Raw genomic sequence first — 230,676 nt, 5'->3', positions numbered from 1 at the left:
TCTTTTCTGATCTACCTAGGTCTGACAATATTTAGCATCAATCTTGCCCTTTTTTGAAAAAAAAAGCAAAGGATAATGCCTCTTCCAAAGAAAGGTGACTGAATCTGAAACATTAACTCTGCTTTCTCTCCGTTGATGCTGCCAGATCTACTGGGTTTCTCCAGCAATTTCTGTCTTTGTTATCCCTTTTAGTGTCAAGAGCTGAAAAATGTGTTGCTGGAAAAGCGCAGCAGGTCAGGCAGCATCCAAGGAACAGGAGAATCGACGTTTCGAGCATAAGCCCTTCTTCAGGAATGAAGAGGGTGTGCCAAGCAGGCTAAGATAAAAGGTAGGGAGGAGGGACTTGGGGGAGGGGCGTTGGGAATGCGATAGGTGGAAAGAGGTTAAGGTGAGGGTGATAGGCCGGAGAGGGGGTGGGGGGCGGAGAGGTCGGGAAGAAGATTGCAGGTCAAGAAGGTGGTGCTGAGTCCAAGGGTAGGGACTGAGATAAGGTGGGGGGGAGGGGAAATGAGGAATCTGGAGAAATCTGCATTCATCCCTTGTGGTTGGAGGATTCCTAGGTTCCCCCTCCCTCCCCGTTTACAATTTAAATTCTTCATAATAGTTGTTCTTTCAATCTCAACTTTCTTTAAGAAAAAGTATTTTTACTTCATTCACCAACTGAGGAAAAGATAATCCACTCCAGCCCCTGCAATTCCTGTTCTACAAGACAGCTACAAGGCCTACAAATGGCCTATGTTGACCAACTTAATGGTCTCGCTTTCTCTCAGGAAAGAAATTGACTTTCCTCCAGGTCTTTCCAATTGGCACCTAGTAAATGGTTGTATATCTGGCTCAACTTTCAGAGTACATGCATCTGCCAAGGTCTATTTTGGTCTCCTGTACTTCATTCATGTTCTTGGACCAATAGATCCTTTTGGTGGCTGTCCAGATGAAACCAGCTTTAACATGTTGCACTATTTCAAAGTAAGAATAATATGATCAACTTAAGCAAAGGGCAACGGGAAAATAACAACCAGTAATTTGCTGATTGTCCCTAGTCTTTTCAAAAGATACAACTTATGGTCTTATTTCTAAGTTAAGGAAAGGAGGCATAGGCACATGTGACAGTAATTTAGTCAGAATGACAAAGGTTGTCCGTGTTCCGTTCATCAGTATTGGGTCACTGTTCCATTTAATTTATATTAGTTGCTTTGAATCAGTCTCTGAATACAACCTGAAGTGGTAACCCAAGATCTACAAAACCCAGATTTAACAAACTATATAAGTAAGTTGGGAAGTGACGCATGAAATTTTAAAATTAGCAATAAGAAGAAACGATGAGTGACATTGATACTCCATGTATTGTATAGTTAAAGGTGGAGTTAGAAAGAGATCTGGGGTTATTAATAGACTTGGAAAAACAATGAAGGGCTGTTTTGTTGAGGGAGTTTGAGCCATTTGGACTTATACTTATTGAAATATCGAAATATGAGGAAGGGTAAATTCTGAGAGCAAATTTCTGGGGTCACCGAGGTGGCAAAGTGTTAATACTATGTGTCTCACATTTCTGATAGAGATGGGGAGGAATTTCTTCTCTGGGGAGCATTTTGCATGATTTAATCAAGATTATTTTTCTGGTTGACTCTCATTGATTGAGCTTTGCTGACTTTTGGTATCACGCTGTGATATCCTTGCAGGACAGACTAAAATGGAGTGCGCAACAGACATATAATCAACTCCAAAGAGAACCAGTTTCTTCTCTAAATGGCCACAAGACAGTGCTATCACAAAGGGCTTGGATTTACACAAATTTTGGATTACTAAAATCTTTCCCAGTAGGCAACAGCAGCCAGTGTTATTAGTTATGGGATGGAGTTCATGGTGAAAAGGCTGTTATCTTTCATTTCCTTGTTTCTCATCTCCCCATCTCGCCACACTCCCACACCCCTACTTTCACCACCCACAGTATCCCTGCACAACATCTGATTTTGAACTGTTTAAGATCACAATTGAATTGTTTTGCTTTGTTTTAAATACATATCCGTCCATGATCATACCAAGATGTTATATGGGACAGTGCCCTTTCTCTGATTGCAGTCACCATGTGACTACTGCAGCCACAAGCTCAGAGCAACTCATTTTGAGAATTCCCAAAGTAGTACTGTAAGAAGCACAATTTTATTTTTGTTATATTTGGAAACAAAGTCCTTCAGACACAATAAAGACAAAAGTGTATCCTATCCAATAACTGTTAGGCATTTAATAAAGAAAATTGAATACTTGTATAATATAACTATGATGGTACAATACACTCTTGAGCTTGTTTAACCAGCTCTGATGAGACCGTGTTTGAAAATTGTGTCCAACTTAAGATACAAAAGAAACACTCAAATCGCCAAAAGATGGAGACAAGAGACAAGATATTGATTTCTTACGTGAGGAAAGATTAGAGCTCCAAGATTTACCAGGCAATAAGCTGTATTGAAAACCTAATTCTGGAACAGGATAAGGATAAGATTCACCATGTATTATCTGTGATACATCTCAGCTCTGAGTGGTTGATCTTGACCATCAGTCTGAAAAAAATGATACGTGTTGCACCATCTAACACTGTCATCAATAAGGAAGCGGGAAATGTTGACCAAGAGAGAAGCAAAATTAACTTTGAACAACATATTCAGCAGTACATATCTTCTCCACCCACATCAGTCCAGAACATCACCAACTCCCGACCCCCTTTTCTTCCCAGTTGTTCTTCATACCATCCTCGAAAAAAATGTTAACATTCCACAGCAGATGTCAATTTTAACAGTTTGGGTTTGGGTATCCTCAGTGCCATTCTTGTATCCTGAATTGGAGTTAAATGATAGAGTCATAGAGATGCACTGACCCTTCGGTCAAACTCGTCCATGACAACCAGATATCCTAACCTAATCTAGTTCCATTTGGCAGCACATGGTCCATATCCCTTGAAACACTTCCTATTTGTATACCCATCCAGATGCCTTTTAAAAGTTGTAATTGTACCAGCCTCCACCACTTCCTTTGGCAGCTCATTTCATACATACACCACCCTCTGCATGAAAACATTGCCCATTAGGTCTCTTCTAAATATTTCCACTCTCACCCGAAACCTATGCCCTTGAGTTCTGGGCTCACCCACTCCAGGGAAAAGACCTTTTCAATTTACCCTATCCATGTCCCTCAAGATGTTATAAATCTCTATAAGGTCACTCCCTAGCCTCTGATACTCCAGAGAAAACAGCCCCAGTCTTATCAGCCTCTCCCTTTAACTCAAACCCTTCAACCCTGGCAACACCCTTGGAAATTGCAGACTTGCTCGCTGAGCTGGAAGGTTCATTTTCAGATGATTTGTCACCAAATTAGGTAACATCATCAGTGAGCCTCCAGCTGAAACATTGGTGGTATGGCCCACTTTCTATTTATTTGTTTAGGTTTCCTTCAGTTAGTGATATCAGTTCCTGTGGTGATGTCATTTCCCGTGGTAATGCCATTTCCCTGTTCTTTTTCTCAGTGGGTGGTAAATGGGATCCAAGTCAATGTGTTTGTTTATAGAGTTCCAGTTGGAATTCCATATTTCTAGGAATTCTTGTGCATGTCTCTGTTTGGCTTGTCCTAGGATGGGTGTGTTGTCCCAGTCAAAGTGGTGTCCTTCTGCATCTGTATGTGAGAGAGGGTCATGTTGTTTTGTGCCTAGTTGGTGTTCATATATCCTGGTGGCTCGTGTTCTTTTCTAGAAAACTAGCCATGAACAGGATACATGAACATCAACTAGCCACAAAAAGACATAACCCACTATCACTAGTATCCTTACATACAGACGAGGAAGGACACCACTTCGACTGGAACAACACATCCATCCTAGGACAAGCCAAACAGAGGCATGCACGCGAATTCCTAGAAGCATGGTATTCCAACCGGAACTCTATCAACAAACACATTGACTTGGACAACATTTACCACTCCCTGAGAAAAAGAGCAAGAAATGGCATCACCATAGGAAATGACATTATCACAGAAAATTATATCGTCAACCCAAGGAAACCTAAACACATAAATAGAAAGCAGGCTATACCACCAGTGCTTCATCTGGAGGCTCACTGAAGATATTACCTCGTATGGTGACAAAACATCTGAAAACGAACCATCCAGTTCAGCAAGCAAACCTACATCCAGAACCTCAACCTGAGCTACAAATCTTCTCAAAACTCGCTAATCCTTGGAAATCTTTTCTAAACCTTTTCAAGTTTCACAACATCCTTCAAATAGATGGGAGACCAGAATTGCACACAATATTCCAAAAGTGGCCAAACTAATGCCCTGTAGAGCTGCAACATGATCTTCCAACTTCTTTACTCAACGCTCTGACCAATAAAGGAAAGCATATCAAATGCCTTCTTCACTAACCTATCCACCTGTAACTCCACTTTCAAGGAACTAAGAACCTGCATTCCAAGGTCTCTTTGTTCAGCAACACTCCCCAGGACCTTACCATTAAGTGTATAAGTCCTGGCAGAAAGTGAGGACCGCACATGCTGGAGATCAGAGTCGAGAGTGTGGTGTTGGAAAAGCACAGCAAGTCAGGCAGCATTTGAGGAGCAGGAGAATTGACGTTTTGGACATAAGTTCCTGATGAAGGGCTTATGCCCGAAAGGTCGATTCTCCTGCTCCATGTATAAGTCCTGCCTTTCCAAAATGCAGCATCTCACATTTATCTAAAGTGATTGGATGCAACACCCACAGCAAAGAATGAAAGTTCGGAGGAAAGGTCACTCAACTCAAAACGTTAACTCTGATTTCTCTCCACAGGTGCTGCCAGACCTGCTGAGTTTTCCCAGTAATTTCTGTTTTTGTGAATGAAGGTTAATGGTTGCATGCGTTGATTGCCCATTTTGAGCTAACTAAAAAAAAACAATCATTTGAATCTCATAACTGTTCTAAATTTAATTACATTAATTTATTTCAATTGATTTCTTGTTAAATAAATTGCAAATGTTTGTGACAAGCTTGTTTAATGAAATTGCCTCGGTAATGATCTTGATTCTTGTGCTCTTTATCTCACCTTTATATGGTGGCACTTACGATGAAATGCAATTTTTGCACAGATCTCAGATATTTTAATGAAGCTTTTTATTTAAAGCAGATTTCATTCACGTGCTATTTTACCACCATTTAGATCATTACTTTAGTTCACAATATGTTACAATTCTATTACCAGAACTGGCAAAATGATTGACTCATCTTACTAGATTACTGTCATTTTTTTATTTTCAAATGCCTTGGAAATAGAATGGAAATTCATTGCCTTTTCAGCATTGGGATATTAGAAGTAAGGTCTGTGAAGCATAGCAACATCACAGTAATATATTTTGAGTAATATGGTAATTAAAAGGCTACATGTTGGATGACATGATCGTCCCAGCAACATTTGAACATAATTGGATGCAATATGGTTTTTAATTAAAATGTATGATAAACTTGAACAGAAAACTGTTTTTTATAAATCAATTACTGGACAATTTTTGCTTTCTAAAAGAAAAATGATTAACAACATGTAATTCGCCTTGGTCGGTGATCACTGCTGCAATTTATAATTAATTACAGGAGGATGGTGTGCCAAAACCACCCTCCTTAGCTGTATTCTGCCATCTGCTGGTTCGACCTGACATTTAACCATTCCCTTTGCACTGTTTTCATATTGGCAATTTACACTGATGTGACCTCATATTTTTAAATGTTTTTAATACTTTAAAATTTTTAACTTGGATAAAATGGCAGTTTTGAGTTTCACATGCAGACTTCCCACCTCTTCTATTTTCTGACCTTGAATTTAATTAGTTCAGCATTCATAGAGCTCTGGGAGAAAGTGAGGACTGCAGAAGCTGGGGATCAGAGTCAAGAGTATGGTGCTGGAAAAGCACAGCTGGTCAGGCAGCATCCAAGGAGCAGGAGAATTGATGTTTCGGGCATAAACTCTTCATCAGGATGATGGGCTTATGCCCGAAACACACTCTTGATTCAGGGAACTCTTGCAATTGTAACTGTGTCAAAGAACTTATCCCCCAGGGCATGGTATAGAACCCTAAACACAAGGATGAATTCCTTTATATTTATACTTTTGGATGTCCAAAATATTCAATGAAACCCAAGAGATGTTTAGGATGAGATGGCAAATCATTTCTCACTTCACTATTTCAAGATACATTCATACAAGGGTAACTGTACCTCTAGCAAACTTACAGGGGTAACTGTACCTCTAGCAAACTTACAGGGGTAACTGCACCTCTAGCAAACTTAGAGCTACTTTACATTGCAAATACAGCTGATTAAATCTCTCAAACTAGTCATTTGTTTAAATAAGCTGTATAAATCTCCCTACGTAGATCTTCATATATTAGTTATACTCAATAAACGTCATGTGAGAGGAACTGCTCAAGTGTATCTCGAGCAGGATATCAGACTCATTAGTTTCTGTGACTTCTGGCTTGATTTACTTCTCGGGCTGGCCACCTATTCAAAGGGAATGGAATAAAACCCTAGTCCTGTGGAAGAAATGGATTTAATGTATTAAATTTATACTTCAATGATTTCTTTTCTCATCTTGTATTTTAATTCTCTATTCAATTCTTCTGGAAAGCTGGGATTTGCTTGGGGAATTTAAAGTTTAACAAAATGACGAGAAAGAATTGAATGAGGAGTTTTCTACCTTACTAAGAATTTTAACATAAAAAAATTACATTCTACTTATTAATATCACAGCCTGAAAACCAGAATAAAGTCAATGTTAAATTGATTTTCTATTCACACAATGTACTGGTTTCAGAAAGGTTTTTGGCACCCTTTGAATTTCCTGAATTTTGGCCCCACTCCTTATTATTTTCCTTCCGTTTATTGTGGATGAAGGATGTAGACATTGGGCTGCCAAATTTGTGAAGCTTAGAAGCAAAATATGAAAATCAGTACCTGAAATGTAGAAAGGGAAAGTAAGGAAAGAGATTTGGAAATACTACGTGAAACTTGATTTGTACTGGAATGTTCACCTTCTCTAAGCTGACATATTGGTTTGTTACACTGTTTTAGAATTGTTTGTAAAGGATGGATACATTCTGGCTTTCGATCTGTGTTGTAGGAGTCAGGTTGTATGACGAATGCTAATTTCTTTATGCACAATCCAGATGCATCTCTGGTCAGGATAGTACTCAACTCCTTGATATGACAGATTCTGTATAAAGTCATTAATGGCCGGAATGATTTTTGGGACTAATTTTGATCACCTAAAATAGTCAAAGAGGAAATTTCCCTCTCCACAGCCTGGGTTTTTAATTCAGGTTTTTGCTTCTCAAAGAGTTCAAATTGGCCTGGGCAGTTCTTTGCTCTTCTGTTTTGAGTGTTCAGGTAAGCTCCTTACATCTGGCTCCTTTGAATTCTTTGGCATGGGGATTGGACCAATGCCTGTCACCCTCTTGGGAACTTTTGAGTTGCTGCATGATCATGCATCTTTAAGGGAAGATAGCTCAGGAGTCTCTATATTGTGAAGCTTCTCAGTTGAATGTGACAAACTGGGTGGATGATTGTTACCTGCCCTCATTGTCAAATGCTGCCGTGTCTTTATTTGGAAGACATTATTTTATTCTTGTCACTTATTATCAACATTTATAAAATGTACTGGAGGATCACCCTTGTTTTAGCCATCAGTAAAAAAGATCTTCTGCGGAATCATACAAAGTAGTTTGGGAAGTTCTTGTATTTAGACAGGGAAGAACCTGGAAAATGGGAGATCGATGCAATGAATTGAACAGCCTTGTGACTGGTCCAAGACACATTTTAGTTAGTTGGTTTATTATTGTTGTAAGATGAAAGTCACCACTGTTCATCTGGCTGAACGAGCTATTTGGCATTTGGCTCCTATAAATGGAGACTTGCTACCACCATCCTCCTTTTATTTTGGGATCTACAGAGCTCACTTGGTCTAATGTCTTAACACTAGGTCAGTGCTTGCCAAAGCTTTCTCCGGTATCAGCTCATTTTCATGTCTCAGACTTTGTGTGACCTGAGGTGGAACTTTGCAGAGGTCTAAACGTTGTTGAGCAGGAAGGGGAAACTTCAATTGTTGAACAAGTCAGGCTGAGGGCATTGGAGGCGAGTTGCTGCAGTTGTAGCAAGAGTGAAATGAGTTGAGTGTCCCTCGTCCCCTTCCCTGTTCCCCCCCTTTCTCTGAAATGAACCTTTTCTGCTCCTTTAACTTTCGTTTCATCTCCCTGACCCTCCTCCAATCTCCCTCTGAGGGGTAAAACAAAATAGACCAAACAACCACCCACCTTTTCACTCGGGCTCAAGCAACTGGAATGAGAAATCACTGAGCAGTCATTAGCCAAGCCTTACAGTTAAACAAAGTCAGCATTTTAAAACGGCCTTGCAGCTGTCAGTCATTAGTGTGAGATTCGGCTCATAACTTGTTTACAGCAGATATGATCCATTTACTGCTTCATTCTCCTTGCCTTTAAAGCTAATATTGCTGCAGTACATCAATGGTGCTGCTTTTGGGCTGCTGTACTTTTGGGTTTTCTCTATGCTTGCGTTCTCAAAATGAAAATTTCCTCTTGACAACTGGAGTAAATTATTCCTTTTTTTAATGATCAAGATGGATGATATCTGTCTTTTGAAGCCCATCAAATGATTTCCATCCTGTTTAATGTCTTTAATAAACAAATCCAGCTGCCAATGGCTTTAAAGACAATTCGACCTCCCTTGAAAGCTTTACACAATAAATTGCAGTGCCTACAGCTCTGTAAAATTAATCCCATTCTCTTTATAGATTTCTCTTGGCGATCTGTAGTATCTGTGGCACTGCTGAATATAAAATCCATTGCTTTATGATTTTTCTCTAGATGAGTCTCACAGTTTACAGCCTTCGTGAATTCTTTCCTAATTTAGCATGATTTCAATAATCAATCTCCCCTACTTTCTTCTTCCATTAAACTCGGTCTGATTCAGCTTCTACATTTCCCCAAAACTGCTTTGATTCTGACTTTGCGATGTTCCTGTTGAATAAGTGGTATTTACTTGATACTTCTTACTGTGATCAAATATAGAGTTGCACTATAGAAGTAGTTTTTATTGGCAGACTGGTTATTGTTAAACCCATCTTTGTTGTTCTTCCTTTGAACTTCTTTTTATTTGTTCGTTGGGATGTGGATATTACTGGATTGGCCAGAATTTATTGCCCTTCCTTAGCTGTTCTGGAGAAGGTGCTGGTGAACTACTTCTTAAACAGCGGCAGTTCCATGTGCTGCATGTAGACCCAAAATGCCGCAAGGGAGGGAGGGAGTTCCTGGACTTTGATCCAGCAACACTGAATGAACAGTAATGTATTTCCAACTCAGCATGGTAAATGGCTTGGAGGAGAATTTACATGGGGAGGAGAATTTACATGGGGACATCACCTGCCCCTGTCCTTCTATATGGTCATGATCATATATTTGGAAGGCGGTGTCTAAGAAGCCTTGTTGAATTGCTGCAGTACATTGTATAGATGGTTGACATTGCTGCTACTGTGCATTTGTTGATGTTGGTGCTGATCAAGCTGATTGCTTTGTCCTGGATGTGTCAAGGTTCTTGAGTGCTATGGGAGATGCCCTGATCCAGGAAAATGGGGAGTATTCCAGCACTCTTCCTGACTTATGCCTTGCAGGTGGTAGGCAGACTTTAGGGAATTAGGAGGTGAGTTATACAAGGCATGATCCCTAGCTTCTGACCTGTTCTTGTAGTCACAGCATTATATGCCCAGTCCATTTCAGTTTCTTATCAACAGCAATCCCAAGAATGTTGAGAGTTGGGACTTTAGTGATGATAATGCCATCATCAAATGTCAAAGATGGCTAGATTCTCTCATGTTCAAGACAATCATTACCTGGCACCTATGTGGTGTGAATATTGCTTTCTGCTTGTCAGCCCAAATCTGGATATTGTCCATGGCTTGCTGTATTTGGGTATGAACTGGTTCAGTATCAGTGGAGTTGTAAATAGTGCTGAACATTGTGCAGTCATCAATAAACATCCCCACTTTTGACCTTATAATAGAAGGAAAGTAATTAATGAAGCTGCTGAAGATGGTTGTTCTATAATTATGTAATTCATCTTACTACAATACAAAATTTACCTCATTTTATTTGGGGGCTTTATGAAACTAAAGTACTCAACAAATGTTATTTGCATGAATATTAGTTTAACAGTGAATAAGAACCAAACAGTGATATATGTGATTAAGTGTCCTGTGTTTAAATGTCATCATGTGATCAAATGATCAAAACTCCAGGAATAGGTCAAACTCAAAAGGCACCACTAGGTATTGTTGAAGTTTAACAAATTAAATCTGACAAATTAATAGAGCAGGTCACTGCTCACTCTAACATTTATCGGTTTCAGCTTCACAATTATGTGGAGTAGAAAGAATATCATGATAGTTTTGATGAATGAGTCAGGTTGGCAGTGTTTCTATTATATCTCCTGATCAGACCTTTCAAAGGTCAACGAAGGATTCACATGGCTTTTGAACTGGAAGTGCATTGCCCTTTTAATTATTCACATCTGACTAAATCCCATTATTTGTGCAGTACCAATTCAAGTTCAGAAGCCTGCCCATTTAAGCCACCTCAGAGCAGCAAGAGATGGGAGCCAGGAGGAGGTGATGTTGGTGCGAGGTGATTGTCGGGAAGGCTGGTAAGTATATTTAAACTTCTTACCTTCAGGCCAGCGAGCAAAGGACGTCTGGGAAGGGTAAGTAGAACAGTTTATATTTGCGTGGTTGCGTTGGGGCACCTGCTGCTCAGAAGGGAAGGGGAAGAGGAGCAGAGCAGTAGTCATTGGGGACTCGATAGTTAGAGGGACAGATAGGAGGTTCTGTGGGGACGAGAGAGGCTCATGGTTGGTGTGTTGCCTCCTGGGTGCCAGGGTCCGTGATGTCTCTGATCATGTTTTTGGGATCCTTAGGGGGAAGGGGGAGCAGCCTCAAGTTGTGGTCCACATTGGCACCAATGACATAGGTCGGAAGAGAGTTGGGGACTTGAGGCAGAAATTCAGGGAGCTAGGATGGAAGCTTAAAGCTAGGACAAACAGAGTTGTTTTCTCTGGTTTGCTGCCCGTGCCACGTGCGAGTGAGGTGAGGAATAGGGAGAGAAAGGAGTTGAACACGTGGCTACAGGGATGGTGCAGGAGGGAGGGTTTTGGGTTTTTGGATAATTGGAGCTCTTTCTGGGGTAGGTGGGACCTCAACAAGCAAGATGGTCTTCATCTAAACCAGAGGGGTACCAATATCCTGGGTGGGAAATTCGCTAAAGCTATTAAGGTGGATTTAAACTAATACAGCAGGGGGGATGGGAGCCAAAATTGTAGGAGAGGTACAGAAGAGGATGAGAGTAGGGAGTTCCAAAGTCAAGTATCTGACACTGGCAAGCGAGAATCTGGTTTGAAGTGTGTATACTTCAACGCGAGGAGCATCCGAAATAAAGCATCCGAACTGGCAGCATGGGTTGGTACCTGGGACTTCAATGCTGTGGCCATTACGGAGACATGGATAGAGCAGGGACAGGAATGGCTGTTGCAGGTTCCGGGATTCAGATGTTTCAGTAAGAACAGAGAAGATGGTAAAAGAGGGGGAGGTGTGGCATTGTTGATCAAGGACAATATTACAGTTGTAGAAAGGATGTTTGGGGACTCATTAACTGAGGTAGTATGGGCTGAGGTTAGAAACAGGAAAGGAGAAGCCACCATGCTGGGAGTTTTCTATAGGCCTCTGAATAGTCCCAGAGATGTAGAGGAAAGGATAGCAAAGATGATTCTCGATAGGAGTGAGAGAGGCAGGGTAGGTGTCATGGGGGACTTCAACTATCCAAATATTGACTGGGAACACTACAGTACAAGTACTATTGATGGGTCAGTTTTTGTCCAGTGTGTGCAGGAGGGCTTCCTGACACAGTATGTAGACAGTTCTACAAGGGGCGAAGCCACTTTAGATTTAGGACTGGGTAACGAGCCTGGCTAGGTGTTAGATTTGGAAGTAGGTGAGCACTTTGGAGACAGCGATCACAATTCTGTCAGGTTTACTTTAGTGATGGAAAGGGATAGGTGTACTCCACCGAGCAAGAGTCACAGCTGAGGAAAGGGAAATTACGATGCAATTAGGAAAGATATAGGAAGCGTAGAACGGGGAAGGAAACTGCAGGGGATGAGCACATTAAAAATGTGGAACTAATTCAAGGAAAAGCTTCTGTGTGTCCTAGATAAGTATGTACCTGTCAGGCAGGGAGGAAGATATAGAACGCGTGAGCCATAGTTTACTAAGGAAGTGGGTGCAAGACTTGCACCCACACCTCCCCCCTCACCTCCCTCCAAGGCCCCAAAGGAAACTTCCATATCCGCCACAAATTCACCTGCACCTCCACACACATCATCTATTGCATCCTCTGCACCCGATGTGGCCTCCTCTATATTGGGGAGACAGGCCGCCTACTTGCGGAGCATTTCAGAGAACACCTCTGGGACACCCAGACCAACCAACCCAACCACCTTGTGGCTCAACACTTCAACTCCCCCTCCCACTCCACCAAGGATATGCAGGTCTTTGGACGCCTCCATCGCCAGACCACAACAACACGACGGTTGGAGGAAGAGCGCCTCATCTTCCGCCTAGGAACCCTCCAACCACAAGGGATGAATTCGGATTTCACCAGTTTCCTCATTTCCCCTCACCCCACCTTGTCTCAGTCAAATCCATCGAACTCAGCACCGCCTTCCTAACCTGCAATCTTCTTCCTGACCTCTCCGCCCCCACCCCAGTCTGACCAATCACCCTCACCTTGACCTCTTTCCACCTATCGCATTTCCAACGCCCCTCCCCCAAGTCCCTCCTCCCTACCTTTTATCTTAGCCTGCTGGACACACTTTCCTCATTCCTGAAGAAGGGCTTATGCCCGAAACGTCGATTCTCCTGTTCCCTGGATACTGCCTGAGCTGCTGCGCTTTTCCAGCAACACATTTTCAGCTCTGATCTCCAGCATCTGCAGACCTCACTTTCTCCTTAAGGAAGTGGAATCCCTGGTCAAGAAGAAGAAGAAGGCTTATGTTAGGACAAAATGTGAAAACTCAGTTAGGGCGCTTGAGGGTTACAAGGAAGATAGGAAAGACCTAAAAAGAGAGGTTAGAAGAGCCAGGAGGAGACATGAGAAGTTGTTGACGGATAGGATCAGGGTTGACCCTAAAGCTTTCCATAGGTATGTCAGGAATAAAAGAATGACGAGAGTTAAATTAGGGCCAATCAAGGATAATAGTGGGAAGTTGTGTGTGGAGTCAGAGGAGATAGGGGAAGCACTAAATAAATATTTTTCGACAGTGTTCACTGTAGAAAATGAAAACGTTGGCGAGGAAGATACAGAGATACTTGCATCTAGACTAGAAGAGATTGAGGTTCACAAGGAAGAGGTATTAGAAATACTGCAGAGTGTGAAAATAGACAAGTCCCCTGGGCCAGATGGGATCTATCCTAGGATCCTCTGGGAAGCAAGGGAAGAGATTGCCGAGCCTTTGGCATTGATCTTCAAATCGTCATTGTCTGCAGGAATTGTCCCTGAGGACTGGAGGATAGCAAATATGGTTCCCTTGTTCAAAAAAGGTATTAGAGACAACCCTGGTAATTACAGACCAGTGAGTCTCACTTCAGTTGTTGGTAAAGTGTTGGAAAAGGTTATAAGAGATAGGATTTATAACCATCTAGAAAAGGATAATCTGATCAGGGACAGTCAGCACGATTTTGTGAAGAGTAGGTCGTGCCTAACTAATCTTATTGAGTTTTTTGACAAAGCGACCAAACAGGTAGATGAGAGTAAACTGGTTGATGTGGTGCATGTGGATTTCAGCAAGGCGTTCGATAAGGTTCCTCACAGTAGACTATTATACAAAATGCGGAGGAATGGGATTGTGGGAGACATAGCAGTTTGGATCAGTAATTGGCTTGCTGAAAGAAAACAGAGGGTTGTAATTGATGGAACATGTTCATCTTGGTGTCCAGTTACTAGCGGCGTACCGCAAGGGTCGGTGTTGGGTCCACTGCTGTTCGCTATTTTTATAAATGACCTGGATGAGGGTGTAGAAGGGTGGGTTAGTAAATTTGTGGACAACACTAAGGTCGGTGGAGTTGTGGATAGTGACGAAGGATTTAGTAGATTGCAGAGAGACATAGATAGGATGCAGAGCTGGGCTGAGAGGTGTCAAATGGAATTTAATGTGGACGTGTGAGGTGATACACTTTGGACGGAGTAATCGGAATGCAAAGTACTGGGCTAATAGTAAGATTCTTGGGAGTGCAGATGAGCAGAGAGATTTCGGTGTCCATGTACACAGATCTCTGAAAATTGCCACCCAGGTTGACAGGGTTGTTAAGAAGGCATACAGTGTCTTGTCTTTATTAATAGAGGGATTGAGTTCTGGAACTAGGAGGTTATGCTGCATCTGTACAAAGCTCTGGTATGGCCACACTTGGAGTATTGTGTACAGTTCTGGTCACCGCATTATAAGAAGGATGTGGAAGCTTTGGAAAGGGTGCAAAGGAGATTTACTAGGATGTTGCCTGGTATGGAAGGAATGTCTTATGAGGAAAGGCTGAGGGCCTTGAGGCTGTTCTCGTTAGAGAGAAGAAAGTTGAGAGGTGACTTAATAGAGACTACAAGATAATCAGAGGGTTAGATAGGGTGGACAGGGAGAGCCTTTTTCCAAGTATGGGGATGGCAAACACGAGGGGACACAATTTTAAAGTGAGGAGAGATAGGTATAAGACAGATGTCAGAGGTAGTTTCTTTACTCAGAGAGTAGTAAGGGTATGGAATGCTTTGCCTGCAACAGTAGTAGATTCGCCAAGTTTAAGTGCATTCAAGTCGTCATTGGACAGGCATATGGACATACATGGAATAGTGTAGGTGGGATGGGCTTCAGATTAGTATGACAGGATGGCGCAACATCAAGGGCCAAAGGGCCTGTACTGCGCTGTCATGTTCTATGTTCTATGCTCGAAGATAACAAATTGACCAGGTAGACTTCACTTAAAGCACATTGATTTATGGAATAAATTGTCCCTCCAAGTGGTCTTCACCTTCTGTTGCTTAATATCCATAATCCTCCATAAGGTAACAGAAGCTGCTGTGTAGCTTTCATGGGGTAAGCGTTAACAATTCTAGTTGAAGAAGGGAAAAAAAATTGAAACTATTAATGAAAAATGTTTGATCTTAATTTTAAATTTACAATATATTTATCCTGATTTAGATAACAATTTCATCATTAGTAATTACTGATGGAATGTAAAATCACAGCATATATGAAAATGTTGCTTCTTTTTGCAGCCCCTTTATTCTGCTGAATAATTAATATTATGATTACAATCTGCTCTTATTTCAAAATTGCTTAATTCAAATAATCTGTTATTTGTATATGAAATCATGCAAAAAATAACCTTCTCTTAACTTTTTATTAAATAGTTTAAGTCAGATTGTTGGATAATTAGATTTCTTCCCATGCAAACCCAAGTAAATTAACAATTGCTGTGTGACCTCTGTTACTCATAAACCTACAGATGAGCTGTGGTCAAAAACAACAGATTTGGACCAGTCATTTTAGGACATCAATGGGTATGAGACATAAAATCTGAAAATCTTGGGACCACTCAGCAGATCAGGTGGTATTGGTAAAGAATGAAAAAGACTGAGCATTTCTATAAAATGCAAAGATATGAACTAGCTACTCAGTTTGTACGGAATTTATTCTTAAGACGAAAAAAGCATTACTTTGTTTTCTAAAATTGAACCACACCTACAAAACTAAACATGCTCCATGTATACTGTGTCCAAGCTACTTCTATGGCAATGTGATTAGATTTAGTACAGTGTGGAAATAGGCCCCTCAGCCGAACCAACCCTCTGCAGATTAACTCACCCAGACCCATTTCCCTCTGACTAATGCACCTAGCATTATAGGCAATTTAGCATGGCCAAATTCACCTGACCTACACATCTTTGGACTGTGGGAGGAAACCCATGCAGACACAGGGAGACCATGCAAACTCCACACAGACAGTCACTCAAGGAGAGAATTGAACCCAGGTCCCCAGCACTGTGAGGCAGTAGTGCTAACCACTGAGCCACTGTGCCACCCAGTATCTATGGCAGCTATGGGTGAAAAGATATTTCTTAAAGCTCACACACACTCATGCAATTATATGGAATATAAAAGTTAGAAATAGGATATTCAGGCAAACCAAGTTGAGTGACTTTGATACTCCATTTGAACATCTTCTATTCATTTTCAGCTAATTCCATCAAGAGAATCTTTCAATAGCATCTTCTAAATCTGTGACCTGCACCATCTGAAGGAACAAGGGCAGCAGCTAAATGACAACACTACCGTCTTCAAGTTCCCCTCCAAGCTACACATCATCTGACTTGGAACTATACCACCGTTCCTTCACTGTCACAGAGACAATCCTGGAACTCCCTTCTGAACAGTACTATAGTGTACCCAAAGCAGAGGGAAAGCAGCAGTTAAAAGTTGGCTCATCACAACCTTTTCAAAGGCAATAAATGTTGACATCACCAGTGTCCACCCACATCTTGTGTAAAAAAAAATGGAAAAGAAACCTCAATTGTCTAATCACTTGTGCTTGTCTGGCCACCCCTTAAATACATCTATGTTATTTGATTCAATTGTTCTCTGTTTTAGCAAGTTCCACAATTTTACTATTCTTTGGTGAAAGAAATTTCTCCAGAATTCTTTGTCTGATTTCTTGATGACTACATTAGCTTTAGTTCTTTGATGTGAGTTTCCAGGAATTTGCCCCAGTGATTCATAAAAACCTAAGAAATAGCAGCAGAAGTATGTGAGACCCTCAAAGTCTGAGGAAGGGTCGAAACGTTAACTCTGCTTTCTCTTCACAGATGCTGCCAGATCTGCTGAGTTTCTAGAGCAATTTCTGTTTTTGTTTTACATTTCCAGCATCCACAGTTCATTGTTTTATTTATCTGGTTCCCGAAATTTTAATTACTGTTGTAGATTTTTAAGAAAATATATAGTTTTGTTACTACCTTTGTGTCTTTCATCCACTTTTAATCACATCTTTCGTTCCCATTCTTTGTATTGGTTTCTGTACCTAAATTGACATGATAGTTTCCACGTTCAGTTTCTATATTGCTGTTCATTAACAATTCTCTGACAGTTCAGAAAATAAACAGTTACTTACTTCATTCGTAATTTCTAGACACTCTGGAAAGGGCACTGTCATTTTTAGTTCTCTGATTTACACTCAGCCCCAGTGGAAAAATCCCATAGGAGGTTCGCTTCTAATGTAATGTCATTCATTCTCTGTTAAAAGCCAAGTCAGACCCATTGCATTTGTTGTCATTTTACAATTTGACGCTTGGGGTCACTGCTACAGCTTTTGAACCATTACCTATCAACCAAAAGATGCCCCATTACTTCATTATTTTGTGAAACTCAGTAGAGTACCATCTGGTGTTTGTGCAAGTAAGACCAATCACTATATAGAACAGTTGCTAGTCTGAAAATGAAAAAAGAAACTTGTACAAAAGAGATCCCCAGGGAGGCTAACAGGAGATTTCTGACGGCTTTAGTGCTGATTGTACTTGAGAGGAAACATCACAGTTTCTTAGGGAACGATAATGACATCGTTGGGTAATTAATTGAAGGGTTGAGTGACAGGCAGAAGAAAAGTGAAGTCGATCAGCTGGGAAGGAATTTCACTGGTGCTCGATAGGAAAATTTATGTGACAAGGCAAGATGGTAACAGTGTTAGGAACGATGGCAGTGAAATTTAACAGAGATGCCTCTGGCATGTTAGCAGTGTGTTACATCAAGACTTACTTAAGATAAGGAGTGTAGGAGGTGACTGAGTTCAGTTTATTAGTGATGTTTTACAAAATAATGCCTGTCTGATTTTACACTGAAAATGCTTGATACAAATACTCAATATTTGCTGTGAGCCTCTCACTAAAGCAAAGATGTCACCAAAGCCCCAGTTGCACTTAAATTAAGACAATGGCATAACCAAAATGTGTTGACCTTTGAGTTGACCTTGACCGTCCATATTTTTCGGCAGGTTTCCATTCCTAGATATCAGAAACAAACGAAAAAGACAATTAAGACTCCCATGCTATTAGGCTGCAGACATAAAGAGACACTTAATTCCAGTGATAGATACTTTTAAACTGTTCTGTTCAGACAAGTTATAATATACTTCTGGACAATGTTGGAATGAACCCAGGGCTCCTGACTGAGAAATAGGGGTATTACCACTGCACCATAAAGCCTCTCAAATCCAGTGACATTGAAAGGAGCCCCTTCCATCATTAGGGATAGCCTGATGAATTTAATGACATCCATTTGTGTCATCTTTAAACTGTGGTATATTTGTTTTTTTTTGTAACAGGTGTTGCTTATTGCTCAATAGTTCTGTTTTCAACAACAAGATACAATATACAAGATATTGCTTTTTCCTTCTGGGTAGCAAGAGGACAGAATAAACTGGAGTTCGAATTGAATAATCAAATACAAATAATCATCACAGACTAACTCCTTCAGTAAACTGGTGACTGAAAACATAACAGCAATGACCCATTGACTACTTTAAATGTTAACAGCTCATGTTGTAAACTGGGGCTTGAAACTAAAATGATCGATCAGTAGAATGATAGCTTGCTTTTAATTAATGAAAAGATTTCCTCAATGAGGTTTTAAAAGAAAGAAATCCAAAAAAAATTGTTATCTATGTTGTTGAAAGTAGAAATTGAGAATTTAAGAAGTTGTCGATTTGAAAAGTGAGTAGACAGATTATTAAATAAAAAATGCACCTCCAAAACTTGCTAAAAGAGCAGAAACTATATGACATTAACAGTACTTCATCCTCACCATGCACTGAAGGAGAGGAGCCTCAATATAGAGGAAAACCATTGAATATAACGGTCACAATGTTCTGAGTTTTGCATGCTGTCCATAATTACATGGTCCTAAATTCGCACTGAAAAATTATAATCTGGAGGGTTCATTATACGCTTAGTTTTAATCACTTTGCATCAAGTAATTGAGGATTTGTACAGATGTTTCCAGTCATAAGTTACATACCTTCGAAATATGCAAATTTCATTGCAAAACATTAAACCTTTCGCACTTGCTTCATGCCCATGATACTAAAGGGACTGGCTGAAGTAATAATGTAGAACTATGAAAGCTGATGCTACATATTGGGCTAAGCACGCTCTAACACAACATCAGCTTCACCAGAGTGTTATACATGGTGCTATAAATATAGACTGCATGAATATATGCTCTCCAATATAAGGTCATCCTCATGCGGTGCTTTACCAAACAGAAAATAGTGTGAGATGCAACTTGTTCACTAAAATAATGAAAATTGTACTGGAGCTTCTGAAAACTATTATTCTTTGCTTCCAGGCACATACTATATAATTCCTGTTTAAATCATCATATGATACAGGAAGTCCCCAGGTTACAAACGAGTTCCATTTTTAAGTCTGCTTGTAAGTCGAATGGTTACGTATGGTTCACATCTAGCATCAATCAGTCAAATGTTTGTCTTAGTGTGTAGTGTATATTTTACTTAAATATATTTTACCTCTTAAATATAATAATACAATAATAATAGTAAAAATGTAACTACAGTACAGTTTTTAAAATTGAGAGAGAGAGAATGTGTGTGTGTGTATGAATAAAAAATATTCTTAAACTGTTTAGATAGAAAAGATAATGATTGAAGGTTAACACTTACACTTGTTCCAATCGATGTCTTGCATACCGGAAAGAGCCTTAATTAATAATTAAGATGACTTTATTAATTGGATGATAGGCCTGGTGCTGGAGAGCATGGACCTGACACTGGAGAGTCAGGGATTGATATTGCTATTGGAGAATCAGGGTCTGATTCTGCTGCTGGAGAGCGGGGGTCTATTTAGAAGCCAAATTCTTAAAGTAACATCAAGGATGCCTTGAACAGAGCTTTTCTTTTCTTTTCTTCATTATAAATGGCCTTGTAGCAGCTGAGGCCATTGGTAACTATCCGGTACATTTTGGTAAACCTCTCTGCATTAGGGGTTTGTCATCCCTGTTCCAATGAGATGAAAAGCTTCAACTAACTCCTTCATCAAAAACGTATTGGGTTCTGCAGTTCCTAGGTCTTGGCGTTCTTCCTCAAATGCTGCTGCTCCATTGGTCAGTTCTTTGACATGGGATGCAAACAAGTCTAAGGCATCATCTTCATTGATGTCTAACTGCAGTTGATTATTGCCAATATCAACCACAGTTTGCCTGGCTTCGGCAATGTCCTCAGTTGTAAACTCTTTAAAACCATCTGCAAATTGGGGGCACAATTTGATCCAGACCCTTTTTATGTTGGTTTTCTTCACTTCCTCCCAAGAATCTGCAATGTTTTTGATGCCATCGTAGATGTTGTAATTCCTCCAGAACTCCTTTAAGGTCATTGCATCATCTTGGGTAGCCTTGACTGTTTGTGAGAAGGTCTGACATAAATAGTAAGCCTTAAAGGAGACTATGATTCCCTGATCCATTGGCTGAAGTAATGTGGCATTGGGTGGTAAAAAGACAACCCTTATATTGGGGTGAAGGTCATCTAAAGTGCTTGGATGTCCGGAGGTGTTGTCAAGCACTAGAAGAATTTTGAAAGGGATCTTCTTGGCCAAGCAATAACATTCAACAATAGGAACAAAAAAGTTCAGGAACCAATCTTCGAAGAGAGCTTTTGTTACCCAACCCTTTGTGTTTGCCTTCCAAATAATGGGAAGAGATGCCTCGATAATTCGCTGAAGTGCCTTGGATTTAGGGAGTGATACACAAGCATAGACTTAAGCTTGCAATCCCTGGATGCATTAGCACCAAGCAATAACATTACCCAATACTTGGATATCTAATGCCCTGGAGTAGTTTTTTTTTCCTCTTTTGAAATGAATGTCCTTTCAGGCATTTTATCCCAAAAAAAGCCGGTCTCGTCTACATTAAATATTTGCTCAGGCGCATAACCTCCCTCCTCAATAATTTTTTTCAACATTTCAGGAAACTCTCGCAGCGCTTACACCAGCACTCGCTGCTTCACCTTGCACTTTAATATTGTGCAACTTTACCTTCCCTTTGAAATGGTTGAACTAACCCCGACTCACAACAAATTCTTCATCACAAGCACCTTCACTGCAGCTTTGAAATCACTGAAAAAGCTTCGAGCCTTTTCTTGCACTAAGCCAAGGCTAATAAGAATATTACGCTAGTTTTGATCGTCTATAACCGAACTACCAATATCCTTTCCATTTCGATAATTAAACCACTGCATTGCTTAGTGATAATTGTCGCTTTCATTGGGACAGAGCCTTTTACCTGCTCCATTACTCTCCTCGTGTCCTTTATAATTGTCCCGATCCTTGACTGACTGTAGCCTAACGCTTTTCCAATGTTTGTTGGCGTTTCACCTCTCTTTGCTCGATTTATTATTTTCACTTCCGTTTCAATCGTGATCAATTTCTTTTTCTTTGATGCATCACCATCACTTGCATCAGATTAACGCTTTGAAGCCATGATTACGAGGGTAAACGCACAAAAGATTTAAGTCAAAACATAACGCACACAACAATGTTTATGCAATCCGACTTAAAATGGCAACGATGGCGTGGCGTTCTCTCCCTTGGGTCGACGAACCGCTGAAAACACAGTGTTTAGAGCGTCGCATAAAGGAGTCTGCACATACGTTAGTTCGAACCATTGTGCGTAACTCAATTTTTTAAAATAATAGGCTTTACAGAGGGCGGTTCGTAAGTACACACGTTCATAAGTCGGGCGTTCATACAGGAAAGCCTGCATTTTGAATTCTAAGCATTCATTTAATTCTGCTTGAAGAAGGAAGGCAAATCTCTGTTTCATTAGAGACAACATGTCTTGGCTTTATCAGCTTATTTGCTTTTCTGTGATGTCTTACTGTTCACTGTATATAGGAGAATGCTGTTACATTAAGAATCCTGTGTGGTTTCTTCTCGATAGATTCAGATCATCAACCATTCCCGGGTTATCAGTTGTCATAGTAATTCCACCAACGATATTTGCATTTCAAAGAATTCCAACATAACCATCTTAGATTTCATAACAAAATGAAACCATGCTTACGTAAATATGAGTCAGTCATAATGTTATCAAATTTAACATAACGATATTTGCATTTTAAAAACATTTGCAAACAAACTGCTTATATTTCAAAACCAGTCACCATTATACAATTTTTATTGAATTTTGGACAGACAGGAAAACCAAAACCTCTTTGATTTTGAACAGTATCTCCTTTTCTGCTGCTAAAAATTCCTAAGTAACTTGCTGGGCAACAGTCCATCAGAAGTTAAAGCAATTTTAACATTAATGCAACATGTGCTGATATAAGACCTGCCATAACCAATACCCGTACGTTTTTTTCTTTTTCAAACAAACAGCAAATACACATTTGCCCCCAAACCTTAGCAAGGAGTTGAAATAGACTATTTCTTTTTACATACAGTTCCCAACATTACAGTTATTTCAGGCTATGAAACATAATAGTAATCTTATATTCTCATCAAACAGAGAGAGAATGATCTTATCACTGGGCATCCAAGTCCATGCAGTGAGTAGTTAGACCCTTGTGTTTATTTTTGTGCAGTACATTTATTCTGACAGTGAAGTATGTGCAGCACATTTAGAACCAAGCATATGTTGTCAAATTAAACACGCGGTTGATCTGAGATACAATTTGAACTTCCTGGAAGTTTGAGCAACTTGCTATTTGTTTTATTCAAGTGGAAGATTTTTTTGCCAGAAATTCCTGTTACCTGCTTGGCTGTAACCAACACCTTACAACTTCAGTCTAAATAATAAAGCTGTAATCGTTCATCTCCTTGATCAGAATAGCAATATTGTTAAAGAATATTTTAATTGGCACAATTCTCCTAAATTTGGACTTGGATAGCAAACATTTTGTTTGTTCTGCTGAAAACTTATTACTTTGGGATTCTGCTCCAGTATTTACAATGTTCAAAACAAGAACAATACATGAGCAATGTTTATGAGAAGAATTAGGATTCACATTTAACAATTAAGGAGTGAGCTTAAATGTTCAGAAACCTTACTTTTTCCCAGAGAATTGTGGAACAGAAGGTAGAGAGTATTTTTTAAAAAATACCTTTAGATGGTTTTCTGGAGCAGTTGTTAATAATTTAATTCATTTTTGTTTTCTTTGCCTCTCTTTGGGCAAGAGGAGAATGGTGCATGAGGATAAAGTTAGCCAAAGGATAAGATGATGAGTTGAGCATTCTATAGGCATTTTATCGCCAAAACAGAAACATAAATGGGCTGAAGGGGAAACTTGCTAACTTTAGGAAATATTTGTCAGTCTACAAGAATCAAAAAGACCATATTTTCTATAATTTCACAACCCTGAGTTTTTTTGCCATTAATATTTATACCAAAACAAACTTGTACTCAGATTTCAATAAAATGTACAGTAACAAATCATACATTTACATCAGCCCATTTTGTGGAAGAAATATGCCTGTGTAAAAAGTACAAATATGTAGGACTGAACAAAAATGATTTTAAAAAATAGCAAGATTAAACAGAATTGACATAAATCATAAATATAGTCATGGGAGGAGTTAGCAACATTAATTTCATATTTGAATGTTTGCATAATCATTATTAGCCAATGGAATGATTAAAATATACAGCAAAAGAGACAGCAAAAATGACATGGCACTTGGTGGTGTTGCATTTTGGTTATTTCTTTCTCATTAGGTTAGTCCATTACTGCAGCTCCAGGGATATTAACCTCATGTTTGATTACACTGAGATTGCGTGTTGCAATAGACCAAAACATTATAAATAAAAGTGGGGTAAAGCAATATATATTGCAGGATCCTGGTTGCATTTAAATATCATTAGAAAAGATGATCAGAATACTGAGAACTTAAAAAGTCTCTTTAAAAAGACATTACTACGTAAGTGGAATGTTGTTTTGTATTTGACCAATGTTCATTGCCCATTCCTAACTTTCTGGAGATGATGGTGCTGAACTGCTTTCTTGAACTGATGCAGTCCTTGGAATGGAGGGACACTTATTGTTGCTAGTAGGGGAGTTCCAGGATTTTGACCTAACAATAGTGAAAGGAAGGAAAAAAACAGTGAAACTTCTGAATGGTGTGTACTGGTCCGACATGTTTTGTGCACCTCGGAAGTGCTCCAGTACAATCATTATGTTCCATTTCCAAGTATTACTGTTTTATTTTATGACTGTTTTCTTTTCCTTCTGGGCTAAAATGCTGCTTTAATTCCAAGTTAGAATGGCGTGTATCTTGAAGGGAATCTTGCAGGTGGTGGTATTTAGAAGATGCTGCTGCAGGAGCCTTTGTTGCATTTAGCAAGGCTGCAGTACATTTTGTAGATGGTACACACTGCTGCTGCTGCTCTTCTGCCTCTGTGGTGGAGGGAGTGAATGGTAAATGTCACGGATGGGATACCAATCCAGCCGGATGCTTTGACCTGACTGGTTGGATTCTCTCTTGTTTAAGATTGTAATTGCCATGGCACAGTAAAGCACTTGCCAGTCTTGTGAGAAGTGTGTACACCATCAAATATAACTGAAGTGTAAAATTCAATTGCCACTGTCTAATGCCCATTTTAAGCCTTAAATTTAAAATAAAAGTAAGCTGCTCAATATAACAGTGACTTATAACTAAATTTAGCCAATTTTTGTCATCCATTTTCCTATTGTTCAGTCTATGTTAGAAATAATCATCTTAAGCCTCCCATTACTAGATGTGATTTTCCCAGACGGAATGTCCTCGAAGGACCACATTCCATCATCATAAACACCTCCTCATCTCCTGAGGCATTGGCTCAGACTCCGGACAGATTAGTGGGGACTTTTTATCCTCTAGTGCCCGAGTGATGATTTTTAGGTGAACATAATACCAATTACCAGTAGGCTGTTTAGATCACGTGGGATAACACGGGCAAGAGGATGCACATTTGAGCCAATTCTATTTTCACCCAGTTTTGGCACATGTGAATTTTCCAATAGTTAATAAAATTGGAGACCAGCAACAAACTTGAATTTCCTTCATGTTCTCCAGCAGCACTGAATATAACTTCCTGCACTCGAAATGGATATCAACTAATTCAGTCTAAACTAAGACAGTAGGGATGTGTTTTCCCATGGATATCAACCTCATGAATAGAATCATTTCATTGACATCTTTCTGAATTTTTGTAAGATTTTTCAGATCAGCCACGATCGCACTGAATAGTGGATTAGACTTGATGGGCTGAATGGTCTACTACTGCTTCTATATCTTAAGGTCTTATCTTCATGAGCACATTGCAAAATACCATTGATCTAAATACCAGCATGCACTGCTGCCCACGTACAAATCAGAGGGATTTTAAAATTAGTTAGTTGAAGCTGTAGTTAATTAATGCCCACTGAAATAAAACTTGATGGTTCACTAACCAGCAGCATATGACAGCCAGTTCACTGAGGTGATGACATCAGTGAGAAACATTACCAGCGCAGCTAGCACATGCTTCTTGAAGCATATTTTATATCTGTGGTTAGTACTATTTAATAATGTCATTAAAGTAAAAGAAACACAGATACACGTTGAAAACATTCCCTTCAATGCTAAATAATTTGGCGCAAAATAGCAAATGTTCCCAAAGATATAAACTTTTTTCCAGTACAAATCTGGTTACAGGATGACATCAATTTAAGCTATGTCTAGGTAGCCAGCCTAATTGCCAGTGGCGAGAAACAAGAAAAGCAAGTCCTTGCTGAGGACAGTAGAGGACGCTATTGTGGCAGTTTGAAGCCTAGATTATTGATAAACAAGTTTATTTTCAGGTACATAAGAGAGGATCTGCAAGTACAGTTGCTGATACAAGCGGTACTTGCAACGGACCACAAAGGACCAACTGATTCACACGGAATAGAAAGAGCATCGATGTACAAATACAAATGTACACGATAATTGCTGACTCACTAATGGCAACAATTTTCATGCTTTATTAATTATACAACCTACTGTCAATATTTGCAGGTGCTTTCTTTGATGGATTTTTATTACTCTGGAACAACATCTTTAAGAGAACACTCTTAATGAACATAAGTTTGGACAAATCAGTTAAAGTGGCTGCAGACTATAGGTCATATTTAATGTTCCTTATCCATCCCTTAATTATTTCCTGACACCCGCTTCCATTTGCCCAATTTCATCCTGGGACGGTTTGAGTCTTCTACAACTTTGCTAACACAGCTCAGTAGTGGTTCAATTAAATGACCTATTCCATCATACCATGCATGTGATGCCAGCTTTGGCTCACATGGCATGGCATGACAGACTTCACTCCCAAATTTGCTGTATTACCAATATAACAAATTCTCATCCAACCATCCAACCAATCAATCTGCTATTTACAATGTTAATTTGGAAAGAAATACAGTAATGGATGTTTTTGCAACCACAACTTGGACTCCAAATCACAAAGAAACAATGTGACATTGGTTATTGACCTGATTGTTTGCAAATCTGAATTTACTAGGTTTTTGTTTTTATTTATTCATTTTGTGGGATGTGGGCGTCACTGGCTTGCCAGCATTTTTTGCCCGCCCTTAGTTGCACTTGGCAATCAGTTAGTACAACATACTATAAGTTATTTCTTTTAGGAATATGCCAAAAGAAAATTGAAACACTGTGGACTAGATCTTCTTTGGTTTATATCTTTTAACTCTCCCTTGCATATTGTATGAAATACATTTTCCAAATTAAACTGTATTGGCTTAAGTTTCAACTCAGACAATATACATATTTTGAAAGATGGACAATAGTTTTTCATACATAAGTAATTAGCAAACCAACAAACAAACTGAAACTGTTGGCAGTTTTCAATATTGTGGCTAGATGGTGTGACTGTTCAACATCGTAGTGCATAATTCTTGCTCAAAATAAACAATATTAGACTAAAGCTGAAATCTGAACCTAACAGACCTGTTTTGTTGGGCACAATTTGAATTAACAATGCAATAATAATCAAAATGTGCCTTGAAATTGACCAATGAAATGAGAAATTTGACAAAGTCTAGCTCAACAATGAATCAGACCCATATGAGAAATGAAATTTGATTTTTTTGTGCCCTAATCCACAAAATGAAGGAAAATGAAGTACTTCAAATTGCAAAGTATTTTCAGATTTCAGGAATGTGAAATATTTTTCACACATATATTTTAAATAAATTTGGCAGTAGAAATTGTGTTTGCTTAAATAGCTACAAAGAAGTTAAAATTTACCAGTTAAAAATGACATATTAGACATCCTAGGTGTGCTTTTAGTGTGGCCATATTTCTTGTGGTGACTGATTCAGTGCTTGGAATGCAGATTAGACCCTTATGAAGACAGAACAAAATTGTTAAACTCAGCAATGATTTAACTAGATGTCCTAAAATTCATATATATTCAGCATTCTGGTTCTACTTATGACAGTTTAATAAAGTTTTGGACTTACATTTTTATGAATCTTCAGATATAATGCATCTGTTTAATTGATTCATATCCTCATGTGGTTAATCATGTAGACACCACTTTGCTTAGGAAGAGGTCACTGACCCCTCCATTGCCTTCTCTATCAATTCGGCACTAATGATTGCACACAAGGTGTAGAACTAGACAGAAGCAAGAGATTTATTTTGAGCATAGGCAGATGATGGCTGCACATGCACGTTGGGGGCGAGGTGTGTGGGTTCTGTGTGCATTGTGAATAAAGCTCCGAAGGAGATCATTTTGCTACTTAACTACCATATCTTTAAATCAGTATCAATGTTGTAAAGTACAGTTTACTTCCATTGAAAGTGAAAGCTAGAATATTAACTTATTGATTGGAGTATCCGAGAAGTAACTGAATAGATGTTAGTTGATTTGGATAGATTTTAGCAAGACATTTGACAAGGTCTTACATGGCACACTGGTTAAAAAAAGGATCAAGACTCTAGGGCAATGTAGCAAGCTGGATATGAAATTGGGTCAACGGCAGGAATCAAAAGGTAATGGTTGATGGCATTATTGCAGTTGGAAGGCTGCTCCCAATGGGGATTCGCAATGTTCAGGTGCCTAGATTTTATTGGTAAATATTAATGATTTAAATATAGGCAACAGATCAAGAAATTTGTAGATGACACAAAAATTGGACACATGATTGACAATGAGGAGGCAAGCTAGAGACTGTCGGATGATACAATGGATTGGTCAGGTGGCTAGATAAGTGGCAAATGGAATTCAACCTGGAGAAGTGTGAGATCATGCCCTGTGGGGAGGCAAATCCAAAAAGAAATTTGCACTTAATGAGAGAATACAGAGAAGTATGAGTGACCTTGGAGTGAATGCCCACAGATCCTTAAAGTATCAAGACAAGTTGATAAGGCAAGTAAGAAGTAATATGAATTACAGAGGGTCCCAATTTATGAGCGTCTGACTGACAAATGCTCATACTTATGAAAGCAGGGGTGTACTTTTAAAGATCTGGCATATGAGCTTTTCCTATATGTATGAATGGCGACTTTACCTTGTCCTGCGCTGTGTTCTGACTCGCTTACAAATTAACGTACGAATTGCCTAAAGAAGAGAGACAGCTTGTAACCCAGAGATTGCCTGCACTTTTAATTGTTAGTTTAGGCATAGAAAATAAGAGTGGTGGGCTTATGTTGGACCTATAGGAAACCCTAATTAAGCTATAACTTGCAAAACTTGAGTAGTGTTCAGTTTTAAACACTTTATTACAGAGAGGATGCAATAGCAACAAAGAGGGTATAGAGGAGGCTGCCATGACAGCTATAAGAAAGAATTAGGTCAAGTGGGTAGGTTTCATTGGAAAGGAGGAGGCTGAGGGGAGATTTAATTGAAATGTACAAATTGCGAGTGGCTTGGATTGAGTGAATAGGGAAGATACATTTCCTTTAGAAGAAGACAATGTTTTCACCAAGGGGGGGAGGGGGTGGGGGGGGGGGGGGGGGGGGGTGATGGTGTCTGTTATTCACTGCCTGAGAGGATAGCAAAGGCAGAAAATTTTAACACATTTACAAGGTGTCTATATAAGCATCTAAAGTCCAGTAACTTTAGATATTTGCACCAAGTGCTGTATTATGCTGAGAAGTTTGATTCTCAGTTGGTGCAGACACAACAGGTGGAGATGTCTTCTTTGGTGCTGTAAAGTTTTCTACATTTTCAAAATGTCTGAACAGGAGAAATGAGCAATAGTGTAGGAAGAGTATGGGGGACAAAGGCAGCATGTAAATTATTCTTCGGAGGATTAGAACAGACATAATGGGTCGAATAGCCTCCTGTACTATAACAATGCTATAATTCTATTTTATGGATGTACAACAGTTTAAATAATAAAATAGGCATTAATTTTGGTATTAATTCATATTGAGTGCCAATTATTTACACTAAGAGGTGCTTAGCTTTATTTAGCACTATGTTCATTTGTCATACAAAATTTGCCAAAAAGTCTACGGCACTCAGAGCCTTCCACATATTAGGCACATCATGAACTCAATTCTGCTGTATTTCAGCTGTCCTCCTTGTGATACAGCTGAAATACTTGAGTGCCATACCAGGTGCACAGTTATAAGTTAGAGAATGAAATTGGGAACTCCAAAATCTGAAAAGAAACCTAATGTCTGTGGTATGGTTCGTTCATATCATTAGAGCTATCCACTGCCTATATTTTTCTTTGGGTTCCAGTGTGCAATTATCAAAAGGCTTTGTTATGTTAGATCAGCTCACCACAGGAAAAAAAACCTGGAAGTCCTTAATGGATAGTCAGTAGCTCTTCCATTTTTGCTGGTGACCAACATTTGGATCTAAATGTGACTTACGTGTCCAACTTATTTAAACAATTGATCTTACATCATTCTGCTAGATCTTTTAGGTTTGACGCTCAGGCTAAGTTGCAAACCTGGGTTGTGCTATGCCAGAGACATTATTGATTTCATTCTGCCCTTCAAAGTCTAGAAGCAACTAACTACAGTGTCTTTAACATCTTTGCCTAACATGTCAGAAGCTTAAGAGCAGCATTTCCACCAGGCTAGAGGGTTATCAGCTGTTCACGGTTTCTTCGCTTAACATCAGATGTTCAAATTCAAAGGCTCCACTGGTATCAGCAGTATCAAATACAGGAGCCTAATGGCTTGTGTAAATTCTCAATCAATGTGAAATTCCAATATCTATGTAAATTCTGAGCCAAATGAAAAATCCCTTCATTGAATTTTAAACCAAGTATCCAAAAATACATTTTACAAAAAGAAATTGTCATCTTCAGGTGATTTAAAATTATAGATTTTAAAATCCACCTCATACTTGAAGGGCCTTTTAGTTGTCTAAAGAAATCCAAAATTAAATCAACTCATTCAAACAAAACCATTCTCCAAATGTTTTGACCTGTACCTAGCTAACAAATTTTAGCTTGAATTGCGAGTGAATAATGTTAATGCATCTACTTCTTATTGTATTGCTAACAGGGATGGAATCATCTTAACTCATTTATGCTTTCTCAATGCCATGCTGTATATTTGCAGGTGTGCGAAACCTTAAATAGAATCTGTATTTTATTGTTGAGCTGTCCATTCTAATATTGTATTTCCTACAATGTACACAAGAATGGAAAACAATTGTCCCATGGGGCAAACAACTCACTAGAGTTCATAAAGAGTCACAATTTACAGTTGGTTGAGCTTCCAAAAAAAGAGAAATAATTAGCTTTTTATTTCTTCTTTCTAATTCCCTGAATCATGGTAAAATTAGAGTCACTATGAAAATATTCTGAAATTGCCTCTTGCAGGGTATTCAGTAATTCTCTTTAAGTCATAACCATAATATTTGGCAGGTTCTGCCAAGTGTTACCATTTGGATTTAAAACATTAGCTACATTTGCAACACACAAAACATATATCTGCATCACAAATATTTTAACTTGCAAATTTACTTGTTAAGTACAAGCCAGAATTTTTGTTTAAGGTCACATAACTGGTACTATATTACATTGGTCTGAACAATGTTCATTGTCTCCTCGATCTTTGGACTAATTTCAAACTTCTGTCAATGAGTTCACTTGCAAATCCTGAATAGTTTGCACAATTATATGTACAAAATGAGATCTTCTGAAAGCACACAGTTTATCACCAATACACCGTACATCATATTCTCTAGGACAGTCTGTTAAGGAAGACTTTGCTCAAGAAATGACAAGGTACCAAGTGCATCCCATTGTCTAATTCCTTTTCTTCAATCCAAATTCTTAGCTCATATTTGCAGCATTCCATACAGGCATGCATGCAATGTTTTTCTGCCATCATAGCACAATTTCCAGCAAACTCATTTGATTAAGTGAGACCCTCTTCACAATCTAGATTGTGGAAGAATTCAGGTATTGAGAAGATTGTGCTTAAACAGGTATAATATTTCAAATGCAGGCATGATTAATCCTTACCTCTCCCTTGTCCTTCCAATAGCTGCTTTAATCATTAGAAAGTATTTTTGACAATTAAAAGATGTAGATGTAAAAAAAAGTTAATTCAATTTTTAAAGGATAGTTTTCTTATTCTTCTCATTGTTTAAAAGTTAGCAGTGCTTCAAATGCACTCAGAATGACTCCAATAAATTACTTTATAAAACTCAGGAATATTTTATCCTCAGAGATAAATCTAATTTTTTTTAGTGTATATTATCCAGACAGAATATACTTTCTTTGTATCTGACCCAGGATGGATTCAGTAAGAGGAAATGCAGCACAATTTTCAGTGATAATTCACTAAGGAAAGGTTTGCCTGCCCTGTGAAATATTATTTGTTTTTAATGTTAGATGTTGTCTTTACAGACCTGAACTGTCCAAAAGTGAAGTAGAGCTGCACTTCACATTCACAAATCCCACAAACCGATCTGCCATACAATGTTCTGTTTAATTCACTGACTCCTTGCACTTCTTCTTGTTGCTCATGTTTTAAAATCTGAAGAATTGGAAACAAATGTTTAGGTATGCTTACACCTCATCATTCTGCCCAGCTTAACTCTTTTTCTGCAATTGTTCCTGTTCCTTTCTCTTCTGCTTCTCCTTCTGTTTTTCCAGCTTCTCCAAGGCTTTTCTCTCTTTCTCCACTGCTGTGTTCATATCTTTAATTTTCCTTTTGATAGTCGCTCGATCCTGTGAGTTGATGACTCCCAAGGCCTGTGTGAAAGAAATAAAATAATCCTCAAATTCTAGTTTCAAGGGCATGAAAATTATTGTAATATTACAGTAATTACAGTACTTAGATTACTGCACTTTGAAATAACTGCAATCCTCAAAACTCTCAGTGCTAAATGAAAGATGATTCAGCTAATCCCTCCATTAATGTAACTTTTCCATTTTAGTCCCAAATTATCTTTTAAAATGCTCTAATCTTTTTCAATCTAGAGCTGAATGGTAGAGCTCCTCATGTGGATCAGCAAGGTGGGCTATTGCGTTTTTTTCTGATGGTACTGCATATTTTAGTATAATATTCCAAACACTTAACTCTATATCACCAATTGCTGTTTTGAATGTATGCTTCAGCACTTCATGCCTATGGTTATTGGTCTTTCATTCTTTGCTTAATTTCAAACTACTCTAGATTTAGTTTGGGGGCAATTTCTACTTTAATAAAATGGTCCCTTAATTCTTTCCTTCTCTGCTGAATAGTTTGACCTCTTTCTAAACATCTCTTATAGCTTTAGAGTTGGGATAAATCTTCTTGCTCTTTTGTGCTTTCACCCTAATGCTCATGTATGTGTCGGGGACATCATGAACATGATTGAATATAGTAGGCCTCATTCTCAAAGTGAGAAGCATTGTGTGGGAATGTGCCATTCCCATAGATATTTAGCATCTGCCTAACTCAGGGCTTTCAGCCTCCTGGTTACAACCAGCATTCCCTGTTCCTCACATGGAGCACCACTGGAAGCTGTAGTAAGCTTTACATGAGCAGTTGGGAAAGAGCACATCCCTGAGTGAGTCATAGCCAGAGTGACTATGTGTTTCTGGGAATTTGAAGTACAAAGGGAATTCAGTGTACTGGGAATGTGGCTTGTAGTTTGTAAGGACATTTGTGTGCTTTTTGAGTTGTGAGGAGTTTGTAAGTTTCAGTACATTTAAGTTTAAGTCATGGCAGATAAGGTCTGCTGAGTGGAATGCATGACATGTCATATCTGGGAGTCATTGACCCGACTCTAATCTAACCACAGGTACTCCAAAATGCAGAAACTTGAGCTCTCTGTTTCTGAGCTCGAGCAGTGTGGCATATCCGTGGAGTTATGTGCTTTGTGGAAGAATCAGGCAGATCGTGCAGAAGTCCCCTGGGGTCTGCTCACAGATTGGCTTTCCATTTTGGAAATTGATAAGAGAGCTGGTTCATCAAGGGAGTGCAGACAGAGCCAAGCTTCTGGCACCATATAGTATCCTGACTTTTCAGGAGGGGAGGATGAAAAACATAGGAGTGATAGTGATAGGGGATTCATTAATTAGGGAAACATAGAGGTGTCTCTGCACTTACTGACATGACTCCAGCATGGTACGCTCACTCCCCAGGGCCAGGATGAAGGATGTCACTGAGCAGCTGCAGGGCATTCTGTGGCAGGAAGGTGATAAGACTGAGGTCATGAATAACATTGGTTCTAGTGATATTGATAGAATGAGGGATGAGGTCTTGCATTAGGAATTTAGGGATCTAGGCAGTAGGCCAAAGAGCAGGACATTAAAGGTTGTAATTTCTGGATTACTCCTAGCACCACATGCTAGCAAATATGAAAATAGAAGAATAAGACAGATGAATGCATGGCTCATGAATTGGTGCAGGAGAGAAGCTGTAAATCTCTGGTCACTGGGACCATTTTTGGGAAAGGTAGGACCTGTATAAGCAGGGTAGTCTTCATCTGAACCAGAAAGGGACCAGCATCTTATGGGTGAGTTTGCTAATGCTGACAGGAGGAATTTAAATTTGGTCAGGCTGGGAACACAGATTCTTAGTTTAATAGAGCATACTTTAGTAAAGGAACCAAGGCAGAGAGAGATGAGCCAAGTTGAGTTTCAGGTGAAAAAGGCAAAGCTGGATTGCCCTTACTTTAATGCTAGGAGTATTATAGGTAAGACAAATGAGTTAAGGACATGGACTGAAACAAGGAATTGTGATTTTGTTGCCCTCACAGAGATGTGGTTGAGTGAGGGGAAGGACTGACAACTCAATATTCCAGGGTATTAAGGCAGGATATGAAAGGGTGTGAGAGAGGAGATAGTATCGCATTGTTAATTAAGGAGCCAGTTGCTCTATTAAAGAGGGATGATAACATATCTTCAAATGAGGCTTTGTGGGTACACCTCAGGAATAAAAAGGGGGCAATCATATTGCTGGGAGTGGGCAATAGAAGAGCAGTTATGCAGTCAACTCACTGAAAATACATTCAACTTTCCCAATATTAATTGGGATATTCATAGAGTAAAGGTTTGGGGGGCAGGGGTAGTGGGGAGCAGATTTCATGAAATGACTTCAGGAGAGCTTTTTATATCATCCTGTGGAATTAAAAGTGGATATATCCCCATTTCCAGATGAGTTGTATCCCGAGGTCCTGAAGGAGATGAACAAAGAAATTACAGGAACTCTGACCCAAATTTTTAATTGCTCTTTGACCTCAGAAGAGATGCCAGAGGACTGGAGGAGAGCTAATGTGGCTCCACTTTTCAAGAAGGGTGGTAGAGATATATCAATGAATAATAGACCAGTGAGTCGCACATCAATGGTAGGGAAACTATTGGAGAAAATTCTGAAGAAGAGAATTAATCTCTGCTTGGAGAGATAAGGTTTGATCAGGGTTTAATCAGTATGGCTTTGTCAGAAGGAGGACATGCCTAAACAAAATTGAAGTTTGCAGAGGTGAGCAGGTGTATAGGTGAGGGTAGTGCAATTGATGTGGTTTATATGGATTGCAGCAAAGTCATTGACAAGGTCCTCATGGGATACTGGTAAAGAAGGTAAAAGTACATGGGATCCAGTGTAACGTAACCAAGTTGAATCTAAAATTAGCTTTGTGGTCAGAGACAGAGGGGGGGTTGTTGAAGGCTGTTCGTGTGACTGAAAGTTGGAATACCACAGGGATCACTGCTGAGTCCATTGCTGTTCATGATATATATATAAATAATATAAAAGAAAATGTCGGGAGGATGGAAAGCAAGTTTGCAGATAAAACGAAGGTTGGCCAGGTGGTAGATATTGAGGAAAATGGTTTTAGGTTACAGGAGGATGTAGACAGATTGGGCAGATGGACAGACCTGTGGCAGGCGGAATTTAAACCTGATAAATGTGAGATGATGCACTTTGGAAGAGATAACATGAGAATAGAGTACTCGATGAATTGCAGGACAGTCAGAAGGCTTTTTGTTTTCTATCTCGTCTAAAGTACGTTAAAATCTTGTAAACCACAACTAAATTGCCTGGAACTGTAAATCTCCTCTGTATCCTCTCAATGCCAGTGCCACTCACATCCTTGCAAAGGGTGCTGCCCAGGACTGGATGCAGTATTCTAGTTGTGGCCTAACCAGAGCATAATAAAGATTCAGCAGAGCTTCTTTTTTAGCTTTTGCATTATATATGGTAAACTTTGCTAATTAATCTCTGCAAATATATCCTGCTGCATTTAAGGATTTATACATATGAATTCTGAGGTCACACTGTCACTGTGTGCTCTTTGCCATTTCCTTTGCCCTTGAGCATTTTCTGTCTGTCCCTATAACCTCTTCCAAAATGCATCACCTCTCACTTCTCTGTATTAAATTCTATCTGTTACTTTTGGCCAGCTGTCTAATCCTATTGCAGATGTTTGGCATCATTCTCATTATTTTCCACATTCAGTATAATTTTCAAAGTTGGTCACTTTGTATTCCAATATCTCATTAGTTCATATATTTCCGAAAAGGAATAGCCCCACCATTGGCCCCTGGAGAACACAAGTTTCTACCATTCTCCAGTCTGAAAGGCTGCCATTTACCGCAAATCACTACTTCTTGTCCTTAAGCCAATCTTTAATCAAAACTGACATAACTTTTATATTCCATCAGGTTCATGATGTACTGCAACACTTTAATTAGGTGCAGTAATCCAAGTCTGCATACAATTGTAACTTCAACCCAGAAACACACACTGTGTCCATGGTGAAGTTTGACCAGCTTGATTGCTGAACATTTCCTCGATCTGCCATTAACTGCTCTGTAATGGACTTGGAGGCTGTGGTAAGGGGGGAGGTTTCTGGGTAAGAGGGAGACGCTCAGGGTTCTGACTGTAATTATTTCTATTGTCACTTTTTTAACTTGAAAGTTGATGATTTCACTGCTACTCAGCCATTAAATGAAGAGAAGAGCAGGCTACCAGGATTTCTGCCAATGTTTCACACCTCCTCTACTGATTGTCCATCCGTAGCCAGAAGTATTGTAGACATCACTTCTACTGAAAAGTTAAAAGTTAGGTTTGGTTTATTTGGATCGTGTATAAAATTGAGTTGCTGAAATACCTTTACAACTGGTGAGCTTTGTTCTCACTGTTTATGTTTCTTAGTTGCTTTGCAACTTTGACGCCTTGATCTGCAATGCCAACAATTTCACTTGAATTGTTTGAAAAACAGCCTCTACTGAGCCCAAAGATAATGCCTTGACTTGAGCTTACCTCGACTTAGTGCTGATCTGCATTTCCTGCTATGCTCTCCGAGCCCAGCTTGACCCGAATTATGGAGCTCAGTCAATTGGTGTATCCCATCACAGCAGAGGCAAGTCATGCAGGGTTATGTTGGGGAAGAGGCAGGGAGATCCCTTTCTATTGCATTAGTTGATGTATGGTAAAATGATGAATGGGGGATGAGTGAGTGAATGGGTGGGTGGGTGAGGTAGTAGGATAGAGTGATAAGTGGATAAGGTTGCCCAAGTAGCAGTTGGGTAGGCAGGGGATTGTCAGGTCATGAGTGAGGGGGCAGTGGGTTAGTCAGGTGGTGTTCAGGGCTTTGGAAGAGTGGGTCAGAAGGGTTGAGGGAGGCTTTGGAGAATCTGGAGGGGCAGTCTGTGGCAGGGTGAGATTGAATGTGTCAGCTCTGAAGATACCCAAGAGTCAGACAACATTTGGTCCATCTGTTATTTCCTGAGTAAGTTTTCAGGTATGAACATCAGAGCAACTAAAACCTCTGACTTAAATTCAGATACAAGACTTTTGTTTCGCTACATTCCAGAAAGCACTGAAATTGCCAATCAGTAGCTTAAAGTTCCTGGAGAATTCCCACTTTGGTCAGTGAATGAAAAGTCTGCAGGGTCCAGATGGTATCTCCACTTCATGTCTGTCCTTTCCAATTCAGAGAATTTAAATCATAGTAGATTTGATCAGGTAAAGTGTGACAGTATCCACTGAAGCAGGTGTAATGTTGACTCAACTATCTTGCAACCACTTGCTTTGCAGCTTCTAATGTTGCTGCCTTGGAAAGTTCCTGCCAATGTTAAAAAGATATGATGTTGTTTCTAATAACCCATTCGTATTAAACTAAAGAGTGTCCCAAATGGAAAGGTTTCTTCAACTGTAGCTTTTTTATATATGTTATGATTGTCACTTGGGGTGCGAGAGGTCCCAGGTTCAGATCCCCCAAACTGTTACGATAAGGGGCAAACCCCCCTGCTTAATTTAACCAACAACACAGAGAAGATTTACCCTGTGCGGTAAAATCTGTAAACATTTGAGAGGCCAAGACCTATTTAAAGTAAAAGTTAACAACTTTTTTTCTTAAAGTATAACAGAGAATAATTAACTAACAACTATTTACAACTCCTTTCTCTAACTTATCTTTTATCTTCCCCTTCTACAATACTAGTCCGATAAAACCCTCAATTAAGGTTTATTAAAAATTCAAATTTTCAAAACCAGCCAGATGTTGAATCTTCTCATTATATCTTGCTCTGTCTTCTTTTCTTCTTCTTGAGGATTTCTGTTTCACAGGTTACTGAACAGTCTGTACATGCTGGTGGCTTGGCAGTTCTCCTCTCAACTGTTCAATGTTCCCTGGTCTTACACCACCCCCCCCCCACCCAAGCATCAGATTGTGTCATTGTCTTTTAAGATTGTGAATGTACTAACCTCAAACTTGATTGGAGTTTGATATTTTTCGGGGTATAATTTAAACTGATTGGCCTAATTTGAATCTGTTTTGTCACTCCCAGACAACCAGCTATACTAGCTAATGGACGAAAAGGTGACATTACATCTTGTTCAGAACACTTGGTGCTGTGTCAAGTAGTTCTGCGAGCTTTCAACTTTCTTAAAGGGACAGTACACCCACATCTTCATAACATATATAAAATTATTACTTGCTCATCACATAGTGTCACACAACTCTTTAAAGGAAAGGGAACCCCAAATTTTATGTGTTGACATTGCACACAGTATCAAAGGATCATTTGAAGGATAGGGGACAGAGAAGTCAGCTGTACCCTTTTTTTGAGTCCCCTCACCCTCACTCCACTACATACCCCCAGGTCCAGTTAAGGTGCTCAGGGTTCTAAACCATGGCCAGTAACACGAACATTGAATTTTCAGGGTTGATGGCAAAAGACACAAAACCTGAAGGATAATGGCTGTGGCACATGGAGGATAGTACAGGAAGAAGAAGCTCCCTTTAATCACACAAGAAAGGCAACAAGGAAATAATCTCATGCATTATTTATTTTCTTCAGTCACATTGCTCACTGAAATTGAAAATAGAAGGCTCCCTTAAGCAACTGAACAGGAAAGTGTAAGACTGCCAAGTGTAAAGAAATGAGCAGAAGACCTTCCCTGATCACTACTACACAGTAAACCATCCTTGTTATCAAAATCCCACTTTCAGCTCCACACCCACCAGCTTACCTTCAGTTTGCTTCCATCCAAGAGCAACAATTGTTCACCGTTGATATTGCCAGCGGTGAATTCCGATATGTAATGGTGCATGTTTAACCCAGTCAGCCATTGGCAGACTTGCTGAGTTGTCCAAGAAGAAACAAGGCAGTAAGGCTGTCCCTCATCAAGAAACTGGGAAATGAAACAAATGGCACACAATCATTTGACATTGTAATCTCAGAAGTGTACCCCATGAGGATAAATGAGCTTTAAAGGTATGTTACTTAGATGTTGAATGCCTCATAAAAGTGAACTACACAATTATATGTTGTTGAACATCTCCACTTGTCTCATTTACATACTTTAAAATAGAATCAATCCTGGCATGTGTGTTTTTTATTTACAAACCTTCATGGGAATATGTGGTGTCATATTGAAGAATATAATAGGATGTGCAAGTGGTAATTTTTTTAAAGATAAATATTGAGCTGAAGTAACCTCCATTATAATCATTTTTATTTGAATAATGATAAGACAGTTAAATGAAGTATTGATTTTTAAACAGAGTGATGCATTCCGTCCGATAGTGATCAGGTTCTGAAGCACAGTATCTGTAGATCCTCCCCTTCACGGAGGCTGATTAGACCTGAAACAGTGAACCTGATTAATTGGATTCTTCCTTCATTGAGTTCACGGATTCCCTGCTCACTATGACAGGTTTCTTTTAATGTAATGAAAAACATAATGACAGTGGAAAAATGGCTCTGCAGTTTGTAACACACTTTCCATGTACTGAAAATAATAACTGATCAATACTTGACTAAAATGTGTGATAACAAGCGCAGTGATTTCAAGAAATTTGTACAAAATGTTGTTAATATAAAATGAAATCACCGTGTGATGTGCAATAATTAGCTGAAGAGAAGATTGAGTCAAGTGTAACTTCACCCCTGGCATTTGAATCCCCATTACATTTCTCGCCTTTAACCTATTTCATACACTACTAATTGGTAGCATTGGGTAAACATCACTAGAACAAGTAAATGCCTACCTTTCATAGGAAGGCACCATCAAATCCAATGTCTAATATCTCCAAATGTTAATTTGAAAAAAATATCAAATATGAATCAATCATGAATTCAATCCTCTGCAATGTCCATTATGACCTTTCTCAAAGGACATGGAATAGTCACATTTTATCAGAATTGCATTCCAATGGGGCACAATGATTTGTCTCAAGTGTCTGGAATATCATTCATTCAATTCAAATACAAAGCATGTAAAGTTCATTCTATCAAAAGTTGATACAAAACCATCCTATTAAGGAAAGTAAATATGACTAGGTTTGAATTTTACATTTCAAATAGTCTGACTTTCACAGTTATTCAATACATCTTTGCGGAAATAAATTGGTTTGTTCGAAGTTTACTGCCATAAGTTAATGAAATCTGTTTGAAGTGCTCACAAATCACATGTCAAATTCTGATCCTGAGTTTTAAATCACTGCAAACTGTATAGAGTTGATGCTGCAAATAGTTGCCCAGCAACAATGACTCAAAACTATCCAGGTTTTGTTTTGATTTCTCATTCTTTGATCATCATGTTATTTTCAAACTCCTTTGTAAAATATTGAGATATTAAGGAAGCATTTGGAGAAAATACTGAGTTAGAAACCAACTATGTGCCGTAACGCACTCAATTATGTAGTGGTGCCTGATGTAAGTATTCTGTGATCACATGTACAACTTAAAAACAATACTCTTTCTTAATTTTCTCTAACCTCTCACACCCCCACCAGTTTAAAATAAAATCTCTACTCATTTTTCTACTTCATCATTTTGTGAGGCAGCACTCCTCACAAAATGTAAAGAAAGCAATGATATGAACATGCCAAAAAAGGAACAAGGGTAGTCCACTCGATGTTTCAAGTCTGTTCCATCAATCAATAAGATCATGGGTAGTTTGATTTTAACCCCAATTCTACATTCCTGCACACCTGTGATAGTCTTTCATCCCCTTGGTAATCTTGAATCTATCAGAGTTCATGTTTCAGGTCCAATGACCCTTCCTCAGATATGGCTATACTGATAGATTATAACAACTTTTGTTCAGAATTTTCCAGAAACTAGATTAGTCTTTAATTTCCCATCCATTGGACAATGCTGATCCAGTTGTTATGATAATTGCCAATGGTACAGCTGGCTGTACAGCTACTGTGTTTGTTCCTGTAGCTTCCCAAGAGATCAGCAACAAACTGCAAACTGCTTTTTAAATAATCTGTTACTTAATAATATCTGCACACAATGATTGTTACTGTCTGCCATTATCATCTTTTGACTGGTTGCAAATAAGTCAATTCCCCTTTATTTCTTCCTTAGTGCTCTAAAAACTGAAGTCATCTTCAATTGAATTCTCTTTACTACTTCCAATGCTATACATGCTAGCTGGCTATTTTACAGCTTTCTGTTTGGAAAATAACGGTTGGAAAGATCATCCAAGAAATTATAGACCAGTCAGTTCAAGATAATATGTGGTTACGCACTTTAGCAGCAAGAATAGAGGAATTGAAACATGTTTAGAGAGAGGGAGCAGAAAACTGCAGCATAGAGGTTCCTTGAGCATGAATCACAGAAATCTAGTATCTAAGTTCAGAAGGTAATTGGGAAGGCAAATGGAATGGTATTTCAAAGGGAATGGTATATAAAAATTGGGAAGCTTTTCTAAAACTATAAAGGCACAAGGCAGAGCACAGCTGGAATATTGTGCATAGTTTTGGTTTACTTATCTAAGGGAGAATATAGTTGTCACTTGGAGGCAGTCCAGAGAAGGTTCACTCAGCTGATACCAGCTATGTGGTGACTGTCTTATGAGGGTAGGTTGGGCCTGCACTCATTGGAATTTAGAAAATGAGAGGCAGCCTCATTGAAACATAAGTTTCTTAGGCTGTTTGACAAGGTAGATGTTGATTGGTTGCAAACACAAACAGAAATTGCTGAAAAGTTCAGCAGATGTGGAGAGAAATCAGAGTTAACATTTTGGGTCCGCTGACCCTTCCTCAGAACTGGTTCTTCTCTGAACCTTCATGGCACATCTCCGATCCATTTGCAGGACACTTCTGCACTGGCAGTTATCATTGACACGCTGCTGCAAGGACACTGTGCTGCCAGGGACACAAACTCAGCTCACAAACTGGATCACTCTCGTAGCACTCACTCTCACTCTGAGCCCACCTGGATGCTCACAGCATACCTGCCTTGCATTGCTTTGCTCTTTCTGCCCTTTGCCCCTTGCAGTCTTGCAACAGGCTCATGTTACTTCTGTTTTGCCTTTCTATTTAGTACATACAAAAGTCCAGGAAGCTTGTCATGTTGTCACATTGTCAACAGTCCTCAATCAAGTCAAGGGGCATAGCCTTTGCTCAGGGACATATTAAGACAAGGACAGCCTTCAATACCAGTCCAAAGACTTGGACGTAGTTGGTCAGCTGCTTGTATGGGTCAGACTCAGGATGCTGTCCACATGAGGGGTGAGGATCTAAAGGTCGGATAGCTGACAACCTGCCTTGACTCTTTCTGCCCTATCATGGGATGTTTTCCTCCAGCAATGGGAGAGAGAGAGGTATTCAGGGAAGTGAAAGTGAGGACACAGCTGTAACCTTTGGTATTTAAGGTGTAGAATACAATCCCTGGAAGTAGTGGTACCAGTTGTAGTTGAGGCATTCAAGAAGGTAGTAGATGATATTTTAAGTTAAAACAATGCACAGAGGTGAGAGACTGGCACTAATTCAAAATGCACAGACCTGGTACAGACACATTGGCATGAATCACCTCCTCTGAGCCATAACAATTCTGCGATTTTGCAGCTTTATTGCTTTAACATCAGCTGAAAGCTCCCAAATTCCAGCTATCATCGCTATAACAATGTAGAGCTAAAGAACCACTCTGACCTCATTGCTTCATCCTTCTGACTTTCACTTAATTGGAAAAAAAAATCGTAGCAGGAAGCCATGCTGCAGTAAAAGGAAGATTTAACTTTAAAAAGAACAAAAATGTGAATAATAATGTAAGAGTTTCTTTACAGCTTGATATCTACCAACCAATTGCTTATATCAGCCTTTCAACCAGATGGAAGGTCCTTGGCAAGGCCTGGAACAGCTGACCTGGCATGGATATATCGCTACTTCTGATTACATCTCACATTACCTCTTCAGTTAAGTCTTCAATTATTTCACCTCATTTAGGGTAAACCATTGAGCCATACCTTGGGGAAATCTTCTGAGAATCCTCTTGCCCACAGTTCAACCTTGCCTCACTCAATCTTCAGATTCTTCTGGGGAAAGGTCTCCATCACTGATAGTATATCTGATCATCGTCTCATATGGGCTCTTCAGGTATTGATTCAATCTCATTAGACCATAAGATAAAGGAGCAGAAGTAGGCCATTCAGCCCATCCAGTCTGTTCCACCATTCAATGAGGTCCTGGATGATCTGATGATCACTTTCCTTCCATTTCTCCATACCCCTTGATTCCCTTCCTGATTAAAAATCTGTCCACTTCAGCCTTGAATACACTTAATGAGACAGCCTCGAGAGTCATCTGGGATAAAGGATTCTATAGACACATTATTCTTTGTGCAAAAAAAATCCTCTTCATCTCTGTTTTAAAGCCCAGACCAGACTTCTTCATATCTGTTAATCTATGTTAATTGTTATACTATATACGATGGTAAGGCAAAGAATCAGTTGGCTCCGAGCTGTACACTGTTGAACCTCTTAATGGGGGACAAACACACATTCACATCAGAGATGTATTAACATAATAATCAAGCTCTTTCACAATAATAACGTTGGGTTAATATGCTGTGAACTATAGGAAAAATAACAATAAAACAAGAAGGCCTACAATCATAGACCATTTTGAGTGAAACTTGTTGCTATCAACCAGAGGAACTGTGGTGCTTTTCTGAGCTCAGAAATGGAAATATTAGTCAGGGATGTGGGACTGAATTTTTACTCCTCACTGGAGCCAAGTTGGACAGATAAACCCATCCACCAACCTTAAGAATGCAAATAAAACATCATAACAGCAGTTAACGCTAATACTCACTTCATCCGAGGACAGAGAGTAAACGTGGGTAGGCGTGGCTCTCGATTCAGCAGCTGAACTACTTAAAATTCTGGGACTAACACTTCGTGGGCTGGTGTCGTCACTCAGTGTGGATTCCTGTGTGTAGAAAGATGTGTTTAAATGATATTTAATTCTTGGGTAAAGCCTCGCAGTAAAGTTTCAAATCCTAGCTTGCGGTTGAAAACAAATAAACATAAAAGGCTAGACCTTTATCTTGAGTGCTACTACGTTGGTCACTTGCTGTACATCTTTCCTAATATTCATTTCCATTCAATGGTATTGACAAGGTGACGTGTATGACAAGGAATAATCCAATACCCTAGTTTTTATACAAGACAAATTTCTAACACGAGAGCTTCACAATTACCAAATCATGCTGGAGTAGTATAACAGAACACAATGGACATGAGATAGTATTGATCAGCTGGTCATACATGAACAAGAAAGAAACTCCTTAATATCACAGCAATGCCTAAGGTTCAATCAAGGAATAACTGCATTTGATATTATTTTTAAGTTTCTCTTAGTGATTCCACCTTTCTGTTTCATGTTCTTGTCCATGAGTGCTCCCCACTTCTCTTGAAAATATTGGCTTCCTGTTGAAGAAAGTATGCATAGATACCATTGTCCTCATCAGATATCTCTTCGGGTGACTTGAAAGAGAATGTCAGCGGGCAATTCAACCGTGAGACTCATCACACGTCAGCCTGATACTTTCCTCAGTTGATGTCTTGGATACAGTTCAAAAGGAGGGACCCTGTTTAGTCTTTGGGAACTGAAGTCATTTGGCATGTTCCAGTACTGGCTGTAGTTAGGCAGCCTGCTTTGTGCCATCTCAATAAGCGAGGTCATCATGGATCACCATTAATAAATCAATGACAATGGGAAAATTAAAAATTACTGCAAATAACAGATAAGTTCAGAAGTTACAGAAGCACACAATAATCTGAGACACTCCATGTTTTCAAATTGTACATGAAGTAGGAGCAAAACTTTGACATGTCGAAGAAAGGATGATACTGAAAGAAGAAGTTAATAAAAGCCTACCATTTTGCAAGTAAATAATATCTTAACTATATTTCAAAATAAATATCACCTTACAAAATGTTAAAAGATCAAGACTTTTTAGCTAGTTACACTCCCTGCTGGACATAATTAATATAAACGATGTATGATAAGTGTAAAGACTTTAACTTTTTTTTCCTGTATGTATAGATTTGCTATTCACAGGATTTACAAGTAAATGGCTGCTGAGTTTTGAAGGTTACTACTATTCATTTTGAAGCTTTCCAGGGTGTCAGAGTGTGGACATAGTGACGTATTATTATGGAGCATGATAGTCGCTGCACAATCCCTGAAAACTAGCTTAATGGCATTGAGGACACTGAACAAGCCTAGTTCCAGACTTGCAAGGTGATTGTTGCTGATTTCAAACAGGGTGATTAGCAGATTTATTGGAAAAGCTGACTGTTTTGTCATTTCCATAACAATAACCTAGTGCGTGATACCAAACTGCATGACGTTTGCAACATTTTCATAGCAAAGAGCCCTTGGGAATATGCCAAAGAGATGAACCAACACTTGATAATTGAAGGTCTGTGTCTCTATTATATACTGCCCTGCTTTTCAAAATCATTGGAAAAGTGTTGGTTTTACTATTAATTATCTAGATGCTTCAGTAGGTTTCTATTTCCACTTTACTATTTCACTTTGAACAAATGTGTTCTTGAATTAAAGGCATAATTTGATGATCAGTCATTTCTTTTAATATATTCCTTTGTTAGAGATTAAGAGGTGTGAAGCAGCAATTTTTGTTTAATGACTATTGCTGCCTATTGCCACAAGGTCACTTAACTTGAATAATTTCAACTAGCGTCAGACTACATTGCCTAAATTAGAAAGATAGATGACATGATTATTGTATGCTGTGACTCGATGCTGTATTCGACATAATGATCGATATGTTTACACACACACACAAACACACACACACCTCTGAATCTCGAAACATGCATTATCACATTCAAGGGAACAACATTAAATTGTTTTCTTTACTTTAGTTCCATCCAGTTAAATAGATTCATCCAGCAAACAGTATTAGCTTGAATATGTTGACAGCTAAATGCCTGTAGACTTTGTTGTATTATTTCATTCCTATTACAGTTCTTTTACTGCACTGTTTAATAGATTGTGTTTCAATAATTTCAAAGTTCCTTAATTATAAACTCAGACTCTGAAATCTCAAATGGATTAGGAATGACCTGACTTAAGGAGCTGAAATGCACATTTGACAGTTGATGGAATGGTAAACCCAGCAAATAAATGTATCTCTTTAGAATTCTGATGCAAAGCATACAATATTAAAATCCAAAGCTGAAAATTGAACAGCCTCCAAATTGGAGATCAATCCTGGTACAGGGTCACATGCCTAATGAGCAAAGTGTCAGGAATGTGGTAAATTTGTCAGCTGGCTTCAATAAGATTTTACAAGCCACTTCAGAATGCATTTCATGGTCTCAGAGGCTGCTCATGGGTTGTTGAGTGAGAGAGTTCAATAGGAATGTGGGTCCGGGAAACAATCGTAAAGGGCCTCAAGCTATCAAGGGCAAAGACCTGCATTTTAATAAGGGCCTGGCGGAAGCATTCCTAGAGCACCTGCCTCCACAGAAAGATAACTTCCCTACCAGCTTATAGCCTACAGCATCCCTTTAACAATTGACTGTGTTTGTTGAGAATATGAACAAGCTATCTTACAAACCAAATTGACCAACACATGCTCAGATACTATTCTGAATGCATAGAGATTATCTTAAACCTATATATTAGTCTCTCATTTCTATCACAGTATGCGCAGACATATCTCCCATTTAATTATGCACGTTACGCGCCTATTTTGCTCCTGTTATCTTGGTGTAGGCTATCAAATGTCTAGGTTCAGACATCTAATTCCATTCAAGCAAGACCAATACAGAAGCTTCTGGAGTGACCTGTATAAAATCCATAGTTATGTACTTTCTTGTCACCGAGTTTTGAATTCGCTAATACCAATAGGCAATATCCTTAATCGAGAGACTTAATGATGAGTGATGTTTGAAACAATAAACCAATAAATTGTTTCAGAACATGTTTAAAGTTTCCAACATTTGCCACGAAACCTGCAAAGTTATTATTAAATCCCTGCTACTGAATTTTAAGTTCCTAAGATGTTGTAACAATCTTTAAACAGCAGGACTCTTACTGTAGAAAATGATCATTAGTTTATTGCCCATATTGATTGAAATTGTGACCTATTTAATTTTTTAGTAAACTATTACAAGATTAAGTCCAGACTGCTTCCGATTTTTGGTTCATTCAATCAGAAAATCATGCCCATATGCTTGAATCATTAGGCTGGGTACTCAAACACATGGCATCATGATTGGGAAATAAGACTTCATATTCAAAATTATAGCTGGAAAACTTAAATTCAAATTCATTAAATCTGGAAATGAAAAGCTGGCATTTGTAATGATATCATAAACCATTGGTTAATTTTAGAATATGCTTGATTCACTCATATCTTTTCATGCACAAAATCTATCCTCTTCACCTGGTGACTTACTGACTCCAGACTCAGAGAAACATTGTTGGTTCTTCAAAATTTAGCAAGTAATTAAGAATGAGGCTCACTGCCTCATTATTCAATTTTTTGGCCTAAAGGCAGGTCCGACTCTCAGTGCCCATAACCTGCATCATGGGTAGGGCTAGGAAGCGGGTCCTAGCGTTACTGTAAACAGAATGATGATTGAAGCTTATGCTGTTGACATGAATTTGATTGAAACTAGGCATCCAGCCAGTTCAGCCAATGGACCGTCACAGAAGTCTGAGTTGAAAAGTGTAGCGCTGGAAAAAGCACACCTGAGGAGCAGCAGAGTTGACGTTTCGGGTATAAGCCCTTCATCTGGAATGAAGAGGGGGCTGGGGTAGTTAGGTGGGACAGCAATAGGTGGATGCAGGTAGGAGGTGATTGTGATAGGTCGGTGGGGAAGATGGAGTGGATAGGTGGGAAGGAAGATAGACAGGCAGGTCAGGTCAAGAGAGCAGTGCGAAGTTGGAGGGTTGGAGGGATGAGGCGAGGATTGGGAAGATTTGGAAACTGGTGAAGTCAATGTTGATTCCTTATGGTTGTCGGGTCCTGAGGTGGAAGATGGGGTATTCTTCCTCCAGTTGGCAGATGGCTTTGATACGGTGGTGGAGGAAGACCAGAATTTTCATGTCCTTAGGGGAGTGTGAGGGGGAGTTGAAGTGGTCGGCCACAGGGCGGTGGGGTTGGTTGGTGAATGTGGGCCAAAGATGTTCCCTGAACTGGTCCACGAGTTGGTGCTCGGTCTCCCTGATGTAGAGGCGATCGCATTGAGAGCAACTAATGCAGTAAATGAGGTGGGGAGGAAGTCTGAATCACTGCAGCAACATGCACTTCGACTTGCATGTTGCTGTCTGGATCAATGAGCAGTGATGTTAGAGACTCCAATTTTCTTTCGATCACATAGCTGACCACGTACCTCACCTACTTTTACCAACTGCCATTGGTGAATATTAGGATTTACAAGCTGGTACTTAATGCGCTTGGCTGCGTTATGAATGCATCTTTCTTGGCAATCAAGTCTTGGACAGGGACTTGCCCCTGGAGATTCTGGCTCAGGGGTAAGAATACCATCAATTGTGACACAAAGTCTCCATCACCAAGAGCAATTTGGAATGGTTAATAAATGCTCCCTGGCTTTACCAGCAACATCAATATCTTGTGAAAGAATTTGTCTAGCAAGATTAATCAATCTATCAAATAAAAGAACGAAAAATGTGTTTAATACATTCCAGAACTACAACATAACACGGAGAAATTTGCAATAGCAATACCAACTTGTTTCTTATATTTTACTGTGAAGCATTTTTATTAAAAATTCTAATCCAGTGGAAATGGGAATTCCACTAACACAGAGGTTGGCCAAAAATATCAATCACAAACTAACATTATAATACTATTCTCAGAGCTTTTGTCCGATGATCGCCCAACTCTCGTCTTACCGTCTTAATTAATCAGCATGTGCTGTTGCCAGCCATTCTGAATTTTGAAATGTTTGGAGCATCAAATTACAAGGCCACGCAATTCCCTATGTGTCACACATGTACATTGAAGTCATGAAGAGTGAGTGCACCAGCTCATTGTTATCAATGAGGAGAGCCACTCACCTTCGGTTATTATACGTTAGGAATTTTCTAGACAATTTGGCGGTGACTGTTGAAGCTTCCAATACACCATATTGCCAATGGGCGATGATCCCTCCAATCATGTGGACTGCAAGAAATTATCATTAGTATCTTATCTAAAGCTGATTTTGAAAACAAGGATAATATTAAGGCTGTTTTAATGAAAGCGATCCAATGGTACAATATCTGACATTCTATGCAATTCACCAGCAATACATGAATCAAATCTGTTCAGCTCCAGGGGAAACAGCTTCTGTTCACCCTGTTTGATTTCTTCCTCTTCTTGCACACCTTCCTCATGCTGCTGAATACTTAAATCTCTTTATAGCATGTGGACCCAATAATGAATCAATGTGGAGGGAAGAGATTCCTTCAGGGATACATGACTCCAAGATCCTTTAACCTCACCTCTTTCCAGGCTTCATTCTCTTCTCATCATAATAAATCAATGCATTCCCATTGGAAAATCTGCATTTAAAATGTAACATAGTACTTCGAGCTGAACTCAGTGAAATAATAGTAAAAGTCATGCCTCAACCATTGAACTATTCCAGCCAGCTAAGCACTACAAGCATCATTATGCATGCAAGGAGAAACAACAGTTTTTAGTCATAGCTCAATGTGCTATTCACAAACAGTAGACTATGTAGCAGGTCTTGCTAGCACTGCAGTAGCAGCAGTATTAGATGGAAACAGGCCCTTTGGCCCAACAAGTCCACACCGACCCTCCAAAGAGTAACCCACCCAGAATCATTTCCCTACATTTACCCCTGAGTAATGCACCTAGCACCATGGGCAATTTAGCATAGCCAATTCACCTGACCTGCACATCTTTGTATTGTGGGAGGAAACCAGAGCATCTAGAGGAAACCTACATAGACACGGGGAGAATGTGCAAACTCCACAGAGACAGTCGCCCGAGTCTAATCTGGGTCCCTGGCGCTATGAGTCAGCATTGTTAACCACTGAGCCACTGTGCACCCCCTCCCCACCCTGTGTATTCACATGGGATAGCTTTTAAATGAAAATACAGTCAAAGGAATAGCTGTGTCCTTCTGAACCTGGAATAATGAGGAAATGAGCTGTTAAGATTTTCACGAAATGGTGCAGGAGACCCAGAGTCGTTCATTTTGGCATACAGTACATGAGATGGGTCTGGATTGTATCGTTAGATCCTGACTTGAACTTTCACTGGTAGGAGATAGCGGAAAATTACAGTGACCCCCCCGTGACACCCCCATGACCCCACCCTCACCCCCAGCAAGGAACAGGGACAGAAAAAAAGAAGAGCTTCCATTGTCATAACCCTATGTATCTTTTAAAGTCAAAAAATAATTCTGAAATGCAGTCATTGACTGAAAATCAGAAACAGAGGGAGCACCTCGAAGATACTTTTGGTTATTTGAAAACTGCCTTGTTAGAGCCAAAAGCAGCAGATATTCGCTTCTAACCAGTGATATTAAATCTGCACCTTCCTCCTTCCAATTTAGGGGCATTGTGCAGTTGAACCTATTCAGATCCTGATTTTGGTGAACAGTTTCTGGGCCATAAGGATTTGCGTTGCCACTCATCACAGATGGGTAGGGAGTTAGCACAAACTGAAAACTGGACCACAGTTAAAATCAAGCCCATGGAGTCTAAAAAGACAAAGGTATCTGAACATGGAGAACACTCAATGAACAAACAGAAGGAAATGACAAATAATTCCAATAATGCAGTTCTAGAAATTGTCAATTCAAAAATGATTGTTGACAATTTGAATGGACAGATGCTTAAGCAGACAATAACCCATTTATTTTAAGTATCACTTCTAAAATAGCAACCAGAAGACTATGATATAAATGTGTAAAACGTTCAAATTCTAATTTGCCAACAGTAATTCTTCTGCTTATAATTCTTTAACGATGTGCAACACTGAGCTAATTATATTGAGGGCTATATTGGGTAGTGTTTATAGAAACTCCTTTCAATTTTAATGAGATCATGTTAACTTATTCTAAAAAGCCATTGTGTAGGCTTAAGACCAGTTTCAAATTCCATTTACAAGTTATTGCAGTGCACATTGTGCCATGTTAATTTTCTGCGATTTCAAAAATTCTATATATTTGTTGTTACTCATTGCACTGCACTCTCCTCCCCACAATTTGTTCCTTTGTGCTGCAGCAAAATGTTTGAGTTATGGACAGGAGATCATGTTCCACAAATGTAATTGTCGTTGTTAAACTAGAAACAAATAATTTCTGCTTGATACATTAATCTTTGTCAATGTCAGAAGTACAAATTACATCTCCTCCCTTGATATATGTGGAGGCAGTGGAGCCAGTGATCCAATTGTAAGTATTGCTATAAGTTAACCCCTTCCTTCTCGAATTTCCTCCGACTAAGAAGTTTCTATCCAATAATCTGACTGATGACTGCTTTTAGTCTTCAATAAAATATTTTGTTTTGAGAATTTTTAAAATCTTAATTGTTGTTGTATTTATTCTTTCATGGAACATGGGTGTTGTTGGGAAAGCCTGCTCATCCCTAAATGCCCTTGAACTGAGTAGCTTAGACCATACGACCATAAGACATAGGAACAGAAATTGGGCCATTCAGCCCATCGAGTCTGCTCCGCTGTTCAATCATGGCTGATAAGTTTCTCAACCTCATTCTCCTGCTTTCTCCCCACTTGATCCCCTTGATACTCAAGAATCTATCTACCTCAGTCTTGAATATACTCAATGACCTGGCCTCCACTCCCTTTGGTGGCAATGAATTCCATAGATTCGCCACTTTCTGGCTGAAGAAGTTTCTTCTCATCTCCGTTATAAGAGGTCTTCCCTTTCCTCTACTCTGTCCAGGTCATTCATTATTCTGTATGTTTCAATTAAATCCCCCTCATCCTTCTAAACTCCATCAAGTATAGACCAGAGTCCTCAAACGTTTCTCATATGTTAAGCTTTTCATTCCTGGGGACATTCTCATGAACCTCCTCTGAACATGTTCCAGGGCCAGTATATCCTTCCTGAGATATGGGGCACAAAACTGAGCAAAATACTCCAAATGTGGCCTGACCAGAGCCTTATAGAGTCTCAGAAGTACATCCCTGTTTTTATATTCAAGTCCTCTCAAAATAAATGCTTTCACTGCATTTGCCTTCCTAACCATTGACTCAACCTGCAAGTTTACCTTGAGAGAATCCTGGACTTCCAAGTCTCTTTGCACTTCAGACTTCTGAATTTTCTCCCCATTTAGAAAATAGTCCATACTTCTATTCTTCCAAACAAAGTGCATGACCTCACACTTTCCTACATTCTACTCTATCTGCTACTTCTTCGCCTACTCTCCTGACCTGTCCAAATCCTTCTGCAGCCTCACTGCCTCCTCAATGCTACCAGTCCCTCCACCTATCTTTGTATCATCTGCAAACTTAGCCAAAGTGCACTTTGTTCCTTCATCTAGATTGTTAAGGTATAAAGTGAAAAGTTGTGGTCCCAACACTGAAAATTTCGGAATGCCACTTTTTGCCAGCTACCATCTTGAGGAAGATACTTTTATCCCCACTCTCTGCTTTCTGCCAGACAACCAAGCTTCTATCCATGCTAGCACCATGCCTCTGACACCATAGGCCCTTATCTTACTCAGCAGCCTCCTGTGTGGCACTTTGTCAAAGGCCTTCTTGAAGTCCAGGTAGACAACATCCATTGGCTCTCCTTGGTCTAACCTGCTCATTACGTCTTCAAAGCGTTCTAGCTGACTTTGCCCTTTTTTACCAAACACTTCCAAGTATTCATAAATCTCATCTTTCACAATAGATTCCAGAACCTTACCCATGACCAAAGTTAGGCTAATCAGTCTGTAATTTTCTGTCTTTTCCCTTACCTCCTTTTTAAACAGGGGTGTCAGGTTAGTGATTCTCAGTCCTCTGGGACACTCCTGAAAGATCACCACTAACACCTCCACTATCTCTTCAGCTATCTCCCTTAGAATTCTGGGGTGTAGCCCATCTGGTCCAGGTGACATATCAATATTTCTTACAATAGGATCTGTCCTATGTTGTCAAAACCATCAGATTGAAATTTAATAGGTTTTTGGTATCTAAATACCTAGTTTAAATTGATTGGCTAAATTCAAAAGCCTGATGTCTTCGCAAAAACTGATTGGCCTACTAACTTTATGGCCTTTTGATACAAATGTTTCAATTTAGATATTCTCTGAATACTTGCAAACTTTCAAGCTGCTACTCCACTTTAAATCTCTAAGCACTGAAAAAGCACATGATCTTTTAAAGGGACCATCCAATGCTTTCCCCCCTGCACCTTTAGCACCTAACAAACATCAAATTCTAACTTTCTGCCTCCCAAACTACAAGTAATCTACCCAACTTCGCAACACACTCTTTGCACTGCAGATAAGTGATTGGGACCCCCATAACAGATTCTGTAATTGCTATAGTTTTTGCAATTTGCAACTCAAGTTTATCAAATTTTACACAAAGAATCCATAGACAATGAAAATGTTGTTTCTTCTTGAGCATACTGAGGTGATAAGTCATTTGTTCTGCTTATGGCGCACTAGTGATTCAAATCTAATTATTCAATTTATGTAACTCGACTTAACATTGCTGACTACAATCTGCCAATCTTAATTGAGTGTTGTGAGTGTGAGAATCAGGAATCAGGAAGGGCTTTTGCCCGAAACATCAGTTCTCCTGCTCCTCAGATGCTGCCTGACCTGTTGTGCTTTTCCAGCACTACACTCTCAACTCTGATCTCCAGCATCTGCAATGCTCACTTTCTCCTAATCTTAACTGAGCACCCAATAAGCTTTAATACACCTCCCATCATGACTGGAACTAGAATTTTAAAATTGGGCTATTGCAGTTTAATTTTCAAACATAGAATTGCTTGGGTTTGGACAGCGTGAGTAACAACCATTGTGGGGGGTAGTGTATCATTACCTTCATTCACCTTACCAATACTGGTATGATCAAATTGACCATCTGTGTTCAACACAGCCCAAGTCTTCATATTGACATTAATGAACAAGTACTCAACTCTACCACTGACACTCAGTACCAGCAGTGATCTTTCTACAAGATGCATTGCAGAAATTCTCCAAAGCTCCTTACAAACCACTGATCATTATCATCCAGAAACATAGGGGAAGAAAATACATGGGAACACCACTGCCTGCAAGTTCCCCATCAAGGGACTCAGCACCCTGACTTGGAAATATATCGCTGTTCCTTTAGTGTCACTTGGTTGAAGTCCTAGAAGTCCCTCCCTCCCTAACAGCATTGTGGGTGTATCTACACTAAATAGATTGCCATGAATTGGAGGTGCTGTTATTGTACTGGCGTGGACAAAGTTAAAAATCACACATTGAACTATAACCTGGTGATGTGTGATTTTTAACCAAATAAATTGCAGCAGTTTAAGAAGGCAGCTCACCACCACCTTCTCAAGGGCAACTACGGATGGGCTGTAAATGCAGGTTCAGCCTGTAACTACATCCCATGAATCAATTTGAAAAAGTCATGAAAGATTGGAATGCAGGCACTCACATAATCAGGAAAACTAATAGGATGCTGCCCTTTTAATATGAGATGGATTGAAGACAAAATTAAATATGTTATGCTTTAGCTATACAGGCCATTGGAGAGAGCAAATCTTGCATATTGTGTGTACTTTTGGTATCCTTATTTAATTGCATTGTCGTGGAATGAATGGGTTGTCTTATGAGAATAAGACAGGCTTGGTTTCATTACTGATGTTTAGCAGAATCAGGAGTGACTTAATTTGAAACATACAAGGTCCTGAATTGTCTTGACAACATGGACATGGACATGTTTCCTCTTGTGGGTCATTCTGGAACTGGGGCAATGTTTTAAAAATAGGGATCAATCTTTCAGGACAGAGATAAGGAAAATTCTTTTCTCTGAGTTTGTAACTAATTTGCAACTCTCTGCCTCAGAAGGTGGTGATAATTTAATATTTTTGCGAGGTGTATAGATTCTTGTCCAGCAGGGGAGTGGGGGGTTATTGAGGGCAAGTAATCTAAAACAAAACCTTACAAGCGAAGACACTATTGAATGGAGGAACAAGCTTGAGGGACAGAATGATTTACTTTTGCTTCTATATTATATGTTTTTATGTTCATAAAATAGTGTTGATAAGGACTTTATAAGTTAAGTTGATAAATTTATTAAATAAAAAACATACTACTTGGTTGCTGAACATGCTCAAAATGTTGAAATATGTTTTCTTGGTCTGACAACAGACAATTGAGTTTGCAGTTTGATTTCATTTGTTTATGGATTGCAGTTTGGGGTGTTTGTCTGCTGCAACATTGACATAGTATAAGAGAGGCAAAATTCCCTTCCTTAGATTCCTAGATTACCATTGCCTTCCATGGGGAATTGCTCCGTATTTTCTCTTTTCCGTTGTTTTGTTTCTTATTTATTGGCTTTTCAGGTCTCTCCGAGGGGAGATTGGACCATCTGGCATTTTAAGATTTGAATACGGGCAACATGCCATTTGATGGTTTTGAAGTGTGCTCAGTGTTTTAGTAAAGTTGTTTATGGTATTCTTTTGTTAAAGTATTTAACCAACAGTCTTACATGTGTGCAGACCATCAAAACTATTTATAAAATCCAAACTTGTTTCTCATGAGCTAAAGTCATATTCATTCTATTTGTCAATCTGAGATACTATTAACAATTATTGAAAGAAAAAGGAAAGACATTTATACACCAACTTCCACAACTTTAAGGTCACCCAAAGCATTTTAAAGAGGAATGTAATCACTAGTGTAATTAGGGAAATAGTTAAAGGCATAGACAATGTTCTCTGTGTCCAGGATCAAGAGTGCCGAAGGTTGTGTTGCCTGCCTGGTGCTCAGGTTTGGGATCTGGGCTGCAGAGGAACTTGGAGTTGGAGGGTAAAGATCCAGTGGTCATGATCCACATAAGTACTAATGACATCGATAAAACAAGGGCAGAGGTTCTGCTGAGGGAGTATGAACAGCTCGGAGCTAAATTAAAAAGCAAAACCAACAAGGTAATAATTTCTGGATTACTCCCTGAGCCACGAGATAATTGGCACAGGGTCAATAAGATTAGGCAGGTAAATGTGTAGCTAAAAGATTGGTGTGGAGAAATGGGTTTGAATTCATGAGACATTGACATCAGTGTTGGGGGAAGATGCACCTGTTCCAATGTGACAGTCTTCATCTGAATTGTGCTGATACCAGAGTCCTAGCGAATTGCATAACTAGGGCTCTAGACAGGGCTTTAAACTAAATGGCGGTGGGGGGTGGGGGGGGGGGGGGGGGGGGGGGTTGTTAGTGTTGGTGTGGGGTAAGGATTCAGTTTTAGGGGAAATTAGAAAGCCCGAATTAAAGGACCAGGTAAGAGTGCAAGGTTGATGTGGCGGATGGTTACCAGACAATAAAGGTGAGACTTGGAACAGGTGAATATCTTTTTGCAGCAATGAGTTAAAAATAATTAGGGAAATTTAACAGTGGAACAAATTTAAAAGCTTTGTATATAAATGCGTGAAGCATTCAAGACAAAATTAATCAGTCAATTACACAAATATAAACAAAAGGGTATGATTTGGTAACGATTACTGAGACATGGTTACAAGAAGACCAGGTCTGGGAAGTGAATATCCAGGGTTACTCAGCATTTCAGAAAGACAGACTGAAAGGAAGGGAGGTGAGGGTAGCCTTGCTGGTGAAGGAAGGGATCATGCTGTAATGAGAAATGGTATAAGCACAGGAGATCAAGATATGGAATCAGTCTGGGTAGAAATTTGTAATAGCAAAAGGAAGACATCCTTGGTAGGAGTAATCTATATGTCCCCAAACAGTGGTTCCGCAGTGGGGCACAGCATAAACCAGGAAATATTAGAGACTTGCAAGAAAGGGTCAGCAAGAATCATGGGTGACTTGAACATGCACATAGATTGGAAGAATGAAATTGGCAAGGGTAGCCTGGAGGCAGAATTCATTAAAGATTGTTTATTTGAACAATATGTTGTGAAACCAACCAGGGAGCAGGCTATTCTGGATTTGGTATTGTGTAATGAGGAGAGATTAATTGGTGACATCATAGTTAAGGATCCTCTAGAGAGTAGTGACCATAGTATGATAGAATTCAAAATCCATTTTGAGGGCGAGAAAGTGGAGTTCCCCCAGTAGTGTTCTGAAAGTAAACAAAAGAAATGATATAGGCATGAGGACAGATTTGGCCTGAGGAGATTGGGCAGGAAGGCTAAATGGTAAGACAGCGGATGAGCAATGGCAGATGTTTAAGGTGCTACTCAATTCCTCACAGCTGAAATATATCCGAGTGAGAAAGAATGACAGTAAGGGCAGGGATTAAAAATCATCCATGGCTAAACAAGGAGATCAAGGACAATATAAAGTCAAAAACTAAAGTATTCTATATTGCAAAGACTAATGGCAGGCTGAAAGACTGGGAAACTTTCAAACACAAAGGGATACTCAAAAGTTCATACAAACAGCTAAGGTAAATTACAAAAGAAAACTGGCACAAAACATCAAAGAGGATAGTAAAAGCTTCTGTAGGTATATAAAAGGAAAGAGAGTTGCTAATGTGAATGTTGGTCCCTTGAAAGATTAAACCAGAAAGTTAATAGTGGGGAGCACTGAGCTGGCAGAGGTGCTGAATCAATACTTTGCCTGTTTTCATGGTGGAGTACACTAGTACCATGCCTGTTGGAACGGGCAAGTCAGAGGCAATAGATAAGGTAGAACTTCGAACAATCGACATCGTTAAGGAAACAATACTAAGCAAACTATTAGGATTGAGGACAGACAATTCCCCTGGGCCTTATGGCCTACATCCTAGGGTATTAAAGAAAGTGGCAGCAGAGAATGTAAGTCCATTGGTTATTCAAAAATGGAGGGAGGCAAAATGTAGGAAATTATAGACCAGTTAGTTTAACACCTGCTGTTGGGAAAGAGTTAGAATCAATTATCTCGAAAGCAATATCAGAACATTTGGAAAGTCAAAATGCCATCTATCAGAGTCAGCATGGTTTTATGAAGGGCAAATCATGTTTGGCTAATTTGCTAGCATTCTTCGAAGATATAACAAGCAGAGTGGATAGTGGGGATGCTGTAGATGTAATTTATCTAGACTTCTGGAAGTCTAGATGTGCCACACAAAAGTTTAATTCACAAGGTTGGATCATATGGGATTAGCCTGGGTAGATGACTGGCTGATGGACAAAAAGAGAGATGGAATAAATGTTTTTTTTTCTGGATGGCAAGCTGTAACTAGTGAGGTGCCATAGGGTTCAGTCCTTGGAGCCCAGCTATTTACAATCTACATTAACGACTTGGACACAGGGATGGAAGGCTCTAGAGCCAAGTTTATGGATGACTCAAAAAATAGGTGTGATGGTAAATTGCAATGAGGAAATAAGAACCTTACAAATGGATATACATAGGTTAAGAGAGTGGGCCAAAATGTGGCAGATGGAGTTTAACGTGGATAAGTGCGAGGTCATGCATTTGGGTTGAAAAACTGGGAAGTTGACCTATTATCTTATTGGAGAGAGACTTCAGGATGCTCTGGTGCAAAGGGATCTAGGTGCACTGGTTCATGAGTCACAGAAAGCGAGCATGCAGGTACAGCAGATAATAAAGAAAGTGAATGAAATGTTGGCATTTATAGCTTAAAGGAACAGAATAAAGGTAAGGAAGTATTATTGCAGCTCTATAAGGCATTGGTGACACTGCACCTGGAGTATTGTGCACAGTTTTGGTCCCCTTATTTGAGGAAAGATGTAGTGGCATTGGAGGTAGTTCAGAAAAGGTTCACTAAATTGATCCCAGAGATGAGAGGTTTATTGTATGAAGAGAGATTGAACAGTTTAAGCCTATACTCTCTGGAATTTAGAAGAATGATGTAAGATCCAAATGGAGGTATTTAAGATGATAAAAGATGTGGATAAAATGTGGAGCGGATGCTTCCTCTTGTGGGGCATTCTCGGACAAGAGGTCATAATCTTAGGATAAGGGGTAGCAAATCTAAAACAAAGTTGAGGAAAAATTCCTTCTCCCAAAGGGTTATAAATCTGTGGAATTTGCTATCCCAAAGTGCAGTAGATGCTGGGACAATGAGTAAATTTAAGGAGGAGTTAGAAAGACTTTTAATTGGCATTGGGTTGAAGGGATATGTAAAGAAGGCTGGAAAGTGGGGTTGAGGAGCATATGAGCCATGTTCGATTGGCGGAGCAGAGTCGATGGGCTGATTGGCCGAACTCTGCTCTTATATTTGGTGTGGCACAGTGGCTCAGTGGTTAGCACTGCTGCCTCACAGCGCCAGAGACCTAGGTTCAATTCCCACCTCAGGCACCTATCTGTGTGGAATTTGCATATTCTCCCTGTGTCTGTGTGGGTTTCTTCCCGCAGTCCAAAGATGTGCAGGTTAGGTGAATTGGCCATGCTAAATTGCCCATAGTGTTAGGTAAATGTAGGGGAATGGGTCTGGGTGGGTTGCTCTTTGGAGGGTCAGTGTGGACTTGTTGGGCCAAAGGGCCTGTTTCCACACTGTAAGTAATCTAATCATATCTTATGAAATGCAGCAACCAAATTATTGACATCAAGTTCCAACAGACAGCAATGTGATAATCTTCAGATCATCGGTTTTTAAATATTGTAGAATGAGAGATAAATATTTGTGAAAACTTTCCAGGGCGGACATCCCTGTTTGTGTACATTGAGGAATGTCATTTGGATGTTTTATGTTAATTTGGGACCTTGAATTAATATCTCTTTCAAAGGACAGTATCTCTGGCAGTGTACCACCCCTTCAGTACTACGTTGGGTGATAACCTAGGTTTGCATTGTGATGTCAGGAAACGTGATAGCATCATGCCATTTGATGTAAACTTACAGACAAGACTAATGGATGCCCATAGAGTGTAGCACAATAGCAGTAAAGCAAGTGACTGGGAGTGCAACACACAAGCAATTACGGTGTAATCAATCCACACCTCATTCAAATATTATTTTCAGAATGTGCATCTTGCAAAAAGTGATAAGGAGAGAGATTCAATTTTTACTTGTTCAGGGGATGTGGTTTTGTCTGGCTGGTCTAGCATTTATTGCCTGTCCCTAATTGCTCTTGAGAAGGTAATAGTTATGGTTTGGATGGAGCTCTTGGAGTTCAGTAGCTTTTTGCAAGTGTTCACAATGTGCATTTATACATGGATTATGCAAATAGATGTTTTTTTTTTATTTGGATTTTTACACTTGAGATGGTGCCAGAGAATGGCAAAGACTGGACACTTTTCACTGTACTCCTGTACTTGAGTGTATGTGACAATCAAATTCTAAATCTGTTAATATAAATTTTCGTATCTGGAGGACTGCATTAAAATAGCACCCATTAAGTCAAGGATAAAGGAATGATGGTGCTTCGCTCTAACTTACATTTAGCATGCTTCATAAATACTGTATAATTCAATATTATATTTATTTAATGAGCTTGGAATATTTATCCCTCTGTCATCAAATTTCATCTGATTTGTATTCCAGGAATGCACAAAGTATTACAAGGCTGTCATCTCATTGTAAAGTTTGTTATGCAAAATAATTTTGAGGAATCTCAAGTCATTATGAAAGATGGTAGGACCTGTAGCACAAATTAGTCTTAGACTTTGTTAATTAAGTGCTACTTGATGCTAGTTCATTCAGAGAGGTCAGAAGATCTTTATTGTGGTAAAAGAAGATGATGCCACATGGGGGGTGAAGACTGAGATAGAGGCAGATTTTTGGGGAACACAAGGAGAACCATATTGTGAGACTGACTGTAGTATATTGAACTTGTAATATTTGAAGCTAATAGTAATTACCTCAAATGAAAAGTATTCCATGTTTTAGAGCTAACACATCTCACTTGAATAAGTACAAAATAGTCAAACTTCAATCAAAATACTTTTTGCTTTAGTTGAGCTATGGGCCTTGTTCTCCTCAGCATTAATAAAATGAGTCCTGTGTACTGATTTATAAAGTTTCTATCATGCACGAATGCATCACTACCAGAAAAAAACTGTAGGCAAAAGGAATTCATACAGACACTGCACCTTTTTTCATTAGAAGGAAAGGGTGTTGGTGCTTGTTCCATAGTTGAGCATTCATAAAAGGAGACAACATATCAATTTTTTACATCCTGCAATCATCAGAACTGTGCCCTCAGAAAGTATCTTGACAAAAGCAACACCAATTTATACAACAGGAAAAATGGTGCTGAATGATTGGCTATCATTGGGATGGAGATGCAGCAAAAACAGTTAATGTCAATTTTAGTTCTCAGATTAAACAGGAGACTCTGATTGGCCAGGGTGTTGCCACGGGAATGCAGAATGATGAGCTGTCACCAATATCCTTTCCTTCTAATGAAAAAGGTGCAGTATTTGTATGAATTCCTCTTGGCTACAGCTTTTTTTTCTGGTAGTGATGCATTTGTGCATGATAGTAACTATATAAATAAGTTCACAGGACTCAGTTTTATGTAGGCAAAAGTAAGGTGCATTTCCATTTTTCACTGATAAAAGGATATTGGAGATTGTTAATCTCTGCTGTGTTCTTGTAGCAACACAGTGACCAATTAGAGCCAACCTGCCTGACCTGAGAATGAAGATTGACAGTTAACTGCTTTTGCTGCATCTTTATTCCAATAATGGACCAAACAATTGGCACCCTCTCCTCATGTTGTTTTAATTGTTATCCCATTATTCAGGACTAATTCTTATATGCTGGTTCTGAAGAGTGCAAGATAAAAAGCTTCGATTTCTTGCTTCCTTTCGGAACTGTTTAATTTATGCAATTATTTGTATCGTAGTTAACACTGTCCCTGAAACAAAATAATTAACCAGAATAATCATAAATTTGTGCAGGTTGCTCACAACTGCCAGCATCACATCACAGTTGAATTGCTTTGAACAGTTGCAGTGTGTTGTGAAATTGATTGATGTTATTTCATGGAGAAACATTCTAAACTTAGATCTAGAGTATAGGAATGAAATGTGCCTGAGGCATCCTCAGCAATGGGGGCCAGGTGACTGCCTCTGAGGCAGCCAAAAAAACTAAATGATGTTTGTTTTACAAATTTTAAATTTGAGCTTCTGATTGATTTCTCTCATTGTGAAGGTCACTTAAAATTGAATTGAATCACTGCAGGTTGCAATGGAACTGCATACCAGGGACACATAGCATTTCCACTGCACTATTGAGGAAAGGTGCAGCGAGGTTGTACGTATTCTTCATTAGAGTGCTACTTCGATGTGACTGGCCAAATATCAATGAATACAATCAATGTTCATTTGAGATCCTTCCATGGACTCAACCTTACTTCATTCTGTCTTCATTAATTCTGCTTCCCATTAGGTGTGGTATTGACAGTCTGCACTGTCAGCGAGACTATTCTATTATGTTAGATTTACCCTATTCTGAATCTGCTGTATCTCTGTCTCCACTTCATGTAAGTGTGACAAAACGCCTGACTCTCAGGAGCTCCAATGAACTCTTATATATATACATACAGACATACAGAAGAATGATTATAACTCTCCAGTAGTTATTCTATTGTCCTTTTCTCAGAGTCTCAATTGCATGTGCCTGCAACTATTTTTCATTAAGAGATCACTGATTTTCGCAACAAAAAGACAACACAACTATAAGATAGATTTTTTTTAAGTCCTGAATTCAATCAACTTGCCTCCAGTATCATGTGAGGTGATTTACTTGAGGTAATCTCCTACTGTTGGAGTCAATTCTGAGTGCTCTCAGATCATTAACCTGAAACTGGAATGAGTCTGCAAATTGTACAGTGGTTTGCCACGAAACTGTCTCCCATCAAATTGGTAATTTAACTGGCCCATTAGTCAGCTTGCTGCTGTTCAATCACAGAGAAATAGAGACAAAAACATCATGGTCAAACAAGACAGACTTGAACACTTGGGCTTTGTTCCCCATTAAATCTCAGTAAGTAGCACACATTATTGAATATCAAGTCTTGCGGTGGTGCAAATAAATCTCTCGAGACAATACAAAGTATAATGAAAGATTACAGATAGATGAAATGCATGGGATTATTGATTATAATTCTCAACTAATCAAATTTAGCCTATAAGCCAAAATTCAAAAGTGAGAACCATCTCAAGAAATATATCTCATTCGATTACTCCTCACAAAGAAAAGCTTCCACAAAAGCTCCTGTGCATTGATCAATCTGTTTCAGTTGTGTGAATTGGACTTTAACTCCTTTCTTATCAATGTGAAACTTTCAAAAAGAGAATGCAAAAGCAGTTTCATAAATCAACACTTCTTCATTTGCAGTCACCTTTTGGATAGGTTACAAACCTCTTCATTAATCTCCTCCTGGAGTCTGGAATACAAACCTGGCTTAAGATGTGATTGGAATGTATGGCAATTTTCACAATTTTAATCCAAGATTTCCATGGGAGATCTCTTGATCAGCCACTTGTCAGAGGAGCGATGGTGATCCCAGAGAGCTGATGCAAATGACCACATAAACCATTGGCCTGGGAGTTCAAGGTTAAAGTGGACAATCAAGGGAATTCAAGGAAGTTCTATGAAGAGTTTTTAATAGCAGGTGACCAATGATGGTTGTATTGCACCTAGAAACAAAGTTTGGATAAACCCATACACTAGAACACAAAATTCAAGCCAACTGGCTAACAGGACTCTCTGATTTTATACTCATCGCAATTCTCCTTCCAATTCATTTAATCTTTGATCAACATGTCCTTCTATTCCTTCTTATGTAAACTTAACTAGGTTCTCCCGAAATCCCTCAAACATTCCTTCTGACAACGTCAGGTGATAACATGCTTAAAATGTGGAGAATGCTGCTTGTTGAGAGGTTTAGATCAGAATTCCTATTGAGATATTTTCTAATCAACCTATTCAGAAATGTTATTACACACCTCTGGAGCAGATGTGACTTGAACCCAGGTTCTCTGGCTCAGAGATAAGGACTCTGCCACTGTGCCACAAGATCCTGAGAATTCTTTTCGATATATTCTGCCAAAACACTTACAACCTGTTTCTTGTTCATTGTAGGTTGACCAAGCAATAACTGACTAAATAATTCATGGTATAGTCATCTCTATCATGGATTTAATTTTATATCTACTGTCATTGGCAAAAGCATCAAGTTCTGGTTTCCATCTACATTAAGAATCCAGTATTGGTTGCAGTGCCTGAGGCCTGGATAGTTTTGTGATGAAAATTGTAACATAGCAACAAGAAAGTTGTTGAAATTCAAGTCATGGGCCACAGTATATGTGTTTGTCACTTCCAAAACTCTACTTTTCTTTTAGCAAACCGTAAAACCTCTTTACAAACATACAGCTTATTGTTCGCACCAATACAAGTCCTTTATGAAGATGTTTTCAGTGTGACAGTGAGAGGAACACAAAATCCTTTTTCATCTTTCCTTTCCTACTATAAAATATAATTTAAAATAATTATACCCCAGGTTTAACCAGCAATCTCACAGTGGCCTATTATCAAAATAAGGGCTAGAAGTTAAATTAAAAATTCCAAAGCAGCAAAATTGTCACATGTAACTGTGAAATCTGATCTTTATTTTCTGTCCTTGAGCCAAGTCCCCATTACAAATCCACTGTCGGAGATTTGCTTTATCAATGCTCAATATTTCTCACCAGATCCTGTTCATCTTTACCAGATGGGATCCACAATTATTACAGAATGAATGCCCTACCTGCAACACAGTGAACTAATGTTGCTGCCCTCTTTTATTGGCTCAGTGCATTTACTCAGTAATTACAAAGGCCCCAACCCATCATCAATTCCTGGTGCTGTGTTCGTGGACTACCTGGATTTTAACCCATATATGATGGGGGCAAGAGTTTAAGGTGAAACGCATTCATAGGACTAACGTTGAGACCCAGGTATTATTGACCACTTTCTCAATACAGTCAATGCTAAGGAGGAGAGTGGAGTACTGGATGTGAAAAAAAACAGGAAGTCCTCCCAGCAAGAGATGACTTTGAGAGGATCTTAAAGTAAGGAGGTGGGTTGGGATGATTAAGGATGCGTCAGTTCAAGTCTGGGGAATGGAAGTTGTCATAGACTCATAGAGTCATAGAGATGTACAGCATGTAAACAGACCCTTTGGTCCAACATGTCCATGCCGACCAGATACCTCAACCCAATTTAGTCCCACCTGCCAGCATCCGGCCCATATCCCACCAAACCCTTCCTATTCATATACCGATCCAAATGCCTCTTAAATGTTGCAATTGTACAAGCCTCCACCACATCCTCTGGCAGCTCATTCCATACACGTGCCACCTGCTGCGTGAAAAAGTTGCCCCTTAGGTCTCTTTTATATCTTTCCTCTCTCACCCTAGAGGCCCTCTAGTTCTGGACTCCCCGACCCCAGGGAAAAGACTTTGTCTATTTATCCTATCCATGCCCCTCATAAGTTTGTAAACCTCTATAAGGTCACCCCTCAGCCTCCGACATTCCAGGGAAAACAGCCCCAGCCTGTTCAGCCTCTCCCTATAGCTCAAATCCTCTAACCCTGGCAACATCCTTGTAAATCTTTTCTGAACCCTTTCAAGTTTCACAACATCTTTCCGATAGGAAGGAAACCAGAATTGTCAGACCAGACCAATATTCCAACAGTGACCTAACCAATGTCCTGTACAGACGCAACATGACCTCCCAACTCCTGTACTCAATACTCTGACCAATAAAGGAAAGCATACCAAATGCCGTCTTCACTATCCTAGCTACCTGTGACTCCACTTTCAAGGAGCTATGAACCTGCACTCCAAGGTCTCTCTGTCCAGCAACACTCCCTAGGACCCTACCATTAAGTGTATAAGTCCTGCTAAGATTTGCTTTCCCAAAATGCAGCACCTCGCATTTATCTTAATTAAACTCCATCTGCCACTTCTCAGCCCATTGGCCCATCTGGTCCAGATCCTGTTGTAAGCTGAGGTAACCCTCTTCGTTGTCCACTACACCTCCAATTTTGGTTTCATCTGCAAACTTACTAACTGTACCTCTTATGTTCGCATCCAAATCATTTATGTAAATGACAAAAAATAGAGGACCCAGCTCTGATCCTTGTGGCACTCCACTGGTCACAGGCCTCCTGAAAAACAACCCCCCACCACCACCCTCTGCCTTCTACCTTTGAGCCAGTTCTGTATTCAAATGGCTAGTTCTCCCTGTATTCCATGAGATCTAACCTTGCTAATCAGTCTCCCATGGGGAACCTTGTCGAACGCCTTACTGAAGTCCATATAGATCACATCTACTGCTCTGCCCTCATCAATCTTCTTTGTTACTTCTTCAAAAAACTCAATCAAGTTTGTGAGACATGATTTCCCACGCACAAAGCCATGTTGACTATCCCTAATCAGTCCTTGCTAACTCTTTTCTGAACCGTCTCCAATTTAATAATATCCTTCATGTAGCAGGGTGACAAGAACTTTAGGCAATTCTCCAAAGGGTCCCTCACCAATGACCTATACAACCACAACATGACATCCAACTCTTATACCCAATGGTCTAAGCAATGAAAGCAAGTGTGCTAAATGCCTTCTTAACCATTCTGTCTACCTGTGACACAACTTTCAAAGAACAGTGTACCTGAACCCCAGATACATGAATAGACAAGGTTTAGAAGGATATGGGCCATATGGAGGCAAATGAGACAAGTTTAATTTGGGAAACTTTGTTGGCAATAGATGAGTTTGACTGAAAGCTCTGTTTCCACGCTGTATAACTCTATTTATATTAATGGCTTGGATGAGGAAGTAAATGTATTATCCCCAAATTTATGGCTGACATAAGAATGGGTGGGAAGGCAAGTAGTGATGCTGACATAAAGAGTCTACATACAGCATAAATGAGTGGGTAAAAGCTTGGCACCTAATGTGGGAAAATATACGGTTATGCACTTCGGCAAGAGGAATAAAAGAACTGGATGTTGTTTAATTGGAGAAAACTGCAAAAAGCTGTATCACAGAGGGACTTAGGTGTCTACATGCACGAATCACAAAAATAAAACTAGCATTCAAGTTCAGTGGATAATCAGGAAGGTAAGTGGATTCTTGGCTTTTATTTCAAAGAGAATGGAGTATAAAAGAAGGAGATATTGTTGAACTATACAAGGCATTCATCAGACCACACCTGGATTACAGTGAACAGTTTTGGTCCCCTTTTCAAGGGAAAAAACTACTGGCATTCGGAGCAATTCAGAGAAGGTATAATAGATTGAGCCCGGATATGGAGGGATTTCCTTATGAAGAAATTGTAAATGTGGATTTGTGATAAATTAAAAAGGCTGCCAGTGTGCAGCTGAAGTGATGGAATAAGTCATCGTTTTTATATATGAAGAAGTGGGCTCTACTTGTGAGTGGCATGAGGCCCTTCAAGGGGCAATTACATTAATGAGGCACTTACATAATAAAAGTTAGAGACATCTTTAATCACATAATTCTCCATGCAAACTGCATGTGACCAAGACAAATCCTGGCCACAAGCAACCTTGACCATGTCATTGGTCAGTCTAGCTCAATCATAGTCATCTCAGTGAAGTCGAAATAATCACAGGTGAGCTTTAGTGTGTCACTGACAGCTACATGCATAAGGATAATCTAAAGTCTCATAACCTGCATCAGGGTGTGAATGGAGTTAGTTTGTGCTGCCTCTCTTGGGGAATCTGAGGAGGCAGGGAGAACCAGGTTTCAGTATTTCTACTAGATTTATCATCTCTTACTGTTTTTGCATGGCTTGTGCTCCATACATCGGAATACGGCCTACAATGTCAAAAGTCCATGTGCAACCATTCCATGGCATCTCTTGTCAAAGTCTGTCATGTCCCACTGAATGGAGAATTGTGGAAATCTCTCACTTTTGTTGAAAGGTGCTGTCTAAGGACTCTTGGTGAATTTCTGCAGTGCTTCTTGGAGATGATTAAGTCAAATCACTGTAGTCTTACCAGACGATAGGGCTGCTGTATCATTAGACTGCGACAACTGGTAGTGATTTAATCTGAGAGCTATCACACCTCAGGTGAAGGGAGAGGTTGAGAAGAGGAGGCCTTCATGGTAACCTCAGATGATTCTGGAATTAAACCCATGCTGTTGGCATCACACTGCTTTGCAAACCAACCATCCAGCCAACTGAGCTAAACCAACATCCTTGTAAACTCACTGCTGCTGCTAAGTGTTGGTGTTGGAGGCATGAAATGATGGTCAATGTTGTGCCAATGAAGTGGATTACTTTGTCTGGCTGGTATCGAGCTTGGTAAAAACAATGACTGCAGATGCTGGAAACCAGAGACTAGATTAGAGTGGTGCTGGAAAAGCACAGCAGTTCAGGCAGCATCCGAGGAGCAGTAAAATCGACATTTTGGGCAAAAGCCCTTCATCAAGAATACAGGCAGAGAGCCTGAAGGGTGGAGAGATAAGTAAGAGGAGGGTGGGGGTGGAGAGAAAATAGCATAGAGTACAATAGGTGAGTGGGGGAGGGGATGAAGGTGATAGGTTAGGGAGGAGGGTGGAGTGGATAGTTGGAAAAGAAGATAGGCAGGTAGGACAAGTCATGGGGACAGTGCTGAGCTGGAAGTTTGGAACTGGGGTGAGGTGGGGGAAGGGGAAATGGGGAAACTGTTGAAGTCCACATTGATGCCCTGGGGTTGAAGTGTTCCAAGGCAGAAGATGTGGCGTTCTTCGTCCAGGCCCGGGTGGTGAGGGAGCAACGGTGAAGGAGGCCCAGGACCTCCATGTCCTCGGCAGAGTGGGAGGGGGAGTTGAAATGTTGGGCCACAGGGTGGTGTGGTTGATTGGTGCAGGTGTCCCAGAGATGTTCCCTAAAGCGCTCTGCTAGGAGGCGTCCAGTCTCCCCAATGTAGAGGAGACCGCATCGGGAGCAACGGATACAATAAATGATATTGGTGGATGTGCAGGTAAACCTTTGATGGATGTGGAAGGCTCCTTTAGGGCCTTGGATGGAGTTTATGGAGGAGGTGTGGGCGCAGGTTTTGCAATTCCTGCGGTGGCAGGGGAAGGTGCAATGGATGGGAGGGTGGGTTGTTGGGGGGCGTGGACCTGACCAGGTAGTCACAGAGGGAACGGTCTTTGCAAAAGGCGGAAAGGGGTGGGGAGGGAAATATATCCCTGGTGGTGGGGTCTTTTTGGAGGTGGCGGAAATGTCGATGGATGATTTGGTTTATGCGAAGGTTGGTAGGGTGGAAGGTGAACACCAGGGGCATTCTGTCCTTGTTACGGTTGGAGGGGTGGGGTCTGAGGGCGGTGGTGCGAGATGTGGATGAGATGCATTGGAGGGCATCTTTAACCATGTGGGAAGGGAAATTGCAGTCTCTAAAGAAGGAGGCCATCTGGTATGCTCTGTGGTGGAACTGGTCCTCCTGGGAGCAGATACGGTGGAGGTGGAAGAATTGGGAATACGGGATGGCATTTTTGCAGGAGGTATGGTGGGAAGAGGTGTAATCCAGGTAGCTGTGGGAGTCAGAGGATTTGTAAAAAATGTCAGTGTCAAGTCGGTAGACATTAATGGAGATGGAGAGGTCCAGGAAGGGGAGGGAGGTGTCAGAGATGGTCCAGGTAAATTTAAGGTCAGGGTGGAATGTGTTGGTGAAGTTGATGAATTGCTCAACCTCCTCGTGGGAGCATGAGTTGGCGCCAATGCAGTCATCAATGTAGCGGAGGAAGAGGTGGGGAATGGTGCCAGTGTAATTACGGAAGATGGACTGTTCTACATAGCCAACAAAGAGACAGGCATAGATGGGGCCCATACGGGTACCCATGGCTACCGCTTTAGTCTGGAGGAAGTGGGAGGATTCGAAGGAGAAAAAGTAATTTGGAGGAGCATTAACAAAACCTTTTTTCAATAAACCATGTAAAGAAATACACGTCGAGCTTCTTGAGTGTCGTTGAAACTACATTCATCCAAGTAACTGGGGAGTATTCCATCACGTTCCTGACATGCACCTTGCACATGGTGAACAGGTTTGGGAGTCAGGAGGTGAGTTACTTATTCCAGGATTCCTAACCTTTCACCTGCTGTCATAGTCACAGCATTTATGTCACTATGATCAATGATATTCCCCAGGATGTTAATGTCTATTTTTTGTTAAAATTCAACCCTGTATCTTTTAACATGGTTTATTGAAAAAAAGTTTTTGTTAATGCTCCTCTGAAGTACTTTTTCTTTTGCTTTAAGCCAATACTGCTACCTGGACTGATACAGTTTGAAATAAGAAACATAGAAGATAGGTGCAGGAGGAGGCCAGTCGGCCCTTTGAGCCTGTTCAGCCAGGAGCAATTTAGGTTTTGATATCTGCACATCCACTGCCTTGATACTGTTTGTTCCTTAACATTAAGTATGCTCTTCAACACCTTCTTTACTGTTATACACCTTTACTAATATCTATTATTAGTAGGTTCTGAAATACATCTCTCTAGCATGGTGTCTACGACTTCTCCATTCATATGCTCACACTAGATAGATGCCCAATTAGTATAAATGTACATAAGAAAAAAATAGACAAGTATATGAGAGAGAAGGGAATAGGGAGTAATGACGACAGATTTAGGATACAAAATATAGGAGGAGGCCTAACTGGACCATTAAAGTCAGAAAATACCAGTTAGGCTGAATGGCCCAATTCTGTGACACATATCCTATGCAATCTTTTTTTTAATGTTGTAATTGCTGTACAAATGGAAACTGATGCTGTTAATCGTAGGTTTATTTTGAAATAGAAAATGTTAAGGCCACCTCCTGCAGACATGACTATCAGCTGAGAAAGGATACAGCTCTGTTTGCAAAATGTCTGGAAAGGAGAGATTGGGAGATCTAAAGGGCACCGTTTCCTTGTTTGTGTCCTCTATATTTCTACCAGTGAGCAAGAAATGACCATGCGAAATCCAGCAAATTAACACTATTGTATTGGGACTTGAGGGAATATCTTGTCTTCCTTGCATTATCACATTAGTGTAATCACAGGAAATTAGACAGTGCAGTCAGTAAAACATTGTACCATTAACCTCAGTAATCTGTGTTGAAGTCTGGCTGAGGCAGTCTGGATGAAAAATTCCTCAGTTTAATGGCTGTTAAAAATATCTTCAACGTTATTGACTCGGTCCCTGGTTCAAAATATGCACAACACATTCTCATCATAATTCATCACTAATTGGAACATTTTACTGAAGCCAAACAAAAATTGATAATCTTGGTACAATATTGGGATGGTATAGTATACTATTAGATATTATTTGATAGTTTGTTTTTTGGGGGGGAAAGTTTACAGTGTAATTAAAAATGGTAACTAAGTTTCTACATTACAAATAAATTGGGTATATTTAAACATCATTTATTTGCAAGCAATAAATACAAGTGCAGGTTTTTAAATTAAAATAAATCACTTTTTAAACCAATTAAATGTTCGTATTAAAAAAGGGCAACTTTACATTAAGTAAAATCAACATATTGCAAGTCCATTAATGGAACTGCCTGAAAATATCTGCACACTATGGGTTTGAATGAGGTGTTAGGTGCTCCAGGGAATGCAAATGCTACCAAAGCTGCATAAAGCAATGCATAGTCACACCCACACTCAGGTTTCAGTCAGACCTTGGAAAGCTGCATAACACAACAATGTATTGCAAATGACTGTGTTAAAGGACGAACTGTAAACTTAACTGAGCTGTACTGTTTAAAACTTAAGGTTTAAATCGTTGGTGGATATGTTGGGAGTTTTTTATTTTAACTTACAAAATGTTTAAGATTTGGATTTTTAAAATCATTGTACTAAAACAGGGTAGACATAATCAAGCTTATGATGAAGGAACTCTTATTTAGTAATGAAGGACTGTTTTTGGAAAAAGAAGACCTATGTCACCTTCTTGGCACTATAATGATGTTTTACCTTCTCATTTCATAGATCACCACCTTGAGGCATTTTTCATTTCAGGATAATAGATTCAGCCAAATCTGTGCTCTTTAGCTATTAAAGTTAAGATTCTTTGCAATTTTTATTCACTATATATTGTTGAGGTGCATTACAAAGAAAAACACAACATTAGCACATCTCGATTGAAAAAATCGACTTGGTGAAATTGGGAGTCAAATGACTTACAGCTTATTATGATATTCCTATGACTGCAAACATTAATTCTGAGAGCTCTAATGTTTTCATTCTCTCCATGCCCTTCGTATTATAGTACAACTAAAACATTTTGGTGTAATCCCAATTCTGAACATCTGTGATTTCATTGCATTCTCCATGGTTTCATTGTTTACTCCTTCTAATTTTTCCATTCTTCATGGCACATTTCTTTGCTATTATTTTCTCTTATTGGAGTAGGTATTAGACCTTGTTGTGACTATTTTCCAGGCATAAAATTGATGCAACATGAAGTTGATTTCAGAGAGCTCAAAATGGTGGATTGGTTTTGCAGGCAGCTGACATGGTTGCTTGTTAATTCGACATTTTACATTTATTAATGAGGGGGTAAAAAAGATAATTTATAATCACCCTGCTCAGCCACCTCTGGGCATGTGGGACTCGAACTGAACTACTTCCTTAAAGATAGGGACATTATCAATATGTCACAAAAGGTCCCAAGTATATCAGACAGGGAGCCAGCAATACTACCAATGCAGATATGACAAGTTTAATGCTTGTTTACTTGGGCTCATCCAGGCAAATGGATTATCTTAGGCAGACCATGTGTTGGGACTACCCTGCTTGGTGTTGCCAGGTATGGATGCAGACTAGCAAGCAGCAGTCAGCAAAATGCTACATTTTTGAGGGTTGCCATGGCTCCACAGGGAAGAGGAGTGCAGGATCCTCCTGACCCCACAGGCCTCTGAGGGCCATGGCTGATCAGCCGTTGGTATGAGTCCATGGACTGTTTCTAGCAAGGCATGATAACTGCTGGCAATTAGACCAAACAACACATTCCAAAGTCTGATTTCAAGGTTGGGGAACATTCTGATGTGCAGTCATTTTCCAGCTCCCATTGCCTCCACCTTAGATATCTTTCTGTCCTGTTTAATGCTTTGTTTTTCCGCATTGATTCCCTACTCTTGGCTTCCTCACTGGACATTGAATTGAGATCAATGAGTAATCATCATGGATTAGTCATTCATCAGTCAGGAGCTCCAGCTGTCATTGTGCTTCAGGCTGCAGGAGCAGAAAAACACTTTGCTATAGAGCTCTAGACATGAGCTGAAATTATTTTTAGCTCTCTGCATCCTTGTTCTCTCTGGATTATTAACCATCCCGTAATATAGAAATGGAACAACATCATGAAAGTAAAAAAAAACCCATAAGGTGTTACATGGCATTTAACTCATTGAGATTAATGCTTTCATTAAAAGACCAGTGTAAAATACAGAAATAATGAGTCACTGTTGACATTTTGACATGTGAATTCTAAGATTCAGATATGCATACAGTTAGATATGTAGTCCCTGTCAGTTCAAATAACACATCTTACATACATTGAAAGCCCATTCTTTACCTGCTTTCCCTGACCATCTTATATTGTTACATGTATCACTCTAATTATTACATTCATTGATCCAATTACTCTTTTACATTTTATGAATTGATTAATACCCAATGGATATGAATTTGTTCAATGTCTTAAAGGACACTGTGTAGAGGCAAAAGGTTTTTAATTCAGAAAGGTGTTATGTAACAGTGCAGATTTGATGGGCTGAAAGGCCTGTGCTGGACTGTACTTTATTCTTTTGCTGATACATTGAAAAAAAGTTTCAACTTAGTGCTGAGAGCTAACTGCTGGTTGTGTTAGCATTATGCATTCTCAGTATAGCACAGACAATAGGCCATTTAATTCATCAACATTCACAAAACATTAAGGATGCTATTTGGCCCATTTCGCCTGTGTTGACTTTGAAAGAATTTTCCACTCAGAATTTCACATTCTCCAACGCTTTTTACTATTAAATGTTTACATTCCAATATTTATCACTATCTCTTTTATAAGTTTTCATGTATCATGTTTCCATCAGTGTTTCTGATCAGATATTCCATGTCTTGCAACCCCCTGCTTAAAGTTATCCCTCCCAACTTTCTCATGATACTGTAACCAGGTTTAGAACTCAGTGGTCTAGTCACAAGAGATGGTAGTGGTACAGTGACAATTGATCTGGGAATCCAGATCCTCAGATTAATGCCCCCGGGAAATGGGTTTGATTCCCGCCATGATAGATGGTGACATTTGAATTCAATCATTAAAAGAAAATCTGGAATAAAGTGCCAGCCTATTGATGCCCATGTTGATGGTCATAAAAACTATTGTCTTTCAGGGAAGGATCCTTACAGTCCTGAAGAAGGGTTACTCCCAATACGTTGACGTGTCCACCTCCTGCTGCTGTCTGGCTTGCTGTGTTCTTCCAGCCTCCTGCCTGTTTACTTTGGATTCCAGCATCAGCAGTTTTTGTCTCCATCCTTATGTGTCTGGCCAACATGTGATTCCAGATCAACAGTAATGAGGTTAATCCTTAACCGCCCTCTGAAATGGACCAGCAAGCCATTCAGTTGTAAGGCAATTAGGAATTGGGAATAAATGCTGTCCAGACTAGTGAAGCCCACACCTCAATAACAAATAAAAATGAAAGATGAATATGTTCGAAAATTAGTGAATTGGTGCAAAAATTTTGTTCCTAGAATTAAAGGAATCATGGATGAACCTCTATTCTATTTGCCTTCAATCTTGACCCTATTATCTAAAGCAACCATCAAGGAAGAAGACTTACACTTCTGAATGGGCATGACGAAGGATAAAAGTGCCAACCAGCAAAGTGAGAATGAATTAGTTAACCATGCACAATTTGCTCCACTGTACAATGTATTGTTAGAAGAAGTGTTTGTCAAAGTTGTACCCTTGTCAAGATTGTAGTTTTAAAACTCACTTTCTGAAAACAAAGTAAATTCAGATCCTTTGCACTTGAATACAAGAATTCATATTTAATTGAAACTAACTGCTGAAATATGGGGATTGTTGGTATTGTTTGTATCGAATAGGAAGGAAAAACTCTGCTGAAAGTTGATCAGAAACCCTCCCCTTGCCAAGATATAATTTTGTGAGGATAGAACTCAGTGGTGCAAGATGACACAGGCCCAGTCATTAGTTGAAAATGTGTTGCTGGAAAAGCGCAGCAGGTCAGGCAGCATCCAGGGAACAGGAGAATCGACGTTTCGGGCATAAGCCTTTCTTCAGGAAGTTCAGGGAAGGTGCAACATAGTAAGTGAGGGAAGAGAAGGAGGCTGCCAAAGTGAGGGGTAAGAAGGAAGAAGATGGAAAGAGGGAAAGGGAAGCTGTAAACGTGGGGGCTAGAGAGAGAGGAGGGAGGCTGAAACAATTCATTATCTCAATCAGGTCTCTTATAAGGTTTAATTTCAAGTCACGATAGTCACATCTCTCCACTAGACTGAAAAGACTATGTACAAAATTACAGATTTACTTGAATAGTGAACTCTTTTATTGTTTGCTGTTTCAAGAATGGTGTTACTTCTGGGCTGAAATAGTCAGAGCATTTCAGTATCTCTTTAAATTTGTCAAGTTTTGAGTTCTGCTTGGCCCATCTCTGAACGTAAACCTTCCTGGCATTACTTTGCCTAATGTCATAGGTCCTAATGTGATTACATTTTTTATCTTTTTAAAGACTTATTTTCAGTAGCACGGTAGCTCAATGATTAGAATGTTGCCTCACAGTGCCAGAAAGCAAGGCTCGATTCCAGCCTTGGGGGACTCTCTGTGTAGACTTTACACATTCTGCCCATGTCTGCATGGCTTTCTTCCAGGTTCTCTGGTTTCCTCCCACAGTCTGAAGATATGCAGGGTAGGGTGGATTGGGTGGATTGGCCGTGCTAAATTGCCTTGTAATGTACAGGGATATACAGCCTACATGGAGTAGCCATAGAAATGCAGGGTTATGCGGACTGGGTGGTCTGGGTGGGATGTTCTTCAGAGGGTTGATGTAGGAATTTGATAATGGTCATCCTAATGTCAAGTGCAGTCACTCTCATCTGACCTTCCAGAATTTAACTCTTTTGTACTTGTATGAACCAAGGCTATAATAACACCCGGAGCTCAGTGGTCCCAGCAGAACCCAAACTGTGTGTCACTGAGCAAGTTACTGTTGAGCAAGTGTTGCTTGCAGCACTTTTCATCACTTTACTGATGATGAAGAGTAAACTGATGGGATGGTAATTGGTCAGATTGAATTTGTCCTTTTCTCATATTTGGGACCTAACAGGGAAATTTTCCATTTTGTTGGATAGTTGTCAGTATTGTAGATGTACTGGGACAGCATGGCTAGGATCCAGCAAGCTCTGGAGTACATGTCTTCAAGACTAAAGCCAGAATTTGTCAGGGCCAATTGCCTTTGCAGCATCCAGTGCCAGTAGTACATTGTCACAGTGGATGGTGCCAGCTCAGCACCATCCTCATGACCTGTCCTACCTGCCAATCATCCTTCCCACCTATCTGCTCCACCTTCCTCTCTGACCTATCACCTTCATCCCCACCTCCATCCACCTGTTGTACTCTTGGCTACCTTCTCCCCAGCCCCACCCCCCTCCCATTTATCTCTCCACCTCAGAGGCCCCCTGCCTCATTCCTGATGAAGGGCTTTTGTCCGAAACGCTGATTTCCCTGCTCCTCAGATGCTGCCTGACCTGCTGTGCTTTTCCAGCACCACTCTAATCTAGACTCTGATCTCCAACATCTGCAGTCCTCACTTTTGCCTTATTACATGCAGTCAAGTGTTAAATCTTTCAGACCCATATACAACACTATGAGACCTGCAACATCCAACCACCATACAGCATCATTCTGTCTATAAGTGCAATACACTTCTGAATACAGTCCAGAACTTTCTTTTTAACAGTGTAAATAGTTTTAGCGACAAATGTTGGATTGGTACCTGACAAACCAGATCATCAGCCATCAGAGAATCTGTCTCATCAGTTATATTCCGGATTAGTGGTGCTGGAAGAGCACAGCAGTTCAGGCAGCATCCAAGAAGCAGCAAAATCGACGTTTCGGGCAAAAGCCCTTAATCCTGATGCCAGCACCACATCCGGAATCTGGTTTCCAGCATCTGCAGTCATTGTTTTTACCTCATCAGTTATATAACTAGTGTGGTAAAGAGATTGTTTTTTGGCAAAACATTATTTCTTTTAGTCAATGTGCTGTCTTACTAATTCATATTATACTGCACATATTTTTTATGTATCTGTACCATGTTTTATGACTGAACTCAAATAAAAAGTGGCAAAATGCAGTGAATATATTCAATATATATCCATGAGTGTGCTAATATTTTCATAGATTTCATTAGATTTTTCAAAAAGAATCATTTTAACCTATTTATCTAATATTGTGGGCACAATAAAAGAAACATTGGGATATGCTGTCATTAATAGCAGTTTAGGACTGGTGAATCCACTACCTTATTGATCGTTTGTAATTCTGTTAACTTACAATAGATTCTTGAGCAGCTAGATTTTCTACTGTACAAAGAGGCTGGAAATGTTGCTGATTACTTCCATTACTTTAAATAGATAGGTTGTTCAATCCTATTTTAAGCCTTAGAGAGCGAAAGTCTCTCTCAGACAATTTTTTACACTTTTAACTATCTTATAGAACCCCCATGACACAACAGTCTTTCTAAAATGAGCTCTAATATTGTCTGCAATGTAACATTATGGATCTGACGTAGTCAAGACAAGGTTCACCTTGTTAAATTTCAGGTAACTTCAGGTAAACTTTTTGGTAAACTTCTGCAAAAGCCCTCACCAATTTAAATCCTCATGATTTCCAGAAATTACTTCTACTTCTGGCTCAGTGGTTAGCACTGCAGCCTCACAGCGCCAGAGAGACAGGTTTGATTCCACTTCGGGCGACTGTCTGTGTGGAGTTTGCACATTCTCCCCGTGTCTGCGTGGGTTTCCTCCAGGTGTTTCGGTTTCCTCCCACAGTCCAAAGATGTGCAAATTAAGTGAATTAGCCATGCTAAATTGCCCATTGTATTCAGGAATGTGTAGGTTAGATGCTTTAGTCAGGGGTATATGTACAGTATTCGAGAGTGTAATGCTGGAAAAGCACAGCAGGTCAGGCAGCACCCAAAGAGCTGGAGAATCGATGTTTCGGGCATAAGCCCTTCGTGAGGACATTTCCTGATGCCCAAAATGTCAATTCTCCTGCTCATCGGTTGCTGCCTGACCTGCTGTGCTTTTCCAGCAGTATACTCTCAACTCTGAGCTCCAGATCTGCAGTCCTCCCTTTCTCCTAGTAAATGTAGAGCAATAGGGTAGGGGAATGGGTCTGGGTGGGTTACTCTTTGGAGGGTCAGTGTGGACCTGTTGGACCTATTGGCTTGTTTCCACACTGTAGGGATTCTACGATTCTATGAATTCTGTTCCCTCATTAAGCCAAAGTTTTCACTTTGGGTGCATTTGGGATATTTTACCTAAGAAGCATTTAAAACGATGCTTGATACATTATCATTCAAATTTCTAATAAAAAATCATCTAAGTAACTATAAACACGATATCTTCTATATCTTCTATGAACCAGCTCAATTAGATAAAATAGTAGAACGTGAGTGATTATTTTATTATACATTTTTAATTTTGCTGATAAAGGACACATTTTGTCAAGGTTTTTCATCTTACATTCATCAGGATAAGAACATCTTGATAGTGACTGTGACCTTCTAAAATCTGAAAAAAAATTTTGTTAGGACATTTGTAGTCATCATCAGAAGTATCAGAGGATTTTATTCTTCCTAACCCTTCAGTGCCCAAAACATGAAGAGCTTTGATTATCTGTCACTCTTTGAACAGTTGTTTACTGATCCATTAAAATTAGGATTGATTATTTCTTTTAGTAATTGAAATTCAGACAGAATAGCCATGTTATGGCAAACCATGGTTGAATGTATAGTTTCTATCTATCTTTTTCAGTTTGTGCACTCTAAATACTAGAGGAAAAATTAGTATTGTAGTATAGTGTTTTATTTAGTTTATATTTTCATTAATTTTAAAAGTGGTTCATTTTCAATGGTTTTGAAATTAATTGTTAGCTTATCTCATTCTTGTTGTGCCTTTACAAGTTGGAGGCTTTTGGTAGCAGCATTTTGCACTTTCTGGAAATGGTTTCTTAGATCGGAGCTAACCTTCAGCATTTCTAAACTGCTGCATTTTGTTTTCTAAATTATTTTAGAACAACTTTTCCTGTTTGGGTTTTTAAAGAAGTGATAGAGTTTTCATGGTGGTTCTATACAGTTTTATAGCTTTTCCTTTTGGCTTAGCATTTTAGTCTTGATTGTTAACTTTACCTCCAAAATCAGGGAGATGATGGGGAATGATGATTGTTAAAAGAAATATTTTTCACAATTGCTTGCTGCTATCACCTTTTCAACATTTATCAGCCACTTATTGCTACTAACTAGCTGTCATGACTATCTTTCAATAGCTTTTGGTGTCCACTTGATGCCACCTTGATACAGTTTGTGGGCACTCATATGTTAGTCCACATAACATATATCGCAAATAGTTGATTCTTTTTTGAGACAGATGCCCTTATTTACAACACTAACTATTTACAAGGTTACACCATCACACACTCAAATGAAGATCTGGTTTCTTTCCTTGTAATTACATGTATCTAAGTACAGTGAAAAACTTTGTTTGCGAGCAGAACAGGCAGATTATACTCAAAACGTGTGGCACTGGAAAAGCACAGCAGGCCTGGCGGCATTCAAAGAGCAGGAGAGTGAACAATTCGGGCATAAGCCCTTCATCAGGAATGTGGGGGAGGAAAACGGCTGAAAGATAAATAGGAGGGTGAGGGTGGGGGTGGGGTGAGGTAGCTGGCAAGGCGGTAGGTAAATGCAGGTGGGGGGATGATGGTGATAGGTTGGAGGGGAGGGTGGAGAGGATTGGTGGGAAGGAAGATGGACAGGTAGGACAGTTCAAGAGGGCAGTGCCAAGTTGCAAGATTGGATCTGGGATGAGGTCCGGGGAGGGGAAATGAGGAAACTGGTGAAGTCAACGTTGATGCCGTGTGGTTGGAGGGTCCCAAGGCAGAAGACGAGGCGTTCTTCCTCCAGGCGTTGGTGGTTTAGATTTGGTGGTGGAGGAGGCCCAGGACTTGCATGTCCTTGGTGGAGTGGGAGGGGGAGTTGAATTGATTGGCCACAGGGCGGTGGGATTGTTTGGTGTGTGTATCCTAAAGATGTTCTCTGAAACATTCCATGAGTTGGAGCCTGTCTACCTATTGTAGAGGAGACTACATTGAGAGCAACGGACACAATAGAGGAGGTGTTTAGATGTGCAGGAAAATCTCTGCTGGATGTGGAAGGATCCTGTGGGGCCTTGGATGGAGGTGAGCGGGGAGGTGTGGGCACAGGTTTTACACCCCTTGCTTGGCAAGGGAAGGTACCAGTAGTGGAGGGTGGTTTGGTGAAAGACATGAACCTAATGAGGAAGTTGCAGAGGGAATGGTCTCTACCGAATGCTGATAGGGTTGGGGAGGGAAGTATATCTCTGGTAGTGGGGTCTGATTGTAGGTGGTGGGAACAATGGAGGATAATGCGCTGTATCCAGAGATTAGTGGGGTAGAAGGTGAGGACTGGGGTGTTCAAACCTTGTCGTGGTTGGAGGGCTGGGGTTTAAGGGTGAAGGCTCAGGAAGTGGAGGAGATGTGTTGGAGGGCATTGTTGATCATGTGGCTGGGGAAACTGCGGTCCTTGAAATAGGAGGTCATCTGGGATGTCCTGGAGTGGAATTGGGAGCAGATACGGCGGAGGTGGAGGAATTGGGAGTAAGGGATAGTGTTTTTACAGGAGGGGATAGGAGGAGGTCTAAACCAGGTAGTGTGGGAGTTGGTGGGTTAGAAGTTGACATCCATGTTGAGTCAGTTGCTGGAGATGGTGACGGAAAGGTCCAGGAAGGGGATGTAGGTGTCCAAGATGGTCCAGATTGACTTGGGATCAGGGTGGAAAGTGTTTCGAAGTTGATGAACTGTTCAGCCTCCTCTTGGGAGCACGTGGTGGCACCGATACAGTCATCAATATAATGGTGGAAAAGGTGGGGGGACAGTGCCAGTGTAACTGCAGAAGATGGACTATTCCATGTATCCGACAAAAAGGCAAGCAAAGCTGGGGCCTACGCCGGGGCCCATGATTACACCTTTGGTCTAAAGGAAATGGGAGGATTTGAAGAAGTAGTTGTTGATGATGAGGATCAGTTCCACAAATCGAATGAGTATGTCGGTGGAGAGGTACTGGTTGGTTCAGCGGGAGAGGAAGGAACGGAGGACTTGGAGGCCTTTGCCATGGCGGATGGACGTGTATAGGGACAAGTAAGCAAGGACATACAGATCATAGGATGTTTAGACAGAGTGAGGCATATAGGTTATACTGTGCAGGAGGTATGCAAAGCAAGATCAACATGAGCAAGGTAAACATTATTTGAAGTTAGAGAGACCATTCATTAGTCTAATAGTGACAGGGAACAAGCTGTTCTTGAACCTGTTGATGCATGTGTTACTGCTTCTGTTTCTTCTAGCTTGTGCATCTCCTAGCTGATGTTATTTTGACTGTACTTTACACACACATAACTGACTGACAATAGTGACTCCATTACAAATAGCAGAAGAGAGAGAGAGAGAGGGAATTGCCTGAAGACAAGGCAACTATAGGTCATTCTGCTATAATGCAGGTTTTGTTAACACAAATTCACTGTAAGGCAATTGACGAATTGGGGACACTGTTTCTAAAGCGCAAATATTTAAAGTGTGTGTTGGTTATAACGCAATTTTGGTCCCATTAGTTAAAAAGGTGATGCTATTGCATCATTTTCTTCTAACACAAGATTGCACAAGAACAGAATTACTGTTTTATAGCAGAACTGACTGTACCTTTATACATATATCATATCATTCTAAGTATCATGTAACTATCTCAGATACAATGTCTGCGTGGTCTGAAATCTTTGCAATTATACACTACTTATGTAACCTTTTGCTTAATCTGGGTCAGAATGAGGAATTCTACAGAAATCCAATCCGCATCATAATTTGTTTGGGAAATTAGTAAGTCTTTGTTTTTTAGCTCATATAAGGTATGTCTGCTGATATACACATGTAACTTATCACATTACTTGAGACTTATGCCATCAGTGTTGAAATGGTACACACCCTATTTGCTTTCTCTTTTTCCTTAAAAGGACACTTTTCATGAAGAAAATAGATCTTTATAATTGGAGGGGAGAGAATCTAATAATCTCTGGCTCTAGTAAAAGAAAGTTGTAATACTTTTACTTACTAAACATTCAGAATAGAACAAAATCTCGAACATCTCATTATGACCTAATGCAGAAATTACTCTGACCCCTATATTTAGACTTTGGTTAATGAGATTTAGAAATAAACATTCCAAGATGAAGCGTGATTATAACATGCAAACATTGCATTCTGATTTATATGGTCCATCTAGTACAGTTTGTCTGACTGCTTCAACTCTATCACTGACCTCCAAAGTGGCCTTGGAGATACACAACAACACAGAATTGCCAAGCAGAAACCTTTAACCAAGTTCCGTCCCCATGAAGATGGCCTCAACCATGATGTTGGATTCATGTCACACTACATGTGACCCTATAATATTGTTTTGTAATATCTTCCTTATTGGCCTGTTTTTACACCATCACTTTGATAACATGCTATGGATCTCTCTACCTTAATTGGTTTGTAAAATATTGGATTACTTGTTACTTTAGTTTGACCCCTGGCATGTGATTCTTATACCTAATGTGTTATTCCAGTCATTTAGTTCACCTCCAGCACCACCTTCTTTTTACTTTTTTTGCAATTATCTCTTTGCCTTAATTAATTGGATTATAGGTCATCCCCTCACTTGCTATTCAGCTGTTGACACTTTACTCACACTGTCTGACACTCTTGATCGCCTGCAGAGATCTATTATTCAGCTTGTTGATGCTCCACTCCCACCATTTGCATGATCTTTTAATCTCTCTGATTATAAAGTCTCTGCCTGTGTGCTCTCTTCACTTAATCTGATGAAGGGACGGCACTCAGAAAACTTGTGATTTCAAATAAACATTTTGGACTATGGCGCCATGTGACTTTTGACCTTTGTCCACCCCAAGTTCAACACCAGCACCTCCACATCACAAAAGTCCCTAGCACAAACTCTAAGCACCAGAATTAGTAACAACATTAAATTCACCTATCACAACATTAAGCGAAGCCCTTGCTTTTGTAGAAAATGTAAAGATGTTTTGATCGCTCCATAAACTCCAAAATCAATTGTAACAGCGAACAACAGTCCTACCTGGGAAGCAGACTTTCTCGGGACCAGTCCCTGTGAGGACATCCTCGGTGAGCAGGTGGGTGACATTGTACCACTGGAGGGCATTGATCCTTTGCTGCTATCCATGAACCATGAGAAAGGCACAAACTGTGGCACTGCAGATTTGGCAGAGGCCAAGATACTGATTGGGCTTTCAAAAGATTCCCTACAAACAGGAAAGCACGAGAGTCAGGATAAAGACTTCTAACAAAGCGTAACTAACAATAAAATAGCAATTTTGTTCATGTCAGTTTAGAAAACGATGAACAAAAGCACTGCCATCGTCCAGAAGAAAGCTCATAGTGGAAAAATCACTCTGTGGACAGGCCTCAGTGCAACATGGAGAGATTATAGATTCCCTTTAGGAGATATTCCCTTATTAATAATGCAGAGGGTACTGTAAGCTTTATTAACTGGTTGTCCTGCCTGTCCCAGCTTCATTCAATGATCTGTCATGTACACATTCAGATCTCCATGCTTCTGGAGCTCCTTACAATTGTGCTCCTTATTTTATATCATTTGTCCATGTTCTTCTTAACAAAATGCCTCATCTCACACTTCTCTGCATCGACCTTCATCAACCACCTATCCACCCACTTCACCAACTTGGTAATGGATTTTGAAATATTTCATTGTTCTTAGAATTTACAATGCTTCCAAGTTTTGTATCAACTGCAAACTTTAACATTTTCCTTGTACACTAAGATCGAGATCATTTCTATACATCAGAAAAATCAATAGTCCCACTGTACTGATCAGTGGAGAACTCCACCACAAACTGGCCAGAAAAATATCCACTGACAATTACTCTCTGACTCATATCAATCAGCAAATTTTACACCCAGCTGAAAATGTGTTGCTGGAAAAGCGCAGCAGGTCAGGCAGCATCCAAGGAACAGGAGAATCGATGTTTCAGGCATAAGCCCTTCTTCAGGAATTGGGCTTATGCCCGAAACGTCGATTCTCCCGTTCCTTGGATACTGCCTGACCTGCTGCGCTTTTCCAGCAACACATTTTCAGCTCTGATCTCCAGCATCTGCAGTCCTCACTTTCTCCTCAAAAATTTTACACCCACATTGTTACTGTCCATTTTATCCCATAAGCTTTCATTTTTCTCACAAATCTGTTGTGTGGTAAAATAACAATGACTTCTGGTAGTCCATGTACACCAAATCGACAGCATTCTACTCATTGATGCTTTTTTTTTAGATTAGATTAGATTACTTACAGTGTGGAAACAGGCCCTTCGGCCCAACAAATCCACACCAACCTGCCGAAGAGCACCACCCAGACCCATTCCTCTACACCTAACAATACGGGCAATTTAGCATGGCCAATTCACCTAACCTGCACATTTTTGGACTGTGGGAGGAAACCGGAGCACCCGGAGGAAACCCACGCAGACATGGGAAGAATGTGCAAACTCCACACAGTCGCCTGAGGCGGGAATTGAACCCGGGTCTCTAGCGCTGTGAGGCAGCAGTGCTGACCATTGTGCCACTGTGCCGCCCACTTTCTGTTACCTCCTCAAAAAACTCCAAGTTAAATATGCTTTCTCCTTTAGAAATTTAATATAAGAAGCACTTCATTGAATTCCTACAATGTGGAAACACGCCCTTCAGCACAACAAGTCCACACCGCGCTCTGAAGAACAACCCACCTAGATGCATTTCCCTACATTTGCCCCAACTAATGCACAAAATACTGAACACTACAGGCAATTTAGTGTGGCCAATTCACCTAAACTGCACATCTTTGGACTGTGGGAGGAAACCAGAGCACATGGAGAAAACCCATGCAGACACAGGAAGAGTATGCAAACTCCACACAGAATGAGGTTGGAATTGAACCCAGGTCCCTAGTGCTATAAAGCAGTCGTGCTAGCCACTGAGCAACTGCTGCCTAAATAACCCTTCCTTTCCCATGTAATTACTAATTCTAACTCAAATAATTGTTTCTAGCAGCCTTTCCACTACTGAAGGTTAAACTGACTGGTCTGCAATTGCTGGGCTTATCCTTGTAACATTTGTTTGTTCAGGGGTCTGATTGTTCAGGCCACAATTGTCCAGAACTCTTGGACCTCTCCTGAATCCAGAAAGAGGAGCCTAAACACACACACTAGCTGGTTTCAAAACAGATTTTATACTACCGTTGTTAGAATACTGAATGGACTCAGAAACTTTTAACATTCGCCTGTAAGTGTGTTTTTGTTTTTGTCACTGTTTACCTATTATTTACTTATCTATGCTACTTAACTCTGTGATCCGCCTGTATTGCTCGCAAGACAAAGCTTTTCCCTGTGCCTCAGTACACGTGGCAATAAATTCAATTCAATTCCTTTCAACTTCCATGTTTTCTTCCATCAATGTGCTTCGATATATCCCATCCTGTCCCAGTACCTTGTCAACTTTTAGTCCTAGCATCCATCCAGCACTTCTTCCTTATCAATTTTGAACCCCTCCATTGACAAATATTCCTCTTCAGCCACCATGACTTGGGTAGCTTCGACCTCTTTCACAAACATAGATCCAAAGTATTTATTAATATCTGAGCCATGCCCTTTCTCCAGCTGAAAATCCCCATTTTGGCTCCAAACCTTATTCCTTTTTGCATTCTTTTATTATATATAAGCCTAGAATAGACTTCATGCAATGTGCCAGTCTTTTCTCTTAATTGTTCTTTGTATCTCGATAATACTTCTTCAGCCCCTCCCTCCACGGCTTCTGATTTCCTCTTTGTTCTCAATTGTATTTCTGACCTGGTATCTGTTGTAAGTACACCTTCTTTTCCTTGTCTTATTGCTATCTGCTTGGTTTTCCAAGATGCTCCAGATTGGTTTGTCCTACCTTTTACCTTTTGAGAGATTACACCTTGACTTCCCAGAACTATCTCCTGTGTGAATGTAGCCCATTGCTCAGTTACAAGTTTTCCTGCCAACTTTTCATTCCAGTTTGTGCTACCCTTCTCTGTTCATCCTCCATTGAAAGGGGCTGTCTGCCAGTTGTTCTGTTCTTACTCTGGATTGACCATTGTTGTTCTCAAACATCATCCCAAACCTTATTGATTATTGTTGCCTAAATTGTGTTTTACTGTAACTTGATCAATTAGCCCACCTCATTTCAAAGAACCAGGTCTATCAGTGTATCCTTTCTTATATAGGCTGTAGGAAATTGCCCTGAACACAATCCAGGACCACTTGCTTCTCATTCCCCCTTACGCTATCAGTATCTGACAGTAAATTTGGATTTTTAAAGTCTGTATTATAATTATTCTATTATAGAGGCATACCTCTGTAATTTCCTACAGATTTTTTCCTCCACATCTTTGTCACTAATAAGCAATTGAATTAAAAGAAAAATAAAGTTGCTATAGTCTTACCAGACCATATGGCTATTCTCCCATTAGAGAGGGATGATTGGTTTAACTTGGTCATCATGTCTCAGAAAAGGGGATAGGTTGAGAAGGACAGTTCTTTGTAATGACCTCAGTCAGTGAAGGAAATGAATTCATGCTGTTGGTGCTACTCTGCATCCCCATCCAGCTGCCAAGCTGACTGCGCTAACCAACCCCCTTGGCAGTCGACAGACTACACTGAGCTGTGTATTTATACCCTTTTGTTCCTTAGCTTGAGCCAAATTGATTCTTTCCCTATACTCCATTTATCCGGCATTGTGATGCTCTCCTCAACCAATACTGTGATGCTTCCACCTTACCTTTCTTTTACTGTCTTTTCTGAACAGATTGCACCAGCATTTTCTGTTTTACTTTTAGATTTCCAACATGAAACAAAATGAAGTTAGCTACAGATCACATGATGCAGTTGAATGGCAGAGTGAATTGAGGGCCTGAGGCCTCCTCCTATTCCTATTATTACCATATTATTGCTATGAAATAAATACTGGAATATAGAGAAGCACAGCTTATAGCAGAGATGAAATTACTGAGGTGAATGTAATACTCAGTGCATTGAGATTTCCAATCTGATTTATTTTAGGAAGTTTACAGATGTTTAAATGTTAAAATGAAAGGAGTGTGGTAGCTTCAGTGCATTTGTGGATTTCAATACCTTTTCAATGAGGATCCCATCCCAGAGACAATGCATTAGCTTACAAACTAATCCATTTAGAATCCACGGCAATAACCTTTACAAGCCATACATTTTGTATTCACAATGTAAAGCTGACACATGATTACATTTGTGTATATGCTTAGAAAGCTTAACAATTCAAAAATAGGCAAAAAATGACTTGATTAAATTTAATGATTTCAAACCATCACCTTTTATTGTTTCATATCTGTGAACCAAAACAAAACCTTCAAGTTGACTTCCAATAAAAACTTCTATCTAACATTAACTCAGTCCAATCACTTTTAGGTGTTGCTTCACCTGTACTGTAATTTCAAAAATATCTAATTCTAACAAAGCATGAAGCTAGAAATGACCACTGGTAAGGACTAAGCCTCAATAGGTTACCATCACATTCTTCTATCTAGTATTCAAATGGTTTGATTATGAATGTCCCCCATGCTACCCATAGATTTGGTTGACTGGCAATCTAAAGTCACAGCAGGAAAGTAAGCCACTACATTTGCTGAATGATTGATGAACTGGCAGTTTCAAACACTAGTTGATTTTTTTATTTAATGATATTACAACTTTTTGGCAGAAGTATTTTCAATTCACCTTTTATTCTTCAGTAATATTATTTAATTTGTCAAATTAATCTTTCCTTTGAAGAATTATGTCTTTTTTATTATTAATTCCATTTAATATTAATCTATGACATAATGCTTTATATCTTTGATTTCAATAGATTTTCACTTTAGTTTTATCATGGTGTAAAATAGAATAATTAAGAACTTGAAACTTTATAAGTATTGTACACAAGGAAACAGCAACTTTAAAGGTGTCATTTACCCAGAGGATTGAGCTATTCACACATATGGAGCTTAAGCCAGATGTGTGGGATTGTAATTCTTGAAGACATTATCAGGAATTGAAATTTCTTTTTCCGGATTCTGATGGAGTCGCACTTAAATTCCAACATTTCTGGTTTTAATTCATAGCAATACATGCAAGGTAGTTTACCAAACTTAAAATGTACTCTATTTACCAGCAATACGTAGAAAAGGAAAACTTGAAAGGCTGAATGTTTTTTTCAGCATATGAGATTGAAGTGCTGATTCTATAATTCCCTTCCATTTGCGGCATGTAAAAAGTGGGAACATGACAATGAAGACTTCCATTCTGCATCAGGTTCTCTCCTGTTAGAAAGACAAGGATTGCCAAACCTATAAGCTTGCCCTGAAATCTCATTCAATTGAAGATTAATCTCCAAACTAATCCTGTGAGCAACCTAGGAGAAATATCACTGGAGCAAATTGTGCTTTTTCTTTCTCATTTTCTTTGAGTTCTTTTGCCTATTTCACATATGGGGAGGGGAGTAAGGCAAACTGGCAATCAAGGATCACCTAATTGTGTACAGGGTTTGTTTTCCCACTGTCATAGGAAAGTGGGTTGATCTAAGGATTCACACATCAATTGATCAGTGATGGGAGTGAAGGACAGGGCAGTTGGAGGTGAAAACCCATGGTGTGAAGCTACCCCAAGAAAGGCTCTTGAGTCATTCTGTAACCTCAATATATCTTTTTATGTCAGAAACTATCACAGTTCATAAAGTAAAAGTTTGATTTTACCTGCTACCAGTAGACAGTCTGTTAGCTGTCTTCTCTGCTTTCCTTCCTTTTGAGGAGGAGGCTCTTCTTAACTGTACCCTGTAAATGGTGCAGGCATTTATTATAAAACCAAAGCATCATCATTTGATTCTCTCAAGGTCTATTAATGATTTTTCTACAAACCGTTAGAAATATATCGCTTCCACTCAATTGAGTTTTATATCATAATTATGGGATCATGGAAAATCGCAGGATGGATGTCACTCAGTACATTCTGCATGTACTAGCTCTTCCAAAGTGAGATCTGATTTACTCATTCACCTGCTCTTTCCTCATAGCCCTGTACAATTGTTCCCTTCAAGTATTTACACAATTCTTTTCAAAGCTTCATTTGAATTTGTTTTCAGGCTGTAAAGTCCAGATCGTGCCAGCTTACAGCCTAATTGTCACCTCTTTTTGCAATCATGTTGAGTCTGATTTCTCACCTTTTTGCCAATGGATCCAAGTCTTCCTTATTTATCCTTTTAAGGCTATTCCTGATTTTGAGCATCTCTATAAATTGTCTGTTAACTGATCCTGCTTGAAAGGAAACAACTGCAGCCTCTCCTTCCAAATAGGAAGTCCAATCTGTAAGTCCTTCTGCACTCACTTTAAGGTCTTGATGTCCTTACTAAACTGCAGTGCCCAAAATTGAACATAGTATTGTAGCTGAAGCCCATTCAATGTTAATAAAGATTTTGCAGAACTTCCTTATTTAAAATTCTGATGGATTCGGCCATTGTTGATTGTCAGTCTGTAATCAAAACAATCAGCAATTAGTTAGAATCCATACCTATCTAATGGCTATAATTTACTAATATTTGGTTTTAATCCTATTTTCACAATGCAACAGATGGATCGTGTGTGTTTGCCGTCAAGGTTGATGTTGTATCATCTGTAGCATTGGACAAAACTTCTACTAACAACCCAAAAATCTCATTTTTTAAGAACAACCTTCTTAATATGTATTATCTATTTGCTGGAGTGTTTATGTGAAGTCTATGGTGAAATCTATAAATTAAGTTGTCCCTAACAAAATTTGTTGATTTATAGATAGAGGAATTCTAACCTCAATTATTCAGAATCACTGCTGGTGGCCTTTATCATATGATAATGTTCATTGGAAACAGTTTTAAAATTATTATTCGACTTCCACATGATCATGATTGTATATATTCTTCTCTTGAACTATCTTTATACCTCCATTTATGACTTATTTCTGTACTTTTATCTGACCATTTATTATCTGAAACTTTCTTGCCCTATTTCACATAAAACTTATGTTTTATTTATTTTCAGCATTCACATATTCTGGTCAAGTATTTTTATTGATAGACTTTCTAATTTAGTAACATTTTTTTCAACATTTTTAATGCCAAAGTAATGATCCTTTGTTACTCCTGAAGCAAATAATGAGCCACTTAACCAGAATACATTTTAATGATGCTTCAGTATTGGGCAAGGAGTTGAAATGGAAAATGTCAAACCAATCTATTCACATATAGAGGCATTCTTAATACTGCTGCTCAAGAATGAAATAATTCAGTTAAAGATTTAGAGAAGAAAATTCTTCTTGTTGGGAGAGTTTAAGCAAACAGAAGTGAATCTCCATTCCATTTTACACTCCATTTATAATTAATTTCCAAAATACAGTCCTTGTTAATACATCCATGCTAACTCCTATGTTATAATGTCACCATGTTATAATATAACCATATTACTTTAAATTTCAATTCAAGCCATTTCATTTATTTTCAACCAAAATTAAAGAAAAGACCAGATTTTGTTTTCAAAATCCAAACCATTAACGCGGTACACTCCTTCTTTCTGCTTCTCCCACTTCGTTTTCAGTTAGGAGATTCTTTTTGAACAACCTTTTCCATCTCATCCTATTGGATCATTAGTTCCTTTCCAATCCCAATTTGTTTAATTCACTTGCCACCATGTTTTTCCATCTGCCCTTTAGACCACCCATTTGTCTTCCTGTCCCATCCTCATCACTCAGCTCACATTTCCCTCTCCCTCTCTCCGCAACAGATGACCATGCAATTTGAATTGATTTACTTTATTTAGGGCTCCCATAATCTGCATGGAGCCCCCTGATATGCTAGATCATGATTTTGATCTTTTTCTTTACTCTGCGTGCATTCATTTCAGCATCTGCATCTTATTCATGTCCTCTACTTGTTCCTCTTTTTCTGCTGTTATCCATGTTTCTGAATTACATAACAAGGCTTGACAACATCTTTTAAAAAAAATCTCAGTTCCTCTTGACTGAATGCTTTTGCTGAGATTTTTCTTCAACTGCAGATGAATGCCCTGAATTAATTTTGCAGACATTCGTGGTTTTCCAAAAAAGCAGTTTCCTTGATTTTATTGATTTTACTAACTACATTAGCTTTGAAACACAAAGAGCTTCAGATTTGCATTTGTGCCTGTTAACTATAATCAGCTCAATACTACATGAAAGGAAGTCTCAATGTCAAACAACCACACAGATCAGCAGCATTTATTCATGCCATCATAGAGTTGTGGCAGCATTTTGAAAACTTGGTCACCTATGGAATTTACTTTTCAGCATCATCTGAAGGTTATTGATCTGCCAGGAACTGTGGATTTTTGACATTCTCTTCACTGAACCTTCCATTTTCTTTATGTATATGGTGGGGCAGAATCTTGTGAGGGTCTTAGCAATATGGGCTGTGGCTGGATTTGTGCCAGAATTGGACAAGAAGTCAAGCCAGGCCTATCTCACCTCCACTGTGCCTTGCTCCTCCTAACATCACTCACATCTGGCCTAGATCTTATTCTTAACCAGCTACTGTGCCCTGGTGGTCCTTATGTTCAAATCTATGATTGACAAATCTCGAGCTTTCTACCTATGGGGTCTTGATCTTAGAAAAAAAACCTAAAGTAGCCGTCAACTGCCTGCCTGGCACACATACTGGCAGATCATCCCAGAAAGAGGCATTGTGGAGATCTCATCGTCAAGGCCCCTGTGACTGGCACTAGATTCTATCCAACACAAGAAAGAGGAAAGAAAAGTCTTATGTTTCCATAGTACCTTTCACCTCTGTGAATGTTTCACAGCCAGAATTCAATTTTTTTTTCAGAAAAGTAGTAGCTGCCAATTTGCAGACAGCAGGATCCCTCAAACAAGAATGAAGTAAATGACCAGTTAATTTGTTTGGATAATACTGCTTGAAGGAAAACATGCACATCAGCCCTCATAAAACATGATTAATGTTGTGAATAAAGCTACAGGATGGCAAAACCACGTTCAGTGGCTGAGTAATTGGTTTAAAAAAATGTTGACATGTCTTGAGTATTTGTAAGTGTTATTTATGAAACTGATCACTAGGTTTTATATCTGATTGACATAAATCATTAGCATTCTTGGTTCCATGCATGCATACACCAGATGTGAGGTTGTGAAATGGTGATAAATGACAGAAAAACTAACAAATAAAAGTAAATTCTAAGCAATCAGACTATAACATAATTTTGCTTTGACTATTTCAACGATTAAATAGCATGTAAACCAACATTATTGATTTTATGGAAATAGGGATTTTTATGTTTTTGTCAGTAATAAGTGGCTCATAAATATCTCCAATATCCTTCACAATAATACACACATATATATAAATATAAGATTATTTATGGCACACTCACATCTAAGAAATTTTCAATACTAGATGCCTATTTACAGCTCCCTCCAACAGGATTTTGCAAAGATCTGAAGCACTTCCTTCAAGTAATGAATATTTAATGCTTGAAGAAAATGGAGGCAGCAATTTACCACACGAGGGAATACACTGTGTAATCCAATCTTCTGTACTCTTCATATTTCTTTCAAGATTTTCTTTTGTTGCATGCATAATTAGTAGAGATTGTGGAAAGGAAATCAGTTATAACTCATTGCAGGGTCCCTAACCAATGGCAATTCCACCAAAGGTCCTGAGGATGGCCCAACATTGGTCCTCAGGCTCATTAATATTTTCTTTCTATGAGCTTATTAAGTCTGTCATGCCTCAACAGCAGCGTGGCACAAATACAGTCTTGGAAAGCAATGGAGTGACAATGTGATGATGGGCAACTTTCTTCTCTTCCTGGCTGCACTAGATTGTAATTTTTAAATTTAAGAAGCCCCCACCTTTTGGTAGGATCTTTTAATTTGACCTTTGTATTAAGATTCCATAGAGAAACAGGTTTCATTTGCAATTGCTCTGCAATCTCATCCAAATTCTTTAAGAGGGGTTATAACAGTCAAGAGACCACCCTTTTACCGAAGTAAAGTACTTAGTGCCAGTTATTGGTGATCAAGGTAAGTCTATACACAGAGATCAAGCAGGGATCAGGCATTCATTAGTTGGAGCTATCTATTTGATTACATCAAGGGATGGGCCAAGATCAATCCTCGGGGGTCAGTGCAGTGAAAGTCAGGGATTATCAAAGGCTACTGTTGTAGTACAGAAGTCACTTGCGGGGTTCAGAGGCAGGATGGTGGGATGGGTAGGAGGCAATAATTGTGAAGGGAGTAACTCAAAATTGCAGGATGGGAGAGACAATAATGTACTGGAGGACATGTGTTCTTGCAGTGGTTGAAGATCTCATGAGCTGCACAAGGGTAAGGAGCTGAATTCATCTCCCCATGAAGAGTATAGATTCACCAACATGCCCTTATATGCAATATTGCCTTTCATAGCTAATGTGAATGTTGGCTGTAAGGGATGAAAGTTTCATAATCCTACCTTATTTCCAACTCCTTCTGTATTTGCATGACATAACTTCTACTGCATACATCACAGTAAGGTCCTCTAAGTCAAACGTCCATGTGGAGACATCCCTTAGCCCTCCTTATTGTAGGTCACCAAGTCCCACTGTATCAAAGACTATCTAAACCATCATTTCTGTGTGATGCAAATGCTGACTGCTCACATCACTAAGAACTCATTCTACTTCTGATATGCCCCACATAGGTTCATTGCAACTGTTACCAATGTATCCAGTCATAATAGGGGTTATCATTGCTTTGGCTGCTGTGCTATAAATGGGAAGAGATTTTGAAGAGGAACAAATGCACCAGCAAGCCCAGTACTAGCAGCAACCTGGAACAGCTGCTAGTCAGTCTCCACATGAATCAGTCAGAGCTGAAGGTTCCCACAAGGTGTGCTGGAGATAACAGGAGGCCCAGAGTCTATTGCCATCAATGCCATTGTCTCCAGGTGAGTGAGGTACAGGAGGGGAACTGCGATCTGGATAGGTAGATGTCCAACCTATCCTGGTGGCCAAAGTGACACATTTGACTAATTCCAAGGATCCAGTTGATCTGTGTGGATCTCATAACCCTCAATCCATAAATCTATCAAAGCTGTTATTGATGCAATTTGCGTGAGATCACATCACTTCATTTCATTTCACAGTGACGATGTTAGTGCGACAGAATGAGGCGGAAGATGAAGACATTGAACAAAAGAAACATTACATTCACCATGACAGAGCAAATTAACAATGGGCAACATAAGCCAGACAGGACTTGGTGGACATTCGGTTCCAACAGCTGTCAGCTAAGTGCAGTGATCACTAATCGATTGTAAAGTTGTAAGACATCTTATCGCACAGTGATATTGAATTGAATTGGATGATTTATTGTCGCTTGTATTCAACAAATAAATGCAGTGAAGAGGGTAATATGTCGCCATGCTCCGCCGCCATTTTGAGTTACAAAAGATATTAAGATATGAATAAAATATAGCTAAAAACAGAGTTCCACCTCCCTTCTTGTTCTCTACTTGACATCGTTGTGGAGGAAAGGGGGAGAAGAGGTGGTATGTCTCCACAACATGGTCTTTGCCCATCAACGCTCCAGGAATCCCACTCCAGGTTGCCCTGCTCCACCATCAGGGGCACCACACTGGGCCTACCATGCTGCCACCAATGCAATCACCACTCCCCTCGGTCTACTCGGAGTACCAATTCGGGCCTTCCGCATTGCTGCAGCTGACCAATGCTGACTGCAGAGGTTGCCCTGCTACTGTCACCATCTTGAAAACCACCTCCACCACCACTGCCTCGAGTCCTGTGCTGGGCCCACCAATGTCAAAGTCGCCACGCTCTGGCACCATCTCTCACAGCTGGGCCCATTCTCGCTGCCATCACAAGCTCTCCCAGGTCTCGCTTTCCTTAAGGAGCCAACACGTGCTGCCTGCACACGTGCTCGGGAAGCTGGGCCCGCTCTTGAAGACACCAAAAAGGCCTCCAAAACAGAAAAAAATGAATAAAGGAAGAAAGCAAAAGGAAAGAGCAAAAGCAAAATGCAAAAATAAAAAAAACAAAGAAAGCAGAGAGAAACAGACAAACCCCAAGCCAGGAGCTCGTACGCAGTGTCAATACTCCGCCACCATCTTGGACCAGGTACTGGCCCTACTTTTGATCCAGGAGGCCTTTGTTCAAGTCCCATCTGCTCCAGACGTATGTAGTAACATTCCTGAATGGGTTGATTAAGAAAATATCTGTAAAGTTGTTGTGGATAGAAAGGCAAGTCATCCCTGTCTGTCCCCAGGAGCAAGTGCAGCTTTCATTCATTTGCTTTTACCTTTGCTTCAGTTGTTGTTGGAAAAAAAGTGAACATTTTCAACTATTTGATGGCTTTCCAGTACATGATGCTTCCACATTGAACAATGGGAAGAGGTTATGCTACGATGGGCAATAGGGAAAAAGTGAAGAACCCTTAGGCAGGGTTCTAAGATGATATGGCACAAAGGATGGTTAACCTGTGTAGCTTGATTCTTGCAGTTTCAGCTCAAATAACATTTGTCCTTGACATGTTTTGATGTAAAATAGCACTACATTTACAAATGCACGCTAATATTAGCAATGAAGTGGCATCTAAGTAATCTCAGAGGCATAGTTTTCTTATTCCAACCCCCCACTACATGCACTGTAGAGGGCAGCTGTTAACTGGCAGTTCTTGACCTGCTCTTGACAAATGGTGCAAGCCCCAGGAATGGGAGGTCTGGGTAGAGGTGAATACTTCCACCATTACTGAACACACTACAGTACAAGTGCAGCACCATGGAGCCATGAGGCATCCATCATGGAATAAGCTGTGGAGAATTGCGTGAGATGACCCATTAGAGGTCATAGAGAGAAACTCTCCATGAAACTCCCCAAAATTGACACGTAGCTGACTTCTGATAAAATTCAATCACTTTGTCTATGCTCCAATGACTCAAGGAGTTTGAAGCGATAACTAACTTCTAAAACTGGAGAAATGTGAGCAGCCTCACTTAGGATAAATGAAATCACTTGGAAACTACTTGAAGACCAAACGGGTGATATTGATTCAGTTACCTGTCATACATTCCTCCTGATTTTCATTTCCATATAAAATAAAATTGCACCGAAAAGTTTGAGTTTAGTCATTGAAAGCTTTAAACCCAAACAATTGAGTAGCACATGGCAAGTCTAATAAAAATAAGTTTAAAGAATGGAAGATTCCTATGATTTGGCTATGATTTGATTATGTGGGATATAGCTGTAATGGGCACTTAGAAGTTTGAAACCAAGTAGGTATTGTAATATAAAATTGTTTTGAAAAATGGTATAGAACAGATGGTAACAAATTGGGAGCCCATGTTACACTTGATGTTCTTCTCCATTGAAGTTTGAAGTGTCTATCAGGCAGAATGCACAGTAGGCTGGTGGTTCACTGATTGCTTGCTATAACCAAGTACCCAACAAGAATTTGGCAGCCATTGTATTTTTGCAGCTCCATTCTAACATTCTAGTTATTGCAAATTGGAAATTAGTTTTGCTGCAACTGACTGAGGTTTGTCAAAACCATAATCACATACATTGGAATTTGCCACAGAAACTGAACACTTTTAAAAAGAAGTTCAAACATCAGTTCACAGCGGGAAGAATTTAATCAAGATTTCACATTTTAAATCATTTGCGGTAACAACCAAAAACACTATTAACTGAACATTATCTTTGGAGGCAGTCGGAACCTTAAACCATAAAATGGAATATCTTAGCCTGCCCAACAAAACACACTTCACAGGGTCACTTTGTACCATTCTTAATAATATAGAATAGATTCCCCTACAGTGTGGAAACATGCCTTCGGCCCAACAAGTCCACACTGACCCTTTGAAGAGTAATCCACCCACAACCCATTCCCCTACCCTATAACTTTACATTTACCCCTGACTAATGCAGCTGACCTACACATCCCTGAACACTGTGGGCAATTTATGATTGCCAGTTCACCTAAGCTACTCATCTTTATGTAAAAATTCAATTTTCTCAAAAATAATACAAAATGATTGTCAGCACCCAAGGGTTGATTTCTTTGCATTCTTCGGCCAGTTTTTAAAGTGAGGTTTTCTGTTTCTGGGGACTTCCTCTCCAAAGCAAACTCGTTGACTCTTTCAGCCTCACTTTAACAAGTTAAGAATTAGAATTACATTTTTATTGTCACGTATACTCAAGCATAGGAATACATGAGTACGGTGAAAAGTGTACAAGGTCGCAATTCTCTGGTTCCATCTTGGTTACAAATCCAAAATTGAAGAAATAAAATCCAAAAGGACATGAAAACATCAAGATCTTAAAGTCTAAAGCCTTGTCTTCATGAAGGTGTTTGGAATGCTCAGCTACTGATGTAGACAACTAGGCCTAGCCATGGCCTGGAGCCTTGTATCAATTGCTGGGAGAAGCCGTGTTCTTGTTGCCGCTGACGATGCCACTGTGAGCTCCAATCACCAGGAGGAGCTTTGCCACCGCTGCCGACCCTGAACCCTGGAAGGTGCTGCTGCCATTACGCTCTCACTGCTGATGTTGTACTGCCGCCTCCTCAAAATGCAGAGAAGGTCCCAGGAGGCTACTGTCTCTGATCCTGCTGCCACCTCCTCCTGCTGGGAGGCTGTTGCCATGCCAATGCCGCCAAATTGCCACAAAAGGCTTTTAAGCAATGGAAAAGAAGGAAAAAGAAGAGAAAAAGTAAAAAGAAGAAAAGAAGGAAGAAAGCAGACAGGAGTGGATGAGCCCCAGGCTCAGCCCTGCTACTCTGCTGCTGCCATCACCATTTCAATCTGTGCAAGTACCTGAATTCTGGTATGGTGAACCTTGCAGCATCCTATTGGCCTCTCTCCAAGATCCAGGCAAATGCCAAGACAATTTCTGTGATACTCAGGAAAGTCTATAATTTAATCTTCAGAAAGGTTTCTTTCCTAAGTAAATATGAATCACATCGGCCTGACATTTAGGTAGAAATGCTACTTTGAAATCCTTAAGAACCCAGCTTATTTTCATCTTGGAACTAGGTGGATCGCTTAAAGCATATTTGCTTACAGCCTAACATTCTTATTGTCTTTCTAGGACTTTGGAGACTCGTGGTCTCTGCTGTTAACATAAAGACAATTGTCATTGTCTCGAGGTGTAAATATCTTGTACTTTCTTCTTTCTGAAGTAATCAATGTCATTTTTTGATGTCCAAAAATCAAACCACTTAATCTCACGTTTTGGCTGGGTTTCATCACTGTTTACATGAACACTTAAATTTGAAGTCACACTCACAAAACTCAATCATGTTTAAACGCTCATGATTATTATAAATGTGAAAGTAGAAGACTGTTAGATGATTGAATAAAATGGGCATTGTTTGTTATTGTCTTCTGTGCATTATCAAAATGGCAAATTATGGATTAAAATGCTTAGATGTTTACAATGTCTCCATCTTCTTTGTTCTGTTGTGTTACATAAAAAGAGCAAAGATTCATTATTTATTTTGTTTGAACTATGACACCTACCCAAGGTCCAAAAACTTCCGCCTTGTTTTTCTGTCCAGGCCTACTGTGGGACTTGCTGGTTCTGCTGGACTTGTTTCTTTGCTCTCCCCTGAGCCTGTGATTACAAAATTATACGCAGAATTATAAAACATAAAAGACACTGTCAGTCATTACCTTTCCCCACTCGTGTCAGTGGTTTTATTGCATGTGTCTCATTTTCACAGCAGTGGGCATTTAAGAAAGAAAACAAAATAGAAAGTGCATAACATATTTGCTTTTTTGGATTTAAGTGAATTCCATTGAAATGATCGTAAAACCTTGTCATTCCATCTAAAGATTAGACAATATATATCAATAGATGCTGTGTCTAAGCTGGACTGCAAAGGTCCGTATATCTGTCAATCTTCATTCTTACTTAGGAATTCATTATGGTGGTTTTCAATTAATGATGGTCAGTGATTGCTAACTTATTTTTGTTTTGTCACTGAATCTGAATTTTGAATTCAGAAGCAATTTGAATGCTGTTGTTTTATTATAATCATTCAGCTGACTGACTGTCAAAGTCTTTAGTCATGGAACATCATGAAGAAAATATCATTTATTTTTGAGTTAGGCTGCTGTTCAAATGTTGATTAGAGCAGATATAGCAATCAACCCAGAAACTTCAAATCCATGTGATCACAAATCTGAAATATGAAGGCAAAACACAGCAAAAATTGTCAACTGAGACATGTTCATGATCAGGAGAAGATATGCCTTAATCTTGCATGTGTACTTTCATGTCAAAATCACTGAGGTGGAATAGGTCGATACTAACATTGACTGCTGTTCAAAATAGAAGCCTCTGTGATTATGCAGCACTGAGATGAAAAGGAGAGGTTTTTTTTAACCCTATCAATCACATCTTGGAGCAATGGAGAAGTTTGTAGTGTGTGCTTTATGATCTTTATGACTAAAGTAGTACAAAGGATAATGTTTTGAAATGTGATGGATGTATGCCTTGGAAATTAAATACCATTTCCCTATTCAGTAAGCTGAATGAAAATTCTAATACCCTGCTACATTTTTTTATTACTGCTGCCACACAATCCATTGTGAAGGATTGTTCATGGTTAGACATTTGAAGTTTGTCTTCAAAAGTGTCTGAAGTGAGTAGGAGCATTATACTCAACGAAGTTTTCATACGTATTGATCAGCTGGGTTTTGATATACAAAACAAAGTGTCAAAAGCATCAAATTTTGATTGAAACAGAAGTTAACTGACACCTGAAACTGAAACCTACTTAACAAAAGCTGAATTAAGCTAATTAAACCTGTTTTTGTGTCATTCAGCAGCTTTTCTGCTGATCTGAGAAAGCAGCCTCTGTGCATCATTCTTCCTGTGATTTTTTTTAAAAATCAAATGGAACTAATGCTGTTTTCCACCAGAAAATTCAGTCAAACAGTTGTTGAATCAAGGGAAAAGGCTCACCATGTTTAATTCAATGAAACCAACTCCTTTAATGTGATGGCACGTTCATAAAGCCATATTTCCTCATACACTGTTGGTTTCCCAGGGGCCAATGCTATGAAATGCAGCAGATGGGAGGACATCATGTGGCTTCCATCCACTGTTCCTTTATAATATCAGAGTGCTTGTAAAATCCTACATTAGCTTCTTGAAAACTATCAACATTTGGGAAACAAGGCATGAACAATGAGCCATCTGTATAAAATAATTAGTGACAATTGTAACATTATACAACACAGATTAGTATAATTTAATGCAAAATCTGCCCTTACGTGAAACCTGTTATCTAAAAGACATTAATCTGGCTCATTTCTTCTTTTTTTTGCAAAGTAAACAGTGCTGGCCCCAATGCCATTATTGTTGTGTGAATAGACTATTTGGCATAATAGTGTTCTAAATGGGGATGGCACGGTGGCTCAGTGGTTAATACTGTTGCCTCACAGTACCAGAGATCCAGGTTCAATTCTAGCCTTGGATGAATGCCTGGATGGAGTTTGCATGTTTTCCCCATGTTGGTGTGGGTTTCTGCTGGGTGCTCTGGTTTCCTCCATAATCAAAGATGTGCATGTTATGTTGATTAGCCATGCTAAATTGTCCTGTAGTGTGAGATCAGGTGGAGTAGCCATGGACAACGTGGGGTTATGTGGATGGTGTAGGTCAAATGTTATTCAGAGTGTTGGTGCAGGCCAAATGGCCTCTTTCCACACATTGGGATTCTATGACCGGAATCCACTGTGACTTCATTAGGATTTTCTGTTAGGCAATAATGTATTGTATGTGGAGTATTGATGTTAACAATATTAAAGTCTTAACTTGCAGTTTGGAGAATAGTAAAATTAACTGTCGTCAATCTTCAAACCTCCTTCTTCAACCTTCATGTTTTGCAGGGATAAGGGCAGAACCTTTCTGCAGATCAGGCCAAGGAGCAAGGAGATACATTGGATGTCATGTCAAGTTTACATCAGCAAGTCCATTATAAATGCAGTTTAGAAAATGTTGACAAGATGTACATATGGCAGCAAGGTCTTAAATTTATTATAAATGCAATATATTATCTGCAAGTTATGTATAATGTACATACTTGTTAAATAACAGTGTAATCTGATTGAACAAAAATATAGGGAACAAATAAATGGGTATCAGTCATAGAAAAGAGATAAATTAATGGATGAATAAATAAGTTTGTGATGTGATCCTTATTAACATGTCCTTCTTTCTATTTTATGTTGTGTTTTCTCCTTGTGGAATGCTTTATGCTAGACATGAAATGTGCAGGCCAAAGCCATTCTCATTCAAGCGATGCTTCTGCATGTGTGAGCAGTGGCCCGGGAGTGGAAGCTGGCTATTTAACTTTAGGAGATCACAGCTCCAACAGCTTCTGTTCTCACTCAGAATCCACACACTTCCACTTTATAACAGGTCTCACTATCAAGAAGCAGGCTCCTTGACTGCTCAGCTCTGCTCCCTGACTGGGAGCACTGAAACCAATTCTGGTACCTTGCTGTGATTAGCTACCTCACACAGGCTGGAGACTGAGGCTGGGCATTCTTACTCTGCATGGGTCAGTGTTTGAGAAGTGGGAATACAACGCTGTCTCATGCGACAGCACTGATTTCTATTCAGAGCAAATATTCACTTCCAATGTTATTGACATTTGTTTGTGAAGATAACATTTACTTTCTACTTAATAGTTCCTCCCAATCCTCCTTACCTGATGTCCCATGATATACAAGGCAGGTAAATGCTATAGCTGAGAAACCCTATACAAATATCCCTGCTGATACAGTACATTCTCTTCCTTCTTCAATACTACTTCTTCTCCTTTAAAATTTATTCCATTGAATTTGCAATGAATAAATTCCAATTCAAATTGCCGTGAGCAGATTATTGGGGCAGGATTTTCTGGATTGAAAGGAAGTGCCAATGGCCAGGATTGTAATTAGGCAGCAGGGCATCCTTGGGCAAGTTTCTGTCAGTAACCAATTGATGTTTGGCAGCAGGAGAGTGAATAATAGATCGTATTTGGGAAGGGGTTCTGACAATAGCAAAGGAAGGGCAGGCCATAATCTTCAACTAGGTTTCTGACATAAAAGGCAGTGGGAGGGACAACACAACAAACGAGCTTGTATAGAAATGGCTTCAGCAAGAAGCTGGTGGATCTGTGGAACTGACACAGAAAACTACGAATGAGCAGTCTTTGAGAGTATTTAAGACAGAGACGGACAGGTTTTTGATTAGAATGGGGATCAAAGCTTACAGGGAGAAAGCAGGAGCATGGGGTTGAAAAACATATCAGCCATGATCAAAAGGCAGAGCAGAGTTAATGGATCGAATGGCCTAATTATACTCCTATATCTTATGTTCTTATGGATGGAGCTATTGAAGGGGTAGTTCCAAGGTGCAGTGATGGAGGTGCTTCTTTAGGTGGTGGGGAGATGGCAAGAGATGTAGGTGCCTGTGGATGGAGGACATGGCCTCATTCAGCATGAATAGCCAATGATACAACTTAAAGCCTTACTGAAGAATTCAATACAGTATCAAAGAAATATAAAGTTATAAAGACTGGCTAATAAAGGAAATGCTGCAACATTTTTTAGTAAAGAGTCTATCAAGTTCTACAGTCATTCAATACAGAGCAGCATTGTTGAGTGTGCTTTTTATAAAAACACAAACATAGAGGGACTCTTACTTTACAGTCCATTGATGTTTGTCAGGCTCTGTCAATTTCAATGTCTAATATCAGGTCACTGGAAAGCCAGGTTTAAGGCTTGTCAATGCAATAGTATTTCTGACTGACCAGGTATCTCTAGTGACATGACTGAGGGAAGTCAGTAGTCGCAGAGCAGTCACATGACCGTGAGATAGTCCCACAAGAATTTCAATGATATGGTACAGTCTGGCAAGGCAAGTGACATTCATGGTAGCCAGCTTGCAAAGCCACATGTCATAAACAGCATTTATATGATGTGAGGCACATTGGCCAATTCATACACAGACATGACCAGAAACCAAATGACTCATACTCGAGATGCCTGGTCAGTTTCTCTGTCTCCTTCCCTTTTGGAATAAGGAAGTTATATTTCCTATCTTCCAATTGAATGTAACTTTCTCCAAATTAAGGGAATTTTGGAAAACTGAAACCAATGTATTAACTCTCACTAATTATTTTTCTGAAGGCCCCACAATGAAGTCCATCAAGAATCAATCGCTTGTCAGCCTGTATCTCCACCAATTTACTCAGAGCCATTTTTCTGTTGCGATTTTCTTGAATTCTTTCGTCCCTTCCACTTCCTAATTGATCACAGCTTTTAGGATGCTACGTATATCCTCTACATTGAAGACTGATACTAAATATCTGATACAGAATAATTAAATCTTCAATCTCACTTTATAGGACCAATGGTCACTTTATTAACACATTTTCTTATTTATATATTTGTAGAAATTCTGACTGTTCTTATATTTCTTGCTAACTTTCTCTCATTTTCTAATTTTTCCCACTTCATTAATATTTCTTTGCTTTTTGTAAGTATTCTGTCCAATCTCCTGGTCTGCTATTTGTCTTCACATAACTGGATACTTTTTCATTTAGTTTGCTATTATCTCTAACAATTCTAGTTAATTACAAAAGCTGGGGTCCCTTGGATTTTTTTGTGTATAGAAATGTATGTATTCCGTGTATGCTAAAATATCTTGTTTAATGACCGCCACCACATCTCTATTGCCTTATTCCTTAACCTAATTTAACCTAATTTGCCAAATCATTTTAGCTGGCTATATTTTGACACCTTTATTGTTGTCTTAATTTAGATTCTAAGAAAATAGTCTGGGACCCACACCCGTCTCCCTCAAACTGAATATAAAACTCATTGAGTAATAAAGGCATATAACATAGTAGAAACAGGCCCATCAGCCTACCATCTCAACACCAAACTACATAAATCCCATTTACCTGCACTTGATCCAAAGCCTATTATGCCCTGGCATTTTAAGTAGCCAGATATTTCTTAAATATTGCAGGAGCACCTGCCTCCCCACCCTCTCTGTACCCGCAAGATGAAAAAAAAAAATTCCTCAGATCTCCTCTAAGCCATTAGCTACTCACCTTAAACTTATTCCACTGGTCTGCCATGGGAAGAGATTCTCATGATCTCCTCCATCTGTGCCTCATATAATTGTTTTCCTCAATCAAATTTCCCCTCAGCCCCCTCTGCTCCAAGAAACACAAACCCAACTAAGGGCTTTCCTTGACCCCATCTGCCAGAGATGTTTGCCCTTCTAATTTCATTTTTAACCAACCCCCTATACTCTCTATATTTTTGAAGGGCTTCCTCTATTTTCAATGTGCTCCACTGGATATATGCTTTGTTGTTTTTATTTATCAAACTTTCAATATCACTTAACATTCAGGGTCCCTGCATTTGCTGCCCTTGCTTTTGATTCTTAGAGAAACACACTGACGTTGAATTCTCATTACACTACTTTTAAAAAGCTGCTACTTTCCGAATATAGACATACCTGAAGGTAACTGCTCACAGTCTATGTTTACCAGATCTTGTCCAATGATATTGAAATTGGCCGTCCCCCAGATTAGACATTTAACTTCTACACTATCCTTTCCCTTTCCATAATGCTTTCAATCATATTATGACTAGGTGCTGCCTAGGGGTACTTTCACTATACGATCATTCATAAATCCTATCTCATTGCACAGTACAAAGTCAAGTATAGCTTCATCTCTGACCATCTCCAGAATGTGCTATCTAAAAAGCTGTCCCAAAATGATTCTCTGAATTCCTTATTGAGGCCATCTTTTCAAATTTGACTTTGAAAATTGATAATTAGATTAAAATCGCCTATCATGCCTTCCTGACAAGTTCTCATTATTTATTTCTTTAGGCTCCACCTTATCAAATGGTTAATGTTCAGGGACCTGTCCAGCACCTTCCACAACTGACTTCTTGCATTTATTGTTTTTCATTTCTTCCCAAACTTTTTCCACACTTTGGTTTCCTGAACTTAATAACAATAATAATGCTGATATCATCATTAACTAATAGAGCCACATCTCCACCTTTTGCTAAAAATTTCTCTTTCCTAAATGTACCTTATCCTTCAGGATACAAGTCCATAATCTGTATATTCTTCCCACCATCTCTTTGCTGCTAGATCATAGCTGGTACTAGACCAGATTTGTTTATTTGTATTTGTGTCTCAGTTCATCTGATTGTATCTAAATGTATGTAGCATTCAAATTAGAGTTTTAGCTTTATCCTTTTACTTTCATTGTAAATTCAAATCATTGTCTTAAGCTTGTACTCTAAACCCCCTCTTGTCTTGGACTGTTCATCATTTTTCATGAATGCATTTTCTTTGGCCTTGACTCTACACTTTGTTTGACCACATAATTCCAAATTTGATCTATTTCTCCTTTTATTGTTCAAAATCTTCTCTATTTCCCTAGTTACCCTGGTGACAGAAAGGCCCAAACGTGGTTCGAGTGGAGATGTTCACCATCATTACAGACCTCACTTACTCTGACAGTGGTGCTAATGCCCTACAAACTGGAACCCGCTTCTCCCACATCAGTTTTTGACTGCACATGCATCTTCTAATCTGGTTTGCTCTATGCACATTGGCACATAGCTCAGGTAATAATGCACAGATGATATGATGATCTTTGAGGCTCAATTTCTTCATGTGGCACCTGGATCTTCTCACTGATTATGCAAAGTTTCCTGCTTTGTCCTGCCTATGACAATGGCACGTAGAACAACTGGGCCTACATCTTCCTTTTGCAGCTTCCTCTCCAATTCTAAGCTGATTTCCTTAGCCTTGGCACTGGGCAGGCAACACTGCTGTCTGAATTTATACTCTTTGCTGTAGCATATGATGTCAATTCTGAAAGAATCGCAAACCTGTTGAACAATGGCAAAGGATGAGGCTCTTGTGATCCTGCCTTTTGGGTCCCCTCACATGCTTTATTCACATAGAGTCATAGAGATGTACAGCATGGAAACAGACCCTTTGGTCCAAATCATCCATGCCAACCAATCTAGTCCCACCTGCCAGCACCTGGCCCATATCCCTCCAAACCCTTCCTATTCATATACCCATCCAGACACCTTTTAAATGTTTCCACTGTACAAGCCTCCACCACATCCTCTGGCAGGTCATTCCATACACGTATCACCCTCTGCGTGAAAGAATTGCCCCTTAGGTCTCTTCTCTATCTTTCCCCTCTGACCCTATACCTATGCCCTCTAGTTCTGGACTCCCCCACCCCAGGGAAAAGACTTTGCCTTTTTATCCTACCCATGCCCTATATGATTTTATAAACCTCTATAAGGTCACCCCACAGCCTCCAACGCTCCAGAGAAAACAACCCTAGCAAATTCAATCTCTCCCTATAACTGAAATCCTCCAACCCTGACAACATCCTTAAAAAACTTTTCTGAACTCTTTCAAGTTTTACAACATCTTTCCAATAGGAAGGAGACCAGATTGCACACAATATTCCAACGGTGGCCTAACCAATGTCCTGTACAGCCACAACATGACCTCCCAACTCCTGTACTCAGTACTTTGACCAATAACGGAAAGTATACCAAATGCCTTCTTCACTATCCTATCTACCTTCGACTCCACTTTCAAGGAATGATGAACCTGCACTCCAAGGTCTCTTTGTTCAGCAACACTCCCTTGGACCTTATCATTCAGTGTACAGGTCCTAATAAGATTTGCTTTCCCAAAATGCAGCACCTCACATTTAACTAAATTAAACTCCATCTGCCACTTCTCAGCCCATTGGTCCATCTGATCAAGATCCCATTGTAATCTGAGGTAACCTTCTTTGCGGTCCACTACACCTCTAATTTTGGTGTCATCTGCAAACTTACTAACTACACCGCTTATGCTCACATCCAAATCATTTATATAAATGATGAAAAGAAGTTGACCCAGGACCAATCCTTGCGGGACTCCACTGGTCACAGGCCTCCAGTCTGAAAAACAACCCTCCACCACCACCCTCTGCCTTCTACCTTTGAGCCAGTTCTGTATCCAAATAGCGAGTTCTTCCTGTATTCCATGAGATACAACCTTGCTCACCAGTCTCCCATGGGGAATCTTGTCCAATGCCTTACTGAAGTCCATATAGATCTCATCTACCGCTCTGCCCTCATCAATCCTCTTTGTTACTTCTTCAAAAAACTCAATCAAATTTGTGAGACATGATTTCCCACACACAAAGCCAGGTTGACTATCCCTAATCAGTCCTTGCCTTTCCAAATATATGTACATCCTGTCCCTCAGGATTCCCTTCAACAACTTGCCCACCACTGACGTCAGGCTCACCGGTCTATAGTTCTCTGGCTTGTCCTTGCTACCTTTCTTAAACAATGGCACCACGTTTAAAAACTAAAAGCAACAGAAATCTCATAACGTTTCTTAACTGTCTTAATCGCTAACCTCTGGCTCTCTATTGAATGTTACTGTCAAATGATAATGAGATACACATGTGGTAAAAGTTTGTATAAAAATAATATTTTCTCCCAGGTGTTCTAGCTAGCCCTAGAATATATTCTCCCTACATAAGGTTGAATAAATAATCAAAAACCTCTAGCCAGACACTTGTGCTTGATCATTAGAAGTTACCACAAACTCCTCCTTAGATTTTGAATTTGAAGAAGACATGAGCAAATTACCTCATTATACAAATTCCAATCTTGTTTCATAAAACGTAGGGAACAAACATCCATTCTAGGCCTTAGGTTAATGTAATTCATGTCTTCTCTTTCACCCAGTAAAGAAATATTTAGCTTGGCATTGTTTTATCCCATCCCTTATCAGTGTTTGTCACCCACCTATCTGTAAATCTCTTCTGGTTCCAAGGCCTCTTTGGAATGTTTTATAGTACCAACCTTTGTTTATAGATTCCTGCTGACACTATCCTGAAGGACATATAAAGTTCATAAATTGTAATCTGCTCTTTACCTTTTTTTTCTATTAACCCTTCCAGCCAAATTCTCATACTTCCTTGCTGGTAGGTCAAATTTCTGTAACATACAGAGGAACCTCGATTATCCGGCATTTGATTATTTGAACTTCAGATTATCTGGCAAGATCGCAAGGTCCCGATGCTTGGCTAAACTATGTTATCCAGCATTCGATTATCTGGAATTCAATTAACCGAATGAAATATTCCCTACTCGCGTCCTTCAGATAATTGAGGTTCTTCTGTATATATTTAAAACTTAAACTTTACACTTAATGAATTGTTTTAGTTAGTCCAGATGCAAAGCTAAAAATACCTCAGTAAGAAAAGAATGGAAAAATGAGTAACAGTACCTTCACTGTGCTTCTCTGTTCTTCTCTCTCTCCTCATGTGAACTGGGGAGGTGTCAGAACTGTGGCAAGATTTGGAAGGGGAACTAGTTGGAGTCAGACCCAGTGCTTCCTGGGAGGAAGCATCAGTCAGAGTCTGGTACCGGCTCATCACCATTGATGCCTGCTCCCCTTCTTCAAACGTTCTCCTCACAATGTTAACATCAAATGAGAAGGATGAGGCTCGCTGTGAGGGAGATGCTGAAGAGATAGCCGATTCTGAAGATGGAGAGGAACCCCGCAGGGAGGAATGTAAAGGAGATCTCATACTGTGCAGTGGACTTCCATAATTATCTGTAGTCTAAATTGGAGAAATCAGAGCAATATGGACTATAAACAAAGTGCAAACAATCTGTTTAATTTGTAGAAATCTAAATACCACACTACTAGTCATTTATTACTTCATGATCAGACTCTGAAACATCTATATGCACCTCATTACCTCTCCGTTGATATTGTTTTGCTTGACTTTACAACATCCACTGAAGGTTTAGGTTCCCACTGGAGTATGGCTCCCTGTGCACTTTCCACTTTCTCATCTAAAAGCCCAGTACTCATTTATGAACATAAATAGTAACTGGTAGGACATTATTTGACTATCATGGAAGGCATCATGGCCAAGGCCAATGCTATCTTCATCTTACATCCATGCACAACATTTTCCAGTGGAGATTCCAGACAGACGCCAAGACTACAATATTCAGACTGGTGACAGACTGACATCAACTAATTTAGCACAACTTAAAACTCCCCAAATTTCCAGTTCAACTGTCACTGAATGATCTATGCCAGGTAAGGGTAGGTGCCCTTATGGTGTTACAGCTGGAAAGAAAGATCATTTACCTTTCTTTCCAGGCTGTCATCTCCCTCTGTGGAACTAATGCTGTCACGGAGTCGAGATCTGGATGGCCTCTGTCGTCTTGCCTTAACGGAGAGCTGGGCTCGAGCCTTCTGCAAACTGCTGTCAAGTCTTTCAGTCTCTGGTATCACCTCATTAAAATCTGCACCAATATGAAAATGTGTTAATGGCAGTAAGTACATTTATGGATAATATAAGCATGTAAATGTATTGACAAGGCATTAGGTTAAACCCATTTGATAAAACCTGGAATGAATAAAATTACCTATTGCATCACTTTCTTACGATAGTCCTCGAGTTATGGCATTCACATTTTTGATTACTTTCAAGCCTTTAATTGTTTTTAAAATAACTCCAAAAAGCCAGTATCCTGTCACCAAGTCATTTTTATTGACACGTGCATATTACTTGACAGTGGTCTGGCTTCCTCAAACTCAGCTCTCAGAGAGAACAGAACCTCTGACACTCCTATTTATATCTGTCAGCCAGGGCTCTCTGGTCAGATCAGGTTAACAGCCTCAATCAGGAAACTCATACTCTATGAGGACCATCTGGCTGACCTCATTACAATCACTACAGGTTTCTTTTACTTTATTCAAAAGGAATTCTGAGAGCTCATATCATCGTAAATGGACCAATTATAATACTTGGAAAATAGGAAGTACTGGCCCATGTGACCTGCCAATCCTTGATATGGAAGCAGTATAACAGGAAAGAAGTTAAATTATAGAAGCCTAATGGCATATAGGCATAAAGGTAAGCAGAAATTGAAGAGCTGAAAAGGAGAATTGAGAAAGGAATTATGTGAGAGTGCCACATAAAGATTGGCTAGACCTTTCAAGGAAAGGGATTGAAATTTTATTTGGACGAACTATGTGGCTGTGGCTGAAACTGGCACTGTATAGGTAGAGTGGAGTGCCCACTGAACCAGTGAGACTGTCTCTGTTGTAGTTGTTATTATGCAAATAATTTATAGATTGTTTGAGCTGTTATTTTCCTGTTATCTTATATTTCATTTAGTTGATTATGACTCATTTTAAAACGAAAGTTCCATAAAGTGAAAAGTTACTGGTAAGTTCTTCATATGCAGGTTGTTTGGTACATATGGGTCTTTTAGTTGATGGATTATAACAGTCTGTGTGACTAGAACTAAAATGAAAAGCTACTGTAAACCACAGTGATTTTCCCCTGAAACATTAAGAGATATCATAGTTGAGTAGATTATGGATTAGAAATTTGAAAGTCACTATGGCAAAATTAATACGTTCAATTGTAGTTTGTGGATTGACATCATTAAAAATGAACAGGATTGAACTATTACAAGAATCTAATTGTTTCACTAATGCAAGAAAGGGAACAAAACCCTGCTTCATAATACAGTCATAGAGATATACAGCACAGAAACAGAGCCTCTAATCCAACCTGTCCATATCAACCAGCTATGCTAAATTAATCTAATCCCATTTGTCAGCATTTGGCCCATATCCCTCTAAACCCTTCCGAGTCATGTACCTATCCAGATGCATTTTAAATATTGTAACTGTACCAGCCTCCAGCACTTCATCTGACAGCTCATTCCATACATGCACCACCCTGCATGAAAAAGTTGCCCCGTAGGTCCCTTTTATAGCTTTCCCCTCTCATCTTTAATCTATGTCCTCTAGTTTTGGATTCCTCCAACCTGAGAAAAAGACCTTGGCTATTCGCCCTATCTGTGCTCATCATGATTTTATAAACCTCTATAAGGTCACCCCTCAGCCTCTGACGCTCCAGGAAAAACAGCCCCAGCCTATTCAGCCTCCCCCTGGCAACATCCTTGCAAACATTTTCTGCATCTTTCAAGTTTCACAATTTCCACATCATTCACAGGATGTGGGCATTACTGGCTAGGCTTGAAATTATTTCTTATCCCAGACAGGATAAACCCAAGCTAGGGAAGAAATTGCTGCACCTTTGGCAATGATTTTGGCATCTTCATTGTCCACAGGAGAAGTGCCAGATGATTGGAGGGTGCCAAATGTTATTCCTTGGTTCAAGAAAGGGAATAGGGATAATCCTGGAAATTACAAACTAATCAGCCTTATGTCCATGGTGGGCAAAGTTTTGGAGAGGATTCTGAGATACAGGATTTATGATTAATTGGAAAACCATGGCTTGATTAGAGATAGTCAGAACGGCTTTGTGAAGGGCAGGTCATGCCTCGCAAACCTTGTTGAATTCTCTGAGGATGTGACAAAACACATTGATGAAGGTAGAGCAGTGGTGTGGTGGATCTTAGCAAGGTGTTTGATAAGGTTCCCCATGGTAGGCTCATTCAGAAAGTAAGGAGATATGGAATACAGAGAAATCTGTCTATCTGGATACAGAATTGGCTGGCCCATAGGAGATAGAGAGTGATGGTAGATGGAAAGTATTCAGCCTGGAGCTCGGTGACTGATGTTGTTCCGCAGGGATCACTTCTGGGACGTCTGCTCTTTGTGATTTTGATAAATGACTTGGATGAGGAAGTGGAAGGGTGGATTGTGGATATTGTGGAGGGCTGTTCTAGGTTGAGGTGAACATTTACAGGATGAAGAACTGGGCTGATAAGTGGCAGATGGAGTTCAACCTGAAAGGGTTAAGTTTGGGAGGTCAAATTTGAATGGAGAATACAGGGTTAATGGCAGGATTCTTGGCAATGTGGAGGAACAGAGGGATATTGGGGTCCATGTCCATGGATCCCACAAAGTTGCCACCCAGGTTGATAGGATTAAGAAGGTCTATGGTGTGTTGGCTTTCATTAGCAGGGGGATTGAGTTTAAGAGCCATGAGGGCATGCTGCAACTCTCGAGTCCTGGTTAGGTCACACTTGGAATACTGTGTTCAGTTCTGGTCACTTCATTATAGGAAGGATGTGGAAGCTTTAGAGAGGAGATTTACTAGGATGTTGTCTGGACTGGAGGGCAGGTCTTATGAAGAAATATTGAGGGAGCTACAGATTTTCTCATTGGAGCGAAGAAAGATGAGAGGTGACTTGAAGATGTTGAGAGGCATAGTTAGAGTGGAAAGCCAGAGAATTATGCCCATGGCCAAAATGTCTATCTTGAGGGGGCATAATTTTAAGGTAATTGGAGGAAAGTTTAGGGGAGATGTCAGAAGTAGGTTATTTACTCAGAGAGTGGTGGGTGCATGGAATGCACTGCCAGTAGCAGTAGTAGAGTCAGATACATTAGGGACATTTAAGCAACTCTTGGATGTGTACGTGGAAGACAGTGCAATGAAGGGTGTGTTGGTTAGTCTGATCTTAGAGTTGGATAAAAGGCCGGCGCAACATTGAGGGCCAAAGGGCTTGTTCTGTGCTGTTCTATATTCTATGTTCTAATTACTCCTGAGAAGGTAATGGTACTCCTGTTTCCTTGAACTGTTCCAGTACATGTGAAGTTGATACACAAACAATGCTATTAAAGAGGCAGTTCCAGGATTTGAAACAGTGACACTGAAACAACAGTTATATAGTTTCAAGCAGGATGCTATGTGGCTTGGATGGGAACTTTCAGTTGGAGGCATTCCCATGTATCTGCTCCCCTTGAACGACTAGATGGTTAGGGTCCCAAGTTTCAAAGGTGCTGTCTCAGGAGTCTTTGTGAGTAACTGCAGTGCACTTTGTAGATGATACACACTGATGATACCGTGTGGAAGGATTGAATCTTGAGGATGGTAGATGGGCTGTCAATCAATTAGATTGCTTTGCCTTGGATGGTGTCAAGGTTTGAGTGTGCTATCGGAGCTGCACTCATTCAGGCGAGTGAAGATTGTTCCATCACATTCCTGATTGTTGCCTCAAAGATAGTGCACAGGCTTTAAGAAGTCAAGAGATTAATTGCTCATTGCAGGTTTCCTAGCCAATGACTTACTCCTGTAGCCAGAGATTTATATAGCTGGTCCCATTCAATTTCTGAACAATGGTAACTTCAAGAATGTTGATAGTGGGTGATTCAGTAATGGTAATATCATTGAATGGCAGAAGGTAATAATCAATTGTCTCTTATTGGAGTGGTCATTGCCTGGTACTTGTGTGATGCAAATGTTACTTGCCACTCTTCAGCCAAAGCCTAGGAGTCTGTTGAGGTCTTGTTGCATTTGACCATATTCTGCTTCAGTGTCTCAGGAGCCATGAATGTGTTTGAATATAACTATCAGGAAATATTCTCACTTCTGACCTTAGAACCGGGGGAAGTTCATTGATGAAGCAACTGAAGATGGCTAGGGCGAGGACACACCCTAAGGAACCCCTGCAGAGAAGATCTGGATCGCAGATGACTGACGTCCAATAACCACAACCACCTTCCTCTGCGCTAAGTATGACCAGTAGAAAGCTTTCCCCTCATTGTCATTGACTCTGATTTTGCTAGGGCTCCTTGATGCCACCCTCCATCAAATACTTCCTTGTGTCAATGACATTATTCATCACTTTTATGATGTTGAAGAGTAAAGCAATGGAGCAATATGGCAGGGTTGTATTTATGCAACTTTTTGTGGCTAGGACATACCTGGGCAATTTTCCACATTGCAGGCAGTTGCTAGTGCTGTGGCTTTATTAGAACAACTTGACTAAAGGTATGACTAGTTCTGGAGCACAAGTCTTCAGTACTTTTGCCAGTGATCTGAGTCTATAGCCTTTGCTTTATCTAGTGCCTTCAGCTGTTTCTTGACATCATGTACTATGAATCAAACTGGTTAAGAACTCTATGATGATGAAGACATCGAGAGGAGACTGATATAGATTGTCCATTTGGAACGTTTGGATGAAGATGCTTTCAAATGCTTCAGCCTTGGCTTTTGCACTGATGCTCTGTCATTGTGGATATGGATAGTTGTGCAGCCTGTCCTTCCAGTGAGTTTTTTTAAAATGTCAACCATCATTCACAACTCAATATGGCAGGACTACAGATCTTAAATCTCTCCTTTAGTCTGAGATTGCTTAACTCACTCTACCACTTGCTGCTTCTGCTGTTTGGCATGTAAGTCATTCTGCTCTGTAGCTTCACATGCCCTCCTGCACTCTTCATTGAACTGTCATTGATCTACTACTTGGTGGCAAGGATACAGTGGGGAATATGTCAGGCCATGAGGTTATAGACAGTAGTCGAAAAGTGTGGCGCTGGAAAAGCAAAGGAGGTCGTACAGCATTTGAGGAGCAGGAGAATAGATGTTCCGGGCATAAGCCCTTCATCAGCTTCTGGACTGTAGTCAAATAGAATCTTGCTGTTACTGAAGTCCTACATGGTCAAACCCATACAGATATCTGCAATTAGCTCAGGTTCCTGTGGACAATCTATGGATTAATATAATCAATGATGAGCGCTTTTGAATTGCTGCTGACCAGACAATTCAATCCAATTCATGTCAGAGGGGATAAAATGCTTTAACACCGAAGCAACCTGTATTAGGTTAAACATCTCAGGAGTAAAACTGAATTTATTAGAATTTATTCTCGCCCTGAAGATATTGATATTGTTAGTATCACAGGAACATAACCGTAAGCAAAAGCTAGACAAGAGACAGAGCTTCAAGGATGTTGGATGCTTCACATATATGAAGCCGTCAAGCTAAGTGGAAGACAACTATTATTCATTAGGTTTGACATAATGGCTATTCAAAGGAGGAACAGAAGCAATTTGTTTTGAAAAAATAAAGATGAGTTTCAAAATAAAAATTAATGAGTGCTGCAAGTCACTAGGTCAAGGCTAAAATGTACACTGATGCGCTTCTAATAAATCAATAGCAAAACATGGCTATGATACTGACATAAGGGAACCAGCTTTTCACATTCATGATCTAAACTTCAAATAGAATTAAAACTTAGGTGTAACATCAGAGAATTGCAGTAAAATTGGTGGATTCAGAAGAAAAGGGAAGAAATTGGAGAGAGAACAAGAGAATGTAAAGCAATAGTTACAACAGGAATAAGAGGTCGCACCCCTTTTCTGAAATTTAAATCTAGCATTATAGGACATATCCCAACAAAGGATTAGGACATGTATTTACAACCTACCTGGTTTATCCAGAAGTTCTAAGAATACCAGACCATCCCTCAATTGATTCATTCTCCAGAAAATTATTGAGCTTTCATTTGAACTTAAATGAGAAACATGCTCGACATGTGATCAAAATGTTACATCCAGCAACTAATACTCCAGAACACTATAATTTTCAATAAAATTATCCTTTACATGCTTTACAGTGGAAAAAGATTTAAATAAGGTCAACTGTGTACAATTGTTGACATTTAATACAGAACATTACACAAAATTCAATGGCCTTATCCATTTTGAAGTAAAACCATGCACTAGTTTATGATTTAACTGTTATTGCAATCGGAGACTGGTGTCACTTGATTATAGGTCACCAATGGATGATTAATGAGCAGGCCATGGAGTTAAAAGGTTACAAGCTGGCTTCAATCACTGGTATTTCAAAAAAAAAGTGAAACATCTTGTTCCTATTAGAAATAATAAATACTCTTTGGCCTCAAGAAGAATAATCTGTACACTTGGTTCCTGAGAACGGTAGTTACAAAAAATTCACTGCAGTAATTCTTTGGGAATAACATGACTGGCAATAGCAAAAGTGACTGCAATCTTTGAGTCAGGGGAAAGGTAAAAACAAGTAAATGACAGGCTGGCTACCTTAATAGTGAAAGAAGTCCACAAAGCCTAGCTTGACCTCATAAAGGGATAGGCCTTCCTCAATAAATTTACTGGAATGGTGTAAAAATACAACTGAACCGGACTGAAGAGGAAAACTTCTTTGATGTTGCATTCTCAGCTTTAAATGTACATCTGGCACACTTCAACCAGCAATTCTCAAGAGGGGAAAATGGAAAATTGTATTGAATATTAAATAAAGTGATGAGTGGTTGTGGTGAGGATTGTATAAAGCTGCATACTCTTTACAGCAATGTCCTATGATAATCTGTCCTTTAACCTCTTCTTCAATGTTGTAGGTTAGTCCAGCAAAAGTGATTTCGCCAAGAAAACAAGCATTAAAAGGGATTTGCATAAAATTAGGTTCCAAGAGGGTTTACGGTAAGCCATATTTAATGTCATGAGTCATCAGAGATGGCGAGGGTGTAGTGTTGGTTTCTGGGTTTCAGGGAGACAGCAAGGAATGTATATTGGTTGGGGGAATTGTTAGAATAAACTCTTGATTTTAAGCTGTAGCATTTTATTATTTTACAGGCAACATTTAAATATGAGTTGAGGGTTCAGAAAAGATTTACAAGGCTCATTAATCATCCATTGGTGACCTATAATCAAGTGACACCAGTCTCCGATTGCAACCCGATTCCCGGTTGTCAGGGGTTTCAGATATAAGGGAACTGATGGGGACGGTACTTTGAGGAACCAGCTTCACAGTTATCCAGAAAGGAAACTAGATTTTTAATCCTCTAGCCTTTCCAGACAACTGTACTTTGTGGAAGCAGAATCACTCAAATTCTCCATTGTTACGCCATTTATTTTTTAGGATGTTTTCAGACACAGGAGGAATGCTTATCAGAATCTTCAATTTTTAAGGCAATTCCTAAGAGTCTGCCGTCTCACAGTCTCACTGTCTTACTGGGATTACACAGGAGAACCATGTGCAACTGCAGTCTGCATTGCCATGACAACTTTCAGGCCATTGAAATATTCCGGACATTGTATCAAATGCAAAATGCATTAAAAACATCAACAGATAGTTCCTAGTGAAGGTGTTGAAATGATATAATCTTGAGATTGTGACTGAATAGAAAATTGTTCCATTTATGACAAAATAGATTTCCACCATAGTGTTGTGAAACTTGAAAAGGTTCAGAAAAGATTTACAAGGATGTTGCCAGGGTTGGAGGATCTGAGCTATAGGGAGAGGCTGAACAGGTTTGGTCTGTTTTCCCTGGAGTGTCGGAGGCTGAGGGTTGACCTTGTAGAGGTTTACAAAATTATGAGGGGCGTGGATAGGGTAAACAGACAAAGTCTTTTCCCTGGGGTTGAGGAGTCCAGAACTAGAGGGCATAGGTTTAGGGTGAGAGGGGAAAGATATAAAAGACACCTAAGGGGCAACTTTATCACACAGAGGGTGGTATGTATATGGAATGAGTTGCCAAAGGAAGTGTGGAGGCTAGTACAATTGCAACATTTAAGAGGTATTTGGATGAAAAGGCCGGATTTGGAGGGATATGGGCCTGGTTCTGGTAGGTGGGACTAGATTGGGTTGGGATATCTGGTCGACATGGACGGATTGGACCGAAGCGTCTGTTTCTAAGCTGTACATCTCTATGACTCTATGAATCTATAACTATTGGAAATCTTGGTTTTCAAAATGAACAATTTGTTGCATACCGAAGCCTAATTCCTCTCAAACTGAATTGTTAGAATAAACTCTTGATTTTAAGTTGTACCATTTTATTATTTTACAGGCAATATTTAAATATGAGTTGAAAGTGTTCATCAATTCACATTTTATTATATTAAGATGCTGTTGAGTTGGGACATTTCAGATATATTTGTTTGTCAGAACCTCAATCTAAATGTGACAATTGACATAACGATAAATGTCAGATGAGGTGTGACCAAAAATCTTGACAAACAGGAATAAAGATTAGTAGACAAGAAATGCTGAGTAAAAGAATGTATGAAATAATGATTTTTAAAGTCATCCAACACCAGGTTACAGTCCAACAGATTTTTTTGGAGCGCTGCTCCTTCATCAAAGTAGCTGTGGAGCAGGACCATAAGACACAGAATTTATAGCAGAAGATTACAGCTTCATGCAACTGAAATGATATATTGAACAAACCTAGATTGCTGTTAAGTCTTTCATCTTTTAGCATAGGTTGCAGATTTTAGTTAATTAATATATAAATCACAGAACTGCTTTCAAGTCACATTCTCAAGATAACTTAAGGTTTTATTTTTAAAAAGGTGACTTCTCAGCTCAGACAATGCATTAATGTTGTGAGGTTAGAGTCTGTCTGTATCTCAATCTTGAGTCAGACTGGTCCTATTCCCATAATGGAATTTATAAAAAAAATTAAATGGATTGACGGCCTGCAATAAATTCTGCAAATAAAGAATCATAAAAAACGTAGCTTCAGACATCGCTTAAAATGGGATGTTAACACAACTACAAAAACAGATGATAGTAGAGATTATTGTTCCATTGTGCTCTGTAATAACATGGAAACTCATGTCTAGAATTTGTTATCTGTTCATTTCTGACTGTATTATTCAGACCATTATAAGATCAATATTCTTTTGGCAGGAAAATTCATTTCTGCTCAATCTGTTTACACTTGAATTCACACTCCAGGACATAATTCTGCCTTAAGTACAGCAAAGTCACATTGGCTACTGGATACAATTTACTCAATAAATCAATGTATTGCCTTCAGTATTTTGAGATGTATGTCTCAGTTAAATAGATCCTGCTATTGTTTGGTTATTTAATCAATTAATTTAAAACAACAAATGTTAATTTGCCCTATCTATGAGCAATGGCATGTTATTTGAATATGAAGCATGACAGATCTCTACTTCACAACCAAGATCAATAACACCTCACATAATGGTCACAGATCCTCTCCAGGTAGCGTTAGTGTTAAACTGCCAGAGTTTAATAAGATGTTCATGTTTTAAACTGTCTCTTTCAATTTACGGAATAATAGAATATCTTTGAAGGGGAGGATGGTGTGAATTGGTGTTGAACTTTGCCCCAGGATGATTCTATATGGTCTGTTTGTCATCAGGATGGGGTGGGCAGGAGAGGCAGCTATTCAAAGTTAGGTGTGAGTTCAAAGGCAATAAAGGGATGGGCAATGGAAGACTGGTCCAAGGAATCAATAGGAACTGAAATAATTGCAGCTAAGTTGGCAGCATGGTGGTGAGGTCAAGATTGGTTTTGCCCAACCAGAATTTAATTAGGGCAAGACCAATGGTGAGGTTCTAGCCCACCATTGTCCCATCTAATTCAGTTTATTTTTTAATTCCAGGTTGGGAAGATTTTGCGCTTACAGCATCTTGGGGACAGAGACATCCAACATTTGCTAGTTTGTTAAGCAGAAGAAAAGGACCACTCTTGAGTTAATCAACAAGTGACAGTTAAGATATTGATCCATGTTTGAAGTCATACACACATCAAGTTAGAGGCCATGGAATCACCAGAGAGAACCTTGCTACAGAGAATCCAGCCATTTATGCTGAAAGGGTTCAGTTTCGAGCACTTTGTTTAAAAGGACACTACAAGACTCACCTCACAAAACACAGAAACAGAATCCTGCTAATGCCAGGAATTATACAATAAATATTGCAAAGATTACAGTATAATGTGTAAAAGTAGAGTCAGGTTTCTTAGTTATGTTAAGCAATTACTAATGGATACCTTTTTTTGTAGGTTAGTGTATTAGTTACCTATTAAGTCATATATAGTCAATGCTGACTTTAGTTTGTCTTAAGACATTAAATCTTCAAGTTCATCACCTGGAAATTCCTATCACATTTTAAAACTTATTAGTGTCTATGGGGATTGTAGCATTAGGAATGAGAACAGTGTTTGTTCATTTTTCTTTTCATGTAAAATGTAGCACTTGTCCTGTCAGCTCAACAAAAATCAATATGCACTGGGGAATTAAATGTGAGACCTTTCTGATATTCTTGGATATTTGCTGGATAAATTCATTGAACCATTGCAGGTTCCCAGAGTTATGTTGTTAAACTGAACTAAATAGAACTGCCATTATTATTCCATGGAGCAATTTCCAGTCATTTTTGACTCTGAGTCTCCATGGTGGACTATAACCCAATTGAAATAGTCTCAGATTTCTGGCTCAGAAATACTTGTCATAGAGAAAACTTCTTACAATGTGCGATTTTCAGAATCAAATCATTATTGTTCAAAGATGTGCAGGTTGGGTGAATTGGCCGTGCTAAATTGCTCATAGTGTCCAGGGAAGCGCAGGCAAGGTGGATTAGTCATGGTAAGTACAGGGCTATAGGGATAGGGTAGGGGGTGAGTTGCTCTTTGAAGGTTCAGTGTGGACCTTAAGGGTCAAATGGCCTGCTGTAACACTTAGAGATTCTATGATTGCATGATTCAATGAAATGGCAATTATATTTACTTAACAAATCATTCTGTTTATTTTTTTCCCCATGTTCAACAGAATCCAAACTGCAAAGGTTTGTATGAAGGGCACATTTTAAAACTTGCAGCTGAATAAATGAAAATGAATGAAACCAATTCAATATTTGATTATTTACTTGACTAACAGTCAAATGACCTCTTGCTCAGTTTTTGCAGCAAGAGGATTACATCAGATTGTGCCAAATACACAGTTTTATATTTTGCAGCATTATAGGCCTGATGTAATATTCATACTGCCTACTATCTTCAGCAAGCACATGTGGGAAGTCACGGAAAGAAAACTACTTCTTTTATTGTTTTTAACTGTGCTTGCTCTTCCTGATTGCCTAGCCAATTGGCATGTGAAATAACAACTGCATCTTGCCGACCTCTATCCTTGATCACCCCAAAGCTACATGAAACCTTGAACCTTCATACTGGAAGTTGTGAAGGCTCAGACTTGTGAGATGCAAGGGTTGCCTGCAACTTGACACTATGACTAACATGATGTTATGATCCCAGCAGGTTGTATTACTGGCAGGTCAGATCCCAGAGTGAAACTTAGCTTGATAGAGCATACTTTATTTTGTTTTTGTTTCAATTAGGCAGTCCCTCACTGAAACATAAATGCACATCTTCATTTATTAAGCTAAAGAAATCAAGATAAAACAAGCAATCTTTATACAGTACTGTAGCAGCAATCTTTGTACAGTACTTGTACAAGAATTCCTTTCTCTCTCCCTTTGATAGGTTTAAGATAACAGTGAGTTAAACTCTTTAACTGGAACCCCTGATAGCTTATTTCTGAAGCGATCATACATCTGAGTTTAAATGTACTCAGCTTCAAGTAACCTTTTCAGGGTTTTATCCAAACACTTCTGGTCTGGGCCGATCATTAACTCCTTACTCCAAGTTTCACTATATTCTCCCCTTCTCAGGATAAAAAGAGTTTCCAAAGAGATTTGAAGAGATGAAGAGAGTGGGCAAAACTTTGGCAGATAGTTTATAATGTAGGAAAGTATGAGGCTGTTTGTTTTAACAGGAAGAACAGTAAAGCAGAATATTATTTTAAAGGAGAGAGACTGAAGAAAGCTGCGACAAAGGAATCTGCGCATCCTGGTACAAAAAGTCAATATGGAGGTGCAACAGGTATTTTGGAAAGCAAATAGAATGTTGGCTCTATTAAAAAGGAATTGAAGTATTTAAAATAAAAATGGGGTTTAAAAATAAGGCATCTCTCATTTGTGACAATGAGACAGAGAAGGGGAGGAATTTCTTCTTTGAGTGTCATTAATCTTTGGCTTTCTCAAGCACAAAGGTGTGTGAAGTTAGCCAATTGAATATATTCAATACTGGGCTTGATTGTTGATTAACAAGGTAGTCGAGAGCTATGAGGGAGAGATAGAGAGTGGAGTTGAGGTCACAATTAGATCAGACCTGGTTTTATTGAATGCTGGAGCAGGCTTCATGAACTAAATAACTACCCTGCTTCTGTTTCTGATGACCATGTGATCTATGCCCATGCAAATATTTAATATATTCATGTTAAGTTCCGCTGTCTGCTTATTTCCTTAAAACGCTGCAAGTTTTCAGTGACATACAGAAATGTAGTATGAGCAGGTTAGGCATTCAATCAAAAATAGACCCTATCCACTAGTTAAGCTGTCACCTAAATTTAGCTTAAAAGGCTTACATGCTCCATATTGATAGCTGGTTGTAAAAATCAATGTAGAGGGAAATTTAACCTCATCTTACAAAGAAATACAGATGCAGCACCTAATGATGTGATTGTCATTATTAGAAATATAATTTTCAGGAGATCGTCATAATATATAAATATATAGCCAATTCATGACATTCTCTTCAAGATTTAGACCCTCTTTCAAAATTTGACACTGATCATTTTTGATTTTTATTTCCTGAAATCCATTTTTCTCAGCTCCCAGTGGAATTGAGAATCCATTTAGCTCCTTGTGGGATAGCTTAACTAAGTCAGTATTTGTTAAATGTATACATATTCCATCCAGTAGACTTTTAGTTCTGTCAGGGCCAAGTAAATCTTCATTCCCACAGGTAACTGAGCCTTCTTGTTTCTCTTTCAAAGGTAAATGATCAGATTATGATCCACACTTTCTTTGAGTGTGTCTAAATGTATTTAGAATGTTCCCATAATTTCTTGTTCAGCCCCACTGTTATGGATGATATCATTTCAGGAACACAGGAACATAAGAATTAAGAGCAGGAGAAGGCAATTCAGCCCTTTGAGCCCACTCCACTTTTTAATAAGATCATGGCCGACCTTATCCTGGTCTCGATTCCACTTTCCTGCCTGCTCACCTTAGCCATTTATCTCATTTTTAAACAGAAACATATCTAGCTCTTTCTTGAATCTGTTGTTTCATTCCGCCTCCACTTCACTCTGGGGCAGTGAGTTCCACAGATTCACAACCCTCTGAGAGAATTAGTTTCACCTCACCTCAGTTTTGAACCTGCTTCCTCTCACTCTATATCTATGACCTATTGTTCGGGACTGTCCCACAAGGAGAAACATCTGTTCAACGTCCACCTTATCAATCCCTGATACCATTCTCCCCCCCCCCCCCTCAACTTTATGACTCTAAAGTCAGTGGAGTAGTGGACAGCTTGGAAGAATGTTACAGGTTGCATGGGGATTTGGATAAACTGCAGAATTGGGCTGAGAGGCGGCAAATGGAGTTCAATGCAGCTAAATGTGAGGTGATGCACTTTGGGAAGAATAACAGGAAGGCAGAGTACTGGGTCAGTGGAAAGATTCTTGGTAGTGTGGATGTGCAGTCCATGTGCATAGATCCCTGAAAGTTTCCACCCAGGTGGATAGTGCTGTTAAGAAGGCATATGGTATGTTCGGTTTCATTGGTAGAGGGATTGAGTTCTGGAACCACAATATCATGCTGCAACTATACAAAATGCTGGTGCGGCCACACTTGGAATATTGTGTACAGTTCTGGTCACCCCATTAGAGGAAGGATGTTACATTTTTATGTGAAAATTTTTATTTTGAATGAAATCGTTTCTATTATACTTTGTGCAACAGCTGCAACAGCAGGTTTATGGAGAAATGGGAATGATGTGTGATCTCTCTATGCAAATTGAAGGAAGTTTTACTCTGACTATAAAATGAATATCAAGCCCTAGACAGGTATTGATTCGGGTTTCAAATGGAATAGGGAATCAACATAAACTTCAGCTCGGGGCTTTATCGTAATTTTGGTTTTTAGAAATCATGAGAGCGTTATCACATTCACTGTCAATCGCTTTCACACAAGTTCTTGTTGATCAGACTGCCACAAGTAACACAAGTAAATAAATGAAGTGAATATTGACAGCACAGCAGAGCTTTTGACATATGTGCATGACTTTCCTCAAGACAGCCTGAGTGTTGGTGTTGTGCAATGCAAGAATCCTCAAGTTGGGTTTCTTATGTAAGTGCCACTCAATAAGTGGGTGACTGCATCCGAATAATGTACTGGGTGATAATTATCATCCCAAGACGTGATCACAAACCCTGTGGTGGTTTCACCAAATACACCCCAAGTACCAGCTTTTCTCTTCTCTGTTCATTGCCAGTTCCTCAGCATGCTTGTATATAATATGCTTTACTAAAATGTGTTGGAAAACATGTACTGCCTGTTCTATTCCTCGCACAACGATTCGGCTTTATACATAATTACTTACCTACCATATATCAAATTATCACATATACAGGGTCTGTTAACCCCCATGAATAAAACATGATTACTTTTGCAGTTCAAATTGCACGGACCAATAATGCTTTCAATTAAATAATGGAATTAATTTTGGGGTCCACCATCTATTACTGCCAGTCATACCACCCACTCTTCTCAAATACTATATGATGCATGGTATGTACAGTTTGGAGAACACTTCAATAAATAATACATTCAGAATTCATAAGCCCATGATAAATGCAAACTTTTACACTGTCATTACATAACTCATTTGTATCCCTCAATTGCAGATATTAAATACATTGCAACCTTTGTATTTTATCATAACTATTACTTTAATGATATACATATCTGCAAATATGTTGACTCAATCAATTTTTGAAAAACATATTCCAATCTTAATTTCACTTTTTGGCTATACTTATTAAATTAGTTTCCTGAAACAAAATTAATTGAGCCACTGTGCTTTATTTTGCATATTGCCATTATTCCATTAATCAGTGTTTGTAAACAATTAAATTGCTCACAATATTCCTGATCTAACAACTTGGATCATGATCAGCCCATCAATATCCGTGCAGGGAGGGCGCTACAATTCTGTAGCTTGGTGTTCCAGTTACAAATGGTCAAATGAGGTCTTGTTAATGTGTTTCTGAGCTTGTCTCTGATCAGAGGAAAACCATCAGACCATAGGTCAATACTTCATCTGTTGACCAATAATTGGAAACATTCACCCAAAACCACAGCTATACATTGAAAAACATGAATAATTTTCATCCACCTATCTGAATATGAATATTAATACAGCAGATATAAAGCATCTACAAATCAGTTTCATTTATTTTCTCCCAGAAGGCACCTTTTGATGGTCATTTCTAAAATCTTTACTATTGTACTATTTTGGTTGAGACAATTTTTACCTATTCTTAAATTAGAGCAAACAAAAAACAATAGCACAGCACAGGAACAGGCTGTTTGACCCAGCAAGATGGCACCAACAAATGATGCCTTTCTAAACTAAAAACATTCGAAACTAAACTTTTGCCTCTATGCAGTTTGTATCCTTCTATTCCCTGCCTATTCATATGTCTATCAAGATGCCTCTTAAAATGTTGCTATTGTATCCATCTCTGCCACTCTTCTGGCAGTGCATTCCAGACACTTACAACCCTCTGTGTAAAAAATCTGCCTCTCACACCTCCTTTACTTTAAACCTGTTTCCTCTAAACAGTAAATTAAGTGTTTGACTGAATATGACAATCTTATTATTTTGCTAATTCAGTATTTTGTCTTTTAATTGCAAACAAGCATTGCATTGATCATTTCTTGAATTTATCCACTTAAAGCCCTAGATCTCTTCCTGATTCAGAGTCAAGTGTTGATTCCTCATTTTAGAACCATGGGATCATAGAATGATCACAGTACAGAAACAGCGCAATTAGCCCAATGATTATGCTGTTCATCTACAAGATCAGCTCAAGTAGTCCCACTCTCTTGCTTTTTCCCCATAAGCTGGCAAGATTTTCTCTTCAGATAATTATCCAAATCTCTTTTTAAAACCTTTGCATCCATCTACCTTTACAACACTCAGGCAGTATATTTCAGATGGCATTCACTGTTTAAATGAATTGTTTATTCTGTTGCTTCATCTCAAGTCAGAATCTGTGGTCTTTGACCCATCTGCCAATGGAAATAGTTTCATGTTGTCTGCTCTGTCCAGACTCTTGATAAATGTTAACATCTCTGTTCGGTGTCCCCTTCATTCTTTGTTCTCCAAGGAGGCCATTTGCAGCTTCTCCAATCCATTCAGATAACTAAAACTTTCGTTCCTGGAACCACTCTCAACATTTGCTCATGTAGCTTCGCAGATACATTTACTAACTTCCAGAAATATGGTGTTCAGAATTGAATGCAATAGGCAAATTCTTGTGCCATTATCCATTACATTGTAAGACATAGGAGCAGAATTAGACCAGGTGGCCCATCAAGGCTATTCCACCATTCAATCACAGCTGATATGTTTCTCAACCTCAATCTCCTGCCATCTCCCCATAACTCCACGTATGGAGTCAGCTATTATGAGGGGGCATAGCTTTAAATTAAGGGGTGGTAGGTATAGGACAGATGTTAGGGGTAGATTCTTTACTCAGCGAGTCGTGAGTTCATGGAATGCCCTGCCAGTAGCAGTGGTGGACTTTCCCTCTTTATGGGTATTTAAACGGGCATTGGATAGGCATATGGAGGATAGGGGCTAGTGTAGGTTAAGTGGGCTTGGATCGGCGCAACATCAAGGGCCAAAGGGCCTGTACTGCGCTGTATTTTTCTATGTAACCCTTGATCCCCTTACTAATCATGAACCTACCTATCTCTGTCTTAAATACACACAAGGGCTTGGCCTTTGCTGCAATGAGTTCCACAGATTAACTACCCTCTAACTGAAGGAATTCCTCCTCATCTCAGTTCCAAATGCTTGTCCCTTCAGGCTGAGGCTGTGCCCTTCAGTCCTAGTCTCCTCTGCTAGTGGAAATATCCTCTCCATGACAACTCTATCCAGGCCCTCAGCATTCTGTACATTTCAATAATATCATCTTACAGATGCAGAATACTCAACTGTTCCTCATATGACAAGTCCTTCATTCCTGGGATAATTTGTGTAAACCTCCCCTGAACCCCCTCCAACACTGGCACATCCTTCCTTAGATGCAGAGCCCAAAACTGCTCACGATATTCCAAATGCGGTCTTGTACAGCCTCAGCAGTACATCTCTGTTTTGCTATTCTAGCCCTATTGAAATTAATGCAGACATTTCATTTAACTTCTTAACTGCCAACTGAACCTGAATGTCAACCTTAAGAGAATCCTGAACTAGAACTCTCAAGTCCTATCGTTCCTCAGATTTCCAAAGGCAATTTCTTTAGAAAACAGACTATGTCACTATTCTTCGTAGCAAAGTGCATAACCTACACTTTCCCATATTGTATTCCATCTGTCAGTTTTTTGCCCACTTGCCAAAGATGTCCAAGTTCCTCTGAAGCCTCCTGGCTTGCTCAACTCTGCCCGTCCCTCTACATATCTTTGTGTCATCTGCAAACATGACCTCAGTTTCTTCATCCAGATTGTTAAAGTGTAATGTGAATAGTTGTAGTCCTGTGAAACTTATCCCGTCAGGGCTGCCATTCAGAAGACTAGCCTTTTATCCCCATTCTCTGCCTCTGTCAGTCAGACAATCCTCTATCCAGACCAGTATCTTGCCCCTAACACCATGAACTCCTATCTTATTTAGCAGCATCTTGTCTGAGGCCTTTTGGAAATCCAAGTAGATCGCTTCCACTGGCTCTCGTTTGTCTAAATTGCTTGTTACCTCCTCAAAGAATTCTAACAGATTTGTCAGGTGTGTCATTCCCTTGACAAAGCTATGCTGACTCTGCTTTATTTTACCTCTTGATAGTTAGTGGCATTTATTCAGATAGGATGGGGGTATGAAGGGACCATGCCATCATCCTAACTTCACTCTGATAAAATTCACGGAAGATAGGTCAGGAATTGTCTTCCTGCCCTGTAGCTAACTGAGACCCTGAAGCAGACAAGTATTGCCCTATTAAGCACCTTATTCTGCTGCTGCTGCTGATAGCCTGGCAGCGAAGAGACTCATACTATAGGGCGGACACAAACACATCCATGCGATGTGTGTGTGTGTGTGTGTGTGTGTGTGTGTGTGTGTGTGTGTGTGTGTTTGTGTGTTTGTGTGTGTGTGTGTGTGTGTGTGTGTGTGAGATGCCACTTTTTTGAAGGCACGCAGAGCCTGATTGAATGATGTCGCCTAAGAAGGAGAGCTGCTAAAAGCCAACTCACTGGTCTTATTGGCAACCCCTCCCCTTCTGCCCCAGCTCCATAAATCTCCATCACTCACTTGTCCCTGTGTCCCTCCTGCATCAAAGTCCTGAATCAGTTATTCCCTGTAGCATCCACTGCCTCACTGGTAGTTCATTGAGTACAGAATTGGCAAGGAACTCTCAGCAGATTTGTTATATGTCCTGGAGCCCTTGATCCCAGGGTAAGGCCCACAGCTGGCCTGTTCGGTGCCTGAGTAGTACAAGAAAGCAGAGCCTTCTCAAAACAAGGCAATGTAAGCCAGTGGCTGAAACCCTCAACAGTCATAAAGGCACAGAGGATTACAGCATGGAAACAGGCCCAATTTATCCATGCTGCCTACTTTTCACAATTAAACTAGCCCCACGAGATTACAATAGACATTAAACTCACATTGTGAAAGATCAGCACAATGTTTTAGCTTTTGTACTTAATGTCTCTATTTTTAATGCCCAGGATAAACACAAATATCATTCTGTCTTGGTCCTCTCATTGCTGCCATCATGATTCATTTTAATTTAACCTCACTGAACTGCATTTTCAAAATACTACCAACAATCAAAAAGATGAATATTTTTCCAAGTTTAGTATTAGACTTGCACTTTATTTTGTTTGCAACACATTTAGGAGTTTCTGCCATCATGAGAGCACTCATAAAACAATTGAATGAGCAGAAGGGAAAGTGCAGCAGAAAGAGGCAGGAGCTGGGCAGAAGTGAAGTCGGAGAACAAAGCCGGTCGGGAAGGTAAGTGATTGTTATTTCAGTGGGTGGGTGTGTTCTAGACCCTAGGCTCTACAAAGTAGGGCCTCCCTCCCACCCTCCTCCTTTAACCTAAATTAAAAGTCCACAGACTTGCCCCAAAAAGAGGGTCCAAGGAAGTTCCTGTGGAGTGAAGAGAGAGGCTTTAGCTCAGGAGTCTTTGACAAGGAGGTTGAGTGAAATGATTACGCCACAATTGAAGAAGGTGAAGACATGACTGCCAAGCTGGTTCAGTGTGCTACGTGCTTGATGTGGGAGGTCAACGACTCTGGTGTGTCTGGCTGGTATAAGTGTGGAAAGTGTGTGCACATTCAGCTACTGACAGAGCATATTGCAGCACTGATGAAAGAACTCGAGGACCTTAGGCTCATCCGAGAGAATGAGATCTTTCTGGACAAGACCTTCAGCGAGGTTATTACACCGACCATACCAGAAAAGAGTAGAAGAGAGCAGACGATGAGGAAGGCAGAGAGGAGACAGGTACAAGAGACCCCTGGGGAAGTACCTGTCAGGAACAAGTTGAATCTTTTGGAAACAGTAGAGATAGATGACACTGCCAGTCCGCGAGGCAGCCAGGTCTGCCAATCAAACGTTGGCGTGGAGACAGAGTGGAAGAGTCGGACATCGCACAGAGCCGTGGTAATAGGGGACTCCATAGTGAGAGGAACTGACCGGGGTTTTTGTGGCAGCAGGCGGGACTTAAGGATGGTGTGTTGCCTTCCTGGTGCCAGAGTTAAAGACATCACAGATAGAGTGCAGGAAATCCTCAACGACGATGGTGAAGAGCCAGAGGTGGTGGTACATGTCGACACAAATGATGTCGGGAAGAAGAGGAGGAACATACTACAGCGGGACTTCAGAGAACTAGGAAGAAGGCTGAAAAGCAGGACGTCCACGGTGGTTATCTCCGGTTTGCTTCCAGTTCCTCGGGCTGGTGAGGCCAGAAACAGGGAGATAATGGACTTGAACATGTGGCTGGGGAACTGGTACAGGAAGCAAGGATTTAAATTCTTGGATCACTGGGGTATGTTTTGTGGTAAGCATAAATTATACAAGAGAGACGGTTTGCACCTTAATAGGTTAGGGACCAACATTCCGTCAGGCAAGTTTGCTACTGCAACACCGCTACATTTAAACTAAGTAGCGGGAGGGGGAGGGGACAAACTGGATGTTTAAGAAAGAAATTGAAGGGAAAGTTAGAACAAGGGAAGTCAAGAAAGACAACTGTATCGATGAGGAAACTCAAAAAGGGATCATGTTATAAGGTTGAGTGAAATAGGAGTTGATGGGAAGGGTGAGGGCAGTAACAAATTAAAAATACTACACATGAATGCACGAAGCATTAGAAATAAGATGGATGAGCTTGAGGCTCTTTTGGAAATTGGCAGATACGATATTGTGGGGATAACTGAGACGTGGCTTCAAGTGGACAGGGCCTGGGAAATGAATATTCAAGGCTACACGTGCTATCGTAAGGACAGACTGACGGGCAGAGGGGGTGGGGTGGCCATGTTGGTAAGGGATGATATTCAGTCCCTTGCGCAGGGGGACCTTGAATCAGAGGATGTAGAGTCAGTGTGGATAGAGCTGAGAAATTCTAAGGGTAAAAAGACCCTCTTGGGAGTTATCTACAGGCACCCAAACAGTAGTCTGGATGTCGGATGTAAGTTGAATCAGGAGCTGAAATTGGCCTGTCGCAAAGATGTTACTACATTTGTTCTGGGGGATTTCAACATGCAGGTAGACTGGGAGAATCAGGATGGTATTGGACCTCAAGAAAGAGGCTTTGTGGAGTGCCTCCGAGATGGATTCTTAGAACAGCTGGTGCTGAAGCCTACCAGGGAGAAGGCAGTTCTGGATCTGGTATTGTGCAATGAACCAGAATTGGTCAGGGACCTCGAAGTGAAGGAGCCATTGGGAAGTAGTGACCATAATACAGTAAGCTTCAATCTGCAATTTGAGAGGGAGCGGGTACAATCGCAAGTGACAATATTTCTGTTGAATAAAGGGAACTATGGAGCTAGGAGGCAGGAGCTGGCCAAAGTTCAATGGTGCAATACCTTAGCAGGGATGACAGTGGAGGAACAATGACGGATATTTCTGTGTATAATGCAGAAGATGCAGGATCAGTTTATTCCAAAAAGGAAGAAAGATCCTAGGGGGAGGCATGGGCGGCCGTGGCTGACGAGGAAAGTTAAGAAACATATAAAATTAAAAGTGAAAAGGTATAACATAGCAAAGAGAAGTGGGATAACGGAGGACTGGGAAGCTTTTAAAGAACAACAGAGAATTACTAAGAAGGAAATACACAGAGAAAAAAATGAGGTCCGAAGGTAAACTGGCCAAAAATATAAAGGAGGATAGTAAAAGCCTTTTTAGGTATGTGAAAGGCATAAAAATGGTTAAAACTAAAATTGGGCCCTTGAAGACAGGAACAGGGGAATATATTACAGGGAACAAAGAAATGGCAGAAGAATTGAATTGCTACTTCAGATCTGTGTTCACTGAGGAAGACACAAGCAATCTCCCTGAGGTAACAGTGGCTGAAGGACCTGAATTTAAGGGAATTTATATTTGCCAGGAATTGGTGTTGGAGAGACTGTTAGGTCTGAAGGTTGATAAGTCCCCAGGTCCTGATTGTCTACATCCTAGGGTACTGAAGGAGGTGGCTCGAGAAATCGTGGATGCGTTGGTGATTATTTTCCAGAGTTCGATAGATTCGGGATCAGTTCCTGAGGATTGGAGGGTGGCTAATGTTGTACCACTTTTTAAGAAAGGTGGGAGAGAGAAAGCAGGAAATTATAGACCAGTTAGTCTGACCTCAGTGGTGGGAAAGATGCTGGAGTCTATTATAAAGGATGAAATTACGACACATCTGGATAGTAGTAACAGGATAGGTCAGAATCAGCATGGATTTATGAAGGGGAATTCATGTTTGACTAATCTTCTGGAATTTTTTGAGAATGTAACTCTGAAGATGGACGAGGGAGATCCAGTAGATGTATTATACCTGGACTTTCAGAAAGCTTTTAATAAAGTCCCACATAGGAGGTTAGTGAGCAAATTTAGGGCGCATGGTATTTGGGGCAAAGTACTAACTTGGATTGAAAGTTGGTTGGCTGATAGGAAACAAAGAGTAGTGATAAACGGTTCCATTTCGGAATGGCAGGCGGTGACCAGTGGGGTACCACAGGGATCAGTGCTGGGATCGCAGCTTTTTACAATATATGTTAAATGATATAGAAGATGGTTTTAGTAATAACATTAGCAAATTTGCTGATGATACTAAGCTGGATGGCAGGGTGAAATGTGAGGAGGATGTTAGGAGATTACAGGGTGACCTGGACAGGTTAGGCGAGTGGACAGATGCATGGCAGATGCAGTTTAATGTGGATAAATGTATGGTTATCCACTTTGGTGGCAAGAACAGGAAGGCAGATTACTACCTAATTGGAATCAATTTAGGTAAAGGCATAGTACAAAGAGATCTGGCTGTTCTTGTACTCCAGTCAATGAAGGTAAGCATGCAGGTACAGCAGGTAGTGAAGAAGGCTAATAGCATGCTGGCCTTCATAACAAGAGGGATTGAGTACAGAAGCAAAGAGGTTCTTCTGCAGCTGTACAGGGCCCTGGTGAGACCACACCTGGAGTATTGTGTGCAGTTCTGGTCTCCAAATTTGAGGAAAGACATTCTGGCTATTGAGGGAGTCCAGCGTAGGTTCACGAGGTCAATTCCTGGAATGGCGGGACTACCTTACGCTGAAAGACTGGAGCGACTGGGCTTGTATACCCTTGCGTTTAGAAGACTGAGAGGGGATCTGATTGAGACATATAAGATTATTAAAGGATTGGACACTCTGGAGGCAGGAAATATGTTTCCGCTGATGGGTGAGTGCCGAACCAGAGGACACAGCTTAAAAATACAGGGTAGACCATTTAGGACAGAGATGAGGAGAAATTTCTTCACCCAGAGAGTGGTGGCTGTGTGGAATGCTCTGTCCCATTTAAGAAAGAATTGGATAGAGCTCTCAAAGATAGTGGAATCAAGAGTTATGGAGGTAAGGCAGGAACAGGATACTGATTAAGGATGATCAGCCATGATAATATTGAATGGTGGTGCAGGCTCGAAGGGCAGAATGGCCTACTCCTGCACCTATTGTTTATTGTCTATTGTCTATTGTCTATAACTTATGGCTCTTCATAAAAAAAATGTAATTTGCACATAGGGTGTAAGATATTGATGGGTGTTGTACTTTTTATATTTTGATTCTCGTGGCATCAAAAGATAACCAGCTGCAACATAAAATCATAAGGTCACACACCTAAATCATGCTGACCAGAGTCAGATGAAAATATCACGCAATGCCACAATCATGAGTTATAAAAGACATTTAAGGTCCCAATATTAAAGGTGATGTTTTTATATGAATACATCAGTGACAAATTCTGACTCATTTGCTGAACATTTCTGGAATATTTATAAGATACAGTATATTTGGCATTACTTGCAGCTTAATGAGGCACCAATAATCTTTTCTTTGCCAAACTGTTTATTTATCTCAATTATTGTTCACATTCCATTGCATGACTTAGAGCGTTTTAATTGCTCCACTGAAGCAATTTACTTAATTAACCAATTCATAGCTTTAATTTGATGTTGTGTTTGCCTCTGGAATGAATATAGAATATTTCCGTCCAAAACAATGGATCGTTGAGAGGCAAACAATAAATATTTTGGCTGCAGGAAATTGAAAGGATTATTAAGAGGACCAGTTGTGTATGTAATTGGATCGAGGTTAAGTGACAAAATGCTTTGCCGGTAAGGCCTCAGTGGTTCCAAATTATAATCACAGCATTATACAAATCTCAAGGGCATTCATTTCACTGCCTGTCTACCCACCTTTATTAGAGCTGACTACTCTAATCCTATTTTTCTGCCTTATCCTGAATATTTAAGATTCTGTTTTTGTTTACTCGGCTCCACTTAGTTGCTTTAGTTTGAATTAATTTCAACTAACGCTGTTAAAATTACCACTAATTAAAGAATAAAATCAAATCTAGTGAAGTGCTAAATTAGCTCAAAATGAAAGCAGGGTGGCACAGTGGCAGTGGTAACACTGCCACACAGCATCAGGGATCTGTGTTTAATCCCAGCCCTGGGCGATTCTCTGTGGAGTTTGCAGGTTCTGCCTGTGTCAGCGTGGGTTCTCCCCACGTGCTCCAGTTTCCTCCCACAATCTAAAGATTTATGGGCTAGGTGGATTGGTCATGCTGGGAAGGTAGGGTGTTGGGGGGTGTGGGGACAGGATACCAGATTGCAAGGTGGCAATCTGGTAAGTGATGCAGTGTTTTGGGTGGTTCACGGTGGGCAGGAGAAATTAGGTATGATGGTGGAGGGAAGGAAGAGGGGAATAGGTCCTGGGTTGTGGAGGGTTCAGATCTTGTTGGATTGGCAGGGAGTATCAGATCAGGTCCACAGGAAAGTGTTGGGATGGTTCTGATGGGAGTAATGTTCAGGTCTGATAGCAGGGTAGTTCAATGGTAGGGAAGGGTGGTTGGGTACAGATGTGGGATGGTGTGGAGCTGCCCTTCCTGGGTGTGGTGTCAATTTGGATCCACTGGAGGCAGGCATGATCAGATCTAGTGGGGGAGTAGAAAGGGTAGGGTCTGGTGGGGACAGTGTTTAACTGGTCTAGCAGGAGGAGAGAGAGGCTGATTTGTGGTTGGTCTGGTGTAAGTGATCGGAATAGGTTCCAGAGAGAGACTGGCTGCAGCTGGGTTTGGTGGGGAAGGGGTTTGATTCCTGAGGGTGGGGAGCGGGCGGGCAGAAATTAGAATCTGGCAGGTTACAAGGAGTGGGCAGGTGCTGGGGGACACGTAGGAGAAGAGGTGTGTGTGTGTGAGTGTGCGCGCGCACGCGGGGAAAGTATGATGTTTATTTAGAAATTACTCAGAATTTAGAACATGTATTTAAATAATCTAAATTTTCCTGAGTAACTATTTTACTTAATTTAATTGGAGCCCTCCAAAGATTCAGATAGAAAATTTGCTCCCTAGAGTTGCAAACATAAATATCAATTGTCCCAAAATCCCTCCAAATGGTTTCTGCCAATCATTAGACTTGGGTTAGCCCAACAAATCTCTTTGATATTTCACTTGGCAGGAAGCATGAGGTAGAATGAGTATCTGAGAAAACAGAGGGAACGATTTTTGGAGTTCACTGAGTGAGAATTTTGCTTAACAGGGCCAAAGCCTTCGATGCAAGACAGTGCAGCCGGTGGGGGGGGGGCAATGTCAGAGATTGTGAAGGATCATCAATTACTGGGGAGGGGTTGGATAGAGTCTATCACATGTTCAGAGACCACTGTGACCAGTATGTGATATTCTGGTTTTGATAGATTTTTTTGCCATTAATCCTCCTTTGACTATTTCTTTCTCTTTCGGCTCCAGGTTGCAGGAGCAAGCAGTGTGGTTTTGGCTATTTTGCTTCCTTCTTATGGTTTAACTGCACCACTGTGGAATTATTGCTGCTGATGATATTAAATAAATTATCCAGGCTAGGCACGGGCTGAGCTGAAACTGCTGTATCTAAGCAGATCGAACACCAGCAGAACAGCTCCCAGAACCCAACTTTATCTTCTCTTGCTCAGTGTAACCATGCACTGGTGGCTTGTGGTTGAGGATACTTTCTCTACTTCCACACAGACACAGCACTAAATGGATCCTCCTCCATGTGCGGAGTCCAGGGCCTGTCAAATTATAAGTGTTAGAGGATAGATCACTGGTGATTCTCAACAGAAACACTAATCTTGCGTAATGAGGTAGTTCATTTCACAATAGAAATTGGTACAATTTACATTAACTTGCTCAGAATACCTGTACAAGTTACATCTGTTCTCTTTGAGTACTCATACAGAACTCAAATGTCTCCATTCAAACCTATGTGGCATCATTACTTTGGGTGCAACCTAATGCACTTGAACATTAACTCCTTCAAAAATTTATATAACCTTATAGAGACCTTATAAAAGGTCTTTAGTTAATCATGATACATAAATGTATGTAACTATATTACTTTTACCACTACCCTGTCTTTTACTTCACAAATTCAGGTGGTCTGGACATTTCATAATCCTCCCAGAACATACTTTTTTGGAGTGAGAAGAATGGTAGCTATTTTGCTTCAGAATTGTTGCACCACTCCTCTGCGAGGGGACCTTTTCTCTCTCAAATATCTTTTGTGGAGAACATTTTTCTGGCAGATCTAATCAAAGGTCCATTACCTTATCTGGAAGACTTTTAACCTGCTGAATTCCCTTATCAAAAGAAGTGTTTCATGCTAACTCAAGTAATTGCCTCATCATATAATGTGTAAGACTTTTAATGTCATGACTGTCAATCAGGGAAGATGCTTGCTCTGTTGAAATAAATACTTTCTTCTTTGTAATATCTCTGATTTCCAGACTAAAACATTTGCTTCTGTTTCACTTGTTCCTCCTCTCTCTAATCAACAATATAAAAACCTATCATTTTACATCTCCTTTCCGTTTTGAGGAAGAGTTTTGAAACATGAACATTATTTCTCTCTCCACATCCCAGACATGCTGAGTTTTGCCAATGTTTTCTGTTTATATTTCGCATTTCCAGCATCCACAGTAGTTTGCTTTTCTACAATTCCTTCTTCATTTGAACAAATATTTTCTTTTTTTTACAGTATTCAGGAGGTTCAGGATTTTTCTTTATCTTTTTAACTGAGTTTCAAATCTCTGAATGTTGATCTGGTTTCAATGAAGTAGCCCATCTCTCTCCATTTCAGAACATTTGTATTCTGTCCACAGTAAAAGACCCTGAGCTTCCAGTTACCTGTCACTTCATCATACCACCCTGTTCCCTGTCTCAGGCTTGCTGCAGTGCTCCAGCGAAGCTCAGTGAAACCTGGAAGAACAGCACCTCATTTTCTGTTTGGAGACCCTGTTGGCTTCCAGTCTCAATATTGAGTTCAGTAATTTAAGGGCTTGAGTTGTCTCATACCCCAGCCCCCAAAAACCAGGCCTTGGTATCACATAGTCTGCTATTACACCCCACCCATTGTTAGCCATTAACAGTTCCTATTAACAGCTATTCACCCTCCCAAACAGGTCATTATCGACTTCTTTGTCTGTCCAACTGTTCTTCATGCTCTCTGGGTTCTATCCCCATTTACTGTTTACTCTTTACCCCCTCCCCTCACCCTATCTCCTGCATATAAACCAACATTTCCTAGTCACCATTAGTTCTGAGGGAGGGGCACTGGACCGAAATGTTAACTCTGATTTCTCTTCACAACTGCTGCTGACCTGCAGCAATTTCTGTTCATTTCTGATTGACAGATTCTGCAGTCCTTTCAGTCTCCCTCAGTTTCGTGTTCAGCTCCTTATCTTCAATCACCTACCATGGTTGCTTCACTGCCAAGGTAAATGCTTTCACATCCTCAACTGTGCTACAGGAAGATTGCTGCTCACCCAGCACATTCTTTGTCACTCACGGGAACCATTCAGTTTTAGGAAACAGGTTTTGATTCATTAATATGTAAATCCTAGAACTTCTTTCAAGTCACATTCCTGAGAAAAAAAACCTTAAGGTTTTATAAAAACAAAGGTGACATTTCAGCTCCGACCTGCATTAAAGTTACGAGGTTAAAGTCTGTCTGTATTCCAACCTTAAGTCAGACTAGTTCTGTTTCCAAAATAGGAATTTATAAAATAAAGGAGTAAAATACAATAAATGAATAAAATACAATAAATAAAATAATTATTTTATAAAACTTTAAGTTATCTCTGGAATGTGACTTGAAAGATGTTCTGGGATTTACATACAAATGAATCAAAACCTGCATCACCATTCTAAGGGATTAAAGATTTAACAGCAATCTAGGTTTGTTCAATACATCAGTTGTTGGACACTTTGATCTTTTACTATAAATTCTGTGTCATACGATCCTGCCCCACTAGCTACCTGACAAAGGAGCTGCGCCCTGAAAGCTTGTGATTCCAAATAAACCTGTTAGACTATAACCTGGTGTTGTGTGATTTTTATCTTTGTACCAGAGTAGGCAATCTCACTCAAACGTTTATACTATTTGGGCTATGTCACAGGTCTAAGAAGCTCAATGAGATCTTCTATGAACTCCACTTGAACTGTTTGATCAATGATGGTTTGTTTCTGAAATAAGTGTGCTCTTGATTATAATTCACCTCCAGAAGAATGTTGAGGTCAAGTCATATGTGTAGGCTCAAAAGTGAGGAGCGTTGACATTTAATTCATGTATGGTATTGTAATGTTGCTCATAACATTCATTTAATCTTGGGTGTTGTATCACCTATACCAAGTAGTTTAGTTTAATCTTTATATGCTGTAAATTCAGTTTTTACAGCTATGGTATTTAATCTGAAAGATAATGACAATAGTATCTGTATCAAGCTTAAAATTGGTAAGATATCCGTTGACTTAAATAAAATCTGTGTCAGTGTAATACTATCTTACATTTTAAACAAAGATTTTAATTCAATCAACTGACTCTTCTGTAGTGATTTAGAATCTGTTTCCTTGCAATACTGTATCTCTGTACCGCTTATCAGGTATTACCTACTGTCCTAAACAACCAAAATGGTGGCTTTACAACTTTTCCAGAATTCTGCAAAGTACTGGCTCACACATATGGGGCAAATAAGCACAGCTACATTTCTAAGTGGCATATTGATAAGGAATCCTAATCATGCTCTTTAAAAGAGCTTCTTGATTTCAGAATAAATCTTAAGATTAATATGCTATTTATAGAATCATAGAGTCATAGAGATGTATAGCATGGAAACAGACCCTTCGGTCCAACTCGTCCATGCCGACCAGATATCCCAACCCAATCTAGTCCCACCTGCCAGCACCCGGTCCATATCCCTCCAAACCCTTCCTGTTCATATACTCATCCAAATGCCTCTTAAATGTTGCAATTGTACCAGCCGCCACCACTTCCTCAGGCAGCTCATTCCATACACATATCACCTTCTGTCTGAAAATGTTGTCCCATAGGTTCTTTTATATCTTTCCCCTCTCACCCTAAACCTATGCCTTCTAGTTCTGAACTCCCCCACCCCAGGGAAAAGACTTTGTCTATTTACCCTATTCATGCCCCTCATAATTTTGTAAACCTCTATAAGGTCTCCCCTCAGCCTCCGACACTCCAGGGAAAACAGCCCCAGCCTGTTCAGCCTGTCCTTATAGTTCAAATCCTCCAACCATGGCAACATCCTTGTAAATCTTTTCTGAACCTTTTCACGTTTAACACATCTTTCTGATAGGAAGGAGACCAGAATTGCACGCAATATTCCAACAGTGGTCAAACCAACGTCTTTACAGACGCAATATGACCTCCCAACTCCTGTACTCAATACTCTAACCAATAAAGGAAAGTATACCAAACATCTTCTTCACTATCCTATCTACCTGTGACTCCACTTTCAAGGAGCTATGAACCTGCACTTGAAGGTCTCTTTGTTTAGCAACACTCCCTAGGAGAAAGTGAGGTCTGCAGATGCTGGAGATCAAAGTTGAAACTTTATTGCTGGAACAGCACAGCAGGTCAGGCAGCATCCAGGGAACAGGAGATTCGACGTTTCGGGCACAGGCCCTTCTTCATTCCTGAAGAAGGGCCTGTGCCCGAAACGTCGAATCTCCTGTTCCCTGGATGCTGCCTGACCTGCTGTGCTGTTCCAGCAATAAAGTTTCAACAACACTCCCTAGGACCTTACCATTAAGTGTATAAGTCCTGCTAGATTTGCTTTCTCAAAATGCAACACGTCATATTTGTCTGAATTAAACTCCATCTGCCACTTCTCAGCCCATTGGCCCATCTGATCAAGATCCTGTTGCAATCTGAGGTTACCTTCGTCGTTGTCCACTACACCTCCAATTTTGGTGTAATCTGCAAACTTACTAACTGTACCTCTTATGCTCACATTCAAATCGTTTATATAAATGATGAAATGTAGTGGACCCAGCATTGATTCTTGTGACACTCCACTGGTCACCGGCCAGTCTAAAAAACAACCCTCCACTACTACCCTCAGTCTTCTACCTTTGAGTCAGTTCTGTATCGAAATAGCTAGTTCTTCCTGTATTCCATGAGATACACAAAGCCATGTTGACTATCCCTAATCAGTTCTTGCCTTTCCAAATACATGTATATCCTATGCCTCAAGATTCCCTCCAACAACTTACCCACCACTGAGGTCAGACTCACTGGTCTATAGTTCCTTGGCTTGTCCTTACCATCCTTCTTAAACAGTTAGCCAACCTCCAGTCTTCCATCACCTCACCTGTGACTATCGATGATACAACTATCTCAGCAAGAGGCCCAGCAATTATTTCTCTAGCTTCCCACAGAGTTCTAGAGTACACCTGATCAGGTCCTGGGAATTTATCCACTTTTATGCATTTCAAGACATACAGCACTTCTTCCTTTGAAATATGGACATTTTTCAAGATGTCACCATCTATTTCCCTGCATTCTATATCTTCCATGTCTTTTTCCACAGTAAATACTGATGCAAAATACTCGTTTAATGTCTCCCCCATCTCCTGTGGTTCCTCACAAAGGCCGCCTTACTAAACTTTGAGGGGCCCTGTTCTCTCCCTAGTTACCCTTTTGACCTTAATGTATTTGTAATAACCCTTTGGATTCTCCTTAATTCTATTTGCCAAAGCTATCTCATGTCCCCTTTTTGCCCTCCAGATTTCCCTCTTAAGTATACTCCTACTGCCTTTATACTCTTCTAAGGATTCACTCGATCTATCCTGTCTCTATCTGACATATGCTTCCTTCTTTTTCTTAAACAAACCCTCAATTTCTTTTGTCCACTACTCCCTATACCTACTAGCATTCCTTTCACCCTGACAGGAATATACTTTCTCTGGATTCTCGTTATCTCATTTCTGAAGGCTTCCCATTTTCCAGCCGTCTGTTTACTTGCGATCATTTGCACCACCCCACCGCCCAGTCAGCTTTTGAAAGTTCTTGCCTAATACCGTCAAAATTTGCCTTTGCAGAATACTTGCTCAATCTTTTCAAATGTCACACTACATTTGCCTCATTTTGTGACAGCAATTGGACTTTTATTTTTCAGTCAACTCATAGTATATGGACACTATTCAGTCAGCTATCTCCCTATTCAGTCATCATTTAAACCATAACTGTTACCTTATTTTCGGTGAGTTCCTGAAGGTGGCTAAATTTCTTACTCCAGAAAGCAGGAGTACAGCAGTTATTTTCCTATCTAGCATTTGACCAACTTGTTATGAAAAAACCTTTACAGAGATTTAAGCAAAGCACTGCACAAAAATTCTAAACCAGGAATTTTTAATTCCATTGGCAATGAGTCTTTGTAAACATTAAAGCAGAAGTCGAACCAAAAGGAATAATATATATAATGGATAATCACTTGATGTTCCCGATTCACTAGGGTACCGGCCTGGAGGTTAGGTCCTTATAGGTAGCAAGTTTAGTAAGTAGATCTTAATATCCTGTGACCACATGATGCAGATTATCTGCTCCTCAGACACAAAAGGGATCCTCCACTTCTCGTGGCTAACTCACAAATTCAATTTGCTCAAATAGTCCACTCGGTTTACATTGCTAGTGCAACGTCTGAGCTCGTTAGCCACTGTCAGTAGCTTGGTCTGTACTATTTATGATCTTGGCTCTTTGACACTTTGACTCTTCAGTCCCAGACTGCTGTTGAAGCTCCTTGCTGCTAACCTCATTTTTCTCTCTTGCTGGAGAAATTAGAGGTCTACCAGTCAGTCTGACTCACTATTCAGAAGCTGCTTGCCAATTTAAATTCCCCTTCCGGGTTTTCTGACAACCATCAGGGACTTCCAGCTGCCCTGTTCAAAAGCCTTAAACTTGTGATCCTGACTGCTCTCTCCCTCACCTCACGACATCTGGCTCTAGCCTTCAGTTTGTCAAAGGCGCTGATCCCCACAGGGTCAGAACAGCTCCTTTTCTCTGTGCTCTAACCTGCCATTGCCATCTGCTATCAGACACCCCATTGCACAAGCTTCATGTAGGATTGCTGCAGTAAGACATAAATGGTGCCAAATGACAGTAAATCAAGAGTGCTGTCCTGAGCTCATCCACGCAGATGTGATAACCACATCTGTTTACCTCTCATTATCAGCCACATTGTATATAATAATTTGTTTGCTGTCTTTTGGCTAACGATATGATGGAAGGCAGACATGGCACTATCACCAGAAATGTCTGCAGAAGCTTACCCTGGGGAGTCAATTGGAAACAACATTCTATTGAGAGTAGATCCCAATGATAATGAAGACCAACAAAGCCAAGAGAGTAATTGGCTAAATATTGAACTGATCTCCATGATAAGCATTAATTTCAATAATTTATTGCATTGCAACAGCCTGTCAGCCATTTGTTATTTTGATAGCTACTGTTTGGTTTTAATAAAATTGGGTTGTATTATCTTCCAATGCATACAGCGTTCACCAGATCTGCCAGTTGGATCACAAGAACATTGTATTTTCAGCCTTATGCTTCAGTTTGACATAAAACTAACAACTAATACCGGCAAGTTGACAGAAAGTGTCAAGTCTAAAAACCTAACAAAAACAGAAGTTGCTGGGAAAGCTTAGCAGATCTGTGATATCTCTAAAAGCAAATCAGAGTTAATGTTTCAGGTCCAACGACCCTTCCTCAGAACTGTTCTGATCCAAAATGTTAACCGTGATTTCTCTTCACAGATGCTGTCAGACCTATTGAGCTTTTCAAGCTGTTTCTGTTTTTAATTCTGATTTACAGCATCTGCAGTCCTTTGGTTTTTATTAAGTAAAAATGTCCTGATTGTCCATTTCATCAAATAAATACACTGCAAGAAAATAGTTTCTGGCCGAAAAATGTCAAGCTTCCTACTTGGTATACCAATTGGGTGCATTGTGCAATTCAATTGAAAACTGAAAATATATATACACCTGTATCTACATCATTATTTATCATCAATAAAGATTTTAGCTTTCAATCATAACTGATCTAGAATAAACTGCACTGAATCCTGTGTCGTTAAGTTAGATGCTCTTGCACGATTCACTTCCTCACCGAGTTTGCATCAGGGTCCAAAAACCAAGGTTGCAACCGAGTTGCACTTTCAATCCATTTTAAGTTGGCACACTTTTAGATTTGGAAAATATCAGCTTCCAAACCAGCAGCCATCATACTTCTGGTGAGATTGGGCACAAGTAATCACAAGGAAAAATTATTGCTCCAACTTAATATTTTCAGCCAAGGTTGAATTTGAATACTCCCTCCTAAAAGTCCCAACTTTAAAACATTTGATTTCAGAAAAAAAAAGCCAGAACTATAGAAAATGGAGAGTTTCATGACCAGATGTTTTGAAATAAGTATTGTACACCAGATTCATGTTGTTGCAATCTGTGACATTCTTCATCAATAATACTTAAATTTTTAATTATTTAATGATAATTTCCTGCTCCAATCTGCTTTATTAGGTAAAAGTAGACCATATGCCATGCTGCACTAAACATCAAGCAATTAATGTGCAGACCCACACCATAGAAGTTCCTGAAGAGCTCAGAATTAAGCAGATAGCTGAAGAAAATCCTTCAACATGGAAAATAGCACATCAATCTCTCATTCTATTGCCTTCCTCTCAGACAGTGCTTCTCCTTGACACTAAATAGCCACCCACTACTTCGAAACCACCAGCCTGAACCCAAAACATACCATGCTAATAGAATCGATGTTTCGGGCATAAGCCCTTCTTGAAGGGCTTATGCCCGAAACGTCGATTCTCCTGTTCCCTGGATGCTGCCTGACCTGCTGCGCTTTTCCAGCAACACATTTTCAGCTCTGATCTCCAGCATCTGCAGACCTGACTTTCTCCTCCATGCTAATAGAATGCCATCTTACACCAATATGTTCTCACACTGAGCTACCTGTGCAGAGCAATAATCCAAAGAAAAATCAAATGGCATTCTAATTCAGTCAGGATTAGTGGAGCATTGCTGTAAAGACAAACCTGTTTGTCTGTGCTATCAGGCAGCAGCTATCCATTGGATAACTGATTGCATCACAGGAAATGATGTGCAGTCATGTGATTCTCAATGTATAGATGGACTCACTCCGTTATAGTTACACAAGAACTCTCGCAGTGTTGTATACAGTGTGTATGATTTAATCACCAGCTCAAGTGATTAACTCCTGCTCTATGCCTAAATCTTCAGCAGCAAAAACAGTGACAGCAGTAAAGCCAAGATAAACACTCCTTGGAGAAATGGGACCTGCAACCAATGCACTTGGGCTGAGCTCAAAAGTTTTAAAACAAAGTGGAGCCACAACAACACCAATTCCTTGCTACACAGGGCAACAGGACAAAGCTGCAGTACAGCGAAATGGGATGGAAAAGTAGTAGAGACAGAAAGGGACCACAATAGACAGTTGTCAGTGAAGACCGGTGAACCGCAGGTAAAACCCAGCAAATATCCAGCTGCAAGCACAACTTCATAACAGGAAAACTCCCAAAATTTGGAACAATTCAGTCCTAGGCCAAAGGAAAATGCATCTGCTGTGATAGTGGTGGGAAAGTCTGGGTTGTAATTAGCGAAGATATTTGAGTAGAGGGAGGTATCTGCTTGATTTGTTTGAACATTCTGCCCTGGTGTTCAACCCAGCACCACGCATGGCCCTACTTAAGTAATTTCCTTAATGGCTTGGGTTCACATGCATCAGATTAGGGAGGAACTTCCTGGGCTATTTATCCACATCCATCAACTGTTGAAGCTTCGTAACGTCATGAGATGGAAGGATGTTCCTAATGCCCTTGGTCTTCTGGAGGATGCACCATTTCTCTATGTATTGAGGAGTGTGCTCAGCCTTCATCTGCAGGGTATGCCATTGATGACAGTTCCAAAACCTAAGAACCTCTTTCACACATTCAGTCCCTGTTTTATGTCGAGACATGCTTCCTGTTCCCTGGTACTCTGTTGATTGCTGTGACTAGGCAGAAGGGGGTACTGCAGATGCTGGAGATTAGAGTCAAGATTAGAGTGGTGCTGGGAAAGCACAGGAGGTCAGGTAGCATCTGAGAAGCAGGAAAATTGACGTTTTAGGTAAAAGCCCTTCATTGGGTTGATCTTGACTCTGATTGCTGTGACTGCCTACTTGTAAAGACTAAAATGGATACAGGAAGACCAGAACCAATAGCAAGATCAGGAGCAGCCACCAAGCCCCTCAGGTTGCTTGGGATATTCAATAAGTCCAGAGTTTTTTGCACCAACTCCATTTCCTAGGGATGAGCAAGGTGCAGTGCCAATGCAGGCTCTGTATGCCCTGGGTCATTGTTTCAGAGCAGGGTGTTGGAGTGGGACCTGAGGGCTGCAGGAGTGGGAGACCTAGTGACTGAGAAGGTTAATGCCAGTCTAAACTTATCTGCAACTGACTCCTTCCAAGGGAGTGATGGGTGATCTGCGTGAAATCTCTCAGTCGTGCACACACAAATACATGAGAGTAGTGACTGACACTATCTGAGCAAAATCACATAAGTTCATTCAGTTTCCCAATGATGCGGTCAGTGCTGCATCCAGGCAGCTGGATTCAGAAGCATTGCGAGCTTCCACAAGTACAGGATACTATTGAGTGTACACACATGGCACAGAGAGGGCCATATCACAATGTTACAGAATTCATCAACAGGAAGGGTTCTATTTGGTTAATGTTTAGATTAGATTAGATTCCTTACAGTATGGAAACAGCCCCTTCAGCCCAACCCCGACCCTCCAAAGAGGAACACACCCAGATCCATTCCCCTGCACCCATATTTACTCCTGACTAATGTACCAAACACTATGGGCAATTTAGCATGGCCAAATCACCTGACCTGCACATCTTTGGATTGTGGGACACCTGGAAGAAACCCACGCAGAAATGGGAAGAATGTGCAAACTCCACACAGACAGGTGCCTGAGACAGGAATTGAATCAGGGTTCCTGATGCTGTGGGGTAGCAGTGCTAACCAGTGACCCACCATGCCGCTGCAAATGCTCTTCTCTGCCAGGTGCTTTCAAGAGTCCGGGTGCTTTATGAAGCTGGTTACTGGGGGACAAGGGCTACTTGTCATCACCATGGCTCATGACACCATCGTGATGATTATCACAGATTTAATGCTGCCCAGGCCACCACCAGGCCGTGGTGGAGCACATGGTAGTGCCACTGAAGATGTAGTTCCAGTGCTTGGACTGGTCTGAGGCCGCCCTTCCAGTATAGTCCACACAGAGAGTGCTGCATCAACCTGTAATCTGCTTGGCTAGAGAAAGCAATGAGATGATGCACTGCAGGCTGAGGAACTGGAGAAATGGCAGCAATCTCTAAAGGACGATGGGGAGGAGGATGGGACATTGAGGAGGAGGAAATTGTCCTTATCCAGGACAGAGCTCAGCTATATCAGACATTGCAAGCTAGACAGGAGTGGGAGACCTAGTGACTGAGAAGGTTAATGCCAGTCTAAACTTCTCTGCAGCTGACTCAAGCTCATTGACAACCACTTCCAACTGAGCAGAGCAGGGAGCAGCAGGCCATCATTAATTGGAAAGCATTCATTGATCATGATGGCAAAATTTAGTTTGCATTGTGAGTGCAAACTTCAACCTGTACTGGTATTGTTTGTGCTTCTTTTTGCTGGTTGTAAATGAAAGCTCATACTTAGAGTTGTCTGATTGCTTGTAAGTGATGTTCCCTCACTGGACAGCAACAAGCTGCAGGTGTTCTTTAGACACTGAGAACAGAGTAGCAGTGAGTTAGAGAGAGTGGATAGATTGGATATAGCTAGGGACAGATAACTGTATGACGTGATGGTTAAACAGTTACTAAAGTAATAGAATGGGCTGTATGCGTGAGGGAGTGCCAGTCATGCCAGCAAATGTGTTATTGGCAGCGTGGCTTTTCACCTGCTCAAAATGGGTAATGAGGGGCAATGCTGAACTGCTTATACTTCTCCAGAAGCACCGCATGGCCTTCCAAGGGTGGGACAAGCAGCAGGGATGCTGTTCTTTTGGAGGCTATTCCCCTGAGTGGCATGTTGTCTGAGGATGGCATGCGGTCAGCTTGTGCTGAAATTGACATGAAGGATGTAGCTAGAGTGGGGAAGTAGTTAATGAGGTGACTCAGAGAGAAAACGCACCAGGCCTTGCTGCAGAAGTCCCTCTAAAAGTCCTCAACACAACTCAAGCTTAGCCAAAACCAAACATCAGATTGAGCCCTATGTCAATTGGTAGCACTCATATCTGAGTCAGAAGATTCTGAGTTTGAGTCTGATTCTGAACCTGAGAAACAATATAAAAGCTGATGCAATATGCTCTTAGGTGGATTAAATGATCCCATGGCACTATTCTGATGAACAGCAAGGCACTTTTCACCATAGAATCTTCACAGTGTATACAGAGTTCTTTGGCCCATCAAATCTACACTGACCATCTGAAGAGCATCCCACCCAGACCCAACACTCTACCCTACCCTAGTACTGTAACCCTGCATTTCCTAAGCTACACACCCTGGATACAATGGGCAAATTAGTGTGACCAATCCACTTAAACTGCTTATCATTGGACTGTGGGAGGAAACCGGAGCACCTGGAGGAAACCTACCATTGTCCTGGTGAATTTCCCACGTTTCTGTTTGTGGGAGTGTGCAAATTACTACCGTGTTTCTGCATTGCAATAATGATCGTTGCACATACAAGCCTTTCCGTTATGAAGAACAGGAGTAGACTTTGCCATACTTAATGAGAATCACTGCAAAAGCCAGAAATAATCTATCCTTTTTAACATTAATGTATGCAGGCTGAGGGGAATTTTCCTGAAGCTTTTTACCAAGATGAAATGGAACTTTGTTGGAAACTGAAAAAAAAATCTAATTGTATTTAAGAAAACCGCTTGGGAGCATTAATTTGTTACGCTGGTCTAAAAAGAGTGGTGCGTTGCATTTTGTTGTAATTACAGTTTGGGCTTGTAGATGCACCGCTGGATGCAAATCATGTTTGTCATAGCTCTTTTGTGAAAATTCTAAATGATCTAAGTCATAGTGATAAGTGGTTTAGTGTCCAGGAGCTATAATTTAAACTCTGCTCAATGCACAGAAAATTATCCTTCAAAACAACTTCAGAGTTAATATTTCTCAAGCATTGAAGAAGGGTAAGGTTCAAAATTTCATGTTGACTCATTGCAGAATGTGTAGGATTATCTACCTCAGTGAAGCATGCCATGGGATAATAAAGCATGAGCTCCTGATATCGGTTACTTACAGTATGAAAACAATCGTTTGTCCTATTTTTGGTATACGACACTCCGAGGTAACAGGCTGATGCTTCCGATCAAGCCTGGGAAAGTGACCTGAAACTTGCTATGGGTGGATTCAGATCACTTCAGTTTGATGTTACATTGCAAGGAAAAAAATACTTACACCAAACTACTGCCTGACCACGTACCTCAAATGACATCATGCATCTTTCTAACCACGTACCTCAAATGACATCATGTATGAACTGGAAATGAGTTACAATACTGACATTTATAACCAGAATGAAAACAAATTTGCCCATTTCCAACATCCATTCACATTTAATTTGAGAATTACTTGTGTCATTTTGAGGAGATTGATGTTTAGGTCTTGATTGCAAGAAAAGCAATAAATTCTTTAACTACCAATGTTGTTTTCATGTTCAGATTGACTTTGAATGTATCAGCAGATAGATTAGATTCCCTACAGTATGGAAACAGGCCCTTCGGCCCATCAATTCCACACCGATCTTCTGAAGAGTAATTCACCCAGACTCATTCCCCTAAATTTACCTCTGACTAAAGTACCTAATACTATGGGCAATTTAGCATGGCCATTTCACCTGAACTGCACATCTTTGGACTGTGGGAGGAAACCGTACCACCTGGAGGAAACCCACGCAGACATGGGGAGAATGTGCAAACTCCACACAGAGTGTCGCCCAGCACTGTGAAGCAGCAGTGCTAACCACTGAGCCACTGTGCCGCCCTATAGTTAGATAGTTAGTGGGAACCGCATAGTTGGAAATGCAAGGTAATGAAACACTAATTGTGTTGAATTGTGGGCAGGTAACTGGCATTTACACTTCTCCTGCAAATAGATAATTTTAATCAGCCTGGTCAAGCATGTTATGACACACATATGGAGCAGGTGAGATTCTGAACCCAGGCTTTCTGGTCCAGAGGTACGGACACTACCACAAAACTGTAACTCCTATAAATTGATGCTTGCTTATAATATGGTTGTTAGTTTAAGGTTTGTGGTCAGTAATTGTGTAAATTGATGCATATAAAGTGTGTCAAGACTGACTCCAGGTTTATCTTTCATCAACCGCTTTTCCAAACTAAACATGGGGTAAATTTATTTAAATTATCTGCTTGATATTAATGTAAGAATTAAAATGTATAAAATTTGTTCTTTCAAACAGTTTTAAGTATAATTTCTCAACCACGGTTTAAATACTAAGATTTTTGAAAAATAAATTTGAACTGAAGATTTTCATAAGAATGTAAATGATTATAGTGTTAATAGTTTATAGATGTTGGTAATCTTACTTACACAAGAATAATCTAATCCTATTGATTTGGGATGCACACTGATGTTTGACAGTATAAATCATACACGGTACATTTAAATTCTAGGAAGTAAAGATTCTTTTCAATGAAAAGTAATGGAGAATAGGATAGATTCCAGTGCTATCACTACCAAGTAAAACAATGGATTATATTTAGAACCAAGGAAATGAAAGATCTTCCCTGAATAGGGCATATAAAAGAGTACTTTATAACCTAAATTAGATTAGATTAGATTAGATTAGATTAGATTACTTACAGTGTGGAAACAGGCCCTTCGGCCCAACAAGTCCACACCGACCCGCCGAAGCGCAACCCACCCATACCCGTACCTTTACCCCTTTAACCTAACACTACGGGCAATTCAGCATGGCCAATTCACCTGACCCGCACATCTTTGGACTGTGGGAGGAAACCGGAGCACCCGGAGGAAACCCACGCAGACACGGGGAGAATGTGCAAACTCCACACAGTCAGTCGCCTGAGTCGGGAATTGAACCCGGGTCTACAGGCGCTGTGAGGCAGCAGTGCTAACCACTGGGCCACCGTGCCGCCCACAATACACCTAGCATGCACAGCCCTCGACACAAAGGACAACTTTGCGTGGCCAACCCATCTAATTTGCACATATTTGGACTGTGGGAGGAAATCTACTCGGACATTGAAAACATGCAAAATTCAGAGTCACTCAAGGAATTAAATGTACAGTAATTCTAAAACCGGTGGGCGAGTTCTCTGTTTTTGAGTGCAGAAATAGTTTATAGGCAGTGAAATGAATATTTTAACCTCTGCTGATAGCAACATTTCATGATTCAATTCTGACTTGAACGGTTATGAAGAATAATTTGTTTATTATGTCTTGTCCTATCCTTCATGTGCTGGATTGCATTGCTGTTCCTTCTGGCCAGAGCAATACTAATGTGGACATACTCAAAACTCAAATGAAGAAAGAATTTATATCTTTCCCTCTGGTAGATGAAAATCAACCTCCACACGTGAAATTTGATATTCTGTAACTGCAACTAAAGCTTATTTTTGTTTGCAAATATTTCTGTAGCCAATCCACACTGAGAAAATATCAGTACATTGCAGAAGATAGTCACATTCTAATTTTTAAATTCTTTCTTACCATCTTGGGTTCCAAACTAGACTACCAATGGAATCTTTTCTTTTTCTTCTTCCAGACATCAAGTTATGTTTGATAACATGAAACATGTGTCCCAGTTTCACAGTTGCTCTTTAGAAACCAATTAAGGGCCTTCCTCTTGGCTGTTTGACAATGAGGTAGGATGGTGTGACCATTGTATCAAAGGACAGCAAGGCTGGGTCATCCACTCTTACCCAAAGCTCCAGCTAAGGGAACTGAGGGACTGCAGTGAGGTGAGTTGTTGTTAGAGCAAAATTAAGAGGTTCCTTTCTTTGTGTAGACATGGATGGAATGTGAACAAAAAATGATGGAAAACTCAGCTGGTCCACTCATCAGTGGAGAAAAAGAGAGAGAGAGATGGAGACACAGAGTTAAGGGTTTGAGCAAGTCTTTGGAAGAGTCATATTTGACTGCCAAATCCACTGACTATTTCCAGCACTTGTTTTGGTTATATTTCACATTTCTAGCATCCGCAGTCTTTCACTTTTATCCAGGTTTCAATGGAAGTGGGCCAGAGAGATTCAGGACCTCAACAGGATATGACAGGTTAATCACATGAAACTTACAAGATGGTAAGCCAGTTGTTGAAACTTTATTGCTGGAACAGCACAGCAGGTCAGGCAGCATCCAGGGAACAGGAGATTCGACGTTTCGGGCACAGGCCCTTCTTCAGGAATTTCTTACAAAGATGGTAAGCCACAACAGTCTGACTTGCATAGAATCTCACATCCATCATTTCAACACACCTTGCACCCACTCATTCCTTTCTATTGAGGGCAATACTCACACTCTCCCTCAGTTTACCATTTCCTCACACTATTGCCTCAAAGTTATCACACTAATGTTGCCCTTCACTACCCTGAACATAAGCCATCTCTAACATTTAGAATTCCCCATTTTCTCTCCTTGCAGAAAGGATTAGCCACATACTAACAGTCAGAAATGTTAGGTTTTTGGAGTTGTTGGGAGGAGTTGTTGGGTTTCCAAAGATAGTTAGGCCTAGTTGATAATGTGTGCCTCTCCCTATTATTCCACTGGACAGATGGCCTAGGCAGGGAAGAGATGGCCTAGTGGGATTATCACAAGATTATAAATCCGGAGACCCGGGTAATGTTTCAGGGGACCTGGGTTCAAATCCTGCATGACAGATTATGGAATTTGAATTCAATAAAATCTGGAATTAAGAATCTAACGATGGCAATTGTCAGGGAAAAACTCATTTGCTTCACTGAAACTGTTTCGGGAAGGAAACTGATGAGATTAAGTGGTCTGGTCTACTTGTGACCCAGTCAGTGATGTTCACATCCTGTGAATAAATAAAGTAAGGAAAAATAAAAGAAGAAGATGTCAGCAGCATCATGTCACAATAGACTGTGCTTCATAAGGCATAGTGTTTGCACATGTTAGGCTTGCTAGTCCTCTGCTTGTGGATTCTCTGTTGTTGGTGTTCCATCTGCAATCTAGAACCCATGAGGCTGTGGAGAAGGTTCCTGCTGCTGTTGATGGTGGTGATTCAGCTGCAGCCTGAGAATATTCCAGTGGAAACCCCCTTAACCTTAACCCTCAGGAGGTGCAGGAAATGGCATAGTTGCATGGACTGCTCCAGTGCAACTCTACAGTCAGGCAGCAGAAATGTGCATCTGCAGTCAGCTACGTTACTGGTCAGGTGAAGTGCCTCTCAGGCCATTGACACCCATTTGTTAGCTGAAAAAGCTTTGCAATCCAACCCCTAATCTTCTGTTTCTGCAACTCTTATGTGCAATTTGTTGAAGCCATCATAGATTGTCACTTTCACTGACACAGTCCCTCCTAATGCAGTTGTGCCTTCCAAACTTTGGATAAGGGATACAGTGGGAGACAGCTTCCTTGTGGGAAAGAGGATCCCATTGGAAAAACACCTCCTATATACCCCCTTAATGATTCCAATTACTTTCCTGTCTCCGCCAAACTTTTTCTTGAGCCGGCCCTGGAAAGAATGAAGAAGGTGTAAAAGCACTGGACACAGTCATAGGGTCATAGAGCTGTAGAACACACAAACAGACCCTTCTGTCCAACTCGTCCATGCTGACCAGATATCCTAACATAATCTAGTCCCATTTGCCATTACTCCTGACATTAGGATCTTAATCATTTAGTCAGCCATGAAAGCCTTGAGGAAAAATAAGCACAGAACTGCAGACACTGGAAATCAGAAACTAAAACAGATCTTGCTGGAAAAACTCAGCAAATCTGTGGAGAGAAAGCTGAGTTAACGTTTTGGAACCAGTGACCATTCTTTAAAAAAGGCTGAGGTTAAATTTGTCTTATGTCACAGTCCCTTTGTTTGGGTTGCAGTTTTTACAAAGCTGAAAAACTTGAAGAATGGCAGTATCTCTCACATTGTTAAAGGGCTGGTGAAACTGATTGAGCAATGCTGTCTTTCATATTTAAGCTTGGAATAACTGAGAATCACCCTGGTCCAGATTTAAAGAAACAGACATAGAGCATCCATTATGGCCTTGGTCTTTTGTCCTGGTGGCAGAACTCACAGCATATCTGCCACAGGAACCAGCAAATGGGCTCAATGGATTTTAACAACTAGTCCTCATTTGTGTGCTCCATGTCCATTTCCCAAGCATTTTGGTGAGAAGTAGATGCCCAGCAGCCAGTCAGAGGCAACTGCCAGAACAAGAGGGATTAGTTCCCCTAGCACTACCAAAAGTGAATAAGAGAGGAGGATGGTTCCAAAAGTAGAACTCAGGGTAATGGTGATTTCATTGAGGCTGAAGGATTTGGTCTAGAGGAGTTAGAAATGAGGATGATGGCTTTATGGGTTTTGATTTTTTGGGTACAATGGTTAATTCTCACTGAATTGGAAATGAGCTGCATGGATTAGTTAAAGAAAATAATTGAACCTTGCCTTCCTCACTAGACTTATGGATGACTCAGTTCAAGGGTCGTGCCTACACTTTGTGCTAAGAATGCTAAATTTCATGAACTTTCAACAGGAGACAGAAGTGCAGTGGAGACATTTAGATCTTATCAGAATTCCCATCACAAATACTAGTGATGGAGTCATTTGGATAATTACTGTGGAAAGAGTGAGGACTGCAGATGCTGGAGATCAGAGTCGAGAGTGTGGTGCTGGAAAAGCACAGCAGGTCAGGTAGCATTCGAGGAGCAGGAGAATCGATGTTTTGAGGAGGAGCCCTTCATCAGGAGCAAGGCTTGTCAGCCAAGGGGGCTCAGAGATAAATGGGAGGGGTTGGGGGTGGGGGGAAGGTAGCTGAGAGTGCATTAGGTCAATGAAGGTGGAGGTGAATGTGATAGGTCAGAGAGGAGGGTGGAGCAGATGGGTGGGAAGGAAGATGGACAGATAGGACAGTTCAAGAGGGTGGTGTCAAGTTGGAAGGTTGGTTCTGGGATAAGGTGAGATGAAGAGACATGAGGAAACTGGTGAAATCCAGGCCCTATACACATCTATCTGCCATGATGAAGGTCTCCAAGCCCTCCGTTTCTTCCTCTCTCATCATCCTCACCAGTGCCCTTCCACTGTTACTCTCATTCGTTTGGCTGAACTGGTCCTCACTGTTAATAATTTCTCCTTTGAATCCTCCTGTTTCCTCCAGTCAAAAGGACTAGCCATAGGCACCCGCATGGACCCCAACAACAGAACTGCTTGGATCAAAATGCAATCATGCAAAATAACTGTGTTAGTTTGCTATTGCACGTGACCTCTGCCATGAGGCATCTTCATTGAATCCCTACAGTGTAAAGTTTGCCATTCAGCCCAATGTGTCCATATCAACCTTCCGAAGACCATCGCAGCCATACTGACCCCCCTATACTCCCTTGCATTTCCCATGGCTAATTCATCTAGCCTTAACCAGGAGTTCCAGTCTATTCAGAAGGACAGACAGGAAGGTAAGGGAAGTGGTGTCACGCTGATATTCAAGGACAACATCAGGGCAGTGATGAGAGATGATACAGGTTCTATGGAGAATGAGATTGAATCCATTTTGGGTGAAAATGAGAAATTCTAAGAAGAAAAAGTCACTGGTAGGCGTAGTCTATAGGCCACCAAATAATAATATCACATTATGGGGGGCAATAAACAAGAAATAACTACTGCCTGTAAAATTGGCATGGCAGTTACTGTGGAGGATTTTAATCCAAACATAGATTGGTCAAACCAGGTCAGTCAGGATAGCCTTGAGGATGAGTTAGTTGAGTGTATCCGTGATAGTTTTCTTGAACAGTATGTAATGGAACCAACGAGGGAGCAAGCTATCCTAGATCTGGTCTTATGTAATGATACAAGAATAATTAAGGACCTCATAGTTAGGGATCCTCTTGGAAGGATTGATCACAGTATGGTTGAATTTAGAATACAGTGTTAAGATAAAATCCAAAAGCAGGGTCCTGTGCTTGAACAAGGGAGACTACAATAGAATGAGGGAGGACTTGGCTAAATTAGACTGGAAACAAAGATTTTATGGCGGGACAGTTGACGAACAGTGGAAGACTTTCAAAGCAATTTTCCAAAGTGCTCAGTGAAAGTATATTCCTGTGAAAAGGAAGGACTAAAAGAAAAGGGGTAATCTGCCATGGGTGTCTAAGGAAATAAGGGAGGCTATCAAATTGAAAGAGAAGGCAAACAATGTGACCAACAATATCAGGAATCTAGAAGATTGGGAAAACTTTAAACGTCAACAGAAAGCCACAAAAAAGCTATAAGGAAAAGTAAATCGAACATGAGAAAAAAACTAGCACAGAATATAAAGACAGATAGCAGATATATATTCTGTAAATATATAAAACGAGAAAGAGCAGCTGAAGTAAACAGTGGTCGTTTAGAGAATGAGAAGGGGTGGTTAGCTATGGGATATGATGAAATGGTCAAGGCATTGAACAGATATTTTATATCGGTGTTCACAGTGGAGGACACTCATAACATGCCAGTAATTGACAAAGAGACAAAGATAGGTAAGGACCTGGAAACAATCATTATTATGGAAGAGTTAGTGTTGGGTAAGCTAATAGAGCTGAGGATAGATAAGTCTCCTGGCCCTGATGGAATGCATCCAGGTTACTAAAAGAGATAGCAGGAGAAATAGCAGGTGCACTGGCAGTAATTTTCCAAAATTTGCTGACTCTGTGGTGGTCTCAGCAGATTGGAAAACAGCAAATGTGATGCCACTGTTTAAAAAGGGAGATGTGGAATTATAGACTGGTGAGCTTAACCTCTGTAGTGGGGAAGATGCTTGAGTCTATTATCAAGGAAGAAATAGCAGGGCATTTCAAAATAAATTGTCCCATTGTACAGACACAGCATGGGTTCATGAAGGGCAGGTCATGCTTGACAAATCTTTTGGAATTCTATGAAGACATTATGATCAAGGTGGACAGTGGGGAGACAGTGGATATGGTATATCTAGATTTCCAAAAGACCTTCGACAAGGTGCCACACAAGAGGCTGCTGCCTTAGATAAGGATGCATGGCATTAAGGGTAAAGTATTAGCATGGATAGAGGATTAGTTGACTAACAGGAAGCAGTGTGGGGATAAATGAGTGCTGTTTGGTTAGCAGTCAGTGACTAGTGGTGTGCCTTAGGGATTGGTGTTGGGATCGCAGTTATTTACAAATTATATAGATGATTTAGAGTTGGGTATCATGTGTAGTGTGTCAAAGTTTGCAGATGACACTAAGATGAGTGGCAGAGCAAAGTGTGAAACTTTGCAGAGGAATGTAAATACATTGAGGAAGTGAGTAAAGATCTGGCAAATGGAATACAATGTTAATAAATGTGACGTCATACATTTTGGTAGGAGTAATAGTAAAAAAGGATTATTACTTGAGTGGTAAAAAGTTGCAGCATGCTGCTATGCAGAGGGACCTGGGTGTCCTTGTGCATGAATCACAGAGGATTGGCCTGCAGGTACAACAAGCAATTAAGAAGGTAAATGGAATTTTGTCCTTTATTGCTGAAGAGATTGCATTTAAAAGGTTAATTCCCCTTAAGCTTCCTTATCAAGTTTGCCTCACTGCACAACACTAAATCCAGTATTGCCTGTTCCCTCGTGGGCTCCACCACAACCTGCTCCAAAAAGCCATCCTTTAGACATTCCACAAAATCCTTTACTTGTAACCCACTACCAACCTGATTTTCCCAGTCCACCTGCATATTGAAATCCCCCATAATCACTGTAACTTTGCCTTTCCTACCCATATTTTCTATCTCCTGGCGTGTCTTGCACCCCAGATCCTGATTACAGTTTGGAGGCCTGTACATAACTCCAACTATGTATTTTTTACCTTTGCAGTTCCTCAATTCTACACACACAGATTCTACACCATCTGACCCTACTTCGATTCTTACTATTAATTTCATTTTATTTCTTACCTATAAGGTAGCCTCAACCCTTTGCCCACCTGCCTATCTTTTTGATAGGATGTCAGCTCCCAATCCTGAAGTCTTAAACTGCCATCACTCAATCCCTGACCTAACAGTTGTGCCAGTTTGGACAATATTCTGAAAGCAACATATCCCCAGGCATGGAGGCCATATAATTAGCTCATATTTTATCTCCATTGAATTAAATGGATGGAAACTCATGAAGGACAAGCTGAAATCTCAGCAAATTTGGGGAATTAACTCATAAATAAAATTTTATATGTGTAACTAGATTCAAGCATAACATTATCATTGCATCAAAATTTCTGTGCTTTTCACCACTAAAAGCTAGACCTCGTGGTTTTAATGGATTTCTAGTTTTTGATATCTCAGATCCAACCTTCATTGCCGGTGTCAGGTTCCATGTAAAAGAAGTGCCTCTATACAATGATTCCATTGTGGCTGCAGGAGCTTCACTGATTGAAATGTTACAGTTCTCCCTTGGTCATTTTAAACCAGCACGTAAGCCAATAGCAAAGATATACATTGTTGTCTGATTATTGCAAAGAATGTTGTCTCTTTTAACCAGAGTTATAGAGTCATAGAGATGTACAGCATGGAAACAAACCCTTCGGTCCAACCCGTCCATGCCGATCAGATATCCCAACCCAATCTAGTCCCACCTGCCAGCACCCGGCCCATATCCCTCCAAACCCTTCCTATTCATATACCCATCCAAATGCCTCTTAAATGTTGCAATTGTACCAGCCTCCACTACATCCTCTGGCAGATCATTCCATACACGCACCGCCCTCTGCATGAAAAAGTTGCCCCTTAGGTCTCTTTTATATCTTTCCCCTCTCACCCTAAACCTATGCCCTCTAGTTCTGGACTCCCTGACCCCAGGGAAAAGACTTTGCCTATTTATCCTATCTATGCCTCCCTCATAATTTTGTAAACCTCTATAAGGTCACCCCTCAGCCTTCGACGCTCCAAGGAAAACAGCCCCAGCCTGTTCAGCCTCTCCTTGTAGCTCAGATCCTCCAACCCTGGCAACATCCTTGTAAATCTTTTCTGAACCCTTTCAAGTTTCACAAAAATCAATTATGTTCACCAACAGATATTAAACTTCTATTCAATTTAACACAAGAGAGGGGTGAGATTTTGCATGTGTGTCACATGCCGTGACAGATTATAAACTACTTTCCACATTAGATTCAATGACCTGAACCGAATTCTTGTTTCAGGTTCAATGCAATTTCATTCCAGCTTATTGTTCGCTATCCCCATTCTAGAAATTATAATTCTGTGGCAGTCAATTATCGAAATGGACAGGAATTAAGACTTTCAAAAATCAGTTCACACTAAATTTGTGACTTGTTCCAAATTAACTTAGAAGAAATAAAACTAAAAACAAATCATGTAAGTTTTAACGATATCCACCTGGTTTTAATGCAATTTGAGACTACATAAAGCTTTGTATTAGTGTTCAACAATCAAAACGTACTCTGCAGTAATGAATTTTTCTGCAAATATTCATTTCTAATTGATTTCTTCCATGATTTTAATTGAGGTGCTGAGTTTATTTTTAAGCAGTGGACAATGGCTTTTTAAATGTTCACAAAGCTTAATTTCACATCCTTTGAATTTCACAACAGATTTTAAGGAACGACAAGTGTTTTCAGTGATGTAAGCACTGTCAGTGATGTAAACACTGTCAGTGATGTAAGCACAAAATTTAAAATGCCACACCTTTCTTTCAAATCGTACATAGGATTTTGAATTTACCTTGAAAGTGACTCATTTAATACCATTTAATAAAATTTCTTCAGGTTTATTTCCATTCTTGGGTATGAATGTCACTGATAAAATTGGTATTTATTGCCCAACCCCACTTGTCAGCCAATTTCTTCAAACACTCACAACCACTAGACAACTTCCACCCATGATTTACTTCCCTTGTATTCCTTATTTCACCAACGCTGATTCTGAATCAAGATCTATTGTACCTATTGCCATTGTTTAGCACCACACTGACACCTTCCTTTATTAACAAGGCATTATCATGGGATAATGAGGGAGGCTAGCTATGTTGTACCATCTATCTAATTGGCAGCAGTTGGTAGGTAAATCCAGAGAAGGGGGATTGGAGTGGGCACAGTTTGGAAAAATGATTGAAATGCCTATGGTGTTAGTTTGTGCTGCTGCTGGCTCTGTCGGAAGGTATTTTTCGAATATATCAGCACAAATGGGTGGCATGATGGCTCAGTAGTTAGCACTGCTGCCTCGCAGCACCAGGGACCCAGGTTCAGTTCCAGCCTCGGGCGACTGTCTGCGTGGAGTTTGCACATTCTCCTCGTGTCTGCGTGGTTTCCCTCTGGGTGCTCCGGTTTCCTCCCACAGTCCAAAGATGCGCAGGTCAGGTGAATTAGCCATGCTAAATTGCCCATAGTGATAGGGGAATAGGTCTGGGTGGGTTACTCTTCGGAGAATCGGTGTGGACTTGTTGGGCCGAAGGGCCTGTTTCCACACTGTAGAGAATCTAATCTAAAAAAAATCTCCCTTAACTCAGGGGCTCCAGTGTCCGTTAAAGAATCCAGAATAGCAAAAGCCCAATTCTAACTGATTACAGCAAGGCCCCCTGGGGCAAGTGTTAGGGCCTAAATGCCTGTTTCAAATTTAGTATTGGGCCAAAGGCTTGTGCAATTTAGCTAAAAATAAATGGGCACAGTACAAACTAATTTCTATCTCACTAACGCCTTCCATTCTCTTTTGTTATTACTTTCCTGATTTCTGGCGAAGGGCTTATGCCTGAAACATCAACTCCTGTTCCTTGGATGCTGCCTGACTGGCTGTGCTATTCCAGAGTCACATTTTTCAACTCTGATATCCAGTGTCTGCAGTCCTCACTTTCTCCTTATTACTTTCCACCCTATAATTTCTTTTTCTCTTTTTATGTACTCAGGCATATGGGAAGCTAAGAACAGGATATACTATTTAGCCTGACTAATCAGTGACCTAACACCATATACTAACATTGAAGTGATTTTGATTTCATTGTCACATGTCTTTTACAGTAAGGAAACAAAACAAAATACAGTGAAAAGCTTTCCTTTTCCACCACGATACGGCATCATTTTGAATGGTTTGAGAAGAAGGAAAACAAAAGAAAGATATAGTTTGAAGAGAGTTCTTCAGTCCTGAGCCAGCTCATCATCATTAATGACAGCTGTGTTGCTATCCCTTCAATAGTGCCTCGCCACCATCTACACTGGACCCAACCAACATTGAAGTCGTCGATTCTCTGGTGCCATTTTTGCCACTGGGCCGATACCCCTCCACCACTGCCCCAGCAGTCCCTGTGCTGGACCAATCAATGTCAGAGTTGCATCTTTCACCACTGGGCCCACCTCATCCATGTTGCCATAGAGCCATGATTTATCCCATATCCTTTAAAGTTAACAGAAACCTATGAAACTTTGGTTTAAAATTAACCATCAAATTAGCCTAGCATCACTGTTTACTGTTTGTGGAAGACAGTCTCAAACACCTCCTAAAATTTGCACACAGCAGTGTTGGTTAACTTCACCTATGAAGAGTCAAGATTAGAGTGGTGCTGGAAATGTACATCAGGTCAGGTAGCATCGGAGGAGCAGGAAAATCGATGTTTCAGGTTGGAGCCCTTCATCAGGAATCACCTATGAAGGGTCTGGCTCTGATTTTTAATTATGTCCCCTAGCCCTAGACTGCACACCAGTGGAAATAGTTTCTCTCATTGACCCTTTCAGCCCTCTCATTACCTTGTAAATTCAATTCAATCTCTTCTTTTACTATCTTAATTCCAGTGAAGTCAAAATTAGTTTGTATAACCTGTCTTTGTAATATAACCCTTGAAATTCTGATATTATTCTCATACACTGCATCACACGTATAGCCTTCTGGTGCCCAAAACTGAACAAAGTATTCCAGATGTAATCGAGCCACATTCTTGTGTAGCTGAAACCTTACTTTCTGTTCTTTGTGCTTAACAGGTCTGTGATGGCTCTTCATAGGTCATAACTATTGTAGTCAATGGCTGGGAATTCTGCCTTGATCCCTAATACAAGACTGATCTCTTTTGAATGTCCCAATAACAGCAAAGTTATACTTTTTCATAATATCATTGTCTTGGCTGGAAGAGAATCTGGATCTGTTTTCCATTCAGATTAATAAATATTGTGACCTTCTGACAAAATGGGTTAGATTTTCCCAGGAGTGGCAATCTTGTGCAGATTGCCAGATGAGGTGATGGTACAGTGCCAGGTGGAAGGATTCCAAATGAGTAGAAGATAGGGTGGCAGGTATACAGGGTGTCCAATGAGCTATGGGTTGGACTGGAGTTAGGCTGCCAGCTGAGATGGATGCCCAGATGTGAGTTGGCAATGAGGAGAAAGTAAGGGTTTCAGATAGGTTCGAGTGGGCTGGAAAAATTGGGTCGGATAGAGGGTTGGCGGGGGGAGGGGGTGGTGCGGGGAGGGGTTGCGGTTCCGGGGCTTGGGAGTTCATGGGTTGGGTCAGGTTTGGAATCTGATGGTGGTGGTGGTGGATGGGGGAGGTGGTCAGTGGTCAGCTCTGACAGTGGGGGTGTGGGGTCCCAGTGCAGGGTATGTTAGTGTGGGGGAGGGGGAGACAGATAGGTGACAGAATTGGACGTCAGGTCCTGATGGAGTGGAGTTGAGTCATGGTGCAGGTGTTAAATCCTAGGAGTATCAAGCCAGGGCCTTGGGTTAAGATTTCCTGGAGGCATTGTAATGTGTGAGGTCAGTATAGAGTGAGTTTAATAGTTATTCAAAAGGTAGAGTATGCACTCAATAGTCTACTTTTTACTGAGTAACTATTTAACTTTATTTCATTGGAACCATCCAAAGTCTCTGATTTTTATGGACATTTTTGAGGGGTCCAGATGTGCAGGAATTACCCAGAGGAAAGTTCAATTTACCCAGAGGAAAGTTCAGAGTCTGCTCTGAAGGGAATTCCACAGAGACGCAGGGGGCAACTCCCATCTGCACTGGAATAATGACTGACAAGCTCTGGCTTGAAAGATCCACAGACAAGAGACCCTTCTGCTGAGGTAATTGGTTCCTCTGAACTGAACTGAAGAGCTTTGCTCTCCTGTTAGAAAGAAAACTGTTCTCTTCAGAACTGAACTCTGGGTTTTTTTTAAACAGAAAATCTGCCTCACTATGTCCTTTGGCAACAGTCCTCAAGTCCTGCTCTAACAAACACAACTATTTGAAAAATAAATTCTTCACACCCCATATGGGAAATGTATATTCCCCATCTGCCCTAAATTTGTATTTTCTGAAGTGAAGAATCAAACTGGCTTTAGTGCGATTCTCCATTCTTGTTAGCAATTGGATATTTATAGCACAGCAAAGTATAAAATTACAAAATGTTAATTGGAATTATAAAATGATTCATATCTGCTGTGCAGGTGTCTTTTTTGCCCTGAGAAATGTTTATTACTTATTTATAGCATCATTTTCAGGTCCTCTCTTGGCTGGAAAAGAATCTGAATTTGCTATATATTCAGATTAATAAACGTTGTGAGCTCTGCAACTTAATCACCTTAGCTTGTTGGTCGAATTGTGACACATGGATCAAACAGTTAGGAATTTAAACCCACATTTCAATTTTTCCAAAGCTTCTCCAGTGCCTTTGGAAAATTATTTGTTTTGTTTTTCCACACAACTAAATGCTTGCTAACATGGGATAAAAAAACAACTCTCTTACAATTCATTTGAAAAATCTCTCAATTAAAGTGTGGATAGCTGCAGCTTTACCTGCTGTGCAAACCTGGCACCTTCAATTTAATAATGAGCCAAACTTAAAAGTTGCCAGGATGGATTTGTGACCAAATTAATACACCACAAACTATAATTTTAGATTTCCTCACTAAGATGTTATTTTTATGATCCCATTTGATGGTAACACAGAATAAGCCGGATCCCAGAATGAAACCTGGCTTGATCAATCATATATTTAATTTTTGCAGTTGGTTAATGTGGTGGTTAATCACTGGAACATACTCACATGAGGCTACAGAATTTCGTTTACAGCAAACCATAAACTTACTACACAAAAGAAGAAAAAGAAAACTTAAGACAGTTTGAAAAATCTTAAAACAAGCAGTATTATGTTTCAACCAGTTTCCAACACTACTTGCTATAAAGACTCGATCTCAGAAATATATTTCCTACTTTGGATTCTAAGGTTTTAATAACTTGACTTTGCCCAGTTTCTTTATCTTGGACTGCAGACAATTTTATGATTCCTGTTTGAGTCCATGGGCATGAGCACCACTTACATCTGTTGGCTGAAACTTTCTTGGTTCTTACAACTTGAAGAATTTGATTTGATTTTTCTTCAGGCTTGAAAGCTCCACAGACAAGAGAGCACTTCTGCTGAGGTAAATGGTTTCCCTGAACTAAACTGAAAGCCGTTGTTCTCCTGTTAGTAAGAAAACTGTTCGCTTCAGAACTGAACTCTGGGTTTTTCTGAACTAAGAGTGTGAACCTTCTATTCTGAAATCAAAGTTAAACTAATTGTCTTAATGTGTTTACTCTAATTGCCCTAAACCCAACAGTATAAGCATTTTCTCCATTAACAGTACAAAAGTCTGCTGGATAGTTGAATTGAAGTCATATATCTTCTAAGTAATAGTGTATTTATGTGACTATCTAAATGACCTTTTGTAACAGAACTTTCAGATGACCACCCAAGATCCATACCCTCTATTTTTCTTAAAGTCCAAATTCCAAAAATAATAATCACAACCCTGCTTAGGCAATAGAGTCATCGAGTCATAGAGATGTACAGCATGGAAACAGACCCTTACTTGGAATACTGTGTCCAGTTCTGGTCACCTCATGATAGGAAGGATGTAGATGCTTTAGAGAGGATGTAGAGAAGATTTACCAGGTGCTGCCTGGAGTGGAGAGCATGTCTTATGAAGAGAGATTGAGTGAGCTAGGGCTTTACACACTGGAGAGAAGAAGGAAGAGAGGTGAGTTGATAGAGGTGTACCAGGTAATGAGAGGCATAGATAGAGTAGATATCCAGAGACTTTTCCCAGGGCAGAAATGACTGTCATGAGGGGTCATAATTTTAAGTTGATTGGAGCAAGGTATAGGGGAAATGTCACAGGTAGGTTCTGTACACAGACAGCGGTGGGTCCATGGAATACACTGCCAATGATGGTAGTAGAGTCAGAGGCAATAAGGACATTTAAGTGACTGCTGGACAAGCCCATAGACAGCAGTAAATTGAGGGGTGTGCAGGTTAGGTTGATCTTAGATTAAGATAAATGCTTGGCGCAACATTGTGGGCTGAAGGGCCGATACTGTCCTGTACCGTTCTATGTTCTATGTTCTGTGTTCTACAATATGAAAAAATAGTTGCCAAGGACATAAAATGGGACAACTGATGAAAAAGCCATTTAAGCTATGAAACTTACTACATATTATGCTGAGACACAAGGACCATAGATAGATTCATGACATTTTGATATCAAACTTGTTATATTCTGTCTTGAATCATGAATCATAAAAGTCAGGAAATTGACCTTGAGGCTATATTTAGCACACAGTTTCATATCCACTTGTTCTTTACTTTATGAGGAATCATCTCTATTTTTTACCTGTTGTTTAGGTGCACAATCTAATGTGAGCCATGTTTTTTTTCTTTATTCTATTTTTCCAATAACATTGACAATCATTTGCTTGTCACAATTGCTCCATGATCTGTGGTCTAAATCCTTGTTAACTTTCTCAAAGTTATTTTCGAGAGTGTGATGTAATTTTGAGTATTCCTGCCTAAGGTATTTGCACGAATTTGTACTTGGATCACTTCCTTGGACATGTCATCCATAGTTGACATTTTTTAATCTGGAAGCAGGAAATGCCACGTATTGTTTTCTGACTGTTCTGACATTTCTGTGATGTCAAACAATTCAATTAGTTTAAATCAAATAGTATGAAATTGCCTCTCATACTGAATCTCAAATTTCTCCTCTCCAGGGAAACCTTGCAGTTGCACTACAATCTTAGCTTGAAAATGATATCAATGTTGCAAAATATATCCTAAAAATCAACATTCAAGTGCATTTTGAAAAATTACATGAGAAAGATGATATTGGATGGGCCAGCAAATATACATCTCATTCATCTTTCCTTTCCTTTCTCTTAGATTTGAGAATCCCAGAGCAAAACAGCCCAAAAAGCCTGGACAGGTTTGCTAAAGGACGGTATCCAGAATTGTGAAAATTGTCTGGCTAGAGCTGAACCTATTAACTCAGAAAGATCAATTGTGATCATTTTGGCTTAACTGCGTAAACTCAGGAATTTGAGTCTTGCAGCACGCGGCTTTGCTTTGGAGAATAGGTCGGAGAAATGGTGGAGGAGGTCCTCTCAATATTTTCTAGAGCTTAATTTAAGCAGCAAAAGGGAATGGAGTCATGTAAGTAGGAGATGGTGCATTCAATTCTCTCACCGACAGGCCTAAAGCTTGAGGATCCGTATTAGAAGAGCATTTCACCAAGTGTAATGCGATTTCACCATCATTAGAAATATTTACCAACTGAGAGATTGGTATCTATTACAAGATGAAAGATGTAGGTATAATTTTGCCAATAAAATACTTAAACCTCATTCTTTGGGTTCCATAGCTATTAAAGAGAAGTGAAGTCTTATTATGCATACTTAACAATCCATAATATTAACTCTACTTTAATGCTTCTTTCTCATGGCCCATTGGCTGGGTTTCAATTATTTTCAAAACAATTTTTGAGTGATGCTTTAGCTATAAAAGATGAGGATGTTAGTGCTGGGAAATACAGTGATTTTCCATTTTGGATGCTCTTGGAATTAAATTAGCGTGCAGCCTCACTGGAGGGAGGCTGACAGCCTCAGCATGGGGCCCAGGTTCACGAGAGGTTAACATTATTTATTGCCACTGTTCTGGTACCAAGATCCATGAATGATGTGTTGCAAGAAGGTTAATGATCTCACACGAGTGGTCAATGAAGTAAAAGAGGTTAACTGCTATGCACTAATGACTAGACTGCACCATCAATGATGTCAGCTGATCTCAGATCACACAGGACCTGATGGAAGAAGATTCTAGTGAAGACCTGCTCAAACATGTTATGTGCCTCATTTAAATAGTTAATAAGCATCTACCAGTTTGCACGATTGTGACATCCAGGCCTCATCTGTCTAAGGCTCCTAGAATCTGCTTGTGATATTTATTCAGTCAAAGTTAGTGAATGCATTCATGCATACTAAATCTGACCAGTTCTGACAGGTTGCTCCATCAACTCCATCACTTCCCTGCCAACAATTTGTATCTACTATAACTCAGAACTCACAATTACATGTTTCACCCTGTCCCCACAAAGATAGCGTTTTTGCAAGTCGCATATACTCAGATCTCACAGCCTACACTGCCAGTTATTCAACAATGGCAGGTACCTCCCTCCAACACATTGTACTGCACTCACTGGCACGGATTATAGGTCTGGGTGGATGCTCTTTGGAGGATCGGTGTGGGCTTGATGGGCCAAATGACTTGCTGCTGCACTGGAGGGACTCTCTGACACCCTCCATCTCTATTACAGGACAGTGACAGCAACAACAGCGTAAAGGGCAGTCAGGTGGGGGGAGGGGGTGTGGTAAGGTGGTGACAGGGCATGGACGTCTAAATGTATTGACTTCCATAGTGGAGAGGTTGTGGGGCTAGTTGGAGTGACCGTCAGTGAAATGAGGGCTAACAGTACCACTAAAGGCAACAACATGTTCCAGCTTACTGCAGCTTCTCAAATCCCATTTCTGATTAGATTAGATTAGATTCCCTATAGTGCGAAAACAGGCTATTCGGCCGAACAAGTCCACACCGACCCTCCAAAGAGCAAACTATCCAGATCCACTTCCCTCTGACTAATGTACCTAACACTATGGGCAACTTAGCATGGCCAATTCACCTGACCTGCACATCTTTGGACTGTGGGAGAAAACCAGAGTACCCAGAGGAAACCCACGCAGACACGGGGAGAATGTGCAAACTCCACACAGACAGTTGCCTGAGGTTGGATTCGAACCCAGGTCCCTGGTGCTGTGAGACAGCACTGCTAACCACTGAGCCACCGTGCCTCCCTCTCTCCTCCCACAATCTGTTATGAAGTACGAGCTGCAGGAAGAGTAATTATGCACTTTTTACTTCTCCTGTCCTTCACTTAACGCCAACAATCCCCTTTTGAATGTCTCCATTCAGATACAGAAGAAGTTGCCTGACCAAAGAGAGGTGCCTGAGGCTGCAGGCCTAGTTGGAGAATAGACTGAGGAGAAGAAATGGCACCATTTAATTTAAAATTCAAGCACTGATTCAGATATTGGCACTCTGTTTGAATACATAGCTGGTTGTAACGATGGGATCTGCAGTAAGTCACCAGGGACAACTGGACTGTAACCAGGCCTAGGGAAAGGGGAATGCATGTGCTCACAGCACAGGGAGTGAGGCTACCTGAGCTTCAGCATAGAGGGCTCAGACAAGGCCTTTGCTAGGATCATATAAATGGAAAACAAGCAGGAGGCTGGAAGAACACAGTAAGGCAGGCAGCATTAGGAGGTGGAGAAAGCAATGTTTCGAGTGTAACCCTTCTTCAGGAAAAGGCAGGCCTGACAGCAGTGATTCAGTCTTGGCACAAGACGTCACACACAACTTGATGCCCATTCTTCATTCACTTCATTGGAAGTGACGGCTGACTCCATGATGCCTTTGCTGATACAAGCATCATGTGGTCAGTTTTATTTCCATTGCCTTGGAGGCAGGAAATGTCTGGGTGATGCAGTGGAAGATTAGCATGAGATTGTGAAACCTTTTCTTCTTGCCATCCTTGTCCAGTTTGATGCTGTGCAGACTGCAGACGTTAGTGCATTGAAGGAGCTGGTCGGGTGTCGCAGCAGACTGGTAATCTATGCACCAGCGGATGACTGGGACCTGCCACCGATTGTATTTGAACTAGCCATGCTCTCTTGGTGAGCCAGTATTTGTGCTCCCTCCTAGTGCTATTCCTTTCAGACAGCTAGACTAGACTACTGCTAAGTATCTCGAGATGATGCAGTCCAAAGACATGGATCCTGTAGATCCAGAGCTGATCAAGAATCTCCTGTAAGGCTAATGTGTCATCCAGTGAAAGTGAGCTGCATACTCCTGACCACACCTCAGTCAATGCAAAAGGACTCTAGGCCAAGCATCACTGGCATTTAATCAAATCTCAAGGCTGATTAGTTGACTTTCCTATAGAGTATTTGATATGTTGTTGGACAATGTGGGTATAGGGTGGTTGTTTATTGATGGTTTTCATTTCAGAATTCTGGCCAATATATCACTGTAATGTTTTGCAAAGGACAAACAATGAGAACCTGGAGAATTTTGAGGAACCAAAACTGGAGTTTCATTCAGGGGAACGGGAATGTTTTTCTGCTTATCCACCCATCCAGAATGTAGAATTGTCAGCTTCCTTCTCCCTCCGGTAGTCACTGAGTGTCTGGTGGCAGAAACTGTGTGCTCATGATGGTCTGGCTATGTCGGATATACCAGGTCACCACACCAGATTTAAAAGAACATTCTGACAAAAGCTCTTGGCTCCTGATGCTCTGTGGATCTATCCTGCTGTCAGTGGAACTGAAAGTTAAAATCCAGCCACATGGTTCTTAAGAGAGAAATAAGTCTAGTTCATTATAAAGGTAGTAATCCTTTGTGACAAGTACTGCTTGGTCTGTCTTTGGTTCTGGATTCAGTTCCCACCCCTGGGGTTGAGTTTAGGAGTTTAAGCCACGGAGAATCCACGGCAGAAATGTGGGTGTATTTGGTTTGAGTGAAATCAGAACTCTCTTACTAGAGGAAGGTTTTTACAGCAGTTCAACAAGATTGCTTCTCCTCAACAGAGATGAAAGGCCTCAATGATTTCATTGCTCTTCACCCCCCAAATGTTACAACTAATCATAATGTTTTTCTCACAGCATACTCTACTTTGTTCTGGCCTGAGACCAACTAATCCAGTACAAATTTGGATTGAAAAGTACCTGGTTCATTTGTCTTAGTTATTCACTAAACAACACCATTAGATCTGTTTTCGTTTGTAAATGTGCCTTTTCATTAGTTGGTGGTTTTCTTGCATGATTGCCAACCTGAACCTAGTATTTTGCTCTCTCCGAACATACAGTGAAACTATACTTTCTACTGTTACGGACTAAGCCAGACCACGCAAAACATTTTTAAGCAGGCAGCCCGGACCGTAAGTTTGCTATTTATTTCAGTAAGTGTACGGTAAAAATTACCTGGAGTAAGTTAGCTAGGTTGACTACCAGGTTTAAAACAGACAAAAGTTTATTTATAAAATAACGGAATGAAACACAAAGAACAGAATATAGAATACCCACAGAACTCAGTCTATCCAAACTAGACTTAATGATACTGTTCCGAAAATACATAACAATCCCAATAAACAAACTCCTTAAACATAGAGTAAAACTGAAACAGAGGCTTACAGGTCGAAGTTAGAAGGGCAGAAAGAGAGAGAGTTCAGCAGCCTGCTTGACACACAGCTCCTGCTGCACTGAACTAACAAGAATTCAGCTTCCAGGACTGACCACTCCCCTTTCATTATATAGATTACTTCTAAAACATGAAAGCTGTGGCCTAAAGTCTCATCTGTTTATGTATAAATAAAATGGCCTCTCAACACCCTTTTCATCTCTGTACCAAGCAAGCCGATTCGAAGCCTGGACTGTTTTATGACCCCTCTGAAAAAAACCAAGGACACAGTATACTTGAGAAATGGAATAGTTTTTAGAAAAAAAGGACCAGCTTTGTGACACTACAAAATGACAGTGAGGCATTAGAGACATCATTGAGTTCATTGAATCATAGAATCCCTACAGTGCAGCAGCAGGCCATTCAGGCCATCGGGTCGACACCGACCTGTAACCCTAAATTTCCCATGGCTAATCTACACAGCCCTGGATACTGTGAGCAATTTAGCATGGCCAATCCAACTAACCTGTGCATCTTTGGACTGGGGAAGAAAACAGAGCACCCAGAGGAAACCCATGTAGACATGCAGTGACTGTGTGAAGTTTGCAGTCACCTGAGGCTCAAATCAAACCCGGGTCAATGGTGCTCTGATCCATTGTTGAGTGGCATCTTCTTCAGTTGCTGGGGTCTGCAGTGTCAGTAAACGTCAAGCTCCCTCTTTCAGACGAGGCCTACTGAACCTCACAGAAATCAGAAAGTGGTAAGGGGTACAATTACAAAGTTTAAAAGACATTTGGATAGATAGATGAATAAGAAAGGTTTGGAAGAGCAGGCAGTGGGGCTAGGTTAGTTTGGGATTATGTTGGCATGAACTGGTTCCACGCTATGTGACTCTATGACCCCCAATAGTCCCTCTCCTGGAATCAAATTTCTAGCAACATAAGACCTGCTTTGCCGTAGCTGACGGTCAATCAGAGGCAAGCAGTTTTTTGCAATCAGCAGAATCATGGAGGAGACTGTAGTTGTTAGTGAAAAAGCACCCCCCACACACCCACCCACCCCCAGAGGCACACGATCTGGGAAGAGTTAAGTGATGCGTTAGTGGTTGGGTGGGGAGTTCTTGGGTTGGGGGACACAGGAGTGAGACAGAAAGGGGTTTGGCTCCCAGTACGCAGCTCACTCTCCAACCTTGATCAGCATCTGCGATGGACATCCACCAGACCTTCCAGAGGTGGAAAGCTGCCTGCACAGTAGTAGCTATGGGGGAACATTACATGCAACAGTTCCACCTGTTGCCAGGTTAATACCACTGGTAGTCAGTCCAGGTTCTCTTGTGGTTTTTATGTGGCCCCATAAAGGCTTCAATTGGCAGCAGGGTAGGAAGTTGGGCCTTTCTCCCTCAATATTGGTGCTGACCTTCGGTCCTGGTGAGTGTGGGCATGTGACTGCCCAACTTAATTAAGTGCCCTCTGCCTACCAAGCTCTTCATCTGAGGGAGGGAGGCGGGGGGTGGAGGAGGAGGATAACACGGCTACTCTGATCAGAGGAAATTGACTGCAGGTCACTTCAGCTTTAATCTCTCTGAGGAACCATCTGAGGCACTATGGTTTGTAACTTGCTAATTAATGTTTTTGCTTATTTAATTAAGAGCAACTATTTTATTGCCTTCTTCAGCACTCGAGTATTTTAGATGATTACAGCAGTTAGATTAAACCAAATTACCGCACATGACTGGATGCATGCAATTGCCCATTTTTCAAAAATCACTGCCATTTAAAGTGCGACATTACAAAGCATCAATGAAATTTTATTTTTATTAAAACTGAAAATGCTTTCAGAGACCTGATTGTAGAAGATTTAAAGCTGATGCTCCCAGCTAATGGGCAATTAAGCCTTTAATGCTTTAAATGTTCAGTTACTGTACAGTTTGTGTTTCCTTTCAGAAGCTATGTTCGCATTAAGCTTCTCTTTGGTTGGGCATTGACTTTACCTCCTTTGCCATTTACACAACTGAAGTGATTGGAATCTGACCCAGAGTGCAATTTTACCACTACGCATATTATTCACCATTCCACCCACTCCCAGCTCATCTTCGTGTGGAATTAGTAACATATTTGCAAACCACTTGATGTCATTAGCATTGCAAAAAAAAAATTCTCCCTTTATTAAAATAATAATTGAGCTTTAGTAAGAACAATTCCCACGCAGCAAAGACAACTAGAACATCTAAAGCACAGAAATGGAGACTGAATTAAGAAACAAGGAATCAGCAGCTCATTACTGTGTAGACTGGACTTTAAATTAACTGGAAATGCCAAAGTATGGGACAGGAACCAATACTTCCAGAACCTTAAAACTCAGTGAATGATTTGGAAGGGACGATTATAATTGTATATGAAAACAATTAAGTAATGATTGATGCCGCTTCATAAGACTTGGAATTTGTGTCTGAAATTTCTTTTGCAAATGGAACAGCAATAATGTCTGTGTCAATTACACTCCCACCTGTAAACTGTCTAGTAGCTTCACAATGCCTTGTTGCCAGCAGTGAATCCAACAGGATGGGTACTGTTTATTTTCAGTGTGTTAATAATGGGATTCTCACATTACATAACCTGCAGTTTAGTCATCCATTGATGTAGCATCTTGGTATGTTAATGTGTGATATGGGAAGCAAAAGCTTAATATCAGGCCTGATAATAAATAAAAGGCAACTGTGATTTTAATTAGTTTCAAATTTGAAGGGAAAGCTAGTAAGCTTAGGAGATGAGTCACATTATGACAGACCAGAATAGCTTATAATTGTTCGTTATCAAACAGGACCGGCAGATTCTGGATGCTGCTTGTCCATTGCTTCAGCACAAATAAAGAAGCTAAGGGAACATTAGGATGAAAAACAAACACTTGCACATTTCCTCCTTGGAGCTTTACAAACTATGCTATCTAATCTCCTCTATTTAATTTAGAGATTTGCTTCAATCTTCAGATCTTTCAAAATATTCAAAGCCCAGGATGTTTACCTATGCCCATAATTAAACTTTAACTTCCTCCAATGCCCCTTTCCACATTAGAGGCACATTGGCCCAGGGGCAATATTTATAAGGATTCAATTATCTTCATCAGCTCACTTCCTTTCCCAACTAAAAATTTAGTTTGGTCCACATCTGAGTTAATTGATATACTATTCCGAGGAGTGGTAACCTCACACAGGTTGCTATTCCGCAGGTCGATACCTCACACAGGTGGCTATTCTGAAGGTCGATAACCTCACACAGGTTGCTATTCCAAGGAGTGTGGAGGTGTGGGGGTGACTAAGGTGTAGGGTTGAGTCTAGTCTGACAGTGAACAGGTGTTGTGTCTGACAGCGGGTATGGGATTAAGGTGCAGAGCAGGGGAAAGCGGAATGTGTCAGGCAGTGTGAAGGGGGAATGGGGATTTGTCCAGCAATGATGGGGAGCTGGGTTAATCCAGCATGGAGGAGAATGGGAATCAGAGCAGGAGAAGGGTTTGGTCGGCTCCACAGCTGGAGAAAAGGGAATTGGGACTAAGGTTTTTCAGGTCTGAGGTATGACGGATATACATAGTCTAGAGGAGTGTAGTTGGGTGTATGCAAGATATGCAGAGTCAGTTGGATAATTATTTAGGAATCAGATTGTGTATTTAATATGTTAACTTTTCCTAAATAACTATTTACTTAATTTCATCAGAACCGTCTGAATTAAATGGAGACTTTTGGAGGGTTCCATACATAATGGAGTTGAGCAGTGGAACACTCAGTTTCTTCTGCAATTGTTCCGAGTGTGCTACAATAACAACTCCTCAGGGTCCCAATGCACAACTGTCATCTATGTCTACCATGGGAAAATCTCAGCCACCATTTCAGGACATTGACATTAGATCAGAATTGGCAAATGAAAAGGAGAAGAAAGACATGTGAAAAAATGTAAGTGCTTGGCAAGGCAATTGCCAGTCTTTGGTTCCCACTGTAGAGATGACCACATTCTGAATAGTGAGTAACAGGATACTAGCTTGAAAGAAATACAAGTAAATCCCCTGGAAGAAGAGATAGGGGCTTTTTTAACATGAAAGAAGAAGTTGAAAGATCTAGTGCTTTGTCTTCACTCTAAGCAACTTACTTGATTCAGAAGGAGTGCACAGAACTAGAGTTTGAATGTGAGGCAATATTAGACAACGTTGTGTGAGGTTATCACTCCTCGGAAAATCCAGCCCCTTCATCTCGGTTTCTACTTCCACCAATGTTAACTGAATGGTGAGTAACTCCAGCATTTTGTGTTCTCATTCAGCTCTCCAGCATTCATTGTATTTTGTTTTTAGTTTACATGTACATAATTTGTGCGTCTAATAATTAACAGGACAGGATCCTCCCACTAGCCTCCAATGAAAACAAATGATTCTGTTGACCACACCCACAATGCAGAGGTTAATTCGAAATGTATTATGTTTTCTCTTTTTGCAACAACCTCAAACACAAAGATGACGTCTGAAAGTAGAATTTTATCATGAAATTGTTCTGAATTTCAATTGATAGTCACGCGGCCAAACGTTATTTTCTAATTATTGACTAGCTTTGGTATTAACAGTTTCACATTGATTGAATGCTTTCAGACAACAATCGATAGTTATGAACTCAAACTTTCCATTTTTAAACTGTCACTAATGGCTACCATACCAAGAAGTGTACTTTTTATTGTTTCCTGTTACAGTACGCATTAGCATATATTAATCTGCAGTCACATCCACCTGATATCATTTATTGCTGATGGTTCAGAATACTGTTTGCCTCTTTAGTACTTAGCTACCAGCCACTGAGCTTGATTGTATTAGCAAATAAATAGAAAACTGAAAGGCATGGAAATGGAAGGAAAATGCTTTAAAAACAGAAATGTGTCTTTTTATTACTGTCTAAACTTAATGAAATTATAATATTCTTTCATGTCTGCGTCCCCCACACCTTTTGAAGAACACAAATCCATCACTGTTTCATTTCTTATTGGGCTGTAAACATAGTTATAAATGAACTTCTTCTGTACACATTTCACAAATTTCTTCTTGTTCTTTATCATGTTTTTTCCCATTAGGGAATTGGATCATTTGTGTCCCTCAATACTACTACCACAAGTACTTAGGAGGTTGTCCAATTCTTTCTTGTTGTAAAATTGCACTGCAATTTGCAGTGCCTTGAAAACAATGACATTTGGTCAAATGCTTTGTCAGCAATGGATATACAGAATACTTCTATTCTAGAATCATAAGCCCCATTTTATACCAAGCTAGGATTTTCAAGGAAAGGAGAGGTTCTGTCCAAAAACCTCATCTGGAAGCCAGCATAATTTAGAGGCTGAGCTCCCTCTCAGACAAAAGTGTTGTGGAGGAAGCAACATTCCAGGAGCAGATATATTTTCACAATCCTGGGATAAATATCATAGATTTGCTCGTTGAGCTGTAAGGTTCATTTCCAGACGTTTCGTTACCTTACTAGGTAACATCTTCAATGGGCCTCAGGCGAAACAATAGTGAAAATTCCTGCTTTCTATTTATATGTTTGGGTTTCTTTTGGTTGGTGATATCATGTCCTGTGGTGATGTTATTTCCTGTGTTGAAATCACTTCCTGCTCCTTTTCTCAAAATGTAGTAGATGGGGTCTAACTCAATGTGTTTGTTGAGAGAGTTCTGGTTGGAATGCCATGCTTCTAGGAATCTTGCTAAAGATCATAGAGTCTGGGAGGAGGTGGGGGGAAGCAATGTAAAGGCAGCCTATCAAAGTTTGAATGGTCAGGAACAAGGGTGGGAGAAAGATTGTCATCATGCAGAGGATGTTAGTGATTACAAGAGAATTCAATCACTGAGATGTGGTTGGTTATGTTGGTTGGGGGGGGTGGGAGGGTCAGTGATCATGCATGGTGGATGATTGTGGGAATAATGGCCTAAAATTATGGGCATTTCAATCATGAGAAGTTCAAACATAGTCTTGGGTTAGTGATTGCAAGGTATGTTTATCATTGTTAAAGGTGTCCACTTGTTCATTGGCTGCTAACTTCTCCAATCTTTATTGTCAGCTTACCTGTGTCAGAAGCCTTTTCAATGGCTCAGAATTAACCAGATTCCCACTGAGTATATTTAACCTTGAACTCTCTTTGTGTCTTTATATTACTGTCTAAACTTAATGAAATTATAATCATTCTTTCATGTCTACATCCTCATTCAACAATAGCTTACTCCCCCACATCTTTTGAAGAGCACAAATCCATCACTGCTTCATTTCTTATTGGGTTGTAAACATACTTGTAAATGAACTTCTTCTGTAAATATTTCACAAATTTCTTCCCCTTCTTCTTCTTTATTGTATTTTTTCCCACTTGGGAATTGGAGCATTTGGGTCCCTCAATACTACTTCCACAAGTGCCATTGTTTTACAATCTTTCCAAAATGTTGCTCCTCCATTTGGGGAATATGATGGCTGAGTGGTACTGTCGCTGGACTATTAATCCAGAGACCCAGGTAATGTGCTGAGGACAGAGGCTTGAATCCCGCCATAGTGGAATTTGAATTCAACCTGGAATTAAAGAGTCTAACAGTGACTCTGAAACCATTTCCAACTGTCAGGGAGAAACTCATCTGGTTCACGAATGACCTTGAAGGAAGGAAATCTGCTATCCTTACTGAAATAACTCCATGAAGGCCAGTATACCATCACCAAGTCAACCCTTTCTTTACACATGCATGATACATGACACTGACACAGCTAGCGCAGAGCTGGCCCCTAGACAGAGCAGAATCTGACCCTCCTGTTCATTTTCTTTTCTTTTGACACTCCTGTTCATATCTGTCTGCAAGCACTCCCTGATTGGGTGAGGTTAACAGCCTCAGTCAGGGAACTCATATTCTATGAGGTCTATCTGGATGACCTCATTCCAATCACTTCACTTATTTGCTCCTTACCTGATAATTCTTATGTTATTCCAGACCCACAGCAAAATGGTTCAGTCTTAATTACCCTCTAGGCATTAGGGACAGGCCCAGTGATCCCATGAACATTTTTTTTCAAAATGTTGCATTATTCAGTGATGTATAAGAGATCCCATTCTGCTTCTTAACTTTAACCAAATCAATTCAATTGTGAACCTTCTGTCATCTCACTCATTTCCTTTGATCAATGCCATGACACAGCATCTTTCCTTTTGTTTGTATTCTCTATCATTCCTTAATGTTCAGTTTCCATTCGCATTGTACTTTGATTCAGGTCTCCATTACTTATCAATATAATCATTACCCCTTGTGGCAACATGTTCCTGCAGCTCAGCAACATTGGTCATTTTGTTCTGTATTTTTATGCACACACACACATTCCAAACCCATCTCACATAATGATTGTGAGAATTCAGGACTCACTCGCACAGTGTATAGTTGAGATGAATTATAATGGAGATGTATTCACTGGCAAGTTAGATAAACATAGAGAGGAAAAAGGAACAGAGGCTTTTGTTGATTGATTTGCTGAGGACGAATTGGAAGAGCTTGAGTGAGTTGGCATGAATGACCTATTTCCATTCTATACATACAGCATTAGTCTGTGTAATATAACACACAAAGTTCATCTTTTAACAGCTTTTTCAAACATTTTTGTTCATTTTTAGCTGAAATGCACTGTGTACTCTCCCTGAGCAACAGAAATGCCAGCTGTAACCATAGCAACCCTTGCTGTCACTGGGATCCCTCTCCATAAATACCTGAATAAATAGACCCCTTCTGTCCTTCACACTGAACTCACTGAACCAAAATAAAGCTGAATAATGCAAACCTTCCCTTCCCGCTGTACCAGCCAGACGGCACATGCACAGCACTTTCCCCATCACTATTCCAAACGTCCTTCATGAAATCCCATGTGTCATGACGGCAACTACCTTATATTGCAAATTGTTCTGGATGCTCCTTTGCTGTAATTTGCCATGTGCAAGAAAGAGTGCTCTTCTTCATATTGAGTAATCACTTGGAATATGAACACTCTATAACAATGGATTAGATGCAGTAGTAATGAGACTACTCAAATGCATTCCTATAAGAATTATAGCTATGTTCTGAATGTTACCAAGAACTAAAAAACATTTTAAACTTTACTGACACTGGAAGGCGTAACTGTCACAAGCCTATTGGGTGTAATCTACTGCTCTCTTTTGTTTGATAGTTTGAGAGCTGAGGGAAGGAAAGGAGGAGGACTGGGTCACTGAACATTTAAAGCTTGGTGATCTTCAGATTTTGGGGTAATTTACATGGAGGTTCCATGGTTTCTGTCAGTCAGGTCTTATGAAGCTTTGCTACTGCTGATTCTGTATTGTTTGCAATAGTGGTGAACATGTTCCTGAAACATTACAAACCCCATCTTAACCCTGTGAAAGATAATACTGAATAACTCTGATGATCTGAGACCAATTATTCATCCAACCTTTCTTTGATGTACATGGATGTTTGTTGCAGTACACAGTCTCTGTCAAGATGGCTGTGCATATTGGTTGTCTGTAGCTTGTTGCCTTGTTTGCTGTGCTCCGGATGGTTACAAAGCCATGCATTAGTGCAGCTTAGAAAAACATAGCTTGGCAGTGCCAGAGCCAGCATGTCTTATTGCCAGCACTTAACTAACATAAACAAAAGGAACTATGTGTGATTCCCTTACTTGCATCTCTTTTCAACTTGTTCACCAAGGATGAGCGGACGTATTAAATAGCACTGAGCTGAGAGAGCAGGAAATGGAAAGTCTACAAGATGAGGCAGTGGAGCAAATTTTTATCCTTCACACTCAATATAATACAAACATAAATGGTAACAAGTGCAAAAGCTAAGCCATTGTTATTTACATGCCAATTGATTTTTCTTCCTCAACCAAAGCTCCTTATCTTGAATAACTTTACATGTTAAAATATTTCCTCCTTATCTCGATTACTTGCTTAGCCATAAAATATATTTGTATCTCTTTTACTCCTCATGGTGGATTCATGGCTCACATCATACTGACTAGAAGCAATTTCCAGTTTGGTCTGCAGTACTCAGCATCTGAACAAGTGATCATTTTCCATGGATTAATTTAGCCTGGCTGACTAACTCTAGCCAGATTGCTTAGAATTTGCTGAGAAAAAGAGGATTTCTGTATGATGCAGGCTACTATTAATCATGTGTCAATTAGCCAGCAGCACAAAGCAAGCATATAATACTATGATCTGTGAACTGACATAAGTTGCTGGCCAATTTGCTCTGCTTTGCTATTAGCTTCATGAAAACAACATCAGGCACCTTACTGGCCTTGTGATTGTCATGATGTTGCTGCATTTTCCCATTAACTTCACTGCAATTAACAATGTAAGCACCTTTTTAACAAGATGCAATTGTTAATGAATGCCAAGCAATGCCTCTTGCCAGGAATCTGAACAATTACATGTGGATTCTCATTTCTCCGGTTTGTAACTCCTTTTGGGTGTGTTTTTTCTTTGTTCTGTTTGATTCCTCTCTCTAAATCTAATCTTTATTTCTCTTTAGGTATTTCATTTGAGATTGATTACACTGTTATGACCATGGATCATAATCCTGGATCACCAATGAACATATCAAACATTTAATTCCAAAATGGGCTTTATAAAAAAAGAGGACAGCTATAGCCAAGAGTAATTACAAATGTAAATCTGGTAATTACTTGCAAGGAATTCTGGAATGTCACAGAAACGCTACAATGGAAGAGGCAATGAGAGGCTGACCACCCAAAACCCTATCAAAGAAGACCATCTCCTGCTGATATGTTTGTGTGTTACAATTCCAGAAATATACGAGAAAAGCAAAACATGATTTTCAAACCTTGACTGTGTGTGTCGGTGGTCTGATATGCTGGTGTGTGGTCTACTGAGCTGTGAAGTTCACAGATTTGAGAACAACCATTAAACACTCCTGCACTGCAGAAAGGAAAAGAAAAGCAGCCACTTTTGAAAGGAATTGGGACAAAACAATTTTGATCTAACTATAAAGCCAAGAATTTTGATATTGACTGTTCAACTATTAACTCCAATACTATTGGTAGGAACTAATGGCTACAATGTTCTTCCATCTGTTCTTAATGAAAGACTCAAAGTCTGACCTATATACCATTTTTACCTTCTACATCTCCCCCCAAAGAAATCACTTCTTTTTCTGAATTTGTGTATATGTGTTTTGCAGTACTATTTCTTGTCCCATTTAGTAACTAATAAACTTTTTTTTTGTCAACTCCAGAAAGTCGAGTTAAATTAGTTCCTTTAAAAACATAAATTCCATTGGTCTGGGAGAAAGATATCCACAAGGTAAGGCATTCCTTTTTTAAAATAACCTAACTGCTCCCAATCAAAAGGTTGCATGGATAAAGAATGGGAACCAATTTATCTCTCCTCATCTGGAAACTTAATGATTTAGGGTATCCTATCTGGATTTGAAATAAATTGAGGAACTTTGCTCAGGGACTGATCATAACATCAGCTAATTCAACCTAATGTCCTAAGTCCTCCTTTCTTTTAGTTCTCATTTCTTTACTCTTTTAAAGAAGATATAATTAGAAGTTGGCAGCAGAGTAGATCATATGTCTCATCAAGCCTGCTCTGGCATTCAATACATCATGGCTGATCCCTTTATGATTGTCTCCAATTCTTCAACCTCGAATACATTTAATGACACAGACTTCAAACTCTCTGGGGTGCAGATTTCCAAAGATTAATGACTCTTTGCAATAAAAAAAATCCTCTTTTTCTCCATCATAAGTGGGAGGCCTCTCAGGCAGAATTTTCCAGTCTCTCCTTGGGCAGGAAGAACGATGGATAAGAGAAGTTTATTGTGTTGGAAGCCAAAATTCACAAACGCATAGGCAGGACATTTTCAATTCAGTTTTCAGAACATTAAAGGCATATTGAACTTCCTAACACCAGGTGTCGTGAGGCCCTTTTGCATGCATTTTCATCTCATATATGCTCGTTATAAGGCCAACTCATCAGAATTAAGTTTCCCTTCAAAATTAGGTTCTGCACAAGCAAGAAATGTCTACTGTCAGGTTCACAACCTCTTGTTAGAAGAGCGCACCAAGTCAGGTAATCAACTGCCTTATCTTTTAAGTGAGCAGATTGTCCTCTTTAGGAAGTGTTTCCCTATGCCATGCAATGATTGAGAACATTCGCCAGTACTAAAAATTATATAGAACATGAAGGTGAGTAAAGGAGGCAGTCTGGATTATAATGGTATTGGGTAAGGAAGCTGGTCAGGGGTGGAAATTTATTTGGGCAAGTGTGCAAGGGTCACTAGAGATGGGTAAAAGAATTATGTGTGAATGTGAATGATACAGCTACAAGTAGAAGAGCATCTCATAGCTGGGAATGCCGTTTTGAACCTAAAGCAAGGAATTGGTGATGTCAACAGTGGGATCCTGGTAATTAATTTGAGAATGCTGGGAATTGGGTGGCTTAGTAATGATAATAGGAGAAGGTGAGATGGTAGGGAGGTTGAGTGAGGAGTGGATAGTCTCATGGTGGCAGCCACCTTTCAAGACAAAGGAGCAGTAGTCTTTGATAATCGTAGGGTTAAGAGTCAATGTTAGAATGGGGTCAGCTCAGGAGGACGTGTGGGCACATGCATAAGTATTGTGATGGGGTCCACTGTCATAGATAGGCTCAAGGGAAGGTTGAACCTAACATGGCAATCGCCAAGGATAATGGAAGTAATTTAATGGGAAGCAGTGAGTGGGTAAAAGATGATGGTTCCTCTTCTGAAAATGCTGCACACCATTTTACCGTTCTCTCACTCAGAATGCATTTTTGAACTGGTAGTAACCGATTGAAATGGGAGGATCGATACTGTGGATGGGAGTAGCTACTGTAACATTGTGTGCTTGCTAAAGACAAACTCATGAATGTTTGCATGAGAACCTCTCAATAAATAAGGCCGAGGGCAAGGCCAAGGCCAAGGTACTCCATGACTCAGGAATCTCATGAAATTATGACGTTATTTGTGATTTATATACATTTAATGTAAGTTTAGTTATTGTTTTTTGCATTAGTAACAAGGGTTTTGAAGTTAATAATTAACATGTATTACTGTAGTCATGGTTATTTCTGTTAAAATGGTTTTTGAGGACAAGCTTTAAAATTAATGGCTTTTTGTGCATCACCTATGATTTTTGTTTACCTTTGATAAGTTTTGTGACTCAGCAAAGTAAATAAATGTTTGTTAGAGATTTCTGGAATCTTTTCAAAGCTTAAGGAAAGCCATTAATAACTTAGAAAGAGAGGGTTTTCTTTAGTTTTACTTTGGAATTTAAACAGTCCTATGAAGTCCTTGAATGAAGATGGATGTATAGACCACAGCTTCTTGAGAATTCAAGGATGTAGTGAAAGTAGATTACCTTGGAGTAAAAAGTAATGTTAGTCCTAGAAGGAAAGCATTGGGATAAAATCCTGAAGAAGTTACTTAATGATGAATATGTCTCAGCTCAGGTGTCTAATAGCTCTAGGAAAAACCTCAGTACTGTTCCAGTCTAAATGTTACAATCATTATTGACTAAACCTACCAAGGTATTAGATAAAGGGACTTTGGTATGAGTATGGTACTGGTGGTGTGTTGGTTAGTAGACAAAGCTGTTTTGTTCCTTTATGATTTATAAAGGAGTATTGTGGGATTATGGGATTATACATTTACTGTGTGCTTAAGTATTTTTGAATTGTGAGATAAATAGATAGTTTGGTTTATTCTATTTTATCATAGCTTCTTTTCCGAATTAATTATTGTTTTATTGTTAAAACAAAATCTGCAGCATTGCATGCTTATATTTCAGTGAGAGACCACTTTGTTAAAACCAAAACAAAACATGGTCTATCAAGCCAGGTTTCAGTCTGGGATCTGACCTGTTCAGAGATAATATTGACCAGGATTGTAACAATATTGAGATCCCTATGGTGATGTCAGCTGCATTGATGTTTGAAACCAAGGGAAACTTATTGTTTGAGTAACGGACAGAGAGAGGGCTGCAAAGAAAATGCCGAACAGTTTGATCACTGTCATTTGTTAATATCTATCACATCATATAAATGTTAGGCAGGGTCAAATGAACCCTGCATTTCTACTCATGATGGTGCAGTGAGGTGTTGCTGATCTCCATGATTACTTGATGTTGTGCCTGGGATATCTCTAGGAATGGGAGAAAGTGTTGTGGCGTCAACACAGGTTGAACTGGTGCTCCATTAAGAGAATGCCCATCTGGATGTCCTTTAAAAATGGTGCCAGCGACATTGACCCTGAGCAGTAATACTGGGGGCAAAAACTTGCAGTCTGCCCTCCCGATAACATTTCCCATCCTCCTCATGTCTGTATGCTTAATGAGCTGACTATATGAGAATAATCAATTCACTCCTGAGTGGAGGTCCTCCCACATCCATACCAAATGCTGGGTTTAGACTACACAATGAAAAATTCAATTTCTTGAATTGAAATCAGGCAAAGTTTACTTTTAGCAATTCTTGCATCAATCCCAATCTTCTGTAAGATCATCTCTTATTCTTCCAAACTTGAATTAGTATAGCCCAATTTGCTGAGCCTTTCCTCATAAAACAACTCCAACATCCCAGAATTCAACTTAGTGTACGTTATTTGAATTACTTGCAGTTCCTTAAACATGGCGACCAGAACTCTACATAGTACTTGCTGGATGTAGGTTTGCTTGCTGAGCTGGAAGATTCATTTTTAGATGTTTCGTCACCATACTAGGTAAGATCATCAGTGAGTCTCCAGATGAAGCACTGGTTGTATAGCCCGCTTTCTATTTATGTGCTTAGATTTCCTTGGATTGGTGATGTCATTTCCTGTGAAGATGTCATTTCCTGTTCTATTTCTAAGGGGTGGCAAATGGGATCCAAGTCAATGTATTTGTTGATATAGTTCCAGTTGGAATGCCATGCTTCTAGGAATTCTCGTGTGTGTCTCTGTTTGGCTTGTCCGAGGATGGATGTGTTTCTCAATTTTACATACAGATGAGGAAGGACACCACTTTGAGACAATACATCCATGTTGCAAGGAAATGACATCACTGAGAGCTATGGGCAATACAAAGGCTACAGATCCTCTATATCCAATAACAGCACAAGAGAAAAGTAGCCACTGCTACTTCATACCCACCTTAAGCCTTGAATCATGCAAGGACATGCTCAGGTGAGTGATCACAGCAAGGTTTGTGGGATGGGAGCCATGTGAGAAGGGATAAATTATTCATTGTGTTTGATGAGCAACTATTCCCCATCAATAAGCTATTTACAAGCCTCCTTACTGGGGGGGGGGGGGAGCCATTTATGGGCCTTTTGACCAGGGTCTTAGATGGGATGGAAGGAGAAAAGTAGTGAAATATCCACCTGATTAAATACCTCTACCAAATTTACTATGGAACAGAATGCAAGATACCAATCTTGTATCATCATCACAACTTGCCTTCCAAGCTAAATTAGTCACGTCAGCAAATCTGATTACAATCTACTCATTCCTTTCACCCAAGTCATTGAGGTAAATTATCTGTAATGAAAGCTCCAAGCCTGATCTCCATGACACTCCACTGGTTACAGAATGTAACCTTAAAACAACCCATGAATCCCTACTCTCTGGTTGTCTGTTAGCTAGCTAAACCTCTTTCCATGTCATTTCATTATCCCAACACAATGATTTCTTTTTATGTAGTGTCTGTTCAAGTCAGCATCTAAATACACTGCATATACTAGTTCCCTTTTATCCACTTTTATTTTAAACATCCTCAAAGAACTCTAATAAATCAATCAAAAATTTACCTTTCATAAAACTATGCTGACTCTACTTGATTGTCTCGTGGTTTTCTAAAGTCCTGTTACTACTTCTTTAACAATGGATTCCAGGATTTTATCAATGATAGCTGTTAGAAGAAAAATGCCATAGTTTCCAGTTTTCTGTTGATGGTTTCAAGATATAGATTAGCCCACTGTTCACTCAGGTTCCAGATGGCTTATTACACTATTAAACGTTTACACATCCAACAACTCTATGGGCAAATAAGTTTGAAGACCTTAACATGCCAATATATGTTTAACTAATGAGACAAGTCTCAAGATGTCCAATTACTGTTATCTGATGTCATCAGGCCTGATGGGCACTCCTTTTAGTCTTGAGGTGAATAGTTTTACCAAACATCCTTAGCTCAAATGGAACTGATTATTAGGTAGTCAGACAGATGTATGAAATTGCCCTTTTTACATCTGTGCCAATGTAAAATGTGATCCATTTATCCCATACCATTAGCTAAAAGTTTTATGTTGTGGCCTGAAAAATAGAATTTTTCGATTAGATTTTTTTTTAGATTACATTACAGTGTGGAAACAGGCCCTTCAGCCCAACAAGTCCACACCGACCCGCCGAAGCGAAACCCACCCATACCCCTACATTTACCCCTTATCTAACACTACGGGCAATTTAGTATGGCCAATTCACCTGACCCTGCACATCTTTGGACTGTGGGAGGAAACCAGAGCACCCGGAGGAAACCCACGCAGACACGGGGAGAACGTGCAAACTTCACACAGTCAGTCGCCTGAGGCGGGAATTGAACCCGGGTCTCTGGCGCTGTGAGGCAGCAGTGCTAACCACTGCTGGTTTTTTATATATATATATATATATATATATATAATTTTATATATTTGGTCATATAGAAAAGTACAATTTCCAAGTTGCACCTTTCTATGCATAAAGTTCCTTCATAAAACACAGAAATAGCATTGAGAGACTTTATAGAGTGCACACGGTGTCCATCAGGATCTCTCGGCTAGCGATGTGTTCCTACAGGTGATTATTATAAATTGACCCTTATGGAACAGGGACTCGTTATAAAAGATTTATTTGGCTTTTAAAGCTAGTTGAAAGGTCTTGCTTCCTTCCACAACAGCTCATCAATGCTGTTTTATCTTTGTACATTCCCCCATGGGATGCCTAAGACCATAAGACCATAAGACATAGGAGCGGAAGCAAGGCCATTCGGCCTATCGAGTCCACTCCGCCATTCAATCATGGCTGATGGGCATTTCAACTCCACTTACCCACATTCTCCCCGTAGCCCTTAATTCCTTGTGACATCAAGAATTTATCAATTTCTGCCTTGAAGACATTTAACGTCCCAGCCTCCATTGCACTCTGTGGCAATGAATTCCACAGGCCCACCACTCTCTGGCTGAAGAAATGTCTCCGCATTTCTGTTCTGAATTTACCCCCTCTAATTCTAAGGCTGAATCCACGGGTCCTAGTCACCTCGCCTAACGGAAACAATTTCCTAGCATCCACCCTCTCCAAGCCATGTATTATCTTGTAAGTTTCTATTAGATCTCCCCTTAATCTTCTAAACTCTAATGAATACAATCCCAGGATCCTCAGCCGTTCCTCATATGTTAGACCTACCATTCCAGGGATCATCCGTGTGAATCTCCGCTGGACACACTCCAGTGCCAGTATGTCCTTCCTGAGGTGTGGGGACCAAAACTGGACACAGTACTCCAAATGGGGCCTAACCAAAGCGTTATAAAGTCTCAGTAGTACAACGGTGCTTTTATATTCCAACCCTCTTGAGATAAATGACAACATTGCATTCGCTTTCTTAATCACGGACTCAACCTGCATGTTTACCTTTAGAGAATCCTCAACTAGCACTCCCAGATCCCTCTGTACTTTGGCTTTACAGATTTTCTCACTGTTTAGAAAGTAATCCATGCTTCTTTTTTTTTCCAAAGTGCAAGACCTCGCATTTGCTCACATTGAATTCCATCAGCCATTTCCTGGACCACTCCTCCAAACTATCTAGATCCTTCTGCAGCCTCCCCACTTCCTTAGTACTACCTGCCTGTCCACCTAACTTTGTATCATCGGCAAACTTCGCTAGAATGCCCCCAGTCCCTTCATCCAGATCATTAATATATAATGTGAACAGCTGTGGCCCCAACACTGAACCCTGCCATTCCGAAAAAGAACATTTTATCCCAACTCTCTGCCTTCTGTCAGACAGCCAATCCTCAATCCATACCAGTAGCTCACCTCGAACACCATGGGCCCTCACCTTGCTCAGCAGCCTCCCGTGTGGCACCTTATCAAAGGCCTTTTGGAAGTCTCGGTAGACCACATCCACTGGGTTTCCCCGGTCTAACCTACTTGTCACCTCTTCAAAGAACTCCAACAGGTTTGTCAGGCACGACCTCCCCTTACTAAATCCATGTTGACTTGTTCTAATCCGACCCTGCTCTTCCAAGAATTTAGAAACCTCATCCTCAATGATGGATTCTAGAATTTTACCAACAACCGAGGTTAGGCTAATTGTCCTATAATTTTCCATCTTTTGTCTTGTTCCTTTCTTGAACAAGGGGGTTACAACAGTGATCTTCCAATCATCCGGGACTTTCCCTGACTCCAGTGACTTTTGAAAGATCTCAACCAACGCCTCTGCTATTTCCTCAGCTACCTCCCTCAGAACTCTAGGATGTAACCCTTCAGGGCCAGGAGATTTATCAATTTTAAGACCTTTTAGCTTTTCTAGCACTTTCTCTTTTGTAATGGCAACCTAAGTTCATTCCATAACAGCTAGACTTACTGTAAGTAGCGGGCTTGTCCCTGACATAGGACATTTAGTTGGGCTGAGAATAGAGGTTGCAAATATGCTGAGATTCATATTCTATAGGATGAATGGCAGTTGAGCAGCTATGGAAAGTTATTCCAGTTAGTTGTGAAGTTTGTAAAGTTTAGCAGCAGCTTTTTAAACTTTGTATTAATCTGGAATAAATGCTGCACTTAGGTTTTAAACAGTTTTCAACTAAAACAAAATATCTGACAAGGCAGCGTGATGTTTGCAATTCTGCAGTCCCTTATTTTATCAATATGGTATTTGTCTAAGAGTTGATACCAGTCTCAGTATGATTCACAGCAATGTTATCATACATCACACAAATCTTTTGTCACTAAAAGGCAAATGGAATGAAAATTAAAGAAAATTGGAGTGTGTAGGAAGGCAAAAGAAATTGAGAAGAGATTGCGACAGACTTTATAGGACTTGTGCTATAAAGGATTATCTTTATAAAAATTTTATCAAACCATAACATAGAACATCGAAAGATATTGGATTGAAAAATTTTAAGCATTTTAAAAGACATTGGCAAGGAATAAATGCAATCATGGCAACCTATTAATGATTATCAATAGCATGACTAATTCTTTTGGATAGTATGCATGATGACAGATCTAATATTCTCTTCACTATGAAAATATATTCATTATTATAAAAATTGGAATGCTTAGCATGATACAGAAGGAAGTATAAAACATGTTAATTGATTCGTCATCATGTTTCAAGTGAAAAAAAATCTGTTTATGTTGCCTTTGAAGTCTGAGTTGCTCCACTGACCATACAGTGGCTGAGATATATTTAATTATGTCTGTCATATTTATGACAGCTGTCAATTCCACTTGGCTTCATTCACCAAGTTAAACTAAAATGAATTATGCAAAGGGAGGTCAATTCATTATACGGGGGCTTCAAGTTGCAGAAATCCTAATGTTTTCCTCTCTTTTAGATATGACCTATGTAGACAATTCTGAAAAGCTCCCCACATTCTTTCACTGATGAGTAAGAGAAAGCAACAGATCATTATGGACACAAACCTGACATTCACAGTATTGCAAAACCCTTCTGCTAAAATGATAAATGAGGCAGAGCAAGTTGATAGTGAAGCACAAAAGAAAAATGTTAAAACTAGAGACAGAAAGAAGTTCAGACAGGCAAAGAAAATAAGACAGAGGAGAAAAGAAGCACACATTGATTCCAGCTAGCTGTCCCTACTGTCAACATTATGAATACAGAATGATGCTATTAGCCTTGTTTTTGACATGAGTGCCTGCCTCTAGTTTCTGGATGAAAGGTTCACACTTAGACTAAATCCATTCTTGAAATCTCTGCTAAATGACACCGATGCAGCACATAAGATCATAAAATGGAGGAGGAGAAGTAGGCAGTTCACCACATCAAGTTTGCTTACCTAATAATCCTCAACTTCAGTTTCCCCCTTTTTCCCATAACCTTTCTTTCCTTTACTGATTCAAAATCTGTCAATATCTACCTCAAATAACCTCAACAACCCAGCATCAACAGCCTCTGGGTTTCACAAATTCACTATCCTCAGGGAAGAAATGCCTCTCCTCTCTGTCTTAAATGTACGACCTCTTACTCTGAGATTATGCCCTCTGGTCCTAGACTCTCCCAAAAGGGAAACAAGCATCGACCCTTGAAAATAGTTGTGGTGCCAGCACTGATCTGTTTGGCAGTCTGCTAGTTTCAGGTTGCCATCCTGAAAAAGTCTCATTTGTCCCAATTTTTTGTCTTCTATTTGTTAACCAATTATCAATCTATGCTAACATACTATCTTCAACACCATTGGCTCTTACCTTATGAGGTTGCCTAATGTGTGCTTAAATAGGCTAATTATCAAATGTCTTCTGAAATCCAAATATATTACATCCACTGCTCACCCTCCTTGTTACTGTCTTAAAGAATTCTAGTAAATTTGTCAGGCATAATTTCTCCTTCATGAAGCCTTGTTTATTCTGCTTAATCATGTATTTCTAAATTTTCTGCTATTACATCCTTTATAATAAACTTTAATATTTTCCCAGTAACAGAGGTTAAGCTAATTAGCTTATGGTTACCTGTATTTTGTTTCCTTTCCTCCTTCCATGTAAAAAGATGTCACATTGGCAGTTTTCCAATCCTCTGGGACTTTTCCAGAATCTAAAGACACATGAAGATTACTACCAATGCATCCACTATCTCTGCAGCAGTTTGCTGTAATATCCCATCAGTTTCAGGGGACTTGTCAGTTTTTTGCCCCATTAGTTTTTCTAGTACCTTTTCTCTATTTTCATTAATGTCTGCCATTGTTCCTCAATGTCTTTGCTGGTAAACTCCTTCCCAAGTTCAGTCTAGCCAGCTCTGTCTGTATTCCTTTGTAATTGTACTCATTTAGGCTAAGCATAGTTGTTTCTGACCCAATTTTTTCCCTCTCAATCTGAGTGAAACATTCTACCATGTTATGGTTCCTAGGGGAACTTTAATTCTAACATCATTTATTGAACTTGCCTCATTGCACATCAGGGAGGAGAAAGTGAGGACTGCAAATGCTGGAGATCAGAGCTGAAAAATGTGTTGCTGGAAAAGCGCAGCTGGTCAGGCAGCATCCAAGGAGCAGGAGAATCGACGTTTCGGGCATAAGCCCTTCTTCAGGAGAAGAAGGGCCTATGCCCAAAACATCGATTCTCCTGCTCCTTGGATGATGCCTGACCTGCTGCGCTTTTCCAGCAACGCATTTTTCAATTTATTACACATCACCAGATTCAAAATACCCTAATCCTTGGTTGTATCTACAATATATTGTTCTGGAAAACTGTCCTGTATACGCTATGTATTCTTCCTCACGGCTTCCTCTGCCAATCTGAATATTTCAATTTACATCAAGATTAAAGTCACGCACAATTAATGTACTGCCTCTATTAATGATCTTATGATCTCCTGAATTAATTTTTCTCCCACTGTAATGATAATGTTAGGGGTGCCTACAAGCTATTTTTTATCAGTGTTTTCTTTGCTTTTATTTTTCCCCTCTGCCCATATAGATTCTAAATCTTTCATTCCAAGATCATTTCTTGCTATCACACTTATTCCATCCCATTCCAACAATGCTACCCTGTCATACTTTCTATTCCTGCCTGTCCTTTGGAAAAGTTACACACCCTTGTATATTTAGTTCCCAGCTTTGATCTCCTTGTAACCATGTCCCCATGTCTCCATACTGGTTGTACACGTGTATCCATTAACTTGTATTTGTGCTGTTAATTCATCTATTTTGTTCTGAATTTTATGTGCATCCAAGTAAAGACACGTCAATTCTGCCTTTTTATCATTTTACCTCGATTTGACCTGATTTACTCATGCTTTGTTACACTTGTATACTCTGTCATTTCCTGCCCAATTTAGGGTATTTTTATCCAAATAATGCTGCTGGTAATGTTGCCATAACCTTTTGCTTTGTGAGCCTAAATTTACCACCTCCCAACATCCCACCTTCTCCCCCCCCCAAAACCCCACCATATTAATTTAAGCCATCTGTACAGCCCTAGTTAAATGATTTGCAAAGACATTGGGCCCAGAATGATTCATGTAAAGCCCACATATCAGAACAGTTCTCTTTTACCCCAGTCCTAGTGCCACTGCTCCAAAAGCTGAAGCCCATTCCACCCATACCAACTTTGAGCCATGTTCTTCACTTATTTACCTGATGCCAGCTTGCCCATGGCTGAGGTAGTAATCCAGATATTATTACCATGGAGGTTTTGCCTTTCAATTTAACTCCTAACTATACACAATCTTTCAGCAGAACTTCCTTTCTTATCTTGCCCAAGTCATTAGTACCAACATGGATGATGTCCACTTGTCACGATGCTGCTCTTTTAACAAGGTTGTGTTGTCCTTGCCTTTTTCAGAGAGGTCATAAAAGTAGCAATTCTGAAAGGTCTAGGATTGAAGAGTTTTAGGGCCAATTTGATTATAACTAACAGATACTGCCTCAGAAAAAGGCTTTCAAGTTAAAAAAAAAAAGACACTTGTACAATGAAAGGGGAGTGACAAATTCTCCCAGCTAAGCTTTTCTCTGGTTTGGTTTGGTTTTAGCAAGTTCAGTAGGTTTTGCAGCTGCTGGTCCAAGAAACAGTGATATGGAAGAAGGTGTTCCATGCTGAATCCCTCTGCCATCTCTCTCTCTCCTGTAAGACCCTGTGTTTGATTTTACCTTTTTTGTCAAGGGGTGTTTATGGGGATTGTTGCAAGAATTTGGAACAGCATCATTAAGTTGGGATACTCTGCTGGGTTTTCAGATAGGTTGTTATTCTATATTCTGTTCTTTTTTGTTCATGTTTCATTTGGCATACTTTACACCTGTTTAAAATAACTGGCAAAGTTAGAGTCTGGATTATTTTCTTGAAATGTTTTAAGAGGGTCTGGCCTGGTCCATAACACAGTAGGACCCTCCTTCCTCTTCGCTATGTTCTTTTTCAGCCCCGAGGTGATGTCCTTAACCATACAGTTCCCACTCTCATCCTCACAGCTTACAAAAACCTTGTAATCATTGGGACAACTCCAGAGGCTGAAGGTCCTCAATATTTACCCTCTGTGTCCTCATATTTGCCCTACTTGCTGTCATCACTCTTAACAACTTCCTTTGAATCCTCCCACTTCAAACTGTAATCTTACTTGCAGTCACACCTTCCTGTCCCTGATCACAGGCCATTCTTGATTTATCTTGTCTGAGGGGAGGTGTCCACCCACTGGAGCAAGGTGTCCAGATTACCATTCCCCTCCCTGATGTGGCACACATTGTCTGCATGCCAGGGTCCAGTTCCTCAATCTGATCCAAAGTTCCTCAAGCTGAAAATACTTCCTCCTGATGCCTTTACTCTGGATCACGGTGATGTCCAGCAGTTTCCACATGTTGCAGCTGCGACCCATAAATCCAACTTGCCATCAGTAACCTATTCGAATTAACTTAAAAATTAATTACTCAAGGTTCCTTGCCTTATATTTCATTATGCTGATGTGTTGTTTTCTATAAACTAAAAACAATCAGAAGTATCTAATACTTAAGGAGCTAGTTTTAAGATAAAAGAATACCTGAATGCAAACTGAAGACCCTATTTTCCTTGAACGACAAGATATTCAACAGTTCTACTCACCAATCAACTTCTTTCCCTGCACTCACATTCAAGGCATCACTGTCACTGGTGTCCCCGGCCTTTCAATCAACACCCTTTATCCTCTCACACTTATCTCTCACCCTGGACAGTGTATACCTCGGAGTAGAGAGTTAGTGGAGCATGTGGACAGTTTTGCATACACAGTTTGGACATCAGATGCACTGGATCATTTTATTTTGTGCTTTCCTTCTCTCTGGTATGTTAGATAACTAAAGCAAATGATCCAATGCATCAAACATCCAAACTATGTTGGTGATACTATTCAGATGTTTAGATTTAGATTATATTACAGTGTGGAAACAGGCCCTTCGGCCCAACAAGTCCACACCGGCCCGCCGAAGCGAAACCCACCCATACATTGACCCATAACCTAACACTACGGGCAATTTAGCATGGCCAATTCACCTGACCCTGCACATCTTTGGAGGAAACCGGAGCACCCGGAGGAAACCCACGCAGACATGGGGAGAACGTGCAAACTCCACACAGTCAGTCGCCTGAGGCGGGAATTGAACCCGGGTCTCTGGCGCTGTGAGGCAGCAGTGCTAACCACTGTGCCACCGTGCCGCCCACCAATCGATGTGTGATTGCTTTTGAATCTGTGATCTCTTTTTCTTCACCTTACATATTCTTGAGAAAGAAAAATGAAGCACAGATGCATGTAATTACACCTATCTGCAAGGATGGAAGGGAATTGTAACTCTTATGCCACCTGTAACATTCAATGTCAACAGATCTCTTATGGCACAGCAAGACAGAGTTAATGCTGTTGGCATGGAATATGAGCAGAATATGGAAAGTGGGGCTAGCTGTAAATTTCAGCTGAAAACATTGGAAAGAATTATAAAAGGTTTTTTTTTAATAAGGGAAACTAAATTATCATATAACTTGACTGTTTTTGTTTCAGATAAGATTAGATTAGATTCCCTACAGTGACAAAGCAGGCCCTTCAGCCCAACAAGTCCACACCAACACTCCAAAGAGAAAACCACCCAGACCCATTTCCCTACACTCACTCCTGACTAATGCATCTAACACTATGGGCAATTTAGCACATCTTTTGGAATGTGGGAGGAAATCCAAGCAGACACGGGGAGAATGCGCAAACTCTGCAGACAGTTGCCCAAGGCGGGAATCGAACCTGAGTCCCGGGGATTGTGAGGTAGCAGTGTGAACCACTGCACCGCCCAAAAAGCAATGACAAAGCATGAACCCACAACTTTCAAATCCCAACTACACACCAGGTCAGCATGAGGACTGAATGCATGACCTTGGTGTTATTAGTACCACACTTTAACCATCTGAGTTAATTAACCTAGATAAATAGCGCAAATAAATATAGACTTATATTTGTATAGAATTTTAAGACTACCTAACATATCAAAGTTTGTTATGGCTAATTTGAAGTTTAGTCATTGTTGTAACATCGGAAGCACATAGACAGTTTATACATAGCAAGCTCCCATAACAACAATGCTATAATAAACCATAAGCATATTTCTGTGAAGTTGATTGAGGGATAAATATTGGGCATGAAATTAAGGATAACTCCTCTGCTCTTCAAAAGAGAGCTATGGATCCAGTGCACATAGGGCCTCAAGCAACTCCAAAAGTGCAGCATTCCCTCATCACTGCCCTGGAGTTCAATGTTAATGTAGGTGCTCAAATCCTGAAGTGAGAGCATGTTCAACAGCATTGTAACTCAAAAATAATAATTTAACCATATCTTAATTAATATACTTCCTCTCACTTACCAGACTTATGTAGAAATAAATAAATCTCCACATTAAATAGAAGGGAATGACCCTTTGCCATTATTGTGTAGTTTCTTAAGAGTGTCAGTCCCCAAGGCTAAGGATTTTATAGCAATGCTTAAGAATTATCGAAAAAATGTTTCTATTCAGAGTATTGTGCACAATGTAAATGTGAAAAGATTGTAGAAGCACAAGAGAAGGAGCAATGAGATTTGCAAGGATGATATTAGTATTGAGGAATTATGATTATTAGAAAGGATTGAACATGCTCCTTTCTCAACGAAAGATAAGAATGAAGGGTGACCAGATATAGTTCATTGCGAATGTAGAAGAGTTTAGTAAGAGGAGTGTAAAGAACAGGTTGTGGAGACAAAAGTTATGGCTCATAAATATAGGACGATCAATAATATATCCATTAGGGAACCCAGAAGAAGCATCTTTGCCAAGAGATAAGTTAGAATATGGAACTCAGTATGACAATGGTAATTGAAGCAAGTAGAACAAGTATAATTATGGGGAAACTAAATAAAAAAGGGAGAAGTGAATTGGGAAAATGCCAGTAAGTTTAATTGGATTAGGATGGGTCAAGATTCATAAGGACCATAAACACCCACATGGACAAGTTGGCAAAATGATCTGTTTCTGTGCTGCACATTTTATGCAACTCCATGCAATTTGTATTTTGTTTCCTTTGCCAAATATCCCTGCAGTAATGCCAAAGGTTTACCAAAGGTTCTTTATTAATAGATCTATTTAGTTTTGGGCCTTGCATTCAGAAGCTCTCTGCAAACCTGTATTATAGTACACTTTGAAAAAATTATTTTCTTGTCAACCTGTTAGAGATTGCAGTCTCACACCTGGTTGGAGGGACTAGCCCAGAGGCAGGGATACTACCATTGTACTGCAAAGCCCTCAATATATGTTTTTTTCATTCATGGAATATGGGTGTAACTGGTTAGGCCAGCATTTAATGGCCATACCTAATTCAGAACTTTCCACTGCAATTAACAATTATGTTGAATGTTAATTTTCAATTCAGAATGTTGCAAGCATGTACAGAATAGAAAGATTCCAATTTGAAATGTCATTATGTGGTTCATGCCATCTGTCAGAAAGGAGAAACAGAATTGAATGGATTGAACACGGATACAATCGAGCACAGAAATCGGAATAAGTATAAAATGCAAATATTGTGCTCATTTAGAATACATTATAGTACGGCCCCATTTGTTCACACTCATAGTTTGGATTTCTACCTTCATCAGTATTCTCCTCAGCTATACCTAGCTTTTTTATTGCATTTCATAAAAGTGCAGAGTGCAGCATTGAAGGGAAATAGACAGCCCAATCAGCAAGTGCTGATAGTAAATCTTTATTTGGAGTTGTCTACTCTAGCACATAGATCATTTTCCTATGTTGTTTTGTAGCCTTCCTTTACAAGTACTTGTCCAGTTCACATTTAAATGATCATTTGCCTAAACTGACACCTGTGATAAAGCATTTCATGTTCAAGGAACTTCTGTCAAAATCTTAGACCCTTTATTCTTTTAGTGATAGGTCTTATTGATTTGCCAAATGCTATCTGTAATTGCAACAATCAATAAAAATACAACATGCGTTGCCTTTATGTTCAAAGTTACTGCAGAAGAGGTTGAAGAGTTCATATTCCGTATTGCTTTTGGTGTTTTAATCAAAACAAAATCCATTGCTTGTGAAAAAATGGTTTCCATGGAGGTTTGCAACAGTAGCAGTTTTCCTGTGATATTTAGTTGTGTCATTGAGGGGTTGAGGCCAACAAACAGCGAGACTGACAAGCTCTGTCAACAATCAGATTTGTTGCCATCTCTCTTTTGTGATTTGTGTGCACAGATGCAGGCTGGGAGCGATAGACTGCTGCCATTTTGAATCTCTTGCACTGAAAGAGGTCACTGTGAGAAAGGTGAGCACAAGACTAAAGTTTCACAAACACTTAGATGATTCTAATAGAATCCATAGAGATATTTGCTTGTAGTGATCTGAGATCTGAGAATTTTTTCCACAATTATTATACTTATTTTGGTCACTGAATGGTCAGAAAAATCAATTGATTAAAATGGGGAAACTTAGGGAAGTAATTATTGAGGAAAGTAATTAATGTTTAAAAATAGTCACTTTTAAAATTCAGTGAGTAAATTTGTTTATTTGATTCAGTAACTTAATTACGTTACAGTGAGTAAAACTATGAAATTTATTGGAAAGCTCACTTACAGCATGAGTGCAACAGTGATTTTGTAAGTTAGATTAAGTTTGATTAAGCAATAACTGAAAACCGAATGTATTTTGAAGTAACTTAAAATAGATAATAATTTATTAAATTGAATGTGCATCTTCACTGTCAAAGTGATCACACTTATTCCAACGTTGACCAGTAACTTGCTTCATCTGAATTACAAAATGAAGGGCGAAGATGTATTAAAGTTAGTTTTGTAAACATTTGGTGGAAAGGCCTTTCTGTGGACTGTGTTGACATGGAACATACCGAAAGATAGTGCACGTTGGAATCAAGGGGAGCAGCGAGGGACAGTAAAGGGACTGACAGCAGGATTTTGTGAATAACAAGTTAATAATTTAAATGAAGAATGATAATTTTTATTCGTCATGTGTATTTTACATTGAGAAAAACAGTAAAACACAGTGAAAAGCTTTTCCACTATTGCCAAACTCCGGCGTCATTTTGAATAGTTTAAGAACAAGGAAAAAAAAGATATAGCTTAAAGAGAGTCCATCACTCCTATGCCACCATCCCTCCTCCACCTCCTCATCACCGTTTACACCGGATCCAACCAATGTTAAAGTCACCACTCCTCAGGCGCCATCTTTTATCGCTGGGCCGATTCTACTCCACTGCTGCATTGTGGGCACTTGCGCCAAACCCACCAATACCAAATACATATCTCTCGCAGCTGGGCCCATCTCATTGTTGTCAACATGGTGTCTTTCCACCACCATTTCATTGCTGCCAGCGCCGCACCCAACTGACGTCGAATTTGCCGATCGTCAGGCGCTATGTTTCTTCACTGGGCCTACCTCACCGCTGTCACCTCCGCCAATGTAACAGCCACTAATTCTCATGCCAGGACCCACGTTCGGGCCTGGAGAAGTAAATAAGGGCTCACTATAGACTGCACTGGGATAACTCACTGCTGCCATGAGGTCTACACTGGGATCAGTTGCCCCAGCCATTGGAGCTCAGGACAAGAGGTAAGTGGAAAAAAAGAAAGAAGAAAGAAAAGCATTCAGAGCAAACAAGCACCAGCTCTGGAGCCCTCCTCCGCCACCATCTTGATGACAGGTTTTAGGGAGTGAAATAAAAATCCACACCATAATGCTACCCTTTCATTAGAAAGAGCCAATTAGTGGTTGTTCAACTTGAGGGTCACCATACATCAGGTGAAAGGAGAGATTGAAAAGTCCTTCATGCTAACCTCAGCCATTGTATGATTTGGAAGTGCAGGTGTTGGACTCGGTTGGACAGTGTTGAAAATCACACAACACCAGGTTATAGTTCAACAGGTTTATTTGAAATGTAAACTTTTGGATCGGCTGCTCCTTCATCAGGTAGCACTCAAAAAGCTTGTATTTTCAAATAAACCTATTGGACTATAACCGGGCATCATGTGATTTTCAGCCATCGTAGAAATTGAACCTGTACTGTTGGGAACATACGCCACCGCAATCCAGCCATCAAGCCATCTAGCCAGTTGAGCTATCCTGCACTGTTGGGAATGGGAGGGAGCTGGTGTTTAAACTTACAAAAGAAATATTGTGTACCATCTACAAAATTGATAACAATAATTCGCTAAGACTCTTTTGAGTTGAAATGTATTATGGGAGATCATAGGAACTTTACTGATATTAATGTCTTCTAAGGAAAAAGCATATAATTCTGGTACTATTGCAACATTCCGTTAAACCAGAGTTTAGTACCTATTCATAATGCAGACCAGATTTTCCTTCTGTTCTTTCATACATGATTAATAAATTCAGTCATGGATTATAAACATTCTGGATCCTATGTCAGTGAAGGTCTTTTTGATTGGTGGAAAAATTTACAGTGCGGAACAATGCTTGCAGGCAGTGTACACAATGGGTGCAACATACAGAGCTTCCGATATTTGCTTCAATTGCCATCATTAGAATTAAATATGAGGGGCATAAGTGGCACAGGTATACAATGAGGTAGACTGCTAACCCACCCTTTGAATGAAAATCAGCTATTAGCTAATTGAAAAAGAAGTCCTCTGAGTGAGATAGGGAAGTATTGGACAGCTTTCAGAAAGGAGTTGACAATGGTGGGGCTAGATTTCAAGAGCAGTTGAGTAGAGGAAGTGGAGGGTACTGTCTTCAGGTAGTGTCCCTCATGTGTAAAGAATGTGCACCCCCCCACCCCCAAGACTGTACCCACCCATTCCTCCCCATCCTTTTAAAACTTCTTTCGAAGCAAGGGCTGTCCACCTCTGTTCACAAGCTCTTGCCTGCCATCTTATGGCAGGGGCAACATGTTGGTAGGGTCAATAGGGCTTGGTAACAAACTTAGCTGATCCTTAATTATGTATTTAAATATGATGGCCAAGCTGCCCTTTTAAGTACCTGATCATCTCCCATGTCATGGCGTTGAGCTTTGGAGAGAGTGGGAAGGTTGTGGGTGGGAAGGTAGTGCATTGACACCTTCTCAGATTAATGTGAGGCTGGAGAAATGGTGTACCAAGGAGGTGTTTAGATTCTTGAGGTATTGGGACCATTTCTGGGGAAGGTGAGATCTGTACAAGCCTGACAGATTGCACTTGGCCAGAGCTAGGGCAAGTATCCTGACGGGTTTTTTTTTCCGCTAGTTCAGTTGTTGACTTCTCCTGCTTCACATTGGTTCCCCATTCCTGCCAAAGTCATTCTTAGCAGGGCAAAGTAAAATGCAGCCCTAGGCTGTACATCGTAATGGTAACAATTGCCAAACTGCCTGCTTTGGAACACTTGAGAGAAATTTCAAGTCCCAAATATTCCAAATGACCACCTTCATCCAGTACCATTACTTACCAAATTTGATATAGCTGTCGACAGTATGATGCTTAGTACATGGTTTCTGGTTGTCACATTCTAACTTAGCAGTTAAAATTTTGGCACAAAATGTATTCTTTTGGTAGCAGACAACATGCTTGCAATAAAAACCGAAAGAACTGCTGTAAGTCAGAAGGACAAACAAAAATTGCTGGAAAAGCTCAGCAGGTCTGGTAGCATTAGAGTTAAAAATTTTGTGTCGCGTGACCCTTCCTTTGAAAATGCTTGCAATATTCTTCCAGTTGATCGTCATTAAAAAGAAAAATGTGTACATTTTCAGAGCAGCACTCAATTTCAACAACATGACTGGCCTCTGCTTTTCGGCCTTGTATTCTTCCTCAGTGATTGGATACAAATTTGGATAACAATGAACAACAATGTTGCTCACTCTTTAACTACTGTCAATGACAATGAGAGACAAAGATTAGCTACACTTGTAAATCACTACTGCGCACTATTTTTTCAGCTTGGAAAAAAGGTTTTATACATTTCTACTTAACATGGAGACATGAATAGGAACGGGAGTAGTCCCTTTGGTCCCTCAAACCTACTCCACCATGCAATAATACCAAGGTTAATTGGGCTATGACCTTAATTCCACATTCTGCCTACCTCCAATAACCTTTGAGTACCTTGTTAGTTAAGAATCTATCGACCTCTGCCTGAAAGATATTCAAGGACTCAATGTCTACAGCTCTCTGGGGAAGAGAATTCCACAGACTCATGAGCCACTGAAAAAAAAATCTCCTTGACTCGAGCAAATTATTTTTGACTGTTTTTACAACAAACTGTATTCCATTTCTGCAGACAACTTGCCCTCTTTGTCTCTAACCTCTCATGAATCTGCAGAAAATAAACGTATGCTTTATTTGTTCTTTGGTATGCTTTTTTGTGGTATGAAAAACATGTGTTTTTATGATTGTCTGTATGTTGCATTAATATTTACAAGCTCACTGTAATGATAAGTGCATGCTGTCAGGCAAATGGAGGCTAACAGAGGAGACTGAACATTATCTTCTTTCACCTCCACTTCTGAACACCCTTGGACAGATATCACACAAACTGATTATAGTTCCAAGCTGTACAGGCTACAGCTCAACATGGTGCATTCTATGCTGCAACAGCATGATATTTTCTATGGCACACACCAGCCATCCTTATGGCACACTGGTTCCAGTAATTAGTAAGTACTAACAGATGCTCAATTGTGCATGGTGTACACAGTGGACTCAGACTAGATATAATCTAGGTTGAAGACTGCCAGGACATTTTCAATGAAGACTCTTCAAAGTCATTAGTGAGCGGAAACATTTTGCTTTTTTCACTGATGTAGTTTCGTACTGATTGTCCTGTTTAACTGGGTCTTCATTGCATTCACACCAGTAGTTGCACAGTCTGACTCATGCTCAGTCACACTTATTGCCATAACACTTCATGATAAATACAAATGTAGGACCTCAAATGTAGTTATCTCTAGGCTGCCACAAGATCCATGTGCTAATAAGAGCAGGTATAAGAGGATAGATCAGATTAATGTGAGGCTGGAGAAATGGTGTACCAAGGAGGGGTTTAGATTCTTGAGGTATTGGGACCATTTCTGGGGAAGGTGAGATCTGTACAAGCCTGACAGATTGCACTTGGCCAGAGCTAGGGCAAGTATCCTTACGAGTTTTTTTTCGCTAGTTCAGTTGGTGAAGTTTGAAAATAGTAAAGCAAAGGGATGGGAACCATTTAGCTGGGTCAGATTCAGATCAGGAAACATGAGTTAGGATATTAGTTAGTGATGTAGTTCGCAACTGAGAAAGACAAATGGAACAAGGATTGAAAAACATCCAGAAAAGGAGACTGACGGGGTTGAGCTGATGTGCTTTAAGGCAAGGAGTATTGAAAACAAAGCAGAGGAACTAAGGGCACAGATAGACACATGGCAGCAGGATACCATTGCTATAATGGAAACCTAGCTAAAGCAGGAAACAAATTGACAGCTCAATATCCCTGGTTGTAGAGTTTCATATACGATAGAGTGGGTAACAATAAAGGAAAGAATTGGAAATGGGTAACAATATAGGAAGCAGTATTGATTAAAGAATCAATTACATTTTGAGAAGAGATGGTTTACTAAGCAGGTTAACGAATGAGGCTTATTAGGTTGAGCCTAGGAATAGAAAAAGGGGCAGACACACAACTAAGAGTACACTACAAAACCCCAGATAGTAAGAGGGAGATAGAAGAACATATATGCAGAACAAATTCTGCTTGTAGGATTAAGTGGGCAATAATGGTAGCAAACATTAACTGTCCAATATCAACTGGGTTTTCACAATAGAAGGGACATTGAGGGTGAAAAATTCATGTACTGTGTCCAGTAACCTTTTTTTTAAAACAGTACATGACAAGCCCAATGAGAGGCGAGGCAATGAAGATGAGCAAGTGGTTGAAGTGACAATGGACAACCATTATCAGGAATAGAGGCCACAAGTCAGTTAGATTTAGTATTATTATGGAAGAGTACAGAGATAAATCATGAACAAAAATTTAAAACTGGAGGAAGGCAAACTTAAAAAAAAAACAGAAGTCATTTGGCTGAGGTGGATTGGACAGGACTGATCAGGAGTTATCAGTGATAACCTCGTGGGAGGCACCAAAAAGTGAGATCCTCAGGGCTCAAAGCAGATATGTTCCCTCCGAAAACAAGAATGGTACTGCCAAATCCAAACCCCCATGGTTATCTGGAAAAATACAGGGGAAGATTAAACTGGAAAAGAAAGCTTATGATGGTCACAAAAAACTCAACACTGCAGGTTCATGACAGGAGTTTAGAAGGTACAGGAATCAGGTAAAGAAAGAAAGAAACAAATCAAAGAGACGTCATGAAAAAATATTAGCAAGCTTAGGAAAACTGCAAGATTTTTTACCAGTACATAAAGTACAAAAGGATGGTTAGAGAAAAAGTGGGATCCATCAGAAATGAAGAGGGGAACTTGCGTGAAGATGCAGAGTATTATGAGAAGAGTTTTAAATACAGTTTTTGGCTCTGCAGTCATAAAGGGAAGGGATGATGTGGATATAGTAATCCAAGAGGAGCAGTGTGAAATATTGGACAAAATAATCAGAATGAGAGAGGAAGTGTTAGAGGAGTTGGAATCCTTGAAAAGGGATAAGTCACCAGGGCTGGATGGTTGTTCCTTCGCATATTGAAGGAAGTCAGGGAGGAAATAGCAGATGCTCTGAGGATTATTTTCCAATCTTCACTATATACAGGGAAGGTGCTGGAGGAACTGGAGGATTACCTGACCTGTCTGCTTGCTTAGATGTAAAAGGTATAGAGAATGAAGAATAGACCATTATTTCCACTATCTTAAATCAATACTTATCCCTCAGTCAAATTCAGGAAACAGCTACCTGATCACTATCATATTACTGCTGTGGATGTTGCCTGGGTGCAGTTTGGCTGCTCTGGTTCCTGCATCATAACAATGAATACACTACAAAATCACCTCATTGACTGAGAATGAGTCAATTTCAAACTTTTTCACTTTTGAATTAAAGTATGGTGCTCACTGAGTGGCCATTTTCTGACCTTTGATTTGATTTGGTTTATTGTCATGACATGTACCTAAGGAAAGTGAAAAGCTTAGTTTTGCAAGTGGTACAGGCAGATCATAGCATGTAAGGACACACAGATCATGGAGTGTTCAGACAGAGTGAGGCATACAATGTTACACTGCACAGAAGGTACTCAAAACAATGTCAACATTAGCAAGATCGATGTTATTTGAAATTAGAGAGTTCCATTCAGCAGTCTAAACAAGCTGTTCTTGAACCTGTTGGTGCATTCATTCAAACTTCAGTATCTTCTGTCTGATGGAAGACATTGGAAGAGAGCATTATTGAGGTGGGAGGGGTCCTCTGATGTTGACAGCCTTTCCATGGCATTGAAATAGAATCCATGGATGGGAGGTTGGCTTCCTTGATGGTCTGGGCTGTGCACACAACTTTCTGTAGTTTCTTATGGTCCTGGGCAGAGCAGTTGCTATACCAGGCCGTTACGCACCTGGATAGAATGCTTTCTATGGTGCATCTGTAAAATTTAGTGCGGGTCCTTATGGATATGTCAAAATTCCTAAGCCACCTGAGGAAGAAGAGGCATTGTTGTGTCTTCTTGACTGTCGTGTCTATGTGGAAGGTCCTCGACAGATTGTTGGTTATTGTCACTTCGAGGAACTTGATGCTCTCAACCCTGTCCACCTTTGCTCCAATGATGTAGATGGGGGCATGTCCTCCTGCTTTCTTCCTGAAGTCAATGATCAGTTCTTCTGTTTTGCTAAAGTTGAGCAAGAGGTTGTTACCACTGCACTACGTCACCAAGCCTTCTATCTCCTTCCTGTATTCTGACTCATTGTTGTTTGATATCTGTCCTACCATAGTGGTATCGTCAACAATCTTGTAGATGGCACTCATTTTGATTTCGCTGCTCATTGGGTGCTGCCTGAATTGCTGTGCTCTTCCAGCACCACTGATCCAGAATCTGGCTTTGTAAGGAGTCTAGTACCAATTCCTGAGAAATCATCAACCCAATATCAGGTTGGACAACATTCATGCATGCTTAGGAAATGGACAATAGCCCGAAAAATGTTTCTTATTCTATGCCTGGAAAGCAGACACAAAGTCCAACTTCTCCAGGAATGGTATGAGTTCAGAGAGGGCATGAGGGAAAATAGGTAAGAGACTATAGAAAAACACAGGATTAGAGCTAAGGTAGCAGAGAAAAGCAGCAAAGACAAATGAATGGATAGTGACTGTCATTGTGACAAAGAATTTGTGCATTCCTTTGACTCTTCAACATTAAGGTGAAGATGAAAAGAAAGAAAGTTTTAAACAAATGGTTAATTGTGCAGAATAGAAATGAGAGTTAACATGACTGATGGCTACTCTTCAAGTGAACAATGAGGCTCAAAGCTGCTTTCTTGATATGAACTAACCAGATCATCGAAATATCAAATGTACATCAGATATGCATAAGTCTTCAGTCTTTGGACTAGAATTATCCCTATCCTCAGAAGAAAGGCTAAGATCAGATAGATCAGAGGTTTCACTGGAGAGACACATCAAAGTTGAAGTTGTTGTATAGGGTATTTGTTCTGAAAGTGTTAATGTTAGACATAGGATTAAATTGTACTAAGTTTGATGATGTCATATCACCTTTGGTGTGGAAACCAGGTAAACAGTTCTGGATCTCATTGGGAAGATATGTCTCAGCTATGCCTCCCAGTAGACCTGGTAAAAGTGTCTAACTAGCTTGAACTTATACCTAATAGCTTTCATGGACTACGCTGCACCTTGTTAAGAGTCTCTTCTTGTTAAGACTCATTGATTTTTATTCTTCTATCACTGTAAAACTAAAAGACCTTTCGATCGAGACAGGGAAAGAGGAATGGTGGCAGCCTTCTTCTACACAAAAATATCACAGATGTGGGAGAATGTGGAACAGATTGGATCTGCAGAAATACCAGTGGAATGGAAGGGTCAAATCTAAGCAGCTAGCAGCTTTAACATGCAAATATGACTTGAGGGAAGAGTTTCTTCAAAGGTGAACTGGAGGAAATAGAGTAACAAGGAGATATATGGATGTGAGTTCTGAGAGGTCCAAGCAAGTGAATAAAGATGCCTTGTCTGTGACTGAGACAATTGGGAAGTAGAGAGGCATGAATAATATGGTCTGGTTGAAGAGGAGACTGTGAATATGGACATCCACGTTTATATCAGAGGAAAAGATTTAACGAGGACAAGGTATGGAAATGACAGAGGTGTGGTCAAGGTGCAATTTAAAAAACAACACATGCCACCAACATTCAGCTGTCATATTGCAAAGAGTGAGCGAGGAGAAGACAGAGGATATGTGGGGCAGAACTCAAAGGAGTGCATGAAGTTGGTGAGGATGAGGATTTTATAGAAGGTGTGGAAATGGGTGAGGTGTTTGTAAGAGAAAAAGATATGACAGAAGTAGGAAGAAAGGCTAAAGAGTGAATTGATAATCTAACACAGCAACAGTTTAGGTTGAGACACTGTTGGAAAGATATAGGCAAGGTATGAGGGTGAATTGAGCTTAGTCAAAGTCAGGACATCTATGTAAAAGTCCACAATAAATTACTGAGCAAGGTTTTCATTTGTGAATGAATTGGCACTCTGCAGGAAAATGTGGAGAGCTGAGTTGATTATTAACCATGCAGACCCTAAAAGATACTGGTCGGTAGAACAAGTTGGGCAGCTTGATTGCACCCCCCCACCCCCCCCCCCCCCCCACCCCCCCACCCCCCCGCCCCCACCCCCCACCCCCCCCCCCCCCACACATCCCCCATAGCCACACTGTGTGCAAAGATAGGTGAAGGATAAGGACAGAATAGCTGAGGATGGCCCTTAGAAGAAGGTACCTGGAGACTCATTCCTAGTTTCCCTGAGCTGATTAAAAACTAAATACATTGCTGTGAAACAGGCATCATATGAAGGCCATGGTAAGGTTCCTTTCTTGAAGTGAGTGAACCAATTAACTTCTTATGACTCGCTGAAAGCTTTCATGGTTATTTTTCTTAATTCTAATCAAGAAATTACTTTATCGACTTTACTCGAAGAACATGCCATGATTAGAGCTCATTAACTTAGGATTGCCAGTCCCATGCCAGAACCACTAGTCTAGAACATCCTACAGATGGCAGAGACTCAATTATTGCTAAGTTCCCATCCATTATATGTTTCTGTGGATTCAGGGCTTGTTGCATAATATATCCACCTATAAATTGATAGGTTTCCTATGAAGTAATGTAATTGGGGTAAGTATTTGACATAATCTAAGTTCTTTCACTTGTACCCTTGCAGCATTGGGTCACCTGTACAATTTGACCATTCAGCATTCCTGAGAGCCCAAGAGGAATCACATGTTGCAAAACTGTAATAGGACAGCTGCAAAAGCCAAGATCTTCTAAATCCTCATAGTTAGGACTGGTGCCTCTGCTGTATTTTTGCAGATTGGGGCAGCAACCCACAATATATAAATCCTGGGATTTATCTGCCCAACCGAACCTCCAAATGTACTATGGACTCACAAATCAAATGTACATCAACTGTTTGGACAAAATGGGAAAGTGCAAGGGTTAACTTGATTTCAAACCCCACATCTTTGATTCCGGTTTATCATCCGTGCTGAAAACATGCAAATTAATTTGAGAGCCACTGAACTTTCAGCACGCAAAGGGCTCATATTATTAACTGCAACATAATATAGAAGGTTGACTTGTGGAAATGCAATTAACATTTTCGTGATCGCAATGGCATTTTAATACAGCAGTGGCTGTTGTCAGAAAAACTGTGGAAAGGAAAATGTACAGGTAGCAGAGAGAAAATGATGTCCACAGATACTGGATCATTAGAAAATTTGCATGGGTTTAAGTAACCATTAAAAAAAATGTTAATTCAAAGTGTGGTGCATTAATACTATCTATTTCTAACAAAATACTAGCCACAGGAAGCTCCAGTAGCCAAAAAAGTAAAAGACCCCTTGATATGTATCCTATCAAGTATAGTGCTATTGATTTGAGTGATTCAGTGTTTGCAAATGATTATTGGGAGTTCTAAAGCAGTTGGCAAATATGCAAAATGATAATGGCATTTATATAAATGATTTGGATATAAAAATAGGAGGTATAGTTAGTAAGTTTGTAGATGACACCAAAATTGGAGGTGTAGTGGTCAGTGAAGAAGGTTACCTCAGATTACAATGGGATTTTGATCAGATGGGCCAATGGGCTGAGAAGTTTAATTTAGATAAATGCGAGGTGCTGCATTTTGGAAAAGCAAATCTTAGCAGGACTTATACACTTAATGGTAAGGGAGCGATGCTGAACAAAGAGACCTTGGAGTGAAGGTTCATAGCTCCTTGAATGTTGAGTCACAGGTAAGTAAGATAGTGAAGAAGGCGTTTGCTATGCTTTCCTTTCCTGATCAGAGTATTGAGTACAGGAGTTGGGAGGTCATGTTGAGGCTGTACAGGACATTAGTTAGACTACTTTTGGAATATTGCATGCAATTATGATCTCCTTCCTATCAGAAGATTGTTGTGAAACTTGAAAGGGTTCAGAAAAGATTTATAAGGATGTTACCAGAGTTGGAGGATGTGAGCTATAGGGAGATGTTAAGTAGGCTGGGGCTGTTTTCCCTGGGGCGTCGAAGACTGAGGGGTGACCTTATGGAGGTTTATAGAACCATGAGGGATGGGGATAGGGTAAGTAGACAAGGTCTTTTCCCTCGTGTGGTGGAATCCAGAACCAGAGAGCGTAGATTTAGGGTGAGAGGGGAAAGACATAAAAAGGACTTAAGGACTTTTTCATGCAAAGAGTGATGCATGATGAATGAGCTGCCAGAGGAAGTGGTGGAGGCTGGTACAATTGCAACAGTTAAAAGGCATCTGGATGGGTATATGAATAGGAAGGGTTAAGAGGGATATGGACTAAGTGCTGGCAAATGGGACTAGATTAGGTTGGGATATTTGGCCGGCATGGACGAGTTGGACCGAAGGATCTGTTGCCTTGCTGTATATCTCTATGATGCTATGACTCGATTTGCTGTTCGGTGGTTAGGATCCAGAAGTACTAAGGGAAATCATAAGGATGTAGTGCCACAGTTATTACTGTATGTGAATAAGTCCCAGTTGTGATAATAAGCAGCAGTTTCCAAATAGAAAATATCATCTTGGTTGGGAAGACTTCAGCTACCCCAATTATTTGGTTAATATTCTGTGAATTAACCAAATTCAATTTAGGCCCTCTTTGGTTTGTTCTCATACTGCTAACCAAAAAGAAAATCTGTCTGCATGCGTCACCATACTACGCTTCAATGATGTTATTAATATAGGACCTACTAAAGTTGTTCACACGAATATACCAAATTATTTTTGAGGAAGAAGTGTCACAGACTAATTGGAGAAATAATACATTAACTCATTCAAGTAACAATGTGGTTGGTTCATTTTACAGGTTACCTTATGAATTCATCCAAGCCTTAACATAATGACTGCCACTGACTATTCCAGACATGGGTGAAGTTTATACAGATCCTCATTACACCATCAGAGACGTAAACTGTATCTAAAACATTTAACATAAGTATTGACAAACAATGCTCCTTGTTAAATCTTTTGACCTGTGATTTTTTTTCTGATTTCTTCCACCTACTTTTTATTTGCAATCTCTGCAATATGACCGCACATGACTGTTACCAAGATGAACTATATAATGGGTATCAGTGAGTGACTTCCATCGTATCAATGTTTTAAGAAACCTTGTAGCTATCAAGCTGACAATCATATCAAACATAAGCTATTTCATGTTAAACAGCATTTGTTTCAGTCACATAAGCAGAGTATTGCCAGAAGAGGCTGTATCATACTGACCAGTCTCAATAATAAAGTTCCTTTTCACATCCCAAAACAATTCATCAGTGCTATCTACTTAACATGAAGTAGTTAAAAGATCAACCATTATCTTTAAGACATAATGCAAACATATGTACATCTCATAAACTGCTCCTCATTATCCTGTCTTGTTAGGTAATGGTTTATCTGTTGTGCTTTTAGATGTCAGATCAGTACCTCATTCATACTTATAGAACCTTTGTTTTAGTCTGGTGCCGTTACGATAAGAATTGTTTGTTTTTCATGGATTTCTTTGTCATATAGTAAAAATGATTTAATTATTGAATGAATCAGATCAAATTACTACTGGACAGTGAGGATGTTAGAGCTGAAACATGCCTCTTAGTCAGAATTTGTCCTGCTGAGCTTTCTGGAAATGGTTAAAAGGCTCAGTTGAAAAATACCTCGGCATCTACTCACCAAAAGCCTCATCCGTATCACCTGCTTTTGTGGTAGACATGTTGCAGCTGGGACTGTGGATAAGAAAAGCAGGCCATCAGATAAGGGGCTTTATTTCTGGCCTAACATACAGGGCCAACTAAAATAATCAGTACAACTCTACTCCATGGAACGATGGAGGCTGGCATGCAAGCTGTGAACTGATATAGGGTGGGGGAGGGAAAATAATAGACCATAATAATTAATCAGAACTTACCTGTGGCAGATTCACGGCATGTTAATCACAGCATCTCCCAGCAACTGTACTCTATGGGCTAGCAGAGCTCTTAATGATTGCCCTCCAGCAATATTCCTTCCATCAGCAATATTCAAGAGATGTCTGTGATTCATTCAGGCTCGGGCACTTCAGCATGGGAGCTGCTGATTTGAAGTGAGGTCCGCGCTTCGATACAGCTACAATGGGATGGGTCCAGGGTCCAGATGGGAGGAGGTCTCTAAGTACCCGGAAGAGCCTGCTCTTTTGCTGTGGTAAGTCATTAACAAACAGTGTTGCTTTCCGACTGTCATATTATGAATGCATTTATCCCTCGAGTGCCACTAAGTCATTCGGTTTTTTTGGTGATATATTATTTAGTCACTGCACAGGATAAATGATAAAACACTGACCTATGGCAGGCCATTTTGCAGGAGCTTGTTTTAAAAACGGTCACAATATTATTAAGAGGAGTGTCTGAAAGAAGCTGTCTGTCTGTGCTGTACCATACATTATTTTTTCGGAGTCAAATTTGAAAAGAAGCAGGCAGTTCTAGGAGGGGTGACAGAGTCACTGCTATGTGTTTTGATGCCTGGCTTTCCAAAACAGCAGCTTGTTCACACAGTACATCGTAACTGTAATTGGATTGCATCCCTGTTCCTGGATTCCAGGCAATATCAGTTTAACCCCTTCAAGCCCATTCATTCATCAATTTGTCAAAGCCACTTTTTTTTAAACAGTAGTTTGTTAGGCTGGAGAACAATAAATTATTTATTTCACTGGTGTTTATTAATAGAAATCACATTTTAAGGTAAAGTAGACACACATAATTATTCTTAATTTTCACATAGTTCACATGTTCTGCATTTCAGAAACAAGGACATATGTTACTAATCATTTGAGTGCTGCGAACATCACAAAGTCCCTTACTGCAAAGTCACAAAATAAACACATGCTGTTCAAACTGAGGCGGTATTCTTCCTGGCTTAATTTCTCAAGTCAGATCTAAATTCTCCTCCTTCACTCTTTCACCTTAAAAATGTCTTTCCAACCTGGTCCACTGATGGTGCCATTCATAGTTCCTGCTTAAAAGAGAACTTGCTTCCATGTGACAAAAATTCACTTTTCCCAGAGTGCTTTCTGTAGAGTTCCTACATTGTCGTCACAGGCCACTTAGCCCATCAAGTCCACACTGGCCCTCCAAAGAGCATCCCACTCAGATATTTATGCCCCCAACACCCCTCATCCTATTCCTGTAACACTGCATTTCCCAGAAGTATGACACTGATATATTTCAACTTCATATATATAATTGCATTTCTACAGTTAAGATTACAATCAAGAGGAAAATTGTTTGTGGTTACTTCTTTGAATGTTTTACTTTAATAAAAAGGCAGAGTTGGTCCAGAACAATGACTTAATTCCAGCATTCGTTTGAAAGTAGGTAACTGCAGACCTCCTGTTGTGTCTGATGTTAGAGTAATAAGTAAGGTACACATTTAGTGTCACTAGCTTTGTTTTCAGTTCAGAGGAATCGCAGTTCAGAACACATCGGGTTTAAAACTAGAGAGAAGTTCCTCTCTTAGAAGAGCTTGGGGCAGTTCAAGGAACCAAGAAATCACCTCAGCAGAAAGGTCAGAAGTCACACACAACTAGATTATAGTCCAATACGTTTATTGGAATTCACAAACCTTCGGAGCACTACTCCTTCGTCAGTTTTAGTGACTACTGGCACTAACTAAACTAAACAAGGTGAGTTATCAATGCAGGATTCATTCTGGTTGAGCAGTATCATCAACTAGGATCATAATAAATAGGGGTACTTAACTGAGATTTGAATTCATGGAGTATTGGGGAGGTTGTGTTTCTTCCAAAGAAGCAGGTATGTGGTGATTCGGCACATATAACATTGCTTTCACAATGGCTTCGAATGTTGCTAAGACATTTTTGTGCAAGTAGAAGACATAACAGTGGATTATCTGAAATCTTTGACCAAAGCTGAACAGAGAGTTGGCAGATATTTTGGAAGGTACAAATAAAAGCAGGATCTGAGATGTTTGAAGTGATTACCCAAAGTTTAGAATTAGAAGGGAACCCAGAAATTCAGATGACATAGCTAGAAATAGCCAAGATTCAGTTAGAAATAAAATCAAATGACTGAGGGAAAAGGGAGAGCAAGCGATTGAAAAGATTTGATTTAAAAAGAAGAAAAGAAAACAGAAATAGGAAGGGAGCAAAAGAGGAACAAAGAGTAGTGAAATGAGAAGGGAAGAGGAATGGAAAGACCCTTGATGGAAAAAAGATCATAAAATGGAAAGAGGTAAAGAAAAAGGACAGGTAAACAGAAATTAAAAAGCTTGAAGTCTAGAGAGGTCAAAAATCCAACGGCATGATCAGTAAGGAAGTAAAGAAAGGAGTATATTTAAGGATAAAGGTTTGATTTTTCAAACTATGTTTCATACTGGGTTTCATTTGTCTAGTTGTACTATCAACATGATCAGAAAACCCTTTTACATAAACATTATGTTGCTTCAAACAAAAGGTACACAGAACTTGGCATGGTATTATAACATATTGACACCTCTCGGCCAGAGAACAGTTTAACCTTCATGGGAGGACAAAAGGTCATGAGAGTAAAAAACTAGCAATACAGAATAAAACCCATTATAGTCAACAATTATTTTTAAAAGTCTTGATTAAAGATCTTAATCAACTAGCTGGTACAGCAATGAAGATGTGAATCTTCCAACCACTGACTGAAGTGGGCAAGGGCAAGAACATTGAGAGACTGGCACAGTTACCTGTCATTGAGAGCAAAAGCTCACAATTCCGACCAAGTGTTGAACAGTGAGACAGGATTCTTGCTAGTGAGTGGTTAGCGGTCTATTCACACCCATTGGTATGCATTAACATGCTCATCATTTTGTTATCCTGTTTCATTGACATGTTATTTCCATTCTCTTAACTATTGCAAAGAAATTACATGGAGATAATTCTCAACATCAGGAAAGTGAGAACAGTACTCTGATAAATCCAGCTCACTGTTTGTTTCTCTGGACTTCTAGACACCAATATCTCAGGGCATTCTCCATGGACAGCGACCGCATGCAGTACCCACCCACCCCACTCCCCCTACCAAACCAACAGGATCTCCAGGTCCCTGTTGGCAAAGGGGGGTGTCAATTACCTTCTGTCTAGGGCAAATGAAACAAATTCTGCAAGGCAGTTCTGGTCTACCGGTGTATGACTGGGTGCATGGCTGAACTTTAAAAATGACACTTGTGCCAGAATCCCTAGGAGGTGCCAGCAGTGACCACCTGCAGGAAGTGAATTGCGGGGCACCTTAAGGGCATGGTGCAGAGTTAATGAGGGAAGATGGCGTTAAACAACTCACTCAGGCTCGGCGAGGGAACCTTCCTTAAACGTTACTTGGCCAATTTCTGGTAAAAGTGCAGTTAAGTTGCTGAACTAATAATCTGGAAACTGGAGTCAAATATTTTATAGCAGCTGGGGAATTAAAGCTCAGTTAATTGAATGAATCTTGAATAAAAGGTAGTATTAATAATGGGTGGCCATGAAATCTGCAGATTGTCATCAAAAATCATCTGATTTAAAGGTGGCCTCTACAGGAGGAAGCTGAAAATGTGTTGCTGGAAAAGCGCAGCAGGTCAGGCAGCATCCAGGGAACAGGAGAATCGACGTTTTGGGCATAAGCCCTTCTTCAGGAATGAGGAAAGTTTGTCCAGCAGGCTAAGATGAAAGGTAGGGAGGAGGGACTTGGGGGAGGGGCGTCAGAAATGCGATAGGTGGAAAGAGGTCAAGGTGAGGGTGATAGGTCAGACTGGGGTGGGGGCGGAGAGGTCAGGAAGAAGATTGCAGGTTAGGAAGGCGTTGCTGAGTTCGATGGATTTGACTGAGACAAGGTGGGAGGAGGGGAAATGAGGAAACTGGTGAAATCCGAGTTCATCCCTTGTGGTTGCAGGGTTCCTAGGCGGAAGATGAGGCGCTCTTCCTCCAACCGTCATGTTGTTGTGGTCTGGCGATGGAGGAGTCCAAAGACCTGCATATCCTTGGTGAAGTGGGAGGGGGAGTTGAAGTGTTGAGCCACAGGGTGGTTGGGTTGGTTGGTCCGGGTGTCCCAGAGGTGTTCTCTGAAACGCTCCGCAAGTAGGCGGCCTGTCTCCCCAATAGAGTCTCCGCCCCCTTTACAGGAGGAAATCCATTTTCCTTACCTGGTGTGGCAAAGTGCCTTCAAGAATGGCTGAGCAAGCCTTTTAGTTACACCAATCTGCTATGACAAACAAGAATCATTGTGGAACATCGATTCCTGTAGATGGAGACGTAGTTTTACTTCTCAAGGGCATTTAGGGATGGGTATTAAACACTGTCCTCACCAATGATGACCACTTCCTGTAGGGAATTAATATAAGTTTATTTTGCACCATATAATTTCACGTTTACAAGAATGATTTGACTACCGCGGTTAAATTTGTGCATTTGAAAAGACTGTGCTGGTTTTCATTCAGAATCACAGAGCTATTACTCTGTAGAGGAAGCCATTCAGCACATTGGCGGCATGGTGGCTCAGTGGTTAGCATTGCTGTCTCACAGCACCAGTGTCCACAGTTCAATTCCTGCCTTGGGTGACTGTCTGTGTCAAGTTTGTACATTCTCTCCATGTCTGTATGGGTTTCCTCTGGATGCTCTGGTTTCCTCCCAAAATCCAAAGATGTGCAGGCCAGGTGAATTGGCCATGCTAAATTCCCTATAGTGTTAGGTGCATTAGTCGGGGTAAATGTAGGGTTGCTCTTTGGAGGGTCAGTATGGACTTGTTGGGCCGAAGGGCCTGTTTCCTTACTGTAGGTATTCTAAATATTGTGTCATCATCGATATTCTGTGAAGGTGGTGTTTTGAAGCCATGAGTGCTGGGCTCCTGGCACCTTGTCTGCCATCCCATTACTTCCTCCAGTCTGTTTTGGTGAGGCTACTTCTGAAGCTGGCAATTGGGGTGGTTGTTCAGGGCAATCAAAGTGTGCTTTTTGACACGTGTGTTGAGTTTTAATGCCTGTGGTGCTTTGCTGAGGCTGCAGCCCTACAGATGGAGGAAGATGGCTCTCTAACTGCAGAGCTGGGTGGATTGCTAGGGCAGGTGGGAAGGAGGTTCCTACGATATCATCTTTAATTCCTCCCCTCGACATGGGCACAGCTGAAACCACATGCTTCAAAGGGCTCTGTAGTGATCGGAACCCAGTGGACCTTGTTGACTGTGAGGCTGTTGATTGGGGTTGTTAACCTCGGCCAATCAGAAAAGACTTGGTTGATCAATATAACCAGAAGGTGAGGGGGTAGTTAGGGCCGACTGCCTGCCCCTTTTCCGTGGTTACGTTAGAGCCCGGGTGTCTCTGGAGAAGGAGAACGCGGTGTCCACCAACACCCTTGAGCTATTCAGGGAGGGGTGGGCACCGCAGTGAGTGGAGTGCATTATTTCCTCCTTCAACTCTATTTTGCTTTAATCCCTACCCTCCCCTTCACTGTTTTGATCACACAGCATTGCCCTTTGATGTGAAGGACACTGCTTGTCACTGGCCACTCGGGTGTTTTCCTATCTTCCTGGTGGTGGAAATTGAATAAAGATTCGTGCACTTTGTGTCTTTCACTGTGTCTCACACCTGCACACACACAGCATGGGTGCTGGGGAAAAAATAAGCACTACCGCACTAAGAAAAAAAATAAGAAAAAAAAAGAAAAAAAATAAATAAATAGGAGATTCACAGGAAAAAAAAAACAGAGTCCAACTCTATTTTGATTTAGTCCAAAAAAGAAAAAAAAAAGAAGAAAAAAAAAATAACCAGAAGGTGAGGGGGTAGTTAGGGCCGACTGCCTGCCCCTTTTCCGTGGTTACGTTAGAGCCCGGGTGTCTCTGGAGAAGGAGCACGCGGTGTCCACCAACACCCTTGAGCTATTCAGGGAGAGGTGGGCACCGCAGTGAGTGGAGTGCATTATTTCCCCCTTCAACTCTATTTTGACTTAATCCCTCCCCTCCCCTTCACTGTTTGATCACACAGCATTGTCCTTCGATGTGAAGGGCACTGCTTGTCACTGGCCACTCGGGTGTTTTCCTATCTTCCTGGTGGTGAAAATTGAATAAAGATTCGTGCACTTTGTGTCTTTCACTGTGTCTCACACGTATACACACACACACCATGGGTGCTGGGGAAAAAATAAGCACTACCGCACTTAGGTGTTTGTGTGGGGGTTAAAATTTTAAAAATATATAACGAGAAGGTGAGGGGGTAGTTAGGGCCGACTGCCTGCCCCTCTTCCGTGGTTACGTTAGAGCCTGGGTGTCTCTGGAGAAGGAGCACGCGGTGTCCACCAACACCCTTGAGCTATTCAGGGAGAGGTGGGCACCGCAGTGAGTGGAGTGCATTATTTCCCCCTTCAACTCTATTTTGACTTAATCCCTCCCCTTCCCTTCACTGTTTGATCACACAGCATTGTCCTTCGATGTCAAGGGCACTGCTTGTCACTGGCCACTCGGGTGTTTCTTTACTTCCTGGTGGTGGAAACTGAATAAAGATTCGTGCACCTTGTGTCCTTCACTGTGTCTCACACCTGCACACACACAACAAGGGTGCTGGGGGAAAATAAGCACTCCTGCAGTTGGGTGGCAGTGTGGGGGCAAAGAAAAACAGATGGTAACAGGTCAAGGCAGTGGGCCGTGGAGGGGGTTTTTAGGGCCGATTGCCTGCCCCTCTTCCACAGTTACGTTCGAGCCTGGGAGTCCCTGGCGAAGGAGCACACGGTGTCCACCAACATCCTTGAGCTGTTCAGGGAGAGCTGGGCACCACAGAGAGTGAAGTGGTTTATTTCCCCCTCCAACTCTATTTTGATTTAATCCTCGCCCTCCCTTTCACTTTTTTGATCACGTAGCATTGCCCTCTGAGAAGTGAATTGCTTGTCACTGGCCATTCTGCTGTTTCCTTTCTTCTTGGTGGTGGGAAATGAATAAAAATTTGTACACCTGTTTTTCTTCACTGTGTCCTACACCTGCACACAAGCGACATGGGTGCTGGGAATGAATAAACATTACCGCTGTGAGGCAGTAGTGTGGTGGCTTTTTAAAAAAAGCAAAAAAAGTATAACCAGAAGGTTAAAATATCCTCCGTTCAAGCCAGTGTATTGTACACAAGTAAATAAAAGGGTGACTTGGTGATAGGATACCAGCCTCTGTGCAGTTATTTCAGCTCTTCCCTCCACAGTGACAGGCTGACAGCTGTGTCTATGTTTTAATGTTACAAAGTCTTCTGTAATAATGTCCATTGTGAGATGTCCTCCCATTCTCCTACCTATACTGATAGCAACCACCTCTCCTGGTGGGCTGCTGGGCTCCCAGCACCTTGCACATTCATATTGGCCATCCTGACTGTTCACCCCAAAATGGTTTATGGAGGTGGTTCCTGAACTGGTTGCCTCAAGAATTTCAGCCACGATCCCATCATGTACGCATCTTGACCCCAAACCAGAATTCGGTCCAACATAAAGGCTGGGGACCTTGAAATCACAATCCAGTCAATTATACTTCAAATACCATTTTAACATGTAAGATTTGACTTTGTGTTTAAATCTTTCCTTTTTTTGGAATGCAGTAAAAAAACTGTTCAATTCTATAAGCAAATCGGAGCAGGACTTATACACTTAATGGTAAGGTCCTAGGGAGTGTTGCTGAACAAAGAGACCTTGGAGTGCAGTTCCTTGAAAGTAGAGTCGCAGGTAGATAGGATAGTGAAGAAGGTGTTTGGTATGCTTTCCTTTACTGGTCAGAGCATTGAGTATAGGTGTTCGGAGGTCATGTTGTGGCTGTACAGGACATTGGTGAGGCCACATTTGGAATATTGTGTGCAATTGTGGTTGTGAAACGTGAAAGGGTTCAGAAAAGATTTATAAGGATGCTGCCAGGTTTGGAGGATTTGAGCTATAGGGAGAGGCTGAGTAGGCTGGGGCTGTTTTCCCTGGAGCATTGGAGTCTGAGGGGGTCTCCTTATAGAGGTGTATAAAATCATGAGGGGCATGGATCGGGTAAATAGACAAGGTATTTTCCCTGGGGTGGGAGAGTCCAGAAGGTTTAGGGTGAGAGGGAAAAGATATAAAAGGGTGCTAAGGGGGCAACCTTTTCACACAGGGGGTGGTACATGTATGGAATGAGCTGCCAGAGGAAGTGGTGGAGGCTGGTACAATTGCAACATTTGAAAGGCATCTGGATGGGTATATGAATAGGAAGAGTTTAGAGGGATATGGGCCAAGTAATGGCAAAAGTGACTAGATTAGGTTAGGATATCTGGTCTGTATGGACGGGTTGGACTGAAGGGTATGTCTCTGTGCTATACATCTCTATGACTCTCTGCTCAAACTTCATTATTAAAAAACTACAAGGTATCAACGAATTACTTATGTATATTTTAACTGCTCCTCCTCAATATTGTGAAGTGATTTCTGTTCATTTTATTCACTCTCACTTTGCATGTCATCATAGAATTCTTCACTTGATGGAGCATATTCAAGTCTTCACAGTTTCCCATTTGCAATTATCTGAGGGAACCTGGGATAACCTGCTGCTCTCTCCACCTCCTGACCCAGCACCCTTTTCCTTTCCTTGTAACTGATTGACGTTTGATCAACAAATCTAGTTGACTGGACTGAGACACCAAGATTAGGCAAAAGTGGGTACTGCAGATACTGGAGATCAGAGTCAAGATTAGAGTGATGCTGGAAAAGCACAGCAGGTCAGGCAGCATCTGAGGAGCAGGAAAATTTATGTTTTGGGCAAAGGTCCTTCATCAGGAATGGGCATTCTGATGAAGGACTTTTGCCCGAAACATTGATTTTCCTGCTCCTCGGATGCTGCCTGACCTGCTGTGCTTTTCCAGCACTACTCTAATCTGAGACACCAAGATTGATTAGTGAGCAATTTCAAGAATCCAGTGCTTTGTACCTTAGCACTGTGATACAATATGCCCCTCTAGCATATTGTAACAAGGACCCCTCCAGCCGAAAGTCTCTTCCAATCATTCATTGCAATTATTTTGTTACTTTTGGAAAACAAAAGAAATTGCATATTTGTGTTAGCAACCGTAATTTCACATGGGCTGGATTTTTTTTTTTAAAAGTAGTTTATTTCGCTGTCTGAATTAGAAACTGAGGTCTTTTTCATTTCAGTTTGAAATAAGAATTAAGGAAGATCCCATTGCATAATGAAAAGATTTTTCTCTCTCTTTCTTCAGGTACCAAGTACTAAGAAGGCATTGCTGATCATGGACACCCATCAAATTGGTTCATGACAATGCTTGGAAAACTATTGCGGTAGTTTGCCATTGTCTATGACTGACCAGGAAACTTTCCCAACCAACATTAATTCTGCTTCACAGCACAAATTTTGTGACTAAAATTAACCGTGTGAACCAATTTTCTAGTTGTGAACTTTTCTCAAATTTAGATGGATTGAACGGTTTTCCTCAGTTGTATTATCTTGGGAGGAAATAAAACATTAATGAACCAATAAGATGCAGGAGGGTTCAATGTAACATCAACAGTCAAAGAACCAATTTCACATTGTGGTGTTAATTATTCATATAATCCAAGCCACATCAGCTCTATAACATGTTTGATCATATTAAATGCAACACTCGAGGTATTAGAAACTCTTGTTTATCATTTATTTAAAGTGATTACATTGTGCTGATTTTATTGGAAGTACAATTCTCATCTTAAGGAATGCAAATAGACTGCTGATGAGGTTAGTTTTGTTTATGATAAAAAAAAGTGAGATGCTGTCAGCTTGAGCTATGATTCTCACATACAGCTCTTGATATTGCGAGGTCATGATGGAAGCACCAAAAGAGAAAGCAAAGGAGAAAAAAAGATAAGTCGACCTTTGAAGCGACTTGAGTCTTGTGGCTTTTTCAAGAGTGGAACAAAAAGCATTGGAGAAAGTCAAAGTGCGTGCTTTGGGAACCACTTAAAGCTGAATGATGTAAGGGTTCCCAACAGCAGAAACGAGAGTGGGTTGCAGTTAATCACACAGTGTAATATAATATTATCCTTGGGCAACCAGTGAATAAAAAAATTGTACAGTTTGAAGAAATGTTGCACAGTAGCTTACTCTCAGCAAGGGCCCAGGTTGAAATCTGGATTAAATCAAATGATGAAAGTTGATTTACAAGCAGAAAAAGAAAACTCACAAAGGAAGCCCACAAGCTAAAAATTCACAGTCGGAATCATGTCTCCAACTTGGTGCTAATTGAGCCATTCACTTTTGTCCATTCCTCTTTTTCAGATCTGAATGTTTTATTTCTGTTTTAAAACTAAATATTCATTGTTTTATTTCTGCTGTAACTGGACTCATGAAAATAGCTGGAGTGTACAATTATGCAGAGAACTTTTCTTTTAGTTTCACTGAGAAAGTGTTTGTTCGCTTTCTCTTTGAACTGGGAATTGATTTTGCTGTGACAAGACTGATGAATGAGGCAAAGGTTGAAGTAACAGGGATGCTGGAAATGGTAATATTTTCCTGGCCACATGAGAGGTGTCAAAGCACTGGAGGAGAGTCAATGTGGTACCATCATTCAAAAAAGGAGGAAAGGATAAACTGGAAAACTGTAGGCCTGTCAGGCTAACCACAATGGTGGGGAAACTACTGGAAACAATTTTGAGGTACAGAATTAAGCTGTGTTTGGAGAGGCAAGGATTAGGCAAGAATAGTCAGCATGGTTTCGTTAAGGGGAGATCACATCTTGGCCAACTTGATTGGATTTTTTGGAGAGGGATTCAGGTGAATAGATGTGGGCAATGCATTCAAAGTTGTCTCCTTGGACTTCAGCAAAGCTTTTGATAACATCCTGCGTGGGTGATTGCGAGTGAAAGTAACGGCCCATGTGATCCACGGAAATTAGCAAATTGATTACAGAATTAAATGATTGTCCAAGGGTGATTTGTGCTTGGAAACCAGTAAAACTCTGCAGGGATCAGAGTTGGGGCTTTTGCTGTTTGTGGTACAGATTGAAATTTGGCGAATTGATCAGTAAGTTTGCAAATTAAATGAATATTTGTGGGTTGGTAATTAGTGAGGAGGATAGTCATTGATTACAGGGGGATATAGATAAGCGGGTCAGACGAGCTGACCAGTGGCAAATGGAATTCAGTCCAGATAAGTGTGAGGTGATGCACTTGGGCAAGATAAACAAGGCAAAAGAATACATGATGAATGGTAGGACACTGGGAAGCACCAGAGGTCATATTCACTAATCCCTTAAGGTAGTTCCTCAACATCTCGCACATTGGCTAGTCCAGTTGTGCAGAACACAGCTTGCCAAGCTGGTGTTGTACTCTCTGTCCAGGCTATACTGAAGGACCCAGCGGTCTATGGCAAGCTGCGGAACCACACCTTCAGGAGCTCTATCATTTGTTCCACCAGATGAAAGTGCTGCACAGCTGAGTGACTGACGCATTACAGCAGCAAGAAAACACCGAAGATAAAGATACTCAGGTGCATGATTTCACAGTTATAAGTGTTGAGATGTGCATTTGTGATCCTGAGGCACACAAGGCAATGGGCCACATCTGAAAAATGAGATTAGAATAGTTAGGCAGTTATTTTCGACCAGCATGGACATGATGGAACAAAGGGCCTTTTTCTGTGTGGTAGACCTCTACGACTACCAGCCCAGATACTGACCACTACACATACATTTCGAGGATAGCTTAGAGGTAGGATTTCCATGTGGTATGCTATCAGGGATACATACACTGCAGAGGGAAAGTGCAGCACAGGCTCCATTCCTTACAGCTTCATGCCACATATGAGTTGCGCTATGGACCCAGATGAAATCTTGAGATGACAGGCTACAGAGCAACAAAACACTTGGAGCAGTGGAAACTCATAATCATTGTCAACGAGCAAGGAATAGTTCATTACCAACACAGCACAGAGATTTCCAACCCTACGGCAACATGGTTTTAATGGGAAAAAGTGAGAGAAGTCTCCATTACTGCATAAAGGATTGCTTGGGTAGAATGTCTTTGTGCTTTCTTATCCTACATAACCTTCTTGAAACATATACCATTTGTGTTTCAACTTCCACTAAGTCGCTTTCACCAAAAATCTGAATGCCAGAAATAGCCAGCATTGTGAGGAGGCTATGAGGGGGCTATAGACAGTCTGATGGAATAAGCAATCATCTGGCAGATCAAATGTAATATAGAAAAATGTTATGCCATTCATTCAGGTTGGAAGAATGGGAAGAAGCAATATAAAACAAAAGAGACCCTTCTAAAAGGGGTAGAAGCATCTGAAGGACACGCATGTACAAACATTGATGGTGATCGGGTAGATTGTGAGCATGGTCATTAAAATATATAGGATCCTAGACTGTAAAAATAGTGGAATTAAGTGCAATGACAAGAAAGATATGATAAACCTAAAGGAAACATTGGTTCAGCCTTAACTGAAGTATCATCCTATTCTAAACACAACACTTTAGGGAGGATGTTAAGACATTAGGGAGTAGGCAAAAAATGATACACTGGATTAGTTTCAGGGTGAAGAATTTCAGTCTCATGGATACATTGGAGATGCCTCTTGGAGAAGGATTAGAGAATAGTTGATAGAGGTCATCATAATCACAAAGCTTCCAGATAGAGTGGACAGGGCAAAACTGTTCTCATTGGTCGAAGGATCAAGAACCAGAGGACACCAACTAATGATTACAAAAGAAGGAATCGCTTCAATAGGAAAAGTTTATTTTTAACACAACAAGTGGCTAGGGTCTAGAATGCACTGCCTGATAATGTAGTGCAGCAGAATATAGTGGAGGAAGATTCAAGCATGGCTTTCAAAAAATAATTGATCGTCAGAAAAAGAAATTGCAGTGCTAGTGGGAAAAGGAAGTGTTACTGGACAAGTTACACTTTGTGAAACTAGGCACAGATATTATGGGCTTAAACATCATCCTTCTGCACTGTGGCCATTCTACGAGTTGCTTAGATACAGTTACTATGGCAGCCAATACAAACCTCCCTTTCCCTGCTCTGTGATACCTCTCTTACTTCTCCCACATGCTCAATGCCAAAAAAAAGTCCAACTAGTCCACCAGTGTCAGGAGGCAACTGATCCATGCAACAGCTTTAAGTTAGCAGAATATACATTAGCAAACACCTAAAATACATTGAAGAAATAAACCTGTACTCAAGTGGCAAGTAGTTAATGATTCCATTCAATAGGGCTGGTGTGGGCCATTAATGTTGGGTGCGGTTATGCAATATTAAGAAGTCCTAAGAGAGCTGAAAGCCGATCAGCATTGCACATTCAGGTGGTTTAACAATTCCTGCACGGTGTCAGCTTTCCCTGTCTCTGTGCCTTCTTTCAGCAAGTAACTATCTGCATTTCTCCAATTTCAGATCTGTTGTGCATTCCTGACTTTGTTGTTTTATGATTCTTTGTTTTATTTATCACTTTATGATTAGCCTAGGGTTTAAGCTTTGGGACGTAAATCCAAACACTTCTTAAATCCAGCTCCTTGACCAAGGATTTAGTTACCCGTAGCATTTTCTTCTTGTGGTTCTGTGCACGATTTTGTTTGATAAGCCTCTGGTGACAGATCTTGGAATGTTTTATTAGAGTCATAGAGTCATAGAGATGTACAGCATGGAAACAGACCCTTTGGTCCAACCTGTCCATGTCGACCAGATATCCCAACCCAATCTAGTCCCACCTGCCAGCACGCGGCCCATATCCCTCCAAACCCTTCCTATTCATATACCCATTCAAATGCCTCTTAAATGTTGCAATTGTACCAGCCTCCATCACATCCTCTGACAGCTCATTCCATACATGTACCATCCTCTGCGTGGAAAAGTTGCCCCTTAGGTGTCTTTTATATCTTTCCCCTCTCACCCTAAACCTATGTCCTCTAGTTCTGGACTCCCTGACCGAAGGGAAAAGACTTTGTCTATTTATCCTATCCTTGCCCCTCATAATTTTGTAAACCTCTATAAGGTCACCCCTCAGCCTCCGATGCTCCAGGGAAAACAGCCCCAGCCTGTTCTGCCTCTCCCTATAGCTCAAATCCTCCAATCCTGGCAACATCCTTATAAATCTTTTCTGAACCCTTTTAAGTTTCACAACATCTTTCCCATAGGAAGGAGACCAGAATTGCACGCAATATTCCAACAGTGGCCTAACCAATGTCCTGTACAGGCACAACATGACCTCCCAACTCCAGTACTCAATACTCTGACCAATAAAGGAAAGCATACCAAACGCCTTCTTCACTATCCTATCTACCTGCGACTCCACTTTCAAGGAGCTATGAACCTGCACTCCACGGTCTCTTTGTTCAGCAACACTCCCTAGGATCTTACCATTACTTTAGGGATGCAACATATCTGCAAATTATTGTAGTCACCAGCTCCCACAAATAACTCTAACACATTCTAATTATTGTTACCTAGTTGGATCCAAGGGGCCCAATTAATATTTAAAGTGCTGTTCTACTGTCCTGCATGCTTATACTACAAAATTGTGAATGGGTGCCAATAATTAGGCTGCATTGATGAATTAGTGACACACCCATTAAACCCATGATCTAATCTCAAATGTAAGGTGGTGCTACCATTTTGTGGTGAATCACCAAGGTGAGGAAATTACAAATAGCTTGATTTCACTCTGTTCTCCAAACATAAATCAGAAAGGCAGACAGATCACATACTCTAGTCCTTAAGCTGTTGTCAGATCTGACCTCCAGACCAGTCACTGACCATGAGCTCCCAGAAGCTCTGGAACACCCCTACACCCTTCATAACCCACTTTCCAATGTGATCATGCATCTTCATTGCAGGTTGAACCTGGGTCTCATCTTTCATGTAGATCACTGCCCCCATTTCTGTGCATTCACCAAATTGGACAAAGTCAAGCCCCAACCACCATCCAGGAGCACAACTGAAATAAGACCTGAAGCAGATCACTTATCAGATCCCCATGTGCACCAATTGGTTAAATTAAGAAAGATCCTAATGTTCATATCCTTGCATGTCTTAAAGTAATCTATCGTCAATGGACTACTTTTGAAGTGGAGTCATTGTTGTTGGCTGAGTGTAAAATCAATCTTTAACACAATCCTGTAGGTTTCCCACAAAATGAATTAAATCAAAGTTTCCTCCTATAGTTGGCATTTAATGTAGGAAATTGGGTCCTCACTAGGCTCTCCTGCCAACAGGAGCTGCACATGGTCTGCATTAAGTATCCACCAGGATCTATACTGTCAGTGCTGAAAATGTGTTGCTGGAAAAGCGCAGCAGGTCAGGCAGCATCCAGGGAACAGGAGAATCGACGTTTCGGGCATAAGCCCTTCTTCAAGAAGGATTCCTGAAGAAGGGCCTATTCCCGAAACGTCGATTCTCCTGTTCCCTGGATGCTGCCTGACCTGCTGCGCTTTTCCAGCAACACATTTTCAGCTCTGATCTCCAGCATCTGCAGACCTCACTTTCTCCTCTATACTGTCAGTGGAAGGCCTTTCCCCAGTATTAAGAACCTCAGAAATTTGAATTAGCCCTACCTCCACGAGAGTTACTGGTCATCAGAGATCTGGAGCTCTTCATTGAAAGTCTGCCTGTGGGAGCAGTGGTAGCTGCTAGACATTGGCACTAGATCATCAAAGCAACCTAGGCCAAGTGAATGAGATGGTGTGGGACTCACAAGCTATGGGTCATTAGTGAGAGTAGCCAGAAGAAAAGAAAATGGGGTAGCTCTTAACAGGTTTACGTCCTTCCCAATGTCTGTCCCATGGATCACGGACTGAGTGCTTTTGAATGAAAGACGCCAGACCCATCCTGGTGCTTACAAGCAAACCCAACATGTTGTGTCCCTGTCCACTGCTGGAGTGGGATCAGGGTCTTAAGTGGCTATTAACTGCTCAGTCAAGCGACTCAATTGTCCTGACTGGAAAGGATGTTCACAATTCTTCCTAGCATTAACTTAATCAGGGCAGAGGTGGGAAGATAACAACATCCCCATACACCACTGCTCTGTCCAATTAGGTGCCCCTTGGGGCAAGGCATTGAATTCTATACTGTCTGTCCAATCATTTAGCTCCATCCTAAGTTCATCTCCTTGCTCAGTGTCCTCTTCTCAACCTCGTGAAGGAACATAAGAGACTGGTTTACAAAAAAAAAATCACAAATATATTCTCGCCAATTAAATTGTTTCTCGAGATATAAATATTTATGTAATATGGACAATACTAAATGGACTGAATAGCGTATTTCTGCTCCTACATCAATGTCTTAAGGTATACCATTCATCATCAATAATGCATCATTTTACAAAAACAAAACAATTTTGTACATAATGAAATCAGTAATCACTTCTGCTAATTGTTTTAAATGGAATTATTTAATTTAGTTCCAATTCATATTTTCATTACACACCTGGGTATACTCGTTACAAATGATGTGACCCTGGTGGGACAGAATTTTGCCTATTTCAACTGAAAATGATCTATCCATAGAGGACAATTTGACCCAAATCCACTAGCTCGATGAACAGATGGTGCTGGGATATTTCAGTAGATCTACAGAAGGGACCAATCTATAAAGTGGAGATCATGTCATTTCATTTTTGGAATAACATTTCATAATTTGTTATTAAATCTCTACCACATACTCTTGAACACTGACCATCTATCACAGGCCACTGACTCTGTGACAGCTGTCCTATCTTTAGTGAAACCTAAACCTTAACCTTATCAATGGCATGGGCGTAGAGAAATCCTTAAATTCTCTTTTAGAAAGTAATATATCTTTTGCATATTTCATCTCTTAAATGCGTTCATTTATTCTCGTTTTCTTTTAATGTTCTGCATTAATACTAAGAAATCAAGTTTTTTGTACTCAGTATTTCAAGCCTGAATATAACACAATCGCCTTGAAAATTCTATTGATAAGTTTAGCAGATACAGATTTCACACGTGGGGATAAGATCTCTTTGCCATTTTGAGCACAGGCATTAACTTTCTTATTTCAAAAGTTTAAACTTTAAATACTTTGAAAACCAACATTATTTTAAATTTAATTCGAAAAATGTTTAAACAGTTGTGTCTTATATTTAGTAACTTGAAACTGTGCGGGGATAATACATGAGTAGAAGCTTTATTTACAATGTTCATTTTTTAAAACAAAAGGCTGCTTAATCCTTACAGCTTTTGTGTCGAAACTCTACATATTGTTGACTTTTATTTTACGAATTCACACCCAGGTTTAGTTAATTGAACACACTGAGCAGCAATAGTAAAATGAAATTCACAAATGCAGAGATTGAACGATAGAGTTTGATTTGCCTATATGCCATATTAGCAAATGTAATTTGTGATGTTAATTCCTTGGTTTTCATTTCTATTCTTTCCTCCCTCACAATTCTAATACTTCTCTTAATTGCCATTTAATAAGGTTTTAAATGAGTAATAATCTTCCTCAATATTTTAGAAGGAGATGGGCATTGAGCAGTTCAAGACAAGGGAGAAACCTGATATTGCGCACCCTTCTGTTTATTGCCATCTATTATTTTTTAATAAACTTTACAGAGCAAAGTGTGAGCTTCAGAAAGGTAATGAAACCGACAGCTGTGAGAAATGGTAAATTACATGTTGATGTATTAGGGGATGCAGATCAACAGTTTAAGGCACATCATGAAGGCAGAATAGAGGATACTGCTCTGCATCTAACCACTTAGCTTATCAAAATGCTTGATGGAAACACAGGATTGAATCTCACTTTTCTTCAGCCAAATCCAAATTGCTTTGAGATTTTTGGACGGATTTTCGCCAAGAGGCCTTGCTGATATTCTTGCCACATCTGACCAAATTCCCCTCATCAACTACCCACCCTACACCTATGTGCACCCTCATGTCTTTGACCCCATCTTACCACACACCTTTCCCAGAATGACACACCACTCAGCAAATGACAAAAGGAGCCACAATATGTGTCTGCTTGGACCTTTGAACATTGGAACTTACTCCGATGAATGCAGTACCAGTCATAGACATTGGAGACTGTTAGTGTTGTATGAATAGGAAAAAGTGAGGACTGCAGATGCTGGAGATCAGAGCTGAAAATGTGTTGCTGGAAAAGCACAGCAGGTCAGGCAGCATCCAAGGAGCAGGAGAATTGATGTTTCCGGCATGAGCCCTTCTTTAGGAATTCCTGAAGAAGGGCTCATGCCCGAAACGTCAATTCTCCTGCTCCTTGGATGCTGCCTGACCTGCTGCGCTTTTCCAGCAACACATTTTCAGCTCAGTGTTGTATGAATACTGAGATCTTGTATATCCTGGTCCACGTAATGTAATAAAAGTTTTATTGCATATCAGAGTGTGCTACATTATACTTACATTTTAGGGTGATGCAAAATCAGGCCCATGCTCCTCTCCAGCCTTGTTTTGGACTTTGTCACCTGTGGGTCCCACATTTAAGGCCACCCATGATTAATTCTGCCTTATAGAAATGGCAGTGTTCAATCTGCAATGACCAATGACATGGTCAAGATTGCTTGTGAACAGCATTTGCACCCTACACAGTTTGATACCGTATGCATTTCACAAACGTGATGGTATGATTATAGTTGACTTCAACCTCTATTCTGCAAGTGCATGATTAATGCAATTGCCCTTTGGAGATCCTCTCATTCATCAGAAGTCCACATATTGGGTCAGAAGACAACCACTGACTCTGCCCCCAGGAGTGTGGTCACAACCATTTTCCATTTGTACTTCACATTTAGGAGTCGAGAGAACATGGAAGGCAACATAGGTTGCGCTTGGCATTGGGTTTGGTTGAATGGACAAGGCGCCGGAAAGCAAGGCAGGGCAGGGTTGCTGTGAGCATCAAAGTAAGATACAAAGTCTGTGAGCACAAACAGAGTGAGTGAGAGTTGCTCCCTTGTCCATAACATGAGGTGGGTGCCTGTCACTATGTGTAAAGCATTACCAATGAGAGGTATCGGTGAACTTCATAGCCCATGCAGCACTGTAGTGCAGAAGCATATGATATAAATAGATTAGAGTTGTGCCCTGATGGTCAGTGAAACTGGTACACATCAGATGACGATGTCCATGGAAATGGGATTCATGTGGACACTGCTCCTGGAGTGGCCTGAGATGTAGGTGCTGGATATCCAAGATGGAGGTCCAGGGGAGCAAGTGATGATCTGGAGTGACCAGATAACCAATCTTTCACATTAGGAATTATCAGCATCTATTTCCATCTGGCAGGCTGGATAATGGAAACACACATATTTGGTGAGTTTAGTCAGTAGTTAAGGGTGATCATCCAAGCAGCTTGGTCTCTTGCCACTCACAAATGAGAATCTCATCTCCCTGTCCAAGACTTGGATGGAAAATAGGACTTTTTGACCTTAGTTTTGGGAAGGTCTTCACCTGACAACTCACCCCAATTTTCCCAAAATATCTCACCATGGCCATGTCATTTAGGGGCTGGGAACATTTCACAACGCATCCTTCTCCAGGATGTTCCTGATGTTCTTGCTGATATTCCAGTCAGCTTACAAAACCACATTCATTCTCTTCAATTAATTCCAATTTTCACCTGAACTCAGGAAACCAAAGCCAGATAAGAATCCATTAGGCTGTCATAGCTACTGTAAGCCTTTAAAAGGCTGCGGGCCATCTCTTTACATTACTTTAGTATCCTGGGCAAAGCTTCATTCTTAATCCATATACAATGTAGCTTGGGCAAATAACATACTTGCATTGATTCAGTCACTCTGGCACAGTATCTGGACTGGAACTGTCCTGTAATATTAAAATACAACACCTGTCAAAGGTGTTTCTTGTCTTTTTTCCATTGTCTGGCATGTAACATTTGTGGTTTATATCACATATTTTACGGATCTAGTGCATTCTCAAATTGATTAGCAATGTTAGTACATGTTGAAATGACCCTTTTTTCTGATGGAATCCCTTGAACAACTATTACAATGAAATACAAGTTAAGCTTTGTAAAGCCGTGCATTCTGTTTCTAACATTATTCGAAAACATTTCATATCGCATTCAGCAATAAAGGCAAAATCCTATTACAATTACTGCATCTTCTAGCCTGTGAAAAAGTGACATTGAGGACTCAGTATTTTCTTGCTAATGGATACCACATAACAGTTAATCACAAAGTGTGGTCCCAAGTGACACAGCCTGACCTTGTCATCAAACGAGAAATTAGGTTTTAGCAATCAGTCATAAACTTCAGTTACCATGGAGACAATCTGTTCATTCTGTGTTCTACATCTGGAGCACAAAATCACCTTTTTTGAACAGTCTAATTATTGCTTCCATATTTTGCCTGCTTATGTTCCCTTCCCATGTTTTTCTC

General features: G+C 40.2%; 1 protein-coding gene across 1 annotated transcript; it reads right to left on the bottom strand.

Annotated features, from left to right (window-relative positions):
* Positions 1-29,169: 29,169 nt before the first annotated feature.
* samd14 (sterile alpha motif domain containing 14) lies at positions 29,170-210,380 on the bottom strand. The gene is made up of 10 exons (XM_043675132.2): positions 210,249-210,380; positions 210,014-210,066; positions 110,143-110,300; positions 109,264-109,600; positions 99,426-99,519; positions 89,590-89,667; positions 83,875-84,058; positions 44,152-44,268; positions 39,075-39,236; positions 29,170-32,362 (listed from the first exon to the last, which is right to left on the bottom strand). The coding sequence occupies exons 2-10, from the start codon at positions 210,051-210,053 to the stop codon at positions 32,201-32,203; spliced, it is 1,332 nt and encodes a 443-aa protein (XP_043531067.2). The 5' UTR covers positions 210,054-210,066; positions 210,249-210,380; the 3' UTR covers positions 29,170-32,200.
* Positions 210,381-230,676: the final 20,296 nt, after the last annotated feature.

Source organism: Chiloscyllium plagiosum, unplaced genomic scaffold, assembly GCF_037043375.1.
Source record: "Chiloscyllium plagiosum isolate Xiang-an unplaced genomic scaffold, Cpla_swu_hap1 HiC_scaffold_32, whole genome shotgun sequence".
NCBI classification, from domain to species: domain Eukaryota; kingdom Metazoa; phylum Chordata; class Chondrichthyes; order Orectolobiformes; family Hemiscylliidae; genus Chiloscyllium; species Chiloscyllium plagiosum.
Note: the sequence above shows the minus strand (reverse complement) of the source record. Positions and strands in the feature narration are given on the sequence as shown.

What these genes read in the sequence shown, in the direction of transcription:
- samd14 (XM_043675132.2), bottom strand. Translation starts at nt 210,053, where the DNA reads ATGTCTACCACAAAAGCAGGTGATACGGATGAGGCTTTTG. An exon ending in TGATACGGATGAGGCTTTTG is followed by an intron (nt 110,301 to 210,013) that starts GTGAGTAGATGC and finishes ATATTGGTGCAG; the next exon opens with ATTTTAATGAGGTGATACCA. An exon ending in AACAGAGAAGCACAGTGAAG is followed by an intron (nt 99,520 to 109,263) that starts GTACTGTTACTC and finishes TTGTAATCACAG; the next exon opens with GCTCAGGGGAGAGCAAAGAA.